The following is a 211,332-nucleotide window of genomic DNA, read 5'->3' on the forward strand; positions in this document are numbered from 1 at the left end:
AGCAGGAATTCTGATCTGTTCCAGCAGCATCAGAATCAAGACCACAGGGTCGGCGGAGGAGGTGAAGCAGGGCAGAGACTCCGTCAGAGACAATCACGCCCAGCACACGTTCCCTGGGACTATGCAGAACCTGACACTGGGGCCCATCCTCTACTCCAGGTTCCAGTTCAGGGACTCTCTAATCAGCAGCCAAGGTCTGTTCCCGCCTGAACCCTGCTGCCTTTCCCCGAGCTCTCTCCTATCTTCTCCTGGGTCTGCCAGCCTAAACTCCCTCCACCCAGGGAGTGACTGACAACTACTTCCCTGCAGCCCCCTTCTCTGGCTTTGTAGCGGCCCCGCCTGTCCCTCACAGGTGATCTTCTCTCAAATTAGTTGCCACCAGCCTAAATCTCCCCATTTTCAGCCTAGCTGGCTGATGGGGCCCCACTTGTCCTAATTCAGCTCTTGCAGGGCCAATGTGGGGAGTACACCCCACCACACCTCCAATTAGCTAGGCAGAAAGACAAGAGCATGTCTGGCATACATGAGTGACCATGTGCAACGTTGTCCACCCCTGTAAATATCTCCTGCGATGGTGTTCAGCCTACATCCCTGCATGAGGGCCAGATTCAGGTACCCTTACTCACACAGAGTAGCAGCTTACTCAACAAGTAGCTCATCATTGATTTCAAAGGGCCTACTTAGGGAGGAAGGTGCTACTCAATGTGAGTAAAGTATCAGAGGGGTAGCCATGTTAGTCTGGATCTGTAAAAGCAGCAAAGAGTCCTGTGGCACCTTATAGGCTAACAGATATATGAGCATGAGCTTTCGTGGGTGAATACCCACTTCGTCGGATGCATGCATCTGACGAAGTGGGTATTCACTCATGAAAGCTCATGCTCCAATGTGAGTAAAGGCACCAAAATCTGGCCCTGAATTTGTTACACTCTTAAGCTTTCACTTCCTCTACACTTGATGTGTCACTACATAGGAACACAGCCTGAGAGCTCCGGTGAGCCATCTCAGCTCTGATCAACCTGGGATTAGTTATGTATGATACCAAGATGATCCAACTGTATCCAATCAGTCCCATGGGACCAGCCCTTACTCTGCAGTAATTTCCCCAAATATTCCAGCACAGCAACTGTAAGGTGTGGTGCATCAGACCACTCCTGTGCAATCGGGCACTACATTTCCTATGGGTGATTTTGCTGACAATTAAGGGTCATTTTGAGTTAGGCTGTTGTACTGGGTGGCTGGCTTTAGCTGCCGTTCCAAGTCAGGTTCCGTTCAGAAGGCTACATCTGCAGTAAGTCTAAGGAGAGGGACAAGATTAGTTTAAAGGGATGTGTCTGGGAGGCAAGGGAAAATTGTCACCGACCAGATTAATAGATGGAGTTTGGGTTGGCATCTAGAGTTACAGATGAGTCCTACAATTTAGATCTGGGGAGCTGTTAAATCAGCAATTGCCTCCTTACCTGTCCCAGGGGCTCTCAGCCCAGCAGCCCACAGGACCTCACATCACATGAGAGATGCTGGAGAATTCAGCAGGGAACGTTTCCCCATAACTTTACTGAATTGCATCAGAGCACCCCGCTGACCCATTTCCAACAAGAGAAACTGCAGAATGGAGAAGTTCAGATTCACACAGGAAATAGTCTGGTTACTTAGGTTCCATGGCGACAGTATGTGTAAGACAGAACAGCCAGCCACAACAGGGTTCATGTGGAGGCTGCTGCTGCACACATGCTGGGTGTGTAACTGGTTTCATGCTATCAGCTGCCAGTATCTCGCTGATACAGCCCCACTGTGGCTTATTGCTATTACCAGCCCGCAGGGCCCAGGGAATGTACCTTTCTATTGCAAGAAGCATGCACTAGGGACTAAACACCTTAGGCTCAATGCTCCACTCACCCCAGTGTAAATTCAGGGGGACTCTGTTAAGATCAATAGACAAGAGTCTCCCCAGCAGTATGGTATCTCTGTCCTCCTCCGTCAGAGCAAAGCTGCCCCAAAGTCAGCTCTTCTCACTATTGGAAGGTCATCCCAGCACCAGGGAATTGTTAGACGATGTCAAGCTTATACTGAAGTGTTCTTATATCGTGGCCCTGTAACAGCCCTCACCGGGGGCTCTGGTTGGGGAGCATGGCCTAGTAGTCATGACTGCAACCTCTGACTGCCAAGGGCGTTGTGGGGAGGGGAGCCCAGGCCCTCCCACTCCACTGGGCTCCAACCCAGGGCCCAGGTTACCTGTAGGCTAGCAACCAAAAATTAAGGCTGTTCCCCCCCGAGCCTCTTCCCCTCCTGGTCAGCTTAGTTCCAGGCTTTCCCCCGGTGGGGAAATCCAAAGCAAAATCAGTAAGAGGGGGTTACCAATGTCCAAGGTCCACAGGATACTCCCTCAGGGGGGACCCTTATGGGCAGCTATGCCAGAGCCTTTTAGGCTTTGCCCTGCTGGAGCTGTGAGCTGCAGATCTGCTTACCTCCAGTTTTGGCAACCAAATAAACTAATTCGCTGTCTTTTAATTCCTCCAGCAGATGGAGCATTTGCTACACGTGTGGCAGGGTGGGGCTGATTGAGCCCAAAATAATCCCTTAACCCCTTGTTGTCCGGTGTGGGGGTTTTACACCCCATCACAAGCTCTTATGTCAGTTCCCCCCGCCCCCATCTCATTGGCATTTTTATCCACCTATGAATCACAATGGACTGGACTTTCCAGATCTTCCTGTGGTGTTTGCCTGAACAATACAGCAATTGTGCACACAAATTAGGTACATGCATGCAATTTAAGTGCAAAACCATGCCTGCCTTTTCACATGTGTGCTGCCTGGAGGATTTAACCATCAATCAGACCCACAGGGGGGCAGGGATTTAGGAGTTCTTTGAGGATGGTGAGATTCTAGGGCCGCTCTGCTGAGAATAGCTACATGGCTGTATCTTCAATCAGAAGGCCAATCCACTCAGCATGTGGCAATGCAGGGGGATGGATAGAAATACCTGAGTCCTATGGGCAGATCCATATTTATTTAAGCTAGGTGTGTAAGAACCTATGCACATGCCCTTTGCTGCAAATCAACCCCTTATGACCCAGGACCAGCTGCCTCACAAACCAGTGTCTTTATTATACCAGGATATGAGGAAATTCCTTGCCTTTAAAACCTCTTGCAGCTTTTAACTGCCCTCATCAGTGGATGGGTCCCATGAGGATCACTCATTTCCAGTCCAGCATCCCTCCCAACAGCAGCACTTATGGTCTTATTAAGGTGGGCTCTGTAGTGCGTCTATCTCTTTGTACTGAATTCAACTCATCTTTGTCTCAGGCGGTTGAGAACAATGCAGCAGTCGGCAGCCCAGAGTATATGGTTATAGTTCCTCCTGTCACTGGCCAAACCCACATCTTTCCTAATTCCGTGAACTCTGGCAGCAGCTACAAGGAAATCCAGCCCCACAGTTGCGTAAGAAGAAAATGCAACAGCTGCAGTGAAGAGCTCAGGGCTGCAGCTAATTTAATATCCCCCACTCAGGGCTGGAGGAGTCTAACAGTTAATGAAGGTACAGCTGGAGGTTTCTTCCCGGTGGAACACTCCATTGCAGTGTGGGATGCGATCACCTTTAACCCTGCAGTGAATACTTTGCTAAGCACTTGGACTAGTTCTTTGTATGTTAATAAGCAGCCCTGGGAGGTCTCTCTCAGGACAGCTTCTCTCTCATGCTGTGGATGCCCGGTGTTCAGTGCTCCCCCCACCCCCCTCGCACTATAGACTCCGGCAATACAATCCTCACCTGGATGTCATCTCTGAATTGTAAGGTGACCAGGTGTCCTGAGTTTCTGAAGACAGACCCATTTTTCAGCAGTCTGCCCCAGAAACATGTAGCCCTCAAAAAGGTGCACATAAGCTTTACGCTCCTCAGCTGCCCTCATGCCTCCTGCCTAGCAAGGGGAGCTGCTGCAGGTGGCTGGGTCCATAGAGGTTCTCAGCCAGAGCCCCTCGCCACAGGATCTGAGGGTCCCGTTCACATGCAGATTGATAAATGAAGGGCTGATTCTCTCCCCCGCAGTCACTCCCTTTGAGTAGCACCTCATTCAGTGCCTAGTCCCAGTGAAATCAATCTGAGTAGCAAGGTACTATCTGGCATGGGTGTGGGTAGCAGACTCTAGTCCTAACTATGTCCTGCTAAGCGAGAGACCCTGGCTGCTGACCATGGTACCAAGAGGCCGGCCCCTTGCCTCTAGGAACGGAGAAACACATGCTACAAATGAACGTGCACACAAAATATATTATTACACGTACACCCCTGAATATTCCAATCTCCCAGCGCTCTTAGGAGACAAGATGCAAAACACACAGTCCAGAAGAACCCCTGGCTACAGAGCCAGTGTTTTAAATCCCCTGTGGTCTCTCCACGTTAGCTACTCCCTCTGAGCTCACACAGCGGCAGTCCACCCCCAGACAGTGGGGCCTCAGGAGAGCTGAGAGATCTGATGCTCCAAGCCTCTTCTAGCACCAGGGAGCTTCTGGAGGATCTTCAAAGCTTTCGCACATTCTCTAAAACCAGAGAGAAAACAGAACGATGAGTGATTGGGATGGAAAGGAGGGGCGCTGGGGAGAATTTCCCTCCCTTGGACCTTGATTAGCCCTCTACCCACACCACGGAGATGTGTCCCCTGCCTTTGGGCCACTCTTTTCCTGTCCTTCATGTGTTCCCTGAAGCAACGTGAACTTCTTCTGGGTTTGCATATGCCTTGTCCATTTCTTACCTAGCTCAATCCAGCTGAGTTTGTTCACATCAATCCTGGTGCTTCACAGACCTGCCTACCCACCCCAAAACAGGCAGAGGTGACCTGGAGAAGCATCGCTGCAGAACTCCAGCAAATCAACCCCTGTGGCACCTCACCCCCCAAAATCTCAACCCACCTTGGTCATTACCTCTGATCCCGCAATCTGCACTGTACCTGGCTAGAGCCCCATCTGTCTGTTCCTTGAGCATCAGGGTTTTCAGCACATGCGTGTTGTTCATTCCCAGGGTACAAAACGTCCTAATGACCTGCAGTGAGAAGTGACACATACACAGGTGAGGCCTTTGCTCCTGGACACCAAGAACCACACACATTGCTGGAGAACATCACTAACCTGCATGCGAACAGCCAGACTGCTGTCCACTTCCAGCATTTCCAGCAGGGTAAAGAACACATTCTTATTGCGAAGACCAAGGACCCCCTAGTGACAGGAGACGTGGAAGCAGAGCGTCACGGAGCATTTTGAAAGATCAAAATCCACAGCGGTTTGAAAAAAGAATCTAACAACATGATGATTTGTTTCCAAAGCTGATTAGGCACAACCCTATGGTTATAACTGCCACAAGTCTACAGTGCACAGTAACATTACACCAGGGCTATTTTAATGAGTGACTCTAATGCTGGTGTGAGGCGTGAGATGCCCACCTCTGGGGACCAAAGTCTTCTGTTTGTTCCCAAAACAACTACAGCAAGGGCTGCATCTGTGCAAGATTCCCCCCACGTTGCTCCACCAACGCACCTCAGTCCTGACCAGGAATCACCTCCAGGGCCGAGTGGGTCAGCCCGTCTCCATGTCCAGGCAATATCTGGACTCTGTCAATGAGGGTGGACAGTTCTGGAAGCAGTTTGAGATGTGGACAGTGTCCCGCAGAAAATGAACAGCCAGCCAACCGGCCATAGGATGGTGACAGCTTTCACTAGCCAGCCGCCTAGGCTGTATTTTGTACCCTCAGGAGGCTCCACAACCCAACTGGCCATTTCCGGAGTCATTCGGCCTCGCTGTGGTCCAGCCGAGCTGCTCTGAAAGCAGACAGGCTGCAGGCCAAGAGAAGGAGGCGGCGATGTACCAAGAGATTAATACATAGCTCCCAAGTTAAAGGAAGTCACGTAGGGAGGGTGGAGCCCTAGTCTGAGGAACCTGAGAGAAAGGCAGAGAGAGGCAGAATAGACTGGACAGCAAGCAGAGAACGGATTGGAGCTGGAAACACAGGGCAGATGGGGATCCAGCCCAGAGAGAGATCGCACAGCCCACTCCATCACCCACACGCTGCCTCCAGGGTAATGCTTGTCTCACACATCTAGTGGTTCAGGACAGAACGTGACTTACCAAGGAAACCACAGCCTGTCTTCGGCTCACCTCGCTCCTCTCCTTCAGCTGCCTGCCAGGATGCACACAGCATTACCGGAGAGAAATGAGGCTATTTCTCCCCTCCCGCAGGGTTTAAAGGGAGCCACTCCCACTACGCTTTTGTCTTCTGCCTCCACTGTGAGGGGATGCAGGTCCCATCCTCTCAACATAAGGGACCACTGTGGGCCTTTAAAACCCTGGTTTTCCAGCCTATGCTGGCTACTCTAGATTATAGCGGAGAGTTAAAGGCCTGAGAAAGTCTGATCCTTTCCCCAGCCTTGTGCCTGGAGGGGAAGAAATCCGCTTAGCTGTCTCCAGCAATCTCAGCCCACTTTCTGTGGGGTTCCTGGGTCCAGGCCTTAGGTGGCTCCTTGCTTTGGGGTAGCCCCCAGCCTCTCTGGCAGCCACCCCGCTTCCGCCTAAGCTGTAGCCTTTCCTCCCACTGTTGTCAGCCAGGTAATTAGGAGCAGGTGAGGAGGTAGCTGCTCTGTACATTAAGCCCTTTGGGAGGAGATGCTTGGGAGGGGGCATGTCTTTAATGTGGTCTCAGATCTTCCCAAGTGAAACTTCCCCCAGTTTGGTGACATCCACCGTGATTCAGGGATTTCCCCAGCCCCAAACCTGAGGGCTTGTGCTGTAACTCTGGGTGTGGCTAAATTTCACTGCGCACCCACTGGGGAAAGAGGAAGATCTTGGGTGGAGGGCCAAGGCTGTCCCACCCAAGCGACCATGTCTGTGCCTTCCCTGGGCTTCTGCCTGGAAGTCCAGTCACCACTAGCCGCCATCTGACCTGGAGGAAAGGCTAAGCCTTGGAACCGTGGGAACCAGGAGAGACGTGAACGAGCCAGTGAAAATTAGCCCAGCAGGCAGGTTCCTAAAGATGTGGGCCCAGGGAAAATATCCTGGAATCCAACCCAGACCACGCCAGCGGCCTTTGGGCTTTGTTCAACACGCATGGTGGGACAGAAGCAGTAGAGAACTGGGTCTCTGGCTCTTCTGATGGCCACTTACTTCTCCACAATATCCCAGATTCGCCTCTTCATCTGCAGAGCTGCCGCAGTCATTGCCACAGTCTGTCTCACTACCTGTGAACAGGAGAGAGATGTGGGTCGGGAAGGAGATGCAGCGCGGGCCGCGGTGGGAACATTTCAGAGCAGGCGGCATAGTGAGGATGGGGCTGTGAGATGTGTGCGCATTGGGGGGGGGTCTTTATCGGTCAGCCTCAGCCCCAACATCTTTTCAGTGTTTTGTTGACCCCACAAGAATCCAGAGTGAAGAACAATAAGATCAAGACTAAGATTAGCCTGAACCAAAACCTGGCTCTGGGTTCTGGTGATCTGGATCCAAACCTCTTGGCTGGTCTCTGGCTAAACACCAGATTCAAATACTGCTGGATTTTGGATCCTGACTGTGTCTTGGGCTCCTGTTTAAATGGAAGTGAATTCACTAGCACATCCTCCATACTGATGGCCCATCGGAGAGGGAGGTAATTGGGATAAAAGCTCCATTGATGTCCCTTTTTTGGAGCAGGGAAGGCCCGGGGGTCATGGCCCTGACATGCTCTCTTGGAAAGGGAGTCTGCCATTCCGTTTCATTGTGATTAAATCCTCCATGCCCCGAGCCTCACCAGAAACGGCTCCTGGTGCAGCTTTTCCACCAGCAGCTGGAACACCTCCTCTTCCAAGCCTTCCCATCGGATTGGCTCCAGCCCAACGGTGCTCAGCAAATTGGCGGCATCGGCGCGATGCTGTGGGGAAGCAGCATGAAGAGAGAGTGCTGGGTCAGCCACTCGTAGGCCCTCGGTGAGACACAAGCAGGAAGTGTCTGTGTGCGCGTGTTGGGGAAGAGGGAGGAGCGGGAGGGGCTCTGCGTTACAAGTGAGGTCACTCCACGTCTCTCCAGGCTGCAGGAAGCAAGTGCCCAGGCTAGGGATCCTTGCTGGCAGTGCCACCAGCCGGAGAGGGCATTGCTGTGCCTTTAGCCCAGAAGGGGAGGCTGAGGTGGTGCCATCCTAGGAAGAATTGAGTCCCACTCCAGGTGTCCCACTAAACAAGAACCCAAGAGTCTCTCCAACTACAAAAGACTAGGAGATGTGAATGCTCCATTGGGCAATTAGGAACCAGGACAACAGCAACCAGATTTTAGGCATGACCCTTAGGGCACGTGGATAAAGATACATAGACACGGGGACAGCCAGAGCCATCCCTGCTGGCCACTGGACACATGGCCAGAGTAACCAGGCTCCTATGGACACCTGGAGGCCAGCAGTGGGGTTCCTGAATACAGGGCCATAGAAATGGGCAGAGTGGGAGGGAAAGAAACACTGGCAGTGGGTTAGCGTTCCTGTCCCCACTCCCACAGAATAAGGAGGGTGGTAGCTTTGCCTCCTTACCTTGTACACTGGAGAATGGCGAAGCTGATCTATAAGGGCCTGGATGATATCAGCACTGACAACATTCACGTGCTTCACCAGCATGAGCAAAGCCTGCAGGGGATCGGGAGAGAAGGGTCACAGACTCCGAGGAAGAATTTGGGCCCCCTGTTTAAACCCATGTATCAATAACACCTTCCCCCCCAAGTTTTGTACTCTGCACTGTAACAGATTCTCCCATCCAAAGCCGGGGCAACCATTGGCAAAGGGAGACCCTTTGGGAGGGGAGTGGCTGCACATCTGCAGAGAATGCAGAGATGGGTCGCAGCTGAGCAGATGTGCCTGTCTAGACAGACAGAGAGACTTCGAGGCAGTGGTGTCTCTGGATCACCATCCTGAACCAGGTTGTGGGTGAGGGAACAGTCTGGGACAACCCTGCCTGTTTTCATCTTCCCCAGGTAATGGAAACCAATGGGCAAAGCAGCTGGGAAAGGTTCATGGGTGGCCCTGGAGTGGACTGAGGAGAGGATGGAGGACAGAGTCATCTGTGGTCAGGCAGGATCCGCACCTGCATTTTCTTCTTCATGTTCTCCTGGGTCAGGCACCTCAGCAGCGCCTCCAGGGCAGCGGGATTGGAAGCATCCAGATACACCAAGCAGGTGGCTGCCAACAGGACCGAGTCATCTGTGCGGTCCTGTGAGGCTGCCAGCTGCTCTAGGGTCCCGACGAGCCTGGCCTGGGCACCCACCACACTCCGCTGGGACAGAAAGGAAGAGCAGTGGTGTTGATTGTGTTTCATCTCATACTGGGGCGGGCGGTACTGGCACCGGGAAAAGGCAGAGCCTGAGCCCTTTGGTCCAGTTTCAGCAGGAGCCGTGACCTTGGATTCGGGCCCTGCAGCCCACGCGTGCAAAGTCACCGTCAGAGCAGTGAGGAGATCCTTTCTCTGAGTCGGGCTTCCCTTCTTCAGGTGTCTGATCAGCTCCTTCACCACAGCGGCATCCAGGCAACCTGCCTCAAGCACAGCACAAAAGCAGAAGGCAATGACCAACTCTGACCACCAGAGCCCAGGCAGCTGGCAGCTCGCTGGGAATTGGGTGCCAGGGGTACACTCAGCAGACCAGCAGGATGGCACACCGCTGATTGCTGCCCATGAGCCATCTGATGCAGTAGGCTCAGGATGGCTCCTTGTGCAGGAATATTAAAAGGACCCAGGAGCAGGAAAAAGACAAGAGCCTCTCCAGCCTGGGGTGGGGGGGTGTTGTCTGTGGAGAGGGGCTTAGGCTTGAAGCATAGGCAGCAGGTTTGTATAATTTTTGGTGGTGCCCAGAATGGGTCCAAGCAGAGTCATCCTGTCCGTAGGACAGATCCGGGCAACCACCCCGGGCCCTGTGCTTTGGGGGGCCTTTGTGCTTCAAGGGGACGTGAGGTCCAGGGTGACCTGGGGGACTAGCGGAGGGCCTCGTGCCAGCAGCAGCAAGCAACTTGGCTCCGCTCCACCCTGCTCCACTGGCTCCTGGCATCACTCGGGGGAGGGGGTGGAATCGGGAAAGAAGTGGGGTGGGGGTTTGGGGGAAGGAGTGGAATGGGGGCGGAGCAGGAGCAGGAAGAGGCAGAGCGGGGCAGGCTGGGGCCAGGTTGCTTGCTGCTGCCAGTGCCAGGCCCCCCACTAGCACTCCAGGCTGCCCTGGAGCCTGCGTTCTCCTGAAGCGCAGGGCCCAGGGCAGTTTCTCTGGTCCGTCCTATGGATGGGACAGCTCTGAAAATATAAGCCCAAACATTGATGGAGTCGGGCCCACGTTCTTGAATATTGGTGGAGCAGGGGCACCACGGGCCCATGTAACTCGCCGCCTATGGCTTGAAGTAGCCCAGGGAACCTGCCAGATTTTGATGGATGCAGGCCTCTCTCCTCCTCAGTCCAAGCCTGCCTGGCAGCATGGACCCCATTCCCTTGTATCACTTTTCTCCAGAGATGGGCCCAGCGGCAGAGCGCATTCACACCTGAGCTGAATGTGGTGGCTCAGGCCTTTCTCTGTAATTAAACAGCAGCCACCAGAGGGAGGGAACAGGCCTTCCTCAAGGCTGGCCCCTTTCACAATTCCCTCCTATCATGAGCCCAGTCTGCGTCCGGGGGAACCCTAGTCAGATGAGTCCCCTGCATGACCCCCTCGGGGATCCCCTCAAGGAGCAGAGCCATCATCCTGCGCATTTCTTCCACACATACAGACTCCTCCAGCCCCTTCTGTGTTCTCCCTGAATCCCTCCTTCCCTTCCCCCATCCATTCTATCCTTCCCTGTGTCCCTCCACCCATCTCCGTGCCCTGTCACCAGCTGGCCAGGTTCTACGCACACATATTCCCCTCTGTGCTCCTGGCAAGCAAGGAGTTAAAAGCAGCACGTCTTGTCCTGTCCTGGCTCTCTAAGGGCAGGAAGGGAGCAGCCCTGCTCTGAGCCCCACACTGGCTCCCAGGTTAGTCTCCGAGCCAGATCTGATCCCACAGAGCCATCCTGTGGTAAGGATGCATCAGCTCACTTCCCGGGCCCGGCTCTGATGTGCGGCTCTGCAGCCAGCACAGCCTCTCTCTGGAGAAATCCTCCCGTTCAGTTCCACAGGGCAACGAACGCTCCAGCCATACGAGGGTGTGAGGGCAGGGACCCCGACCTGTGCAACAGCACCAGGGGCTGTAACACAGGCCGACAGGACTCAGTCTGGAGCGAATAAGATCACCTGCCTCCCCTCCCAACCCCCTGCAGAAGTTCTCCTAACCCACTCCAGCGGCTCTTCTCTCACCCGCTGACATCCTGCGCCCCGGCTTCCCCCTGTTACTAGCAGAAACTCTGCTACGGATCCTGCCCCATGACCCTTTGTATCGCAAACCTCCCACATCCTAGTCCAGAGCTCTCCTCACTCCCCCTAACAGGCACCACGGCATTCACTCACCCCATCACTACACCTGCCTATTCATGTCCCCTGGAACAGACCTCTGGGAGCCACAGACTGATACAATATCAAGGATTTATAATGTAATTTATTTGGCCTAAGAGATGTTCCTGAGGTGCCTAAACCTCTCTTCCCTGGTCTCAGAGATAAGGCCTCACTGGATGGAGAATATGTAGAGAGACAGCGTAAGACATGTTATGTTCTTTACGGATGGCTAATCACAACCAGCTTCTCTTTGCCTCCTGAGAATTTTGTGGCAGATCCCTGATCCACAAAAACAAACCACACGCTCTTGTCCCAACGCCACATGTATACACCTCTATGCTTAATACCACTTAATTCTTACATAGCTGTTGTGTAGCGGGGTGAACACCCGCTCCAGCCCGGAAGGGGTTGGAAAAGCCCTGCAGAGGGCTGGGGCTGGGCAAGGGAGTAAAACCCTGACTGATTGGAGCAGGGCCGGCTCCAGACCCCAGCGTGCCAAGCGCGCGCTTGGGGCAGCGTCCCGCGGAGGGCGACAGGCGGCTCTGGTGGACCTCCCGCAGACATGCCTGCGGAAGATCCGCTGGTCCCGCGGCTTCGGTGGAGCATCCGCAGGCGTGCCTGCGGGAGGTCCACCGGAGCCGCGGGACCGGCGACTGGCAGAGCGCCCCCTGCAGCGTGCCGCCCTGCTTGGGGCGGCGCAAATCCTAGAGCCGCCCCTGGATTGGGGGAAGTGGCTGCAGCTGGGGCCACGCCCCAAACTAGGCAACTGGGCCTTATAAGAAGGCCAGGGAAGCCCGAAGCAGCAGTGTCTCTCTGACTGGAGAGGGAGACAGGCTTGGCTGCTGGGGAACTCACCCAGGGGACCTTGGGAAGCCCCAGGCCAGCAACTCCCCAGGCTGCAGGGCCTAGTTTTAGGCCTCCTCGGTATTGGGCTTTTAGGGGGGCAGCCAGAGGGTGGGTAAAGGCAGCCAGTCCAAACCCCTTGTTGCCTGTGATGATTGGCTGATAAACTGCAGTCTGCCCCAGGGCACAGGAGCTACACAGAGACTGGCAGTAGCCACGACTGAGGTGATGTGGGGATAGGGAGTGGGGGGTCCCCTAGGGTGGGGAAACCCAGCAAGACTGTGGGGTACTGCAGGAGGCAGAACCTGTGGTTAAGGGCATCGTGGTCCTGGGAGGACATGGGGGCCAATGGCAAGTGGATCACCGGCCTGCAGAGGGCGCTCCTGGGTCCAAGAGCTAATTCCTGAGGAAAACCAGCGGGAGGCGCTGCCAGGGGTGAGTCTGCACCAGCTTACATGTTTTCATCTTCAAAGCACTGTATGGAAAATAACTAACAGGCACAACACCTCTGGGAGGAAAATGTTATCCCCATTTTACAGATTGGAAAAATGAGTCCAGGAATGACTTGCACAAAATCATACAAGGAGTCAATGATGGGATTAAAAATGGTTCCTGGCTCTTGCCCTTGTGTTTAGGCAACTGCACCATTCTGCCCCACGGATTACAAAGAGACTCGTCTCTCCAGAGCGAAGGGTGAAATCAGAGTTCAATTATAAGCCCAATTTTTATGCCCACTTCTCCAAACTCGGAGAGGGAAAGCATTGTTGGCTGAGAAATGTGGCTGATCGGAGACAGGACGGAGTAAAACTTTGTCCATGAAGGCCAAATAACTTAATGAGATGATATTCAAGTTACAAGTAGATGGAAGTTGGTCTCTGCACAATTGCACGAATATCTCGTTTCTTCAGCTCTGTAACTGCCTAGCAGAAACGTTTACACAGCCGTTGCAGATCTCATTTCAGTAACAGTTCAGACTCCTTTTCCCTAGTAAAAAGGGCTGTTCAGAAATGTCATCTAAAACAGGGGTATGACGTAGGAAAGGCTGGGTGAGAAGGCTCAATAATACAAGTGTTATGTGTTGTTCTATGGATACAGGGATGGAGCCACAGTTGGTCTGAATCAGCTCCACCAGAGAGAGGCTGATTTCCACCTCCTGTATTCTCAGGTAACAGGAAGATATATTAGTTACACAGCAGTATTAGGTACCAGGCTGTTCTTTATGTGATGTCTACTTAATCTGATAATTAAAATGTTACCATTCTGCAGTAAGAAGAGGTGTGTGTGCAACAGACCTTGAAGGGTATTGTTCTGGAGCTTGGTGCCAGGCAGCTGTAGTTGCTATAGAGATATCAGTGCCGTGTATGGAAACACGCCTTTGTTAAAAAGTTTCTCGCTGGAACTCAGAGGCTGGAGTACTGTACTGTGCTACATTTTTGGGGTCAGTGTAGAATTAGAATGTTTACGTGTCAGTGCATGTATGAACTGTATGGGCTTTAGGAACCATAACAACACTAACATGTCTTTGTAATACAACATAGCTCAAATGTCTGGTTATAGTATGGCATCACTCCAGGGCAGAGTTAAGGTTAGGTGCTTTAATTGTGCATTTCTTTTATGGAACCACGACTCTGAATTTCCTGCGTTTGTAATGCTTGGTTGCACAATAAGTACCAGTTACATTCCTATAATATTTTATATCTTTAATTTACTGACACATACTCTCAGCCTTAACTCCATCTTAATGTAGTTTGTTTTTATCTTGGAATTGCCGTAAGTTTTCATTTCCAGACCTTTGCAATAGTTAAGTGTTGCTGATTGGATTTAAGCGAACATTTCTCGGTGTTCATGATTTCTGACGTGTATATTACTTACTGTGACAACCTTAATTTTAAGTTACCTACGTTTTTTGGCTGGGCGCATTGGCCCTGTACTGTGTAATGATGTTACTGTGCTCTGCAAGACACTTCACCGACATCACACGCAGCTGCGTTAGCATGCACAGTAAGTTAATAGGGCTGCCTCCTTTGCATGGTTACATGGATGTATTACAGCCATTGAGTATTACACTGGAAAGCCTGAGACTGTGAAGACTGATGCTGTCAGAGGGAATGAGAGAGCAGGCAGATCGTCCTCTCGCTGTAGAGGGATTTACGCCCAGTAGGTGCCAACAGGCCAATACTGCAGCATTTAATCCCCTTCCCTGATCCATGGGTCAGAGCTGGGAACTGCTGCATTGACATGGAAAAGTGACTAGAAGAATCACTCACCAAATAAAACCAGGGTCCTAGTTACTTCATATCGCACGGGCTGACTCTTGGATACCTGGAGCTAGAAAAAACAGATCCCCTTAGCAGGCTGGACAAAAGCCACTTAGCACTGCACTTCCTACCCCTGCAGTTCTAACCTTTTACACAAGTTTTCTATATTAATTTGGGCATCAATATCCCAACGACTGAATCTCTTCCCCACCCTAATAAATCTAGTCTCCATGCCCTCAGGTCTGCTGTCTCCCTTTCCCTGATAAATCACTCTCCCGCATCCCGACCCCTGGACTAATCTAGTCACCAGAGTGCAGCACGCGCACCAGCCTGGGAGATCCAGCGTCAGCTCAGGGATGTGGAATGAGCCATGCTGGCTGAGCCATCTTCCTCCCCGCGGCCCTGAGTTTCAGATCATCTCCTGGGCAGCGCACCTCCCCTTCCCACCCCAGCCATGTCAGTCCTGTGACTTGGCAGTGCCACAAGTCCGTTCCTCCGACCCAGGTCCCCATTACGGAGCGAGCAGCAGAGTGTGTGTGAATGACACTTTAGCCATGAGTCTGCTCTCAGGAGGAGGAAAAGGTCAGGCCCACTTCTTGGTAATGCAGCGACAGCAGGAGGCACTAAAGCTGAAGTTATTATTAAAAACACATTATAAATGAGAATGAACGTCCCTATGGGTTATACCTACAGTGTTGCGAAGTGCAGACAGCACAAACTCATCAGTGATCCTAAGACAGCCCAGGGCCTAAAGAGACAAATGGCAGAGACACCAATCTTCAGGTCGGAGCAATTGCTAGAGACATCTGACCCAACTCCCAATGGCGCCCAGCCCGATGTGAAATCAGAGACGACAGACAGTACGACGGCATGACAGCCTTGAGATGAGCACACAGCAGACTGCAGTGTGCCCAGGGGATGGGGAGTCAGGGGTCTCCTGGCGGTCATCGTGGCCTAGGCAGAAGCCTTGGGAGTGGGGTAACATTCAGCAGTTACCAGGACCTCGGAGAATGCTTCCAGGGGTACATCTACACGGCAATAAAAGACCCACAGCGTGGCTGCGGCTGGCCCAGGTCTGCTGACTGCGGCTCACAGGGCCCGGGTTGCAGGGGTAAAAATATCAGGGTAGACATTTGGGCTCAGGCAGGATCCCGGGCTTTGAGACCTCACAAGGTGGGGGGTGTCTCAGAGCCTGGTCTCCAGCCTGAGCCTGAACATCTACACTGCAATTTTTAGCCCCGCGGCCCGAGCCCTGCGAGCCCCAGCTGACTGACCTGGGCTCTGAGGGCGCGGCGCGGCGGGTGTTTTATTGCAGTATGGACGTTCCCCAGGTAACTGCTGTGAGTTACTGCCACTAAGCCACAATAAGACGCATGTAGGAGGGATTCTGAGCATGGAAATAGTATTGTTTAGTGGGGATAACGATACTTCCAGCCTCGGGGGGGTAAGGGAGGTTATTTAATGATTATGAAGGGCGGCCTGCTATGGATTGATTGATTGACACATTGTTCAATTTGAGTCCTGAAGCCTGTCTTTGTGCCTGGGATTTCTCCTGCTAGCTGGGGGGAACCTAGCAATTGCCAGCTCCTGCTGGGTGAATGATCTTACGTGCTACTTGTAGGGCCACCAGAGGGATCTCCCTGTCTCAGGGCCACCTGCACTGACAACTTCATTACAATGCAACCGGATCTATATTAATGGCACAACGAAAGAAGTTCTGGGAGTTCCAGGGCTCTACTCCGTGCTGATAAGGCCACAGCTGGAGTATTGTGTCCAGTTCTGGGCACCACATTTCAGGACAGATGTGAAAAAATCAAAGAAAGTCCAGAGAAGAGCAACAACAATGATTAAAGGTCTAGAAAACATGACCTATGAGGGAAGATTGAAAAAATGGGTTTTGTTTAGTCTGGAGAAGAGATGACTGAGGGGGGACATGAAAACAGTTTTCAAGTACGTAAAAGGTTGTTACAAGGAGGAGGGAGGTAAATTGTTTTTGTTAGCCTCTGAGGATAGGACAAGAAGCAATGGGCTTAAATTGCAGCAAGGGAAGTTTAGGGTGAACATTAGGAAAAACTTCCTGTCTGGGTAGTTAAGCACTGGAATAAATTGCCTAGGGAGGTTGTGGAATCTCCATCATTGGTGATTTTTAAGAGCAGGTCAGACAAAAACCTGTCAGGGATGGTCTAGATAATACTTAGTCCTGCCATGAGTGCAGGGCACTGGCCTAGAAGAACTCTTGAGGTATCTTCCAGTCCTACACTTCTGATTCCCCCCTCTCCCTCTCACTGCCTGGAGGCTTGGGATTTGCTCCAGCCATGGCTTCTATCGGACTCAGCTGGAGTGGTTTATGAAACACGACTGAGGTTAGTTACATCCTAGACAGTGATGAACGAAGTCCTGTACATCACCTGAGCAGCGTAGATTTGCTCCTCTTCCACAGAAGAAGCCAAGCTCTCCATGAGCTCCTGTGGGCACACAAAGGCAGGAGAGCGCTGATGTGCTGATGGATTCAAAGCCCTCCTGCAAATGTTAGCTACATGCTGCAAAACATCTCATCCCTTCTTTGCGGAGTATCTGTACCCCGGGTGCAACATGGTCATTTGCACCACCAAGTACTAGTGCTGACCGGTAAGGAGAGGAAGGAAGGTCTGGTGGCTAAGACACGGGACTGGAATGGGGAGACCTGGCTGGCACCCCTTTTGTAAACCAGGAGTTTTAGCTCCTGACCTTTATCCTTTCCTGCTGCAGCATCTTGATCTCAGGATCTGTGTCCTTCCATTTAATCTTCGCTGGGTATAAACTGTGGATGGACTTTAGCAACTTTGAGAGGAGGAAATCAGGCCTGGCCACAGAGAAGAGGAGACATCACAGGTTATTTCTCTTCTGAATGTAAAGCACATGTAACACCTGTTGTGTTTCACACCTGGCTTATGGAGTCATGGTATCCATGCAGCAGAAATCCATACCTGTCCTGGGTGCAGAGCTCCTAATTGCATCCCATCTCACACATCCATGATCTTCGGATGGGAAGCAGTGACTGGAGGCTAAGATCAAGCCTCCATTGTGCAAGGTGCTGTACATTCATAGAATGATGATAGGTAAATAGCTGTGACAGAAAAATGAAGTCTTATTCCCCCCTCCTGTCTGTAGAATGGGAGAGCGTCTCCCGCCAACATAGCTACTGCTGCTCGTTGAGGGTGGTTTAATTATGTTGACCAGAGAGCTCTCTCCCGTCGGCATAGAGCGGCTACACGAGAGATCTTACAGCAGCACAGCTGCATCGGTACAGCTGGGCCTCTGTAAGCTCTTGAGTGTAGACATGGCCTAAATTAGGGGGCACATTTGACCGGACAAGTGTCCCATTAACATCTGTTCCATTGCCAGAAGAGCTTTGGGATCTTTAACCCCCACAGGGATGTTGGCTTCACATCAGATCCAGCAGCCACCAGCAGCAGCAGCACTCTGGATCCCCTTAACGCCAGGTTGGAACAGGGGTGGAGTATTGACTCCGAAGGAAGAATGCAACCCACCAAGTTCTCCCACAGCACATCACAAACCAGTCCCCAGAATGGCTCCAGCTGCTGAGGCACTAAGAACTATGCTCCCAGGAATGCTAGTGGCAAACTTGTGTTGCTGCAGCACCAGTGTGGGGCATGGGTATATGGGGTTTGGAGGGTGTGTGGCTCAGTCAGCAACGTGGATTTGGGGAGGCAGGCTTGGCTAACACACCCCTGCCAGTCAGGATGTAGGCACATATTGCAGTGTAGATACACCCTAAGTCACTAACATCATATCCTGTGGTTCATAGCAGTTCCCTAGCACAGTGTTTCTCAACCTTTTTTATACCAGGGGCCGGCATGCTGCTTTCCTAAGCTGGGTGAGGGAGAGCTCAGGGACTGGCATTGGACTGGGCTCAGGGACTAGGCATTGAGGAACCCTGCCCTAGGGGTCTCCTCTCTAAGTACAGACCCAGCCTAACTGTTCTTAGCTTGCGAGAGCACTTGGTAGTACGTGAAGAACACTGGAACCGCAAGGGGAAGTGAGACAGGCAGAATGTAACTGCTCAGGCTGGAATGGGTCCAGAGCACAGGGCAGACAGACAGAGCTCTGCTGGAAAGTTAAAACCTGCCATTGTGTCTCTTACTTTTTCTTCTCCATCATTGACTTCTTCCTTTGGGCCATAATCTCGTAGGCAGATCGCTGCCTCCGGCTAGTCAACCCGGGCTGCTCCACTATGGAAGGCTGGTTAAAGCCATGCTGGAGGGGGCTTTTCCTCCACACGGATGGGGGAAGTGGGAGAATTTCACAAGGAGTCTGAGGAAGGAGAGAATGTTGTTTAATAAACCCCCAATCGATCTCAGCACCAGGATGACGAGTTGCATGAAAATGCCCCGTTGAGCTGTAGGAACAAAGCAAACAGCCCCAGTTGTCTGAAACGTAGTTCACAGGCTGGTGCAATATTTCTGCGTCTGTGACTGTGGACTGGGGCTTTTAATACTTGGCGCTTTTATAAACTCCTTCCGCCTGAGGCTCTAAGAGCAATTTACAGTCAATAACTAACTCTAACTCTCCCAATACCCCCGGGAGGGAATATGCTGTGCTCATTTTCATGGTGCCCCCTGCCCGAAATGCCATCTGGGATCCTCTGGGCCTCTCAGCTTCATTCTGCTCCTTTAAATCCCTCATCAGGACTCGCTTTCTGAGTCAGCTTTTCCACACTGATCTCAAACGTGGGTCATCCACTCCTGCCTGCTGGCCAGAGTTTACTCCCTTAAAATTAGAAGCCTACATAGATATACAGAGGGCTGAGTTCCGTTGACTTCCAGCGGGACCACACCTCTTCCCACCAGCTGAGGATTTACCTTACCGTATCTACAAATCCTATACACCAGCCACGGATATATATTTTAAGAGACTCTACTAGGATGTAAACGTAACAGGTGCTCCGTTCCCATGATGAAGAGCTGAATGTAAATCACTAGAGAGATACCAAAGCCTGGCTCATGATCTTTTACCATCATAGTGTGTCCTTCTCACCCGCCTCGCCCCACACGCTCCTTCTGTTTGTCCTCCCTTGCTGTGTTAAGTCTACCCAGCTTGTAAGCTTCTTGGAGTAAAAAGTCTCTTTTCTGCATCTGTGAAGCACTGGACACTTGTGATGCTTTAGAAATAATACCAGGTTTTAGGTGCAGGTAAACTGAGGCACAGCGGCTAAATAACGTGCTCAGTCATTCAGCAAATAATTGGGGCAGCAAATTGGCGGGGCAGAAATGGAACTCAGGAGTCCTGTCAGTCCCTCTAATCGAACAAGTATGCACCCATGGTGTTATCACTGCATGGGAGAAAACGAGACGCACTGGTACACTATTCTTTGCTCCAGCCCGCACCAGGAGGGAAGCCTGAGAACTCTTCCTGTGGGTAGGGAAGGAACTTTAGGAAGAGATCCATGACTGAGGCCAATTCCCTTCTCCGCAACCATGAGATCTGAGCGAGCACCAAGAGCAGCAACAAGGACCATACCTGGTGGCAGGAGGGCTTTGAGACCCTGAACTCCAGCTCCTTCTTGTCAGCTGAGAAAAGGAAAAATATTAAATTACCAGGCTAGCAAGTGGATGTTGGGCTCTTCCCACCCCACCATCAAGACTGATCACATGACTTCCTGGTCCTCGAGTCCTCATCTGCTCCAGCCTAATGTATACCTTTGTCACTTCCTGTGGGGATTAGCTACATGACATGAAGTCGCTAAGCAAATACACTTGTGCTAAGACTAGCGCATGAAAGACCACACTGGTTCTCTCCATCCTTGGCAGAGTCCAGCCCTGGGAATTTACCCCTCATCTTTGTTTATCTATACAGAGGAAATCCAGCACCTCTTCACAGAACCACCTTGGGTCTCATCCATGCTCTTTCCCCAACAGTGTAATTCACCTGTTGTCTCTTCTTGCTCAGTCATGGGGCTCCAGGACAGCATTCTTAAGCTACCGGCACCTTGAAGCCTCTTTAAGGGCATCTTTATACCCCCCATTTCTAATCCTCTCTGGGAGCCTCAAAGCAGCTCCAGAGAAATCCCTGCCATTGATCTAGTGAGCCATAGGCTTATGCTGTGGGAGAGGCAACTGATGGACAGAGATGCAGTGATGGGACCCCATAATGCTGCTGGGGATTCACTTCCAGGCAAGATTCCCTGGAGATGGCCTTAGGATGATGTCATAAGAAGTGGTTATGATGACATCACATTCCTCCACCTCCTTAGTCTCATCCAGCAGGGTCTCTTCCAGGCACCATGTAGGCATAGGCGCCGACTTATATGGGGCTCTGGGGCATTAGCCCCATGAATAAATCCCAAGCAGGGGCTCTGCCCCACCAATGTTTTTTCTCCCCTGCTTGGAGCGCCCCCCCGCCGCTGCCGCCGCCGCCGCCAGGGCTGCCCAGAGCCCTTTAAATCCCAGCCGCCGCCGGGAATCAGAGGGCTCTGGGCTGCCTGCTGCAGCGGGAAGCCCAGAGCCCTCTGATTCCCGGCCGCGGCTGGGATTTAAAAGGCTCTGGGCTCCCCGCGGTTGCAGGCAGCCCAGAGCCCTTTAAATCCCAGCAGCGGCTGAGATTTAAAAGGCTCTGGGCTCCCCGCGGTTGCAGGCAGCCCAGAGCCCTCTGATTCCCGGCGGCGGCTGGGATTTAAAAGGCTCTGGGCTGCCCGCCGCAGCAGACAGCCCAGAGCCCTCAGATTCCCCGCCGCGGCTGGGATTTAAAGGGCTCTGGGCTGCCTGCACCCGCGGGGAGTGCAGAGCCTTTTAAATCCCAGCCGCGGCGGGGATTTAAAGGGCTCTGGGCTGCCTGCAAACGCGGGGAGCCCAGAGCCTTTTAAATCCCAGCCGCAGCCGGGAATCAGAGGGCTCTGGGCTTCCCGCTGCGGCGGGGAGCCCAGAGCCCTTGACATCCCAGCCGCGGCCGGGAATCAGAGGGCTCTGGGCTGCCTGCAACCGCGGGGAGCACAGAGCTTTTTAAATCCCAGCCGCGGCCGGGAATCAGAGGGCTCTGGGCTCCCCGCCGCAGCAGGCAGCCCAGAGCCCTCTGTTTCCCGGCCGCGGCTGGGATTTAAAGGGCTCTGGGCTGCCTGCAACCGCGGGGAGCGCAGAGCCTTTTAAATCCCAGCCACGGCTGGGATTTAAAGGGCTCTGGGCTGCCTGCAAACGCGGGGAGCCCAGAGCCTTTTAAATCCCAGCCGCAGCCGGGAATCAGAGGGCTCTGGGCTTCCCGCTGCGGCGGGGAGCCCAGAGCCCATTAAATCCCAGCCGCGGCCGGGAATCAGCGGGCTCTGGGCTGCCTGCAACCGCGGGGAGCACAGAGCTTTTAAAATCCCAGCCGCGGCCGGGAATCAGAGGGCTCTGGGCTCCCCGCCGCAGCAGGCAGCCCAGAGCCCTCTGATTCCCGGCCGCGGCTGGGATTTAAAGGGCTCTGGGCTGCCTGCAACCACGGGGAGCCCAGAGCCTTTTAAATCCGAGCCGCGGCCGGGAATCAGAGGGCTCTGGGCTCCCCGCCGCGGCGGGCAGCCCAGAGCCTTTTAAATCCCAGCCGCGGCCGGGAATCAGAGGGCTCTGGGCTTCCCGCTGCAGCAGGCAGCCCAGAGCCCTCTGATTCCCGGCCGCGGCTGGGATTTAAAGGGCTCTGGGCTGCCTGCAACCGCGGGGAGCCCAGAGCCTTTTAAATCCCAGCCGCGGCCGGGAATCAGAGGGCTCTGGGCTGCCTGCTGCGGCGGGGAGCCCAGAGCCCTCTGATTCCCGGCCGCGGCTGGGATTTTAATAGCTCTGTGCTCCCCGCGGGTGCAGGCAGCCCAGAGCCCTTTAAATCCCAGCCGCGGCTGAGATTTAAAGGGCTCTGGGCTCCCCGCCGCAGCGGGCAGCGCAGAGCCCTCTGATTCCCGGCTGCGGCTGGGATTTAAAAGGGTCTCAGCTCCCCCGGTTGCAGGCAGCCCAGAGCCCTTTAAATCCCTGCCGCGGCTGAGTTTTTAAGGGCTGCGGGCTCCCCGCGGTTGCAGGCAGCCCAGAGCCCTTTAAATCCCAGCAGCGGCTGAGATTTAAAGGGTTCTGGGCTCCCCGCCGCAGCGGGCAGCCCAGAGCCCTCTGATTCCCGGCCCCGGCTGGGATTCAAAGGGCTCTGGGATCCCCGCGGCTGCCAGCAGCCCAGAGCCCTTTGAATCCCAGCCTCTGTCCGCTGATTGCCCCCTCCCCAGACCCCTGCCCCAACTGCCCCCCAGAACCTCCACCCCCTATCTAAGCCCCACTGGTCCTTGTTCCCCAATTACCCCCTCCCGAGACCCCTGCCCCTAACTGCCCCTTGGGACCTCAGCCCCTATCTAAGCCTCCCTTCTCCTTGTCCCCAACTGCCCCCTCCTGAGACCCCACCCAACGTCCCCCCCCCCCAGGACCGCACCCCCTACCTGTCCCCTGATAAACCTCTTAGACTCCCATGCCTATCCAATTGCTTCCTGTCCCCTGACTGCCCCGTCGAACCACGGCCCCATCCACCTCCCCCTGCTCCTTGTCCCTTGACTGCCCCCCGGAACTCCCTACCTCTTCTCCAACCCCCAAACTGCTTACTGTGCCACTCAGACCAGCGTATCTGGCTCCATGCAGCTCCAGACAGTTGCTGCCATGCTCCCCCATGGAGCCCACAGCCCTCTCCCACCCCCAGCACCTGCCTTCCAGATTTGAACACCTCAAAATTCAGGAGTGCTCAAGCTCGGTTTGGGCAGCTTTTACTTCATTTCTCCCAAATCAGTTTCCCCTGCAAGGTGCCAACTGAAGGTGTTGGAGAACAGAGAGATCAGGTGGCCTCCTAATGCCTGGAAAAGAGACAAAGGCCGGAGGAGGGAGTGTCAGTGCCTGTGCGGACTTCTGGGAAGTGCACGGTGTGGAAGGGAATGCTGTGATGCTTTGGAACAACTCCATACAAAGCCAGTCAGGACTCTGGGGGAGCCTCCTCTCTCGGAGCATACTGTCTCCAGGGCAAGAAGCTTACACCTTCCTGGGTCTGACCTCGAAGCATTCAGCATGCCCTTCCACGTCATGCACTTTCCAAAGTGAGTCTGCCCAGGCTGGTCCTGGGGCAACCAGAGGTCGCTGCACCCCAACTCTGCAGTCAGATGTGACTCTCAGCCAGACAGTAAAACAGAAGGTTTATTAGATGACGGGAACACAGTTTAAACAGAGCTTGTTGGTACAGAAAACAGAACCCCTCTGTCAGGTCCATCTTGGGGGGTGGGGAGCCCAGAACCAAGTTCTGGGTCTCTCCCAATTTCCCCAGCCAGCTCCAAACTGACACTCCCTCCTCTGGCCTCTGTGTCTCTTCTGGACAAGGAGGCCACCTGATCTCTTTGTCCCCAACACCTTCAGTTGGCATCTTGCAGGGGAAACTGAGGCACCCACACAGTATTCAGAGAAAATATTAAGAACATTCCCACTTCATCACAACAGATGCAACAAAATATAATACCGTATATTGAAGTAGGCAAGTGCTGCTTCTGACTTTCCACTTTTAATTGACCCTTGTAATCTTGTGGCGCTGACACGTTGTAGCTTCATTTTATATCGGCTTACTGTAGGCAAGTAATAGCAGATAGGAGAGAGAGAGAAGACCCTAAATAACTAGGGGTCAAGGAGCAGTCAAAGCAAGAGGAGGGAGGCATGGTACCACTAGGATTTTGATACGCATTATATGGGATGTGTTCTCACAGCTCCCATTGTCATTTGCCAATATGGGGGGGGGGGGTTTAATACAATGGTATCTATAGAATATAGACATTTAGAGGCATCACTGTCTAGGAATTACACATAGGACTGTAAACCCCTGAATTCTAACCTCTTGGGCAAGTCGCTGCACCTCTCTGCAACTCAGTTGCTCTGTGTGTAAAAGGGGAATAATGGCCCATGAGAAGCAAGTTCTAACAGCATTTCTCTGTTTGTTTTGCAACAGCTTTGGAATGCCAAAGCTGATCGATTCCAAGATGTCCGAGAATGTGGTAGGCATCAGTGGGGACAAACCTATTGATCTGAGTGCAAATCAGAGTGCTGGAAAAGTCTGATTCACCCGCAAACCAGCTTGGTTCTGCAGGCAGAGGAATCTCTGCTGCCCCCTGCTGCTACCTACATATTCAGAGGCAGCCGTTGAACTTGCAGCATGGGGAGATTATCTGTTGCTTGAACTCTGTAACAGAAATAAGGGAACTTTACAAGGAGGATTTGTAGCCTTTTTATACCCACTTTGCAGTTGCTTTGCTCTGGTGCAAATTACTGCATCAGGGCGGGGCAGCAGAGGATCAGGCCCCCATCTGTAACACAGCCAGCTTCTCATGCATGCTTTCACCAGCCCCATCACTGCACCCCCTCACAGTAGGAGACAGCAGGCTCCCTTGCCCTAATCAGGATACACATTAGCCCTCTCCTGACTCAGCTTGTCCCAGGTCAGAGCCCAGTCCGTGTCTCTCCAAGGGGCTAATTGAGGGCGGTGAGTCCCCAGCCTACAGCTCCGGCTCTGAAGCAAAGCAGAGGATTGGCACAGTACAGAGGAAAGCACACGGTGAAGTTGGATAAACAGGAACAGGCCTAACATGGGCTCCGATCCAGTTCCCACGGAAGTCAGGGGTGGGGGAAGCTACAAGTGACTTCAATAGGCCTGGGCATGGGCTGTGCAAACACCTTTAAGACTGCCCCCAACCTGTGCCACAGAGTATTGCTTAAGAAACCTGAACACCTTAGATAAGACAAGAGCGACTCCTCTTTGGAGCTCCCAGCTGCAAGCTTTTGTATGGGATCGTGAGCCTCGTGTCCCAGGCTACGTCGCAAACCCCCTGGACGGTTCTCTGCATTCCTCCAAGCTCTCTCCCAGTCCCAGGGAAGAGAGTTCTTCGTTTGCCCAGCAACCCAGCTGGGCTCCTGAGGTGACTGGTTACATGTTACATCACCTCTCCTAGAGCTGCTCTCTCTGATCTGTGCTTTACCATCCTCTCCTTTCCCTTCTCCCCTGGAAATAGCTCCTTCCAAAGGGGTTCTCTTAACGGCACCCTTCCCCCGCCTGGCTTCTAGGGTCTTAACAACCCTACTATAATACCTCTGAGACTGGCTTTTGTTTGACATAATTATTCTCAAACCAAGCTTGTCTGGGCTTGTCTCCATACGTTAGCCTTGGAGACAGCCTGCTGCTGCAGGATACCAGAGAAGCATAACCATAAATCAGCAAGTATTTGTAAGCAGGAGGACAGGTCTGTCAGCATAATGAAAGCCGTACCCTACAGCAATGATCCACCCCAGTAATTCTCATAGGGAAAAGAGCCCCACCCGCTGATGGTGGAAAGATATGGGGGTTAAAGCCAAGCTGTCCATGTGCACCTGAATAAATCAGCTGCAGCCGAGCTACTTAGAATCAAACCCTTTAAGGCACCGGGGGCTCCTTTCAGAAACAAAGCAACAGGTGTCTGCTAATCAGAATGGAGGTGAGGGAGTGCTGGGAACATGAGCTGTGCACTGGTGCAGAATATCCTTGTTTGCTGTTTATAGACTGTTAAATTGTACCAAGGGCTTGTGGTGAGAGATTTTGCTGCTTTGTGTAACACTGGGTATAATAGAAAAGGAAAATCTGGTAAGTAAACCTGAAACCCCCGGGAGGGTTTGGTTCTTGTTTCATGTGGGCCAGACTTGTCACCGCTCAATTCCCACAACTGGGACTAGCTTTGCAACAGCTCCTGGCTTCTGTTGCTGGGCCCATCCCGTCTGAGTGCACCCTGCCAGGTCTTGGGCCCTGTGTCTTTACCTTTCTGGGGCAGAATCCTGTGAGTCTCACACTCAGACGGGCCCAGCCCTCTGTGTAGGGACTGTGATTGCTTAGCAGGTCTGAATGGGTTTGGCTACCTGTGGTTCTTCCCCTTGGGGAGCTGTGACCCAAAACCGCCTTCTTAACACAACATAGGGGTTAATCTTAACAGTGGCATAACATGAGAAAAGGGCTTTTTAAAACAATAAGTCTGTCTGCATCTCTTACCTAAAGGTTTAGGTAGGCTTATTTTACCCCTGGCCTTTACAGTCTGGGGGGCAGATTGCTCCCCAATTGTCTGACTCAGTTTCCCCATTAATTGCCTGCCCTTCTCAAGAAAGGGTCTGTATCTTTAAACCCTTGTGAGGCTTTTCATTCTCTTCCCCCTGCCTCACAGGGGTTGAACTCTCCTGGGCAAAGCTTGTCTGGCAGGCCTTGCGAGGGACCAATGTGAATCTCTTCATTGTTTGCCAAGAGCTGTGAATATCAGGCACTATCCCACTTCCTGGGGGCATTTCCCGGAAAACCTGACAGAGAATTAACACAATGCATACAGTAAACAACAAGCACCCAAATCAGCTGCAGGATTCATCAGGTATAGCCAGCTCCAAATCTATCACATTCTCATGCATGTATATTTTTCCCCAGTGATCTTGTACCCACCCAGTAAATTGTTTATGGGCCAAGTGCTCGAGCAGACAGCAGAGGAAAGTGAATGCCAATGTCAGAAACCAGGGTGGAGATGCCTGAATGTCTTGCTGTCTAATATGCTTATCACCATAGCATCTAGGCTGCAATGTGCAAATAAGGCAGAACTAACTACACAGCAAGCAGAGGGTGCTGGTATGTAACGGGGATTGTTGCAAGAATCCAGTCACAAGTCGATGCTCCATTCACTTCTGATCCCTACTCTCCTTGCTTCTCTAATGCACAGTGCAAACAGGATCAATGGCTGTAGGAGGGCTGGTACACATTTTAACAAGTGGTGTTAAACAAGTGGGTTCCTTAGAGACATTGAAGACTCTGCATCATTTTATGCTCTGGGCTTCTTCTCCTGTGGAGAGTGTAGTGCTCTGCCTCTTCCCTGATGTCATGTCTGCCCCTTTGGCCTTGAAGCCATCCTGCTATGGACTCAGACACTGTGAGCCAAATCCTGCTTGCGTCTACATCAACGTAAACTGGGAGTTACTTCACTGACTTCAGTGGCGTTAACCCTGGTATAAAGGTGATGGGACTGAGAGGAGAATCCAGCCCACTGGATCTAAACGCTGTGATTTGGTCTATGTTGTATAAGCTGCTTCTCATGAATATTTCTGTGGGTTTTGGCCATTTGCACATGTTTCTGCAAAAGGTTGTGATTAGGGTTTTGTGACTTTTCAAAATTAATTGCCACTAGCTGGGTGTCTTGCTGAACTAAAGTTCAGTAGGTTCATTAGCTAATTCCCTAAAGGGCTTGGTATGCTTCTTAGACAGATGTGCTGATTGGTAGATAGTCAACTTTTTCCAATTATTCCCTTACCTGCTGTTCATCAACACCTCCTCTGACACAGTCTTCATTACTCCTGTGCTTTATTTTTCCTGTTAAGGAACAACTTTGACAAAGCCTCTTGCAGCATTTGGCCTCAGAGTGGTTGAGGACTAATCCATGCCCTGCTAAGTAAAAGCTCATGGGAGATCTACCCATACTGGAACTGTTTGCTTCAGGAGCTTCTGACAGATTGTTCCAGCAAGGAGCAGAATCTGGAATGGAACCAGGAATTTGACTCCCTGACCTAACTTGCAGTCAACACGGTTGCTCATTGGTCATTATTACTGTGGAGGAACAGAGCGGCCCTCCAACCCCACAGGTATCCCAAGATCTGCAGAAAAATCCCATATCTCTCAGGCCACCAAGCTGGGATTGGAAAATCCATGCAGAGGACCCATCCCCCTGTGTTGGTCCTTATTTGCCTCCTCCTCTGGCAGCATAGATCCCTTAGGAGCCACATTTGCATTGCCCCTCACCCAGGAGTGTACATACCCACCCCATCAGAGGGGATAGAAGACATGGAGTAGGTTTGCAAGGAAGTAAGGGCTGCCAGTGTCAGCAATGGGTGAAGAAGTGCACAGGTACTGCCCTGGGATGGCAGGGAGGGGGATGATACCATATACAGCAGCTCCATCCCCCTTGGAACTCATTGCTCCCATAAAGGAGCTCCCTCCACCTCACGGGGGAGATGCTGCTGCTCCAGTTTCTCTCCCCGTGTTACATAATCACAGTCAATCTTGGCCGTTACCTAGACCCGTTTCATCCTTCCAGGGGCTAAACATAGAGGGGATGATTCAGCTTTAAGATTTCTACTGATCTGTAAAAATCCATGTTATTCTGGGCTTTTTATTCCAAGCACAGATAACTGTATGGGGTGATCTGTAGCGTGTTTCCCAATGGAAGAACCACCCCCCCTGAGAAGGGATTCCTCACTAAGCTGAGACCTGGCTCATTTTGAACAAACTTGAATCCCCTTACCCTTTCCAGGGAGGTCAGAACTAAGCTCCAGTTGGGTTTGCTTTAGTGAGGAAAAGTGAGATTCTAAATATTTAATTTCTAGTGTCATCACACAACACATGAAAAGTGAGTGGCTGGCTTGGTGGTTGGGGGGGAGGGCTGTGGTAGGGAACCTTCCACTTCCAGTTTGTGTCCAGTTAAGGTCAGTTAAAGTCTAAATATATTAATAGAGATAAAGAGGAAGCAGGGATGGGAAAGAGATCAGAGAAGCACTTGCATGTGAGATGGGGCGGGGGAGCTGTGTTGTGACATTTTTGTTAAGTTACAGGACACATGGTATGTAGGGACTTGTACTACTACAAATATGGGGCCACCTTAAGGACCCACCATACTCAAACCAAAAGCATAGCAGGGACTGTGGAAACAGCAGCCCAGAGTTTGTTACTGTCTGTAGCATCTGCCATGCTGGTGAGTTAGTCCCTACAATCACATGCAGCAGTCTGTAATCACATGTGTACACAGCTAAACCAAGCCACATCTAGGGGGCATAAGGGAACTGAATTCACATCCTACAGACCTTTGGCTATAAAACCCTATTCTGTAGATGCCACTAGAGCTAGTGGAGCGAGGTAGGTGGGATGGAGGTCAGTGACCTTTCCACACAAGCCAGAGCCTGCAGATGCTACTAAAAAGAGGCCAGGGAGGAATAAGCAGAGGAAGAGCAAACGCAGAAAGCATCACACACAGATCCTATTTTGCAGGTGCAATTAGATGCACCTCTAGCCAATAAGGAATACACATGTCTCAAAGGGGGGCTACGCAGGGGTGTCAGAATAGTTTATATAGCGGGGGTGCTGGGAGCCATCGAACCAAACTGTAAACCCTGCATATGATGGAAACCACTTCCAGCCCGGGGGGGGGAGGGGGGGAAGGGTGCAGCAGCCCCCCCCCCCTCGTTCCAGCCCCTATGGGGCTAAGACACCCTGCAGCTCCGGAGCCCTGCAAGGAGCAGGCGGGGGGAGGGCCGGGTGGCCTGGCCCTGGGACTGCCCTCGAGCTCGGGGAGCTGTTTCACCCTGGGGGTGAACCACGGCACCGCCACGTGGCTGTCGCCCCCCCCCGGGCGCGTTACTCCCATGGCTCCAGCCGGGCTGCGGGGGAGAGTCCCGGCCAGCGAGCCCCGCCTGGGCCAGCCCCTGACTCGCCCTGGGCCAGCGAGTGGCTCAAACGGCCCGTCCCCCCCCCCCCCCCCCCGGCCGTGCCTGATCCCGGGCAGGACTCGCCGGCCCCTTTAAGGCCTTGGGGGAGGAATCACATGCACCCCCCCACCCCCACCCCCAGCGTGCTCGCGCCCGCCGCCGCTGTGCGTGCTCGCGCCCGCCGTCTGCAGCGCTGGCTGGCTCGCGGGCTGGCTGGCTCGCTCGCAGGGAAGATGGTGGCGAGCGCCCGGGTGCAGAAGCTGGCCCGCCGCTACAGGCTGGCGATCGCCACCGCGCTGGCCATCCTGCTCATCCAGGGCCTGGTGGTGTGGAGCTTCAGCAGCCTGGAGGAGGACGAGCACGGCGAGGTGAGGAGGGGGGGGGCTCGGCTCGTGCAGGGGGGCGAAGCCTGGGGGAGCGGGGGTCGGGGCAGATATGGGGTGGGGGGTGCATTCGGAGCGCGGGGGGGGGGGGTTGTTGCTGTGCAGCAGGGCCAGGGGGTGCGGGGTGACCGTGCATTAGGCACCGGGGTGGCTGATGTGGGGGAGATGGTGCATTGGGACCTACGTGGTCTGCTGGGGGAAGAGAGCACTCTAGGGTCTGGGTGGGTGAGTGGAGGCTGCAGTGCATTAGGATCTAGGGCTGTCTGGCGTGCGGTGATTGTACCAGGCTGCGGGAGGTTGGGTGTTACAGTGCCGATGGTCTAGGTGGGTTAGACGTTACAGTGCATTAGAATATGGGGGTGTCTGAACTGGAAATGTCTAGTACACCCCGTATCCTAATATTTTGTGGCACAGGGCATCAGTGTCTGGGAGCTCTGATGAGGGGGGTTGACCGCGCATTAGGATCTGAGGTGACTAATATGGAAACCTGCTTTAGTGCATTAGGTCTGGGGGGTTAGATGGGGTGCTGCTGCTGTGTATTAGGATCTGACAGTGTGATATGGGGGGAGGGGTGCTGTAGTGAATTAGGATAAGTGGGTGGGGACCTGGGTTGGGGTGGGTAGTACTGGGAGTCTGGCGGGGGAGGAGGGGTGTTAGGGTGCAGTAGGATCTGGCGGACATTACAATAAGTTAAGGTTTGATCCAGAGAAATATTGCCATATATTATGATATAGAGGATCAGATGTAGTGCGACTGTCAGAACTCAGGGTTCTGATGTAAGACCAGGGTTGTTAATATACCATTAGTTGGAATCTTACATTTTCCAAGCAAAGGGGACGTTCACCATGAATCTTGTTCTTAGAGGCTCATCTGGGGAGGAATATTAGTGCGCATCATGATGGCATCATAATACCTTGCAATTATATGTTGCCTTTCATCTGAGACGGTCAAAGTGCTTTATGAATCCAAGTAAGCGTCCTCATCCCCTTTTTCATACTGGGACACTGAGGCAAGGACAGGTGAAGTAGTTTGCCCAAGGTCACGTGCTGAGCTGGCGGGGAATAGAAGCCAGTTCTCTGGACCAGACTGTTTCATCCTTCACAAGAAGGTTTTGACCTCTGGGTCACTCATTCAGATGGGTCTATTTATTACAAGCGTATGGAGTGTGTGTCTCTCTGCCTGTTATATCTGGTCAAACCCAGATCAGGTCAGTTGTGACTAAATCCCATTTCTATCAGACAGGTGTGATTGAGTTGATGGTCTCAGTGTAGTTTCTCACAGCCAAGTGTCTGCCTGACAACTGAGCCCCTCGCGGGCCATCTCAGTTGAGAGGCCTGTAACCTCTCCCCCCTTTAGATCTAAGGCTGAAGCATATCTGAGTCAACATGAGAAACTGCTTGTACCTGCTGTCTGTTGTGTTCCTCTTTTACAGCTGATTAGAAGTTGTCTGTCCAGACCTGTCAATCCAACACCTTTTGCAAGTACTAAATTCACTGTGGGGAAGACCCATCTACTATGATTTAGTGGTAAAATCTGGGATGGGGGAGATTTGAGGGAGGGCAGGCTGAAGAACTGAATAGTGCCCCAAGGATGAAGGGCGTGAGCTGGGGAACATGGATGTGTACTGCTGTTGTATTACAGCAAACAGCATTCTGGGGATAGCAGAAATAAAAAAGTCGAGTTATCTGGGGGGCACTAGGATTCCACCTTTTCTTTAGGGAATGGATTTTGTGCCTTTTCTGGTGCGTGGTGGAGGGGAAGTTTTCCAGGATTCCACAGTTTTTCATGGGACTAGGAAAGATGTGGTCAGCTGTCCTTGGACCCTGGGCAGAGATGCAGAAATAGTTGCTGGATCTAGAATGGTACATGAGAGATGCATGGAGCAAAGTATTTTTGGAAGGTAAGCATGGCTTACAATTGTCACATTCCCGGCAGTCTAACTTCCAGCCATGTGTGCCCTGTTGTGAGTGATGCTGGTTGATTTGATGGGTGAGTGGACAGGAAGTGAGACCCCTTCATGTGCTGCGCCTACCATGCATTATCATCTCCACATGCCAGAAAACCAAGTGATTTCTGGAGCCTTATGGCCCAGAAAGACTTAATTGAAGCTATGAAATAAATGTTAGTGAAAGAAAAATCTCCCATGATGCTAAGACACTAGGAGCCTTGAAGGCGGGGGGGGGAGAAATTGGGACAGAATTGGGAGCCAGGAATTCCTGAGCTGCAGATTTGGCTCTGCCATGTTCTCTCTCCTCAACTAGCTAATGTTTGTAAAGCACTCTGAGAACTCCCTAGTGTTAATATATCCTGTGTCTGTCTGTCCTGTGCCTTTCTCCAGAAAGAAACGTTTAGTCTCTGTTCCTTCCAGAAGCCTCATTCTTGTACATTCTTCCAAAATTCAAACTGGGAAATTGGCAGGTTTTGCTGATGCCCCAGGTCATCTTGTCTGGAAATGTGAGGTGTGGTTGGCTCGTTGGTCTGGTGTTATGGACATTAGGGCAAAGGTGATCTAGTTCAGAGGAAGCAAAAGCCATCCTGAGCCTTTGCTCAAAACCTGAAGCAGGTTCCAGGGAAGTTGAGTTAACTTTTCTTAAAAAAACAGCTTTTCATTTTCACACACGCCTCTGCACTTCCTGACTGTGGCTGGCGCTGGAGGAGACAGAGTACCAGGGTATTTCTGGCAAAGCTGGAAGCAACAGAAATCTTCCAGGAGATCCTGTGCTCCCAAGATTACCAGCCAGTTTTGCAGCCCTGAAGGGCTTGGAGAGGATGGGTCCTAGTTGCTTAATCAATTAGAACCTTTTCATTCTCCCTGTCACTAATGAATGTTCTGTCCCAGGATTGCTGGCCCTGCCCGCATCTGCCAGTTGTAGTTGGCTTTGTGACTCGAAGGCAGACACTAGTCCTTAAAATGCCATGGAGCATCTGGAGCTTTTAGTCACTCAGGTCAGCCTTGTCCTTTCCCTCGGGTCATTGCATTCAGCTGGGGCTTCTGCAGAAGGCTGCAAGGACTGTTCTGCTGCAGTTTATTGCAGCCGCAAGACTCGGACTGTTTGCAGCCTAAGCCCGAATGTGAACCAATGTCTCCCAAAATGAGTCTGAGTTTACCCACTGTGCCATGTAGCTGCTCTCAAAGCAGCTGCTTATAGCTGTGGTGGTTCTGGCAGGAAGCTTCCCTTGATGTCTGTTTCCGCTCTCCTTCCTTCCCAGCTCTTTCTGTTCTGTTTTTCAGAGAAGGTGTCACACAGATAACAAGGAGACTCTAAATCCAGAACATGGGGGAGGCCTCAGCCAGAGACTCAATACGCAAACAGGATCGCTGGCTTTTACCGAATCTGTCTGTTCACAGGTCCAGTACGGCTGCTGACAGGGGTGCAGGTGTGGGTGGCTGGGTAGGCAAAAGGGAAGGTGAGCAGCCCAGCCAAGACATTCCCATAAAGAGTTTGCCCAGGGAGAGAAATAGCTCCAACCTCAAAGTCACTTGCCCAAATGAGCCAAGGCCGTGGCTGTCCGCTGGCTTCTGCTGGGGAGAACGAGAGGGCGGCGGCTCTTGTTGTTGATCCCAGGGATGCTACAGCATAACCACTCAGTGTTCAGTTCCTGTCTACGTCCAAAGCAACCGATAAAGCACAGCCCCCTAGTATGAAGGCCCCACATCACCCAGGGAGACAGCAGACACCTTCTCAGGGCTTTGTTCCCACTCTGGCTAGATGGCCGCTGCATTTACTGTCTCGCTCACCTTTTCCAGTCAGACCCAGAGTAAGGTTTTGTCATTGGTGCCCACCCTGAAGTTGCGGCGCCCATGGAAGGCGCTGGGTTGGCAGCTGTGGGCACTGAGGGGCTCTGTGCACAGATCAGGTACCGTCCAGCGCTGAAAGCAGCAGTGACCGCTTCCTCCAGGCCACCTTGCCTGCATTTCTCAACCCCGGGTTGGAACAACTGTAAATTGAAAAGTTAGCTCAGCCTCCATAGCACGTGCAGTCCTTGGTTTCTATGCAGGGCCTAGCCACAAGGGATTGCAGAGATGACTGTCATGATGTGGGTATCTGTCTGCTAGGAACTGGGCCAAGACCAGCTCCTTTCACATGGGCCACTGAACAGCCTCGGCTACGTACAGACGAGAGGTTTCGAGCTGAAAAGCCCTGTACTCTGTTCCCATTCCCTGGAAAGCTCCCTGTCACATTCCCAACCCACTGAGTATCTAACCCACTCAAGTATGTATCCTTCTATGGGCATCACGCAGCTCTCTGGATTATTATATTTACTTGGGATTCCTCCAAATTTCAGTGCTGATGCAGCTGAAGTATTACTCTTAAAGTCGCAGTGTGCCCTTGGACGCACATACACGTTTCCCGTACAGCTACCAGGGGACTGTGTGCATACTGGTCGACGGCAGGGTGGCCCCTTTAGGAGAGTTCAGGCTTGAATGTGTGGAAGGCTTGGGTAAGCCACAGAATATCCTTGTAAATGCGGAGGAGGAAATGTGATTGGGAAAGGTCCATTATGTCTGATTCGTTTATTTAATCTTCCCTCTTGGTTTGATAATCCTCAATCCAAATGGATCTAGGCTCCGACTAAACAAGGTGTTTGTCTCACACCCAGCACAGTGAGATCAGGACAAAAGCTCCCTATAAAATGTCCTTCTCTGTCAGTGCACCTATAACAATCGCACAGATCTTCTCCAAAGAGCTTGCTTTTAAAGAGACACAGCTGAGCCCATTTTAGGCATAAGATTCAGGGGTTCTGAGTTCCATACATTAATGGAATGGGGTTTTCAGATGCCCTTGATGGCTTTGAAAAATGTCGGCGTAGGATTTTAGTTATGTAGTGAATCCCCCGCTCCTGCCTTTGTGTTTAATTCTTTCCCTGTAGTGGCTGCATCCCAAATGCAACAACATCACAGGAGGCTTAGAAAGCAAAATGGACCAGTCCTGTTTTTGTTGCCCAAACTGAAGGAAATGTACCAAATAAATTTAAAAAAAACCCAAACAGTTGGCATCAGTGGTGAAAAGTAAATTAAATTTGAAAGCAAACATTTCTTTAAACCATAGTGATGTTCGTAATCCAGGGGAGGAAGTGTGTTTACAAATGGTTTTCCAAGCCGACTGTTTTCCTCTAAATCTCAGAATGCAAAAGACCCTTTCTAGGAATATTTCTGCGTCAGCAGCTGTCAGCCATTCTCATGACGTATTTGTGAATGACCTGAAGAAATGCGGAGCAGAATTGAATTGCTCCCCTGCTCTGACCATATGCAAATTGTTCAGCCTCCAGAACCCACAAGCTGTGGAACAGACAAGGAATGTGGGTCTTGTGCAGGTTCTGGAATCTGGGGAGTTATCAGAGCAGTTGTGCCCAGCTAGTAAATGTCTTCTGTGATGGATCTTCAATCCTCATCCAATATTCGCTTGCCTCGTGGGGGCACGTGTTTCAAAGCAGGCCGGCTCAGAAGCAGGAGGGGCAGAAGTCAGTTGTGCTACTGATATCAGGACTTGTGAAGACTGAAGAGCTGTAATTGTCTAATATTCCAGTAGTGTCTAGAGGCCTCAACTGAGATCAGGGCCCCATTGTGCCAGGTGCTGTACATACACACACACAGTAAGAGACAATCCCAGCCCCAAAGATCTTACAATGCAAGTAGGCTAGACAGACAAAGGGGAGCAGAGTGATTATCCCTTTTCCTGTTCTCCCAGGAACAGACGATGATCAGAAGGGAATGAGACAAGGAAAAATCAATCCTTTGAAGTACCAAATTGAAACAAGATATTTATTTCCTTGGTCATTTTGCCACGTCAGTATCTTTTTGTTGCTCTGGAGGAGGGGGGAGAGAGTCCCTTGTGGATTTTGTAGGTGTCATGCAGAGTCCTTGGCAAGGGATTTGCTAGAAACATGCCTGAGAGACTGTCCCTTTGTCAGCCTGTTGTCGTACCGGTCTCGCTGGTATGGCGGGTCGTGATGTACTACAGTACCAAGCGCTCTGCTCCTTCACGTGCTGTGAGGCTGGTGGGTGTGTTGATGAGAAGGAAGTCTAGATCCAGAAGGTGGGGGAGATCACAGGGAAATGACCTCCTGGCAGGGTACCGGAATTGGGTGCCTGGTCCTTCAGAAGTTTTAAATACAGTTGAGTGACATGACTGGAGTAATCTCCTTTTCACTTCCTGGCTGGGGTGGAAGGATCGCTTCAGTGTGGTGCAGTATTTAGGGACTGTTGGGTTCATTAACTGGCCCCTCAAGGAAGGACAGGAGCATTTCTTCTTATTCCTGCTCTTGGGAAGGAGAGCTGAGCACGCTCCGTCAGCCGTGGGCCAGACCACAGGCTCCTTCTGGGAGGGATGAATCCGACTGTAACTAGGTGGTGGCATTTCATGTGGTCTGTGCTGAAAGCACAGGAGGAGGAGAGGAAGAAACAGGCTCAGCAACATCTCCCACCCTGGCCATGTCACTGAAGCTCCAGTGTGCATGGTATGAAAAACAGCTCCGTCCTGAAGGACATAATCAGTCGGAAGGTGATACTCAGGGCCCAGGTGTGGGAGAGTGAAGGGAGCATGGCTGGGAACAGAGATGTTTCCACAGATGCTGCTGGGAGTTCAGATCTGAGTAAACCGAATGACTTTGCTCCTGATGCCTTGAAGGGGAAAAGGAAAATTAGAGCCAGTCTGGGCAAGGAGTTCTGAAACCTGCTCTGCACACATGCCTCTGCCTTCCCCTCCTCCCAGCCAGTTCCAGGTGCATCTCCTTCCCTGCTTGCTGGGTGCCAGCGCTTTCTCTGGCCTCCTGGAAGCAATCCTGCCTGAGCGCCAGCTCTAGAATGTGGAACACGTTTGTTCTTCGCTTGTCACTCACCTCCCGGACCGCTCCTGTGACTCTTGCGCAGAGAAAACAGGTCTTTAACTCTCCGAACAGATGGTCCTGCGTGGTGACTAATGAACTGTTCTCTCTGCCTGTTCTGGGCTCTCCGCGATGCATGCTTGGAGTGGGAGATGGGGGAGTTTTAAACCTTGTCGTGCTCATCTTGCTGAAAGAGCACTGCCGACGGATGCATGTTAGAACTGACCAGTTAGTCAGTGCCTCTGATCTTTCACTAGCCGTGTGATCCCTGTGTGGCTGAGGAACAGTCTCGCTCACAGAGCTAGTTAGAGAAACAAAGTGGTTTGTTGTTACAAGTGAGACCTTGGGGTTTTACTTCAGCTAACGTAGGAACTGACGTGTGCACAGCCAGGTCTTGGAAGCTGCTCGGGTTTCCAAGCCCCCATCTTTGTACCCCCCCAATTTCCCTTGGGCTGGCCCTTCCTAGCGGACTAGGCCGAGTAAGGAAGCTGTTGAAGGACACTGCTTGCATGAAGTAATTTGTTCGATCTCTCACCCTGGTGATGAACCAATGCATCAGTTCAGCAACGCTCTTCCCGCACATCAGCATGCAACACGCCTTGTGACTGTAGCTGCCCCACTGCATTCTGGGTCTCCTGTCCTGCAGCACCTAGCTCTGTGGGTTGGAGATGGAGCATTGGGGTAATTTCCAAATACAAAGCAGTGCCTTGTGGGGTCATGCCAGGACTGGGGCAGCTGCAGCACTTCAGGCTGCCTGTCCATGCCCTTATCGGCCAGGCCTGAGCTCCTGACCTTACTCTGAGGTGTAATCAATATTTGTCAAATGCTGAGGCAGCTGCCGTTGTGGGTGGAGCTGAGGCATTGTCCAGCCATTGCAGATTCAGTGTGTTCCAGCCAAAAGGCTTCAGCAAAGCTCCCTGGCCTACGGTAGCCAAGGAAAGTGTGTCCAGTTGTGACTCCCCTAGCACAGCAGAGCTCGATGGTGGAGCCTTAGGAGATCACTGATTCACTTGCTCGCTCCCTCGCTGTGACACCAGCAGTCCATCATTTCCTTGGCACAGGAAGTGTTGCTAACAGACGTGTTTCCCCCGTCCGCATCCTGCACCGACATCCCTTTATCTTGCCCCATGCCTGGCCCCCAGCCTTCAAATACTGTACGGCCTCTCGAGACCTGACGGCTCCCGCAGTATCCTGCTGCTTTAGTGTTCACCTGGGAATGGCCCTGCTGGGTATAATAATAATAATTGGAGATATACCAATCTCCTAGAACTCGAAGGGACCTTGAGAGGTCATTGAGTGCAGCAGCCCCCTGCCTTCACTAGCAGGACCAAGTACTGATTTTTACCCCAGATCCCTAAGTGGCCCCCTCAAGGATTGAACTCACAACCCTGGGTTTAGCAGGCCAATGCTCAAACCACTGAGCTATCCCTCCCCCCAGTGGGCTGTCTCCTCTGGTGGCCTGTCTCTGACAGTGGCTAATACTGTAAAGGAGAGAGGCTGTTGTGGTTTTGGCTTCCCAGCCCTGACACCTCATCCCCTGTTCTTACCATCAAACGGCCCTGCCTCCAGGAGCGATTCCCTCCTCTCCCCAAGGCTAAATCATGTCTGCTAATCAGCCAGCGTGGCAGAAATAACTCGGTGTAATTAACATCGCCCTTTACTCATCAGCTTGGCTCCGTGGGAGAGTTTGCTCTGGGGATTTTCAAAGCAGCTGGAGAGCCTAGCTTACAAACCCGGAAGTGAGGTTCAAGCACATGGGTTCTGATCCAGCATGGACACACCATGTGACCTTAGACACAGAGATCAAGTAATTGTCCCTCTAGCCCATTGGTAAAATAATAACCCTTTGACTGGGCTTTACACCTGGAGATCTGCAAGGCCACACTGCACGTTACCATTATCTGCATGCAGACTCAGACTCTAAGGTCAGAAGGGACCATCATGATCATCTAGTCTGACCTGCACATCACAAGCCACAGAACCTCACCCATCCACTCCTGTAATAGACCCCTAACCTCTGGCAAAGTTCCTAAAGTCCCCAAATCATGATTTAAAGACTTCAAGTTACAGAGACTCCACCATTTACTCCAGTTCAGACCAGCAAGGGACCGTGCCCCATGCTGCAGAGAGAGGCAGAGACCCTGAGGGATTTTCGCCCTGGGGGAAGATTTCTATGGCGATCAGTTAGACTCTGAGCGTGTAGGTGAAAGCCACATTGAGACACCTGGGAAAGAATTCTCAGTAGCTCAGAGCCCTCCCTGTCCAGTGTCCATCTCCAGCTGCTGGAGCTAGCAGTCCCGGATGGGCCATATGCCATTGTAGACAGTCTTGTGATACCATCACCTCCGCAAACGTATCCATCTCAGTCTTGAAACAAGGTCGGCTTTTTTCCCTTCTACTCCGCTGAGCAGGCTGTTCCAGAACTCCACTCTTCTGATGGTTAGAAACCTTCATCAAATCGAGATGAGGAAACTGAGGCACAGTAAGAGTTGACTTGCCTGAGGCTCCCCTGGAAGTCATGGCAGTGTTAGTTAGGAACAAAATCCACGCCTGCTGGGTCTCAGAGCTACATGCCAATTCTGAGCCCATGATGTATTTATAGTGTGTCCGCTACAGCAGTTCCTGAATGCCTGCCTTCCCTGGCCCCATCTCCCTTCCGACGGGATTGTGGGGGATGGTTCATGTCTGTACAGCACATGGAAAATGCAGTTGCTATTTATGTGCAAAGCTGTGGTGGTGGTGGTAGTGCTCAGAGGGGAAGGGTGGGCTTGAGGGTTTGCACTCGACTGGGACCTGAGAGATCTGGGTTGTGCTCCCGATTCTGCCACAGGCTCCCTGTGTGATTTGGCCGAGCCTCCATTCCCTTCCTGTACAGTGGGGATGATAATACGTTCTTTGGCTAGCTGGATTGTAAGCTCTTGAGGGCAGGGACCGTCTCTCGCTGAGGCCGGGTCTGCACTACACACTTACTTCGGTATAACTGCATTGCTCAGGGGTGTGAAAAATCCACACCCCTGAGCAATGTAGTTATATGGACCTTAACCGCCCGTGTAGGCAGCTCTGTGTCGGCAGGAGAGCTTCTCCCGACGACACAGCTGCCGCCTCTCCGAGAGGCGGGGTTACTAAGCCAACAGGAGAGCGATCTCCCGTCAGCTTAGAGCGTCTTCACCAGAAGTGCTGCAGCGGTGCCAGTGCACGTTTGTCGTGTGGGCCTGCCCTGAGAGTGCGTACAGCACCTTGCACAATGGGGCCCTCTAGGGGTATGTCTACACAGCACTGTAAACCCAGCTCTATGGGATCCGCCCTTGTTAAGTTGGTGCTTCCAAGCCCAGGCTTGAGCATCCACATGGCGTTGTGCACCTGGCTTCCAGTTGCGGGACCCCGGGCCTCGCAGCCTTGCTAAAGCATCCACGCTGCACTACACAGACGTTCTGACTCGGGCGTGCAGTTGGAGCTGCGTCCGTGCTGCAAAATGACCGAGGCCTCAGTGCTGCTCCCCTGGGTGAGTCCTAGGACCAGGTCCTGAGGATTTGCCGATCTGAGTCGGACTGATTTGTATATGGACGGTAGGAGGATTCAGGATCAAATGTGAATCTGAGTAGACTCAGTGTAGACATACCCTCGTGTCCCCTCGTAATTATAATAACGGGAGCAGGAGATTGGGTGTTGGGGCTCCGGAGTTCTGTTCCCTGTTCTGCCACTGACTTGCTTTGTGACCTCAGGCCAGTCACTTATCCTCTTTGGACTTGGCTGTACTAGAGCTTTATCTCAAGGTCAAGATTGTCTCCCCCCCCACACACACACACACGTCCCTCTGCTGTGTGGGGCTGATGGCAGAAGTCAGTGTAGCTGTGCCTCAGTTTCCGTGTGTGTTAGTGGGGCTGGACAGTGTTTGCCCCCCTTGCAGGGGGGTGAGATAAGCACGTGTCTGTAGCATATGCTGGGGTGGAAGGCTCTGGAGCAGGATGAGCTGCTGCTGCTAACAATAAGGAAGCTGTTGCTAGAGAGGTGGTGATACCCAAGTTAACATTTTCCCTCTGTTTTGTGTCTGGAAAAGGGACGGCAAAAAAAGGCCAGGCTGCCCGAAAACAGCGAAGGCTCCAAAGATTCGGACAGCTCAGCCGGTCGCCGGGGGAGCGCGAGCCGGAAGCATGGGCGGTGGAAGGGCCGCCCGGAAAGCCCTGGGGTGCTGGTGGCCAAGGTGGTGAGAGCCGTCACCGCAAAACACAAACCTGGGCGAAGGCTCCCGGCAGCCCGGGACGACTCGAGCAGGAGGAACCGGACGGAGCTGCGTGGGGATGCCCAGCTGGCCGTCTTCCAGCACGGCGACACGGGCAGCGTGGAGGGGGCTCCCCAGCCCACCGAGAACAGCTTCGCCCCCAAGTGTGAGATCACGGGCAAAGACGCCCTCTCAGCGCTAGCGAGAGCCAGCACCAAGCAGTGCCAGCAGGAGATCGCCAACGTGGTGTGCCTGCACCAGGCAGGGAATCTGATGCCCCGCTCTGTGCCCCGGCACTGCCAGCTGTCAGGTGAGTCTCTCCAAGATTGCCACTGAGCATCAGCAGAGCCCCCAAAGGTAATCTCTTGGCATCGGAAAGATGCCCTGTTAGTGGGCCGCAGCCTATCGTCCAACCTTACTCTGGGGCGGGGCAAATGTCCTGCCCCATTACCCTGTCTCAGCAACCCCTGAACTGTGACTAATACCTGCAGAGGTAATCCAATCAAAGCCATGCCAGCCTGTTCGCCTAAGGAATCTCCCTCCCAAGCAAGGCCACTTTGTCTGGGTGGGTTCAGTCACTGCAAAGGAAAATCACAAATGCAGCCCACCGTGTTTCTGCCTTGTGCCCCTCTATCCCTACTGTTAATGGAGAAGATTGTCCCGTGGAGATTACACATCCCAGCAGGCCGTGTTCTACTTACTCGGCATCCTGGCCACGCTGGATGTTAGCACTGAGAGTCCCTGCAGCCCAGTGGAGATGGGGGTGATTGCAGTCTGCTCTCCTGGCAGATCAGGTGTGTCCCTGGGGCCCGTGGCAAGGTGAATGTGCAGCCCTAGGTTGGGAAGACGCTCACAGCGGGGCCGGGCAGTAAGGGGACTCTGTACTCTGCAGTAAGAGAACAGCTGGCAGAGGGGTGAGCGATGGCTGCTCCCCTCCCTCCCTCCCCCAGCAAGCGGGCGAGCTGAGCCCAGCTGCTGGCTCAGTGAGCATCTGCTCTCTGCCCCCCCCAGGGAAAGTCAGCCCTGTGATCCAGTGGGACGAGAGCAAGACGCACCAGGCCTCCGTGAGCAAGCCGGTGCGGATCGCGTACATGCTGGTCGTTCACGGGAGGGCCATCCGCCAGCTGAAGCGGCTCATCAAGGCTGTGTACCACCAGCAGCACTTCTTCTACATCCACGTCGACAAGGTACGAGGCGGGCGGGGGGAGGGTGGGGGGCTTCGCGGAAGGTCACGCTGCAGTGTGGGCTGGAGGCACGCGGGTGTAGTAGCTGTGCAGGCGGTGGAAGATGTGCCAGAGGTTGGTAGGAAGCAATTTGTAACGACACCCCTGCTTGGCTTGTGTGCAGGGACTGAACCCTGGACGTTGGGCTCTGAAAGCATCAGCCTCTACTGCTGGAGTTAGGGGTCAGGCCCACTAGCGAGGGGGCAGAACAGACTTGGCTAAGCCTCTGTACATAGTCTAGCCAGTAGAGGAGGACAGAGAGCCCCCCTGTATTAGCAGGGGTCACACAAGGCGCCCCCCGGAGCACCAGTGCTGCGGAGACATCCGGGGGTGAGCGTGCACCACGGCAGGGGTGAGTGAGGGTAGCACGTGGGTGGCAGGGCACAGAATCCTAGCTGTGGGGGAACATTGGTGCAGGAGGGGGTGGGGAGGACGGGGACCTGGGGTGGGCACAGAAGGCATTTGTGCTGAGTGGGGAGGGAAGGAAGGGAAGGGGTGAGGGGCCTGTCTCGGTCATGTGCTGTGCCCGAGGGCCGCGTCCGCAGGGCACGGTGCCCTGGACCTGACAGGAGAGGGAGGCCTGGCCATGTTCTCTTGCTCCTGATCGCTGGTAAAGCAGACTCTTGTGGGCAGATCCATGGCAGGCCCCTGGCTGGCTGGAGGAACCAGCTCAGCAAAGCAGCAGTGTAGGAACAACCCGTGATGCAAATGAAGATTGGAGCATGTCTGAACAGAGAGAGCACACACAGGCCCTGCCTCCGCCCCGAACACCCCATGGGACTACGACAGCTCCCCTGGGAAATGAATTCATGGGAAATGTTCCTTGATTTGTCCTATCCCGTCTGCCCCGGACGCTGGGATTCATTCCTCTCCCCCCCCATTTGCACCGGGGGCTGGATCCATTCCTCACCCTGTGTCCCCCCCATCTGTGCCAGGGGGCTGGATCCATTTCTCCCCCATCCCCCTGTGCATCCCCCCCCCCCATCTGCCTTGGGGTGCTGGGATCCATTTCCCTGTCCCTCCTACCTGCCTTGGGAAGGCAGTGATCTGTTCCCTGCCTCTCTCATAGCTGACCCTCCATGCTCTGCTCCCCTCCCGCAGATCTGGCTGCTTGTCCTCACCAAACTCCCCTCCGGTGTCCTGTCAGCTTGGAGGTTTCTGCTCCTACAGGGAACATTCCACCCTGCCTCCCCCAGCGAGCCTGGGGCAGGCTCCCCTCCCCAAATCCCCCTGCCCTTTGCTCTCCAATGAGCCCCCTCCATGGAGAAGGAGCTGACTGAGGGATATTCCCCCCTCCCCCAGCCCGGAGAGGAAATGAGCATTTTCTCCCTCTGGTTCCTCTCCCCAGCCCTGGCAAAGTCCAATCAACATGCAAAGCACTGGGCCGGAGGTGAAACACCTCCCCCACCCTCCCATCCCTCATCAACCGCAGATGAGCCGAGCGGCTCCGCTCTTAGCACTGAGATGGGAGGCAAGAACTCCTGGGGCTGCAGGGGGGTTATTGCAGCGTCCCCGCCTTGCTCTCCCCCCACCCTGCCCAGGGAGCCTGGAGGGGCTGACTCGACCGATGCTCCCATCCTTTCTGGGCGACCCCAGTGGGCTGTCAGACCTCTCCTAGCCTCCCAGTCAGTTGTCTGTGCCCTAAGTCCAAGCTCCACCCCGAGACTTCTCCAAGGCCTGGTCCTGCTTCTGATCGTGGGGCTGAGGTTTGGAGCCGCCCCAAAGGTCGCTGCTGATTAGCGCGTGCCCAGGGGAGTAGGAGGCAGGGCTCGGTGGCCCAGCAGGGTCCAGCGCAGAAGAACTCGTCATGAAGGCAGGCTGGGGGGCCCGTGGTACCAGCCATAAGAGACTGAAATCCCAAGCAGGCAAAATTGGTCTAATGGTTGAGCAGGAGTCAGGTTTCCCGAGTTCTATTCCTGCCTTTGCTGCTGGTTCGCGGCGAGACCTCGGGCAAGTTGCTTAGTCTCTGTGTGCCTCGGTTTCCCCATCTGTACAATGGGGCAGTAACACCCGTTTTGGTGACGTGCTCGGATTCTCAGAAGCACTGAGCAGCTCTGTGGAAGCCGGTGGGAGCTTTAGGCACTCAGCGAATCAGGCCCCGCATAGCTGGGCCGTACAGTGCAGAGTCCCAGCGTTGCTGGGTGCCAGTGCTCTTGAAAGCCCAGTTGCACACCCAGTTCCTGAGCTGCAGCCTCTGCCCTTGCAGCGCTCCAGCTACCTGCACCGCGAGGCCCTGGAGCTGGCCCAGCACTACCCCAACATCCGGGTCACGCCCTGGCGCATGGTCACCATCTGGGGCGGCGCCAGCTTGCTGAAGATGTATCTGCGCAGCATGAAGGACCTGCTGGAGATCACGGACTGGCCCTGGGACTATTTCATCAACCTGAGCGCCACTGACTACCCGACCAGGTCAGCAGGGGGAAGGGAGGGTTCCTGGGGTCGGGGGAAGAGAGCCAGGAGGGAAGGAGCCGCTGGCTGACGTAGCACCGTGGAGCAGGAGCTGGGATCTCAGCACCCTGCCTGGCCTCCCCACCCAGAAGACACTGGAGATCCCCACTGCCGCATGGGGGTGGAGGGGGAAAGGAGGAGAGAGCTAAGGGGCAACGAGGGGTAGAAATGGAACCCACGTGCCCGGGAAGGGGATTGAGGGGCCCTGTCTGCACTGACCCCACCAGCTGGTGAATGAGAAGCCACGTGGGGTGTGGGAGGTGGGCAGCGTGCCAGGGGGGAATGGGGCAGTTCAGCTCTGCTCCAGCTCCAGGCCTGGTCCCATCTCTGCAGGAGAGCAGAGAGTCCGGCTGGGAGGGCGGTACTTTTGCTGGGCGTGTGAATCACTTTACCCTGCTCTGTCCCTCGCTCTGAGTGAAACACCCCCACCCCACCCTTGCTCGCCTCATTAGGCACCAGGCAGCGGAGCAGGCGGATTTGCATCTTGCCAGCCCTGCGATAAGGTTTTGCATCTGTGCCTGTCAGCCAACTTTGTGGCTTTGCAAATCGCAGCCTCAAATGTGTAAGCATTTAGCCCTGGCAGCTTCGGCTCCTGCTCCAGCGCTGCAACGCGCTCTTGTTCGTATTGCTGTTCCCTACAGGACCAATGAGGAACTGGTGATGTTCCTGTCCAAATACCGAGATAAGAACTTCCTGAAGTCTCACGGCCGAGACAACGCCAGGTAACCCGGGTGTGGGGGCAGAGCAGCGCGTGGCACCGGGGTCGGGATAGAGATCAGCAGGGGGGTGAACTCTGAGAAGAAGCGGGCACTAGGGCAATTATACCAAACAGCTGAAAGAACAAGTCCTGCCTCCATACGTCCCTGTAATAGTGGCACAAACAATGCGCCGGGTCAGCCACCATGTAAATCAGCGTTGGCTGTAATGGAGCTCCCCTGAGTCACGCCAGGCGAGGATCTGCCCTTGACCTTGTCACCGCACACTGGGAAGTGCCCCCGCTCCTGTTAGCGAGGTGACCTCTCGGCAGTCGGGAATGTGTGCTCCTCTAGAGACCACACGCTGTTGACCCCGCCCCGTCCCTACGCAGGTTCATTAAGAAGCAGGGCCTGGACCGCCTCTTCCACGAGTGCGACTCCCACATGTGGCGGCTGGGCGAGCGGCAGATCCCGGAGGGCATCGTGGTGGACGGCGGCTCGGACTGGTTCGCGCTGACGCGGCGCTTTGTGGAGTACGTGGTCTACACGGAGGACCAGCTGGTGTCCCAGCTGCGGCAGTTCTACACCTACACGCTTCTGCCAGCCGAGGTGGGTGGGCGGGGAGGTTCCCCGGGGCCGGGGGCTCAGAGCTGGCTTCACAGGAGTCTCTCCCGTTGTGAGTCATGTTCCTCCTCTTGGGGACATTATCCTGCCTTGGGGCCCGATCCTGTTCTCATTGACGTCGAAGCTTCCAGCGGGATAAAGCCCTTTAACTGCTTCCCGGTAACATCCTGACAATGGAAGACCCTTTGAGTGTGGATGTGTGTGTGTGTGAGAGGGGCGTGGAGCAGGGTGTGTGGTGGGCACGGGGGGGTGGAAGTTGAGGAGACCCAGCCAAGTACAGCTGGAAATCCCCTGCATTCCCCCATTGCTAAGCTCCCCCTGGTGCGTTGGGCCCTGGCGGACGTGACATAGGCCCCAAGCCCTCTGGCTCTTACTGGCCGCAGGCTCCGGGGCCGACCCATCTCGGTTACCTGTGTTAGGTGCCTCCCGCCCCTGCTCAGCAGCTCTCATGGCGCTGAGGATCTTGATGCCTTTTCGCACAGAATGCAGAGCCCCCTCCCCCCCACAGCCAGACCAGAGACCGTGTAGCTGCCGTTGGGAGGTTTCACGTTTCTAACAACCTCTCAGAAGCAACGAGCTGCCCCCAGAGCTGCTTTGTGTGTTGGTTTTCCTGCCTGCCCGCACCACGGGCAAAGCCTGGGCCCCAGCTCTGCCTTTCCCTGTTCCACCAGCCCCAGGAATAAAGGCCCTGCCAGGGGAGCTCCCGCGCAGAGGTTGCTGGGGATAACTCTTGAGGTTTACTGGAATTCAGCTCCGCTGGCTCTTCTGGAGCTTTGCTGGCCCTGCAGGGCGAACAGGAGCCAAGGCTTGTGTGGGTCAGTGAAGCACCATACAGGGTCTGATTACCCAGGTCCCACACCTGTGCAGCGGTTGATACCTTTGCAAAGAAAGTGTGAAGTGCTGCCCTCCTGCCTTGCACGGGTATCCAGGGCTGCACAGCGTGTGGGGCAGGGGAGAGTCGGACCCACAGCAAGCAGACGTGCTGAATAAGAAAGGGCCTTTGTTTTTTTCCAGTCCCTTTTTTAAACTCCTAGCCACCTTGCGTGATACGAGACCCCTGGATACGAGCCGCTGGAGGGGCGTGGTTTGGGGGAGCGTGCTGGGAATGTATGTAGAGTGAGTGTGGAACAGCCTGCCCCCGGGTCCCTTATGGGAGGGAGGCAGCTAGGAATCCCAGGGGTTTGCAGACAGGAAATACTACTGGCTTTTGTCCCATTTAAACCCACAAAGCTCTGTGTAAACAGCTGATGCCTGAAGTCTCCTGATGCTGGGAGGAGGCACGATGGGGTGGGCTGGAGGGGGTGGGTGTGTGTGTGTCGGGGGGGAACTAGCAGTGATCTCCATCATCCGGGCTTGCTGCATCTCTGGTGGTTTTGCCCTTTTCTCTGTCTGTGCACAGTCCTTTTTCCACACCATCCTGGAGAACAGCCATGCCTGCGAGACTCTCGTCGACAACAACCTCCGGGTGACAAACTGGAACCGCAAGCTGGGCTGTAAGTGCCAATATAAACACATAGTCGACTGGTGTGGGTGCTCCCCAAATGACTTCAAACCCCAGGACTTCCTGCGGCTACAGGTGAAAATCACACTCTCCTCCCGTCTGCTTCTCTCCCCAGCACACCCCCTTTCTTTAGTCCTACAAGCAGTTCCCTTCCCAGTCCTAGATCTCCTCCTTCCCTTTCCTTCCCTCTCCTCTCCAACTAGATCTCATGCTCAGGCAGCAGCTCATCTTTCCTTCCCCCACAGCCTTTGATTAAGCAAAATCATCTTTTAAAACCTTAATTGCTCTTAGGAGAAATTTTATTCAATGCGGTGCTGATGTGTCTCCTTTGCAAATGTGAGGCAGACCAGGGCAAGTCTCAGAGATCTTCTGAAGCAATGCACGCAGTCATCCCAAGTGCAGTTAATCTCTGCTAACCATGCACTAAAATCCTGGCTCTGTGCTATCGAAGGTCCTGATCCGGCCATCTGAGCCATGCAGGCAGAATTTTGCACCCAGGCAGAGCCTCATTAGGGCTCCGAGGGGAGTTCACCTGTGGACTCCTAAGTGATGGAAATAAGGCCTGTCAGTAACAGGCTTCTCCGGGTTGCAATATTTCTGGAAAACAAACTGATCTGCCTTGCGAGCAGCGTTTTCATTGATTCCAGTGGGAAGAATTTTCATCAGTCTAATTCATGATTTAGGCCCTTGGCCCTTGGCCTTTCTCTTGGCTTGTGCAGTAGAAATAGACTGGCTGCATTTGCTGTTGTTTGTCAGCCGCTAGTCAATTTCTCTGCTGCTCTAGCCATTGCCAATGGTGTCGGGAACGCCTGTCTCTTTGCAGCAACTCTCCAGACCCACGTTCTTTGCCAGGAAGTTTGAGTCGACGGTGAATCAGGAAGTTCTAGAGATCCTGGACTCTCACCTCTACGGTAACTACCCGCCCAACACGCCAGGCCTCAAGGCCTATTGGGAGAACGTCTATGACCGTGTGGATGGGCTGAGCGGGCTCAGTGATCTCATCCTGACTGTGTACACATCCTTCTCCAGGCTAGGGCTGCAGAAAGTGACCTCATCCCAGACGCAGAAGGGAGAGAAACTCTGCAGGTAGGAGGCCCTGAGATCCCGGATCTGGGCTATGAGCAGTGGGGCCGCCTCGGCACTGTGGGATTGTGAGCGTGCCAATGGTCTCTTCTCTCTAGATTTGAGCCCCATGGCTCCCCAGCCAGCGTGCACCTGTATTTCTACGACGACCGTTTCCAGGGTTACTTGGTGATTCAGGAGGTGCAGAACTCTGGGACGGGGCAGGTGGAGTCTCTGGAGATGTGGATGATGCCGCGCGGGGCTCTGAAGCTGGCAGGTCACGGAGGACAAACTAACCGGCTACAGAACCTGGAGGTAGGACACCTGCCCGCTCCCCTCTCCAGCCTTGGTCATCCCTCTCCCTTCCATAGCCACCAAACCCTCCAGCTCCCCAGTTCTCCCTTTTGCTAACTTTGCCCACCTTGGATTTATCTTAATGTTTAAACCAAGACTGGATGTTTTTTCTATAAGTTCTGCCCTAGGGATTATTCGGGGCATTCCCTGGCCTGTGTTATACGGGAGGCCAGACTAGATGATAATGGACCTTCTGGCCTTGGAATGTGTATCTGTTAACAACAAGGGGGGCAGGGGATCAGCTGGAGATGGCCTCTTTATAAAGTCATACGCTCTGATCTGGGAGCGTCCCGCTGGAAGGGAACGAAGGAGAAAGACTCCAGTGTGGAAATACTGAGTCAGGGAGTGGGAAACGGCTGCTCGGGCAGCTGCGGGGTCTGAAGCCCCTTGGGGAAGGGGCTGGGGCTGGGGCTATCGCTGCCCAGCTTTGTGAGTTTGTAGCTGATTGGCAGCCTTGTTGCAGTGTCTAATGCAGTCGTATGTCTATGGCCACAGCTCCTCTCAGGCAGGCAGGGAGCATGGCTGGGACAGCACGGTGCAGGGGTGGGGGTGGGTTTCCTGTTGGGGGCTCTACCGGAGCAGAAGGGAGGGCGCAGGAGAATGGGACGTGGCACCTGAAACCCATTGGCAGTGCTGTCCCACGGTCATGCTCTCCAGCCAAGGAAATGCCCTGGGATGGGGTGGCTGAGGCAACACACCCTGTTTAATAAGGGGCTGGGCTGGCAGCTGCAACTGCTGGGAGTTTGGCTTCTTTCTCGGACTGTTCGAGCTCCTTCTGGCGGCTGTGGCCCAGCCCAGGCTGACGGGGGAGAGTCTGTGTTGCCTTTTCCTGTTAGGCCGGTGGAACATGTTCTCTGGAATGTGATGTAAGAACAGAGGTGGCCGGTGCCTTCTCACGCACTGGCTGACGGTGACCTGGTGCCGCCCCTTCCTGACTTCACTCTCCCTTTCTCCCCTTGCAGGTGGGCACGGAGTGGGATCCCAAGGAGAGGATCTTCCGGAATTTCGGGGGCCTGATTGGGCCTTTCGACGAGCCAGTGGCCATGCAGAGATGGTCCCGGGGGCCTAACCTCACCGCCACCGTGGTTTGGATCGACCCCACCTACGTCATCGCCACGTCCTACGACATCACCGTGGAGGCGGAAGCGGAGTTCACGCAGTACAAGCCCCCTCTCAACCGGCCCCTGCGCCCCGGTGTCTGGACCGTCCGCCTCCTCCAGTTCTGGGAGCCCCTCGGAGAGAACCAGTTCCTGGTGGTGCCACAGACCTTCAGCCACAGCCAGCCTGTCGGGAAAGGTAAGGGGAGTGGCTGCCCAGTCAATCCAGCCCAGCCCAGGCTTCCTCAGGCTGCTCCGCCTACAGCAGGGAGGGAGGCTCAGTCTCCGTGGCCTGGGACCCTTGGCCTCTGCTGAGACCGGCAATAAAATGGGATCAGTTGTACCCAGTGGCTTTTCCTTGACCACTGAAAACCACCAAACCTGTTCCACACGGGCCACCCAGCAGCCATTGGTGGGCGGATCTGCGTCAGGATCTTAGGCCTTGGTCTACACAGCGAGTTACTGCGCGGCAGGCCACAGTGTGAATCTACAGCACGCCAGCTTGCCGCGCACGAACATCCCATGTGGACGCTGCTATAGTGCAATGAAAGCCCCAGAGGGCGGGGCAGGGTGCTGCAGGGTACTCCGGACCTGTCACTGCACTGCCCACCTGGGACTTTACTGTGTGGCAAGCTGGCACACTGTAGATTAACACCCTGGCTTGCCGTGCAGTAACTCGCCGTGTAGACGTGATCTGAGCCCATGACCTTGTGACGCAGCCTTCGCCACCTGTCACTGGGGAAATCTCGAGCCATACTCTCAGCTGCTGCAAATGGGAGAGACCGACGTCAGTAGAGCTGCATCCATTTAGGCCCTGCTTCCCCCGTCCTGACCAGCTCTCCACACAACCACGGCCCAGCCAGTTATTGAGGAAATAACCAACAAGCACCATGCAATGGCCAACTGCAAATGCGGGCCAGAGAACTCTGCCATGTGTGACCTGTGGCTTCCTCTTACTGTTAATGTGGAGCATCAGCCCATGGAGACTACAGGTCCCAGCATGCTGTGCTCCATCTTGTTCTGAGCATCCTGGCCTATCCTGTCTCCCTATTCTTCCCCCACCTCTGTGATCTGCCCTTGTGTGTCCGGCAGGGGTGGTCTCTCCTCCAGTTGGGGGTGGCATGTTAAGGGACCAGCTGGTGAGCGCCTCTCCACCCTGTTCAAGGGGTGATGGTGGGAGGTTTGGGGACTGTGTCTTCCTGTCTCTCAATCCCCTCTCCCTCTGTGTTTTGCCCAGATGACAGCAGCTGGTTACATGGGGGTCCCCCCCGCAATGAGTATATGGAACAAAGCTTCCAGGGGCTGGGTGGGATTTTGAACCTGCCGCGCTCAGATGAGGTGGAGAAGGAGGCCCTGCGGAACGCGCAGCTGACGGGCAAGGCCCTGGAGGACTGGACGGACAGCAGCATCGGCAGCTTCTGGTCGGTGGCGGATCTCTGCGTGAGCAGCCCCTCCAGCTGCTCCTCCCTGGACATGTGCAGCAAAACCTCCTGGAGTTCGCTTTCCCCAGACCCCAAATCCGAACTGGGGGCCATCAAACCTGACGGGCGACTGAGGTAGCAGGGGCCACCTGGGGCAGATAAAACGGAACAAGGGAGCGTCCCCCGCGGCGAACGTGTGGGGGGGGGAGCGCACGTGCCCCAGGGGGGATTCTCTTGTCTGTCATCCTGTGAAATGGCACCTTATTCACTTGAAGAGCGAGAGGAACCTTCAGGTGGTGGAAAAACTTTCCCGTTTTGTTTTGTGGGGAGGTGCTGGAACAGGAGTCCCACCCCACCTCTCCCAGGAATGGGCACTGAGTGGCCGGAGAGACCATGCGGAAGTGCCCGTCATCAGGGCACACAGAGGACACTGGCAGATGGGAGGAGCGGCGTATTTATTGAATCCGTGCAGGTGTGACTCAGGTGTTGGGGGGGAGGGGGGAACCCAGCTGATCTGCCAGTTCTGGGTTACCCCCGGCGCACCCCCTGCCCTGCCTCTCCCCGTCCATGGCTGAATCTCTGCGGGATCAGGACTCCTGCTGCTGATCTTCCACATTCCTGAGCGATTGCTGGCAGAGGACTGTGGGGACAAGGGTCTGTGGGGAGCACCAGAGGCAGGGGCTGTCCTGCCAGTGTCCTTGGAGAAGCTGCTGCTGGCTTGATGCCTGCATCTCATCCCCCTCCACCCTATCCCCTTAGTTTGTATTTTTATAAATATATAGATAAATATATATGAAGCAAAGTGCAATAGAGACACAGGCCCTTGTTGGCCAGGGAATCTGTGACTCATTTCCCCTTCGCTGTAATGTACTTTGTTCTCTTGGGGGGGAGGGGGTTGAGTATTTCATTTCCTTGTGGTGGCTGCTGGGAATCAAACCTTGCTGTCCCTGGGTGAGGTCAGTTCCCCTCCTGCTCGCCATGGGCGCTTCGTCAGGCGGGTTCTCTGTAGCAGCCGAGTGCCAAGGCTTCCTAGAGCAGGGCTGCCAGCTGTGCCAAACGTTCATACCTGCTGGTGTTTCTCGTGCAATGGCTGGAGCTTGGGAACGGGGAAGCGAAGCCCCCGGGCTCACTCGGGTCACTCCTCTAGTGGCTGAAGTCTGAGAGGTCCCCATTGACTCCACCGGCTTAGAGGGAGGCCCAGCAGGGGCTGCATGGGAGGATGAATTAACCCTCCTGCCCCTATAAAGCGTCTGCCCTGCCCCAGACGGGTGTTCAGAGCTGTATCCATTAGCTGGGCTTGGTGTGAATTTCCCTCCCTGGGTTGGCAGAAACCCACAGCCTCTCCCCATACCTGCCGTGGCTTCCACCGTGAAGAGCCAAGGCTTAGGCCGGCTTTGCCCAACCCCTCCCTCCTGTTCAAGCCTGACTAAAGCAGTGTGTGACTTCCCCCTCTTCCATGGGGAGTAGAGACCAGTCTTCAGAAACTGCCCAGACACTATGGGGAAGGGGCCTCATAAGCTACCTACGTGACATCCTCCTCCAAGGCCTGGGGGTGGGGCTCGTAGGATCCTCCCCCCACAACATTCACACCACTTTCAAGACTCCCCTTTTGTTAAGTTCCTAGCCCTGGGCTGACCTCAGCGGGTGGGTCCCAAAAGCCGAGACCCTGCTTGAATTCGCTTAGTTGAATGGTGGTGACGGGAGCTGGGGTAAGATGAATTCTGTGCCCTAGGGGTGAGCCTTTGTGTGCCATATTATACTGCAGAGGGAATGCACGGACCGACTGAGTCAGGGTATTGCCCCTGCAACGGAGCTGGGGAGCTGGACGCTGTTCAGTGGGAACGAGCCCGTTTTTCAAAGTTCTGTCCCAGATACGAACTTTCCCAGCATTCAGGAATGTTCTGCTGGGGGGTGTCGACGTGACCTATTCTAGGGCTCGAGCTCACAGGTGTTTCTCCAAAACCTGGGGCGTTTCTGGATCAGAGGGGCTGATGTGGGTTCATCTCCCTGGCTCTGGTTTAAGTAGGGTGAAGGTGCTGAAGGGAACATGTTGTAAGATAAGTTCCTTCTCTAGCCAGATGGGCCTCTCCAGACCCACAGCGGTCAGAGACCTCCGTACCCCGCTGACAGATGATCCCAGTGGGGACGGAGACGACGCCTGTGCCCCACCGCCTCCGTCCCCTCGCTTTTAGGTGGGCGCGTGGGGCAATAGCACTATGGCTGGGAAGGGACTTGGCCTGGAACATGTTCTGGGTTCACAAGTAAACCTGGGGGTTGGAAATAAGTGGGAGAAACTATGCAGGGCTCGGCCCCTGTTCCAAAGAGGTAACGCCGAAAGCTTTGTGTCAGAAGCATTATGTAAAGTTGTCTTAAATATGCAACACCACCACAAATATAGCTGTATCTCTATGGCACTGTGCGTCAGTTCTTCCCGCGCAGCCTGGAAATGCCGCCGGGGTTCCTGTAGAGATGCGATCCAAAGCCAGATCAGCTGGCCCCATCCATCCTGCTGTCCTGGGGAACCCCTTGAGGGACTGACACTCACTCCCTCTGTTTCAGTCCCTTTTTTTAAACATCTGCTCACTCTCTTGACTGGGGCTGTAGGGGGCCACAGCAGAAAATGCAAGTCTGGAACAGCTTTGGACAGCAGCCTCTGTTAACGCCTTCCTCAAAGACTGGAAACTCACTGAGTGTTATTTAGGGAGTTTCAGCATCCATCGGTCACCCATTTCAGGAACCTCGTTCTGTAGCTCTCCCTGCTACCCACCCAGTGCTGTTTGCCCCTCCAATTTTTGTTGGTTTTTTTTTTCATTACGGTTTTGTTCCCTGGGCACCTGCTGCTTCTGCATCCGGCCGTTGCTTGAGGCCTGACTTGAACCCAAGAGGCAAACTGCATGTGGGGTTGGGTGCTTTGGAAGCGGTGGGATGAGAATTGCTGGCCCAGAATGCCTCTGGGGCAGAGGTGGAGATTTTAAGCTATGCAGTGTTTCCCCACCATTTGCTCCGTAATAATATTCAGTGGGGACAGGGGCCACATAAAAACGTATGTTCATAGAGTTGAGGATCATTGGCAGGACCTTGGTAGCGTTGGGTTCTATTCTGCGCCATACACAGACTCCTTGGGACCTTGTACAGGTCATTTCACACGTTAGTGACTCGGTTTCCCTGAGCGTAGACTGGCAATAATGCTCCTGACAATATTTCACTTGCAAGTGTGGAGTGAGGCTTGATTCCTGAATGTTTATCAGCAGGTGGAACTTGTCCAAGGGAAGTGCTGGCTCCTATTAATACATTCATATCCCCTTTCTTAGCCACCCTGTACGTTGCTACACCCGAGGATGCATAGAGCTGGCTGCCTGCCTGCCTGAACTGTGCCAGAACCGTCTCTTAATGAGTCTGAGGAGAGCTGATAGAGGAAATGCTCCATGGTTTCAAAGCATTCAGGAACCAGACTTTGTAACAGCACCACAGAGACCATTCCCATTGAATGGGTAAATAACACCAGATGCATTAAACAAAAGCTGCTTCTGTGTTTTTTCCCCATGTATTTGCTTGATCTTCGGTGCGTAGCTACAGCCGAGCCTATTCTGCCCCAGCGTATCCTTGTGTTCCTTCCTGGTTTTGAATGGGAACTAGTTCAAGAGTCGGTCTTTTAAACATGCTGTCCACGTTCATTCTGGCTAAGATGTGGAGGAAGTTTCTTGGGTGGATTTAAAAGCTGTCTGGGGTGGATTTTCTCTGCCTGTGCTGTGACTTCATTTTTATTATTTGTGTTACAGCAGCACCAAGTGGCTTTAACTGAGATCTGACCCCCAGTGTACCAAGTGCTTTAGTGTGAGTTTGTACAAGCAGACGCTGCCCTGAAGATCTTACAGTCTAACTAGGCAGAGACAGGGTGGGAGGAGAAGCAGAAGCACAGGGAGGTGAAGTGACTTGCCCAAGGTCACACAGCAGGTCAGTGGCAAGCCAGGAATAGACCCTAGGTCTCCTGAGGCCTACTCCTGTTCCCTGTGTGCTGGACTCGAAGATTTCTTCCATGCTGCAACATATGTGTGAAAGGCTCTTCCTGTACTGATCTGTCAGGTCCTACCTCTCTAAAGCCCTCCACACTCGGTGCTGTTGTGACACCTCTAAGAAACCAGCCAGCTAATGATAGGGGCAGATGGGGACATTGGCACTTAATTTATTTTTGCACTGCAAATGCATCTCTTTGATTGTATCTTCCTTTCTCCCACTCTTTGTGTTTTGCTTGCTGGCTTCAGGCTGGAAGAGCTTCAGTGTGGGGATCTGGGTTTTGTATTTGTTTGTAAAGGACCTCGTACAATGGAGCCTCTTTCCATGCTGGGATCTCTATGTGCTACTGCAATAGAAATATGAAATAATACTCACTGAGAATGGGGAATAGAACATTGTTACTTCCCTTTCTTTCCTCTTCCTCAGGAGCATCTTACAAACTTCAAGACACTGCTGTGAGCTCAAGGAAAATAATAAGGGTATTTAGTTTTTGTGAAATGTGCTGGCATAGACTAGATACAGCTCGGGCACCATCCTTATGACATTTCCCCAGCATTGCCTCCTAAGCGAGAGGGACTCCTTTCTAGGGGCAAGAGGGAAACTCAAACTCTGTTGCAGACATTTGGAAAGAATCTGGTTCTTATGTACAACGAATGGGCTGAGTTTACAGTGGTGGCAACTTGTAGCAGTGGGTGGCTTTTATATATATATAAGTCATGCAATTTCGTGAACCTCTCACTTTTGAAAAAGAGAGCTAAGTTTTCTAGCCCTTGGGTTTGTGGAGAAAAGCTGGAGGACATGAATCTTGAAGCAGAAGCCACACGATTAAAAAAAGCAAACAAAAAAACAACCCTCATGATTTGTGGGGCTTGACTCACAATTTTTAAATGCTTGAGGTTGATAATAATATACATAGCAGGCAGCCTTATCCGACATGTAAGACCATTTACAGAAACCTGTACACCTGATCTGATCGTGTTACTTAACGTTTGTACAGCACTTGTGTTCCAACATTAACCAGTGACCATTTCTGTCTTCTGTTACCCATACGGCGTAGCTCCAGCAGAGGGAACTCCTTGCATCATTGCAAACCCTAAAATGGCTTTTAAGGCGCTGCCTCCGTTCCAAAGGCAATGAGGATTTCTGGGGGGGGTGTGGGATGGATTAACATATCGAAAAGCAGCTCTTAAGAGTCTTGGGGAGACTTCCTCATTTCCTTTCCAATACGGGTGTAAGTTAAGGGCTCATCTGACGGGTCTCATTCAGCTGGAGAGAGAGAGACGGGTATTTTTAAAGCATCTCTCGATGTAGGAAGATTTTGTCGTGGGTTTCAGTGAGACACTTAGTGTGTCATGTTTTTGTTGTATTTTTCCCTCCGTTATTTAAACAGAGCTTGCACTGGGGAAGGCCATTATAGAAAGGGGAGCCAAAGTATATGAGGCAAGGAGGATAATATATTTAGATGTTTCCAATATAGCTGCAGCAGAATCTTCCTCTCGAAGCCCTGCATGGGCTGAAGAGGTGCTGCTAGTGAGGCTGCATTACACCTAAGGGGAGATCAGTGCAGCTCTACAGGCTGGTCGCTGCACCAAGATGCACAATAAAATCCATTGATACTGGGGAGCTGGAGGCGTGGAACAGCTTCTCTCTTCTTCCCCACGTGCTGCGTCGCCACGGCAACCGCCGACACAACGTTCCATTGGGAGAATGTAGCAATTTTCACTTTGAACCAATGAAAGCCCAGAGGGATGATTCAGCAGCCAATGAGAAGAGAGATGGGGGGGTAGGCGGTGGAAGGTGCAAAGATCTACGCGTGAGCCTGGCGGTACCTGGTCGAGCCTGACTCGGAGCCCAGGAAGCTGGTTCGGTCGGGTCCAGTCCGTGAGGTATCAGCTGCCGGTGAGTCTGACTAACCCGAGACTGATCCAACGCCTGAAGTTCGGGCATGTGGGAGAGAGATGCGCTGCCCGGTCCAAGCTGAGGTGCCGGAACAAATCGGCCCGACCCAGAAGTTACTGAACCTTTGAAGGGCTTCCCCAAGGACTGATTCCCGGTTCCGAGGCGAACCGGGCCGCATAACATTATTTGGAGAAAGGAGATGAGGCCCAGTTCAAACACTGCTGACTGCAAATAACTTTCTCAAGGGAAAGGGGAGACCAGAACCCAGCAGACCCAGGCCAGTGCATCCAGGGAAGGAGAGATCAGAAGCAGTGCACCAAGAGGAGGAGACTTCAGAAGCCATTAGAAACAGGTCAAAATACAGAAAGGGAAAAGCAACTGGAATCCACCAGAAACGGGTCAAGCTACCAAAGGAAGAAGGCACCAGAACTCAGCCGAACCACGTTCAGGGGTCAAGGAAAGGAGAGAGCAGAACCCAGTCACCGTATCAAGGAGACGTGTAATTAGGGCCCATCACTGACCCAGGTCTGCTTATCCGAGGAAGGGGAAAGCAGGACTCGAGGACAGATGAGAACAGAATGGACTGAATGGCGGAAGACGGCAACAGTTGACAGGGTTGATCGTTGTGGAGAAAACAAGGCCAGATCAACTTGCTTTGCGGGACTGGATTCAGCCAAGTGAGTGAGGCTAATTAGAGCCAAGGCTAGAGGGGTTTGTTCCAAAGCCTGGTTGGGGTTTCTACATGTAACCACGTCTGGTTTGTGTGAGGAGCCCGGAAGCAGAAGGAGAGAGCACATCGGGCAATGCCAGAGATGACCCAGCCCAGCGATGTGCTAACACCTCCTCCCACTGCCAGCGCTTCCATGGATGGCAATGTAGTGGCCATCATCATAGCTGCAAGTGAGTACCCGGTCTGTCTCTTTGTGTTCCCTTCACTGGGGTGGGAAGTGAGGAGCTGTTCTTACTGCACGCCCTTGTGGAGGACTGCAAAACTCTCAAACGTGCCCCCTTCCCCTGAGTAAAACTCCCTCTTGTTCCCCTCTTCGTGGGCTCTCCAGGCTCCGTTGTCATCTCTTCAGCACTGGGGTGGGGGGGGGACTCATTTCTCCCCAAGTGCTGCATTTACCTTGTTGTGCAGGGTGACCAGACAGCAAGTGTGAAAAATCGGGACGGGGGTGGGCGGCAATAGAAACCTATATAAGAAAAAGACCCAAAAATCAGGACTGTCCCTATAAAATCAGGACATCTGGGCACCCCATTGTTGTGCCATGTCTGTGCAATCAGGGTCAGGAATGCTACTTTCTTAAGTTGCTGTGAAAGGTACTTGGGGAGGGGGGAGAGGAAGAACACCCCCCCACACACACACCCCATACATAGCTGGATTTTCAGAGGGACCAGCACCCCTCACTCCCATTGACTTCATCAGAACTACAAGTGCACAGCACCTCTGAAAATCCAGTGATGTGCATGGAGCGTGTGTGTGAGGGGTGAGCTCCACCAGGTGCTTTTCTATTGGGAACATTCAGGGTTTTTTCCCCTTTTCCTGATAGACTTTTTGAGAGGCCCCGGTTAGGGGAAGAGAACTTGCCTTTCCCTATGCCAGCTTGCGGCAACTGAGCTTGCATTAATTGGTCTGCCTTGAAATGACCATCTGCTTACCTGGGTTTTATCAGAACAACTAGCATTGAAGTGCCTGGTTTCCAGGTGACCCATTAAATGGAGACACACTATTCCAGCCCATAAAGAAAAGGCAGGCAGCCCGATCTGTCAACCTGTATTGACTCCATATGGTGGAGCGGGAAATAATTCCCTCGGGCCAGCTGGCATGTTCCATAAAGACTCCATCAGGGAGGAAGATTGGATCCTTTTGTCCACGTGGGAGTGTGATCACTGAGTCAGGGGGGTCTCACCTGAAATGTTTCACAAATGAAATCAGTTGCAGATCCCATAGACAGACTGGATGTGATGCTACACTTTCTGAACCTTGTATGTGGAAATAAATCCCTCTTTAACGTACCTGCCAAGACCCGAGTCCTGAATCCCATGTTTTTTGCTACTACACTGGCAAACACCTAAAGCTGCTTAATAGCAATACTAAGCCCTTGTAGGGCGCCTTTCACCAGATGATCTCACAAGGGCTATACAAACACAACTGCATTCTGGTAAATTTCACAGCACCCTTCCCGGGTAGGGAAATATTACCCTCTGCAGCCACAGAAGAGGAAATGTGAGGCTGGGATGGGGGAGGGGACTAAGTGACTCACTTGAGGCCATGCAGCCTGTCAGTGTCAGAGCTGGGACTAGAACTCCAGGAGTCCTGCTCTAGCTGTTTACCTCTCTGGAGGACTGTAGGAAATGCTCCTTCTTGTGCTGCGTTTTGTGTGTCAAGTGATCTAGCCAAGGAGTCACAGAACCCTGAGCTCTGATTCTGGCCAGTATGTCAGTTCTCTACTAATGTACTGTGCTCGGCAGCCTGTCTTGTGACCTCAACCCCGTTGCCCCTGTGTAATTAACATGAGAGCCCTCTCCAGGTTGCAGGCATGGAAGTAGGGGAGAGTGAGAGAGCCCTTGTGTGAAAGCTAGAGCAGGCATGTGGTCTGTGGGTCCACCCTCCGCGCTTCTACTCCTGGCTCTCTAATGCTGATGCACTTCTTGACTCTGAGTAACTTGCTCATCCCGTTCCCTCCTATGCACACAGACTATAAATAGGACCCACCTCTCAAGAGCTGGGAGAATGAATGAGAGTTAATAATAATACCTAGCTCTTATACCATGCTTTTCATCAGTAGCTGACGCAGTGTGAGATCCTCAGCTGAAAGGCAATGGTTTATTGGCTTGTTCTGACCCGCATTAGGGCTGGTTCATTCTGCCCAAATGAAGGGTAAGTGGGCGCGGAGTCCGTTTCAGTACAGAACTAGCTGCTGCCCGCCCCAGCTGCACAGAAGGGATGTTTGCAGACAGAGAAACCACTGCCCAGTGGGGCTTTAAATGTCCTTGGAAAGGAGTGAGGCAGCTGCTCTTGGGAAACTGGCTGGCAGATGGTTATATGTCGGCCACCTGGTTCCCTTCCTGGAGCGCCAGACAGAGAAAGAACAGGGGAGGTTTAAGGAGCATCCAGGTTGGTTGTGACCTGCTGGGTGTTCCAGGCTGGGTGGTGAACTTGCTTGTTCTCTTTATCTTGGCAGCAGTTTCTTCGTCTGTGTTTGTAGTGGCGATATTGGTGCTGCTACTGCTCTTGTACCACCGGGACCCCCTGTGCTGCCAGTTCCTCTGCTCCTGCCGTTTCTTTCAGAGTCCCAGCCAATATGTAAGTATCCTGCCCACCTGTCTGGCTGTGCCCTAATCCTTGCTTGAATATGGGCAAATCGCTTTAATCTCCGTGACGTGCTGGGTTGGAGTTGAGCTGCAATTTGGAAACCACGCAGTAGCCTGGTTAGAGTACCCTGGTGTGGCTGGGTCTTCCAGCCAGTGTGGAACGGCCTCGTTTTTTCCAGTGCGATGCCGGACGGTGGCTTGGCCCAGTTCATGATAGTGTAGGACTCCCGGCCTCTCTGCTGATCATTCATTCTCTCTCCAAACTCAAGGCCTTTGCACCCAAACCTGCCTGACTGTACAGCTAGTGATCAAATGCAGCCAATCGGGGGCACATCATGGAGGTAGCTGATGAGTATCAGAGAACGCTCTGAGTGATTGACATCTGCAGTAGTTGAATTTCACAGAGTAACAGAGAGTTCCTTCCCCTCTGTCTTTCATGCATTCGTGTTCAGAGCCAGGCTTTGCTGCACTCCTCCTCTTCACAGGGAAAGGGCCACTGCAGGACACGCTGCTGTGAAGCACAGTGGAACTAGAAGACAGGGCCACTCTCTGCCGCTGGTATGTCAGAAGCTTCCTCTGTGTGCTCCACAGCCTGTGCTGAGGGAGCCAGCTGGAGCCGGAACCCCATTGCTCATGTCTACCATGTCCTTGGCTTCAGGGGACGGCTTTAGGTCGTGGAAGTTTGTAGTAGAAAAGGCCAGTTAGATCATCCAACCCATCTCCCTGCGGCCTCTGCGGGATTGATTCCTGCCTGTGAAGGACTTGGCAGGGCTTGGGACTCCAGAGGAGGGGCAGTTGGAAGGGCACGAGCCCGATATATGCAGGGTAGGATGCAGATACGCACGTGGGTACCATGTGCCAAGAAGTAATTGGAATTTTCCCCGGTCCTAGCTCCGAAGGGATATTAGCTCAGGAGCGGGGGAAGGGGACACTAGCCTGAGAGAAAGAAACTTCTTCAGACAATGAAAGGCAAATGTCGGAATCTGACTGAAGTAAGTGCCATCACGGGCTGAACTCCCACCAGCAGATCATACTGGAAACAAGGGCTGCTTTGCCGACTTTCCCGGCACAGCCAGAGGGGGCCAGGAGACCCCAGCTGGATCACTTCACCCCTTTCCTCTCTATTGTTCCAAGGAGGTGCGCTCCACGGTCACATATTTAGGGGAACAGCCAGAAGCTCCCAGCAAATGTCTTTACTCCTGCTCATGGAGGTTGGCCTCCTGTTGTCAGTGAGGTGTGAATATGCAGCAGGCTTCAGCACACGCACCTGTCATACCTGTTCTTTGTGGAGTCTCCACATTCCCCTGCAGGGGAGAGTCCCCAGGAGACCCCAGCAGAATGGGTTCCTCCCCACAGGTAGTGAGCAGCTGCCCTCATGCACATCAAGCAAATGCCAGTGCAGTTGTGGCGAGAAAAGTGACCATGGCACCATCTCACGCCACAGATCTGCTCTCTCTGGCAATTCAGAGCCCTAGCTGCTTGGGTTTCTGACCATTGAGATGGATTAGGCTGGGTCATAGTTTCCCAAGGGAAGTGGTGAGAAACCCTGTTTGGGAATTATAAAACCAGGGTATTGCAGGAACAGCCCTGTGTTTGCGGGGACAGGGATCAGGTGACCTGTTAGTTTGGCTTTGGGGGAGAGAGCTGGATACTATTCTGGCTTGTGTATAATCTAGAGAACTAAATTCTCTACTTCCCTCTTCTGTTGTCACTGCAGAGTGGTGATATGCAAACCAGATAGAGCGGATGTGAACCACAAAGGCAAAAGGCCCTCCTGTGTCTGGCTCCTTTGCTGCTCCTTTGTGATAGTTAAGGACGAAAGGGTGGGGCTGTTTGTGGTTTACATTTGAAATGTCACATCTTTTGCAAGAGGACCTTAGAGGATCTTTGGCGGACCCCCAAATATGAGGCTGCACCTCTCCTTACCCATCTACTAAAAGAGAATGTGGATTCCTTTAGTCTGTGTATGGCCTTGTCTTCATTACAAGAAAGGAGTGTCCTTATCTCAGGGTAAAAGCCTAGTGAAGACAAGGCTGCACTTCAGTTACCAGGTCAAGTTGGTGACTAGGGTTTATCTTGATCTCCGAACTCATGTGAAAACTGCAGGCTGCCTTCTGTGCATTAGGATTCCACATCCGGTTAATGACCCCCCACACACACACACATACACACACACACTTTTTTTTTGTAGTGAAGACAAGGCTCGTAGCTCTTCAGCTCTCCGTGCGTTTTGTCAGGGTCCTCCTGCAGAGACAGCAGAAGTGAGGAGCTGGTATTTGCATGTAAACAAACAAGCAGGGAAATGTCTGGGGCCTTGTCCACACATGCAAGTGGTACCTCTTTAATTCTACCACTCCAGTTAAAGCAATACTGTCCATCCCCCTTCCCCTAGTGTGGACACAGTTACATTGGTAGAAAGGAACTTTCATATCAGTATAGCTTATTGCTATATGGGAAAGGGGAATAATCTATATGGATGTAATGCACCTTTATAAGTGCAACCAACTAAGGGTTGTACCAGTTTAACTATTTCAGTTTTTAAACAATTGTGCCCTGTACCAACATAGTTAAAGTGTACTAAAAGTATGTATAGACCAGGTAGGATAATCTTTATAAGAAATAAAGAGCAAAAATAAATCTTTGGTTTGCTTTGCAGTTCAACTTCACAGCTCCAGGGCTGATCTTGCAGGCCTGGCAATTAGGAGAAAAAAACATGTTGACTAGTAGAGGATCAGATTTTCTCTGAAGTCATTAAGAGACAATGGGATCCTCACAATGCTGTTGCTACAGAGGCGTACGTTGGAGAGAGAGCCATAAATACGCTGATTCCAACAGGAAGAGAAACAAAGAGTGGATGAAACATAAAACACTTGTAATTGGTAAAGATCACATGACACTTTTCACACGAGTGTGAGTGATTGGCCTTGGCCAAATTCCAGCGAGGGCAATTACAGTCTGCCTCCTCGCTTCACCTGGAGATTGTGTGGAGGAGTTATTCTTTGCTGGAAGAGATGGGTATAGTAGTTGGAGCACATATCTGGGAACAGTAAACTGCCCAGAGCTCTAATTCTGGCCCTGCCACCAAGGTCTTATTGGGGAAATTGACCAGAGTAGCTATTGCAGAATGGCTTCCCATGCCAATGTTCTTAGTCCAGAGTAAGGGTTTGTCTACACTTGAAAGTTATGTCACAGTAAGGTAGGGTGTGAATTTAAAGTGCAGTTGCTATTATGGAATAGCACCACATGTGTGGACACTTATGCCAGAATAAGAGTGCCTCATTCATGTTTTGTTTAATCCATTTCCAAAGTGGATTAAGGAAAATGAACTCTTGTTCTGGAGTAACTGTGTCTACACCTGAGACTATTCCAGAGTAACAATTGCACTTTAAATTCACACTGTCTTATTTTGAAATAACTTTTCCTGTTACTTACCTCTCATACTGGTTTTATCTATGCTAGGAGAAAGGTGCTTCCCTTCCTCTCCCCACCCCAGGTAGCTCAGTCAAACTAGCTTAACTTGATTGAAAACTCCATTTCACACTAACGTACTAGACACAGGGCTTGTGCCGGTTCAAGTTGAGTTAATCTGCTTCTAAAACACTAGCGTACGCACACTGCAATGCACCACAGCGCATTAACTCCACACTTACCACAAACTCTGGAGTCCTCTTGCAAATGGATGAAGTTTGATGCAGATTGAATTAGTTCGGTCTGTGGGTCATGTCCACACAACCGCTGTGCATCGCTGTTGGCGTTCTCCAAGCTATCCTGCGCTGCTTTGCCATCGACCGTTACTGACCTGTCTGTTTGCCTGTGTGCCCTCCCCGGCCCTGGTGTCAAGTTCCCAGGATGACCCCTCCCTTGTTTAAAAGTTGGCGCAGGGCTAGATTTTGCCCCTTTGTTCCTGGATTATCGTGCATCCGCGTTCTTGTGACTACAGCGATTCTACTCCACAAACCCCACCACATGCCCATGTTGCTGCTTGGAGGCCTACTGAGACCATGGATCTCATCGCTCCCTGGGGAGACGCCTCAGTGCAGGAAGCTCTTGGGGCCGGTCACCATCATGAAAAGCTGTTTGTGGAGGTTGCCAAGCAGATGTCCACGAGGGGTCATGACCAAGATGCCTGCCAGTGCTGGGGAAAGAGCAAACAGCTCAGAAGGGTCTACATTAAAACGAGGGATGCAAGGAAAACATTGGGCAGGGGCCATGTGATCTGTCCATTTGGTGAAGAGCTGGACAGGATTTTACCCAATTTTATACAACCCCCAACCCAGCCAGTTTGTGGCTCCTGCTCGCAGCTCTCTCACCCCCTGCCCCAAGGCCAAGCAGCAGGGCCCATTGGAGAACGAGCCGGCTGACACCTGAGAGCCAGGATCTGGTGGGGACTCAGGACCGTGACTGAAAACCAGGCCGCATCGCTGCAGGGCAGGACTCCAGCTGAGTCCCAGCCAGCAACTCAAGCCAGGACCAAAGAGTGAAGAGGCTCTGGAGGGAGGGAACTTTGGCGTGCAAGTACCTGCCTGTCCAACGTGGTGGTGTTACTGTGTTAACCGAGCTAGCGTCTGTTCTGGGGGCCCCATGGCTGCAGCCGTGTTACACGGATGTGAGCTAGGAACCATTCTGAGTCTCCAGCCCCCTCCCTCCTTCTCCTTTCTGCTCCTGCTCTCTGCTCCCCCCGCCCCAGCCCCCCTCTAGATTCCCAAGATGGCGGCTGCTCCATGCAAGCCCTTGGCCTCTGTTACATGCTAAAGCCCTGACCATCTGCCGTTCACAGGTCCGCGCTGCGGAGGGCACATACCCATCTGCCTGTTTTCCTTTCCCCTTCCCTCCACTGGGAAATGCCTGCCCCGCTCCCCCCGAAACACCTGTTCCTCATCTCAAAATGGTGGCTGGCAGCATTGCTCAGCCATAACCTCTACCCCCCCCACACACACACACACACAGCAGAGTCAAATAATGAAAACCCAAGGTATGGGGCCCTGCATGTTGGTACGCTGTAGCTCCATGTATTTCAGCACATATCTCAAAAAAGGGAGCCCCTCCTCTCCTGAAATTCTCTTGCTGGTCATCCCAGGTCTGCAGAGTGACCCTCTTCCTCTGATCCAAGACCAGAAACGGCGCTGCCTAGTGTGTGGCTGATCCAGGAACTGCTCCTCTGGTACCAATTGCTCAGTTTCCTCCTCTTATTCCTCACCTTTGGCCCACTTACGCCGCCACCACCAAATCTCCTGTTGCTGCTGGAGGAGCTGCTGCTGCTGCTGCCACATCATACACTCAGCGGTGAGTGAAATGTGTCCGGCTTTGAGTTCTGAAATACAGCCCAAGCAGCCTCTGTGTACTCGGGGCTGTCACCACAGCGAGTGGAGCATTGCTGGGACCATGCTGGCCAACAGGAATCTGAAAATGGTGCTAGCCCACCCGCAAAGGAAACAGGGGTAAAGACATGGGAGTTTTCAAAAGTTTGAAGCCACCTGGCTTCCCACAATTCACCGTGAAAACAATCCCAGGATGCACACTGCTGTGCAGCGAAGCAGAAGACCACAGGATTCCCTTCAAGAATCATAGAGGTGTTAGACTGGAAGGGACCTCGAGAGGTCATCTAACCTAGTCCCCTGCACTCGAGGCAGGACTGAGTAATAACTAGACCATTCCTGGCAGGTGTTCTTAAAATCCTCCAATGATGGAGATCCAACAACCTCCCTAGGCAATTTGTTCCGGTGTTTAACTACCTTGATGGCTTAGGAAGCTTTTCCTAATGTCCAACCTAAACCCTCCTTACTGCAATTTAAGCCCATTGCTTCTTGAATGCAACACCCTCAGTTCACAACAAGCTGCTGCTGTGGGTACATGTGATGCAAACTGAAAAACCCAACAGGCGTTTCATGTGTACACTACTGGCGCAGCTTGCATGCAGCACTTTATCAGACACACTGCAAAAAGCTTTTCATTCCCCCCCCCCCATCCCCTTCTCCCCCATGTAGACAAGACCACAGATTAACACCTTTCACTTCATTTTAGTAGATTACGTTATAGCCTAGGGTAGCAGCGCCCATTACATTGTGCAGCCGTGAAGGGCAGAGAAATTTTGGCCAAGGGTTCTAGGGAAAACTGCTGTTTTTTGTTAAGTGCCTTAAGGTCTCTAACATTCATAGAGAACAGACTCCAGGCTTTCAAAATCATCTCTGAAAGGCCCACACAGGGAACTCAACGTCTCTCCCTTGGTAAGGACAATAGGTTGAGTCCACCTTGCTGAGGTGTGAACCAGAGGTTCCAGGGAGGCCAGATATTTCCACCCATGAGACAGTGGCTTAATGGTGTAGACATCAGGCTTAAAAGATATAGGAATCTCGTTGCCTACAAGAAAGGACAAGCCTGTTGCCAGCCCTAATTCTGCTGGCCTGACCAGATGTGCGAATGCTGCCACAGGGAACACACTTGTGAACGGTGAACACAGGGAGCAACAGCCTGCACTGAGCTAGGGGTGGGGTGGAGGGTAACTGGGCAGGAAAGCCAAACAGAATGGAAGACCCAGAGGGGAGAGCTCAGGACTGTTTTACAAAGCTGCATTATTTCTTGCTGGGAGTGCGGAATGCGACCAAGCAGGGCTGTTTCCAACTGCTCCTGATGGCAACTTCAGCACCCTCCTAAGCCACACGCCATAAGCTCTCGGTACTGCAGTAGAGAGGGACATGTTATTGCCCATTGGCGGCAATCTGCTGCCTGCGTTCAGCACACCGCGCGCCTCCCTAACCCCCGGCACGCACCCCAAATGCCAGAGATGGGCTCTCACCTTGTATTCATGTCTCTTCTTTTCCCTTCCCCTCATGCCATATAGGATTGTCCTCCTCCATACTTCAGCAGTAACCAGCGGCTGGTGGGACCCCCAGCGGGAGCACAGCCATTGGAGAGCCCTGCCGAGAATCCTGGGGTGCAGGTGAGGGCACGGCGGCTTCCCCGATGGGGTGGGTAAGAGCGCTTTGGGGAGAGGGCTGTTGTATTCATTTTGATGGTATAAATGGGCCCAGAGAGTCAGGGGTCTTAACATGACCCTGTCGCTGCCCAACATTAAAGTTTTAAACAGCGTTCAGGGTTTGGTGTACAGAGACCTCCGTCTGCTTAGTACCACGGCAAACACACCATGACAAAGCTTTTTAATCCTTTAGTGAACTACAGAAAAGGAAAAACAGGGACAACATTTGCAATGTAAAGAACTGAGTGAGGCTTCCATTGTAACACCACCCCGTGTTCCCTTTCCCATTAGCCACAGACAGATTTTGGAAGGACCCCCTCCTATTTATGACAGCCTTTGAGGTGGTATGAAAGATGATCATAACCGGAGTGGTTAAAGTCTGATCCCATTTTCCTGAAAGACAAAACAAGATAAACACACCCCCGAGAAAGGAGGGAAAACCCAACAGAGCTAGAAAAGGCAGTCAGCTGGGTCCCTCTCACGTCAGGATGGTTCTCAGGGTCAGGACAAGGCAGGCCCAGCGGTCCCAGGAGAAGGTGGAGGTTGCAGGGTGATGGTAAAGCTCACTTCCTGTCCACCCATCTTCCAGCCAACATCTTCTGATTTCCCTCCCAACGTCTTTGTCTTTTTAAGGACCCCAAAAGGGAGTGATGGGCCCAATAGTCCATCCTCTCATTATTTGGTTCAGCAATTAGGCCTAATTTCCAACACCCCAATTTTGGCTCATTGATTTCCAGTCCCACAGTCTGTGGGTATAATAATATCTGGAGATATACCTAGCTCATAGAGCTGGAAGGGACCCTGAAAGGTCATTGAGTCCAGCCTCCTGCCTTCACTAGCAGGATTTTTGTCCCAGATCCTTAAGTGGCTCCCTCAAGGACTGAACTTACAACCCTGGGTTTAGCAGGCCAATGCTCAAACCACTGAGCTATCTCTCCCCCCACCATGGGCTAGACGTGATCTTAACACAGTCCTTGTAGGCCTTTTTGTTTGTACTAATTCAGCCTGTTTCCATTTTGCATCTTTTCCCAGCAACTCTTATGGGTTGCAGTGAGAATTCTAGGACACCATCAGCATGGGGTGCTGGTGGAGGTGCGTTAGACACAGGGTTCCACAGACACCTGTCTCTGGGGGGGGTACTCTGAGCGTTGGCATCCTGAACAGAATTCCTGGGCTGAGGAGTGTTGGGCCATGGAGTTCCCAGCAGACGAGGTGCGCTGACTGCCTCAGACGATCATATGACGTTTTTCCATGCTGGGCGGCTTGGGTATTTCTAGGGAGATGAACTATTCTGCGTTGGATCCCCCAGCAGCTATCAGCTCCCGCCCTGGGAGCAGCTCCGCTTGCCAAGCTACGAGAGCGTGCGGAAGAAGGATCGGCAGCGGGAGATCCATCAGCTGATTGCCGAGAGGTTTGGACTGTGGGTAGAGCCCTCCCAGGAGGTGAGTGGAAAGCTGCAGCAGCACAGCAATGGTCCTGTCCTGTTTGCCTATAGGCCATCCCCCAGCACTCTGCAGTGCAGTAGCAGAGGACTCTGTTCTGTCTCTGCAGTTGCCTTTCTCTGATAGCATGTCTCTGGGAAAAGCACACCCGGGTTCCAGGAAATTCCCTGTGGTTACATTTCTGCAGGTTAATGATTGATCCCTCCCCGGTGCATCTGCAGAGCGCTAGGAGAGGGGACAGGGCTGCCGGTCTGAATCATCTGTTTGAAGACTGGAATGTGACTTTGGGATCTAACAGGATTCCAAAGTCCTTCTTTCCCCCCACTCCTTATGCTGGCAGCTCTCCTCGCTGCTGCTGCTACTGTTGAATGGCTTTTTCCCCTGCCTGGGCTTGTTCAGAAGTTACTGGATTGTGAGGCTTTGCCTGGTGCTCACCTTCCAACCCTTAAGCCTCCCGCTCAGTAGACTAGTGAAAAGCAGTGTTCTGTCTGAAGTGTCCACATCCAGGTGAGGTCAGTCCTGGGGCAGCCCCCCAGGCGGGATAAGTCTGCTGTACCAAATGGCATCCTCTCGGTCTTGCCACACCCAGGGTTGATTGGGGCAGAATGGAAATCTGTGACTCTTTCAGTACAGTGGGATTCCTCTACTGACTTTCTTCCTTTAAAGGTTGAGCCGTTAACCTGTCTCCAAAAAAGTCTGTGCAGTTGACACTGGAACACTTAGCCCTGCCTTCCAAGGGCAGTTTGCATGTGCGGAGTGCGTTACATGCACTTACTAAACCCCTAGCACCTCGTGAGGCAGAGCACCTGAGGCACAAGAAGATAAGGGCCTTGCCCAGGGGCAGCTCCAGGCACCAGCACGCCAAGCACGTGCTTGGGGCGGCAAGCCGCGGGGGGCGCTCTGCCAGTCGCCGTGAGGGCGGCAGGCAGGTTGCCTTCGGTGGCTTGCCTGCGGAGGGTCCGCTGGTCCCGCGGCTTCAGTGGACCTCCCGCAGGCAGGCCACCGAATCCGCGGGACCTCACGCAGGCAAGCCGCCGAAGACAGCCTGCCTGCCTGCCTGCCGTGCTTGGGGCGGCAAAATACCTAGAGCTGCCCCTGGCCTTGCCTCAGAGCGTGATGGCCGTAGAGCGGGGGCGGTCTGGCTCCTAGCTCTGTACCACGCACATCACCTCAGACTGATTTCTGTGCAGAAGTGGAGATTTACAGATGGGGGAGGGGAACATGTAATGGCTAATCTTATTTTAACAGGAAATTGTTTCATGGGGAAGATTTCCTGAGAAAAGGTTTTTAATAGAAACGCTGACAGATCCCTGAACTTACCAGCAAATGCCATAGCTGGGGATGATGAGACGGGCCGTAGGAGTGGGTAGGATGGGCTGTAATAGCTGCATTGGATTTCCATCGTAACTCTTTAGAAACAGTGGTTGGCCTATAATCTCCTCCTGCACGCTTATCTAGTTGGCAATGTGGAAAGTGCTGCTGTTCTAAGACGAGTTTAATGGATGGCCCAGAGTATTTAATTTTAGAGCTGTGGCAATGGTGTGAAAGGACTCCTGTAAACCTGTTCTATAACATGGGGTAATCTTCACCACCGTGTTTCTGCTCAGTATAATGGATTCCTCTTTCCTCTCTAATAGCTGCCACCTCCTTATGAGCAAGCCCTAAGGCATCCTCCAGCTGCCCCAGGAACTGGAGCAGGGTCAGAGTTACCAGATGGACACAGATTGCTGGACACGTTCCAGGCCTCCATCAACTACCAAACTCAAAGGAACACAGCTGTGTAGAACGGGAATCAACCCTGGAACACCTCCCCTTCCTTCTGTGGCAAGGTCAGCAGGGCCTGTGCTGTCTCTCCCTTCCAGCAGGGCGGAATGGAACTTCATGCCTTCATCCAGTCACACACAGCTGAGAACCCCTTGTGCAAATCACAGGCAAAGCAATGGAGATTTCCATCAACTCACTCCCCTACAAGAACGAAGGTGGAGTGACTACCAGGATCGATTTAGCAGCCATCTCTCTCTCCCAGAAACAGTGGACTAAACCTGAGGGGATTTCTGCTCCACTATTTTCACTCTAGTAACCTTATCTTAACCAAAGACCATGGAATAATCCTCAGCCATTTCTGTTGTACGTGAGGGGGCACAGCAAAGGTGATGGTCCACTCAGCCAAGGACGCTGGAGCAAAGGCATGGGGCTGTTTCACTGTAACGTACGCCTCTGTGAGGCTGCAGCAGCTACTGCCGCACACTCCAAGTATTAAACCTCAGAAGCTAGGCATCTCGTCCTCAAATGCTTTATCTTATCTACTTCTTATGTTGTAAAAACATTTACCTTATCAGGTACCAGTGGGAATCCTGACCTGCAGGTGACAGAATGAATGTATTTGTCCTAGAGCTGCTATCATCAAATCATAGTTCCCTGCTCCACATTCCTCGGGGATTTAAAAATGCTACGTGGAGGAAGGCTTGTAAGTTCCGACAAGATAAAGGTTCAGCAAGGGCTAGGACTCTTGGGATTGTACAGCAAGTTACTCCACAATGCTGTAAACAAAGGCAGAGAACAGCCGCATTTCAGAACAGCATGAGCTGTGTGCCAAACCGTGCAGCTGGGACTTCACTCTGAAAGGTGCAAGGGTAGAACCATGCTGATGACACCCTAAGTTACTCGGTTCCCCTTCATAAACAAATGGCTATTTGAATTCTGGACATCAGATCATCTGATTTCCCCAGTGCTGATGTAACTGCAACTCAGATTTTCAACTACTTTTTTGTATTTCAGGACAAACTTTTAAAATGTTGTTTACAATGTTGTAGATAAAACAGGGCCAGTCCCATCTGTCTGCTGTGTGACTGAGTGCTGTGGAATGACTGCAGCCTGACAAGACTGAAGTTTTGTTGTTTGGATTACGCCTCTTTCACCCTTCAGCTGACGAGTATGATGCTCTCACAGACTTCTTTGCCCAGTTGGGAGTTCCAAACTTAGACAAATTAGCTTTGGAACTGTGAGCACATCACCTCCTCTAAGTCAAGGGGGCATGGAGTTAATCTGTTGACAAAACCTAATCAGGCTTTCATGTCTTAATAGTTCCCCCACCACACACACACACTTTTTTTTTGGGTGGTTACAAGAGGGGAAGGGAAAGTTCTCTTCTGCGGTATCTGGAACCTAAACACAACAGTATAGTGTCAGTGACTGAGAACCAGGAAGTAAAAGTGACTCCCTAAAAAAATGATTTGAAGTTTACTAATCTAAAGAGGCAGGAGGCCGGGATAAGGATTTTTTTAAAGGCACACTATGCTAGAAATTATAGGAACAGAAGTTTAATACCTTCTAAAATGTTTGGTTTTAATAGTAGAAGTCATCTGGCCTTTTCTTAACTAGCTCCTCTGCCCTTGCGCAATGCTGTAGTATGAGCATTACAAACACAGGAGGGATTCATTCCAAAGCAGTTTGTCTGGATTTTGAAACTTTAGAAAGTCATGAAAATATTTCTACTGACTGCAGGGTTTTATTTTTGGCCACAATGTGGCAGTTTCTCTTTTGAATATGGTCATCATGGCAGGACTGGACATAATCATGCAATAGCTTTAGAACTAAGTCAGAAAACCATTTTATTCTCATTCTCTGAAGCTGTCTTTTGGGCAGGGAGCTCCTGGAGTTCCCTCTTCTACCTAAGCACACAGGAGTTTTACAACAAAACTTCTGGCAAAGATGCCAGCTTCACACAGTACAACCAGAGTTCACCATGTGAGCAGAGCTGGTTGTTTATGTCTCCCTGGACCTTCCCCTCGGATGATAAGCACAAACAGTGGAGACAGCTCCTTCTGGTACTTGTTCATGCCAATAAACTGCAGTAACTCCTTGCATGAAGGCTTATAACTGTTACCAATATGCTGCAAACTCTTTCATTAGGAGGAGGGGGAAGTGACAACAGGGATTCAGTACAGCCTCTGATCCCCACCGCAATTAGCTTCCGCCTATTAGAAACAATGATTCTAGTTAGTCAAATGATGATGCCTCTTGGTGTGTGCTGACTCAGTAACTCCTAAGTAAGGATCCTGACTCCGGAGCCTTCAGCAATCTTGTGCCTCAGTTTCCCCATGTCCCATGAGAACAGCTGCTTTCCTACTTCACACACGTTATGAGAGTTCATGTTTGAAGGTGTGGTGGTCGTTATCCCGGTTTTGCCAATGGGGAAACTGAGGCAGAAGTTGAGGCCCAGTGCTACAGCGTGAGTTGGTGCCAAAGCTGGGATTAGAACTCAGTTTCCCCCTCTTGGACTGACTCCCTCCCCCCCCACCTCATTCCCTTTTCAGAATCCCCAATGTACATCAGGTGCAGTTAGGAGCCATTCCAAGGAATGCTGAGAATCAAAATGGCTGTTCCTAGAACTGGAGAATTCCTGTGCAGAAATTGCAGTATATCTGGCTGGATTGGAGCACAGCTGTCCAGACGGGAAAGGCAGCTTTACTGAGCCCTTTTTGTTTTACATTTATTCCTTAGACACCCTCACACTGTTAGAACATCTATTTGATATATATTTCTCCAAAGAACTTCAGGGCAGTCCAGATTACCTTGTAACTCTCCAATCTACACCCAATGAGTTCTAGAAGCAGGAAACTGGAGTTGCCAACAAGTCATTTCAGACCTAGAGGAGTCCTCCAGACGCCTTTTTGATTGAGTGCCAGGTTTGTCACGGTGATCAGTCCCACCCCACCAGTCATTACTGTGGGAGGCAGCAGAGCCTCAGAGCATGGTGACTAGCTTGAAGCTCCCCCCTTCTTTGGTGGGGACAACGTTGATGAAGGTTTTGTAAAGCACCACCCCTTTTGGGAGACGGCAGATCACTTCCCTGCTCTCTTGGCTGCGCGGTGGTGGCACATAGACCTCCTTGGTGAATCGCACAATCCCATCTTCCAGAGCATAGAGAGTCTTGTTACAACCTATCCCCACCTGGAAGAGATGAACAGTCTATTGTTAGAAAGGGGGGGAGGTGTTTAGGTCACTATGTATCATTTAACAAAGTGGACCAAGCCACTAGTCTGATATCCTGGCTTCAGCCATGGCCAGTACCTGATGTGTCAAAGGAAGGCAATATACACAACACATTCAGGGAACTGCAGACAATTCTGCACACTGTCCATGTGGGGAGGAGAGATATTCTAATTCTGAAGCATGAGAACCGATTCCCTTAACTTCATGTGCAAAACTTTCAATAGTAATAGTCAAAATTCTCCAGTTGTTTACTAAATCTAGCTCATGCACTGACCTGGTTTTGAATGAACTGTAAAAAGCATTTGGTAATGAAACAATGATTTCAGGATTTTATGGAATACAACTGAGGAAACAGAGAAGAGCCCGGAGAGAGCTAAGGCTGGATTCTGGACTTTGCTGTGCAGAGCTATAATAAATGAAAGAGTAACTCACATGAGCCCCTGGATGCCAGCGTATTATCCGTTGGGTGGCTAATGTGTTGCCTGCATGAACAAAGGCGCCTGCAACAGAGAGAGATGGATTCAGATTACAAAAGAATAAGCATCTCTATAGCCTGAATGCTGGCAGAATGAGAACTGCTCACGGGCTCACAAAGCCAGCATTGGTTGGGATGTTTCCTAAGGAGGAATTATCCCAAACTCTAAAAACATTTAGCGTAAGAATGCTCCTACCAGGGAATACAGGGCAGTTGATATGCAATGGCAAGAAGCTGTTTTAGCCTTTGAAAAGATTAGTTCGAGGGCACAAAGCATTTTCTGTTTGCTGCAGGCATTTTTTTTTATTGCCTTTTACATGTTTTTTCCATCAGCAAACCCACCCTAATTGTTAGGCACTCAGTTACAGGCATCTGTACTTTGGCTTCTACTAAGCCTCATAATTCTCCTCTTTATCAATACTTGAAATGCCCAGCTTCTGAGCTCAGTGTGAGGGGAAAGGGCACTTAACTTATCAGGTGCCCCCTGGGGTGTTCCTCCTCCAGATTCCCCAGAGACACGTTAAGTTAGAACCAATGCATGTTTCTTATTGGTAACTTCATTTGCTGCACGTAGGCAGATCTGGAAGGGAGCTTGTGTCACGCTAGCCTCCTGCTGGCTACTCTCACAATAGCCGTTATGTATGCAGTGTTGTTGTAGCCAATGCTGGTTAGACCTTCAGGTTTTTTTCTCTTGCAAAGAGTCACAAACAACCCCTCCCATCTGAACTCGGAAACACACAGCAGTTTCACATGTAACAGTCCCTGATAACCAGGCAACGAGGGGAGGGCACATTCCAGAGTGTATAAAGCTGCAGGACAGACCGACTGACCTACCCTCTGTTTTCTTATAGCCATAGCGTTTCCCGGGGCTGCGGCCACCGAGATTTTTTGAGCTGCCTCCACTCTTCTTGGATGCGCATCGCACTGCAATCGCAGTCACCTGCGGAGCAGCCAAAACTGTATTCAAAGGAGGAACAATAAAAAAAAGTTTAAAAAAATATCTACAACCATGAATTCAAAATGGGCAAATATTTACATTTCCTTTTAAATCAGGGTAAAAATGGATTCAAAGTGTCATTTCAAAACAAATGTTAAAGCCAAAGACAGAAAAAAGCCCTTAGAATAAATGTATTATAAAGATAATTCATATTTAACCCATTGCGTCTCTCCTGCACACAACCAAGTCACACTTCAGAAAGCATCCTGCTATCTAAATGGGAGTAGCAGAACTCTAAGCAGTGCATCTAAATGCAAACATTCTGCTATTAGTTGTGGCCAAGCACTTTAAATTCTGAGCTACAGAAACAGTCAAAAAGAACAGGAGTACTTGTGGCACCTTAGAGACTAACAAATTTATTTGAGCATAAGCTTTTGTGGGCTACAGCCCACTTAATTGGATGCATGTAGTGGAAACTACAGTAGGAAGATATATATATACACACGGAGAACATGAAACAATGGGTGTTACCATACACACTATAAGGAGAGTGATCAGTTAAGGTGAGCTATTATCAGCAGGACAGAAAAAGAACTGTTTGTAGTGGTAATGAAAATGGCCCATTTCCAGCAATTGACTAGGAGATGTAAGGAACTGAGGGGGATAAGCATGGGTAAATAGTTTTACTTTGTGTAATGGCCCATCCACTCCCAGTCTTTATTCAAGCCTAGTTTGTTGAAGTCTTTTTTTTGTTGTAATACTGTGACTTTTAGGTCTGTAATTGAGTAGCCAGGGAGATTGAAGTGTTCGGTGTAGCCAACTGATACGAGCACAGCACTGGAATTCAGGATACTTGCAGTTTATCTTCCACTAACTCAGTTAGTAAACTTGAGACAAGTCACAAATATTGTATGCCCCAGTTTCCCCATCTGTGAAATGGGTATTAATACTTAATCTCAAATTGTGAGGTATTAGTTAGTGTCTGTAAAAAGCTTTAACAACCCCAGATAAGTGTCTATAAAAATGCACAGTTTCATTATCAAGACCCGGATATAGGACAATACATAAACACATATTTAATTGCTGTCCTGAATAGGGATGAATTTAAGCACTTGCCCTAGTATACAAGGTCTGGGTTTAAAAAATAAAGTTGTTACAGTAAGTGATTCGTCTTTCTCCTTCTTGGAACATGTCGCCTTTTCACATCACAGAGTTCTTCCATTAAAAACCAAATACACAAAATCCATTGTCAATAAATAAATTCAAATGTTTAAAATAAAGAAAGTCTGACCAGTTTGTGTCTTGGATATAATTAGTTCTTTTTCATGCAATCAGCAGCCAGTTTCACTTTACTCTAAATCCTTCTATTCAGCTGTCCAAGTAGTGTTTTACTAAACAGGGGTTACCACAAGTGTCTCATTTCCTTATTCAAAGAATAGCAGTAGATGAATTTTATCTTAATTCAGTTATAACAGATACTAGTCAAAGATTTGGGGCGCAATGTTTTCATAAAGAACAATTTGTATGTTTAGAATATATTAAGTAAAAGAAAGGGGCTGTGACTTAGAGAAATAGCAGCGAAGTGGGGAAAGGAAGTAATGGGACTCTCTCTCGGCAGAGTATTTTTACTAGATTGGGATTAAATTTAATCCTTATCTAAGAAACTAACTACCTTTGTTTGATCTCCTATGTAATTATTTTATGTTTTAAATCATACTGTGCATTGGTATCTCATGGGAGGACAACAAAGCACTTTACAAATGTCAGTTAAAACCACATAACATCAAATGTAGTAGGGAAGTATTTACATTTTATAGATGGGTAAACTAAGGCACAAAGATCAAGGGATTTACTCAGACTCTCACTATGAACTGGTGACAGAATTCAGAAGTTCTGAGCCTCTCCTGGAGAATGCACTGTCAGCAGCTCTCCGTTTTTTATTATGAGAGGACTTTTAAGCTTGAGCACCCGATCTGACCTCCCAGCCCACCACCAGTTTCAAAGAGAAATGGAGATTAGGAAGTGGGCATCTGCTGGATGGCAGGGAGGGAGAGGAGCAACAGGTTTTTTTTTTAAATGAGAACTCGGATTTTCCTTTTTGGGCACAAAGGCTGGTATGTTAAAGGGCCCACCTGAACCCATTCCAATTCATCAGTTAACAGTAAAAAGATAAACCTGACCTGGTGCAGAAGGATTACATACTACATACTGCTCAACAGGCCAAGAAGTGTAAAACCAGAGTAACTCCACTGAAGTCAATATGCAACCAGGCATATGTACTATATGCCTGCCTACTCCCATGTCAGATCTTATATACGTTGGGCAAGCTCTACTCTCAGACAGACAGATGTAAAAACCAGAGTAACTTCAGTGGCTTTAATAGTTACAATGATGTCACTGACAGCAGAACTGGCCCAACCTATAAGAACTGGCATGGGCAGATGTGCATGGCACATAGATTTTAATGTCCCAGACCTGGCAGAACTATATATTCTATTAGTCCTATTAGCACATCAGACTACTCTAACTTCAGATGCTCTGCTAGGGATCAAGGCATGATAGAGAATTCTAGACAGAGTGACCAATGGGCAAAAAGGGGTAGCTAAGGAGGGAGGGCAGAAGGGGGGCCATGGCGGTTAATAATACCTAGCGCTTCTAGAGTGTTTTTTCTCCATTGATCTCCCAAGTGCTTTAAAAAGGTATCTGGCACCTACGGGCACACGTACAACCTTGCCGCTAGATCACCGCAGGTACCCAGTCCACAGCCACCGCCTTGTGCCACCCTTCCCGGCACGTTTTAGACTTTCACTGGCTCCAACATCACTTCTGGAGCCCGGGCAGCCCCGCATTAGGCTGTAACCGCGAGACACAAGCAGGTGGCGCCACAACAGCCCCTAGGCTGGTGACCGGGCTCGGGGGCGCCCTGCCGTCCACACGCACCACGGGGGAGGCCGCCCTGCGGGAAAGGGCGATTTCCTACCCTCGCCCGGGCCAGGCCCGCCCGGCCCCCTGGGTCCCACCACTGCCCCCCCCCCCGACGGACTCTCCGCTTCCCAGGGCTAAGCCCTGCGTCCAGCCCGTCTCCTCCCCTCCCCCCGCACACTCACGCAGCCTGTTCGCCGCCGCCAGCCGCCCCAGCACCGCCATCTTCCTGCACCGCCACTTCCGCTTCCGGCGCGGGCCGCTTCCGCCTCCGGCGCAGGGTTTCCGGTCAAGACTGAGAGGCGGCGGAGGCGGCAAGTTTCAATGTGGGGGCGGGGTCAGACTCGGACGCCTGGGTTCTCTCCGTGGCCTGGGGGGGCCGTAGTGGCGGCCATCGCCTCTGGGCGGACAGGGCCGCGCTGAGCCCCCAGCCCCGCGCACGGCCGCCTCGGGGCATCCTGCGCGGACGGGGAACCCGCCCTGGCGGCTCGTGCTCCCCCCCCGGCCCCTGAGGCGGTAAATTGGTTTATTTCTCTGGGTCTTGAAGCCCGAGACCGAGTCACCTCTCTGGGGCGCGCGCTGACAGGCCATTAAGTTACCCAGCCCCGTCAGGAGCCCACCCCAGCACGGGGAGTGGCTGGAGCCGGCTCCTCAGGGCTCTGCTTCCCGGTCCTAGATGCCGCCTGCTGCTCGTTAGACGGGACGGACTGACCACGATGGCCCTGCAGTCGGATGAGAGCGACGTTGAGGACCTGCCAAAGTTCACTTTTCTAAAGGAACAGCCTCCTGCGGGAAAAAGCGGCAGCTGCCAGCCTCCTTCAAAGGAGAGAGTTGTGGTGATCTGCAGCTCTGACTCTGAGGAATCCTCTCCTCCTTCCCCGGGGTTGGAAAAGTTCCCTGGCAACCAGGATTCTGACCGAGCCAGCTCTTGTAAGGATGCGATTGCAAGGCTGAGCAGTGAGAGTGAGGAGGAAGAGGAGATAATACCCTTGTCTGAAAGACTAAGGGGGAAATTGGTGAACAGCGAGTCCTCCAAAACTAGTATTTTGCTTTCTGAGGCCCAGCAACCGAGTAGCTGTGATGCAGTGTGTAAAGCTAGGGATACTGTGCTCCGTCAGAACTATGAACAGGTGGTTACTGACTGCAGAGAACAGTTGCTGCCAAAGGCTTCTGACACCCAGACAAAAACCCCTGTCTCATCCTGGGAAATTTCAGATAGTGACCAAGATGATGCCACAGAGGATTCCAAGAGGGTACCTTTGCACCGGCCTCCAGTTTGCCTGTCAGACTCTCCAGCCCGGAGCAGCAGGCCTCTGGTGGCAGAGGCAAGTTCAGAAATGTCTCCCCCTCAGAAGAAGTCAAAACACAGCCAGGAGGAGAGAGAGAGGGCTCGTCAGGCTGCGTTGCAGAGGAGGAGAGAGCGGGAAGTGCAGAAGGAGCAGCGGGAACAGGACCGAGAGAGGAAAAAGGCACTTGCCAACATGCTGAAGGCCCAGCGACCAGAAGAGTGCCTGAAGCACATAACAGTGGTGCTGGATCCAGGTACCATTCCTTATCTTTTCTTTCAGCTTTGAATTAAGTGACAGCCTTCATTGTGTATCCCTGACCTTTGCACCCATCTCAGTTCTCTTGCAGATAGAAGGAGGTGGGCAAGTCCTCAGTGCTTTGCAGGCCATGAACTGTGGCTGTGTGATTGAGAGTCAGGCTGTTCCCTGTAGCATCACCTGGAGGAGGAGGAGGGCTGGGTCATCTCAGGTAGGGGACCACAGTGTCTGAAGTTTACACCTTTTTCTTCCTCTGTGCTTAGCCCCTGGGGTTGTATTGCTTGGTGATCTCCAGTTACTGGTGGTAGCCTTGTGTCTGTCTGTGAGCTACCCAGAGAATCTTAAAATGAGACTGACTTCGTTTTGGTCTTTCCCTGGCATGCAAAACTTCATTTCCCACTTGTTCTCACTAGCTCTTCTCCATACTATGTAACTAAAAACTCCAAGACTTACTTTTCCCATCTCATGTCTTTTCCAGTCCCAGTAACTCTGGCTACTTTCTTCTCAAGCTTCCTGTGTCATCTCCCCCCTCTCCCCGCCGTTTAACTGTTGGCATTATGTCTAGTGAGAGAACACCCATTTCGACACTAACTGCTTGCTATGGCTCTGTCAGCTCCTGGTAGACTAATTTCAGAAGCATTCAGCAGTAGGGTCATTCTCCTGAGTTAAAACTCCTTTAGTGATTTCAGAGACATGGACTAAACCTGGACCACAAGCCTTGGTTGCCAGGGCAGAAATCTTGGAATGTTCTCCTTGATCTGAACTCTTTCTGTTTTGCCTCTCCCTTGAGATAGGGCCAGTCCTCGTCTTGGCCTTACTCCTCTTAAATGCATTATTCCCATTCTGGACTATTCCAAATCCCTCTCTTATGGTCTTCTTAAATCTCAGCTATGCTCTGGCCAGACTTCTTTTCCTTCCGGAAGTGGAACCGTTACATCCCCATCCTCCATGCTACCTTTGCTGACGTCTTAGCCATCTTTGAATCCAATTTCAAAGTCCTTTGCTGGTATTCAGACTTATCGATAGACATTCTGTCCACAGTATTTCTGACCTTGTGCCCATCTACTGCCCCAGTCACTCACTCCTCTCTCTTGTTCTCATCCCTCCCCAGAAGGGTAGCTGTTGTTCACTGTGATCTGGAACTTGCTCCCCTCACTTCAGGCCACTGTGCCACTTCCCCTTGTTGAATCTTCTCTACTAGTGACACTCTGTAAAGCAGATTGATACCATCTATTAACGCTATATAAACACAATGAATTGTCCATGTCCTCAGACACTTCTTTCTGCTGAGCTCTCTTAATGTTCTTCACTTTGGTGTCATGTTTCTCTGCTCTCTGCAGCCACACTGGTCTCTTGCTGTTCCCAGCCTTTTGCACGCTCTCGCTCTCAGATTACTAATAAACTGATGCCACATGTTCACTATAAAACACATCAGCAGTCAGAGTAACTCTGCCCTTCTGCCTCCTTTTAGTGAGCAATGAGCAGGAGCATCAACTTAAGGGAGATGGGTCATTAACAAGCTCTCAGACTGAAATGTTTCATCTGCGGCTAAAACCCTGGGTACACCTGAAGCTAGGATCAGAATAGGATCGCTTTCACAAATATTGTGAATTCAGTATGTGTTCAACTCTGGGCAGGTTGAAGAAGGCAGCTGGATAGAAGAACCCAATATCCTGGTTCTGCTTCGCCTGGAGGATTTTGTATCCATGATCTACAGCTACAGGCAGGTGAGGTTGCTCGTGGTTTCTATGTGCTGTCCGAACCTGCCTTGCTCAAACAGTTGGGTTACCCATTTCTCTTTTTACGGAGGTTTGTTTTGGAGGCTTAGGACGAATAACAATTTACCTGTTTTAAAACATTATGAATATCCAATGTTGTCGTCAAGGTTTCTGAACTGTTGAGATGGAACCTCCTGCTCTCTGTCCCCACCCTGCCCCATTGCTGCTGTATTGGAAGGAGGCCTTGGGAGGGCAGAAATCTCTCTGCATGTTTGACTTAACTGCAGCACTGAAACCTCCAGTTCTGCAAGTGGATCTGCACAGTTTCAGTTGCAGGACTGGGGCCTGAGGTTGCTCTTTGCTAGTGTTGTCCTGAACTGTATGGTTCAAAGGGGGGTTTAAGTTCTATTTTCTGGCTCTCTTTGCAGGAAGTCCAGGGTGGCACAGAAGGACCAAAAGAGACTTTACGGAGCTTCGTAGCTTGTGTCATGGAGAGAGCTCCTGGGAAAACTCTAGCACTGGCTGTAGTTGAACTAGAAAAATATTTCAGGTTAGAATTCTTCTTTCAGAGATTTCTATGGTGTTTCTTGCAGAATAAGTGCTGGCAGTGGCCACAGCTAGAATGCCAGAGGTGTTCTGCATCATTACTTGTATTTCCTACTGGCGAAGGCTGAAACATGAAAAACTGCAGGAAGAGCCTCTGTAACCAGAGTTCCTTCACTGTTTCATACAGTGTCCCCTACTGGGGACAGCTGGTAACTGTGAGCTCCCCAGCAGCCTGCACTCCTGCACCATTCCCACAGTGCCTTCTGCTGGCACTGGAGCAGATGTGAACTCCTGGGCTATTGTTTCTCTTCTCAGATCTCACAAAGTTCAGTCCCGGAAGAAGCTGCGGCAGGCAGTGCTGAATGGAAGCCAAGTAGAAGGACAAGGGAAACAGAAAAAACGGAAGGGAAAGCGGGATTCTGGCCCAGAGCTGTCCAGGGTGGAAGTGGAAGAAGTGGGTAAACTTGGAGCATTATTCTCCTTTCCTGGCTCTCTCGATGATTTAGCATTTTACCTGAGAAGACCCACTCTGTGGTGAGGGGAATTCAACCCTCTTTAATACCTGAGTTTGTGGGTAGGGCCTTTCAGCCTCAGCTCTCTCCCATAGGCAAAGAGGAACAGACCTGAACATATCTAATAGAAACAGGATAGGCCCAGGGATTCTGATGTTAGTGAGAATCAGGTGCTTGGTTTTCTCTCTCTCTCTCTTTTGGCTGTGTTGTGTCTAAGCACATTCTCTCGCACTCTCCTTGCTGCTAGGGAGGCAGCCTGAATGAGATGGAGATTTTCATCTGTGATTAGCTGCTAGAGGACCCTAATACTGCACACGTATCCCACCTCCCTGGAGACCAGGGTGTCTCCTCCATGTCAATTCCAGATGTCATTCCCTTTATGTAGCTCTCTGATGTAACACCCATCATTCTTCACAGCCCAGTGGATAACCCTAACTAGAGTGTGTGCAGTAGGTGGCAATGAACACTGGATGGGGTAAATGGTGCAAAACGGGCCTCTTTATGGAGACAGTCATCTGCTACAATTGAAATTGCATTAAATTGGCATGCAGCACTTTTTTGTATAGAGCAACTCAAGAGGCAATGGCCAGAACATCCCAAACGGTATCTTTTAATGCTTCAAACTAGCTATTCCTAGGTGGGGGAGGTGGCTAACTTGAGGCAGCCTTCTTGTTCTACAGCAGGCTGCAATAAGGGACTGGGGCAGTGTCCCAAAAACACCTTGCCACCTCTGATGCTAAGTCCTATGAAGGCCCCTGTCACTTCACAATCTTGTATGTGTTGTTTGGCTTCTTGATCAAGTGTGGCTGTTTTCGGAGGCTTCTTAGGTTTGTGTCCCCTCCCAAAACATCCCCTAAATGTCTGACCTAAGCAAAAAGGGTAGGGATTGGATTTGAGGCTGGTGTGTGCTGGGGGAGTCGGGGATGAGTCACCTCACTCACTCTTGGGTCCTATCATATCTACAGGCATTGGTCGATCTGCAGCTTCACACAGGAGTCCAGGTTAGAATCCTCGAGAGTTGGAAGGAACTTGGAGACTTTGCCAGTACGTTCACCAAAGCAGTAGCTGAAGCACCATTCAAGTGAGTGAGCGAGCGTATGGGATTTATTTTATAAGCTAACTTGCTTTTGGAGAGGCCTCATTTCCATGAGTATGGAGGGAACAGTAATCATACAGCCTTACTTCAGTGCTACACGGCATAGTACATTCTTTGCTGCAAAGAGAGGGTGTGTTCTTAACTCAAGTTAGCTAACTCAGGTTAAAATAGCAGTGAAGACACAGTGGCTCTGCTTTAACTTGGGTAAGCAGCACGAGTTAAAGCTTGTAGGGCAGCCTGGGGTTGAACCTGGGTTAAAAGCTGAGTTGCAGTGTCTTCGTTGCTACTTTAACCTGAGTTAAGAATATACTTTTTTCACAGTGAGGACACATCGTCAAAGACCAGGCAGTGCTGAGCAGCCATTGATGAGGTGCCTTAAAGCAGACAGTGTTAGTGCCTCTTGCATTGAAACAGGTGGTGCATTGGGCTACAACCCCTAGAACTGTTTCTCCTAGTCAGTGTTGGAGTCTGACTTGAGAGAGGGTGTCAAGCAAGATCTTCTTTTCAATCTGTGTTTGGAGGTGGAAAGAGGATGTAAATAAGGAAGCCTCTGCCCTCTAGCTGGATTCAGTCGTTACAGCACCAGCTTTTATGTTTCAACCTGAAAATATTTGTGATTTGAGAGATGTCACTGAGGCAGAATCCCCGTTTAGCAGATGATCATAAGACGACACACTGTTGTAATTGTTCTCACAGGTCATTCCCCAGCAGTATAAAGTTGAACCCCATACTAGCACACCCATCACAGCAGCTTCACTGTCTGTTTCACAATATCATCCATGAAAACATACAAACCTTTAAAATTCTTTTATATGCTACTTATAATGTCTGTTTGACAGCTTGAATTCTGTTTCCCTAGATTACACGTGCATTGGTTTGTTGCAGGGTTGCTCATAGTGCAGGGCCATTGGTATTAAAAAATAAAAGCAGAGATTATTTAGACCAGTTTCTGCCCTATACCCAGTTCCTTTTGTGCTGCCAAAAGGGGGCCTGAGGCTGCTCTTGCTAAGAGGAATCCCCTGGTAGCACAAAGCCAGCATAGCTGCCGCTGTGCCCTTTGTTATAGCTAGCCCTGCTTCTAATGTGCCAAGCTCTGGTTATTTTCCACCCCAATAAAAGGATCTTGCTAACACTTATAGGGAAAGGAAGTCAGATTTTGCACATCTACCTTGATATTATTGATCTCCAATTCTGTCCTGGATGTGAAGGTTCCCTGCTCTGTGGCCATTGCATCTCTCAACAGATAACTGGAGAGAGAAACAAAAGATAAGTTTTGTGATTTGTCTTGTTCTCCTTCCCTTCTGTGCCCTCTGCAGGCAAGAGCGAGAAAAGACCGGCTTCTCCTTCTACCTGGAGAGTGAGTGGTGTAGAGGGGTGAAGGTGGACCGCTCAGGGAAGGGACTCTCGCAGGTTTGGAAGAGGCAGATCCAACAGTTCAACCGGGTCAGTCTGGAGATGGCCAGCGCCATTGTGGCCGCATACCCTTCTCCGCTGCTTCTGGATCAGGTAAGGGTGCTCTGCGGTTATTGATACAGTTGTGCGCACACAGCTACTAATGCAATGAGGGGAAGAATGTTACTTGGGTTAAATAACGTCATAGAGATTAATTCTGAGATACTGATCCCATGTCAGCTTAAAATACTTAGTTTGAAACACCCAGTCCCCTCATGGCAGTGCATGGGGTAATCGTGGCAAACACTTTGTACTTCCATAGCGCCTTTCATTGGTGGCTCTCAAAACACTTCCAACGGTGGCCCTTATCCCCATTTTACAGAAGAGAAAAGTGAGGCACAGATTGTAACCCAGCCTCAGCACTCCAATGAGTTAGTGACAGAGCCAGGAATAAAACTCCAGTCTCCTAATTCCTTTGCTTTAAGCATTAGATGGCATGTGAGGGAGATGTTGACAACAAGGAGAGCTGTTTTTATAGGACACCAGAGTAATCTATGGAAGAACTGACACTGCCTGACAGGCTCTTTTCCTGTTCACTCCCACCCGCCACAAATAGTTGAAATAATTAGTGGTAGTTCATAAGGAACCTTCCCTTGTGCTTCTGGCAGGAGGTACCTCGAGCCTGAAAGTTTCAGATGTGAGGCACGTCTGCGTCTGAAAATTAATCTGGGATAAAGCAGGGTGTGAATTTAAAGCAGACTATTCCTGATGAATTGAATGTGTGGATGCTTTGATTCAAGACTTAGTTTGTTTTTATCCACTCCTAAAGTGGATTAAACTAATTTGGAATAAGCATCTACACCTGATTTAATCAAGAATAACTATTCTGGATTAACTCCCAGTGTAGACAAGCCGCTCACAGGATTTGTTGAAACTCCTCAACAGTGGTGACTGATGCAGTTTGAGTCGAAGGCTTTAAATGCAAGTGACAGAAGACATGACTTCTCTGCATCCACTGACTTTGGCAGAAAGTCACAGACTGGCATTCAGAGCAGAATGAAGCTATTGAGAGGAGATCTGTCTTACTAAAGTTCATACCCTCACTTGCTTGAATAAGTGTTCCTCTTGCAGAGAGGGAAAATGTATCTCCAGTCCTGCATAAGTAAAGCAGCGCTGGCTGTTCTAGATGTATCCAGGCTGCACATTTTTCTGTTACAGTTGTGTTCATGGCACAGTCCTAACAGTGCACATAGTCTGTACGTATTGAATTCCTGCTGACAGTGGGTGCTGCCGCTTGGCTACCAAGTGAGGTCTGGTGGGAGAACTGATAAAAGGAGTGTAAAACATGAAAGTCTGAAGCAGTGAAGAAACCCTTCCCCTCTGTGGACAAAGGAATGTGACAATGGATGAAATCACCATTCCTTTGTCCTGTTTTTAGGCCTATCGTAGATGCCTTTCAGAGCGGGAGCAACAGAACCTTCTCGCTGACATACCTGTGCGCCGTGGCAATGGCGTAACTGCCACATCACGGCGGATTGGACCAGAACTCTCCAAACGGATTTACCTGCAGATGACCTCTCACCATCCTGATCTCTCTCTTGATGTAACTGGCTAGCCCAAGAGAACATGGATTTTACTGGTTGCCTGGTTAAACGTATTCATCTCCCTTCTAGGAGGAAAAGTGTATTAACTAATAAATGGGAGTCATGGGTCTTGCTTGTAAAGACTTAATCTGTTTCTGAAGCCTGCAATGGAGAACACCTGCCCTGTGGCACAAGGATGCCTGAAATGCTCTACAGGTGGTGTTTTCAGATGGCACTGAGATGTTTTCCTTGGCCAAGGTGCTGTGATACTGCCCTCAAGTGCAGTAGTGATAGTTTCTTTCTGCCCGTGATAAATTGCATTTTCTGTCCTGGGAATAAATCTTTACTCTTCGATGTATTAGGATTGCTGTATGGGGCCAGCTCTCCTCTACATGAGCCAAGCTATTTCCAGTGTCATCCTTTAAGGAAATCAGCTGCTACTATTTGTCCTTTCCCACACCAGTGAGTTTAAAAAAAACCCAAAACCTAACGCTAATACTGGAGAGACATTGGCTCATTCATAGCTGTCTAATAACACTTGCTTGGAAACAGCACAACCCTGTAGTCTATTAGAATGGGAGAATTTTATCTCTGGTATAGAAAGAAAGAATTCCCCCCACCCCTCAACAATGAAAGATGTTTTGTATCCCACTCAGGTACAAAGTTTAGACCTGCACTGACTCAAAGGCTCCAGCTGCAGCTTGATCGATGGGGGCCTGAAGTGTGATTTATGGATTAGAGGCTGAGTGGAGCTCTAACAGGCTTTATTTGCAGCAAGAGATGCTTTAAGCTAGGGAGCATCTGCCTTTGGTATGTGCACTTCACTTCCCCTGAAGCCATCAGCACTCAAATACATGTGTGAGGGCAGCTGAGGTCTTTCAGTATTCATGTAACAAAGCAGTTATTGAAATGAGCACTAAGTAAAGTCAAATGCTATGCAATGTATATAACTTATTGCACTTGTGACACTACAGAGCAGAAAATATCCATTTTTCTCTAATACATCCATGCTGGGATCATCACTACAGCTAGTGATTTTTTGCATTGCCGTTCGAATAGTCCTACTGTTAGTCTGTGATATAAATTTTAATATTGTTACCAGTGCATCAGCTGACTGCTACAGGTCTTTCTCCCATGAGGCAAACTTCACTAGAACAGTTGTCCGGTAGAACACACTCCTCTACTAGCAACAACCTGTGCCTATAAGGGGGGTACTGATGGTTCATAAACAGTAGTTGCAGCACCTCAGAACAACATGCTATTCAGATAAAAAGCAAGCACTTGTTTCAGCATTATGGTGGTAGTGTATGGTACAACTGTCAGGTACTCCATGTCTGAACTTCCCTCTGTGGGTTAAGTAGTGTGCCACTGGAACAGCCTGCAGTGTATCTTCCTTTTAGCTAAAACCCCCTCACCACTCTGTTACAACTGAGCCAGGGAGCAGTACCATTACCTTTTGTCCGGTTGGATTAAACAGCACAGGGGCAGGCTTATCTTCCTTTCTGTGATGAACTGTTGGAAATTAAATACTGGGGATGTGTGAGTACAGTGATCCCACCCCCTGCTGTACAGCAACAGAACAGCTGTGCTGAATCTCAGGGGCACAAAACACCAGAATTTGTAGGCTGTTACACTTCAAACACAAAGGCAGTACAAGATCCTATACTGCTAAGGCCCTAGCAGACAAGGTGACCTGCAGAAACAAGAGGATGCTAATGTGAAGCTGGCCAGTTTGAGACACTTTATGGAGAATGGCTTCTAATATATGATGGGTTCTGCCCAGGTGTCTTAATGATACTGTATCCTAGTGTCACCCATTAACTAATACTGTCCCTAACATAGGGTGGAGGTGAAAGGTTCTATTTTGATGGCTAGCTGTAGCACCGCTGTCCTCTTTCAACAATCCTCCTGGAGCCTGCTCCAGCTCTCACTCAGGGAAAACCAGTCTGCATGGCTGCCAAGTCTTTCCTCAGAATAGCTGTTTTGACACTAGCTTGCTCAGGTTAGTGGTCGCATTATGGTGTAATAGTAAAATATGTTAGCATGCAAGCTCCTAATCAAAACTGAGGCACTGTACAAATGTGTGTAAACAATGTAAATATCCAGCTCAGAATCAGACACCAAACTGCTGCGAAAACTGTTATATTGACAAAGCTGACAATTCTTATTTCAATAGCATTTCATCACTCCGCCACCCTGATGTATCAATACACAGCCATCCTACATACTTCTAATGGGTCCTGGAATGGGCTTATGTATATTTCTATACCATACAGCCACACCACCACTGATTTTAGCAAAGGTTTGCATGAACCTTCTTGCAAGTGTCAGCAAGAAGATGGATATACTCCACCTCCTTACAGGGCCATAGTTACCCAGATGGGTTATGGCTTTCCTCACTCCTCTATTGACTGGCAACCTCCTGCTCCATGAGCGAGGGAGAGAGTCTTAACATGTTCTAATTTAATGTTAGCAAACAACAGGAGTTGCAGACCAGCTGAGACACAAGCACAACAAAAATGATCTAAGCAGTAGTTCTGCTCTGTTCTGAATGGACCAGCAAATCCAGTGCTGACTGATTAAAGGCAGTTTCACCAGAACACAATTCCATAGGAATTCTGGCTGTGTCAATGGTGGCAAGAGATGCTGACAATGCACATGTCCAGGTAGCAGCATCACTGCTGCGAGTTCTGATGTAATACATTTTGCACAATTTTGTGGCTTTGCAGAGCAGTTACCACATCCTCATAGAGAGCGTTCACGCTGATGCACAGAGACTGGCGCTGCAGCTCCGTCACCCGACAAACAGCCACAGTACTAAGGGCACACAGAAATATCAAGAGCAGCAGCTTCAACAATGCCTGGAACCAGGAGCGCCTGTGCCGGGGCAGCTGAGATGGATGAGAAACTGATGAAAGCTCTGTAATGATATAAATTGCGGGACAGAGAATGGGAAGACCAAGTCACTTATCAAGAGCAGCAAAGAGTCTTGTGGCACCTTATAGACTAACAGACGTTTTGGAGCATGAGCTTTCGTGGGTGAAACTTATCAAGAGAAATCTGTGTCCCTATAACATCCAACATGCAGATCTGAGTCCCTTATGGTAAAATGCTATGCCACATGTTTAGCTCTTCCATAACAAGAAAATCACTACACCATCTCAGATTTCCCTGGCTTTCCTCAGTTCTAAACATATGCACAGGCCCCATCCACAAAGGATGAAACAATACATATTTCTTTTCAAGAAGCAGATATTTTTGATCTCTCAGAAAACAACCATAATGCCCACATCCAGATGAGCAAACAGCTATGAAGATGACGAAATGCATTAAACTCATGTTAAGAAGCCTTTTTTGCAGGATTTTTAAGGTACATTCAATTTTGTGAGGCAGAGGAAATATTCCTTAGCAGCAATTGCAGAACTTTGAATCATGCAGATCAGTAATCAAGAGCTCCATCAATTGCAAATATGTTGAAGTTCTGCTTGTTCTCCCAGAGTTATTCATATATTGCAAAATTCTGAACTAGCTCTACCACTGTGGTCTGATTCCCCCACCCCTTGACCATATTCAACACGAGAGACTACTTCCTACCATCTTGCTACATAATCTGGCACTATTAAAAGCATGGTGGAGCTGGAGGTAGATACACTTCAATGGTAAGGTTCTTGCTCATTCTCTTCCACCTATTTCTCCTACACTGTGCCAAAATATAGATGAGAAGAGTTACACTACTCTACGGAATACACCTGGTCCTTGGTGGATATTTCTCATTTGAATCTACAATTGACTTACTTGGGATCTCACTGCTTTCTTTTTTCGTTTGTGTTTCCATCTCTTGCCTTGCCGCTCTTAGTGCATCATACTCCCGTCTCCTGCGTTCCTTTTCTTCTGCCTTCTCTCGCCTCCGGAGTTCCCTCTCCTGAGCCTCCCTTGCTCGCTGCTCTGCTTCACGCTTCTTCTCCATTTCTGAGGACCAACACAAACATTTTTTCCCCTTCTGTAATAAGTGCTGCATGACTGCTCTTCCCCACTGGGAAGGTAAAGCAATGAAATAACTGCCCCATTTTATCGTCCAGAAGCGTTGGATGCACTCCCCGTCTTCCTCCTTTGGATCTATTCTCTCCTGGAAGTAGTCTTATGTGAGTCAGTGAAAAAATCTACACACTCCTCATTCTTTACACTTGGTCAATAACATCTCTCATCCAGAGATCCTAGCACTTTACAAGCATTAACTGAGCCCCACAATACCACATATGAAGCACTGTCCCCATGTTACAGATGCATATAATGGAAGCACAAAGGTTAAAGGGACACTGTCAACTTAAATTTTATTAACGGGATTAATTTTAAAGAAATCCTAGTTTGATAGAGGACTCTTTATATAGTAGTCCCTGAGAAGTAGTAGTTTAATTGTTTTTTAAAAATTAAGGGTTCTTCTGCCCTCATTAATATAAGGGTCTGTTTCACAAACAACCCTGCACCGAGTATTGTCAAATGCACAAAGTATATTGAAATAAATGTTTGTCACTAACTTTTGAACTATAGTAATCTTCAGTATTAGTTTTCAGACAAATGTGATTTTTCAGTTTGTTAATGTTCCTTTAAGGGTTCATTTACATTCAAAGTTTGTACCCATAATTCATCAATGATAATAACATTCGTGCAAGCACCTTGTGGAAAGGCCTCATGCCTTTTTAGCACTGTTGAGGTAAAACAACTGAACCGTCTCTACACTAGCACTTCTACTTGTGGTGAATTAAAGCTCTGAACTTTGTCAGTGTAGACTAGGCCTGTGTGACATGTTCACAGTGAGTAACAGTAAGACTCCCGTTCTCTTGCTCCAGCACTCAAGCCACACTACCCTTTCAAGAAGGGAAGAAAAAGAAGGTGCTTATGGAAAATGATCCCCTTTAAGAAGAAAGGCAGTTCTCCAGTATGGTGTATCAGCATGGAAATCATTTTCCAAGATATACTGAAGTAAAATCAGCCTCTAGGTTTTAGTGGGCCTCCCAAGACATATCAGGAACCCACAACCCATCAGGCCTTTTTGCAGTTACCCATCTGGTCCTCCAGAGGCCCATGCCTCTCCTCTAGAGTGGACCAGGCCTCTCTCCCCTTTCACAGGATTAAGCAGTTGGCTATTAAGGGACCTCTTCCTCCACCTCCAATTCAAAACAAATATTCTGTAGGTCCTCAGTACCAAGATATTTGGAACAGTCTTTGTTAGCTGCCCTGGAAGGGCAGAATCAGCTGGTTTGGATATGTAATCAATGGACCCAGAAAAAAGCCTAAAGCGGTAAGTGGGTGGGGGGCGTCATGTGCCTACCTCGCTCTGCTTGTAGCCTTCGTTGTCTTTCTCGATCCTGCTCAGATTGGAGAGTTTTCATATGCTGCAACACCTGCAAGATCCAAGACAACAGCATGAGATCTATGCAGCAGATTCATTGCATTATCCTCTTAATATGGAAACAGCGTTAGAATGCAGCCATAAGTGGGAGAAGGAATGCATTCCTCTGGGATTGACTTCTAATTCTATGTAGCAGAATACAAGGGAGTCCCAGGTGGCTCTTACAGCGATGCCACAACCTCCAGATTTACCCCACAACCTCCACATTGAAGGTATGCATCATCAGTACCAAAAATAAACACCCCGTAATTCAGTGCTAGGACAAGCTAATATTTTAGTTTATTTTAACAAGAGGAGACACCATACTGATTATATGACTTAAACATGAAAATGAATAATACAAACAACTACTTAATTTAAGTGAGGCTGCCACAGACTCCAGGAGCCCTTGCTTAGGTCCAACTTGCCTCACAATACACTGGGCTTTGACCATGAAAGTGAGGTAACAGACACGTTAATGATGAAGAAAGCTGTGACATAGACACTGATTTGACTTTTCTACACAAGAGGTGAACCCCAACCCGATGATGTCATCTACCAGGATACATACACGTCTGATAAAGGAATGTCTAATAAAATCTGCATTGGGCTAGATCCTCAGCTGGTGCAATTTTGTGCAGCTCCACTGAGACTTCCATGACTTTGCTGAGTGTTTGGAGCACTGTCTCAGCTTTGGTCCCAAAACTGCTGCTTCAGGGTCAGACAAAATCTCTCCATTAAAAAAAGAAATCCTCCTTGCAGCCTGTGCGCTGGTACTAGGTGTATCCACTGCTCCATGATCACATGGTTTTTCTAGGGCTGAAAAAGGGGATGTGATCCCTGCCTCAGGAATGGCAGAGAATTGCAGCAGCATAGGCTCCAACCTGCTCTAGCCCTGCTCCATGGCTCCCAGCAGTAACTCTTCACACAAGCCTACAGATTGCCAGCACTTCTTCAGAAGCGCAAAGCTGGATATGGATTATTTTTCTCAGTACATCTTTTTCCTAGTGATCAACATTTAAATGCTCACTCTTAATGCCACCTCAGGCTGAGCACCCTGCTTAGCTCACTTCCTAGATCAACGGTCAGGGCACTTATGAAATCATTGCAGGATTAATATTGGCTTTGAATGGGATTAGCCTGTCCCTCATTGCCCTCCTGACCGATACCTTAAAAATTGCTGTGTTGAGAGCCTCCAAGCAAGAGGAGGAGAAAGAACAGCCATGGAATCCATGTATAAAGACAAGAATAAAATGCAGAGCAATTTCCTTACTCTGATAGCGGCCTGTTTACATTGCTTCTCATCCAGGCAGTCTCCTGCCACTTTGGCCAGGGTAGGATCCAAGGGGTTGTCCTTCAGATCCAACCACTTCAGATTCTGCAGGAAGGAAACACAAATGGGACCAGGCTAGAGTAGGCACACAACAGCACAGTGTTAAAGAAAGAGCACAAACAAGGCTGTGTTCATTCTATAGAGTTCAAAGCAGAAACAAAGAGCTATTTAGTTGTCACATGAATGAAAGAGAGATGGGAAACAAGTGCAGATTTCAGGCAGGAGTTTAATTGTAACAAAACCGTAGAAGTTTTGTCAAGGGCAGTGCTGCAGATCCCAGTTGCATTTTGGAGCTCATAGTGGTCTGCTGGCAGAGAGACTGACATTTTACCAGAGAAATCAACTTCAGAAGAATCATGAGACTCTGGGCTGCACTCCAAGGCCTTACGTAAACTGCCTAGCAGAGGGGTTTTACCTTGAGCTGTGCAAAACTGACTGGTAGCATGACTAATCGGTTGTTCAGGAGATCCAGGTGCTGCAGGTTAACCAGGCGACCAAAGTCTGAGGGGAGCTGCTGAAGCTGATTTTTACTCAGATCAAGTTTCACCAGGTGGGTCAAACTGCTGAAGTCCGACTAGAACCCAAACAGGAGTGAAGAAGTTTACAACTTGTCAATCATCTTTACTAAGGAATAACAGATATAGCAGCTAGCGTAAGCTGCACACTGCAGGGAGCTGGGGAAGATCTACATGGACTTGGACTCATTACAAAGCTGCTTGTGTGATGGAGGAAAGTTACTCTCTTCCCCCTCTACCCTCGGACTGTGAGGTAGGAAACAGTGGCTAGTCTCCTAAACAGGGCTACACATAGCAATATAATTACAATGAAAATAAGACATACAATGGTGCTTTTGGTATCCAGCTGGTAGAGCACTTTGGAATGGAAGCTGCTTTAATCTTCACTGAGTACACTCTCATTTTCTATAAGAAAGCACAGCTAATCTGCTATGCCAGCCAACCTCAGTAAAAGTCAATCACCTATACTGACCCCTCTGTAATGGTGACAGTGTCACTCATCCTCCCAAGAAGCTAAGAGAACTGCTAGTTACCACACTCCCGCCTGGTCCTCTCATGAAGGAGGATGATTGTACCTTTCCAAAGATATTTCCAAACAGACCCTTCCCTCCTCCACAAAGCTTCTCGCTCATCTTACCGGCAGGGAAGTGAGGTTGTTACAGGACAAATCCAATATGGTAGCCTTTGGAAGGGCAGCCTGAAAAAGAGCCAAAGAACTAAATTAAACCTATATCAAAGCTACAGTACTTTAATACATTTGATACCCTGCTGTTTAAGTTTCTGTTTCAGTCTTTGGGATTTCTCCCATACATGGAGTTTTAAGAACTCCCCAGTTGCTACCATTCGAGTTATCTTTGAAGACTCTTACATCTCACTCAAATTCAGGGGCTTATGAACAGTGCTCCCCCTGAAATAGGTTCTTCACCCACACCATCAGTTTAACCCACAATCCATCAGATTTGTTAAATCAGTTGGGAACCTTCTCTTCTTCAGGTCACTTCAACCACCAAAAGTCAGGATGACAGGAAGAGTTCAAGACTGTGTATCCTTCTCTTCCCCTTTTCTTCAGACCAGTTGTGCCTTCCAAACGCACAACTGGCAACACCTCGAGCTGATAAAAACCACAAAACTTACAGAGGGCCCAAGGCATTCCCAGGAATCTCCCCACCTCCCCACCCCAATGACTAGTACATTCACAAAGACCGGGTGTAATCTCAGAAGCTCCCCTGCAATACCTTACATCCCCCAAGAAAGACTGATACTGACCAGTTCTTTGACTGGTATCTCATTCAGGTCACTCAGGCTCAAGTCCAATTCATTGCCATCAAGTTTGTCTTTCAGGTTTACTCCTTTTCCTCCAGCTTTTGCCATGATCCTATTGAGAGATAAATTCGGAGTCTCAAGTGGCTCAGCAAAGAGCCTTCCCATTCTTGGAACGGGAAAAAGACAAGGAATAGAGGAGGGGGCACCAATACATTTTAACAAGCCTCCAGATTTTCTTTTAATCTATATCTACCTAACAAGTACAGCAGGAGTAATGACAGCTGTCATGCCCTGCAAGTATGCCTCAATTGTAACCTTTAAGGACCTCCTTTAGAGGCCAGGGATATTTTGGTCCCCCTGGGCCATTCAGATCTTGCTGGTCCAGGTGCCAGCGTTTGCCAGTTCAGGCTAACTGAGGATGTGGTTTTTGCAACTTGCCTACTGGGAACTGGATTGACAGCCCACCAACTCATTTAGCAGAGGCTACTGAACAGCCCACCAAATGGGAAAACTATTGGTTGTTCCTCTTTACCAATTCAAGCTGGATATGGACTGGCAACCTCAATGTGAGATGCCTGATAGAGACCCCTAGCGTAGGTCACAGCGTGCACCTTCAAGGCTTTTCTGACTGAGCAAGAGTTTTATTTTCTCAGAAATAATCCAGTGAAAACATTGTGAAGTTTCTGTTTGCCCCTCTGTCCGAGGGTTGAGGTTTTGGGGGGATGGGAGTGGGATGCCCCAGGGTGTTTGTGAAGAGAGCTCTCTGTCTGAAGGGGAGAAGTACAAGAGAGGTAACATGATCCCGAGTGGAGGGGGTGACTGGATAGATGGGGAGGAGGCAATGCTGAACAGTGCATTGCCCCAGCTCCCGGACTCTGGCCCAGCACATCCTGCTGCCACTTTGCTGCTTTTATTCCCTTGCTTCTGGTAAAGGGGGCGGGGAGCACAAAGGCAGGAGCGGGGCGCATCCCCAGGCGCCTCAAGCCGGGGGGCTTTACGGACACTGCATAGAGAGAAGGCGACCCCGGGTCCCATCAACCCCAGCCCCTGTGGGGGCGCCCCAGCCCAGCAAGGGCTTCCCCCCAAGGGACCAAGAGCAAGACACCCCCCTCCCAATACCCCCGGCCGCCCCCGCACAGGGACCCCCCCAATGCTCCCTGGCCGCCCCCCCACAGGGACCCCCCCAATGCTCCCCGGCCGCCCCCACAGAGGGATCCCCCCCTCCCAATACCCCTGGCCGCCCCCGCACAGGGACCCCCCCTCCCAATACCCCTGGCCGCCCCCGCACAGGGACCCCCCCAATGCTCCCTGGCCGCCCCCACACAGGGACCCCCCTCCCAATACCCCTGGCCGCCCCCGCACAGGGACCCCCCCAATGCTCCCTGGCCGCCCCCGCACAGGGACCCCCCTCCCAATACCCCTGGCCGCCCCCACACAGGGACCCCCCTCCCAATACCCCTGGCCGCCCCCACACAGGGACCCCCCTCCCAATACCCCTGGCCGCCCCCGCACAGGGACCCCCCCAATGCTCCCTGGCCGCCCCCGCACAGGGGCCCCGACCAGAGCCGGCGGAGCGACCCCTCCCCTCGGGCCCCGCACTCACCGCGCCGCCCCACTCCTCTGCTGCCAGCCACTTCCGCATCCACGTCCCCGTCTCAGCCCACCAGCGCCAACGAGCCGGCCCGCTGGCCAAGAGGGCCCCACGCTCAGCCCGGAGGAGGATGGGCAGAGCGGCGCCCTCTGCAGGGCCAGCGGCTCCCGGCTGAGCGAGCGAAGTGAGGGGGGCTGAAAGTGGGAGCCGGGGGCGAGTGGGGAGAGGTGGGGAGGGGAGGGGTGAAGGTGGGAGCCGGGGGCGAGTGAGGAGAGGTGGGGAGGGGAGGGGTGAAGGTGGGAGCAGGGGGCGAGTGGGGAGAGGTGGGGAGGGGAGGGGTGAAGGTGGGAGCAGGGGGCGAGTGGGGAGAGGTGGGGAGGGGAGGGGTGAAGGTGGGAGCAGGGGGCGAGTGGGGAGAGGTGGGGAGGGGAGGGGTGAAGGTGGGAGCAGGGGGCGAGTGGGGAGAGGTGGGGAGGGGAGGGGTGAAGGTGGGAGCAGGGGGCGAGTGGGGAGAGGTGGAGAGGGGAGGGGTGAAGGTGGGAGCAGGGGGCGAGTGGGGAGAGGTGGGGAGGGGAGGGGAGGGGTGAAGGTGGGAGCAGGGGGCGAGTGGGGAGAGGTGGGGAGGGGTGAAGGTGGGAGCAGGGGGCGAGTGGGGAGAGGTGGAGAGGGGAGGGGTGAAGGTGGGAGCAGGGGGCGAGTGGGGAGAGCTGGAGAGGGGAGGGTTTAAGGTTGTAGCAGGGGGCGAGTGGGGAGAGGTGGGGAGGGGAGGGGAGGGGTGAAGGTGGGAGCAGGGGGCGAGTGGGGAGAGGTGGAGAGGGGAGGGGTGATGTTGGGAGCAGGGGCCGAGTGAGGAGAGGTGGGGAGTGGAGGGGAGGTGAGGGGAGGGGTGAAGGTGGGAGCAGGGGGCGAGTGGGGAGAGGTGGAGAGGGGAGGGGTGAAGGTGGGAGCAGGGGGCGAGTGGGAGAGCTGGAGAGGGGAGGGGTGAAGGTGGGAGCAGGGGGCGAGTGGGGAGAGGTGGGGAGGGGAGGGGTGAAGGTGGGAGCAGGGGGCGAGTGGGGAGAGGTGGGGAGGGGAGGGGTGAAGGTGGGAGCAGGGGGCGAGTGAGGAGAGGTGGGGAGGGGAGGGGAGGGGTGAAGGTGGGAGCAGGGGGCGAGTGGGGAGAGGTGGGGAGGGGAGGGGTGAAGGTGGGAGCAGGGGGCAAGTGGGGAGAGGTGAAGTAGGTGGGAGTGAGGGGAAGTGGGAAGGGTTAAGGCGAGGGGGGGGCAGAAGTGGCAGGGAAGGGGAGGGGTGAAGGTGGGGGCAAGAGGGGAGAGGTGGGGAGGGGTGAAGGTGGGAGCAGGTGACAGGGGGACAAAGGGGAGGGGTGAAGGTGGGAGATGGGGAAAGAGGTGGCAGGCGGGAGGGGTGAAGGTGGGAGCAGCGGGCAAGGAGGAGAAGGCCCTTGCTAGCAATGCTTTGTTTAACACAGTTGAGGGTGACATTATTTCCCCTTAGTAGCTGTGTCTGATAGGGGCTCTGAAGCCCCCTTATTAAACCTGTACCAGAGCTACAGTGCTTTAACGTATCTGACACTCTGCTCGAGTTTTGGTTTCAGTCTTTGGGATTTCTCCCATGCAGAGAGTTTTAAGAGTTTTCCAGTTGCCACCATTGTGATCTCTGCCACACGTCACTTTTGAGACACTTTTAATCTTCTTCAGATGCTCACTCAAATCCAGGTGTTTATTCCCCCTAAAATTGGTCCTTCCCCCAAAGCAACAACTTCATCCTCCAGCTACTAAATTTATTAGATCCATTTTCTTCAGGATACATCAAGCCCTGTTATTCTGGGGAGGTGGGAGCTCCCCATGTGAATCAGAGAGCCCACTAGATACTGGATGCTAAATCCTTCTGCACACATGTGTTGATCTCTGTTTACATGACAAGCCTGGGTGCTAAAATAAACCCAAGGGGCTAGCCTTGGCCCTGATGTAACTGAGGTATCATGGATCCAAGGGAGTGCTGTGTCTCCTTAAACTGGGGCAATTATTTAGCATCTATGTTCCCTGTGGAATTGGCATTCTGTGGTCTCTCCCTGCTTATCTTGCCATGGGGCTGCTTGTGCCTCAGTTTCCTGATCTCTGTGATGTGATGTGTACCCCACAGGCTGTGAAGGGGTTAATGTGGGTTTGAGGGGCCAGTTAGGTTACCTGGCTGCATCTGGAGGGAGAGTCACGTCTAACTGAACAAGAAGCCCGGCTGGCCAGGAGTATAAAGCCAGGAAGTTTGCAGCAGAAAGAGGCTGCAGGGACAGAATCCGCAGTTGCTCTCTGGGAGCAGGGAGGAGAAAACCAAAGAGGGAGAATAAGCCCTGGGGTTCTAGCCCTGGAAGACGGGTCAACCCCAGAGGAGTTGTGGCGAAAGGAAGCTTGAGAAAGCTAGGTAGGAAGAAGCCTAGGGAAACAGCAGCAAGGGGTAGGACTGTGCGGCTCTTGGCTGCTTGTTATAGGATCCCTGGGCTGGAACCCAGTGTAGAGGGTGGGCCTGGGTTCCCCAACCAGCCACTGGAGTGTTGGAGGTGCCCACTGGACAGCTGGTCTAGAGATACTTCATTACTCTGGAGGGGGAGGACTCTATAGTGACCTGGCTAGAGGGCTGAGTCACGAAGAGAGAACACCCTCAGTCGTGACGTGAGAGCGAGGGGTCACAGCTTGAGTAACTGACGGAAGAGGGTGCCAGACTGGACGAGAGCTGATTCCCCAGAGCAGCCACAAGGAGTTGCTGTCTGTATTGAGAGAACCCTTCATTGCAGTTGTCCTCCTTGGATTCTCCTGGCACCTCTGGGACATACGGGCCTCCGTCTCCCCCGACAGATGTTGGTGAAGTAGGCTGTCATCCCACAACCTTGTCAGGATCTGGATCAAGTAGGGTTGCCAACTTTCTAATCACACAAAACCAAACACCCTAGCCCTGCCCCTTCCCCGAGGCCCCACCCCCTTTCCCGTCCATTCCCCAAGACCCTGCCTCCCATTCACTACATTCCCCCTCCCTCAGTGGCTCGCTCTTCTCCCCCCTCACTCACTTTCACTGGGCTGGGGCAAGGAGTTGGGGTGTGTGAGGGGGTGAGGGCTCTAACTGGGGGTGTGGGCTCCAGGGTGGGGCCAGGAATGGGGGAGTCATGGTGCAGGAGGGGGCTCCAGGCTGGGGCAGGGGGTTGGGGTGTGGGAGGGGGTGCGGGCTCTGCCTAGGGGTGCAGGCTCTGGGGTGGGGCCAGGGATGAGGGGGTTGGGGTGTAGGAGGGGGCTCTGGGTTTGGGGTGGCTGGGGCAGGGGGTTGGGGCACAGGCTTCGCTCTGGCAGCTCCCAGTCAGCGGGGGCACAGCACTTCTGGGGCACAGTGCAGAGCCAGGACAGGTAGGGACTAGCCTGCCTTAGCTCCGCATCACCGCCGACCGGACTTTTAATGATCCGGTCGGTAGTGCTGACCAGAGCCACCAGGGTCCCTTTCAACTGGGTGTTTCGGTCGAAAACTGGACACCTGGTCACCCTAGGGTCAAGGTTCTTTGCCTGATTGTCTTTATGTAGCAGGTCAACCACTTGTGCTTTGGTTAACTTCTTAAAGTTTAACTCTCTCTCTGCACAGCTGTATCATCTGTTTCTTAGGGAGCTGATAATATCTCCTCTTCCTTCTCAGTCCTTTCCTTCTCTCTACCCCAAAGAATGTAAACTACTTTCCCCTGCTGTTCCTTTAACTGCTCTTTTTAGGTGTTCTTTGGAAAGCGCTGCTGTTGCAGTTAGTATTCTACTGCTAACCCCAGTTGTCACGTATCCATGGGGCATGCTATACCTCTGACCTTCGAACAGTCTCTCTGGGAGTGTGTCCTTCTTAGTGCTAGGCCCTGGGCCTCTACCTTTTACAAGGGGAAGCCCCGCAGCTCTGCTATTCCAAGACTCTGTCTCTGGCTTCAGCACCTCTGTTTCTCAGCATGGCTCCTTTAGCAGGTTCAAATGAGCTTGCATCTCTGTTGGAGACTTACCCTCCTAGGAGCTCTGCAACCAGCAGATGTTTCCAGAGACACAGGACAGCCTTTTAAAAATAACATCATTTATTAGTCAACTGGAAGACAGGGACACTATGCTAGAAGAGAAGAGCAAACCCAACACATGTTTCTCCCCTAATTTGTCGGCTTCTGCGTATTCAGTTAGGTGGTCCCTGCTTTGCCCCGGCCTGGGAACTAGACAGCATGCTGGTGGCACCACATCTCTGCCTTATCCAAATGTCCTGGATTGCCCCCCAACCCACACAGAGGAGGATCTTATTGCAGTCCCCCAGCACCTTTGTCTCCAGTTCCAATCATGCTGTTTTAACATGTCCTGTCAAGTTAATGGTCCAGTCTTTGGTCTTACATTGTATTTCCAAGGTTGCTTCATTCACATGTTGACAGTTCTTCGTAGACTTACACCCAGTCATTTCATTGCTTATTCTTTGACTTGGCAGAATTTGATATTTTTTTACAATAATTTTGATGGCTGATAGCAATGTTTATTTTTAAGCAATCTTTTAGATTTTTTAGTAATTTTAAATGTTCACCATAGCAGGAAATGATGGGGGAGGGGTCAGACAATTATTTAATGACAATAGACATTGAGATTAAAAAATGTAATGCTTTATAAACCATTAACACAAATTGTCAACATCACATGTCAAACTATGCAAAGGTCATATCCTTAAATCAACAAATCGTACCGTATTCATTTGCTAATCCATTTGGAACAAGTATCATTCACTGGATTTTGACTAAGTTCTCAAGCACCACAGGCATAAGGTCTCACCCTGGCTTTCACCAACCTAGTTACTCTTTGGAGGGCGACACCAATAGCCCTTCCAGTCACAGGTCTCCCCAAGTTCTTAGTGACCAGACAGTCGGACTGTTCCCCTCTAGTACGTCAACCCCGAAGGTGTGAAACCAGCCCCCCAGGTCCTAGCTCACCTTGGCGTACATACTCCACACAGTTTGCACCCCAGAGACCGGCTTGGTATAAAAATAAACAATGTTTATTTAACAGAAAGAGCAGAGATTTGGAGATGAAATGGTTCAGGAAAGCAAACATATACAAAGTAGACAGAAAATAAACATAAAGATGCAACCTCAGGCTTTACACTCTCATATTACATCAAATCCCTTTTTAAGAAGTTACCTACCATCTTAAAACCATTTCCCAATGTACCCCTTAGCTACAGTGTTCACAGGCAGCCTCCTGCCTTAAGGTTGGCCCCCAAGTTCTGGATGGTCTCCAGTTCAAAGCCCTTCCACTTTAAAAGGGTTTGCAGGGTTTTTCTTTAGTCTCTATAGATATTAAAAGTGGGGGAAACGCCTTCCTTTCTTGGTTTCTGAACACCAGGGTTTTGTTTTCAGGTTCAAGCTGTTCCCACTTGCATTGATGTTCCTCCTCATTTTTTCCTGGGATGGACAAGCCTAGGTGCTTGAAGCCGGTGTCATCTGGTTGGTGAGTTAGCCCTTCCCTGCCTGGTTGCTTCACTGCCCTCTTGTGAGGTGAGGCTGAAGTCACAACACACTTACAATTTTCTATATCTACAGACACACACCCCTTCATAACCTGTATACATAGCTGACCTTGGCTATTCCGTTCCGTGCATTACAAGCTTTCATAAATGATCTTACTTGACGTTCTCTTACAGTAAAATAACAGTGTGCAATCAGTTGGGTTAACTGCTTATTTTGCAGGGTTTAAACCTGCTGTTCTCCCCTGGGACTGCCAGGACCCTGATTGTTGTTGGCCTGGCTTGACATGAGTAAGATGAGGCCTCACTTCTTGAGTGACAGATTAGGGAGGTAAATGGATTGGCAGGCTGTAAACAGAATGTCTGTGCTAACTAGATAGGGGGGAATGCTCAAGGAGCCACTTACAGGGGACAAGATAACAATGGATAAGATAAGTCAGGAATGTAAAGGTGAGATAAAGAGAAAGTCATACATGGAGAGCGTGTGGACGGCACATGCTGTACTGGGCTTGGTTCCTACGAAGTGCCTAAGCCAATTCCACAATGTGTAATGCAATGCATAGTAAATGTATATAAAGGAAGAGGTTTGCCGTGTAATTTTGGATGTGTGGTATGCCCTGTACCCACCCCATATGCTTAAGCCTGATCAACTCAAGTGTAGTCTGACTGTATGCCAACAAAGTAATGAGTTCGGAGGTGAATTGAGTTCTTGGGAACCAAGTGGATAAGGTCTCAAAAGCCACCCCAACATACTCCTAAGTGGATACGGTCTCAGAGGCTACCCCAACATATCAGTACTGTGACGCGGATCTGCTCATCTGGAGCAGATAACGTAGAAACCCCTTAGCGTGAGGGTCACAACTGAGCATTAAGGGAAATGGCATTGGAAGGATTTAAGGGTTTAAATATAACAAAATTAGCTGAAGAGGTAGGTTAAATCTAAGGGAGGACCCTATGGGAAGTATTAGCCTGGGATTGGGTAAAAAAGGAACTCCAAGAGAGTGGTCTGGGAGGGAAAAAAGAATGCTTGGCAGAAGATAGTAGAGCTCCATTGAATACCATAAATAAAGTATTGGCTAAGCACAGCAAAGGTCTGTTAAATGCCACTACAATTAAAAAAAAAAAAAGGACCCATTGCCAGCCATGGAAAAATAGTACCTAGTTTATTTCCCCAAGGCAAAGAAAATCCAGATCAAGGCAGCAGTTTCACAAGGATAGTTTCTGGTGGCTAAAACTTCACAAACAAAATATGCCACCTTAAGGAATGATTGTAAAAAGCATCAAGAGCAAAGGAAAGTTGAAAAGAAGGAAAACTAAGTGGAAATAAAATCCTAAAAGGTCAGGGAGAAACAATGTCTTACCTATTTGCATAAATCCAAAATAAAAAGGAGTTGTCCTTCAAGGACTGTATTTGGCTTTGCAGGCCAAGTGTACTATGTTAAATAAGTGTAAAAATAAAGAAATTCTTTAAAAGCTTAAAGCTGCCAAAACAATTTGTCTAAAAATATCACGTTGGGAAATAAGTATGTGATTTTTTAAATTAAAAGTAAGAAGTTAAAAGAAGCTTTTGCACAAATAAACACTGCAAAGTTTGAGGGTTGTGAAACTGTTAAAAAGATTGCTAAGTGTTAAAGAAGAGAATGCTTGGTTTAATAATAAACCTGGTTATGGCAGTATTATTCTGTGCAGTCACACCTAGTGAAAACCTTAGCAATAAAACAAATTATACAAAGGGGAGGTCAGGTGATGACAGCTAGTGTCACTAGGTGCTTTTTTTCCTGAGAAGCCTTTACAGCCATTCATTCTGAAGAAAATGGGCCTTTCCCAGTGAATGTGTCTGTAAGTGATCAATTTGTGCTGGCCGCTGCAGGCAAAGTAACAATCTAATTTAAATTATTGAACTATAAACGATTTAGTCAAAATCTCTAAAAAGGAAATAGGGATTTCTATATGGCTTGACTGCATCAAAATATACTACTAAAAGTAGAACCTGGGTACAGGTGAGTTGTGTGTGGGGGGGGATTTAAGAGCAACGCAAGGGACATTAATCGGCTCAAATAACAAACTGGCTCCCCCCCCCCTTTTTTTTTTTACAATTTAATTCTGCCTCACAAGAGTGGGCCAGAATTAGAGCCCAGAGAGGGGGTATGCCTCTGCCAGAAGCTGGAAATGGGTGACAGGGGTTGGATCACTTGATGATTACCTGTTCTGTTCATTCCCTCTGGGGCATTGGCCACTGTCAGAAGACAGGCTACTGGGCTAGATGGACCTTTGGTCTGACCCAGTACAGCTGTTCTTATAAACTCCTTGGGAAAAGTGAGGTCCAATTTTTCAGAGATTCTCCATGTCCCTACACAATAGGGGACTGGGGGCGGAAGAGGACCAGAGGAGGTAATCAGGCAGGGGTGGTGGATAAACAGCTGTTCGGATCACCCAACCATTGATCCCCTGATGGAGACAATGATTCCCTGTGGCCCTCAAGGCAAAAAAAAAAAGGACAGAATTGCGTGAGCTCCCTGCCCCAAACTCCAGCACATAGTGTAGATTTAGCCTGGGCCGGTTAACAAAGTGGTTTAGAATAACTCTCCTAAAGGTAAATAGAACTGTATCTAATCTCCCACGATACTTTAGAAGCAGCTGCAAGTTCCAAGGATCCTGCATCTCTGGCTGTAGCATTGCCCTGGGCCTAAGATGACTGAGAGCCAAACCTGCAGGGCACAGTACAGTACAGCATCTGAGTATGACCTCGCCATGGGCCATATTGTGGATCCAATCCTGCTTCCGGTGCCAGACCTCTCATTGACTTTAGTGGGATCAGGAGCAGTTCTGTATCTGTGAGGAATGGGCTTGTCTCATTTGCTTTGCTGCAGATTGCCAATAACTTTTGGCATCCAGGCAAGTGTCCATGGACTTTGGGTTCTGGGTTTAAATCGGGCCAGGAGCACTTGGCTTTTATCAGCAGGAAACGAGAGCATAGGTCACAGTTGCACAGCAGATCTGCCAAGTTGCCCTGTTTGGAATGAATTCGGAGGCAGATTTTAAGACTTGTGCCTTAGTTGGAGACAGTTAAAATCTTACTCAACCCTAGGCAAGATTTCACTCATTCATACTGTCACTCTTCTGACAGCCTTGACCATCTGTCCTCATTTCGCCAGAGGGGTCAGTCGCAAGGATTTCTGCATATTACCTGGATTAATGTGTAACTGGGATTCACCCATGTAGGCTGATACTCTGAATGTGGGGAGGTTAGACTGACACCGAATTTGTTATTATTAATTATCTTACTACACTTATTGTAAGCTCTTGGGGTCAGAGCCTGTGTTTTCCTCTATGGTTGTAAAGCACAAGCACACGGTGCGTTTGGGATACTGCTATATATAGCACTGACAGTTAACATGGTGCATTATCGACAGATAAAAATACATTATTTTTGCCCTGAATACCTTACAGTAAATATAGCAAGGCTCACTGACAATCGATAGACTGCAGCTGTCACCGCATGGTACCCACGGGAACTGAAATGACCACTCGGCTGCCTTCCAGAGATGGGAAGATTTTATCATGAAAAGACATGGCCACACGTGGAGAAGGAAGGCCAGGATACGAGAAGAATGGAAGACATGTTGTGATCGGTGTAATCTATATGAGAGCTAAAGGACCAATCAATCAAGGGGACTTTACTGTCAAAGGCGCTGATCCCACAAACAGTTATGCACATGCATAAATTTACTCCTGTATTTACGTATTGATTTTACTAGGACTAACTCACATAAGTTAAGTAACACATGAGTTAGTGTTTGCTGCGTTGGCACCAAAACAAGAGAGACAAACAGAGCAGGACTACAGTCTAAGAGCAGGCTGATGGAAGGAATATCAGTGAGGAGAGTGGAGGCGAGATTTGCTACATGAAGCTACACTATGGGCCGAATTCTCTGCTCTTTTACAATGGTGTAAATCAGGAGTAACTCCACTGATGTTGGTGGCATTCCATGAGTGTGAGAATAGAATCAGACCACTGTGGCTTAGGGTGCTTCCATTTTTGGATGCCCAACTTGAGACACTCTCAAAGAGCCTGAATATCAGAAAGTGCTGGGCACTCACTTTCTGAAAATCAGGCCTGGTTAAGCTGCCTCTAGTTGAGCACCCAAAATCATCAGCCTCTGTTGTAAAATCTAGCTTCTGTATTTTAATTTTCCAGCCTTTATTCACACTGTGCTGCAAGGAGGGAGGATGTAGCTTGTGGTAGGCTCTCCTCAAGGCTGAGATCGGGGCCCCATTGTGCTAGGCACTGGACAGACACATCATAAGACACAGTCTCCCTCCCGAAGAGCTTGCATTCTGCCTGCACAAGGTGGACAAAGGGTGGCCAGGAAACGGAAGCACAGTGAGGTGAAATGACTTGCCTGAGATCAGTGATTGAGTCAGAAATAGAACCCAGGTCTCCTGAGTCACAGTCCAGTGCCCACTGGTAACATTATTTAGTTACCATTTGTACAGTGCTTTAAAGACGTAAAATGTTCAGTTCCTAGCACTGGCACCAGGATTAAATATTTATATAAGTGCTACGTGTTCACTACTATTGCTAAGTGTGCGGAGGCCATCAGAAATGTAGGCAGGCTGGTGTAGATGGCATCTCTGTCACTTGCCCTCACATAGCTCTGTCCTACCTTATCAAAGGATGTATTTAAGGTTTGCCACGTCTCTGCTTCCAGCATCTCCAGTTACATAAAGTGGAACTCAGGCCTACAGTTCAAGGGATCTGTGCCAGCAGATCGCGGAGTTTGCTAGAGGAAAGTGAAGGCAGGAGCAGCCTCTCAGTCTGAATGAGCCTGAGTGACTGAATCAGAAAGGGGCAGTAATGCCAAACAGGCTGCTGCATATGAACCCCATCCACCCCCTCCAAAAAACTGCTGTGAAACCTATCCTAGACATGGTTTAATGCTGCCTGGGCTTTGGCAAGTCTTATGTCCGTATGGTGCTGGTTGGCACTAGCATTTCAGTGTCCAACGAGGGCAGTTGTCATTTTACAATCAGAGTAATTTCTCCAGTCCCCTTTGTCCCTAAGGTTCAGTGCTGCTGCGATCGGCTCAGGATTGCTTTCTCCCTGTGTCTGGGTGCTGCATAGAGCTGGGTGCCTCTGTGTTCTGGGGCTGGGTGTCTGGATCTGCCTTGGTCCCTTAGGTGTAGTGATCATAATTCAGTGTTTCTGGAATAGCTGTGCAGCTCCCAGCTGCTCTTCCTACCCGGTGAAGCAATGTGGGTAGCTGGGCTCCAAGGCCCAGGTTCACCTGGGGACAGGGAGATGCATGATCATTATGGCGTGTTTGAAGCTAGTCGTTTGGGAGGTGGGAGCTGCACTTGTAAAGTGAACAGAGCTGAAGGGCATTCGATAAGTTATGTAAGGGGGCAGGGGAAACAGGCCAAGTTGGGGGCAGGCAATTTAAGGTTAGCTGGAGGGAGGCAGATGTTAGGGGAGAGGCAGTTTGGAGAATAGGTTTTGGGTTGGAGAGGGTGAATGCAAGTGGGGCAGCTTGGGGAACAGGTAAGGGATGCAGATAACAAAGGAACAGATACCAGGTTGTGCATGGTGGGTAGAATCCAGGGAAGAGGGATGGTTTGGGAACAGGAGACAGTGGCAGGACAGGTAATGAGCTTCAAAATTCTCAGTCTCTGTATTCTCCCCCCTTCAATTAATTTAAAATTGTCCTTGATCTCTCTCTGTGTGTGGAGTAGTGATTTGCTGCCTGTGTTTTAACCAGGGGCTCCTGCTCACGCAAACATTTCCCTCTTAGTTTGTGCAATACTCCATGTCCCAGACTGGGAAATCTGTTCTTTGTTTTAATGGAAACATTATGTTTTCTCACAACAGGAACCAAACTGGGAGGCAGCAGCACCACTCAGCTAACAAACTGAGATGAAGCAGCTGCAAGTGTCCATGTGCTGCTTCCAAGAAATACTCAGAGTATGTTGATATAATCCAAGGTGCGTGACTGTACATGGGGAGGAAGGGATGAAGACTTTGCAGTAGGTTCCGGAGGGGTAAATCTTTCCCCAAGACGTTCCTCTCCTCTTCTCTGCCAATTACCTCTCCCTTCGTGCAGTCTAGCCCATTCTAAAGGCAAATCAGTAACATGCCATTTCTGGCAGGATGATTGAGCAGCATCCTGAGAAGTGAGAGAGAGAGAGAGAGAAAGTGTGTGTCCATCTGAGGCAGAGACATCCGCCACCCCCTTCCCTTTGAACAAGGGGGGTGGAATCTGTACAGAAGTGCAGCTGGCCGGCTGGACAATTAGTAAGGCTCAAGTTAGTGGGAGGGAGTGGAGTTGACCTAGTGAAGTTGTGAGAAGTTTGTGAGTTGCTGAAGCTACTGCAGACACCGAAGCAGGTTGCTGCCTTGCTTGACCTTACGTGCTGCACCTCAGTGTGTGCTGGCTGCTTTTTCAGGACATAAACCAAGACAGGTTCTTGTCCCAAAGAGTTTCCAACTTACGCAGAACGGATAGAACAACACTTCTTATGTTCTGCCATCTGTTTTTACACAGGCTCATTTGTCCATTTTCCTGGCCCAATTATTACCCTTACGTAACAGATTTTCTTTTTCTCCTGCCTCCCCTCAACCTGCCTCCCCCTTCCCCCACCACCTTTGCATCTGGAAGGTTTGGAGTTTGTCTCCTCTGTGGACACTGCCTCTTAAAGGGTCTTTCCCCTGCCTTCCCCCTGGGAGTGGTGGCTGTGGGTAGCATGCCTGTGCTGGGAAGAGAGAGTGTGCTGTGAACTGGAGTGTGGCGGTGCCAGGGGTTATGTGGGTGGCTCGCCACTAACTGCCTCTCAAGCCTGGTGTGGGAGAGACCCTGCCTGCAGAAGTGGCTGGGGCAGCGAGGGAGCTCGCTGGGAAGGAAGTTGGAACCCTGCCTGCAGAAGTGGCAGGGGCCGTGTAGGAGCTCGGTGGGGCGGTCTGGGGCCGCGTGGGAGCTCGCTGGGGAGGGACCCTGCCTGCAGAAGTGGCAGGGGGCATTTAGGGTCATGTGGGAGCTCGCTGGGGAGGGACCCCACCTGCAGAGGTGGCAGGAGCAGTTTAGGACCCTGTGGGAGCTCGCTGGGGTGGTTTGGGTCAGTGTAGGAGCTCGCTGGGGCAGGAGCAGTTTAGGGCAGTGTAGGAGCTCGCTGGGGACGGACCCCGCCTGCAGAGGTGGCAGGGGCCGTGTAGGGCCATGTGGGAGCTCGCTGGGGCGGTTTGGGTCAGTGTAGGAGCTCGCTGGGGCGGTTTGGGGCCGCGTGGGAGCTCGCAGGGGACGGACCCCGCCTGCAGAAGTGGCAGGGGCCGTGTGGGAGCTCGCTGGGGCGGTTTGGGCCAGTGTAGGAGCTCGCTGGGGCGGTTTGAAGCCATGTGGGAGCTCGCTGGGGCGGTTTGGGTCAGTGTAAGAGCTCGCTGGGGCGGTTTGGGCCAGTGTAGGAGCTCGCTGGGGCGGTTTGAAGCCATGTGGGAGCTCGCTGGGGCGGTTTGGGGCCGCGTGGGAGCTCGCAGGGGAAGGACCCCGCCTGCAGAAGTTCCTTTAGCACAGACTCCTGCCTGCGCGCACCGCGGCGCCTGCTCCGCCCCTCGCCGGGCGAAGCTGTTGGCTGTTCCGCACTCGGAGCGGTACCCGCCTCCTCCCGTCCTCTCCTCAAACTCCCTCCCGGGCAGCAGCCGAGCCAGTGCCCGCCGCCGGCTGCCATCCCCGCTGGCGTGGGGCTGGGCTCTGGGCGCAGCGCCCCCTACCCCGCCATGGCTAGCGCGGCCTGGCCGAAGCTGGTGGCTCGGGAGGTGCTGGCTGCGCTTGGGAAGCGCCCTGGGCTCCGGGGCGCTCAGCGGGTCAGGTAAAGCCGGGGGGGGGGGCAGATGCCCAGGGATGGAGCCTGGAGGGGAGATGCCCGGGGGAGGGGTCGTTCCGGGCTAGCTGGGGGAGGCAGGTGCCCGAGGGGGCTCCTGGGGGCAGTTGGGGTGCTCTGAGCAGTGGCGGGGACTTGGGCAGGGAGCGCAGTGAAGAAGGTGCCCTGCAAGGCGGGTGGTTTGGGAAGGGTAGCGGGCAGGTGCGGGGGGGATGCAGTTGGGCAGGTTGCCTGGAGAAGGGCAGGTTGGAGGTAGGTGGGCAGAGGGGGCAGATGCCAGGGGAGGGGTGCGAAGAACAGCTAATTTGTTGCCCAAGTTCTCGTGCTCTGTATTCCAGCCCTCAGCCCTCTTGGATCCTTCTAATCCAGTGGTTCTCAACCTTTTTGGTAGCAGGGCCCGGCTTGCTGCCTTCCTTCACCGTGTCAGGGAGAGCTCCTCACCCTGTATCCCCAGAGCAGTGTGTGGTGCTCAGTCCCTTGGGCAGTTCCCTACAACTGGGGAGCCCCATGGAGGGGCTGGAGGCCGTGCTTAAAGTGGGGAAGGGGCGCTTGTAAGGGGTCACAGACCTGGCTTTTTTTTTAATTGAGTTGGGTCTGTGAGGGGCCCACTTTACGTTCTGCTTTACAGAACCTGCTACAGTCAGATTATGCTAGACCCTCCTCCCCGCCCCCACACTTTTTTCAGATCCCTTTAAGCACTGGCGAGAGGCTGTGACTTTGGGTGCAGGGGGATTCACAGGGAGCAAGGGCATCTCAGGGCAGTCTCCTGCCCCAGATCCAATCTTTCCTTCCCCATCGTGTATTCTTGATGACGATCATGAAAACCTCTCTCAAGTGGCTTCTCCAGCTCATTCTGTGTTACTGATCCCAGCAGTTGATTTTGCTTGATTCTGTCGCTGCCTCCTGCTATTCAACAGGAGCCAGGGGCGGCTCTAGGTATTTTGCCGCCCCAAGCACGGCAGGCAGGCTGCCCGGCGGCTTGCCTGCGGGAGCGGGAGGTCCCCAGTCCTGCAGATTCGGCGGCTTGCCTGCGGGAGGTCCACCGAAGCCGCGGGACCAGCGGACCCTCCGCAGGCATGCTGCCGAAGGCAACCTGCCTGCTGCCCTTGTGGCGACCGACAGAGCGCCCCCCGTGGCTTACCGCCCCAGGCATGCGCTTGGTGTGCTGGTGCCTGGAGCCGCCCCTGACAGGAGCCCCCTGGGGGTGCAGCATGGGATCTAGACGGAAGCGTCCTTAGAATCATAGATCATTAGGGTTGGAAGGGACCTCAAGAGATCATCTAGTCCAACCCCCTGCTCAAAGCAGGACCAATCCCAATCCCCAAATGGCCCCCTCAAGGATTGAACTCACAACCCTGGGTTTAGCAGGCCAATGCTCAAACCACTGAGCTATCCCTCCCCCCCTTACAGTGTGTGGATCCCCAAGCTTTATGGGGCAAAGGTGGAGGGGGCATTGGGTGGTGAGTTAATCCTGTGCAGTTGGCTGGGAGATGAAGCTACTGTATTATGGAGCTGGAAATGGTTCTTTGACTTGTTTGGGCTTAAAGCTGGCTCTGGGACAGGTGGTGGGAAAGGGCAGATAGCTATGGTCATGGAGCTTTCAAATCCCACCTGCCCTACAGGAAGGGAGTGGCTTTTTCATGAACTCAGGTGAATTCCCGGCAGTGCAGCTGAAATTAAGGTTCATCCCAGCAGCAAATGAGAGGAAATACCCATTTTCTTTTTCACTGTATAATTTCTACCTGTTCTTTTATAACAAGAGATGGGGCCAGGAGGGAGGTGTTCGTCTGTGGCTCAGAGACCAGGCTGGGGTTGGGAGTGCGTTCAATGGCAACAAAACCTGACAAACTGTTCTCATGCAATTACAGCTGCCTCTGCATGGGGAGATAGGCCCCCTTGTGGTCTGGAAGCCAACCCAGGACTGTAATTATAAGGGTGGATTTGGGTTCAAGGTTCTGGGTGTCTTACTGAAACTCTTCAGAGCAGATTTGTTGTCGGGAAGGGAGGGGGCAGTGGAAACTTTAAGCCAAAATTCTACCAGAATTCAGAATGCGAAGGCTCCATTAAAGCTCAGGAAACTTCCAAGTGCTAGATGCATAGATTATAAAGACAGAAGGGACCACTAGGATCCTGGAGTCTGATCTCTGTATAACACAGGCCATAGGAGTGCTCTAAATTAATTCCTATTTGAACTGGAGAATATCTTTTAAGAAGAATATCCATTCTCGGTTTAAAAATCCCCTAGTTCAAAACTAGTTTCTGGGGAGTAAAACTCAAGATGGGTGTGTCTAAAATGTCTGTCTTTAAGAGTGGGGAAGATACGAGGAAACAGCAGAATGGGGCGAATTTTCCTTCCCACCCCCACCCTGCCAAAAACTGCAATTTAGGTACATTAGCGCTTTAGTCATGAGCTGCTATGGTGAGGGTGGAAGGAGTCTCCCCAGAGCAGGTGGAAACTGGGTTGGGGAGGAGTCCATGAGCTTTCCCCATTGTGCACTTGGCCTTCAGGAGCTACCCAGACAGGCAGAGGGGAGGATGCCAGACAGGGGAATAATGAGCTTTGTGGCTGAGTAGCCAGAGCCCTCTCATGTGCTTCACATGGAGGGGGACAGAGGGTGACGTAAATGCATTGCTTCCCCAGGGCCCATTCACACTGCACCAAGTCCTGTCCCTTTCTGTAGTAATTTCTATAGGGGAAAATATTAGAGGTTGAGAGAGAAAGCTACTTATCTTGAATCAACAAGTGTCGAGAGGTGGCTGAGGCTGTGCAAAGATAAATACATGCAGCACAGCTCCTCGTCATTGCTGAGAGTGCCTGTATATGTGCTATGCTTTCCGCCTGTCCCCACCAGGGAGGAGAACTTTCGGATTTAGCTGCCCTGCTCCTGCAGGAGGAGGAGGAGGTGGGGCCTTTTCTTTACTTGGTGCAGACATCAAACAAACATCCCTAAGTCTCTGATACATCTGTGCTCTGTGCTGACAGCAGAGTCCCGCAGCAAGGGCCTCCTCTTTTCAGGACCCGCTGTTGTGGTTGACTCCTTATCCGACACCAGAGACTGTTTTGGCACCAGAATCTGTTGCTAAGGCAATGTATGTTCTCTCGGGGAGAGTGCTTTCATTTGGCAGCCCACTCTGCTCTCCTGGCTCTCTGATTCCTTTGCTCCACACATCTGACAGGGAACGGCCATAGCAGATCGGACCTGCGGTCTGTCAGCTCCTCTGTCTTGCCCTGACAGAGGCCGGGGGAAGGTGATCGGAGCACTTCCTGCCAAAACTCGTGCCTTTCTTTTCACCTCTTCCCTGGGGAAATGTTCTTTCATGCTGCGTGGCGCACTCACCATTGGCCAGAGGGCGTAGAGACTGAGTGTGTAACTTCAGTGTGGCGTTAGTGATAATTAATACTTTGCATGTTGGTTCCTTCCTTCCTATAATCTCAAAGCATGTCCTAAGCTCTTTGTGATCCATACAGCCCCCTGAGAGGTAGGCAAGTAGTATTGTTCCCATTTTACAGATGTGAAAAACGACACTTCCGAGATCACAAAGCAATTTGTGGGTCAGGGCAATGCTGGGAACAGAACCCTGACTTTCTGGCTGTCAATCTTCAGCCCCGAGGTTGTCCTTCCTATTCAATACACGTATAGTGGTTTTTACGTCTTCAGATGTCAACCAGTCCATCCCCAAACATGCCAATGAGGTAGGTGACTAAGTACTATCCCAATTTCAGAGATGGAAAAACTAGACTGTCTAATTCAGGGCCACACAGTAACGTGGTATCCGAGCTAGGATTAGGTCTCAGGAGTTGCTAGTCCCCAGTCCCAAACTCAGTCCTTAAACTGTTCGGGGAGATTTTGGCAAACCAGCAAAGTGCCTAAACCACTATCGCTTGTTGCTAACAGTAGTCAAGTTAGCAGGCCATACTGAACCATTCTGGCTTATTGCTAAAAGTAGCCAAATCAGCAGGTCGTAAATTGTTCATGCAGTGGCCTCAGTGTAACCAGACTTGGGGGCGGGGGGGAAGGTTTGGGGTTCAGGTGCCACAGACAGGGCAGCTTGACCCTGCGCCCTTTCTGCTCAGAGTGTTGAAATTGGTGATGCATGTATTTTAGAAAAACAAGAAGTCTGTTTATATGTGTCCCCAGGAATGTTTGTCAGGGCCCAAAGGCATGGACACTCTGGGAAAGAAAAAAAATCTCTGGTTAATTGACGATCATAAGGTGTTTGACCTTTTAACCCTGCTTGCTTAGCAAGTTTCCTTTAAGGGATATATCATTGTATTACTAATGTATAAATAAGGGAAAAAGTTTTAGGCAATTGGACTTCTCAGGAGGGGCTCTTCAGAGACGCTCCCTCTGGACGCATCCTCGGGTCCCCACCGGCAGACGGAAGCCTGGCCAGCTGAAGCCTGTCATGGTGCCACTCGAAAGCCACGCTCAGTTTTGGTAATTATTGAGGGTTGGGGGTGTTTTACTAACCTGTGGCGGTTGTGTGTAAGTGCTTGAGACTAAGTAAAGTTTAGCTGTGAGTGAAAGCACTCGTGTGTTGTCCTGTTTGTGCCAGCCATCTATCGGTCGGACGGCCGTGTCTCCCCGGATTTATTTCCTGATACCACCTCGCACAGAGTAAACGTTACCAAGGGCTTGGGGTTGAAAGAACTCTGGGTAACAAAACCAATGGTGCCCAACCTTTTTCAGTCCAGAACTGTGGAAAAGATCAATCAGTGACCCAAATGCCTGCTGCCTTCTTAGCAATAAATGTTTTTATAGAATGGCCCATGCTCAAGAGCGATCATTCTCTTTATTGATTTTTTCATTGCTTAAACAAGGTTCAGTTTGCTCTCCGAGAGCTATTTACGTCCTCCACGCCCTCTACGCTTTCAGTTTCCTACCTCTATAGCCATAATGTTATAAAAGTTGACATGACTTCCTGAGGCTCCTTGCCTGTCTTTAACATCTAAGCTCTGTGCAACAATTGAAAAACGGAGGGCCAGACAGCAAATTTGAAAAATCAGGACAGGGGGTGGGAGCGAATAGGAGCCTATATAAAAAAAAGACCCCAACATTGGGACTGTCCCTATAAAATCGGGACATCTGGTCACCCTAGGCCAAATTCAGCCTACACTGAAATCTGTGGTGTTACAGTTGCTCGCACAGATCTGTATTTGGACTAGAGAGTTTCCTATCCAGTCTTATGAGGAGAGTGGAGGGAGAAGGAATGAACATGCTACAATGATAAAATAACAAACATTACCACCTTGGGGTCCTCTCTTCGCTAGTGCAGTCCTTGTGCTGTGAGGAAAGTTCCATTCTTTGGAGAAAGATGGATGCTTAGAAGGATCCCAGATACATGAGTTGGGTAAAAATCCCTTTTGTCTCTTTCTAGTGGGCAGACTGTCTTTCCCTCCTCGACCGTAAGCTGTTGGGGAAGATCTGTATGTATAATCCTTCTTGGTCATTTTTAGGGAGGCTGGGAGCTACCAGGAAAACAGTCTGCTAACTTACCACGTTTGTTTTGTCTCTCTCAATGTCAGGATCTCATGCATTATGAGAGCTACCAGGATGCTGTGTTTTTTATACAGAGGATTCTGTATCCGCTTCATAAGGCATGAAAACAAATGAAGTCTTTTTTTGCCCGCTCCCTTTCCTTTCCTACTGCTTTCATTTCAGCTTTAGCCGGCAGGCACAGAGCGGTTAAACATGCAGTGCTTGGGGGCAGCTAGATTAAGATAGATGTGTCTTCTATTCAGTGGTAAGGAAAGATTTAGGAAGTCCTGGTTTCTGATCCCAGGTGTGACTCTGACACCTTGAGCAAGTCATGTGGGCCACTGTTGGGAAAAGTGAGAGTGATTTGGACTGCTTCAGTTTTTTGGTGCCCAACACACGATAACTGGGGCCTTAATTTCAGGGCTGCTGAGTTTAAGTTTGAGATGTGGATGCTTGGCCCTTCTGAGAATCGGACTTGAGGTGTCTTGAGTTGGGCACCTAAGATCAGTAGCCACTTTTGAAAATGTTGGCTAAACACCCTCTGCCCCCTCAGTTTCCTTATCTGTAAAATGGAGCTGGACTGAAGAAACGGTGAAAGCAAAGAGAAGGGTAAGAACATAAAGCCCCAACTTTCTAACCCCTTCTGACAGATGCAGTGCACCAAATGATGGGGCAGTGCCAGCATGAACAATGTTTAAAAGAAGATAGACTAACCGCTTGAGGGCAGGTGGACACTTTTGTGCGGTGTGGCTCAGCAGGAGGGATTGGATTGGGTGTGTTTCCTCACCTCTCCTTTCTTCAGCGTCCCTTTGTTTCTTTTGAGCCACATGATGCTGGAATATGTGCCAGGCCATTCCCCCTCCTCCCACCCAGTTCAGAGCTGTTCCCTCAGGCCCAGTCCCCATGGAAACTGCAAAGGAGATGGAATGCTGGTGGCTTCGCGCACTCTTCAGGCCTGATCCTAGGAGGTGCTGAGCATCAACTCCCAGTGTCTTCAACGGAGTTGCGGGCGCTCAGCAGGGGACTCTTGTATAACCTGTTCAGCAGTGGCTGCCTGATCAAGCCAGTCTCTCCTTTCCATCTAAATCTCTGCACGTGAATGCAGTGCTTAGGCGAGAAGCTGGCACTCCCAGAACAGCTGAGGTCAAGAAGAAAATGAAGCCGTTAGGATCAAGTTCTGCTCCCACTAAAGCCCATGATCGCTTTGCCTTTTACCACAGGGGTGGGACTAAGGTTTGTTTTTTGAGACTAAAGTCCTGTATCAACTGAACACCTCAATGCAACCTTCCCTACACTGCCTCCCCGTGTCCCTCCAGCCTGGCCTGGAGGGACCTCTGCTAAAGTGAGTGTGGGCTATAAAAGTGCCCAGATGGATGGAGTTCAGTCCATTCAGTCCTTTCTCTGCCTAATAGCAGTGCTAATGCTAAGACCGCTCTGCTCCTAGCAGCTGGACTGTTTACTTGAGGCTGCTGAGCAGGGGTCCGGGGATAAAGACTTTTGAGCAGCCGGTGACCTGCTCTTTAGTTGAAGCCGTGGTCTAGCCATGAAATATTGTAGCAGTTTCTCCTGTGTATCTGAAGAGGGGCACCCTGGCTTCCTTGGCTGAGGGAGAATTTTTCTAGGAAATTAAAGCTCCCTATAAAACCGCCTCTCTCCTGCAGCTAACTTTGTTTTTCTCTCACTCCAAGTTTATTTACATGCCCCGCCTTGCAGTTTCCAAACAATAAAAGTTAATACTAACATTGGCCTATCTTTATCTCCTCCCTTCTCTCTCACACTCCCAGGGCCGCCCAGAGGGGAGGGGGGGGCAAGAGGGGCAATTTGGGACCCGCCGCCAATGTGCAGCCCGGTCTTCGGCGGTAATTCGGCAGCGGGGGGCCCTTCCGTTCCGGGACCCGCCGGCAAAGTGCCCCGAAGACCCACGGCGGAGCCCCCCCGCCGCCGAATTACCGCCGAAGACTGAGCTGAACTTCGGCGGCGGGTCCCGCTTTGGCGGTAATTCGGCGGCGGGGGGGCCCCACCGTGGGTCTTCGGGGCACTTCGGCGGCGGGTCCCGGAACGGAAGGGCCCCCCGCTGCCGAAGACCCCAGGCCCCCGGAATCCTCTAGGCGGCCCTGCACACTCCCTCACACCTGCCATCCTCCCCTCATGTCCCGGGTGTAAAAGTCAGCTGTACTGAGTAATATGAGCATAGCAGACGCCAGAACTTGCCCCTCTATGTTTTAGGATAGAAATGGGCTGCGGGGAGGTGGTTTTCTTTTTTTCCAGCAGCAGGAGAACATGTCTGTGCCAGTCAAAGACAAATACTGGGCAGAATATTGCTTTTGCGATGCCCCACGATTTGAATGATGGAAATCTGAGCTCCGTCTGATCTATTTTCCTCTCTAAGAAGAAGTCTCATTAAAGACATTAGTCTCCTTACATTTTACAAGGAATCTGTACACGCGCCCCGCAGTCCCATAAGCTGATGAACCCAATGGCTATTTATTAACCTCTTCTCTCCTGATGTTTCTTTCATTCAGGAACAGGATGGGGTGGGAGGCAAAGCAGGAGATGGGAAAGGAGGAACCGAGGAATCAGGCTAACTGGAGTGAAGTGAAGATTGCAAGCCCTGTGCAGCTGGGCTGGCCAGCCCAGAACTGCGGTGGTTGTGTGCTGGTCAGTGGTGGGTTGGGAAGAAGGGCTGCAGAGTTGGCTCAAAGGATCTGTAAGGGTCACAGCTCGATGGTGGCGTTACAACCCTTTGATCAAGTAAGGTGTTCTGGTCGTCAGTGCTGTGCATTACACCGGAAGGGTTAAAATAATCGCAAGTACTTCTTGTTTCACTGCTCTGGCCCTGTTGCCCTCCCCCTCTCCAAGAACCATTTCCTCTCTCCTTCGGTATCAAGTTCAAGCTCCTCATTCTCCCCTTCAGTGCTCTCTGCAGCCTGCTACTGCTTAGGTTCTTGTTTCCTCTATAACTGGGCCTCCCATCCTATATTCCCCCTCCAGGCCCTCCTGTTCCCCTGCTTTCAATTTCGTGCTACCCCATGCGCTTGCAGCAGCAGCAGCATTCCTCTCTGCCTTTACAGCCAGCTGCTTTGGCTCTGCCTTCCCTCCTGATCTTTCTGCTGAGCAGATCAGCAACTCCTGCTCTTCGTTTTGTTACCAGCTACAAGACTATACGCCCTTTAGGGCCGGACACTCCTCCCCCTGAGCTGGTCCACATCTGTGGTGTTATATACACAGATCATAATGTGAGATTGCCACTTTATTGTGGCCTCACTTTGTTTGATCTTCCCCCACAAAGTTTTTAATCTGCCTAATTAAAACCTTCTGGCTTTTGAATCCTCTTGAGAGACAGATGCTGTGTCTTTATCTGGCTTTATTTTAACCCCCTTTGTCTCTCTTTTATCTGCTTTTACCCCTTATAGTTAATCCAACATAAGAGATTCTCCTACAAACTCTTGGTTTTTGTTCCAGAACTTCAGGGCAATTTCCACCTTTTCATTTCCCAGGCAACTCAGTAGTGATTAATCTTCTCTCTGCTTCGCACAGGAGAAGGCAGGGGCCATTAGCGGTCCAAAGCGCACGGCAGTGTTTCAAGAGAGGTTGCGTATCAAACAAAATATCTGCAGCGCAAAGAACATTAGGGCTGGACCAATGGGTTAGGACTAGCACAGTGTCCTGCCCTGTGGGAAACCACCATTTGGATTCCGAGCTCTAAGCAAGCAGAGCTAGGCACACTGTGGCTGGACGTGGATCATCCTCTGGAGCTGGGATGGGTTAAGTAAGGGAGTCTCGCTGCCGGGAGGTTCCTCCTAGGCCTATCGCTACATTTTCAAGAATGTCCTCTTAATTTTTGGATGCTTCTGTCTTTGTACGTGAGACACCAAGGACCTGATTTTCAGTGGTGCTGCCTGCCCCCAGCTCCCGTTGGTTTCAGCTGGAGTCGTGCATGCACACTGATGGATGTATCCAGGCTAGCCAGCTCCAATAACAGGAGCAGTGAAGCTGTGGGAGCAGGGGCTGCACAAGCTTGCCTGGGACCCTGGGTATGTATTAATAGCAGCAAGAGCTAGATGCTTGGTTTGAACTAGTGAAGTCAGAGCTAGCTTGCATATGTCTATGCGTGCTGTGGTCATACCTCTGGTGGCAGTGCAGATATCCCCCAGCTCTGAAAGTCAGGCTCTGTAACGATGGGCAGTCAGAAATGTAGGCGACATAAAACCCATGGTCGCTTTTGGCTGAGGGAGCTGCATCGATTGGCTCTGTGGGAAACTGAGTCCAGGGGTTTCTACTAGAGGGAAGTTTGCTGTAACAGGGCAAGCAAGGAGGAACTTGGGAGTAGGGTTATGTGTCCATCTTAGACACTTTTATAGCACCAATTGCTGTAATATCCAGGTACCTTTTAATGACTAGGAAGGACACCACCTACTGTGATGTTTACTTGTAAAGGGATGGGGAGAAGGACCTTTCACCTGTAACTCTGACCCATCCCTCTGTCTCTGGAGGGTGGAAAGTATCTTTATTGCCTCAAAAACTATCCAGAGCCCGGTTCCAGTTCAGCTGGGAGGAATGCATTAAAAAAGCTCCTGCTGTTGTATCAGAGCAATAAAATCTCTGGCCCACTTGGGCACCCGCACTCCTTGTGTACATACAGTGCATAGCTGGCGTTGACGGTGACAGATTGCAGGGACACTACCTGCACCCTGGTGAACGTGCCCTCCCCTTCCACAGGTGCTCAGAGGAAGGACTGTAACGAGACAGACGGTGGAGCTGGTATATCCTGACGGGGACTGGGCTGAAGCCCAGGAGGAGGAGTTTTCTGTTACTCTTTAGCCTAGGTTAATTTGTGTTAATTCTGGCTATAAACATTGTGTCAGGCCCTCAGCTGGTGTAAATCAGTTCAGCTCTGTTCACTGGAATGGAACTACTCCCATGTGCATTAGCTGATGATTTGGTGTGTTCTCTCTTGAGGAAAGCTGCTTGTGCCTGAGTTATGCTGAGGCTGCATCAGCCTGACAACTTACACTGGTGTCTTGGTTTCAAATGACTGGGGAATTTAACCTCTCAGACTGCTTGTTTTAAAGGTTTCCCTGTTTGCCATGAAAGATGGAAAATGTAACTCTGTTCTGATGCTTTCTCTCCCCCCCCCTTTCTTGCTCACACAGCAGCCTCTCTATCTTCTCTTTCCTTCTGCTCACTCAGGTACTTCATTCTTTCCGGTAGAATGGAGAGCAAAGATACTTGTCTGCGCGCTGGTAAATGAGGCTGAGATCTGGGATGCTGAACACTCACTATCCCAGATCAAGTCAGGGGGTGAAGTGGGGCTCAGCAGCTCTGAAAATCAGGCCCTATGTGGCAAATGCACAAGGGAGTGAGCTGAAGCCTGGTAGAAATATTCACACAAGAGAGGTTAGTGTCCTTGTTCCTCCCTCCTGCCCAGAGTAACATGTGGGAAGGTCAGCACACAGCTCTCTGATGCTCACATTCCAGGGATCTGAAAGCACAAGATGAACCTGCCATTAGACTTGTCGTGTCTTCTTGGCCAATAAAATGCAAGGTTTTTTTTCTGCTGGTACCAGACTGGCAGGGATGGTTGAAAGGACACGTGGAGAAGGATGGTCCAATGGTTAGGCTGCCCGCCTGGAACTTGAGACTTGAGTTCAGATCTTTGCTATGCCACAGATTTCTTGTGTGATCTTGGGCAAGTCACTTAGCCGCCCTGGGCCTCAGTTTCCCATCTGTAAAACGGGAACAGTGTCACAAAACAGGGCAACTGCACCTGAATTCCCCCTCTATGGTCCACCTAGGGCACTCATGCTCAGGCTTCTGGCTCTGTGCCATCACCTCTCAGGCAGAGACATGTGCCTCTCTCCCTCCAGACCAGGGGTTTTCCAGGCTGTACAGTTCCCTGCTTACTCTGTGAATTCCCCAGCAAGTCAGACTGCCTCAGCAGGTCTGCTTTTCCGTCTCCTCCGAGGTTATAAATAGCATCATTGCCCACTGTGTAAGTTACCACGCAGCCCTTTCTAAGCAAGTGCATTGGTTGTTAAGGTGAAAACAGCACATAGAAAACATTACAAACAATGAAAGAACCCGCACACATTCTGATAAGCTGAGAAGAGATCACCCCAACAAGGGTTCTGGCAGGTGACCAGTCCTTCAGACCACACCAGCGTTTTTGTCCTGTGGTCACAAGTTCATAACAGCTGTTAGCTCAGAACAAGTAGCCCCAGGAATAGGTCAAGTCCTTCCAACCTGTTCCAGAAAGGATTGAGGCCCCTCTCGAACAGAAGGTGCTGTCTGTTTGCTGGATCCAGAAGCCGCCCCGGAGTCAGTTTAAACGTAGCTTATTGTTCCAAAAGTCCTTTTGTTGTCTGGTGGTCTCTAGAGAATCCAGTTTGAACCAGTATATGTGAATCCCTCTGGGTGGTGGGACCTCTTGCGAGGTGTTACAACTGGAGTGAATTTGCCTAATCACCCCCCACTGCACACACTGTTCTTAGTTCCTGGAGGGGCTATGGTCCCCCTCCCCCAGGGAAGTACATACAATCCCTGGCCCACAATGATACATACACTTAATTCAATAAGTTGCTATGTCTGTCACACACAGCACTTCCCTACCTCACAAAGATGTTGGGAGGACAAACACATTAGAGTGTGCGGTTCTCAGATACTATGTTAATGAAGGCTATATAAGTACCATAGATAGATAGTTGTGGTCCAGTGCTGTAGTAGCTCTGTTGTACTATATGTAACACCAACAGACCCCAGTCATCAGTGGGATTGATCCTCAGGCCTCTGGAGCTTAGTGCATGAGTCTCTACTGCATGAGCTAAAAGCCAACTGGTTGTTAGCTAAGGCTGTAGAACAGACTCATTAATCTCTCTCTAAGTGGTCTCGCTGCCACTAGATGGGACAGAGCACCACGCCTAGCAGGTGTGTGGGTTACATATATCCCAAAACACTCTAGTGACTAGACCTCTGTCTTGTTGGGATTGAGAGTCCCATGACCTGTAAATCCTTTGTATCTCCATTATAGTGCAGTGAAGCCAATGTGAGTATAAGATGGCCCCAAAGAAGGAAAGTATCGGGGGTAGCCATGTTAGTCTGTATCCACAGACACAACAAGGAGTCCGGTGGCACCTTAAAGACGAACAGATTTATTTGGGCATACGCTTTCATGGGTAAAAAACCCCATTTCTTTAGATGCAAAAAGAAGGAAGGACAGTAGCCTAGGGAGTGCTGCATGAGTTGGGTATCACAAGGGAGACCTTACTGGTGACTGTCTGTCTCCCAGCTGTTGCTGATCCTCGTCTTTTTTTTTTTTTTTTTTTTACAGTGCCCTGCACATAGACACGGCCCCCGTCACACCGATAGCAACCAACAGCTACATCCAAGGGGCCACAGACATTCCACTGCTCACCAAAACTGTGGGTCAGTGCCTGGAGGAGACAGCCCATCGGTTTCCAGACCGCGAGGCCCTGGTGTTCTGTCGAGATGGGGTTCGGAAAACATTTGCCCAATTCATACAAGAAGTGAGTGGCTGACTTGCCTGTTACAGAGTCCGGTTCTTTACCTCACCACCCTTGAGAATTTGCAATGCAGCTGAATCACAGTATGAGTGGGTGGCTTGATCAATCGATCGGAGAAATGAAAAAAAGTGATTTCGTTCCTGGATTGAAAACAGAGGTTGGGCTTATTTGGTTTGGATTCTGATCCTGGCTCTGAATACATAGCAAAGCTGCATGTTGATTTATCATCTGATGTGCGTGATAAGGTGTGTGTGTGTGTGTGCGTACTTACCCTGTCTTCATGGGCTGCTCTGTAAGGCATGAGAGCAAAGGGAGAGGGCAGTGCGCAGAGGAAATACTCATGCGTAATGCAGTAAATGCACGTCCTAGATTGCATTACTGCACCTAGGAAGTGGTTCTCTCTCTATCTGATTTATCTTGGGGCAAGTCCTGAAATCTAATCCAAATCCCACTGGCATCAGTGTGACTTGATTTTCAGAGGTACTAAGCACCTGTAGCTTCCTAGTCGTTACGTAAGTAAAACTCTCATTAAAATCAGTCCGAGTTTTGCCTGAGTAAAGACTGCAGGACTTGGCCCTGTTTATAATAATATGTATGAATTGGCATTCTGAATATGCATACAATATTCCATCTGGAAGTGGGAGGGGAAGGGAATTTCCACTAGATTTGCCCGATGATCCTAGATGTGATGGATGGCCTTGATAATCCAAGGTGTTCACGTAGTGCTTTTTGTAGAGTTGCTAGAGTTTTGTTAATTTACAAGAATAAACCCTATTCGCAGAACTCACTAATTTTTAAAATATTTTCTGACTCACCTGGAAAATACCCATTTCTTACAAAGAGAACCCTACAAAGAGATTTTATAAACAGTTATGTGGACTGAAATTTAGTTCATCTGGAAACACTAGAAGGAGAGAATGTCAGAAAGTTAATGAAACATTACTGAGGACGTTGGACTGTGTATGTCCAGCCCCAGCTGAAACACATTTGCTGTTATGCAAGATAAATGATGATCTTAATATAATGCCTGGGTTTTGATTCACGTGGATAGGGTTCAAAAATGAGATGGGTCAGACTTCTCGTTAAATTGTGTTCTTAATCCGAATGATTTCCGAAGTAAACAATAAGGCCCGTATGATTAAAATTCACCCTGTACATGGATCCAGCAGCACCATATAAGTCCTATTTTGAGGGCCTACGTAGGAGTTAAAGGATGCATAGGCCTTGACCGCACAGGAATGATGTCACCTGTACATGTCTGATATACCAGAATCCCAGCTGCCTTTGTACGCATGTTCTGAGTTTGCGCCTCTCGTGCCGTCAGTCACCGGATAAGTGTGGGTGATCTGTTCTTTGTAAGTCCGCTAGGCACTGCTGTTTATAGAATAAACAGCGCCAAGCAATAAGCTGCCGGACTGCGCAGTAGTGCTGCATAACGCTTGACTTCCGTTTCCTAAACTGGGGGCTAAAATGAAGCTCAGCTGCCTTCAGGTTAGCACGCGAGAGATTGAAATGCCTTGATGTGCCCTGCAAGGTAACTTCTCTCCCTACCTGGCGTCTTATGTGTTTTGCAGGTGGACCAGGCAGCAGCTGGACTTCTGGCTATTGGCTTGAAAAAGGGAGACCGGCTGGGCATGTGGGGTCCCAACAAGTATGAGTGGGTTCTAATGCAATTTGCGACAGCCCAGGCAGGAATCATCCTGGTAAGGAGACTTGTCTGTCTGGGCACCTGGATGTTTTAGGACGAGGGGGAGACAAAGGGGAAGCTTGGAGATCTTGGAGAAGTTGAATAATGTGCTGGGTAGGGGAACTGAAGTGAAGAGTGGGAGCAGGTGTCATGCAAGGTCCGTGCAGTGATCATTAGTCTGACCCTCCATTACCCAGAAAAGCAAAACGCCAAGCCGGGGAGAGGCAGTGGGAGACCAGCTTCCCTGGGACGTAATTTACAACTGTTGATGGCATGAGGGAATGTATAGGGGGGCTACACATTTTTATATCTAGTCCTGGTGCCCCCAAAGAACCAACCAGTATTAAAATCGCCCTTTAATACTTTCCATGGTGCCTCTGGATGAAAATCATTCGCAGAAAGTGACCATTTAAAAATGTAATATACTAAGATGTCTGCCCGCCCCCCCTTGGAGATTCAGCCATCATCCGATAGTACCATTAGGGCTTTGTCTTATTTACACCATAAGGTCCTTGGGGCAAGGCCTGCAGTGTGTCTTCCTGGAAGTTTTGTACAGCATCACCCGCTGTGGTGGCATTCAGCAGATACAACGTTAGACAGGGTAAATAGATGGGTTTAGCTTAGTGGGCTACCAAAAATCTAAATTTGATGGCTCAACTCAGCATTGGTGGCCAAAACTGCTGCTATGGTGTTCTATGTGCGATAGTGAAGTTTTCACTCTTGGTGATACCCAGAAAGGATTCTGATTGCCCCTAGAAATGTGAATTACTGTGGTGTAGTGGGCTGAGCATGGGCTAGGAGTCAGGGGGCCTGGATTTTGTTTCCAGCTTTGCTATTGACTTGTCATTTGACCGTGTGCAAGTAATTTTACTTCCAGGCCCTATGTGTAATAATGGGGATAAATGGGCTTCCCTCGTTAACATGAAATTGGGTGGTTCTCCTAATCCTGGTGTCCTATACAAGGAAGAAGCTGCAAGTGTGTTTTCACTGAGTTTTTTTTCCCTCCAAAGCACCGTTCTCTTAGACTAAATGGTTAGAAGATGGGGTCTTTGAGGCTTTTTCAGAGCCTTGATTAATTCTCCTGTCTCTTCCCCATTCTAGGTGTCTGTGAACCCTGCATATCAGGCCCAGGAGCTGGAGTTTGTGATCAAGAAGGTACTGTAGGCCACTTACGGGTAACGCCACTTGATTCTGCCCACAAACACTTTGAAACATGGTGTGGCCTTGGAGACACAGACTTGGGCAAAGCAAAGTCCTTCCCGGTCGTGCAGGGTCTGGCTGATCCTTTTCTCAGTCAGTCCCTTGCTCTGTTTTTCTCCCCTTCTGGGGACAGAGTGCAGTCTCCCTTGGTGGGAGAGTTCAGAGTCTTGCTGCACCTGCTCACTAGCAACTTCTCTGCGTCTCTCACTCTCCCCGCCAGGGAGGGTTTAAAAAGGTCTCCAGCAATTGGGGCCAGCTGAACCTAATTAATTCCCTGGTAACCCCTGTTGCAGCTGAACCTTATTTCTCCATGGTTATCTCCCCTCAATGGATAGGGAGAGGCCTTTTAACCCCTCTGGGACTAATTACTACCCCTCCCTTGGTAGCTATTTGTCCTGGGTTTGCCACAATGGAGATATTAAAGGCAGAGGGTAACCATGGGAACTGCACCAGCAAAAGAACTTCTGATCAGGGAGGGCACTTGGGAAATGCAGGCAGCAGAAAAACTTCTTTTGGGGGCAGCAGGTGTGAACAGGGCTGGGGCAGAGGGGGGGCACATGGCCACGTACGCAGGGGGCCCCACGGTGCAGCAATTGGCCCTATGGAGTGTGAATGCCTAGAAGTAAATCTCCCCCATTATTGTTCCCTGAGGCTACCCTCTCGCCTGTTCCACAAAGAGACTCCTGCGTCCCCTCCTCTCTGTGTCCAGCCGTCAGTTCTAGACTAGGTGCTGAGGAAACCACACAGGTGCCGAGGGTCCAGCATAGGGCCGGTTCTACTCACCTTGGACAGCAGAGCCTTGGGAGCAACTGATCATTCAGAAGCTGTGTGCTGGGGTGACAGCAGGCTGCCGGGGCAGCATTCCTCCCAGAGCCAGTTCTAATTCAGCTGGCGCCTGGGAGCTAACACCAGTCTGCGCTCTTGGGCTGCTGTCAATGCAAAACCACAGAGCAGCCGCTGATCCCAGTGACTCTGCCCCTGTAGTAGGCCCCTGTCAATAACTGCTGGAGCCCGGCCTACTTTGGAATCCCCTCTGAACTTCCCTTCTTTGAGCCTTGCTGGGCTGTTAGTTCTGTGTGTACAGTGGCAGTGGTTAGGTATGACAGAACCATAGGGTGAAATCCTGGCTCCATTGAAGTCAATGGCAGAACGCCCATTGACTGCAGTGGGGCCAGGATTTAACCCCTTGAAACCAGAGAGGGGAAAATCCTCTGGAGGTGCAGCCTCCTCCATCACTGCAGGTTTGCTCCCAACCGTGTATTTTCCAGGGCGCTGCCCAGTCTGGCTCGGCTCTTACACATTTGTGCATATGTTTTATGTTCTGTTCCCATGCGTCACATGCTGCTGTGCTTCAAGCCTCACGTGCCTGCCTCAGTTCCAGAGCTGCATGGGACTCTTCTTCAGCTCTGTGTCATAACACGCAGGGGAAGCTCTGGTTTCTAATCCCCAATAATGAGGGATTAAAGCTATTGAATCTTTTATGAATAAAATTTAATCCTTCTTGGATTAAGGGGCCACTTGCGCTCCTGGTTGAACTTGTTCAGTTTGGGAATCAATAACCCAAGTACAATAGGAGGTGGAACCAAAATGCCTGTCTGGATTTTCCCAGCCCAGTCCCTATGCCATCAGGAGATTGAAATGGAGAATTCACAGCAGCACTGGGCGATCCTTCTCCCACCTCAGTCCCTGGACGGTCAGCCCCTGCCCTGCAGTTTGATGGCCCAAGTTGTCATCCTGTTAAATCTGGTGTGTTAAACCCACCAAGGTGGCTTCCCCTTTTCAGAGTCAGACAGAGCTTTCCCTAGCAAACGGCTGTCTGTCCTGCCCCAAAGTTTCCTTAGTGCCCACCCTGAGCAGAGGGGTGGGGACAGATGGCTGCGTTTAGGGAGAATGGAAAGGTGGTCTCTAGAGCTTGGATTCTGGGGCCTGTGTTAGCTCGGAGTGTTGGCACCGGAGGGTTTTCATAGCGCCACTGCAGCTTTTGTTTGTATCCTGTGTCTGCGCCACGCTGGCTTGCTTTGTGCTTTCCATTCTGATTAGCTCTGTAGGGACAACAGTAGCTTCCCTTTGCTCCTCCAGGACTTGGCTTTTGTTTTTATCTTGGTCTCCTGGGGTCAGATTCTACTCTCATTTACACTGGTGTAAATTCAGAACGACTCCATTAAGGTCAGTGGAATCTGTCTGGATTTCCAAAGGGGTGGTCAGGAGCAGAACATGCCCTCTTGATTTCAGTGGGAGTCACTTGTATGCTGTGGCAGGAGAAATGGTTCCCTGGTATTTATGGTATTGTAGCTTTGACATTAAGGCTGTCTGCCTGTCCTCATCTCCTGCCAGCGCCTTGTCTCTCCTTAGATTGCTGTTGTTTGTTAATGAAAGTCTGCAAAACAAAAACCCTTCCCTCATGGGCTTGGACTATAGATTCACCACAGAACCCACCAGCAGCCTCATCCTTTTCCTGCCACTGCAGAATAATTCCTTCCAGCACACAATAATAAATAGCCAGTTTCCCAACCTGCTCCTCCCTTCGATCATTTTCCTGCACCAGATTTCCAGAGCTTTGTAAATACAAACTGATCATGGCTTTCCCAGTGCAGGTCCTTTACAGAAAGATCTACTGCTAACCATTGCCATGTCTGTTAAGAGGGACCCTCCTGTAGCATCTCCTCTCCTCACATAACTACCTTTACAGACAAGGGGCTTTGGAGTTTTCAGATTAGTATTGTGGCTAGAACTGTCTAACCCTGGTCATGGTGTCCCTGGAGTTAAAGGCTATGTCTACACAGCAACTAGACACCCACGGCTGGCCTGCTCAGGTTGTGGGGATGTATCATTGCTTTGTAGGCTGGAGCCCAGGCTCCAGGACCCTGTGTGTGTTGGGAGGGGTGTCCCAGAGCTCAGGCAGTCTACACCAGGGGGAGGCAACCTATGGCACGCGTGCTGAAGGCGGCACGCGAGCTGATTTTCAGTGGCACTCACACTGCCCGGATCCTGACCACCCGTCCGGGGGGCTCTGCATTTTAATTTAATTTTAAATGAAGCTTCTTAAACATTTAAAAAACCTTATTCACTTTACATACAACACTAGTTTAGTTCTATATTATAGACTTATAGAAAGAGCCCTTCTAAAAACATTAAAATGTATGACTGGCACGCAGGGCTGCCCAGAGGGGGGGGAAAGTGAGGCAATTTGCCCCAGGCCCCGGGCCCTGCAGGAGCCCCCACGCGAATACAGCATTCTATAGTATTGCAACTTTTTTTATGGAAGGGGCCCCTGAAATTGCTTTGCCCCTGGCCCCCTGAATCCTCTGGGCGGCCCTGCTGGCACGCGGAACCTTAAATCAGAGTGAATAAATGAAGACTCGGCACAGCACTTCTGAAAGGTTGCCGACCCTGGTCTACACCACAATGAAACAGCCCCACCAGTCTGAGTCGGCTGGCGTGGGCCAGCCCTGGGTTTTGCTTTGCTGTGTAGACATACTCTAAGTTACAAAGCCCCAAACTTCCTTGTACAGATGAGGCCTCCGGTGGATTCAATGTGACCTTTCCGAAAGTGAAAGCAATTGTTGCTCTCTCCCATTGCAAATCACAGAGTACTTGCAAATAATTTCTTGGTTAAAACTGGCATGTCTTGGCCTCCTCTTGATGTGTTGAGGTTGGGGCGACAGGTAGCATTTGTCCTGTTTTCATGCTAATCGGAAAAGGAACTGCAGAGTTTCAGCAAAATGCAAAGGGCCCAGGAAGCAACAGAAACCCACAGCTGCACATGCAAATCGGTGTGTGACAGCAGTGCAGCTGCATTCTCCTGGGCACGTATCATAGAATCATAGAATCTCTGGGTTGGAAGGGACCTCAGGAGGTCATCTAGTCCAACCCCCTGCTCAAAGCAGGACCAAACCCAACTAAATCATCCCAGCCAGGGCTTTGTCAAGCCTGACCTTAAAAACCTCTAAGGAAGGAGATTCCACCACCTCCCTAGGTAACCCATTCCAGTTCTTCACCATCCTCCTAGTGAAAAAGTTTTTCCTAATGTCCAACCTACACTGCTCCTGCTTTGACAATGTGGCTGTATGGATTTGAGCCTCCTCTCGCATATACATCTGTGTCACTCAGGAGTAGCACCGCTGAAGTCAGTGGGGCTGCAGGAGAGTAAAGGCAGTGGAAGTGAGAGGGGAATCAGGTCCCGGGTGGGTAAACAGTACCATTTTTAAGCTCTATCAACCCAATACTAAAATGGGATGTAAAATGGTTTTCAATCTAACGCTGGCTCCCTCATTGGCAGTGTCGCCTTCAGGAAGGCTGTTCCTGCCAGCATCAGATTCAGAAATGGTATCTTAAATGGAACATACAATTTATGTGCTCTGGGCCAAATTCAGGCCTGGTGTAAACAGGTGCAGCCCTGCTGAAGTCCGTGGAGTTGCAGCTGCCTACACCAGGGATGTCTGCTCTGGGCAGAGAAGTGTTAGAATGCTGAACATTAAACCCAACGCTGCAGGTGGGTGTGAGCCTGGGATCTCGGGGTCACCGTTCTGCTGGGAAACGGGGTTGCTCATGGGGGAAGCAAGGCACAAGGAGGGTTGGACTCCTTAAATGTCTCCTGGTGAGGTGTAGGAGCTGTCCCCAGCTTCTAAGCCGTCTTACAAGAGGTTCCTTCTAGGAAGGGTTTGAAAGCTCAGTCTAGACAGGGGCCGTTGTAACACATACTCATAGCCGAACAAGTCCTGGGAGGAGCCCCGGGTAGTGTTAAGGTTTCTCAGGGTGTGTGTGGTGGTTTTCCTGCTGTCAGGTTTCCAGGGACTGTTCATTACTCCCTGGGCAGCGGGTGTCACCCCAGCCTGACTTCCCTCTTTCTCCCCACACAGGTTGGCTGTAAGGCCCTGGTGTTCCCCACTCAGTTTAAAAGCCAGAGATACTATGAGATCCTGAAGCAAACTTGTCCTGAGCTAGAGAAATCCAGTCCAGGGGGAATAAAGAGCAAGAGGTGAGTGAGAAACACCAGAGAGCCTCTTGTGTTCCCCCAGGGCTGTGCCCTGCACTGGGTCCTCACGCTTGCAGGGTGACAAACCTACTACTGAACCCAGGGGAAAAGAGGTCCCACACTAATATCTCTGTCTAGGCTTTAATACCCTGTGGCACCCATCACCCTGTTATCTGAGCACCAAATAGACTCCAGATCACTGGCTGATAACAACTGGGACCTGCACCCTGTTCCAGTAAGGAATCAGCCATTAGCCTTCCCCAGCAAACAGAGGAGATCTCGCTTAGACCTACCTGGGCTGGAGCTGAGTGCCCTGTGTTACACACAGCTCCTCCCACGTAGCCTGCATGCCAAAGAGGAGAAAGGAAGAAGAGTCTAGTATGGCATTATCCCATGTGAGCTGCCTTGATCAGCTCCTGCTTCCTGTGTCCAGGTGATACAGGGGCCCTTGGGACGCCTAGCAGCGCACAAGCACCAAGGCAGTCTGTCCTCCTGACTCCGCTGTTGCTGACAGTGTTTTGCTTTGTCTCAGGCTGCCAGACCTATCCATTGTAATCACCTTAGACTCCAAGCTTCCTGGCGCGTTCCAGATGAGCGAGGTGATGCAGGCTGGGGACAGCAGCCATATGAAGCAGTTACGAGAGGTCCAGCAGACTCTGTCCTGCAACGAGCCCATCAACATCCAGTTCACTTCTGTAGGTACCGCACGCTGCTCTGCCCTGCAACGGACACCAGATCCGGTGACCCCTGTGGCCAGTGCTAAGCAGGCTGCTCCCCTTGACACCTGGTCACTTGGGTGGATACTGTCCCATCTTCCTTGGCCCTTTCAGAATAGGATTTAGGAGGTCATCTAGGATTTTCCCCTTTTCTCCACCACGCCCATAGCTTGCCCCTTCCCCAGGAGCTGACAGCAGGGCCCGTGTGCCACAGAGCTCTGATCCCAGCTGCAGTTGGTCCGTGTCATATCATTTGTGGGGCTGTCGGATCAGAGGCTGCCGTGTCTGGAGGGAGACGAGAGGACAAGAGCAGAGCAGAAATCTGTGGGGAGGGGAGGGATCACCACAGAGAATCTGTGCACCTGCCCCTCTGAAAGGACGGTTCTACCAGAGGATCTCGTAATGCTCTCTGTCTTTCAGGGCACAACTGGAAGCCCCAAAGGGGCCACCCTCTCTCATAGAAACATTGTGAATAATGCAAACCTGGTTGGGTTGAGGCTGGGAACCGATCAGCAGGTGAGTCGCCTCAGTCAGCGGGGGATGGGCTGTGCTCCGGCCATAGTGAGACTGAGCATGTGGAGAAGGCGGATGACTCCCCAGCAAGACGCAGCGAAAGACCCCCCCCCAAGTTGTGGGTGAGGGGAGCTGAGAGCGCTGTTATGAGGAGCCCTAAGGACGGCATATGGAGCAATGTTGTGCTGCGGTGGTGCCAGCAGAGGGCACTCCCACAAGACAGAGTTTGAGGCACAAGGACAATTCAGGCAGTTCCTTCCCCCTGCTATCCAGCCCCCATATGTCATATTCATACCCTATAGATGTAAGTGGTTCAGGGAGAACCCTGTGTTAGGCCCATGTACTCCAGGCATCAGAATGGTTCCTATCTCCTCATTGCTGCCTTTGTTTGGCTTGATCCTAGGAATCCCGGACTGCCCTCCCCGTCCCCCTCTACCACTGCCTGGGCTCCGTTGGAGGCAGTATGGTGATGGCTGTGCATGGTGCCCCCGCTATCTTCTCGTCCTTGAGCTTCGAGGGGAAAGCTGCACTGGAAGCAGTGGCTCAAGAGAAGTGAGGATCATGGGCCCTGGAATGTCACCTGGAGGGGTCACTTAGCTCAGCTCTGCTGGCAGGCAGCTCCTGCCCCTGGCCTCCCCACTGTGGCAGAGGCATAGTCTCTTGTTTGCCTGAGCCCCGGCCCTGTCATGCCCAGGAACTTGTGAAATGCCCCATTGCCCATCCCAAGTTGCCCTGGTCACTGCTGACTCTTGGCTGGAAGGCATGGCCTCTTCTTGTTTGGATTAGTGACTGGTGTGTGTCTATACATAACCAGCCGCCTTCTCCCTCCACCATCCCCTCCACCCCAGCGCTGGCTGCATTGCCGAGGTGCTGTCTGGGTGTAGTCTCTAAAGCAAAGGTGCTGCTGCTGCATGATAAATCCATTATTCCCAGGCCTGCCCGGCGGGCTCAGAGGCCTGACCCAGGCGCAGTGGGGAGCGAGGTACATAGGCTTTACTGCCACAGGCTCTGATTCTGCAGCTTGGCTTTTTCTCTCCTGTCCCTTCAAGATGCTCCCTTTTACACGGCACTCCGACCATGTTCATAGACATGCTCTCCCAGCCCGACTTCGACAGCTATGACCTCTCATCTCTCCGCGGAGGTAAGTACAGCAGGACCCACAGTAACTGGCCTCCGCTGGGTCTCCGCGAGAAAGCCACCTGGACAGGCAGATGCTCATGGGCTAGGCTGTGCAAGCAAATCACTAGCGAGGAAGAAAATTTGGGTTGCAAGCTCCATCGCCCTGTTCATTTGCTGGCGTGCTTTCCTACTTGACAATCTTCTGCACATGATTTCCATGTTTCTAGCACCCTTCTCCTCTCTTTAGAGCAATGGCCTGAGGACTTGAAGATTTAGGGTGGGGAGTTATCCAGCTGTTGTGTCTTATGGAAGCAGAGAGGGGATGTGCTGGAAGGATTGTACTTGTTGGACTTCCATACCTCCAGCCACCAACATGTGGCAGCAAACACACGTCCCCCAGGGTGCAATGGGCAGTGCTGCAATGGGTAGTGAATGTCCTACATGTAAAATTCCCTGCTTGTTTAGAATTGCTACCCATGTTTTTAGGTAGCTGATGTACAGCTGATTTGTGTTGGAACTTTACTTTCCCTCCCAAAGCATCAGTAATAGAAATGTCCTATAGCAACAGCTGAAGCAAGTGGTGTAGAGTTTATGGGCAGCATTGGCACTCTGAGACTACTGTGATGGGTGAATTAGAAGTACCTGGGTAGCGCATCTGAAACTCCCTGTTATCTGAGAAAGGGGCCTGACCCTATCAAGTCTATTGATTACACTGAAAATCGACATTGTAATGTCTCAGCTTGTGCCACTGAAATAGGTTCTGTTGACCTTCCCTCTTCCACCATGGAGGTGGTCCCTCCAGGTCAGGATAGAGGCATGTTGACAGGGCTGGGGTTGCGTGGGGAAGCTCGCCCTGCCATGGTGTGTTTGTTCCTGAGCTGAATGAATCTGTTTGCCGGGCTTCAGCCTGGAGTGAATCTGTGCTGTAGAATTAACTCTCCTAACAAGTAAATGAGGCCAACCCCCCAACCCAGGCTGGGAAATGCACAGCTCTTGTTGCCAGGCTGGTGCTTTGGGAATAATTAGTACCCACAGCTAGGGATATGCTAAAGCATGTAGACAGGACCTAGTGCCTCCCAAAGGCTTTGTCGGCCGTCAGATCTAACTGTACCGACCCCTTTCGGTGGGATTTCCTGAGTCTCCAACGTAGTCCTCTTGCCGTCTCTCTTCCAGGAGTCATTGCAGGGTCCCCTGTGCCCCCTGAGATCATGAAGAAGATTATGACCAAGATGAATATGCGGGATATTGTGGTGAGTCGCTTTCCATGCTTGGGCCTGGGCTGCCTGGGTCGTCTCTCCTCCCCCACCATCCATTGGGAACCGGGAACCTGAGCACGTGTGACTTGTGTACAGAGCGACGGAACTGGAGGCTCCCTGAATGAATGTGTCCATGCGTGATGGGATGCAGAGGCCTCATGCCTTCCGGGCTTCCAAGGGGGTACAGGGTGGAGTAACTGGGCTGGGGATCAGAGGCCCAACCCATTCTCTTTTCCGTATTGCACATGCTGTCTCTGACTCCTCCAGTATAAACACTGATGAAGCAGCAAAACACTCAGAACGGTGTTGTGTTTTGCTGCTGAATTAGCTGATTCCCTTCACCAGCATGGATGGCACTCACATGTTCAATCTCCTGCATGATTCGCACACACGCCCTGAACCTGAGCGTGTGGAGGGTCAGATCCAGCGCCATGCGCGCTGCAGCCCTTCTTGTGTATTCTCACACGCACACAGTGTCTGAGCAGGACTTGCACTCCGTCACTAAGCATGCATGTGTACCGTCATTCCTGTGCATGAACAACGGGGTGTTCTGAACGTCTAGCCTTGTTCCATCTGTCATTCAGTGGGTCCCATGGGGTTTAGCTGATGCATTTTGCAGTATGTTTAGCATAGTGGAGCACTGTCTCTTTCTGTGTAGTCGGCCCCAGATCCCCCCCTCATTATCTTTTTGAAAAACAGATCTGGGAGTACTTGAAGGCGAGCAAGTGTGCACAGCCTGGTTGTTCTGCTTTAAAGGAAGTAACAAGCTGCCTGTGAAGGCCAAGGGAACAAACTGATGTGGTGGGTTAACCACACGGGACTAGGCTTCAGATTTCTGCTCTTATTGCTGGCAGCTTCAGAACGTGCCGGCACCAAGAGTTTTGTAGGCCCTGCTGTGTGCTCTGGAACGGAGCGGCATGAAGGGAGCGTGGGACAGCTGCTCTGGAATGGGAGCTCTGCGGCTTTGCTTCTTGTGTGAGGCTGTTAGGGCTGAGTTTAAAACACCAGGGGCCAAACTCAGCTGTGACTTAACTCTGTGAACTTCAGTTGCGTGGCAGCCATTTACTTTACAGCAACCCTGTATTTGGCCTTCCCAAGATGTTCCCTACCATTATTACAAGGTAGCCAGTACTTGGAACGTGTGAGTCACCTATTCCTGCACCGTAGTAGGGCTAATAATAAAACTCTTTTCTTCAAAAGGATTTTGTTCTGAACCTGCAGGCAGGATAAGGGGGGACTAGGGTCTGGATTGAGCTGTGTAGCTGGACTCACACCCAGTTTGCAGCATGAGTCACGAGGCCTCAGGCAGAAACTTGGAAACCTGCTGAGTTCATCTTTGCAGCGAGAGCTTTATACAGAAGATGTACATAAGAAAATATACAATTTGTTTTCTATATAAGAGTAAGAGGAGTTTTCATCCCCCTAAGAGTCATTTACACTCAGTTACAGAGGAATAAATATATATTTATATAAATCTTTAGATAAAAAAATGCAGTTAAGTTGAAATTGTGGTATTGTAAAATCCATGATGATAAACCACAGTCATCTTGTTGTCCCGCTAGGCTTTCTGGGTTAGGGGCAGGGAGAGGAGGAGGAGGAGGACTTGAGAGCAAGATCGCTCCCCAGATATAGGCTGATATGGTGCAAACCTCTCCCCTTGCATGTGTAGATACTTTGTGAGACCACTTGCCTGCGGGGTGAGAAGAGAATCCAATCTCCAAGCTATTTCAGTGTTGAGGTTCCCCAACACTAGCAGACCTCAGCCTGACCTAGAGAGATCGCCCCCTGCTGGACTGTAAGGGAAACTCACTCTCCAGGTCCACTGAACCCTGGACATTGCTTCACCTGTGGTCCTCTGCCCTGACCTGCAGGGATCACCTCTTCAGTTGGGAGGAGGTTTCTGTCTGCATGAGTTGAGACGGGATGGCTTTCCTGCTGGAGCAGTCGGGGGCTGGGCGAGGGAGGAACCCTTATGGCTTTCTATTCACTTGCATCCCACTGGAAGGAGAAGGATGGAAACAAACACCAGGGGACATGGGTTTAGGATGCCTCTGGGAAGATGACTGTGTTTTACTGGCAGGATCTAGGTTAGCTTGTCTTAGCATTGTCATGCATAGTTTAGTTTAAAAAATGCCTCTTTTAAAATACATAGATGTCAGAAAAGATTGAAAAGTTGGATTCCATCCTGCAGTCAGCAGATAGGCGAGGATTGTGAGGAGGCTGGAGGGGATCAGATGCATCAGAAATGTCTCTTGACAGATGGTAGAAGCTTACGGGTGGACTTGGATGGAGTCAGTAGTTTTCTGATTGGTTGAATCGGCCGGTCACCTGGACAAGCCATACCAGGGCCTGTTAGGGCGGGGGAGGGGGAAAATAAATCTACATTTAAAAGTTTTTCAAGCAAGATCCAGGGACTTGAGGCTTTTTCATGGTCTCATGAATGGCATACACAACTGTGAGTCAGGAGACACCTCACCTCCTTTTCAGAGGTGCCAAACAACCCCAGTTTCCACTGGACACCAGGCCAATGGGTTCTGTGATCTTGGCTCTTCCACTGTTTTGCCGTGTGACTCTTAAGTAACTTACCTACAATTTTAAACTTTGGCTGCCAGAACACAGACACCTGAGGCCTAGATTTTCAAAAGCAACATCGATTTTGGGTGCCCGGGCTGAGACACTGCAAAGAAGCCTGATTCTCAGAGCACCTTCCCTCTGGAAATCAGACCCCCTTAAAACATTTCAAGTCGGGCACCTAAAAGGCACAAGAGATTACACCTTAAATCAGCATATATGGGCATCTCAATAAGTGACTTGCCTCTCAGAGGTGCTGAGCACCCACAACTCTCAGTGCAAGCACGGGAAGCTGAAGGTATTTGACCTTTGTAAAGATCAGGTCACTTACTTAGGTGCCTTAGAATGGATCTATGTGTCTAGCTTGAAGGTATTTACTTTTCACATCTGTACAACAGGGATAAATTCTCCGACTCACGAGTTGTGCGGATCAGTTCACTGATGTTCGGAAATTGCTTTTCTAGTGCACCCTCCATGTGAGGATCTCAAGGCAAAGTATTATCATCGTCGTCATTGTTTTGTTATTCCTCCCTCCTGGAGGAGGGCTCTGGAATGGGGGTTTGGCTTTCTCCTCTTCCTGCCTGAGAAGGGAGAGTCTCCTACATACACTAAATTAAGCCCTGTGGTTTAGAAAAGTAAAGTTTCCACTTCCAGTGCGGAAGTCTACCAGCCCTGCTGGGAACGGCTGGTATTTCCATCTGTAATCCATAACATCTGCCAGCCGTCCAGGAGAAATAGCATCACTCTGGGAAGGGGTAGAAGAGCTGGTATCTCCTCTGGCACTCAGGACATACAACTAGGGTGACCAGATGAGAGGAAGAAAATATCGGGATACATGGTGAGGGGGTCGCCGGCGGAGCAAAAAAAAAAAAAAAAGCGCCGAGTGCTGCCGGCAGAGAAAGAAAAAAAAAAAAGAGTGCCGCGAAATATCGGGACAAATTGCGTCCCGACCAAAGGTCGGTCGGGACAAATGCCTAAATATCGGGATAGTCCCGATTTTATCGGGATGTCTGGTCACCCTACATAAAACTTTGTTTTCACCATCTCTTTATCCATGGATGAAGAAAACAAAGGCTCCGTAAGCACTTATCTGTATTTTATATGGTGTGGAAACTGCATTATCGAGGGGGTCCTCAATCTGATGACCTGTTGGAGATCTGACAGAACTAAAATATCCTCAGAATTTCTAAATATTACAGATGACAGTTTTCTGTCTCAAAAAGTGTTGCATCCAACCAGGGGGAGTTCTATATTCGACTTCGTCTTGACAGACAAAGAGGACTTGATCATATAACTAAAAATTAATGGTAGCTTAGGCACAAATGATCATGATTTGTTCACATTTGTTATGTGCAAATAGAATAAAGTCCAAACCCTTATACTTGGTTCTTCAAAAGGACCAGTTTCATAAAACAATTATGAGCCAAATCAGCTGAAAGAGAGAATTTGAACAGAAAAATGTGAATGATCATTAGGAATTGTTTGAGACCATTTTACAAGATACCTCAAAAGCCACATTCAATAAAGAAGGCTACACTGGTTAAAAAACTAGACTGGCTTAGAGGGGAAATGAAAGCAGCTATAAAATAATTCTGTACACCCAAGCCAAATGGAAGAAAATGGAAGTTGATAGTTATGAATATAAATCAAAAGATAGGAATTGTAGAAAATTGATAAGGCAAGCTAAAGGACAGAAGGCAAACTCTATGGCCAGCAGAGTTAAGGAATTTAAGTATTGTAACAGATCCAAATCAGTGGGGTACAGGAGTCTGGTAGAGGGCAAATATACTGGTCACTGGATGAGTAGTTTTCTGTTCCCTGAGTGACCAGAGCAGGGGCTGCACTAGAGTAATCAGGAACCTGCTAGAACCAATTAAGGCAGCCAGGCTGATTAGAACACCTGCAGCCAATCAAGGCAGGCTAATCAGGGCACCTGGGTTTAAAAAGGAGCTCACTCCAGTCAGGTGAGGGGGAGCCAGAGGAGAGGAAGTGCGTGTGAGGAGCTGGGAGCAAGAGGCGCAAGGAGCTGAGAGTGAGAGGGTGTGTGGCTGGAGGACTAAGGAGTACAAGCATTATCAGACACCAGGAGGAAGGTCCTGTGATGAGGATAAATAAGGTGTTTGGAGGAGGCCATGGGGAAGTAGTCCAGGGAGGTGTAGCTGTCATGCAGCTGTTACAGGAGGCACTCTAGACAGCTGCAATCCACAGGGCCCTGGGCTGGAACCCGGAGTAGAGGGCGGGCCCGGGTTCCCCCTAAACCTCTCAACTCCTGATCAGACACAGGAGAAGTTGACCCAGACTGTGGGGAAGATCACTGAGGTGAGCAAATCTGCCAATAAGCGCAGGACCCACCAAGGTAGAGCAGGAACTTTGTCACAGTATATTAAGAGCAAAAGAATCCTAGCAGAGAGATTAGCCAGTTTCTAAATGGAAATGGTAAATTGTCAGTGATCATGCAGAAAAGACAGAACTGTTCAACAAATATTTGTTCCACATTTGGGGAAAAGCTAGATGATATAGATGATGAAACAATTTCCATTCCAACGGTAATTTGGGAGAATGTTAAAAAGCAGCTACTGAAGCTAGACATTTTGGAATCAGCTGGTCCAGATAACTTTCATCCAAAGTTCTCAGACAGCTGGTTGTGGTGCTCTCTAGACCATGTATGTTGATTAACAGTAAGTCTTGGAACACAGGGAAAGTTCCAAAGGATTGGAAGAAAGCTAAAGTTGTGCCAATATTTAAAAAGGGTAAACGGGATGACCCGGGTAATTCTAGGCACGTCAGCTTGACATCAATCCAAAGCAAAGTAATGGAATGGCAGATATGGGACTTGATCAATAAATAATTAAAGGAAAGTAATTAATGCCAATCAATGGAATTATGGATTTATGGAAAATAGATCCCATCAAACTGACTTGATATCTTTTTTGAGATCACAAGTTTGATTGATAGAAGTCATGGTATTGAGGTAATAGGCTTAAAACTTTTGTAAGGCATGCGAATTGGTGTACCGCGTGACATTTGATTAAAAAAAACCTAGAAGGATACAAAATTAATACGGCACACAATAGATTAAAAACTGGCCAAATAATAGATCTCAAAATGTAAATATAAATGAGGAAATAATTTTCAAGTGGATGTGTTTGTAGTGGAATCCTGCAGGGATCAGTCCTTGGCTCTGTGCTAACGTTTTTATCAATGAGCTGGAAGAAAACTTCATCAGCAATAATTTTATGTTTGCAGATGATTGCACACAGATTGGGGGATTGGTAAATAATGAAGGATAGATCACTGATACAGAGCACTCTGCATTGATTGGTAAGTGGGGTGCAAGCAAACAATATGTGTTTTAATGTGGCCAAACATAAGGTCATACATCTAGGAACAAAGAATGTAGGCCACACTTACAGGATGGGGGACTCTATCCTGGGAAGCAGTGTCTCTGAAAAGGACTTGGGGGTCATGGTGGATAATGAGCTGAACTTGTGGTGCTGTAGCCAAAAGAGCAACTGTGATCTTTGCATGTATAAAAGGAATATGGAGTGGGAGTAAGGAGGTCATAGTAAGTCTGTGGCTATGTCTACACTACTGCGGTAAGTCAACCTACGCTACACAACTCCAGCAGTTACAATCAATCTCCATTCCTGAGGTGTTCGTAACTCTGAGGTTCTACTGTAGCGAAAGACTAAGGCATGTATTCTATGTATCTTACCAGAGGGAAGATTAAGGGGTGACTGGATCTGTCTGTAAGTACCTACGTGCGGAACAAAACTTTGGCAGTAAAGGGCTCTTCAATCTAGCTCACAAAGGTACAACAAGATCCTGTGGCTGGACGTTGAAGCTTGTCAAATTCAAACTAGAAATGAGGCACAATTTGTTAACAATGTCGGTAATTAACCATTGGAACATGGTTGTGGGAGATTCTCCATCACTGGAAATGTTTTGAACCAAGGCTGGACATTTTTCTAAAAGATTTTCTCTAGTTCCAACAGGAATTAGCCCAGGAGAGTTCTCTGGCCTGTTATACAGGAGGTCAGACTAGCTGATTAAAATGATCCCTTCTGGCTTTATGACCTATACATTTAGGTCAGGGCAGGTAAATGGATTAACTGGTTTGGAAACGATCTCAAGTCCATGGTAAAACTCCCATTGACTTCAGGGGAACCAGGACTTGGCTTAAGTCTGTGTGAGACGGAAGGAGAAAGAAGAAGAACAGGGTGTGGTTGTGAAAAGTTTCTTACCTGTTTAATGGCGGTTTCCTTTCCTGGGCCTCCTGGTGGAGGGTTTGCAGTTGCGGAGTGCGGCGGTGTCTCTTATCTGCTGCCCTCGGTACTGAGATGGTGAGGCACAAACTGCATCAGGGCGGGAGCGGCTGGACTCCAACCACCTGGGGAAGGGAAACAGAAAATCCCTAAGCTCCAGAGGCGGACAGATGACTGCTCACCTGGGCAGAGTTGCCAGGGGAGACTGGAAACTGCATTACTGACCAAGTGTCAGGTTATTGGTATTGCCTCTTCCTCCTCGCCAGGCACAACTAACGGGGACCTTCCCCCTGTGCCTGGTCAGTAGAGCCCCCGGCACAACTAACGGGGACCTTCCCCCTGTGCCTGGTCAGTAGAGCCCCCGGCACAACTAACCGGGACCTTCCCCCTGTGCCTGGTCAGTAGAGCCCCCGGAACAACTAACCGGGACCTTCCCCCTGTGCCTGGTCAGTAGAGCCCCCGGCACAACTAACCGGGACCTTCCCCCTGTGCCTGGTCAGTAGAGCCCCCGGAACAACTAACCGGGACCTTCCCCCTGTGCCTGGTCAGTGGGCAGCAGACTGAGTAAGAGAGAGGCAGAAGTGAGTGGCTCTTACTTGCGCAGAGCTGCTAGCTGACAGGAGCAGAGCCAAGGGTTGTTGGACAGGGTGAGGTTCTCCAGGCCGCTGAAGGGGAAGTTCCCAGGTAGCAGGTTAAGTCTGTTGTTCTCGATGTGAACAGTCTTCAGTGTGGTCACTCCAGCAAATGCTTTATCTGAAAACTAAAGCACAAGGGGAGATGCTGATTGCTGTGCCTCGGGCGAGTGGGGGATGGTCTCCATTCCCTTCTTTTCCAGGCCGCCTGTGTTCATGGCCCTTAGTGACAGCAGTGGGGCTGGAGAGAGTGGGAGAGGGTAAGGGGCAAGGAATCTCCCCCATGACCCCCTGGAGGGATTCAGGAGGCAGACGCATGGAAGGTGTTTTCCTTCTTGAGTGACCGATTTTAATTCCTCCCACCTCAGGGTGGCTAAAGCCCAAGCCCCTCCCCATTTGCTCCTTGCCTTCCCCAGGCGCCTCCATACAGCCCAAAGAAAAGCTGAGGTCTGGCCAGTGCCCTTTGTTTCTAAAGCACGCGCCTCCTCTCTAAGTGAGCCGAGACGTTCCCTGGGTACAAACCTTTCCAGGGCCTGTTGCGTTCCCGCTCATGGAACTGTTGCTGGAGGGAGTGTTTGTGGAGTCTGAAGGGCCTGTAGGCTTTGGCAGTGCCCCGTGGACTCTGAGTGGAAAGTTACACTTGGCTTCAGAGCACTGTAGATGCAGCAGGGCAGGCGTCCAGTGCCTTGGTCTCCTCACCTCTCTCCCTCCCCTCCCTGATGGGCTGTTTGCAAGTCTGTGTGTTCATGGCCTATGGGCAGGCTTTAAAATATAGCCCCCTTCATGCACCTGAGAATAAAACGCGGTGTGCTGGAGAGATAAAACTGGCAATTGTGCACCTCCTGTTAGCCGTCTCCCCTTCTCCCCACCCCAGTCCTACTTAGTTTGGAAGAATTTGTGTAAAATGCAAACCCATCCGTGCAAACTTCCCCTGAGCCCGTTAGTTACAGAGGAAACTGTTGACTGCATGCGTGCTTCTCTTAGCAAGAACACACCTGTTTTCTTCCCACTTTCCTGTTCTTTTCAGAACCCTGGGGAGGGGAGAAAACAGATTTGTTATCTCCATGGGTCCACCAGAAAGCTCTGTGTCAAATACTCATCTGTGTATTTTCATGTCACTGATCATTCCCCAGACACGTCCCCTCAGCGTGAGTCCCAGCTCCTGCAGCAATGCCATCTCGGGCTGCAAACCTGTGAGATCTCACAAGCCAAGCAGTGTTGGGTTGGATTAGTGCTTGTGTAAGAGACCTCCAAAGTCCTGCAGCAAATAGTGTTGGGAAGTCAGCAGGGGACAGTCCCTTGTGGTTCGGCACTGAATAAATCCCAGCGGGTTCTGCTGTGCTGCTGCCAGTGCTGTCTCTCCAATGAGATGTGAAACCAAGGTCCTGACCACTTCTGGTGCTTTGTGCAGCAGGGGTGTTTGACGCCAGTGTCCTGGACAAATTCCAGTTTGGGGAATTCTGTTCTGACCACCTAAATTCCCCCTGCGGTTTCAATCTAATATGGTATTCTATTTCACTTCCTGTTCCAATTGGTTGTGTGCTGTTAAACAGCTGCTGTGCTTTATCCTCCAGCTTCAAGCACTTTGGGGTCCTCCAGAATGAAGGTCGTTATGTAGATGCAAGATGTTTATTGTTCACTTTATTGTGGCACGTAGCTAATATGGTCCTGAGCCCTGTTAGAAATGGCTATCGTAATATCTTTGGTTAAAGCTTTGGAGAAGAGTCCGGTCTCTTTGTTTCCTCGCGTGTGAGAGGACTTCCCAATACTGCAGTTGCAAAATTGTTTAAGATCTCTTTCTTTTCTGGTGTGACAATGGTGATGTTCGTTGCAACAGTGACAGGGATTCTCATCTGGAACAGTTTCACACATCCGAGTGGCTATAGAGTTTTGAAACCGCACAGAAGAATCCAACTCTATCAGAGAAGAGGAGCTGAGAATGGTATTTGGGGGTGTGCGTGGCTGCAACCCAGATATTATCACCATTGCATACTTTAAATACCGCCATCAGATGGCCATTGTGTCTAGGGAGACTCACATACATACATATGGATCACATGGATACAAGGCTTCTGGCAAGTGTGAGGAGAAAACGCATTTGGGTGTCTCTAGGCTGCAATCAGAGCACGTGTAGACGTACACGTCTGCATACACAAGAGCTGCAGCACGTGTAGACATACCCAAGCTAGCTTTGATCTAGCTAGCTCAAAACCAATAGCAATCAAGCCATAGCAGCATGGGCTGGCTGCTCAAATAATTACCCAGGGTCCCAGGTGGGCTCATACAGCATGTGTTGCTATGGCTTCCCTGCTACTGTTAAAGTTAGCTAGATCAAAGCTAGCTCGGGTGTGTCTACACATGGGTGCAGTCACTCCTCTGACTGCAGTGTAGACATACCTTTAGAGTGAAAAAATGAAAACCCTGGAGCAACCAATGGCGGACCGTGTTCATAGGGAAATAGGAATGATCATCTGGTGGCACGTCTCTCTTGTTTGTACTAATCAAATGGTCCAGACTTTGTTATGAGGGCACTTGGCTGCAGGAAGTGCCATGTTTCATATGAGACCTCAAACAAAGTTTCTGTCTATTACTGACCACTAGTAGGTCATTAAAGAGTCCAGAGCATTTTTTTGCAAAGCAGGAGTGTTAACCCTCGTGTTTTGGCTAATTTGTATAATTCTGCTGCATGAGCATCCGAAGAAGTGGGTATTCACCCACGAAAACTCATGCTGCAAAACGTCTGTTAGTCTATAAGGTGCCACAGGATTCTTTGCTGCTTCTGCAGAACCAGACTAACACGGCTACCCCTCTGATACTATAATTCTGCTGTGCCTAGCTAAACACCTGCCATTTAGGTTGGCTCTGGTATACTTTTCCACTTTTGCATGCAAAGGAAGTGGTGTGTGCACTGTTAAAGAGCTGCTGTGTTCTACCCCAGAAGGGACTGCATTGGTGGATGAAACGGTTCCTCTATGTAGCTTGTCTACCAGTAACATGTGGTTGGATCCTCCAATCTGAAAGAAGCTACAGGAGATGTGAGATGATATCAGAGGTAGTTTTTTTTATACTGGAATGTTGTTAAAATGATGTCAAAAAGTATGAAAGATGACGGACAGTCAGTGCACAGAATTATACCAAGACAACCATATTAAAAAAGCAGTGCAGCATGAGATAATATACATAACAAAGAACTACCATTGATCCATTGAGCAAGTTCACCACTGGTGAGAATGAACATAACTCTAAGGACTTCAGGCAACACACACACGTAAGTCAGCAGTGACTAAACACTTCATCTCTAGCTAGCAACCTGTTGATCAAACAGATGAGAGAACTGACTCCACATCTGTTTGTTGTCAAATTCCATTCTTATGCCCAAGATGCTGTTCTCCAGATTAACAAGGTCAGGTCACTGCATAGCTAGACTGAATTCATAGACTTCCAGTTTGTTCAGCTAATTCCGTGATGGTACAAAGAGCACTTGCATCTGTAGAGCATCCCAACATCTTGGACTAGTTAAATCTCATCTTGTCTCTGGTGTCTCTCCATCTAGTTCTAGTATCACATGTAACCTGTATCTTTTGATTTGTGCATGATGAGACTAGATAGAATCTGAGTTGATGCCCCCAGTAGTGACATGGCAGCATCACTGAAGGACGACGTGCTCGTCATCTGTGGAGTCCTTCCACGGATGTTTCAGCAGATAATTTCCAGGTGAATGAGCTTGATTACACCAATCCTTACGGGGACTGTAATCTCGAGCTGAGATATTGACGAAGGGACACTGTGCTGCTATAGATACTGTCATTCTCAACCTGGATAAATTCCAGCTTCCTAGCCTGGCATTCTGAGATGCTGTATTGCCTTTGAAACGTGGATGTGCTTTAACTCCCACCACCGTTTGGCAGCTCTCTGCTGCTATTGGGTTGTGTCCTTCTGAATGCAGATGCTCTGCACACCACCAGCACAGTTTGATGCTGGCTCTGTGTTGCTACAAGGCACTCATCGTTTTCACTGGGATGTTCTCCATCCCTCTGCACCACATGATGGGGTACTGCCTTGCTGTAAGGTGCTATCCTATTTCCCCTGGATATGCTGCATCCCTGTGCTTCTTGGCACGACATCCTGGGATGCTGTGAGCTGCTCTTTCATCATCCTGTTGCATCCCAACAAAGCATTGTGGGACACTGCTGCTTTGAGGTGCTGTCCTTCCTGAGCTGGATATGCTCCTTTACTTGCACCCCTGCCTGGTATTCCAGGGGTCCTGTTGCAAGTAGCTCCTTCAGCGTGATGCTCCTACCCATGGTCCTGACTTTTTCCATGAGAAGAAGAGGGGTATTTTGCTGGGTTACCTGAATGTCCCTCCTGCTCTCTGGGCAGAAACAGGGCTTCTTTGTAAAAGGCTGCAAGAGTTTCTCTTGAGAGCTCATCAATAGACAAACCTTTCTTTATAGAGTGTAAAGTTGGAAGTTAAAAAAAAAAAAGGTAGAAGATGGACATGTGTGGATTGGGTACCTGTCTGCGCTGCACTAGGAAGAAACTGCTGCTATTCATAACGCCTCTGGAGGAATCTCCCCCCTCCACACACACACACTTCGAACCGACAGCAGGTACCCAGGCTGCAGCTCAGGAGACAGGGCAGTTAAGTTCTACCAGTCCGCTGTGCCCTGCCCGTTTGAGCATGGGGCAGCCCCTTGCCTCTCCTTTCCCCCACCCCACCTCCCAAGGCTGGGAGCTCTTTGCTCCTTTATTTTAAAGCACCAGAATACATTTCCCATTGGAGCGCTGCAACCAACTGCTGGAGCGGGGCCCACCACCCTTCCGATGGGCGCAGTGAGCCCAGGAGAGCTTAGCGTCTCATAGCACAAGAGGAGGGGTCCTCTCGTTTTTATTCATCACATGGATGTTCAAAGATTCAGGTGCCTTTTTTTATTGCTAGTGAAGCCTTCACCCTTCTGCCAAAACTGTGACCCTGATTCTCCTTTTCCCTCACACCCGTGCGGATCAGGACAGAAGCATGACATGATAGCACTGTAAGTGAGAAGAGAACCAGGCCCCACCTTTCGATTTGAAAGGGGAGGGAGGCTGGAGAGGAGCCTACCTTTTCCAGGCCCATGTTGTCCAGACTGAGTGTCTCCATGTAGCGCCCGAAAGACTGGAAAGCATAGTCGGGAATGACCTTCATGGGGTTGTGAGATAGCTTCAGGTCCTCCACCACCCTCAGCTTGCTCATTGCAGCCACTGGGTAAGTGCTCAGCTGGTTCTTATCCAAATGGAAGACAGCGAGGTTTTCCACGTCGTCCAGGGCCCCGGGCTGGACGGAGGAGAGGGAGTTGTCCGAGAGGTAGAGCCAGCGCAGGTCCTTAGCACCGCTGAAGGCCCCTGATCTCAGCTCTCGGATCTTGTTGCTGCCCAGCTGCAGGATGAAGAGGTTAATGAGCGGGGAGAGGAGCCCCTTGGGCAGGTCCGAGATCTTGTTGTGGTCCAAGTACAGGTAAGTGAGCTCCGACAGGTCATCGAAGGCGCCCATCTTGATGACGCTGATATCGTTATTGGACAGGTAAAGGTAGACGAGCTGCTTCAGCCCCCGGAAGGCGCCGCTGGAGATCTCCTTGATCTGGGAATGCTGGAGGTGGAGGGACACAAGCCCTTTCATCTCCCTGAAGGCGTTGGTCGGCAGGACGGGGAAGTTGTTCCTCTGCAGGTTGAGGAGCCGTGTTTGCTCGGACACCTTGGGGATCTTCCTCAGCCCGACGTTGTCGCAGATGACGTGCTGGAGCTCTCCCCCGTGGCAGTGGCAGTTCGAGGGGCATGCCTGGAGGATGGGGAGGAGGCACACCAGCAAGCTGAGGAGGCTGAGGAAGAAGGCTGACCGGTCCATGGCCAGCACTGGGGTCTGTGTGGGAGGGAAGAGCAGCAGCAGTGGCAGGAGGAGGAGGGAGACGAGTGAGTGAGAGTCTGCAGCAAACTGAACACAGCCCTATTTATAATGCTGTTATTAAAGAACGAAATCCCTTCCCACAAACCACAGGCAGCAGCCAGACTCTGACTTGGAAGCGACTGACTTTGGGAGCTCAGTGTGACTTTAACCCCTTTGGGCTTCTCCAAATCTCCACTGCTCTGCTGCAGACACCAGGCTGGAGCAGTTTTCCCCACGGGGCAGGGAGGTAAATGGGCAGAGAAAACAGTGTGCACATCTGTCTTTTGGGGGGATCTCTTCGCTCTCCACTGAAACAGATGGTGATAAAACCCTCGGTGACTCAGAGGTGGAGAACCAAGTCCAGGGATAGGGGTGCACAACGCCATCGACAGGAACACAGAACCTGTCCCCCTTCAGTGCCAGGCTAACTGGTACAGGGCCCACCTCTCCTGTACTGATGTTTTCCAAGTGTTTAGTGGTGACATTTTAACATGGGCGGAATCTTGAACTATTTTCAGAGGCTTTAAAGACAGGGAGGCACCTTTCCCTGTTGTTGTATAGGGACAAACCCTGGCATCCTTATTCTGTCCATCTCCCGCTTATTTCCTGGGCGAGGATTGAGTGAGATTGGGAACAGTTGGGGGTAGGTTCAGTGTGTGGACAGCACCGAGTGTATTGTGGGTGCTGCTGCAATGCTGATAATGGATGAGGACTTCAGGATGTGTTGTGGTCAGAGAAAGATGAGGTGGGGAGAAACCTAGTTCCTCCTGACCGGCCTGAGACTGAAGGGGAGCTAGCCCCATGGTGATATCTGTCTGAGTGAGCTACAGGGGACAGTGGCTGGCACACTACCACACCCTGCCGTTTGGTGATGAGACCTCCATGGTGTGGTGGGGGCTGAGACTGCCTGAAGCCCCGGTAGGGAGAACTGTAGCCAGAATGGAATAATGGGGTTGTGACCCAGCTGATGTGATACCCTGGGGAGCAGTGGCTAAGGTGCGGTGTGGTTTTCAGGTAGCACCTGGGGCTTCTGAGACAGAGATGGGGGAGAGGGGAGGTCATGATGGCTCGGACTTTGGTGAAGGGGCTCATGTCACATCAGGCTAATGGCATCTCAGGAAATGGGGCTGGGTGCTTTGGTCAGGTTAAGGGGTTACAAAGAATAGCAACAAGGAGGTGAATTAAAGATCCGGAGGGTGCCCCTTGCTGTCCTCTTGGAGGGGAATTAAGGGGAGAAGGTAGGAGGATCCCTAGGTTTCTCTCCCTTTCTGAGTGTGAGAGGGAGAGCTCAGGGGAGGAATTGTGGTGTGGAGGTGGTAAATGGAACATTTTGAGCTGGTTTCTAGCCAGTTCCTGGCTGTAGCAAACAACTGAGAGCCGAGCACATAACTGGGAGCTTGTTGAGGCTTCCACCTCTGAAGCTGGCTACAAAGCCCCGACGGAGTGTTTATGGAGGTGAGACGGTCTCAAGAAAGGGAGGAAATCCAAGGGCTGACTTAGGACACAGAGACTGGCTTATTCACAGGGATCTCTGGGTTTTTCCATTGTTGAGATGTGGAATTAGCCATCCCTCCTGAGCATGCTCCAGAGGGTGTTATGCAAACTGGCTGACAGCATCCAAGCTGCTGTTTTGCAGATGTACATTTTAATGAGGCTGTTTACTTTATGTTTTCATTTTGGGGGTGAACTTTGTTTTTCTTGAACCTTAGAGACAGCTAACATTGGCTGAATGGAGATGTAATATAGACAATCCATGCAGAGCCATGCAGCTCTTCCAGTACTCCTCAGTCCTGCCAGGCCACATGCTGCCATTCAAAGCCTGGATCCTCTTCTCCATCCTCAGTATGTGAGGCGTTTTCACTGACTTGCCTCCTGAGATGGAACAATAGAGAAACCCTGGGTTTTCGAGCTAGCTGTTCTGTGGTCAAACATCTGTTAAACGGATGCCACAAAACGTGTTTGTTTGCGGCCTAATAAGAACTGGAACCGGGGTCTCCAGAACTGAACGGCGAGTGCATTGACCACTCTGACACCTAGTTTAATGCAGTGTTGTTGTAGCCAGGTTGGTCCCAGGATATTACAGAGACAAGATAGGTGAGGCAACAGATGTTGGTCTGATAAAAGATATTACCTCACCCACCTTGTCCACTGGATTTAATGTCTCTCTGAGATTCCTGATCAGGACTTTGGCGCAACTAAAGAAGTGGCACCCCAGAAATTCTTTCCCGGGCTTTCCACTGAGCTGGCCCAGTGCAGGCTGGGAGCTCCATCGTGCTGTGAGAACCCCCATACAGCACGGGAATGATTAGTAAAGCAGTTCCAAAAATTACATATTTCTCTTTCTATCTGTGAACAGACTGTGGCTTTCTCAGACTTACTCCAAGTTATTTACTGAATAATTTCTGTAAATAATACCTAAGCTGTATCTTGTGTACGAACAGTTCATTGTCAGCATTTGAAATGCAGCTGTTTGTTTGAACACCTAGGTCACATGGTATATCTCTGTTCCTTGGTTGGATAAACGTAGCTCTCAGAGTTAGGTTTCCTGTGTAAATAGTTGGCATTATACCTTTCAACATTCACTTCCCCCTCTTCCCCACAAACAATGTTAACTAACAGTTTGGTTTCCATGGACATGCCTGCCAGCAGGGGTCAGATTGAGAATAAAGATAGTGATATTCTTCCAAACTCCACCCATAAAATAAGCTCCTCCCATATGTGTCGCCTGTGGGTTGCCAAGTGGTTTAAAGTAAGGGAGACTTGGGTTTACCCTTTAAAGATGGGATGGGGTGTTTTACCCACTTGTGGCCCATGGTTTTTCCGCTTAGCTCTGGGGCTGCTATTTTTCCTGTGCATTTTTTTGGGGGGGGACCACATGTGATGATGCAATGCAAACCCTGGCCCCATGCCCACCATGATGATGCAAACCCTTCCCCCACGCTGCCTTCTAACCCCCCCACCTACCCCCTGCTTTTGGGTGGCTTTGTTAGACCACTCAGGCTTGTTTCTTTGAAATGTTCTGGCTCCAGCAGCTCTGTGGGCTCCAGTGGGCTCACTGAGTATGATCCCCCTCAGTGAGGCTTGAGCATATCCCCTGGGCTCTGCTAGGCTCCTGGGGCCTGGCTGCTCCCTAGCTGGGAAAAAATAAAGGGGTGCTACCTCCCAAATGGTGCTGTCTGCACCAAAATGAGGCCTTGCCCACACTTAAATCATGTAGCTGTCACCCTCCCTCTCCTTTCTCACCAGCGATAAAATAGTTAACAGTGGTGATACTTAACTGATCATCACTGGACCTCTGGGTTAACCCCTCCCTGAGATGAATGGGGCAGCTTACACCTTTCGGAGCTCCCTGCAGGAGCTCCCTGTTCCAGGCTCCCTGCAGCCTTATCCCTGCATCCCTGACATTTTGGAGGGTCTCTTCACAACCACAACAGCTAGAGCTGTGTTCAGATGAAGGCTGAGGGTTTATAGAATGAGATAGTGGGCTCAGAGCGGTGCCAGCTTGGCGTATTGGTGCAGACTGGCTGCTTTTGAGCTTTTCCTGCCAGTGAGCTTGACTGTTCACGAGGACAGTCATCAAAAGCAAACGCAAAAGGGCCACAGCCGCCATCTAAGCGAGTTTACTTCAGAATTCAAAGGATTTTTCGTGGTTATTTTACTGTTCTTACCCAGCTCTCCTCTGAGATTTGTTCCCTGTTGTCCTGTCTCAATGCTTGGATTTAAGGAGCTCCCAAACAGGGACAGAGCCTTTACTTTGACCCCCGCCCCATCGCAAACCCCAGTTGAAATGATGCACGTGTTGCATGGCCTGACCCAGCTCTACATGATGGTGTGAAGGAACAGGAAGAAATTCCAAAATTCGCTGCGTGTGCTGATGGGAACCTTTGTCCCCAGATGAAGGCCGGTGGGTACCCATTGGCCAGACACCTGTCTGACACCACTAGGCAAGGAATTAGTTAACTGGGAGAGTGAAAGAGCACGGGCTGAGACGCTAGAGCCAAGAGCGTATATATGCCCCTTGAGCAAAGAGTGCGCATCCCAGGTTCGCCAGCTGGAGCCTGCTCAGACCTCCAGCTGCTGTTAGATGATCAGGTAGCAGCAGTTGCCAGAACAGCATTTTTCCATCTCCATCTGGCCAAGAGATTGCAGCTGTTCTTTGGATGCTCACCCTGCTACCATCATCCAGGCCTTTGTCACTGCAAGATTAGATTCCCGCAGTGCATGGAGCTGCACCGTCAGTCCTTTCAGAAATGGATGCTAGCACGGAGTGCAGCAGCCTGCTTGCTAAGAGGCTCTATCTCATCAGGAGCACGACTACAGTAGCTGTGCTCCCTGCTCTTTCACCCCTCCCTGCACCTCCTGCACCCACTTCCAGGGGAGTTTGAGGTGCTGCTTTTGAGCGGCTGGGAGGATGTTCTTCATGTGGGGCCTCTGCTTTGGAATATGCTCACATCCCTGTCCCAGTGAGCCTGAATCTCTGTTCCTCAGTCTAGGGGACACTGCAAAGCGCCATCTGTTTCCACTGTCTTCTGGGAGGGGGTGGTGACAGTGTTGGGGGGGGGGATGGGGTACTTTGGATGGGATGAAGATTGCCTGCTGGATTTGCAGCTATTTATGTGCTTTATATTGTTTAATGTCTCGTGAGAGACGCCCAGAGCAGGGGTTGAATGCATAGATGGAAATAAATAATTATGGGGTTCAGGCACTGGACTGGGACTCAGGAGACCCGGGTTCAATTCCTGGCTCTGCCACAGACTCCCTGTGTGACCTCAGGCAAGACACTCGTTATCCCTGTGCCTCAGTTCCCCATCTGTACCACTGGGCTAGTCCCTCCTGTCTCGCACCCCGTGGGTGTGTCTACACTGCAAATGAAGGCGAGTTCTTAACTCAGGTTAGCTAACTTGGGTTAAAATAGCAGCAAAGACCTGGCAGCTCGTCGTTTAACTCAGGTTAGTAGCTCTCTAGGTTTGAACTCGAGCTGCCGACCTGAGTTCAGGGCCGAGTCACTGTGTCTTCGCTGCTGTTTTAACCCGAATCAAGAACACCCACTTCTCTTTGCAGTGTAGACATACCCAGTGTCCCTCTTGTCTCTTTGAGGCAGGGACTGCCTCTCCCTCTGTATGTGTACAGGACCTAGCACAGGGGTTCTCAAACTGGGGGTCGGGACCCCTCAGCGGGTCACAAGTTTATTACATGGGGGGTTGTGAGCTGTCAGCCTTCACTCCAAACCCCGCTTTGCCTCCAGCATTTATAATGGTGTTAGATATATTAAAAAGTGTTTTTAATGTAGAAGGGGGGTCGCACTCAGAGGCTTGCTATGTGAAAGGGGTCACCAGGACAAAGGTTTGAGGACCACTGGCTTAGCACAATGGGGCCCTGAACGCAGTGGGCCAGGCAGTAATGCAGATGCAAGGGGGCTGGGTAGCAGGGTTTATTTCATCCCCAGGGAGGGGCTCGCGGTGCTGGGCACACCTCAGACAGCCCATTTGGCCCAGCAGAGGTTAAATGGATGCCGCGTGCCTTCCAGTTGGAACACACCTACTGCGGGACGGGGCCTGGACGCCACCGTCAGGGGAACAGTCTGGTCTCACGTTCCACTTCAATGGATAGAAAAATTTAATAAAAGGAAAATTCTTTCTGCTAATGTTTTTGACTCCCCTGCTTCAGTGAGCAGATTCCTGCGGGAGACTGGGAGCAGGTTGGCGTCCTGCACAAGCTGGCACCGGGCCCAGCTGCTGGGAGGGGCCCATGGGCTCCCAGCTGTTTGTATTTGAGTGTCTTGCTGCCAGGCAGGCAGGAGCTGGTATTTACTCTTTGAATTTCACAGGCCTTGACCGGGGATGAGTAAGGACTGGGCAGCAAGTGGGCAATGAGCCACAGAAGGTCACAGCTTGCCTGGTGCATGCCAGTGTCTCATGGGTGGCATGTGGTGTGGTGGTGACAACGGGTCTAGTGTTCGTGTTCCTTTTGCTGGGGCCCCTGGTCAGCCCTGGCCCTCGGAGATCCCCCAGGACTGGCGCTGCTGGGACAACTCAGAAGAGGAGGGATTATCCCGCACTCCCCTCTTTCTTAATTGATTAACAGTTCTGCAAACATTTGCTGTTCTACAAAGAGCGTGAATCCGGTGCCTAGTAATTTACAGATGTGTGACTCTCCTCTGCTTCTCCGCAGAGGCCTTTGTGGGCTACGCCAGTAAATACACAGCTTTTAAAAACAACATAAATATAGATTTAGGGGTTTTCTGTGGTGTCTCAGGGCAGGGCTGTTCTGGTGTCTTGTTTTAGCTCAAGGAGACAGTCATGTCCGTCTCCCCCCCCCCCCCCGCCCCCAGTGATTTATTTTTATTAGCGTATCCTCCTGCGTAGAACTTGATGCACTTGAAACACCCCACACTAAAAGAGCTGATTGTCCCGTAAGCCAGTGTCCCCTGTGTGAATTAGGCTCTGAGTCCGCGTTCACGCTGGTGTAAATCAGGAATAACTCTGCTGACACCAGTAGGATTACTCTGGTGTAAGAGGCCCTCTGTCTCTAGCTGGGGGGAATAGCATAGGGCCAGATTCTTGCCAGCCTCTGTGTTGCTGCACAGGGGGTTCCTCCCCCACTTTACACCCCTGCACAGTGGTGAGAGAGAGCCGGGATGTAAAGTGGGGGAGGCCAGGAGAATGGGCAAGCGATGGAGCAGGGCGAATGCTGCACCTGCTGCAGGGCAGTACAGCGTGTGCTGTCTTGGAGCTCCTTGGGGCAGTTCTGGCTCCATCAGCCACAATTCTGCTTAGTAACCCAGGTGCTGCGGAGCCCCCCGCCGGCCTGGGGAAGAACCTTGCCCTTAGTCATGATTGAGCTTCGGCTCCAGGGGCCTTCAGCACTCACAGGTTCAGAATCCCGAAGGGGGTTTGTCTGGGTGTTTGTGGGCGCCCGCCACCACCGCATCTAGAACCCAAAACCAAGTACCCTTCACTGCAGTGCCTAGGGCTCGGGGCCCGCGTCGGGCACCCCTCACGGCGGTGCCTAGGGCTCGGGGCCCGCGTCGGGCACCCCTCACGGCGGTGCCTAGGGCTCGGGGCCCGCATCGGGCACCCTCAAATGCCTGTTTCCTGCCACAGAGAGCTCCCCACCCCGCAGTCAGTGGCCAGCCACCATGAGACTGCTGCTTTTTGGTAGCTGTAGGCAAGGCAGCTTCCTTCCCACACCCCAACCACCCACACTCTGCCAGCTCAGCTTCCTGCTGGCATCTTCCACCCGCCCAGCTGCCTTCCTCTCTAATCCCCGGCCACCTCTCCGGCTTCTCTTCTCCACAGCTCCCTGATGCTACCTGCCTCGCCCATGGACCCCCCCCTCCCCCCACCCAGCTCTTGCTCCATCCTTCACCCCACCATGCGCCTGCGTGCTAGTCAGCCTGGACCTCACAGATGTTGTGGGGCATCTCCCACTTCTGTCTTCCCCCGTCCTGCTCTCCCCACCCTGAGTGCCCCGTTGTCCCCTTGCCACAACCCTCAACCCCCTCTATCCTCTGATGGCCCAAATCCTCCCCTTTCCATTCCTGAATGTGACCCACAGGTGCCCAGGAATGGGAGTGGGGTTAAAGCTCTCGAGAGCAGGGATCTAACTGAGTGTCCTGGACCAAAATCTCCTCTTCCCCTGCCCCGCCCCCAGCCCTCTTCGCTGAGCTGTGCAGAAGGGGGAAGGAGAGATGGATCCGAATGGTGGGTGGCCTTCAGGCTATACAGGCAGCTCTGTTCCTGAGGTCCCAGGGGCCGAGTGCATTCAGGACAGTGATTATTAATAGAGCATCTAATCATCAAGGTACTGGACTAATAAAGTGACACCTGCAGTAGGTGAAGTCCATGGGGATGCTGCCATGGACTTCAGCAGGGGCAGGATTTTGCCCAGTTTGTCCTCAATTTTACTTCTTTGTGGGATGCCAGCAGCTGGGAGCCTTCAGATACCCTCCAAGCCAAGGGGTTTCTCGTGGTCTTTTCTGTCCTCCTCAGTCTCTCTGCGCTTTCTCTCTCTCGATGTGTGTTGTATTCTCCCACCCCGGGTTGTCCTCTCCCCCTGTCAGGTCAATGGGTTAGTTGCATAGTGAAGGCATTTTTCAAGGTCTCGATAAAATACCAAGTAACTGTCACATGCCTCATTGCTGGCCAGTGAGCGGGAGTTTCTGAAACTCTAGCCAGGCTGGAGAAATTCTTACGACCCTCAAGAATGCTAATTGGCCTGGAAAGAAGAGAAACAGCTTGAACTCCAAACCACCAGGAGCAATTTGTCCTACAGTAAAATAACAGGAGGTTGATTTTCAGCAATGCAGGAAAGCAGCAATCGCCTGCGTTGAGTCTAAACGGCTGCTCTGGGGCAAAGCCGTTATGCCACAGCGAGGACATTGCATTGGCTATTTGGGGGATTCTTTAAGCCGGCTCAGACTGGGACTATGTTGTGACTATCTGGATGGGTGGGATCTCCAGGAATATGGCCACCTTTGGAGAATTGTCCTACAAGGCAAACTTGTTTGCTGCCTGATGTTGCGGCATAGAGATGTCGCTGTCGCTCTGGCAGCTAACGACATCACAGTGTAATGCAAGTTGGAACATATCCAGAAGTCGTTGTGGGACAGTAAAATCGACCTGGAAAATCCAGGTCGGTCCCATAAAATTTGGGATGGAGGGTCAACTCCAGAGAGCTGCCGAGGCCAGCAGAGCTAGGCCCCATCTCCCCAGTGAACATTTGAATGAGACAAGAAGGATGATGAGTTAAGGACAGTTTGGAGCTAGCTGCCAAGGGAGGGTCTGGAATCGACTTCAGTTCAGATCTTCAGAGCTAGACAAAACATCCGGCATTGGTTTAGGATAATGAAATCCATCCTCTGGGTCACAGGGGGCTGGACTGGCAGAGCCAGTGTGAGAGCCTTCAGCACTTCCTTTGGTTTGTTCTTTGACTTTCTGTTGTTTGTTACACCCTCTTTGACGCCTGAAAATCACTACTTTTCCCAGCCAGTTCCTCCCTTCTCTCTGGGGCCAAGATGGTGGTTTCTCCCTGTGTTGCTAAGGGAACTGAAACGAGCATGTCTTTGGAGTTCTGTTGGTGTGCCAATATCATCGTGCAGCCCCAGCACCATTGTGTAACTGCTGCAGAGCCAGCAGGGGGAGCACAATGCTTTGTCCCTCCACTTGCCCCCAACCAATAGAATACTGTTATCTGAGGACCCCCCATGGTGCTCTAGGCCCTGATCTCTACTCCAGTCCTACCCCAATGGAACTCCATTTTGAGTAACACAGTGATGAATCAGGCCCTGTACTTGCAACCTATCAGCATCATTTGATGGCAAAAGGGAGTGAGTGTTTTTATCCCCATTGTACAGATGGGCAAACTGAGGCACAAATAGGTAACTTGATGTGCCCAATGTTGCCCAGCTGGGAAAAGAACCCAGGCATCCTGACTCCCAGTTCTATGCACTGGACCACTCTGCCTCTCAAATGTTCACTGCTGAGACTGGAGCAGGGTTTGTTATTTTTTAAACAGTGTTGCCTGATCCACACTGGCTAATATTTATAGAGTGTTAGCTGGAAATGTTTGTAAACCCTGTTTAAAACAAAACACTGCACCGTTCTGCTAAGGTACAGGAGTTTTCATTCCCAGTTTAGACAAAGACTCAGAATTCACAGAGAAAGCAGCATTTGTCACCCAACAAACTGCGAAGCTGTAATTTAAAATGACACTTAGCATTTCTGAGCTAATCCCGGGGTGATCAGGTTGCTGAAGACTGACGGGTCCCATGCTGCCCTAGCAGGGTTTACAATCAGCTATATTATTGTATTCGCTATAGCTCCCTTCAAGGCAAAGGTTCCTAGGGACATGGTGACTTCTGTATTGCATGAAGTCTTTCAGTCAAGATTAGATTTGCTCTAGCTCAAACAGAAGTTATGGGCTTGATGCAGGCAAAGAGCAAACATAGTGCCCATCTATAAAAAGGGAAATAAAAACAACCCAGGAAACTACAGACCAGTTAGTTTAACTTCTGTGCCAGGGAAGATAATGGAGCAAGTAATTAAGGAAATCATCTGCAAACACTTGGAAGGTGGTAAGGTGATAGGTAATAGCCAACATGGACTTGTAAAGAACAAATCATGTCAAACCAATCTGATAGCTTTCTTTGATAGGATAACGAGTCTTGTGGATAAGGGAGAAGCGGTGGATGTAGTATACCTAGACTTTAGTAAGGCATTTGATATGGTCTCGCATGATATTCTTATCAATAAACTAGGCAAATACAACTTAGATGGGGCGATAATAAGATGGGTGCATAACTGGCTGGATAACCATACTCAGAGAGTAGTTATTAATGGTTCCCAATCCTGCTGGAAAGGTATAAAAGTGGGGTTCCACAGGGGTCTGTTTTGGGACCGGCTCTGTTCAATATCTTCATCAACGACTTAGATATTGGCATAGAAAGTACACTTATTAAGTTTGCAGATGATACCAAACTGGCTTGCCGTGGTGGAGCAGAGGCAGGACCATGGCAGGTGCATCCAGTCTCATTGTTCTTTGCCCTCCTGTCTCCTGGGGGGGAGCTTTTCAGTAGTGTCTTTGGTGGTAGTAATATCTGGAGCTGCCCTGACGTACACCTGAAGATGGGAGCGTTCGCGGGGTGACCCATGACTGGTGAAGAACTCTCGCATCCCCGATGTCCTCCCCTGTACTGACTGCTAGTTTCCTCCACCTTCGCAGTAGAACTTGGCTGTTTCTGTTTCCCAGCAGAGTCCCTGATGCATATCCCCCCACCTTTGTGTTTGCAGGTTGCCTACGGGACCACAGAGAACAGCCCTGTCACCTTCATGGGATTCCCACAGGACAGCATCTCCCAGAGAACGGAGACGGTGGGGTGCATCTTCCCCCACACAGAGGTGAACTTTATCTACCCCACCTACCCTAGTTTTACAGTCCCCAGCAGAGCACCGCTGCTGCTGCCCTTCCTCACTCCATGGGGCTTGCACTGTGCCTGAAGAGCCTGGCTCTCTTGTGTTGCAGGCAAAGATTGAGGATCCTGAAACCGGGGAGATTGCCACTCTGGACAGCCCCGGGGAACTCCAGATTCGAGGCTACTGTGTCATGCTGGGCTACTGGGAAGACCCCCTCAAAACCAATGAAGTAATCACTGATGACAGATGGTACAAGACTGGGTGAGTTTGGGAACTACCTAGAATCTGCTCTTTCCCCTTTTACCTCGGTTCTGGAGGGAGGGTGCAGGTATATGGCATTGGCTGGGGCCGAGTGGGAAGCAGTAACTTCTAGTAACAGGCCAGAATCAGTCCTCGTGGCAGCATGGCCAAATCCATGAACTTCAGTGGAGTCGGACCAGTTTACACCTGGGCAGAAATTGGCCCATAGCATTTAGTACAAACCACTACTGGAGACAGGACACTGCGCTAGATGGATCTTTGCGCTGTCTCCATGGAATAACCAGATGCGGATGCGGGTGGGGAGGGGAATGAAAGCAATTCCAGTTTAGATTGAGTTCTGATGCAGGTTCCTGGAAGTAAGAGTTATTGGGAACCCTTTGATCCCTGCATGGGAGTCTCCTCTTGGGGTTGCAGAAAGAGTGGTGCATCCTCTACGAACTCGATGGTGGAAAGTCTAACCTCCTGCTGGTCAGGATTAAGAGCTGTAGGCTCTGAACATGACAGTGGGAAGATTCCCTCTGGGCTGATTGGATGGATGAGCCATTCTCCAGCCAGCTGGGAGATCTGGACCGAGGGCTATGGAGTTGACTCAGGTGTTGTTTCAGGGACATTGCTGTCCTGGACAAGTACGGCTACTGCAAAATTGTAGGTCGTTGCAAGGACATGATTATCCGTGGAGGGGAGAACATTTACCCAGCAGAACTCGAGCAGTTTCTACACACCCACCCCAAGATTGAGGAGGTGCAGGTGAGTAGGATGGATAGGCATGGTGGGGTGGGGGTAACAGGCATGCTGCCATCCAGGACATTTGTCAGGAGCCTGTTTGCTGTCATCCATGCTCAGCTTTTCACCTAGCTGGCGATCTCATATACAGGGGGAGGATGACTTTGTGCTTAAAATCCAAGAGTGAAAGTAGGACTCCTGAGCTCTGTTCCTGTCTTTGTCACATACTCATTGGAAGCTTGGGCAAAATCCCTGCACTCCAATTTCCTGTCTGCCAAGCCGGAGAGTAACTCTTCCGTTCCTCACATTCTAAACTCACAGCCATCTGCAAAGTGCTGTGAGATCCGCCGAGGGAAGGCCTTATGGAAGGGCACATGATCATTAACCACAAATTATGAACCTAGAAATCAGAACGGACTCTCTTCCTGTGCTGAGTCACTGCGGGGGAGGAGTTGCACTGAAGGTTCCATTGTCTAGCCAGTAAGAAGTAGGATGCAGCTCTGGCCAGCTGCTCCCAATCTGCCGGGAACATCATCCAGTTCTCATGACAAACCACACCTGGGTGTGCTGGCTGCACGACCGGTTGTTGTTGTTTAACCCATAAATAATCCAGTTCTTTAATGACTGCTGCATTTGCTCCAGCATCTCAGTGCAGTGACCCCAGTACGGAAGGGCTGCACTTTCCGGGGTTTTGGGTCACTGCCTTGGGAGTCAGCACGATCTCTGTGTGTCTGGAATTTCAGGATGTTGGCTTGGGATGGTGAATGGTGGGAGGGGAGACAGGGAAATTGTGCAACCCAACTCGAGGGGAATCACTTAGGGGAAATCCAGCTCCTACGTGGAATGATCTGACCTTCCTAGCTCGGTACGGAGTAGGCCTGTAACCTTAGCCATGGTAGGGTTTTGTTGGGGATTGTGTAGGGAACAGAGTTTACAATATTAATAAGCTTTGCCCTTCCGTAACCCCTTTTATCTGAGGCTCTCAAAGCACCCCAATTCATTAAGCCTCACAGCTCTCCCTCTGAGGCAGGGAACCCATTTTACACGTGGGGAAATGGGGGTACAGAGAAGGTTGCCCAAGGCCTGGGAATAGAACTCAGAAGGCCTTGCTCTGAGCCCACTTTTCTAATGTCTGGAGCACAGTGCCTCAGCCAGGAGAACAAAGTGAGGGCCGAGGGTGGTGACAGAGCACTGACCCGAGGGAGGGATAAGGAGCTTCCATTAGGGAAGGGAAGGGACCAGATGACTCTTGGGAGACGAGCACTTCCTAGAACTGATGTGTTCCTCCCTCTCTCCCAACCAGGTGATTGGCGTGAAGGACCAGCGAATGGGAGAAGAGATCTGTGCCTGCATCAGAGTGAAGGCCGGGCAGGAGTGCACGGCGGAGGAAATTAAAGCCTTCTGCAAAGGGAAGGTAGGATCTCCCCATCCATTCCCAGGCTGTGCCCACGTTTGCATTGCTTTTCTCAGTAACTCAGCACATTAAGGGCCTGATCCCCAGTTGGTGTAAATCGCCACAGCTCCATGGAAGTCAGTGAAGTCCTCTACACCCGCTGGGGATCAGGCCTGAAACCGGTCCCACGTATTCCTGACATGAGCAGTGACGGCCATAACGCGGCCCTTTGTAACCAGGGGTGATAGACGATGCCCTGCCTGCTGTTACTTGCAGGCTGTAGCTGTTGTCTCTCTCTTTTCAGATCTCTCACTTCAAGATCCCTCGGTACATAGTGTTCATGAAGAAATATCCACTCACCGTCTCAGGGAAGGTAAGGGACAGCCCATGGGCCAGGATGCTGGGGTGCTGGGGACTAGCTTCCCCTGGCTATCTCTCCTCTGACTCTCTCTCCTCCATGCTCCAACTCCAGATTCAGAAATACAAGTTGAGAGAGCAGATGGAGAAGCAACTTCTGTTCTGAACACAAAGGTGGAGGATCGAAGAGAAGCATGAATGGATCCACCTCAGCCAGTCTGGTGTCTCTCCATCCACACCAAGCCCAGGACAGCAGCTGGGAGCTGGATCCCTGCCCCCACCACCCCATTATACCGCTGGCTACCTGAAGTCAGCCTGGTGATGCTGTCAATTAAAACAAAGAAAACCCTTCTTTTCCCAACTGAGATCTTTTCATAAAGAATCAGAACAGTGCGGGGAGGAAGGATGGAGGGTAGAGCACAGGAGGGGGCATCCAGACGACTAGGTTCCACTCCTGACTGCCACTCCTTTGTTATGGCCTCTGCAGGTCTCTAATCTGTGTATGTCTCACGATACGCCTTCCCTATCTTCCAGGGAGCTGCAAAGTGCTTTGAGATCCTGCGATGGGCGGGGCTAGAGAAATACAAATGATTCATGTTTAAATATGTAAAAGGTTCTGTCCCATAAGGGCCTGAGGCTGTTGTAGGCCACCTATGCTTCAATTCGCTGGCAAAGAAAACCCCAGCGTAGCTGTGTCACTCGAAAGGAAGGTGGGACTAGATTTCCTGTGATATGATGCTGCCCTGAACCTGCCGCTGTCCAAAGAGTGAGGATCTGAATCAGGAGAAAGGGCTTTAGGAAGAACCAGCCAAGCTCTGCCTCCGTCTGCCGTTCCTCGGCGCTCAGGGGATGTCCTCATGAACAGCAAACGGGGCCCAGAGCCTCCCAGGTATTTAGGCTCCTAACCTCCATTGAACTCAGTGGGGGTTAGGAGCTGAGCTACGTGTGAGGATTAGGGCCTCGTTCCCTGCAGCTGATGGAGTCTGAGGACTGGTTCTGTTCCCAGCCCTCCCTTGGGTGTTTTGAAATGACATGAAACTCTCTTCAATCTCACAACCGTTTATTTCTGCCTGGAAAGGAAGCTCATTAGACACGGTACAGAAATGCCAAAAGATCCGTCCCGTCGGAAGCACGAGACAGAGCGTGCCCGGGACGGTGGTTTTACGGGAGTTATTTGGCACCTCCCAACCATGAAACACTGAGCAGAGGGGCAGCGGGCTGAAGCTCCTCTTCCGCTCCGTTCACAATGTCCCACTCGAGCTGGAGATCAGATAGACGACTGATGACGATGATCCTGCACCACTGACCTTCCCGTCTCCCTGCTGCTTGCTGGGCGTCTGCTGTGGTAGAGCCGTATGGATTCATAACACTTTCTAAAGAGCCCTGCTAGGGCCATCCTTGAACTCCTCCCACCCTGGATTTGGAGTGCCCTGAAATGTAGAGTGGAGAAAAACATGCTCCAGAAAGGACCCCGAGTTCTTTTTGATGTTAAGGTTGAGGCATTTCTGCAGTGGAAGAGAGAGCGGAACTGCTGGATTTGGTCACAGGAGGGAGCCTCTGGGTCAGCCCTTCACAGTTCCCATTTCTTACAGAATGTGTAGAAATCCAGAGTCGCTACTGGTTGTAAGGTGCAGTCTCTTGCTCTGACTGCAGGGATTGATGGGGCAAAGCTAATGCTTGTTGGAACTGGCCTAGCCAAAGCCCAAACACTCTGCTAGGGGGCAAGGATAGTTTAACCTCTTCTTTCTCCACAGTCCAGTGTCAGAAACACACACACAGGGCGGAGCAGCGAGAGCAGGAGAAGGGAGATGGGTCAGTGGATCCTTTGTTTGTTTCCCAGAGGTCTTAAGTCTCACAGCTGTAGGGTGGGCTCTACCCATGGAAGCAGATCCCCAGAATTAAATATCCGAGGTTCTTGCTTTTTATCTGAAAGAAAACAAATATGACAGTTTGTTTCAAACCCAGAAGCTTTGGACTGGCAGTGCTCTGGGACTAGCAGTGTGTGTGAGTGTGTGATATGTATATATGGGTGGAGACACCCACAAATAAATAAACACTATTTATTTGTGGGTGTTTCTACCCATTTAACTGGAGGTGGAACGTGCCATTTCCAGCCTGCTGTTGTTGCTGTATTCCTTGGCCAGTGGGGAGCGCTGACGTGCAGCATACACTCGCTTCACTTTGCTCTGTAGCGTGTCACCTGTGGGGCAAGGAGATTTGAATAGTCTCCCCCACTGAATCTGTGACAGTGGCGTTGGATGCGGAGATTCACTTCTCCTTTATCCCTAGTTCCTAAGTCAGACCGTTCCCGTGGTAGGTGCACAGAACTCATTGCCCTGGGTGTGTGTTACACAAAGGGGGCTGAGTATAACCCAGGATGGTAATGACTCAAAATCAATAACATCCTAGCAAAGATAGGGCAGATCTACAGTTCTGCCATCAAAGGAAACAGAGAGAAGGGAAGTGAGCTAATGTCTTTCACTGGGCCAATTTCTGTAGGTGAAAGAGACAAACTGTTGAGAAGTTGGTCCAGCAAAAGATATTCCCTCACCCACCTTGTCTCTTGAATACCCTGGCCCCAACACGATGACACCAACAGTTCAAACAGTCAAAGGAAACACATTTTAACTCCCTTCTCCCAGTGTGAACACGGTGGTGGGGAAGGAGGTAGCTCATGAGAGGAGTGCTCCCCAGCGCCCGTTTCATAGCAGTGCATTTGGCACAGTTCTCGTGTTTGATGGAAGCGCGCTGTATACTCACTAGGGTAGTAGGGGCCCCGCTGATTGACAGAACAAAAGGGTACAAACGATTGTCACGGCATTGGTAAGAAGGAAAACCAGGAACCATTGTGTTACCCTGCAATAAATACATCAATAATTGATTACAATCGGCAAACCAGCAACCTGTAAAACCCGCTATCCTGCCACACACACACACACACACACACTTCTCTCCCCATAGCCTGGGACATCTCAAACAGACCTTCATATTTATGCAGCAGAATGGCATTGCCAGGAGCCTCATTAACATGGTGCCAGTTTGCGTGAATTATATCTGAAGCCAACATCTAGCAACACCCCCCCTCACTGGCACACTGTTCTTCTCCCAAGAGATGGTGCCAGCAAGGGACCTCAGCGTTTCTGAGGCTGCAGTGCCAGCCTGGTAGACCCAGACATGGAAGTTCTCTTTACCTACAGACCATCTGCAGAGTGGGCAGCAGCAATGCCTGCCCTCCCAGAGCATCTTCCCAATGGGCCACTCTCTGCCCACCTCTAGCTCCTAGTCCCTGACCCTTGACCACGACTGGTGCAGTCAGGGCAGGAGTCAGAGGCCGGAGGCAAGGCAAAGGTCAGAGGTGGGCTCAGCTACTCAGAGACCAGGGACAGGGCAGGAAGGCAAGAACCAGGAGCATGGCAGGGAACCAGGGACAAGTTGGGAAGGCAGAGCTCAGGAGTCAGGCACCGTAGGCAGGGTCCCATGTAGCAGCCAGCTAGGAATTCTCCCAGTTGCACAGCAACTTGCTCTGTCTCTTTCTGGCTTAACTAGCGCACCCGGCCCAATCCTCCACTCAGCTTCTGGGGACGGGGGGATCGTTAGCGGAGCATAAGGCCTCAGGGCGCCCAGTTCTCCAGTCACTAGCAGAGTTATTGGGCAGTGGGGCGGATGCAGCAGCCGCCCGGGCTCGGGACACAGATCCTCACGCCATCAGGAACTCAACAGCAGCTGTCATTGCCAGTTGTGAAGCTGTTTCCTTTGAAGTGGACACCTGTCCCCTGGGAACCGGACAGAGACCACTCGCTCCTTCCTCATAGGCCTCCCACCAGCCACCACAAGGGAGTGGCATTTTGTCACTAATTCTCTGAGCTGGATCTGAACCCAGGGCCTAGAGCTGAAGGCTGTGAGTGCTGTTACCCATCTCCAGATCCCCTCCCCATCCAGCAGCTGCCCGTCTGAGTGAGCACACTGAGATTACCACAAATGCCAGGAGAGTGCACTGGGCCCTGTCCTCTCCTGCACTCTCCCTCTCTCCCCGAGGGTCAGAGCCCAGTTCTCAGCATACACTCACCTGGCGGGAAGCAGCAAAGACCTCAGGCTGAAGCATTGCCGTCTCCTCTCTCTTGCCCTCGCCAGCTGTTGGGTGCATCTTTTCTTTTTATAGAGCGAACCCCGCAGGAGGAAATTCCAAGCTGACCTCAGCAGTTTCAGGCTGAGTCAAAGAGGGACGTGTCACATCACAGATAGGCTGGAAGGCATCCGGATCTGATCCTGCTGCAACTTCTCTTTTTCAAGGGTTTTTTCCCCTCTCCCACAGAAATAATTAATTTCTCCAGAGCCATTAAGAGAACAAGCCCGAAAAACAACCGCACAACTACTTGAGCTGGCGCTGAGGAAAGGATATGACGCAGCTGCCATGGGGGCTGGGAAACTTCCTCACACCAGGCTCCCTTGAGTCAGAGTGAAATGTCCTGGGTGCAACTGAGGGCGGAAGCCGAGATACTCAGTGACTTGTGGAGCAGGGGTCAGGGGCTGGGGCTACCTCGCGTGACCAGATAGCAAGTGTGAAAATTCTGGACCCTTTTTTCATGGGAGGGGGGTATAGTTGCGTCTGTAACACAAAGCCCCCAATATCGGGACGTCGGGTCATGCTAGTGCTACCCCGGTGGATGGTGAGGGGTGGGAAGTGAGCTAAAGGGATTAGCAGCACCCCATGGATGGGCACCAGTGAGATACTCCACTGCCTGAGGGAGGCATTACCAGTGGGTGATGGGGGAAGTGGGGGCGAGGGAAAGGAGACAGAGGAAGAGGTGATGCCCTGTTAACTGACCATAGGGAGGCTGGCCCTTGCCAAAAGAAGGGCTGAGGTAGGCAAGGCACAACAGGAGCTGAGGCCGGGGTTCTCACAACACATTTTTGGTGGCCTCTTAGTGTGGCTAAACAACTCTTGCTGGCAGCTGCTCTGACAAACCCGTCTCACTGCCATGGCCCTTCAGCCAGAGCCTGCCTCGGGGAAGGTGGGTCGGGAAGTCACCGACTGCCTGCAAAGTCCCAGGGTCCCTGTGCCCCGGCCAGCTGCTCAGGGGAGTGCCTCAGCGAACGAAGGTCACAGCTGTTTCCACTGCCAAGAGCCACCTCCGGTGCCGCACACATAAGTGTCTCCAGTGATGCTGCCCGGAGCCCCCGAGGAGGCTGGGCAGTGCAGGGCACCGATCCTGCTGCTGGTGTGAGCGCAAACACCAAGGCTGCTAGGCAGTGCTTAAGAATGTGCACGTGCCCAAGATGGCACGGCCTGAATTCATGTTTCTTAACCCCTTCCCAGCTCTGCTGTTGGAGCTGAAGGCACACACGAGCTGAGGGTGTGAGGCGGGCAGGAGGCAGCCGTTCCAGTGCATGACTCCTTTATAGACAGTGTCCGGGGCGGGGGTGTTGTGTGTGTCTGCCCAGGGCCGGCTCCAGCTTTTTTGCCACCCCAAGCGGCAAAGAAAAAAGAAAAACGTGATTGAGCTGCCGCCGAAGTGCCACCAAAGAGGAAGAGAGGGAGTGAAGGACCCACTGCCAAATTGCCACCGCAGGCGCGGATGTGCCGCCCCAATACCGGACGGAGTGCCACCCCTTTCTATTGGCCGCCCCAGGCCCCTGCTTCCTTCGCTGGTGCCTGGAGCCGGCCCTGTGTCTGCCCATCCTACTCCCTTCTCCTCCAGCAAACAGGATCTGCTCTTGCCGCTTCGGCCCACGTGCTTAGCCCCTGTCCAAGCCTTGCGGGCTGGTTTCCATCAGGAGACGTGGATTATATTGATACAAAGCCAGTATCTCTCTGATCCAATCTTGGTAATGTCCCAAGAAGGTGCCCAGAGCCCTGTTTGCCTGAGCACAGTGGGAACAAACAGCACTAGGCAGTTTTCTTGCTCTCAGTTTCTAAGTCTGCCCCTCCCTCCAGCCAGTCCTGTGCCCAAGGAGCTCTGTCCCTTGGGGCTCTCTCATGCCTTCCTCTCTCTCTTTCTGCTGGGTTTCTCCTCTAACACACATGCATCTTGGCTCCTGCCTTTGCACCCAGTCCCAGGGAAATCCCTCAGGACACTCTTAGCCCCACTCAAGCTTCATGGTGCAGCCAATTGTCTTGCAGTAGCTTCAAGTGTCTCCCGCTCTCTCACCCCAGCCAGGACTTAATTGCTCATTCCATTTAGCCTGAGCTAGCTGGTTGATGCCCCATTGGCTTTAACCGTGTCTGTGATGTTTATAAATCAAAGACTAGATTGATGGCTGCCATTAACACCTTCCAGCATCACACTCCTCTTCACTGAGACACCTTCCTCCTAATCGAGTGACCCTCAGGCACTGGGCAGGACGCAGCACAGAATCCCATGGACTGAAAGACTGGAATTTCATCATTTGTGTGTCTCTAGAAACCAGGGCCGGAAAAGGCCCCTGCTGGGGCGGATGTGGGGAAAGCCCTGCCCTCTGGCCCTGGCCCAGCAGCATCGGTGTTGCACAACAGCCTGATCGGTCTTGCGGCATAGATGAGCACACAGCCGCTCTCGGGGACCGGCTCAGCGATGTGACCACGCACAGCCTGGGGCTGTAGCCGTTAGAAGTGGGAGGATAGGGTGGACTGAAGGCAGTGGCATTGGTGGACTCTCAGCCATAGCAAAGGCTGTGCTGCTGCTCTAGCCGTGGAGCGAGCTGGGAAGAGCAGGAGCAACAAACCCAAAGCCTGGTAAATTCCCTAAAGGTTCAGGAACAAGCCCTGGTGCGCCAGCAGCGTTCTGCCTCCTGTTCCAACACACTGGGCTTTTCTGTATGATTACACTGGCACTGAGTGACTTATCTTCTCCCACAAGAAGGGCGTGGACCTTAGCAGAGTAACTGGGGGAAGCCTTCACTGCTATTGCCTGTGCTATGTGCCTGAGTTCAGGGGAGAGGGCCGCAGCCTTGCTTTCATCAACTTGCATCAGCAAAGTGTGTTTGGTTCTGGTCAGCTCTGGGACGAGAGGGATGGTAGGAGCCAGAACCAGCCAGAGTAGGGACCTGCTGCACTTGGAACAGGGGGTCAAATAGGGCCCAGATGGGGCCACTCTTCATCCCAGCATCCCCGTGACTGTGCAGGGGAGACTCACACATGTACTCTGGGGGCATTAGGACCCATGTGATACCTCCCTCCCCACTTGGCCTTGGAAAAACTGCAGAAAGGAGCCATCCAGGGCCCAGCCCCACTATGAGCAGCTGCAGAACCAGCCAGAGCAAGGAGGGTCCTTCCGACATTCAGAGACCTTTCGAATGGACTTTCTCTGCCGATTGCTCCAACCATTACTCACCCCCAATCTCTTCCCCTCTGCTTTATTCCACCTCTGCCCCTCGACCCTTCTCCACCCCTGCCCTTGTGCCCCCACCCTTCCCTTTTCTTTCCATGTAGCTCGTTCCCTCGCAAGTAACCCCACCAAAAACAAACACCACAATGTTTGCTGCCATCCCACTGGTCACTCCGCTTGTATGCGCTACCTCTCGCTCTGCGTCTGTCTGGTCTGTTTGCTTGCGAGCTCATTGGGGCAGGGACTGGCTAGTACCCTGTGGAGTGCCTAGCACGATAGCTTAGCCGGCCTGTAGGCACTAGCGCAATAAACACCATTAGTAAGACCAGGCTGCTGCAGGAACTGGCGTTGGCAACTTGGCTGGTGGCGCTGGTCTCGCTCAGCCAACACGAAACCAGATTCCCTGCATGGGCTGCGGCAGTGCTACGCTGCAGCTGGTGCCATCTTTCAAATGAGATGTAAAAAGGAGCTACTAGCAGCTGTAGTCATAGAGACCGGGGGCATTAAAGATCACATGGCACTTTAAGTAAGAGAGAGGGAATTAGCTCCAGTGTCCAGGGTTGGGATCGTTCCTTCTTCCCGAGCCAACTCCTTCTGCTGTTTTAGCTGGCTACCCTGTTCTTCATTTCCTGCCCCAGATGGCTGTATGATGCTGAAGGGCTCTGTTAAGGCAGCTGCCTGTGGCGAGCGGCTTTTCAATGGTGGATGGAGTGGTTCAGACGCTTGCAAAGCACTTTGGGCTCCACCGAGCTGAAAGACCCGGTATAAATGAACCTTGTTCTTACTGCTGACACGTTGGAGCGGCTCCAGTGCTAAATTAACTTGAAACCACACTGAAAAGAGACTTTGCTGGCAAAAGAAACCCAGGACAACACAGCAGGTGCTGCCTCCCCGCAGCGCCTCACAAAGGATGCTCCAGCTCCCTGCTCTTCTGGGCACCAAAAGTAGCAACTGCTGCCTTCACTTTGCTGTGCACACCTGGCAGATATTAATGCACTTTCCTGGCAGGTGAGACTTTCCAACTTCACCTTTAGCCAGGGGCGGCTCTACAAATTTGGCCGCCCCAAGCAGTCATGCCCGGGAGGCGCCCCGGAGCCGCGGGAGCAGCGGACCTCCCGCGGGCATGACTGCGGAGGGTCCGCTGGTAGCGCGGCTCAGCTGGACCTCCCGCAGCTGCGGGCGGTTCGCTGGTCCGGTGGCTCCGGTTGAGCTGCCGCAGGCATGCCTGCGGGAGGTCCAGCCGAGCCGCGGGCCGAGCGTCCCCTCCGCAGTCATGCCTGCGGGAGGTCCACTGGAGCCGCGGGCCGAGCGTCCCCTCCGCAGTCATGCCTGCGGCAGGTCCGCTGCTCCCGGGGCTCTGGTGGACCTCCCGCAGGCATGACTGCGGCAGGTCCGCCGGCCCAGCCTGCCGCCCCCCCGGGAAAGGGCCGCCCCAGGCGGGTGCTTGCCCCGCTGGGCTCTGGAGCCGGCCCTGCCTTTAGCCCAAGGCCGAGCAGGAGACGTGTAAGCCCAAAACAGCACTGAGAACCCCTCCTAGAGGTGGGAACTAAGAGTTCAGCAAGGCAGGCCCATCTCTCCCTCTTCACTAGTGCATAACGACATGTCATTAGTTTAGCCAGTTGCTACAAACGTGCCACCTGCTGTTTGGCTGTGGGAATTACTGGCAGGCCTGGTAGGATTGGCCTTTTAATGTTATGTAGAGATCTATCAAAGCGCGCCCATGATGAAAAGCTCAGTACGCTGTCTACACCAACACTGGTCCCCAAAGCACTCGGCAGTCCCCCGCAACAGGCAACATTCCGAGTAAACAGCTGAGCTTTGCCTCCTGCCCTGAAGGTCAAGAAAACCAGGCGCTGTCACTCCCCGTGCTGTTAGCAAAAGCAGCCCAGCAGATCCCAGCCATGGCAAAAAGTCTGTGAGGAACCAGAAAGGCCCCAAACCATATGTGGAGCTCAATGCAACCTCCTTGAACTGCAGCTGGAAGCTAATGTGAGCTTTGGAGAACAGATATAACACGCTCCATGGGCTTAGCAATGCCATGTGGGGAGGTAGTGTGGCCTAATGGATAGCAACTGACTGGGAATCTGGGTACAAGGCCTAGATTCTGTTCCTGGCTCTGCCACGGGTCCACTGGGGTAACCTTGGGCAAGTCACATCACCTGCCTGTACCTCAGTTTTCCCATACGGACAATGGTACAGACCTCCTTTGTAACATGCTTTGAGATCTACCAATGAAAAGCACTGTGTAAAAGCTATACAGTGGTGGTGTAGCCATGTTGGTCCCAGGATATTAGCGAGACAAGGTGGGTGAGGCAATATCTTTTACTGGACCAGCTTCTGTTGGTGAGGGAGACAAGCTTTGACCTCAGACAAGTCATTCCCCCCCCCCCGTGCCTCAGTTTCCCCATCTGTAAATTGGGGAAATACTTTGAACTCTGTAGTTGAAAGGCAAGGACTGAGAAGTAGGTATTACTAATTAAACACCCTGGGCATACCAGAGGAATACCACCTGAGGAGTTAATGAAAAGGACGTGACCAGCCAGGCCTCCCAACAGAGCTTGAAAAATGCACTCACTGACTTGCTGCTGCCAAGAGGGAAAGTTGCCCTGGTAATTAAGCTACTCACCGGCGTGTTTGCAGGATAAGGGCCTGCGTACATACTTTATAAGTACCATATTCTTTGATAGTTTCCTGATTAGAAAGTCCAGGCCTAGAGGGTATAAATTAATGAGCCACAATATCCTCTTGGGAATGTTCCAGTCATTTAGTTATACCTGGAAACACTTATTGTTAAGGAAACAGCTTGGGTTTTAGTACTAAATGTTGGGGAAGTGAGAGTTGCCTGAAAAATGGGAGAGTGAAAAGTCCATCCCACGTGCCCGGGCCAAAATGCAGTTGCCTTCGCTAGACTGAGCTGTGTTTTCAGTCAGGAACTTTATCACACCCTGACCAATGTCATGCACAGGATTATGGGCACATGGCACCATACACTACTAGCTACGAGCCTGCTGCCTTTGTGTGCTGCCGTTCAACAGAGTCTGTGCTGCACACAGAGTGTGGAGCAACCTCCAGCAGGGCTGTTTCAGAGATTGGGACTTAATTCTATCCCAAAGGCCCCTTCTAAAGCTCAGCCGAGCACCCAGCCCTCCTGCACCCCAACCAGCCTCAACCGTCACACTGTGAAAAGGCTCTTTCGGTTAGTTGTCCGTTTTCGCTGTGTGTGAACGGGGAAGGCTACAAGAGTGGGGGTAGGAACGGGAGGGGGTGTGTGGCTGAGGTTAAGACTGGTGGCAATGGGGTGAAAGGGTTGGTCAGGAATGGGGGAGATGTGGGGTAAGAATGGCGGGAGGAAGGGGTGGCTGGGGGGGCAGGAACGGGGGGAGGAAGTGGTGGCGGGGGGGAGCTGTGGGTTAGGAATGGGAGACTAAGGGGTGGCTGGTTAGGGCTGAGATCAGGGGTGGGAAGCGGGGGGTAGGGACAGGGGGAGGAAGTGGTGGCTGGTTAGGGTTGCAGGGGGGCTGGTGGGGGGCTGTGGGACAGGAACGGAGACACAAGGGGGGGCTGTGGGACAGGAACAGAGACACAAGGGGGGGCTGGTTAGGGTTGGAGGGGGACAAAGGGCTGGCGGGTTAGAATCACAGACTCTCAGGGTTGGAAGAGATCTCAAGAGGTCATCTAGTCCCACCCCCTGCTCCAAGCAGGCCCAGCACGAACAGGGGGACGGGGCTGGTTAGGGCTGGGATCGGGATGGGGGGTGGGAACGGGGAGACAGGAGCAGGGGGGGGCTGGTTCCGGTTGTGCGGGAGGAGAGCGGCCTGAGCGCGGTACCGGGGGGTTCCCGCTCGGGGGCAGCCGCGGAGCCGGCCGGTCCCTCCCCCTGACGGGCGGGGCGGGGCGGCTCATGGCGGCGCCGGGCTGGCTGCGCCGTGGGGCCCGGCTGGCCGCGGCCCTGCGCTGCGTCCCAGCGCCGCGCAACTGGAAGCCTCGGGCGCAGCAGCCGCCCCGCGCGGAGCCGGCCCAGGCGGCCCTGTACGTGCACGTGAGTGCGCCCCCGGATGCGCGCGCCCCGTGCCCGATCCCGTGTGAGTGCGCGTGCCCATGCCCGTGGCACACGTGTGCGCTCCCCCCGGGTGCATGCTATGCCGTGTGTGTGCCCGTGCAGCGTGTGCCCGTGTGTGGGCCGGGGGGGCTCCTGCCACCGTGTGCGTGGCGGGATGTGTGTGGACGGGAGCTGAGGCACAGGGCAGGGGGAGGGATGGCCCCTCTGAATGTGGCCGATCACCCTAGGGAGTGGGACGGGGCTGGGCGGTGCGGCTCTAGCTCGTTTCTCCTGCTCCCATCCTGCTGTGTATCGTTTGGCCACCTGGGCTGGAGTCCGGGCGTGCAGCTGGGTTGGCCCGAGCCCTGTGCAGCAGGCGGTGAGGGCTGCGCGGCCGTGTCCGCACTAGAGTTTTAGAAGGTGTGAGGAGGGGCGTGTGACTGATGCCTGGGCACTGCAAGCCTCCAAGTGACCAGCTGTAGGGTAATGCCCAGCTCAGGTGTGCATGCACTAACATTGGTCAAGTTAGTGTGCTCAAATAGCCATGCAGGCTCAGCCAGCACCCCCATGCAAGCCAAGGTCCTAGGGCACGTGCCGAGACCAAGCCGCCCCTGCCAACACAATCACCCAGCTATTTTTAGGTGCTAACTGGAGCACAGCTAGCACAGCTCCGCTTACCCAAGCTGGGAATTACACCTCCCGGTTGTAGTGTAGACGTATCCTTAGTCAGGACAAGGCTTTGACCTGTGTGAGCCTCTGGGTCTGAACTTCCGTACTATTAGGAATGTAAGATGGTGCCATCTTTACTGGGAAGGTAACTTCCCCTGGATTTGCAGCGAGGTCTCTGATATAATCTATGGCCTAGATCCAATAGCTGGCAGTCGAAGCTAGACAAAGTCAGACTAGAAATAAGGCACACGTTATTTAGCAGTGAGGGTAGTTAACGGTTGGAACAACGTACCAAGGGTGGATTCTCCATCACTGGATACTTTTAAATCAAGACCGGGTGTTTTTCTAGAAGTTCTCCTCTAGCTCCCGGTGAGGCCTGATCTTGGCTGGTCCCTGGGCACTGCCATAACCCAGTAGAATCTCAGAATTATGAACGCCAGAGTTACGACCCCAGTAGGGTTGCCAGGCATCCAATTTTCGACCAGAACATCCGGTCAACACCGCTGACTGGGCCATTAAAAGTCTGGTCAGTGGCACAGCAGGGTAAGGCAGGCTCCCTGCCTGCCCTGGCTCCACGTGGCTCCCAGATACAGCGGCATGTTCCTACTCCAGCTCCTAGGTTCAGGGTCGGTCCCTTCCTGCCCCAGCCCAGTGAAAGTGAGCGAGGGTGGGGGAGAGCGAGTGACGGCGAGAGGGGGGATGGAGTGAGCAGGGGCAGGGCCTTGGAGAAGGGGCAGGGGCTCAGGGCAGGGGGCAGGGCAAGGGTGTTCGGGTTTTCTGCAGTCAGAAAGTTGGCAACCCTAGACCCCTGTCAACCACACACCTCATTGGGAACTGGAAGTGTGCAATCAAGCAGCAGCACAAACAAATAAAAGCCAGTACAGTACCATGCTGTGTTCAATGTAAACTACTAAAAAAATGAAGGGAAAGCAGCATTTTTCTTCTTCTTAGTAAAGTTTCAAGGCTGTAAGAAGTCAGTGTTCAGTTGTAGCTTTTGAAAGAACAGCCAGAACATTTTGTTCAGAGTTACGAACAACCTCCATTCCCGAGGTGTTTGGAACTCGGGGGTTCTACTGTAAACATATTAATCATACAAAGAAGAATGAGTTCAAGGAGCCCTGTGACCAGTGTCGTGCGGGAGGTCAGACTAGATGATCACAGTGGTCCCTTCTGGCCTTAGAGTCTATGACCCCTGCTCCCCGTGTCTCTTAGTGGCCGTACTGCCAGAAACGCTGCAGCTACTGCAACTTCAACAAGTACATCCCCCGGGGCCAGGACGAGGAGTCCGTGAGGAGCTGTCTCACTCGGGAAGCCCAGACCCTGATCCGCCTCAGCCAAGTCCAGAGGTGGGTCCTGGGCAGGAAAGGGGAGAGCGGCGGTTGGGGGAAGGGGAGGTAATGTGCTTCTTTGTGGCTTTACACCAGAGCCCGAACAGCAGCCAGGGAAAGGGGCATGTGGGAGGCAGAGGTTGTGAAATCCGCCCGGCTGTAGTCCACAAAGGCTGCGCTGGCCTCTAGCTTTGAACCCGACCCAGAGCTGCCGGGGGGCTGGGCGTGGCTTCTTTGACACTGTTCCCCTTTCCTGCTGTGGCAGGAGCTGAAGCTGGGTCATTGCACTAGGGGTCCATTGAGGTACGAGGGTGGGGACGTCCTGCCTGAAAGCAGGTGTCCCCTGGGGCGTGGGAGGAGGATTCCTCCGCTGCAGTGAGTCTGGCGGTAGCCTGCACAGCAGCCCATTCGCCCTGTGAGACTCCGGGCCTGTCTCCCCTCTGCTCGGCAGGATCAGCTCGGTGTTCTTCGGTGGGGGCACCCCGAGCCTGGCCAGCCCGCTCACCATCGCTGCTGTCCTGGAGACCGTCTCCCGCTGCGCCCACTTGGCAGCAGACGCCGAGGTCACTCTGGAAGCCAATCCCACCTCGGCAGGTGCCTCACGGCTGGCTGGATTCCGGGCGTCGGGCGTCAATCGCCTCTCCATCGGCATCCAGGTGAGAGAGCAGATTTCCCCTCCTTATCCCTCAGGCACGTTTCCCCTCCTGCCTCCCATGCTCCTCTCTCAGGGACACTCTACCTTCTCCCACAGACTCCTGCTCTATCTTGCTCCTTCCTTCACCCCCTGCTGCACTCCCTCCTTCACTCTCTTTCTCCCTCTCACGTGCCCTTCTCATCCCTCTCTGGGGCTTCCCTGTGCTCCCTCTTTCCCCTCCCCCCCCCCATCCTCTCTATACCAGGCAGCCTAAAGCACCTCGCCGCTGGTCATTCTCGTTCTCTGCAGTCCTTGGACGATGCGGAGCTGAGGCTCCTTGGGAGGAACCACACGGCTGATGAGGCTCTGGGGACCTTGGAAGAGGCAAAGAAGCTGTTTCCCGGCCGCACGTCCGTTGACCTCATCTTTGGCCTCCCTGATCAAAGTGTTGCCTCGTGGGCCGGGGGATTAGAAGAGCTGCTTCAGCTGTGTGATGACCATGTGTCTCTGTACCAGCTGACACTGGAGAGGGGCACCTCCCTCTTCAAGCAGGTCCAGCGGGGCTCTCTGCCCGTGCCCAAGCAGGAGGTGGTGGCGGAGATGTACGAATCTGCCCGGGAGATGCTGCGGGACGTGGGATTCCGGCAGTACGAGGTCTCCAATTTTGCCAGGAATGTGAGTCCCTCCCCTCAGCCTGTCCCTTTTGCAGTGTGTCCCAGATCTAAGTGGGGGAGGATAAACCCAAATAATTCAACTGGTGAGAGGATCTGAGCTCCCCAAGCAGGGGACGTGTTCTGGGGTGAGATGTGGGGGAGCAAATGCGGGCCCAAGGGAACTCTCTCTGGATGTTGAGAGTGGGGACAAGTGCTGAGCATGCCCTCTGCTAGCAATGTGTGCGGAGATTCCCTCTCAGCAGGGAGCCGGGGTGGGCAAGGAAACTGCACTGTCTTCTCAGCCCGGGAGAGAGATGGGAAGCCCAGCCCTGAAAGGGAAAGCCCTGCTTACGCTGCACGCTGTGAGGAAGATAAACCCAGAACCTCACATGATGGGCCTGATCCTGCTAGGTGCTGAGCACCTGCGAGTCCTGTTCAGTCCAATAGGGAGTCACCGTGCTGGAAGCCTTGAGCATCTTGCAGGAATGGGTCCAAAGATATTTGATTCCTTTTCCTGGCTTACTGTGTGTCGTTTTCTCCTGCAGGGGGCGCTCAGTACCCACAACCTGTCCTATTGGCAAGGCAGCCAGTACATAGGGATTGGGCCAGGTGAGTCCCCTGTAGGGTGACCAGATGTCCCGATTTTATCGGGACTGTCCCGATATTTGCTTATTTGTCCCGCGTCCTGACCTACCTTCAGTCGGGACACGAATTGTCCCGATATTTTGCCTCCGCTCTGGGCCTGTGCATGGGCTCGTGCCCCGCCCCACCCTGACTCCGCCCCCTCCTTCCCCCATTGGATCCCTCCCCAAATCCCTGCCCTGGCCCCGCCCCTCACTGCCCCATAGGATCCCTCCCCAAATCCCCACCCTGGCCCCGCCTCTTCCCCAAGCTTGCCGCATTCCTCCTCCTCCACCTCCCTCCCAGGTTTGTGCTGATCAGCTGGATGGCGGCGCAAGTGCTGGAGGGAGGAGGAGGTGGAGACGGAGCAGAGGCAAGTTGGTGCGGGGGGGGGGCGGTGCGTGGCGCTCCGGTTTTTTGTTGTTGTTGTTCCACGCCCGCCTCCCCCCCACCCTTCTCCAGTCCCAATATTTCACCTGTGTGATCTGGTCACCCTAGTCCCCTGGGAAAGTCAGAGGCACACGGGATCTCACCAGATGGGGCTGTGTACAAGGCTACAAAGCCGCCTCTCTGCTGGGGTCCAGTTGACCTCTACAAGGAGCTGCTGTGAGGAAGCTCATCCTCCCAGGGTTCTGCGTGATGACTGACCCTTGCAGGCACCACCTCTCGCCCCCCTAGCAGCCCCATGGCTCTGACCCAAGGGGCCAGTGCTGCTCTGGGGGTGATGAACTCCAGCAGGGAAAGGATGCTGCAGAAATGCCTGTCTTTATCCTAGGAGCTCATGGGAGGTTTGTGCCGCGAGCACATGGCGAGAGCCTTCGGGAAGCCAGGATACAGACCCTGGAGCCGGACAGCTGGATGAAGGAGGTGCTGGCCTTTGGACACGGGACCCGGAAGCGGACTGTGCTGAGCCCGCTGGAGGTGTGAGTATTGGGGCAGGGCCAACAGTCGGCTCAGCCCAGGTGGTGTCTGACTCCTCCTCCTCCTTATTGCATGTGGCCTTTCCTGCAAGCTACTGAGATACAATAACCTGGGTGTGGGTCACTTGCCGGGACTGTCTGGGTATATCTCACCATCACTTCCCTGCCTTTGCAGGGCCTCGAGCATTGATGCACCTCGGTCCTGCCCATTCTCTGCCTGTGGCACATATTGGGGCTCCTGTGGACTGGGAGACTTTGGGCTAGTTTTGGTTGTTGGGTTTAGTGTGTGGCTGCTGGGTGCCGGCAGGGCCGGCTTTAGGAACTGTGGGGCCCGATTCGAATACCTGGCAGCGGTCCGGGTCTTTGGCAGCACTGAAGGACCTGCCACTGAAATGCCACCAAAGACCCAGAGCGAGTGAAGGACCCACTGCCAAAGTGCTGCTGAAGACCTGGACCGCCACCGGGTGAGTAAAAATAAAAAAGTTAGGTGCTCTTCCTTAGGGCGCGGGGCCCGATTCGGGGGAATCGGCCTAAAGCCAGCCCTGTGTGCTAGTGGTGGCCTGTGACATGCAGGAGATCAGGCTAGATGATCTGGTGCTCCCTTCTGGCCTTAAACTCTATGATTCTAACCAAGCGGGAGCCCGATCCTGCCATTCTCCTGCTGGCTAAAGTATGAAAGACGATGGGAGCTTTGCCAGCAGGGCTGCAGTCTCAGGCCCTTGAAGGAGAACAGTGTGGACAGCCGTTTCCCACCTGCACTCAGGTGCTCCCCTTTGCCTCCCTGGCACCTTCAGCCCCAGGGGCAGGACTGCCTTCTGGAGCCCCCTAGAGACCCTGCAGCCCTCCAGCATCACTCTTTGTGTTGTAGGTTGGAGGAGGTGTTGGTCCTGGGGCTCCGCACGGACACTGGAATCACACACCAGGTGAGAGCTGGCTCTTTGTTGAAGCAGCCTGCCCTGTGGGGGTTTGAACTCTCTGAGCATGGTGTTTGCAGCTGGCAGCGGACAAGGCCAGTAAGAGGAACCATTTCCAAGGAGAGTTCTGGTCAAGTGCTGCGTGTGGACTGGCTCGGCAAAGAGTGGTCTGTTCTCTGTTGGGATTCTGAGCAGCTCTGGAACTCTCCCAGGGATTCCCTTAGTCTGAATTGCCAAGGTGTCACCCCCTGGCCCAGTACAGCTGCTCTTGGCTGAAGGCCCCAAGGGGCAGATGTTTAGAAGTATTTAGGTGCCTACAGATGCAGGTGGGCATTTGAAATCAAAGGGAGTTATGTACCTGGTAGCTTTTGAAAATCCCACTAAGTGCCTCAATGCCTTTGAAAGTTTGGCCCAAGGGCATCAAGTCCCAGTCACATGCAGTAGGACAGGATTTGATTGTATGTGGCACCTTTGATATTCCAATCTCATGCTTGGATCACACACTGCTGGGCACAGTATACAAAGTCCAGTAGAACCTCAGAGATACAAACACCAGAGTTACGAACTGACTGGCCAACCACACACCGCATTTGGAACCGGAAGTATGCAGCCAGGCAGCAGCAGAGACAAAAAACAGTTCAGCACTGTGTTTAAACATAAACTACTAAAATAATAAGGGAAAGCAGCATTTTTCTTCTGGATAGTAAAGTTTCAAAGCTATATTAAGTCAATCTTCAGCTGTAAACTTTTGAAAGAACAACCAGAACATTTTGCTCAGAGTTATGAACATTTCAGAGCTATGAACAACCTCCATTCTGGAGGGGTTCGTAAGTCTGAGGTTCGACTGGAAATGCAGTTTACAATAATAGACGCTGACAGTGCAGTGATTGTGAACCATCGAGTGCTTAGCAGCCGCTCTCACACAGTCGGATGGTAGAAACTGTTCATTGGCCAGGACTCATGAGTTGTCTCTGTCTCTACTCTTTGTCATGAACTATCCTGAGCTCTTGAACTCCCAGCAAAGACAGACAGAAGGTATCTCTGTTTAACATCTCCCCCAGAAGGGCAGTGCAGTCAATACTGCATCCCTACCACCAGGGAGTGCAGCATCAGCCCTGGCTAGGAGCCTGAGTCCCAGTGCATGGGAATTGGCAGACAAGTTCTCCCACCCTTTAGCCCTGACTTCTAGGGGTGAGAGAGGAGTTCAGTCTCTACTGACCAGTCAGCCCTGGTCCGTTAGAGGCAGGTATATTACCCACTGGGCCATGCGAACGGCTCCTTGGACTGCATGCCACAGCCAGAGATTTAAAGGGGCTGCTGTTCAGCCTCCTTCTTTAATGGGCACCTGGAGATGCAAATCTTGTCATTTAGGCAGCTGGCACCTGATTTCTCGCTGTGCGATCGTAGCTTTCACACGGCCCCCATCACTGCAGCATCAGGCGCGGTCAGGGATTGAACCGTCTAAATTAAGAGTGCAAAGCCATGTGAGAGCCTTTTTGCAGGAGCAGTGCAGATGCAGAAAGGCAGGCAGCCCTGAGAAAGGCTGGGCCTCTCCGAGAGGCTCACACCCTTCCCTCTAGAGCTTTGGGTGGAATTTGTTATTAGGCAGGTGAAACTAACCCACAAAATTAAAAGATCAAAGCCCCAATAAAGTGTGTCAAGTCAGTATTTGCAATGAGTCTCTCCCTCGCTTCCCTACCAGCACTGGCAGCAGTTTGCCGCCAGCCTGAGCCTGTGGGACATGTTTGGAAGTTCAGAGGAAGTGAAAGAGCTGGAGGATCAGGGCTTGCTGCTTTTGGACAATAGGTAAGGGACGGACTGTGGTTGTGGGAAGGGCCCTGTTCTCTGATGGGCAGGGTGATCCATGTCCTGCTTTTTTCCAGGGGGCTCAGGTGCTCTTGGAAAGGTTTGGCGGTGCTGGACTCTCTCCTGCTGACCCTTCTCAACCAGCTCCAGCAGTCCTGGGCAGACAGAACAGCCCATCGGACCTGAAGCTACGCAGCTGTCAACCAAGAAGCAGCAGCCTTCCCAGCAAACTCCAGCAGTCCTGGATGGACAGGGCAGACCCGAAGACGGACAGATCTTGCATCCAATCTGGAAAGCCTTTCAGCAGGGGAGGCCGATCCTAAGTGTCCAAAGGAACAACTTGGCTCTTGGCTGAAGGCAGTTTGGAGCCCTCGGTTTGCAAAATCCAGGACGAGGGCCGAAGCCAGGCTTGGAATAAATTGGTGGTTTTTGCATCTGCTTATAGCAGAGAGGAAGCTGGTATTTTTTTTTATGTGCACAATATTTGCTCAGTGGCTGCTGCAGAAAATAGGGTAAAAGCATTTTAATTTTAGACTGAATGGAAAGATACATAATAGTGTGGGTTTCAGTGACTTAAACTACTTCAGTGAGGAAAGTCAGTCTCTTCTCTGCAGTCAGCATGCGATACTATCTCCGTCCAGCAGATGGAGAGGAGTGAAGCAAAAATACTGCAATGTCAAACCCCGTGGAAGGGCGAGCAGATCATTTCCTGCCCGAGGCTCTAGACTGAACTCCCCATGGTCAGCGCAGGTGACCAGGACCAGCTAGAGCTACCTCTCCTTCTGGCTGAGTTTTCAGAATCCCTCTGCCTCATGCCCACTAATAACGTATGTGGGTGCGCCTTGCGCCCTGTCCCCCTGGCCTAGCTCTGTAGTTCTTTAGTAAGATGGACAGGTGAGCTCAGGGCTCCCTTGCAAAGGCTGTTGGTTATTCTCTTTGCCTTTCCCTTGTACTCTGCTGAGTAGCTTGCTGGGCTCGGCAGCTGCCACTCAGTACAGAAGCAGGGCACCCCAAGTCTAACTCCGTCTTTCCCTTACTGGCCTGGATCCCGGAGCCACAAGCAGAGGGGGTATCACAGAGACACACTTCCCCCAATGCCGGAGAGCTGGGAAGGTGCAGATTATGCAGCCAAGAATAAGACATTATTGGGCCCCATTTTCTACCAGGTGCATTAGCGCCTGGGGTATCAGTTCACTTCTGGAGGGAATTCAGTGCTGCCGTGACAGCGCTGGGGAATGAAGTGCCTTTTGCCCGCCGAACAGTCACAGCACAGGCACTGGCAGGCCAAGTTCCCTCCTACCCCATCCCGCTAACACGCCATAGCCCTGACTTCGTGCTAAGAGGAGAGTTTGTCTTCAGTGGCCCTTTCACCCCTTGGCCTCACTGCTAGAGACCTGTCTTTAGAGGACAATTAATATGACAGTAGCACCTAAAGGCTCCCATCAGGATCAAGGCCCCATTGTGCCAGGTGCTGTACATACACATAATAAGAGACAGTGCCTGCCCTGAAGAGCTTGCAGTCTAATCAGACCAGACAGACAAAAAGTGGGAGGGGAAACAGAGGTCACACAGCAGGTCAGCGGCAGAGCCAGGAGTAGAACTTGAGTCTGCCGAGTCTTAGTCCTGGCTGCAGGACATGTGTCCAGCCTAGACATCACTTCCCTTTTACACCAAAGCAAATACAGATATTATTGCACAGAAACTTGTGCTTCATTGTGATCCTTGCATTCCCCGTGTAGAGGAGACACAGAGGTGAGTGCCACATGTCTTGGATCAGATTCAGGCCCAGTATATTATGCCTAGCTTTGGTGAAGAGCCGTGCAGCTATTGCACGTTCCTCTGGTCTCTGTCGAATGCAGAGTGAAGAGCTCGGGCGCACTTCCTGATCTAATCGGGTGTTCTGATTGCTACATTCTTGAGTAAGAAGTTGTTTTTTTTTTAATAAACCAGCCTGCAATAGTTTGTCTCTGACTTAGTCTGGTAATTGCAGTTTAGCTATAAGGTCAATATTTGGAGCCCGTGATAGATTACTCATGCAGTTTTCAAGACCTGGCGGCAGTTGTTCAAATAGAGAATAATCATTTTAAAATATTAACTTGATTTTATTTGCAATTTGTCATGAACTCCTGGAAGATGAAGAGGTCAACAGAAAAGCAGATTACCTGGCAGACAAGACTCAAGACCAAACAAGGGTTCTCTGAGTGCTTTATAATGGATTCAGTTCCATATTGGCTGGGCAGCAACTCTGTGGGCAAAAGCACCAGCCGTTCTGCAATGAGCAATAGCGCGTACATAGTCCTGGATCATAGAACCTGCTTTCGATAGAGAGGATGTGAAAGCTGAGAGGCTCCGGTTAAATGTGATCGTTCTGTGCCACCAGAGATGGGTAGAAGGGATCGTAGCTTATAGAAAGCTTATACAGTTTGAATTTACCGCCCCTTTCATTCTGCAGTGTCGGTTATCGTCAGCCTTGGGAAGGAGAAGTCCTTGTGTGGCCGTGGAACATTTTGAATGACCTTCTGGCCCACAGACAAGAATGCTACAGTGTCAACAAAAGTTTATGTTGTGTATTCGGCGGTTCCAAAATCAGATTAAATCCTGGGGCTCTGCCCTAGATACGTGGTTGCATGCACTGTATTTAGATTTTTTATAGGTGTTATTAAAGATACTAAAGAAATTTAGGTCCAAAGTTTGCCTGACACCTTCATTGTTATAATCGATGGGGAAAATCTCTCTGCATCCATACAAGATGACGGCCTGTCCTGTGTCAGGGATTATGAGTAAGACGCGCCAGAACAGCTGTAATTATTTTGCATTGTGAATTCTAGGTCTATGTTTCAGATGTTTTTGTTTTGCCTTTTCCCATCCTCCACTGCTATTCTTAGCTCAGAGTGACTAAGGCTTTGGCTACAGTGGACTTTAGTCAGTAAAACTTTTGTTGTTCAGGGGTGTGAAACACCTCCTCCCCCTCCCCGAACAACAAAAGTTTTACCGACGAAAAGCACCGGTTTGAACCGCGGTTTGTCGGCAGGATTGCTCTCTGCCGGCAAAGCTACGGCTGCTCATTCGGGGGTGGAAGTTTTTTGTCGGCGGGAGAGACAGCAGCTATACTGCGCGCCTTTTAGTGGCACGGCTGTAGCAGCACGGCTGTGTTGCTAAAAGGTGAGTCGTGTAGACATAGCCTAGAAAGTAAAATTTGGAGTGATACTGCAGAAATAAGGAATTTATTATTATTTATTTGTTTTTATTACACAAGTGCTTAGGGGCATGCCTGGCATCAGAGCCCCATTATGCTAGATGTTGTTTAGACACTGAGTAAGAGATGGACCCTGCCTCAAAGAATTTATAAGCTAAATAGATGTGACAGATAAAGAGTGGGAGATCGCTAGAACGCACATCTATATAGCGTGAATTCGCATATAACGCGGTCGTGGCCATGGATCCCAAATTTAATTACTTTCATTGCAATTCATTTTAATACGATCCCCACGTTAACGCAGTCCCCGTGCATGGATCCCAAATCCCATGTTCTAGCGAGGGTCCGGTGTAATTAATAGGAAATTCCATTTGCTGCCATCTGTGGCTTTTGCTGAGGAGTCTCCCGCCCATGTGAGTTAGGCAAAGTTAAACTGTCTTCCCCATAAGAAATTTGCATGGCCTGTTGATCTTGTCAGATGGCCTGGTTTTGACTGATTTGGAAAACCAATGCCATTTTCCACATTTGCTGATCAGCTGGTGTATGGCACCTCTGAATGGATTCTGTAGGAGGCAGAAAGTTTTTTTTAAAAGAACAATCAGTTGGCTAAGGCTAGATCAGCCCTCACCATGCTGTGGCAAAGAAGTGACTTAGTTAACATTTCGCCCTACGATGGCGGTGAGATCCAGAGAAAATAGTGTTCTTCCAGATGATTTCCAAGGCTGTTGATGTAATTGATTATGCTAATGAACAAATACGGACAGTACCAAAATCAGGCAAGCTCCCCTCCCCTCCAGTAGGAGTATGGGTGGGAGAAATGGGAACAAAGTTTGCCAAATGCAACTGGATAAATATTGTACATTAAGTTACACCTCCACCATCCTCTTGACTTTAATGGGCGTAAATGAATCCAGATGCGTCCAGAATTGGTAGGGAAAGAAATGTTGAGCCTTTGAGAAGAAATCTATATGCAAAGGAGTACTAAAATCAGTACACCAATATTTGAACCGTGTCCCTTTGAGGAAAGCACACTGTATGGGTTGCTATTATTTTTTTTGTGAAATCCATCATAGCCAATTTCAATATATTCACATTCAGATCTACCATACTATGGGCACAGAAAATTCCTGATACCAATAACTATTCTACATCCACATTCAGGGCCTGATCCAAAGCCCAAAGAAGACAATAGAAAAACTCATCGATGTCAGTGGGTTGTAGATAAGGATTGAAAAGGGCAAGAGAGCCCTTTGTTGGCAGATGAGAAACAAAAGCATGCATCGAGTGATGCTGTTCTCACTCATCCCAGTATATTCCTGATTTACACCAGAGTCAGTGAGAGCAGACACTGCGGAAGAATAAACATCTGATGAGAAGGGACATAAATATGAAGACTAAATTCCAGCTCTTAAAAACTTACATTTGGTCTGTGTTAAATTACAGCTGTGAAATATGGACATTCAAATAATTGACAATAAAGAAACTACAATCCTTCACATTATGGTGTTATAGAATTCTGAAACTTATCACAGATAGACTGTAAGCAATGAAAAAGTATTGCAGATGACTAGAACTCCACAAACACTAGTTAGAGATCTTATTAAAAGGAAGATTTGATTTGCAGAGCATATTTTAAGAGGTTCAAGCAGCAGTGCATGTTTATGAGCACTGGAAGGGAAAGTTGATGGCAGAACATGAGGCAGAGAAAGAAGATTTTGGGTTGTGAGATGATATCCTGGGTGGATTAAAATGACTGCTCATCCACAAAGAGGTTAGAAGAGGACCATACAGAACGGACTACCATTGTTGCAAACCTCCAGTAATGGAGATGGCACAGAAGAAGAAGTCGTTGACACGAGGGCACATTATTTTTAAAGTCTTTTAATATAATTCACAATCAGTCAAACATGTTTCAGATCATTACAGTTGTTGTTATGGGAGGCGACGTCGTCTGCTTGTCAGAGAAGGAAACTGGAAACCAAGAGAGCTGGGTTTGTTCCAGGTGCTGTCACTGATGAATTGCTTGACCTTGAGTAAGACACTTAACCATGGTGTGCCTCAGTTTTACCAGCTGCACAATGGAGATAATACCCAAAGTGCTTTGCGATCCCCAACTGACAGGTGCAGTGGAAGCACATAGCATTAGCACAGTCTCACTAAGGAAGGGGAAATAAGACACCTGAAAGGAATGCAGTGAGGTGATGAGGTGCAAGGGCCCAATTATTCCTCGTTGACACCTTGATTGTCATTAATTAGTGGCCTAACAGGCTGAACTAGTAATTTCACCCACTTCCACCGATTCGAATGAATCCCCACTGGTGCTTCCTGAAGTGAGGAGGAGTTCGCCATCCAGGTGAGATGCATGAGTAAGCCTTCCCCAAGTCAGTCTCACTGAGCCTAAGAAGCAATGACTCATGGTAACAGTCTCTGACACGTTCCCCTCATTATCAGCCTGCTGGATGCCATTTGGTCTTTGCTTTAGGCAAAGGGGCCAGTTACCTACGCGCTGCTCTGTGAAGTGGTAAGGAATGCGCTCGGGGCTGGCAAGCTTCCATCAGTGCTGATAAGAGCAATCCTTGAATTTGTCCTTCAGTATGTGCTCTGTGTGGTTCTGGGAACAACCAAGGTGACAGTAGAGGGTGACGTATGCTGGAATTAAAGGGTGGGTGCTTTGCTAGAAAGAGTAAAAAACCTGAGTCCGCCAGCCCCAACTCTTTTTGAGGGAGAGAGTGTCAGAGGAAGTGGTTTCCCAAGCTACAGTGCATATCTGGGACTAAGATAAGGCCACCCAAACTCATGTCACCCAAGACCTTCAAACGCTACATAAACCCAGGTGCCTTGAGCTGAAAAGCCTCTAGCCTGAGCCAATACAAGGTTTCTAAGGTAAATATAGGGGGACTTGCTTCTGTTTCCCTAATATAAATCTTCCCTTTCCCTTTTTAGTCTAATCCAGGAAATTCCCATTTGGGTTAGTTGCTGAAGATTTGTTACTGGGCATTTTTAAAGCGGGAACATGGACTCTCCCTCAGCCTGGGCTGCAGAGAAGTAGTTTTGCAGTGCTCTGTGCCTTTGACATGAGGAAGCTCTGGGTGTAGGGAGATGCAAGGCCTCAATTTGCACATACAAGTGTGTGGTAGTGATGGCACTGAGAGGCGTGAATCCCCTGAAGACATTCCTAGTTTCATTCAAGGGCTGTAACTGGTGCACTACAGCTGTTACCTTAGGAAATTTTGAACAGATCAGAAATTAGCATCGGTGCCTATTGGAAGGCAAACATGCCACATTTGTCCCATTGTTCTCAGCTGAAGACAGCTTCACTTGACCAAGCAGATCAGTCACATAAGGTCAATCACAACCACACTGTGCTCATCACTGGAAATTGAGCCTAAGCCTCAGCCTGCTCTTTTCCTCCAGGTGTTTGCTCCACATCCGGATGAGCAAAACAGGGATGGGCCCTTGACACAGATGAATGTACTTGCCTGGAGAATCTTTTACAATAACTGTCTATCATGCTGCTGCTGAGCAGCGCAGGTGAGCGGAACCTTCTGTCTGAGAAGCACGTAGTGCATGCTGGGACCTTTAATCACTCTCGGCTGCACTGCTAAATTATAAAGAAGGGTCGATGCCATCTCCTTCATTGGTGGGCCCTTGGGCTTCCAGCAAGCTGCCAACGTAGTCCCTCTTTGGGCAGTTTAGGTGCCTTGTGCAGAAAACAAATATCTTTGGAATGAGCAGCAAGCTTCCTGTTGTAACTTGCTTTGGCCATGACCTGGTAGCACATAAATGCTTGAAAGGGCATTTTGCATTGATCTCTGGTGGCATTCCCTGCTTTGTGGATAGTGGAGTAATCCACACCAGCAGCTCTGTTTCATGCAATAAATTGCAAATAAATATTCAGAAGGGGACATTTCCTCCAGCCATGTTCTTGAGCTGTTGTCATGGGTTGGGGGTTTGTACCCACCATTTTGAGAATATCAAGTATTTGGTCTTCTGTTCATGCTCATCAGCCAAGTAGCCAGACAGTGTGCCCTTTTGCATTAGAATTGGGATTTCTTTGAGGAGAAGCAGAAGATCCAAATATCCGACTCCAGTCACCTATTCCAGGACAGGCCCAACAAAAAAAGTAACAGAACAGCACTAGCCATCACCTTCAGCCCCCAATTAAAACCTCTTCAGCGCATCATCAAGGATCTACAACCTATCCTGAAGGATGATCCCTCACTCTCACAGATCTTGGGAGACAGGCCAGTCCTCACTTACAGATAGCCTCCCAACCTGAAGCAAATACTCACCAGCAACCACACACTACACAACAAAAACACTAATCCAGGAACCTATCCTTGCAACAAAGCCCGTTGCCAACTGTGTCCACATAGCTATTAAAGGGACACCATCATAGGACCTAATCACATCAGCCACACCATCAGAGGTTCGTTCACCAGCACATCTACCAATGTGATATATGCTATCATGTGCCAGCAATGCCCCTCTACCATGTACATTGGCCAAACTGGACAATCTCTACGCAAAAGAATAAATGGACACAAATCAGACATCAAGAATTATAACATTCAAAAACCAGTCAGAGAACACCTCAGCCTCCCTGGTCACTCAATTACAGACCCAAAAGTTGCAGTTCTTCAACAAAAAAAATTCAAAAACAAACTCCAACGAGAAACTGCAGAACTGGAATTAATTTGAAAATTGGACACCATTAAATTAGGCTTGAATAAAGACTGGGAGTGGATGGGTCATTACACAAAATAAAAACTATTTCCCCATGCTAATTTTTCCCCTACTGTTACTCACACCTTCTTGTCACCAGTTTGAAATGGGTTTTTTTTCTCCTTCTGATAATATCCCACCTTAATTGATTACTCTTGTTAGAGTTGGTATGGCAACACCCATTTTTTCATGTTCTCTGTGTATATATATCTTCCTACTGTATTTTCCACTGCATGCATCCGATGAAGTGGGTTTTAGCCCACGAAAGCTTATGCCCAAATACATTTGTTAGTCTGTAAGGTGCCACAAATACTCCTCATTCTTTTTGCAAATATCCTGAAGGCATTCAGTCTAGGAACGCCTCATTATTACTCACATCCTCTCAAATGAAATTAACATGGAGTGACAGTGTCAAAACCTGCCGTGGTGAAGACAGGTTTTTCAACAGGAAAGGTTTTATGAACTAAGGCCTGGCTCATGTGGGTTGCTAAGCACCGTATGTTGTTGACTTCAGCGGGAATTGGGGAGACTACAGTGTTCAACACCTTACAGGATTGGGCTTTGAATTCTCCTTTAATTTGTCAGAAATGATGCCTCTTGATGGGATGCTCATAGCCAAACTAATTAGTCAGAGAACCCCAGGATACATGATTGATACCTGCCAAGAATTTGCTGTAATCCTCTTGCTTTATCTTAAATCTGTTTCTCAATATTGGAAAGCACCATGTTGCAAGAGACTGTGATGAGACAAACTAAAGCAATTATATTTTGGGTCACCAAATGGTGCTGGAAGTAAGGTATAATGCAAAGCTCTCCAAAGCCAACTCTGTGACACAGGCCTTTAAAATGTACGATGAAGAAGGTGGAAGTAATAAAAAGGCACAGCAATAAATAGCAGTGGAGGAAGCAGGAAAAGAAACAATGTGCCATTCATTTAATTGGTGTGAAGTTTGATATCACCTTGGTTTGAAAAATCAGTATTTCTTATCTCTTAACATAATGCACTAATAGCGCCTTGTTATCATGGGTTGAGGAGAGGTAAATTTGGAGCTAAAGCATGGCCTAAAATGGATGAAAATGAGCACAAAAGAGCTACATTCTTTTGTGTGGTCAAGAACTATGGTGCTATGAAGAAGAGGTGAATCAAATCCAGCTCACAGGAATTCTGCAATCTGCTCTGCTGGTAGCCCTCCTCATTAAATATAGGGTTGGGCCCAGGGAAATCATTGGGTCAAGCACGCAATGCTTCAGTGTGAGCCAGGTGACACTTTATTATGGAGGATGCTGTGCATCCCACAGTTCTGGAAGATCCCAGCATGCAATGATCAGTTATGAGCCAAGCAGCACTTTAAAACCAGGGAAATGACAGGTCCCAGAATACAATGCCCCATCTTTAATGTGGGGGGAAGGGGCAGACTTTGGGAGGGCAGCCCACAGCAAGGATAAGTCCCAGCATGCACTGCACCATCTTGAGGAAAGCAAAAAGCATTGCATGTTGGGATCCAGCCCTATAGCTAAGGGAGGACATGAGGTGGACTGCCCCCTCCCTGGACATTTTTTTGTCCCTCCCTCCCATAGAAATAAGATGTGTTGCAGGTGTTTTCTCTAGTTTCTTAGCTTGCCCTCAGATGTTTGATAGTAGCCCTAAGGCCACAGAGTAGTAGTCATGGTTCCGATAGCTGACGTGTGGAGAGAGGGAATGCTATTGACCGTGTTTCAGCTAACTGAAGAGTGGTGGCTGCATCACGTTGCTGCTATAAGAAAGGATGTGTGCAACCCTGGTAAGAAAGTGTCTGCTGAGAAGGCCTCCGCATAGAGCTTGCCAAGCAGGGACAGAGCATTCTGTGCTTGGAGTTCCTGTGACCAGACGCTGCCTTCCTGTTTGAAGGGCAAAGAAGGCGAGAGGAGAGGGAAGTTCCTTTTGAAATGGGAGCGAGCAGAATGCTCCTTTTGGAACACACACAAGAGCGCAGATGAGCTGCCAAGAACCAGAACGTTCCTCTGTGGCCCAGAAGAAACCTTGGGTGGACTGTCGAGGGGCTGTGAAGCTACTGCAGAGTCAAAGGGGATGCGAAGATTGACAGGCATGAGGGCTGTGGGCCCAATCTCCCCAGTGACTGGGCCTGGTTTAGACCCGACTCTGTTTTGTGCTGCTTTTCCATCACTCTAATAACCCGCTTTGGGGGAGGTTCAGCCTCGTGTAGGGCAGGGAAGCCGCCTTGCTGAGAGGCATTTGCCCTGGAGGGAAGGAATCACAAGGCGGCAGAAAGGCCCAGTGGGCTGGAGGCGCCAGCGGGAGGCTGGGGCGTGGACGGGCAAGCCCCCGAGCCCAGCAGGGCAGGGGAGGAGAAGAGGCAGGCACTGCTGGTGGCTGCTGAAAGACATGGGGCAAATCACGGGCACCACCCCTCACAGTGCACCGCTGCCTCTAATTGCCCCAGTCCTCGGAGCAACGTCCCCTTGCCCCCCCACCAGGACCCCATTGCCCTTCTTGTGACCTATGGGCTAAGCAGGGCTTGGCCAGCTGCAAGCAGGTCTGAGACTGATACTGCGCACGCGCAGACTCAACCGGCTTGCTGAGGCATGCGCGCTCTCCCACCTGAATGGATCGCGCATGCGCACAATCGCATCCCAGCGTGCGGGGAGTCCGCTTCCCCGGACCATAGAGTGCGGGAGGCGGAGCTTGTCTCCCGAGGAACTCGCGCAGGCGCTGTGGCGGGGGCGGTGCTGGAGGCGGAGAGGTTGCCAGGGAGACCGGCCCAAGCCTCTTGCCTGCCCGGGCCCTGCGGGATGCAGCCGCCGGCAGCGCCGGCTCAGAGCTTGAAGAAGGAGCCTCGGGGCGGCCGCAGGGTCCCCTCGCTCGTCGCCGTGTCCGAGACCATGAACAAGTCGAGCAAGAAGGACGCCCGGACCAAAACCCCCCAGGGTAGGGGCGGGGCGCTGGGACCGGCAGCAGAGCGCCCCCCCCGGCATGGCTGCAGGGACCCCCCCCTCCGGGCACAGTGTGGGGGTCCGGGGACTCCCCCCAGGCACAGAGACACCCCCCGCTCTGGGCACAGTGTGGGGGTCCGGGGACTCCCCCCAGGCACAGAGACACCCCCCGCTCTGGGCACAGTGAGGGGGCCCAGGGACTCCCCCAGGCACAGAGACCCCCCCCGGGCACAGTGAGGGGGCCCAGGGACTCCCCCCCCCCCCAGGCACAGAGACACAGTCCAGGCACCTCTGCAGGGACCCCACCCTCCCAGGCACAGTGACAGGGGAAGGCCCTGACAGGGCACAGCACTGGCACCAGCTCCAGAGCCCTGCCATGCTGGCATACAGCTAAGAGGTATTGGTATCACTGCCAGGCAGTCACTGGGGCACGGCTCTGGCACCACCTCGGGGTCCCTAACGCATTGAGAGGCTGCACATCCTGCCATCGCCCAGGTAGTGTAGCCAGAGATCCACTGGGACAATCTGGGAGCCCTGGCAATGTTCCCATTGCCCGCTGTCACCACCGCCAGCCATGCATGAAATGGTGATGGAGTGTCTGAGTGGACCTTGCATTTCCTTGACAATCCTGCCTTGGACCTGATGGGACATAGGCCTGGGAGTATCCAAGTGAAACTGACCTTGCTTTAACAGCTTGTGAGGGCCACACGCTGAACAGGGATAGTCAGTGGTTCTGATACTGTTACCAACTGCCTACTGTGCATTAACTTTATAAAAGAAAATCTCATCCCCGCCTGCCCTTATCTAGACTTTTACGAGGTGGTTTTTTTTTTTAGAGGGAGGCAGGACCCAGCAGGTTAAATTTTCCAAAAGCTGCACCTATGTTGGAGAGGTAGCAGCAGCTCCAGTATGTCTAATTGGGTGCATGGTAAGATGTGCTTTAATATTTTCAGCAGGTGACAGAAAAGGAACATATATGCCTCCAATGAGATTGCAGAAATAACTGGGCAGGTCTGGATGGCTTGGCTAGCCCTACCCTCAGTATACATTCAAGTGATTTATCACTGACGCACATCATATCCATATCTAATCCACTTACCCAGATAAATATTGGAGTCCTAGGGAGAATGATTTCCAAATAGCAATTATAGTCAGTGAGGAGACTGCTAAATCTGCCTCTGAGAAGTGCAGTGATCTCATATGTTTTCAAAATACGTATTACATAAAATTAGGAGGTTTCACCCTGATATTCTTTTTAATGTTTGGAAGAGATTGAAATATAATACTGCATATTACTAATTATGTTAACATACCTGTCTCAAAAAAAAGACAGATTCTTACTACTAATTTTCTTTCTGGTTGGAGAAACTTTTGTTGCTTTGAGTGAAAGGTGGGGAAAGCCTTTTAAAGCTAGGATTATTTCTTATTGAATAGTGGTAACACTGAGGGGCCCCAACCAGGGTCTATTGTGTTAGGTGCTCTCAAGCACCTAACAAAAAGATAGTTCTTACCCTGAAAAATTTATAGTCCAAGACCAAAAGGAGAGACAAGGAAGATATAACATCATAAGGTAATGAGGAGAATGCCACAACTCAGGACATAAGCAGATCAAATTATCAAAGCCGTGATGATCAATATGCATTTATGAGCAGCAAAAATGTCTCCCTGAATATACAAATCTGATATTTATGCACACATGATAAGAGTTTTTGTTTAAGGACTATCATGCAGTTGAGTGTATAACTGTGTGTTAAAGTTCTCTATTTCCATTTGAAGTAGGAAACTTTTGTAAAAGTTCTTTGTTTCCATTCTGGGTTGTTGCCTGCTGGAAATGTACTACTTGAAAATGTATTGCATTGTGTCTAGGCCAGGGTGAAGGGAAACCCACTGTCCATGTTCAAATCATGTGGATACCATGATGTGCTGAGCACGGATGATACTGAGTTCTAGTTTTCAGGTCTACACCTTGAAGACTAGTACTGCCTTTAAGGCTTTCTCAGTTGTCCGAAAGAAAGAAGGGGTTTCCCTGGGAGAGGAAGACTAAGTGTTTTTACTTCTGTGCTTGTGTTTCAGATAAGAAGAGAGTGAAGACATTTGAGCAGCCCTCCCCACCAATTCAAGAGGAGCCTGAGCCTGTCAGCTCTGTTCTGCAAGGAGATGAAATCCAGGCTCTGGCAATCAAGGTGGAAGATCTAGAGAAGGTGGGTATAAAATCTTGTGTCCCTTGTCACAGGGAGTAGCTGCCTTCACTGAAACTTTCTCTTTATCCTGAATGGGGTTTTGGGGGGTGGGGGTCTCATCAAAACAAACTATAGGAGCTTTGCTCTTGTTCCACTTGTCACTGTCCTACTTCTGATGGCCTGTCAAATCATCAGAATTTTTAGCTAGTCTTTGTGAAAAAGCTGCCGAAAGTGGAAGATTAATTTTATACTAAGATCTTAAATGTCAGGATGAACCATCTGGTGTGTTCAGAATCACACTTCCAACTTTTTTTTTCTTTTAAGATTTCTGTGGTTTTGAAAAAAAAATAGCACCTTTATGAAACCCAAACTAAACTACTTAAAGGTAGCATCTGCCACTAAGCTATGGTGCAGAAAATTCTTGGGGAGGCTACTCAGAGTTCATTCCCCTGCCCCATCAAAGCAGCAGCGTCAAAATAGTCAGGATGTTACTTAATTTGATAACTGTAGCTCTATACACCACACCTTCCTGAGAAGGACCAGAAGTGTGGAGACAGACCTTGGTGAGTTCTTTACTTCCAGGCCCTCCCCAGCAAGATCAGAAGGGTGGAGATGAGGCAGTGCTGTACCTAACCTCACTGGGCCTGTGTATTCTGTTTCTGTAGCTCCATACTCCACGCCTTCCCCAAGAAGGGGAGAAAACTCCTATTACCAGGAAGTTCATCATTCGAAGTCACAAACCCCAAGAGGCTGGGAAGAAGGCACAGCTCCTGGTAGCATATCCTGCTGATACTGATGCATCCAAGAGACCACTGAGTTATTCTGGTAGGGTTAAACTTCAGCTCTTACCTGTTACTCTTGGTTTTGCTAGAACTACCTGTGGCTAGACCTTTCAGAGTCCAGAAATGAACCTGAAATTCTTGTAGTCTGTTACTGTTTCTGTCCACTATGTTTGATATGGGGCGCTCTGTGATCTCAGAGTCTGTCTTGCTTTATTGCAGGGCCAGAAGGACCATTTGTTGATAACTGTGAACAGATTCTCCCCCACAGTATCTTAGGAAGTCTCCAGGAATTCAAGAAAGAAGCCTTAGCTAGAGGAAATGCTGAGGTTGGTTTATGAAGTTGTGAAATGGCTGCCATCAAATGCTGTCCTAGAAGTAGAGTGTGAGTAGAGTTGGATGAATTTTTTGCATGAATAGTTTATTCACTGAAAAACAGACTTCCAGCTGAGCCAAAGCTATTTGCAAACTTAGCATTTTCAACTCCAAATTTCTTTCTGGCTAATTTCACAAGGGGATTTGTGTGGCATTCACAAAACTGAGGAGGAGGTGATGATGGTGTCCCCCTTATGCCCAATAGTCCACTGATTGGGGCACTCAGTATGGATGTGGAAGACTCAGGTTCAAATTCCTCCTTTGGTGCAGAAACTTGAACTCAAGTGTCTGCCCTCCCAGGTGAGTGCTCTAACCACCAAGCTGTTGGGTATTCTCGGGAAGTCTCTGGCTTTTCTGTTGAAGCTTTCCACTTTTCATGAAATATTGACATATTCATTGGGTCACAAAGAGAGAGAAGTAAGATTCTATAGCCTGGTGGTTAGGGCACTCACCTAGGAGCGGGAACTCCTTGGTTCAGGTCCCTAGTCCAGAGGAGGGATTGGAATCTGGGTTTCCTGCATCCCAGGTGAGTACCGCCACGGGGTTATTAGGGGCACCACCACCACGGAAACTGGAAAAAAAAATAGTTTTGGATCAGTCCAAAATGTTGTGTTTTTTTGTTTGGCTAGTGAACCGAAAAATCTATTATTCACACAGTTCTAGCGATGAGTGCAGTAGACTTAGGTTTAATTGAAAATGCTTCAGAAAATTCTCTGGCCTGAGACATGGTTTGCCCATATGGGAGGAAATTGCTTGCAGAGTAGCTGCAATGCCAGGCCTAGTAGGTCCTGTCTGGAGAAGAGTCCCACAGTAAGAGAAATTGGACAATTCCAGGGTCCAGTTCCATCAGCAGTTTTGCTGAGAGCAGCGGTACTGAGTAGCACGAAGAGAAGCGAGGTGATGAGATAGTGCCTTTCCTTATGTCTGACTACTCAATGTAGTATAGTCTTAAACAGTCTGTGAGTGATGCTGTGAATGCCAGAAACTCTGTTGATACAGAAGTGGTTGCATAGAGACAGTGCCAATCCAGAATGCTCTTTTCTTTACCCCTTTGCTCCATTTGTTTTTGTGGTGCCTGTGCATGGATGGATAGGTTAATCTAACATTTTAATTTAATAATAATAACCCACCTTAATTGATTAGTCTGGTTATAGCTGGTATGGCAACACCCATTTTGTCATGTTCTCTGTGTATATATATCTTCCTACTGTATTTTCCACTGCATGCATCTGATGAAGTGGGCTGTAGACCACGAAAGCTTATGTCCAAATACATTTGTTAGTTTCTAAGGTGCCACAAGGACTCCTGGTTGTTTTTTCTGATACAGACTAACACGGCCGCCACTCTGAAACATTTTAATTTCTGTTCAGTTAGCTGAGCTGATTGCAGACTCACATCTGGATGGTACAGTGGCAGCTTTAGAGAAGTACAGAGAGAAACATGGGGAAGGGAAGAGGAGAAAGTGTCTCTGGGCCCCACCATCACAGCACAGAGCCCTCCAGAACTGGCATCATAATGTGGCACTCAGGAAGAATCAGCAGAGAGTTCTGAGTAGTGAGTAAAGCTGGGACAACTTCATTGTGTGGAACGCCATGTAAGACTGTGTGAACCAAACATCATCACAGTAAGTTATTACTGCCCCAGGCAAACCAAGGCCTGGCTGATTTGGGAAATTGTATTGCTGCGCAATTATCCACACATTTTTGGTGGTGCCCAGACCTCAATTGTGCTGAGTGAGGTGGTTCAGCACATTCAGGCTGTGAGGATGGCCTTGGTGGCTTGTATGGCAGTGGTTGGAAGTAGCAGTGAGGCAGATTGAGGGGGGAGTGTGACTGGAAGAGAATTACCGTGCTGGAGAGGGAGGTAGCTAGAAGGAGTGAGGCTGATTTTCTGGAGACTCTGGTTGGTAAAAGAGGTGATTCTGTTTTGCTTCTTTTTAGAGTTTCTTCAGAAACCAGAAAATGAACTGCTGATGAATCTCTCAGAGGATTACAGACGAGTCCAGGAAGAGCGGTATCTTATCGACCGGAGCCTCCCTGCTCTGCACTATGGGAAGGTGAGAGCCCCACTTCTTCAGAGTCCTGATTAATCTGGTCTTGTGGAAGGGGGTCATTTGGGCTAAGATGTTAGAGTCATGAATAATACTGTTGGGACTGGCATCGAGGAGCCATCTTTAGGCATCTACCACATCCACTGCAGGTCCGAAATGAATTACGGAGCTTTCAGTTATTTCAAAGAGAAACATCATTTGATTTAAAAATGGTGGTGGTGTAACAAGTATTGGTTAGATCTAACTGATGCTGCTCTTGTGGGCTCCTTGCTAAAGAGCTTTAGTGCATGGGGCACTGCCATGCAGTGAGCCTCCTACTAAGGACCAGCACAGGCTGGGGAGATGGCATGGTCGTGTGCCAGAAATTACTATTACCAGACAACAAAGATCTAATGGCATCAGGGCTAGATGGCAGAGGTTCCCATTTGGAAGGTGCTCTGACGGGAAATGTTCCTGGGCTAAAACAAGGGAATCATTTACTGTGTATTTACAGCACTAAAAAAGGATTCACATCAATGGGAATATATTGTGTTAATATCATTTGATCTTTCTTTCAGTCAGAGTGTCCATTTGGATTGAGGAGACATTATAATTGGTTAAATCTTCTTATAAACAATATGTGATGCCTTCTGCTTAGTTCCTGTGAGACTGAGAGACAGGTTATCATTGCATGGTGGCAACCTTCTTTTTCCTCCCTAGGGCTACCATGTAGGAAGTGAGTTCTGGAGCCAGCCTGAGTGTATCGGAGATGAACTCACTGGTCTGATGATGACCTTGACCCAGAGGGAGCGAGGCTACCCAGAGCCTATCACTCATGTAGGGAAACCTCAGAGTGTCAGGATGGAGATGGGTGAGGAAATGGGTGGAGGCACAACATTAATGGGGAGGCGTGTGGAACAGCAAAGATTAACTAGCCAGTAGTTTTAAATTTCTGTGAGGAGGCTCATATTGCTAGGATCCCTTCTGGCAGTGGAAGGGCATTGATGTGAAGCAGCTTACACTGTCAGGCATCTAGTCATCACATGGAGGGACCTGCCAAGTTGAAGGCTGCACTACTATAGTCCTAGGTGACACTGCCAGGGCACTCCTAAGATTAAGTTCACACTGATGGAACTGTGTTTCTCAGAGATACAGTTGGGGATATTTCGACTGTTGCAAGATAAACTGTCGGGGAGAAAGTGAAACCAATAGGCGTGTGGTGTGTAAACCCTGAACTCACATGTGATTAATTCCACAGGTTCCAGATCTGCAAAGGAGTCCCCTTTCCGTCTCACCTGGGATAAGAGTCTCTTCCTGAGGTATCGACGACAGGAGCTAAAATCTGTCCTAGAGGAGCTGGATTTTAATCACCCTGTAAGACTAGTGGACTCTCTCCTAAGCACAAGACACTGTTTTTTAAGGCAGCATACTGTGCTTCTTTCCTTCCTTATCAAAGGATATACTATAGCCTAACTTGACTACGTCTGACTTCTGTATAAGAAGAAAAACTAACAGATATCCTTTTTCTTTTTTTTATGTCTATTACCTTTTGTGAAGGACCTAGATGGCCTGGAAGTGATTGGTAAAGGGCAATCTTTCACTTCTGTCTCAGCACAGTATTTCCAGCTGTGCCAGGAAAATAAGGAAGGCACCACTGAAGAGAGAGTGAGCCTGTAAGTTATGTTTGATGATAGTGATAATGGATACTGACCAACAGTCTCTGAGGATTTCTCACTTGTCCTTCTCCAGAATGGGCCAGATTCTCTACAGAGGATAGGGAAGTGGCCTTAAGAAAGCCAGAGATAGCTAGTAGAGAACTCCCCCTGTGCAGGGGGAATTCTCCACTGTTGGAAACCTGATGGAGGTAGCTCCAGTGCCTCCAATACCAACTACCCTCCTCATCCCAACGTAAGGGGCCCTGTTGAGAGTGCTCTAAGGTGCAGCATAGGTGGAAAGAGGAGGAGGTATGGCAGAGTGAAGCACTGCTATGGTCAGTTCCCCATTGGCAAAGTTAGAGGTGCTCCTGTGTGACTCTGAACTAGCACTGGGGCCTCATGGCTGAGGATCAAGGAGCTGAAACCAACTTCTTGTGACCCACCCCTTTTCCACTCACTGTGCCCTAGGTTAAGCAGGGTGGAGAATCTTCCCCTAGTTATTCCAGACTCTGCATCTCCTTCAGGTGTCTTCAGTCTTCCGTCTTCCTCAGATATCTTTTTCTGCCCCTGGTAGGCATTACCTTTGGTCCGTTCTTTGGTGGGTACTGCCTCTTCATTTAGTACTCTGTCCCCAGCCTTCCTTAGTCAGGTGTCTTTGTCCATTTCATCAAGCGTGAGTTCCATCCTGCCCATTCTTGGTGGTGACAATATCAGTCTATGTTTGGAGTTCCTTCAAGTTTGGACCCTCGAAGCTGCAGTCCCATGGCACTGTCTATAATCAGAAGACTCTGTGATTTGATGAGTTTTCAGTCTGTTGGCTACAGTGGAACCCAATGGTTAATGAGAAATGAACCCTCTGTTTCTTGGTTAATGCGGCTGTTCTGAACAACCACTCTGTTCCTCAGTGCTTGATAATAACTTGCTTGAACAGTCCCAAGAGAATATTGGCCATTGCTCTGTTTAGCAGTGATCCCTTAGAAGATTATCCAGATGTGGTTCCAGAACCAGTATTGGGTCCATCTTTGCAGTTTTGTGGACAGCCAGCTCGTTGGATCAACAGCACCACTTCTCATAGGGTAAAATTGCAATTGTTTTGAAATATGATAAGGCTAAGTTTTCTTTCTTTCCCAAGTCATAACTGTATATTGAGTGTAACCAGCAGGGTTATTCTGGACATCATAGAGTGGTTGCTAAACTTGTACTTGTTTTGGAGGGATCTAGAAACAGAGACAGGAAGTTTTTGTTTGTGTTTCTGTTCAGCCTCAGTCCACCTCCTGATGGTGGCAACTTGGTGGGTGCCTTGTACCACGTTCTGTCAAGCTGGATCTAATAGTTTAAACAGCCAGCTGTAGTATCACTTAATTTGGTCATGGGAAGGCAAATCCTGTGGTTACCTTTCTTTCTTCCTCCCACACAGGATGAAATTGGCATTGCTGCCCGGGTCACCTTTGAAGTTTTGGCGGGTGAGAAAGCTGAATCCTGCCTGACCGTAAGCAATGATGGCACAGCTGCCATATGGTATGATTGGCGGAGGCAAGCCCAGCCAGTTACCTTTGAAGAAACTAAGGAGAAAGGGATGCAGTATTTTTACTTTAACACCAGACCAGGTGAGATGTGGATCTCTTAAAGATTACCCTATAGGCTTAATACCCATGCCAAAGCAAACATGTGAGGTGGACATGTTCAGGGGGTTATCTGAGTCAGGCCACTGCCAAAGCAAACACATGTGGTGATTCTCCTTAAGAAGCTACTTGGGGTTCCCAGAGCAGACTAATGCCAGAGGAGATGTGCGAGAAAGATCCCTTTCAAGGGTAGTTGGAGGAAAAAGGATGAGTCCTAGCCAGAATTTGTATGGGTAGAATATCTAAAACCGCATGGTTTTCTATTGGAAAAATTGGGGCAGAACATGTACTGAGAGTGTTGAGATCAAGGTAAAATTAGGGATTGGAAGGGTGAAGAGAAAAAACGCATTCAGCAATCTGATGGATGGGAGTAAACCTGGAAGATGGATGGCGATATTAGCTGTGATATCTGGCTGAAAAACAGACATTGATACCAGAAAATAAGCAGAGTTGTGAAGTATTTGGAAGAGGATTCAACGGGACAAGAGAACTCTTGTACTCAGGTGACTGATGTGCTCTCTCTGTTATTCTTAGGTGTCATTCTGCCTGGAGAAACTAGAAACTTTTCCTTCTTTTTCAAGTCAGGGAAGGCAGGAATCTTCAGTGAGTCCTGGGAGTTTGGTACTCACCCCATGTTATTAGGAGGGGCTGTCCTGCAAGTATCCCTGTGGGGTATTGCTGTGTATGAGGATAAGTTGGCTGGCCTCAGAGAAGAATTGGAGGTAACCAAGTGGTTAGCTGTGTGAATATAAGCTTCAGACTCAATGTGTAAATATAGTATGATGTGGGTGCTGCAATGTTCTTATTGCCATAAAATTGGGACTAAGGGTAAGATTATCAGTTACTGATATAGCACTTGTTTTTTGTTATCTTTTCTAGTTTTAGTTAATTAGGTAGTTATACAGGTTTTCCAAATGAAGTGGCATCAGCACTCCACATCACCTCAATCTATTTTCATGCCTCTTGTATAAAATCTAATGATGTCTGTCCTGAAATACTTACTTTTTTCCTTTTTTTGAAAAAAATCCTTCTACCTTTTTTCCTTTAAGTTTTAGTTACTGGTATGTTTAGAGTTTAATGACCTACTAAGTAAAGTCAAATTAAATAATAATTTTAAAATTATGCCAACATCCTGTAAAATATAGATGTTTATGTGATAATTTTAATGACCACCATACTGGATGTAAATACATCTGTGTATTTGTGTCCATGCGACTGAGCATATATGTTAATGTATGTCTATAGTAGTGTGTGTGTGTGTGTGTGTGTGTGTGTGTATCAAGGAATCAAATCTCTTTTGGTTACTGTGGTGCCCCAGAGTGAGCTGGCTGCACGAGAAGTTGCTGTCATAGTGAAGGAGAATCTGAAGGAGCTGCTTGATCGAATTCGGACACCGGAGCGAATCCCATCTCCTGTTGATGCTTACATCACAGAGGAAGAGTTATTCCACAGAAAGAATCCAGAGGTACAGTTTGCCACTAGATATTCTACACTGAACTGAGCATAAGTACTCGGGAATGATGATGCCGTGGCCTACGTGGTGCATCCCAGACTTAAGATAGGCCAGTCTGGACTCTTATCAGTGCAAGTTCTAAGCGGGAAGATAGAATAGTCTAGCTTGTCGGTTTAATCGCTAGATGGTGTTCTAGATATTTGCAAAGTAAGACTTTTTTCACCTCTCTATTTATCTTTTCCTTTTCTGTTGTCACAGTTGCACTATCAGCACCAAGTGGTGAAGGAGCTTCATGAATTGTGGAGGCAACACATGAATTTTTCCTCAACTTCAGAGGAAGAGGAGATTTCGCGCCGGAAGAGCATCGTGCAGCCAGTCTCAGGCCAGAAGAGCACTGTACAGGAAATTTGGTGCCGGAAGAGTGCTATGGACATTGCATTTCAGAAGAGCATTCCCGGGGAGATCTCACAGCTGAAGAGCACTAGGGAGGAGATTCCATGCCAGAAGAGTATTGTGGAGGAGATCCTAAACCAGATGATTAATGTGGAGGAGGAGGAAGTGAGCCAGACAGAGTGGAACCTTTCCTTTGAGGATTTTAAACAGGTTCTACCCCTCTGTCCCTGTTAAAATTGTGATGGGTTGGCAAGGAATGGAGGTGTAACCATTTTGAGATTTGCTTGCTTGGGAATAGTCTGGTATGTTCCAGCTCCCAAACAAATGAAGTTGTGTGTGTATCAGAAGTTTGAGTAAATCACTGCAATGAGATGAGAGGGGTGATTCACTGAGTGTGTCAGCGAAAGCCTAGCAGGGAATGAATTATCCCTCAGTACTGCTGACCGTGTCCTGGGTGCTCTTGTGAAGAGATTCCTGAGGGAGACTTTGCGGCTCCTGTGTGATGAAGGAAAAAGAATTGGGTAACATTGTACATGTTCTGTGTTTAGTAGTATTTAGCTGTTGGAAAGCTAAAGCTTTTAGTATGGCGGAGAAGCGCTTGTTGTTTATCCCAGTATTTAGAATGTGAGGGGTGGGGTCATGGTCCAGCCCCTTCTGTTTCCCTTACAGATCCTTGTGCTTGAAAAGTTCTCCTTATCCATCAGAGGACTTGGGGGCCTAGTGCTCACAACTGGGTGCAGATGAGGTATTTTCCAATTCTCTCCCTCACTGCAGTGTTAGTTTGGACTTAAGAGTCCAGACTGGCCTAACTTATCAGTGCAAGTTTTGCTGCAGCACACTGTTGGAAACCTGTCTGTTGCTTTTATAGCTATATTCTCCATTCCCTGCCGTTTTGGATCCCCAGGGACCTCATTCTAGCTCTGAAGCTGAGGAGTTGCTCACTGGGCTTTCTATCCCATCAGGCTTTGCAGTTAATCCCTGAGGAGGAAAAACGAGAAGCAGCCCTGACCCAGCTCAATAAGGCAGCATTGGCACTTTGTGTGGAACAGAGGCCAAGTCAGTCAGACCTCCTGTACCAAACATGGTACGTTACCATTGCAGAGAAAAGCCCTTTCATACAAATACCTTTGCTTAGTAGCACTGGCAAACTCCAGCACAGAGCAGACAAGTGTGTCCAGCAATATGAGTTCTATCAGTCCTCTACATGCAAGGTTTTCTACACCTTAGGGATAGCAGCTGTCCAAGTCGTAGATCCCATTTTACTCTGGAGATACGTCAGAATATTGATCTCTTGCTGCTTTGGAGAATACTTGAGATCTTTTCATTCTCCGAGATTGTTATCTGGCAGAATATTCTGCTACCTTTATGAAGGCCTTACCTGGCAGGCAGTTTTCTCTAACACTGTATTTGAAAAAGTTGTTGTTTCCCATATTCTGTCATTCACTCTTACTTTAGGGCTGTAAACACACTGAAAGTTTCTGTTCACCTGTAAATCAGAAGGACACAGGAACTCCAAGATGCAGATGGGAGTCTGATCCACATTGACTTATGTTGAAGAGGAAGAAATCTTATTTCACAATATTTATGCATCCAGCGGACCTCTGTTTCCCAAACTATTGAGAGCCATGGGGGCTATAACTTCATAAAATAATTTCTCCTGAAGCCATCTATGCACAATTGTCAGACCTTGGATGTTAGCACATTGAGTTAGTTGGAAGCAGCAATAGCTCTTACTGGTTAAGGTGTTTTTGTTCATGGGCAAAGGGTAGAACAAGATGCTGGGAGAAGCAAAAACCCTGCCTTGTCCTGCCCCTCCTCCCCCATGTGCATATGAATCCTCTCCTGCACAGCTTCTGGCCATGGCAAATACTGACGGGTTTGTTTCTCAGCCTCCAGCTGTGGCGTGAAGCAGTTGATGGTCTGGTGAGCTGCTCCCTAATGCTGAGATCCCTGCTCGGCATGCCTGAGAAGGACACTTCTGTAGAAATTGTTCCAGAAGAAATAGGTAAATTTTTGTCTGAGTACACCAGCCTGTAAGCCATTTAAGCAGGTTTTCCTGGGCCTTTTAAGGGGATTTCAGTTCCATTTAATTTCTGGTAATTTACTGAGCTTCAACTGAGATGACTGCTTGAGCACTTCCCCCACTGAGCCCTTTGTGAGGCAACGTATCAGAAAAAGTAGCCCAGAATATAGTACTCACCCTGCTTTGTAGTGTGGTTTCTTAAAGGCACAGAAACCTGTTGGCTTAGCATTAGTATTTGTATTTCTATTAGCATTTAGGCCTATTTCTCACCCATACTAATAAAAACATGACCATTATTGCTCCTTTACATGCTAGCCCTACTGTATATTTATTGCTTCTTATGTCCATCCTTAAACAAGACTATACCTGAGAAGTCAGTGTATTGTACAAATGCTAATTTGCAGTATGCTTCCATAAACATCAGATAGATAGAAAGAGGAAAATACATTATAATATAATGTATTTATAATGCACAGAGGCATTGGATTTGCAGCTCTGTACTTGATCTTGAAACAATGCTCTGGGATCACTGGAATTTTTTGTTTGCAGTGGATCTGAAGCAGATTGTAAAAGGAGGAAAGGAGGACCGGAAAGCCTTGCAGAAAGAAGAGAAGAAGACAGCTGGGGGAAAGGAAAAAGAGGACAAAAAAGGAGCAATAAAGTCAACAGGAAAAGATAGAGAGGTATGTGGTGGCAATCTAGAAGATGGAAAATGATTAACTGGTTTTTGAGAGAGTATGTGACAGATAACAAGGGTGTGTATATTGGGCTTCTAAACCTCCATCTTCCTGTGGAAGAGTTGATTTCCTCTCTTTTGAATGAACTGCTGTCTCTGATGTGCAGCATGCTCTGCAATTTGAAGGATGCTATGGTCCTACCTTTGTCTGTCTTTCTGTGTATGATCAGGAACGTTCAAACAGCAGGAAGACAAAAGGGAAAGATGAGAAAAGAGTAAGAACTCCAAGTTTCACACGGGAGGTGAAAGAATTCACACCACTGGAAGGCATAGATTCAGACCAAGTAGAATCTCGCCAGGAACCAGTAGATCCCATTGTACTTGAGAAATACCGTGAAAAACTTTATGTTGAAGTAAGTCTGGTCTTATCTTTCCATGTTTCTCGTTCTCCTGTGTTTTTTGTCACCTTTTCTCAGCTGCTTTTGTTCTCTGCTGTCTCCTCTTCTTTGCTTTTAAGTTTAGCATGAAGCTAGGTGCACAGCTGAGCATTTTATCAGATTAAGAAAACCTAATGAACAAATTGTCAGCAAATGTTCGCATGGGCTGCTGTGTCAACAGATCCCCAAGCTGGAATGATTCCATCATATATTCAGCTGCATGCCCCAGTTGTGACCTGGAATTTCTTCAGCATGCTTACAGATTCTTGAGGGATCATCATTCTTAATGCTATGTCAGATAATGTTAAACACACTTTCCTTTAGTTCAGACAGCTCTCGTTAGGGATAAAAATATGTAAAATCCAGATATTTCTTTGAGCATTACAAGCATCGTGTTGGGGGCGGGGGTGTATATAATCGAGATGCTTTTGCTTCAATCAGTCCCTTTCACCAACATTTGTGATCATGTGATCATTAAAAGGGTCTTTGTATTGTTTTCTGTTCTAGGTCTATGGCCTTCTGGAGTCAATGGTGGACAATATGGTTTTTCTGTTTGAAGAGCTAAAGAGGGATGCCCAAGAGCGGGAGAGTGAAGCATTTTCTGTCTAAAAATGCATTGTTGCTGTTCTTTTTAAAGAAATAAATATTCATGTTTTTACAGATCCAGTGTAGTCTCCTTTTCTGTATGAACCTGGCAAAAGTGACTAAAAAAACCTGACCAGGGTGGCCCCCTTCTCACATTTTGCTATTGGAGATCCATCCAGGGAGACATTCCTAGGCCATCTGTTATTTTGACCAAAAAAATTTGAATCGGGAGAGTTCAGGGTATGGGGGTGTCACAGACTCAGAAATGGTTGAGACTAAAAGAAATTCTGCCTATGGAAGAGAGCTGAAAAGTTCCAATAGCTCAAGGCACATTGCCGGTCTTTGTTTCTCAGTCTCCTGTCTCTGAAGCCAACGAGGAGAGAGAGAGAGAGAGTGCACCAAGTGTTCCTGAACCCAACCATCATGACACCAACACAGAGAAAAATCATTAGAAATCCATCTTTTTTTTTTTTAAATTTCATCTGTCTCCTTATGTCAGATTTCTATCTGATGGAGCTGAATTGAAATTGGTAGAGTTAAAAGGGATGAGTTTGCTCCCTTCTTTTTATTTTTCTGTAACTATTTCAGTTTGGGGGGGGGTGTCTCTCTAATTTTTTTTTATGTGTGAGTTGGGGGTCACATTTTTTCCACCATGAGGCCTCTACACTGCTGCTTGTCATGCCTCCTCCTATGACTTCTCAACAGTGGAGCTCTTCAGGAGTAGCTTGAACAGGTTAGGATTTGGAATCCAGGGCTTACATAGTGAGACTTTAATCTTCTGATTTGGGTTGGCCTTTTCTCCTGTGTTATCCCTGCCAGGGATTTGGTCAAATTGTCAGAACATGGCCTCCTGTGGAAAGATCATCCTCTTTCTTGTATCTGGCCTTCCTACCTGACCTGTCCTAAAACTTCACGATTAAGCAGGAGCATCCTTCCCTGCAGCATCGGCCTGGCTGTAATTAGAATTCTCCAGCCAAGGAGCAGAAGTGGACCCCTTTTATAATACTGTTCCCCACCTCAGTGGAGTAGTACATTGCCAGTGGAGATAAAAGCAGCACTCCCCTCCCTGGGTATGAAATCATCATCCCACACGGGAGTGAGACAGGATTCCAATGTAAAAGTGCTACAATTCAGTCACCTGCCTTCTCCCCTTTCTTTCTCCTGTTTATATAGTGTTCTCCCTTTTGTTGATCTTCGCATATCTCTCTCTCTTTGGCTATCTCAATGTATCAGTGTCTCACTGGGGGGCAACTCTTATTCCCCTTACTCCCAGAGCTAGTCCCATTGGAATCAGAATCAATGGAATTGACCCTGTGAGTGAAGAGAGCAGGAGTTAGCCCTGTTAGCCTCTATCTGATCATCCCCTCTCCTGGTGTGTTGGTTTGTTCTCCACGGGTGTCTGCCTGTGTTTCCCCTGCTGCCTCCTCTGTCTGGATTTCCTGGTGTGTCTGTCAGTTACCATGGCATCTTTTTGTGGAAACTTATCGATTCTTAATGCCACACCCACACCATTTAGCCTTGGCTTCAGGACATTTTTCAAATCCAGAGGAAGCTGGGATGTAGTCTATCTCAGCTTGGCACCTTGTTTCAGAAACATTAAAGCAGCTGGACTCTGTGCACTAGAAAAAGCTTTGGCATTATGAAGAAAATTATATCAGTATCTATCTATATTAATTTACATTTGCAACATGCCTTGAGATTCTTGGGTGAAAGGTTAAATGCAGTGTTGCTAATATTATATATGCGCGCACACAGTAACACCTGTATTATCTGAGATGATTCATTGTATTTGAATAAATTCCTTTTCTGACATAAGCCCTTACAAGTGCTAGCCTCAACAGAGGCAGAGAACACCCTTCTATCTGCAGAGCTTAACAAGTGGTAAGAGCTGACTGCCTACTTAGAAAGAGACTCTGTTGCTTCAGGAGGCATCCATCCTCCTCCATCATACACCCAGCATCCTCCTAGCGGCAGCAGGTTTGATGGGAATGTTAGGAGCCACACCAGAGCCATGTTTGAGCCTACCATGACCTTCAGAAGCTGCCTTGCCCCTTTCCACTGGGCATAAACATCCTGGAAATCAGAGTCATACGGCTACCTTATGTGGCATCCCTAGGTGTTCTATAAAATCCAACAGTGCAGATCCTGCCAGACAACACGACTGTAATGTACTAAGTAAACAAGCAAGGAGGTGCCAGCTCATCACCCCTCTGCCAGGAAGCTACCAAGCTCGGAACGTGGTGTCACCAGCCCGGGATAACTCTAGTTGTTCTTCATCTCCTGGGAGTCAGCAGCAATCTAATAGACTACCTAAGCAGACAGTCTGTCACCAACCATGAGTAATCACTGCCAAGGTTCATCACAGAGCCAGTGTTCTATCGATGGGGGACTCCGATCGCAGATCAAGGATCGTGCCAAGAGTCAGAACTTTTGCTGCAGATGGAGCATGAACCCTGAATCATTAAGAGATGCCTTCCTTCTGCCATAGAATCAAGGCCTCTTACATGCCTTCCCACTGATTCATAGGGTGATATCCAAGATCAGGATGGATAGAGCCGCACTCATTCTTGTAGCTCCTTACTGGTCGAGACAGTTGTGGCTGACAGACCAACTACAGATGCCCATCTGGCCTCCTAACCAGCTCCCAGACTGCCTGGTCCCAGTATCCCAGAACCATGGTCAGATATTTCATCCAGACCCCTAGTCACTGGATGTTGGCTGGCTGAGTACTACTGAAAAAGACTGTTCCTTGTAGGTTCGGGTGATCCTGATACAGAGTACGAAGAAGGCTACAAGAAAGACTTTCCCCCCTTGAAATGGGAAAGAATCTCAATGTGATAACCCAACACAACCTGGACCTAGAGCAGGTTCTGATGTTGAAGATCCTTGACTACTTATTGCGTTTAAAACACTTTGCCTTTTGTTCAGCTCTGTTAAGCTCCACCTGGCAGCAATTGTAGCTTGCCATCCTCCTTTACAGTCGTGCTCAGTCATCTTGCACCCAACAGGATCAAAGTGTCTCAAAAGCCTGTTACATGTTTACCCATGGGTCAGAGAACCTTACATGGGAAATCAATATTGTCCTCTGGAATCTCATGGAGCCTCCCTCTGAGGCTCTTTCAGAACTCATTACACTGTCTCACTCTCCAGGCAGTCTTTCTAATTTTCCTAATTCTGGCTGGGAGAGTTAGTCAGTTGCAAGCATTCATGGCTGAACTTCCCTATGACCTTACTCAGAGACAAGGTGGGTTGAAATCTCATCCTATGTTCATCCAGAAGATGGTCTTGGAATTCCATTTGAACCAATCAGTTAATCAACCTATCTTCTTCCTGAAACCCCATTCTGTACCAAAAAAGAACTTGCATGTCGCCAGAGTCTTACTTTATTACACTGACAGAACAAATCCATCCAGACTGGCTCTTTGTTTATCTGGAGCCATAGCCAGCCACTCATAAAATCAGGTGATTCATCACAGAGAATATACCAGAGCAGAATACATGCCATCTCAATATGTTACTAGTTGGCTAGTATCTCTCCTTTTGGATGTTAAGGTTCACTCCACTAGAGCTCAAGTGACATCTTCCACCTACTCCAGGAATGTGGCAGTATCCTAAATCTGTATGGCAACAGCATGGAGTAACTCACTGACCTTTGTCAGACATTACACATTGGACTTAGCTGCTAGGTTGGATGCCAACCTCAGGAGAACAGTGCTACAATCACTATTCAACTAATGCAGCTGAGACTCCTCATTCCCACCATCTTAAGGGGACACTGTTTGCCAGTGACCTACAGTGGGATTCCCATGGACATATGCTCAAAGAAGGAACAATTATCCATTGTGCAGTCATTGTGGCTCTTTGAGATGTAGTTGGTGCAGATCCCATGACCCATCCTCCATCCCTCACTTTTCAGAGTCCTCGGCAACTCTAGGCTTTGCATTGTGAGGCAGGGTCATGGCCATTCTGCCCTATACGCCCTTGCATGGGAGCATGAGGTGACCACTGTGCAAACACTTGGATCTTGCACATTTGGGCCCCATGCATGCCCACAGTGGGATCTTCACTGCCAACACCATCTCAAAGAACCACAGTGAATGCAGGGTAAGTAGCCGTTCTTTGTGCTGAGTTGTTTTCCTCCAACCTTTGGTGTCTATCAGCATTTGCTAGTAGTTTGAGTAGCATGTTGTCTCAAGGAGGAATTTATATTTCCTTACAGCACTGAACTGAAGGTGTGTGTCCTTTGCTGAGCAGGCAGGGCAAGGAGCAGCCCTTCATTTTCATTGTGTCCCATTTTCTCCTAACAGGCGTGGGAACTAGATTTTTGGCTTCCAGTTGCCGGGTGGTGGTGTCCATTTCATCCTACCTGGCTCTACAGTTGGAGACTTGGTTGATGTCCAGAGTAGCTTGGTACTTCTTTCTTTCAGGGGAAAACACCCTTGTAGGGCCTGGCTGAGTTCAGATGACAAAATCTATTAAGAGCCCCAATGCGTGCCCTTTCCATTGGAATATAAGCCCTCAAGAGAGGGTCATTTATTTAGCCAAAGGGATAATGGGTGATCTAGATCCCAAGCTGCCAAGCCATACAGGCCAGGCAGGAAGGATCCCTTTCCTCCATGCTTTGGCATTTATTTTTAAGTATTTAATAATTTATAGCATGGTATATGAAAAATAATTTATAGGTGGCATATGACTGTATCCCATATAACATCAGAACACAGACATCCTCATAAACAGAAAGTGAAGATAAAGAAAAGACAGTGCCTTAGACTGGCCAGATGGTATTCCTCTTGATTTATCTCCACTGGGGGATTCTGTTGGCCAGCTCGTGCGAGCAGATTCTGGTGGTGGTCTTTTCCACGCGCGCTGGGAGTGGACGCTCTAATTCCCAGGCAGGAGCATGATGTGGCATACATCTTTCCTCCCTTTCCCCTGGTAGGCCGTCTTTCAGACAGCAACGAACTCTGAGTTGAGGGTCATCCTGAGGAGACTCAGAGTGGCCCAGGAGGTGGCTGTTAGGTATCTTCCCAGATTACCTTCTCTGGTGTAGCCTGAGGCAGAACCTTTGGCTCCATGCCTCAGTTCAGCATGAGTAACCTGCTTACATGTGTCTTGACCTGGCTTTGGCGTGGGCATAGGTGGGACTGCTTTCAAAGCTCCCTCTCTCTGTGCATCATATAGAGGGGGCGTGGGAGGGAATT

The 211,332-nt window shown here is 50.5% G+C and overlaps 10 protein-coding genes and 1 long non-coding RNA gene across 22 annotated transcripts; 6 read left to right on the plus strand and 5 right to left on the minus strand.

Annotated features, from left to right (window-relative positions):
- Positions 1-4,238: 4,238 nt before the first annotated feature.
- Positions 4,239-20,712, minus strand: HEATR9 (HEAT repeat containing 9). The gene is made up of 15 exons (XM_044981861.1): positions 20,453-20,712; positions 20,045-20,094; positions 18,669-18,838; positions 17,252-17,366; positions 16,933-16,989; positions 15,216-15,272; positions 14,534-14,594; positions 9,066-9,508; positions 8,519-8,611; positions 7,754-7,873; positions 7,138-7,211; positions 6,106-6,157; positions 5,113-5,199; positions 4,935-5,026; positions 4,239-4,527 (listed from the first exon to the last, which is right to left on the minus strand). The coding sequence occupies exons 1-15, from the start codon at positions 20,547-20,549 to the stop codon at positions 4,443-4,445; spliced, it is 1,653 nt and encodes a 550-aa protein (XP_044837796.1). The 5' UTR covers positions 20,550-20,712; the 3' UTR covers positions 4,239-4,442.
- Positions 20,713-30,185: 9,473 nt separating this feature from the next.
- Positions 30,186-52,673, plus strand: XYLT2 (xylosyltransferase 2). Its single transcript, XM_044983385.1, has 11 exons — positions 30,186-30,377; positions 41,275-41,746; positions 42,448-42,623; positions 44,866-45,068; positions 45,749-45,829; positions 46,195-46,411; positions 47,826-48,002; positions 48,751-49,013; positions 49,109-49,304; positions 50,306-50,639; positions 51,678-52,673. Exons 1-11 carry the CDS (start codon positions 30,243-30,245, stop codon positions 51,998-52,000), a joined length of 2,577 nt encoding a protein of 858 aa, XP_044839320.1. The 5' UTR covers positions 30,186-30,242; the 3' UTR covers positions 52,001-52,673.
- Positions 52,674-57,702: 5,029 nt separating this feature from the next.
- Positions 57,703-72,812, plus strand: LOC123345702. Of its 2 annotated transcripts, none has more exons than XM_044982715.1 (5): positions 57,703-58,674; positions 60,960-61,081; positions 67,928-68,026; positions 69,340-69,504; positions 71,142-72,812. In XM_044982715.1, exons 1-5 carry the CDS (start codon positions 58,578-58,580, stop codon positions 71,286-71,288), a joined length of 630 nt encoding a protein of 209 aa, XP_044838650.1. In that variant the 5' UTR covers positions 57,703-58,577; the 3' UTR covers positions 71,289-72,812. The 2 variants fall into 2 exon arrangements, with proteins under 2 accessions (XP_044838650.1, XP_044838651.1); XM_044982716.1 differs by having other exon boundaries at positions 60,963-61,081.
- A 16-nt stretch (positions 72,813-72,828) lies between these two features.
- Positions 72,829-79,192, minus strand: MRPL27 (mitochondrial ribosomal protein L27). Its single transcript, XM_044982717.1, has 4 exons — positions 79,019-79,192; positions 75,809-75,931; positions 74,932-74,999; positions 72,829-74,457 (listed from the first exon to the last, which is right to left on the minus strand). Exons 1-4 carry the CDS (start codon positions 79,056-79,058, stop codon positions 74,251-74,253), a joined length of 438 nt encoding a protein of 145 aa, XP_044838652.1. The 5' UTR covers positions 79,059-79,192; the 3' UTR covers positions 72,829-74,250.
- Positions 79,193-79,322: 130 nt separating this feature from the next.
- On the plus strand, positions 79,323-88,226 carry EME1 (essential meiotic structure-specific endonuclease 1). The gene is made up of 8 exons (XM_044982711.1): positions 79,323-80,375; positions 80,458-80,588; positions 82,015-82,104; positions 82,524-82,645; positions 82,957-83,095; positions 84,119-84,234; positions 85,566-85,755; positions 87,080-88,226. Exons 1-8 carry the CDS (start codon positions 79,550-79,552, stop codon positions 87,254-87,256), a joined length of 1,791 nt encoding a protein of 596 aa, XP_044838646.1. The 5' UTR covers positions 79,323-79,549; the 3' UTR covers positions 87,257-88,226.
- On the minus strand, positions 87,577-97,426 carry LRRC59 (leucine rich repeat containing 59). 2 transcript variants are annotated; one of them, XM_044982714.1, is made up of 8 exons: positions 97,328-97,426; positions 95,728-95,836; positions 95,099-95,158; positions 94,362-94,520; positions 93,887-93,991; positions 92,554-92,626; positions 91,020-91,193; positions 87,577-90,144 (listed from the first exon to the last, which is right to left on the minus strand). In XM_044982714.1, exons 2-8 carry the CDS (start codon positions 95,830-95,832, stop codon positions 89,900-89,902), a joined length of 921 nt encoding a protein of 306 aa, XP_044838649.1. In that variant the 5' UTR covers positions 95,833-95,836; positions 97,328-97,426; the 3' UTR covers positions 87,577-89,899. The 2 variants fall into 2 exon arrangements, with proteins under 2 accessions (XP_044838649.1, XP_044838648.1); XM_044982713.1 differs by having other exon boundaries at positions 95,728-95,838; positions 97,325-97,357.
- A 5,316-nt stretch (positions 97,427-102,742) lies between these two features.
- Positions 102,743-162,532, plus strand: ACSF2 (acyl-CoA synthetase family member 2). 5 transcript variants are annotated; one of them, XM_044982706.1, is made up of 16 exons: positions 102,743-102,798; positions 123,491-123,686; positions 125,258-125,386; positions 126,472-126,525; positions 131,430-131,548; positions 132,078-132,240; positions 132,682-132,777; positions 133,178-133,326; positions 133,824-133,915; positions 135,067-135,143; positions 159,328-159,435; positions 159,560-159,711; positions 160,317-160,458; positions 161,738-161,848; positions 162,132-162,200; positions 162,300-162,532. In XM_044982706.1, the coding sequence occupies exons 1-16, from the start codon at positions 102,758-102,760 to the stop codon at positions 162,348-162,350; spliced, it is 1,749 nt and encodes a 582-aa protein (XP_044838641.1). In that variant the 5' UTR covers positions 102,743-102,757; the 3' UTR covers positions 162,351-162,532. The 5 variants fall into 5 exon arrangements, with proteins under 5 accessions (XP_044838641.1, XP_044838640.1, XP_044838643.1 ...); XM_044982705.1 differs by lacking the exon at positions 102,743-102,798 and adding an exon at positions 110,445-110,671; XM_044982708.1 differs by lacking the exon at positions 102,743-102,798 and adding an exon at positions 114,352-114,377.
- On the minus strand, positions 136,495-148,567 carry CHAD (chondroadherin). The gene is made up of 4 exons (XM_044982712.1): positions 147,719-148,567; positions 142,582-142,745; positions 141,965-142,110; positions 136,495-137,498 (listed from the first exon to the last, which is right to left on the minus strand). The coding sequence occupies exons 1-3, from the start codon at positions 148,496-148,498 to the stop codon at positions 141,969-141,971; spliced, it is 1,086 nt and encodes a 361-aa protein (XP_044838647.1). The 5' UTR covers positions 148,499-148,567; the 3' UTR covers positions 136,495-137,498; positions 141,965-141,968.
- A 709-nt stretch (positions 162,533-163,241) lies between the features above and the next one.
- LOC123345705 lies at positions 163,242-168,592 on the minus strand. 2 transcript variants are annotated; one of them, XR_006572855.1, is made up of 4 exons: positions 168,456-168,592; positions 166,251-166,391; positions 164,945-165,040; positions 163,242-164,110 (listed from the first exon to the last, which is right to left on the minus strand). It is a non-coding gene; the product is annotated as an uncharacterized LOC123345705 (long non-coding RNA). The 2 variants fall into 2 exon arrangements; XR_006572854.1 differs by lacking the exon at positions 168,456-168,592 and having other exon boundaries at positions 166,251-166,560.
- A 4,768-nt stretch (positions 168,593-173,360) lies between these two features.
- RSAD1 (radical S-adenosyl methionine domain containing 1) lies at positions 173,361-183,753 on the plus strand. Of its 3 annotated transcripts, none has more exons than XM_044983396.1 (9): positions 173,361-173,527; positions 175,409-175,542; positions 175,976-176,180; positions 176,468-176,833; positions 177,357-177,420; positions 178,208-178,355; positions 179,221-179,275; positions 180,969-181,072; positions 181,150-183,031. In XM_044983396.1, exons 1-9 carry the CDS (start codon positions 173,390-173,392, stop codon positions 181,256-181,258), a joined length of 1,323 nt encoding a protein of 440 aa, XP_044839331.1. In that variant the 5' UTR covers positions 173,361-173,389; the 3' UTR covers positions 181,259-183,031. The 3 variants fall into 3 exon arrangements, with proteins under 3 accessions (XP_044839331.1, XP_044839333.1, XP_044839332.1); XM_044983397.1 differs by lacking the exon at positions 173,361-173,527 and adding an exon at positions 173,529-173,570; XM_044983398.1 differs by lacking the exons at positions 180,969-181,072; positions 181,150-183,031 and adding an exon at positions 183,525-183,753.
- Positions 183,754-191,726: 7,973 nt separating this feature from the next.
- LOC123347028 (MYCBP associated protein) lies at positions 191,727-206,199 on the plus strand. Of its 3 annotated transcripts, XM_044984454.1 has the most exons (20): positions 191,868-191,919; positions 192,761-192,852; positions 193,998-194,125; positions 194,770-194,929; positions 195,106-195,212; positions 196,629-196,812; positions 197,199-197,314; positions 198,008-198,158; positions 198,546-198,661; positions 198,845-198,960; positions 199,907-200,018; positions 200,360-200,549; positions 201,099-201,286; positions 201,883-202,029; positions 202,276-202,620; positions 203,373-203,494; positions 204,300-204,415; positions 204,983-205,116; positions 205,340-205,522; positions 206,054-206,199. In XM_044984454.1, exons 2-20 carry the CDS (start codon positions 192,834-192,836, stop codon positions 206,153-206,155), a joined length of 2,736 nt encoding a protein of 911 aa, XP_044840389.1. In that variant the 5' UTR covers positions 191,868-191,919; positions 192,761-192,833; the 3' UTR covers positions 206,156-206,199. The 3 variants fall into 3 exon arrangements, with proteins under 3 accessions (XP_044840387.1, XP_044840388.1, XP_044840389.1); XM_044984452.1 differs by lacking the exon at positions 192,761-192,852 and having other exon boundaries at positions 191,727-191,919; XM_044984453.1 differs by lacking the exon at positions 192,761-192,852 and having other exon boundaries at positions 191,727-191,919; positions 199,910-200,018.
- Positions 206,200-211,332: the final 5,133 nt, after the last annotated feature.

Source organism: Mauremys mutica, chromosome 12, assembly GCF_020497125.1.
Source record: "Mauremys mutica isolate MM-2020 ecotype Southern chromosome 12, ASM2049712v1, whole genome shotgun sequence".
In the NCBI taxonomy this organism is placed as follows: Eukaryota; Metazoa; Chordata; order Testudines; family Geoemydidae; genus Mauremys; species Mauremys mutica.

Bases quoted from the DNA above. Each gene is read 5' to 3' on its own strand.
- MRPL27 (XM_044982717.1), bottom strand. From the start codon at position 79,058: ATGGCGGTGCTGGGGCGGCTGGCGGCGGCGAACAGGCTGC. The intron at 75,000-75,808 runs GTAGGTCAGTCG...TCTCTGTTGCAG, and splicing joins TGGCTATAAGAAAACAGAGG to GCGCCTTTGTTCATGCAGGC. The intron at 74,458-74,931 runs GTGAGTTACTCT...CATCTCTTCCAG, and splicing joins GCTGGCATCCAGGGGCTCAT to GTGGGGATAGGTTGTAACAA.
- LOC123347028 (XM_044984452.1), top strand. From the start codon at position 191,784: ATGCAGCCGCCGGCAGCGCCGGCTCAGAGCTTGAAGAAGGAGCCTCGG. The intron at 197,315-198,007 runs GTGAGAGCCCCA...TTTCCTCCCTAG, and splicing joins CTGCTCTGCACTATGGGAAG to GGCTACCATGTAGGAAGTGA. The intron at 202,621-203,372 runs GTTCTACCCCTC...CTATCCCATCAG, and splicing joins CCTTTGAGGATTTTAAACAG to GCTTTGCAGTTAATCCCTGA.
- ACSF2 (XM_044982705.1), top strand. From the start codon at position 110,580: ATGGCTAGCGCGGCCTGGCCGAAGCTGGTGGCTCGGGAGGTGCTGGCT. The intron at 125,387-126,471 runs GTAAGGAGACTT...TCCCCATTCTAG, and splicing joins CCCAGGCAGGAATCATCCTG to GTGTCTGTGAACCCTGCATA. The intron at 162,201-162,299 runs GTAAGGGACAGC...CTCCAACTCCAG, and splicing joins CACTCACCGTCTCAGGGAAG to ATTCAGAAATACAAGTTGAG.
- EME1 (XM_044982711.1), top strand. From the start codon at position 79,550: ATGGCCCTGCAGTCGGATGAGAGCGACGTTGAGGACCTGCCAAAGTTC. The intron at 82,646-82,956 runs GTTAGAATTCTT...TTCTCTTCTCAG, and splicing joins GAACTAGAAAAATATTTCAG to ATCTCACAAAGTTCAGTCCC. The intron at 83,096-84,118 runs GTGGGTAAACTT...TCATATCTACAG, and splicing joins CCAGGGTGGAAGTGGAAGAA to GCATTGGTCGATCTGCAGCT.
- LOC123345702 (XM_044982715.1), top strand. From the start codon at position 58,578: ATGCCAGAGATGACCCAGCCCAGCGATGTGCTAACACCTCCTCCCACT. The intron at 61,082-67,927 runs GTAAGTATCCTG...CATGCCATATAG, and splicing joins TTCAGAGTCCCAGCCAATAT to GATTGTCCTCCTCCATACTT. The intron at 69,505-71,141 runs GTGAGTGGAAAG...CCTCTCTAATAG, and splicing joins GGGTAGAGCCCTCCCAGGAG to CTGCCACCTCCTTATGAGCA.
- XYLT2 (XM_044983385.1), top strand. From the start codon at position 30,243: ATGGTGGCGAGCGCCCGGGTGCAGAAGCTGGCCCGCCGCTACAGGCTG. The intron at 46,412-47,825 runs GTGGGTGGGCGG...GTCTGTGCACAG, and splicing joins ACACGCTTCTGCCAGCCGAG to TCCTTTTTCCACACCATCCT. The intron at 50,640-51,677 runs GTAAGGGGAGTG...TGTTTTGCCCAG, and splicing joins CAGCCAGCCTGTCGGGAAAG to ATGACAGCAGCTGGTTACAT.
- HEATR9 (XM_044981861.1), bottom strand. From the start codon at position 20,549: ATGGGGGGTATAAAGATGCCCTTAAAGAGGCTTCAAGGTGCCGGTAGC. The intron at 17,367-18,668 runs GTAAGAGACACA...CTCTGTGGCCAG, and splicing joins TCAATGATGGAGAAGAAAAA to GCCTGATTTCCTCCTCTCAA. The intron at 14,595-15,215 runs GTAGGTATAACC...TGTTTTTTCTAG, and splicing joins TGTCTGCACTTCGCAACACT to CTCCAGGTATCCAAGAGTCA.
- CHAD (XM_044982712.1), bottom strand. From the start codon at position 148,498: ATGGACCGGTCAGCCTTCTTCCTCAGCCTCCTCAGCTTGCTGGTGTGC. The intron at 142,746-147,718 runs GTAGGCTCCTCT...CTTGTGCTTTAG, and splicing joins ACAACATGGGCCTGGAAAAG to TTTTCAGATAAAGCATTTGC. The intron at 142,111-142,581 runs GTAAGAGCCACT...TCCCTTCCCCAG, and splicing joins CAGCTAGCAGCTCTGCGCAA to GTGGTTGGAGTCCAGCCGCT.
- RSAD1 (XM_044983396.1), top strand. From the start codon at position 173,390: ATGGCGGCGCCGGGCTGGCTGCGCCGTGGGGCCCGGCTGGCCGCGGCC. The intron at 176,181-176,467 runs GTGAGAGAGCAG...CGTTCTCTGCAG, and splicing joins GCCTCTCCATCGGCATCCAG to TCCTTGGACGATGCGGAGCT. The intron at 178,356-179,220 runs GTGAGTATTGGG...TTTGTGTTGTAG, and splicing joins GTGCTGAGCCCGCTGGAGGT to GTTGGAGGAGGTGTTGGTCC.
- LRRC59 (XM_044982714.1), bottom strand. From the start codon at position 95,832: ATGGCAAAAGCTGGAGGAAAAGGAGTAAACCTGAAAGACAAACTTGAT. The intron at 94,521-95,098 runs GTAAGATGAGCG...TTTGGGTTCTAG, and splicing joins ACAACCTCACTTCCCTGCCG to TCGGACTTCAGCAGTTTGAC. The intron at 93,992-94,361 runs GTAAAACCCCTC...TCCTTCCTGCAG, and splicing joins TCAGTTTTGCACAGCTCAAG to AATCTGAAGTGGTTGGATCT.